Genomic DNA, 277,145 nt, shown 5'->3' with positions numbered 1-277,145 from the left:
GTTCTTCATGCCCTGAGGAAGGACCCGCCAATGGTAGCGCTTGGCTGGGGACTCACGGTTGATGGATGGAACCGTGAACGCAAAGCGCGGGGCATCGTCCGGGTGAAGGGGAATTTGAAAGAAAGAGTCTTTTATATCTATGACGGCCAGATTCCAATTTTGGGGGAGCATTGCTGGGGAGGGCATCCCTGGCTGGAGAGACCCCATTTCGACAATTAAGTCATTAATTTGTCTGAGGTCGGTCAGGAGCCGCCACTTATCCTTATTAGGATTCTTGATGATGAACACTGGGGAGTTCCAAGGTGACATGGTCTCCACCAGGTTGCCTTTTAGCAGCTGCTCCTGAATGAGCTCGTTGAGCGCCTTGAATTTTTGCTTGTTAAGTGGCCACTGTAAGACCTGTACTGGTTTATCTGACAGCCAATTCAGTTTCCAGGTCTGGCGCTCTTCAGTGGCCACCGCCCGAAAAACCTGGGGAGTCTTTGGTAGGTCAATTCTGGCTCCCCACTGGGCTAGAAGGTCTCTCCCCCAGAGAGGCTCGGTGTAATCCAAAACGAACGGGCGTATAGAAGCCAATTGCCCGTTGGGCCCCTTAATTTGCACAATGCTCTTAGATTGATTTGCCAATTGAAGACCCCCAACACCCGAGACTGTGCCTGCAGCGCTTTGCAAGCCCCAATGCGACGGCCACTCCCAAGAGGGAATGATCGTCACATCTGCCCCCGTGTCCAAAAGACCCCTTACGATCTTTCTGTCCCCGCCAATGAAAGTTGGCAAGTCAGGCGGGGTTTCTCCCTCCCTACTAACTGCGCCCAGGCCACCGTCGGAGGCGATGATTTCTCCGCGGGTTCCTTCCAATGGTCTTCATGTGGAACTGGGATGGCCTGAGTGATAACCTGTCCCTTAGGGAGGAAGAGTGGGGGTCGGACACGGTACAGCCCTACCGCGAAACGGTCCCGGTCGGTAGTTACCAAACCCGGGACGATGTAGATGTCTTGCGGCGTGTGCTTAGTGTCCCTGACGACAGTCCACCTGCAACGTCCTAGTTTCCTCCAGCGACCCGGGTGTTGCAGGTCGACAGACACCAGCTGAATGTCACTACTAAGGAGATGGAGATCCCTAGTTAGCTGCAGCCTATAGGGGGAAACAGAGGACACGGTGTTAAGTGCAGGAGTAGGCAAAGTACCACAGGTTGGAGTTGTCAAGTCCGATAAATGTGTCAAATCTGGCAAGGTGAACAGCGGCTCTCCTTTTTCTCCTCCCTCCCCGCTTGATGTTATCTGGCCTGCCACATTTTTATCATAGCGCAGGGAGGGGCTGCGCTCAGGGCCTAGTTTTTTAGGCCCTGGTTCTCTTCCTTTTCCCGCTTCCTCCGGTACTCGAAATAGTCAAGTCTCATTGGGCATTGGGGCATCCAATGCCCTATCTTGCCACACAAGTGGCAGGGGTGGGTGGCTGCTGATCTTCTGCCGGACCCTGGTGTTGAAGGTCCAGCGACGGGGGCAGCTTCAGCTTCGCAGAACTCCGGCTCTGAACACTCGGAAAAGGCCACAGAAGATCTTTTTGGGCGCGATGACAAAGGAACTCTACTGATGACTGCTTCTATCATTGCCTCTACCGTGGGCCGGGGACTTCGAGGGAGAGTCCTGACGGCTCTTCTGCACTCAGAAGTGGCGTTGTAATACACCATCTTTCTGAGCATACCTTCTCTCTCCCTGTCCCCGGACACCTGTGCTTCCACGAAGAGGTAGAGGCGCTTGATAAACGCCACGTAGGGTTCCTGCGCCCCCTGCCAAATCTCCTCGTCCTCCCATTGGGAGGTGACGACGGCAAGCTTGAAAAAGGCTCGCTCTGCAGCCCTGCCGGTCTCCACTAGTTGCTGCGGGAAGAGAGCCTTTGCCTGCGCTGCCCCGTTTGCCCACTGCCCTTCGCCCACCAGATGGTCTTCTGAAATCACCAGACCATCCGCATCATGAGACGTTGAAGGGCTCCCCCAAAGAACTGGGAGAACCTCCAAGATCTCCCTCCTCCATTCGGCCACCCAGACCCTAAACTCCATGGGTCCTGTGAGACTAGAGAAGAGAGCCCTCAGGTCTGCGGGCACCAGATCTCCCTGTGGAAGGGCGTTACGGAGGAGCCCCCGGAAGTACTCGGACTCCTGGGTATACTCCTTCTGCGCCTTGCACAGTTCCTTGATCCGGGCCTGTGCAAAAGGCATCCATTGGGCCTGGGAACTCCCCTCTCCGCTCAGGTGGTAAGTAACCGGAGCGGCTTCCAACATAGGCGCCTGTCCTGGCTTCCGGTCATCCACCCCCCCCCCCCCCCCCCCCCGGAACATAAAGCGTGGGAAACGGAAGTGGGAGCGTGGGAACCGGAATAGGAGGAGGTTGAGGCGGGGTCTGGCAAAGAGGCGGGATGAGGGCGTGGGTGCGGCACACCACCCCTCTCCGCCTCCTAGGTGGAGTTGGGAGGCGGAGCGAAATATGAGGGAGGAGCAGGGGAGGAGTTGATGGGGGGCAGAACCATAGGAGGAGTAAGGGGAGGAGCCAAGGGAGAAGCCGAGGGCAGAGAAGTAGGAGGGACGGAGGGAGGAAACAAGGGAGGGACCGCCGAAAAAGGGGTTGAGTCAGGGGGAAGGAAGGGGTTGGCGCTGGGTAGAAAAGGGTTGGGGGAAGAAGAAGGAGCCCTGGCGGGAACAACCACGCGGTCGCCGCCATCTTGAGCTCCATGGGAGCCATTTTGCGAACCTTCAGCAAACCGCACAAACCTTCTGGAAACAAACTGGGGACTTAGGGACTGGAACAGAGGGTGAGGGAAGAGAAGGAGCCTGGCCAGGGTTCTGCGAAGGGGGAGGCCGAGCAGGTCGAGGGGAAGCAGGGGCAGGATGGACCCCCTGCTTCTTGTCGGCCTTCAAAATTCCCCTCGAGGGCTCCTGCCTACGGGAAGAGGGTAAGGGTTGAGGGGTAGGGGCAACCGAACTGGAAGAACGTGGGGACAAACACGAACTGGAAGGACTTTTCTCCAGCTCCCCAGACATACGGAGTGTGGCATACACTCTGCCCACCCAATATGCCACGGTGGCCAGCTTAGTTTCCCCGGAGTCAACGGCCTCATCTAATTTAGCCACAACGGCTGCCCAAAACCGTGGCTGCTTCGCAAGTTCCGGGGAAACTTCGGGGAACTTCGAAAAGACCCATTTAACCAAAACTTTCAACTCCTGCTTGGGGGCCTGATAGCCACCCCCAAGCAGCAAACCTTTAACAACATAGTAAAATCCCTTCTGGGATTTTCCCAAGCCCGCACCCTTGGCACCTTCTAGGGCAGGAACTGCTGCCTATAGAACGGGGAAAATCCGCTGATGGAAAAACCACCCACCCAGAGACTAAGAGAACTTAAACACTGAGCCGCCCACCGCCAGCCCCTGCTCCTCCCACTGTCCCCAAGTCTGGGGGTTCAGATAGAAGGAAAAAGGGATGTTGGGTGGTGAGTCCGGGCCCCAAGTCTGGGGAAGCCGGCACTCACGGGGAAGTGAAAACAAAAAATGCGAGGGAGCGAGGACTGTTGCCAAGTTGGGTGTACAGCCATCAAGGGAAAAGGGTAGGGAGTAGGTCCCCAGAGCAGGGCATGTACTCCTAGGGAAGATTTAAAAAGGCAGGGGGGAAGCCCGGAGAGTCCCCAGTCCGGGGCCCGGACTTACCAATCTGACGGCGTCGGAAATGAAAACTGGGTGGTGGTGCTCGTCTCCGGAGTCCTCCTCTTCGGGTGCTGGGAGCTGTGACTCCGATCCCAGGGGAGCGCTGCCCCTACAACGGGGCCTGCTACCACCAGGGGTAGTCTGGCGTCCAAAGGATAGTTATAATCCAACTCCGAGGGGTCCGGTCGGGGGTCAATTGTCCACTTCGTGGGCCCCATGTTGGGTGCCAAGCTGCGCGAGGGCATATGTGGCCCAAAGTCCGGCTAGCTAGAGGGGAAACAGCCGATGCCCCTGCTACATCTGAGGCCAGCCCCCCTTGGCGTCGTGGCCTCGGGCTGGGCTGGATCGTGGACTGGATTATACACGCTGGACGAGACGAGGAAAGGGAGTGACCACTTGCTGGGGGTTGAAGTTGGTTTATTGAAGGATGGCAGGTTCCAACGAAGGGAAGGCACCGACCAGCAAATGGCCAGGAACAAGGGGAGAGGCAAGGGTTTAAAGGTAAGGGGTGGAGAAGGGAGGGAAGCCCAGCTAGCCAATGGGAAAACAAATAGGGAGGTGCATAACACAACTGACATATCCAATAAACCATATCCATCCAACCATATCCAATAAACACAAAGTTAAGGAGGAGCCCCGGGACCCCAGCCAACCACAACCCCCAGAGAGAAGAAGGTTCTCGAAAGCTGAGAGGAGTGGGGGGTGATTGACTGGGCCCAGGGAGGAGGAGAAAGTTACTTATATGGTAGAATAGGGGAGGGGAAGTTACATAACTTGAGCGATTGACAACTAAAGGGGGCAGGGGTAACCACAGTAACATAACTGTAAGGAGAGCTGTGGCGGGAAAACGGGAGGGAAGAACCATTTTACAAGGTACAAAGGGGGAACAATACATAAAATGGGAGAACATAAGAGAAACTTAAAAACGCACCACAACAAAGAGGGAAAAAAAGCAGCATGCAGCTTCATAACCTGAAGCTGTAATTGCTTAATTAAGACCAACATGCAAAAGGAGCACTGTTGTTATCATATTTCACGAGTTCCCATACCTTCTCAGGGTTTTCCTAAGGGCCTCTCTTCACAGCACAGATGCCTTCTCCTGCAGGTTGTTCCATCTTCCTCAGGGCTCCATCAAGGCTCTCCCTGACTGGCCAGCCCAGCCCCTTCTTATCCAGTTATCTTCATTGGTCACAGCTGCAGCCCACTGAAGGACATCACAGCTGCAGTCCATCAAGAACAACTGGGAGTGACCAGGGCAAGGCCACCCATACAATACATATATTTTACTATGACTCAAAGGCAACCTATAGAGCACAACTTGTAAAGCATGAGACAACACTTATAAAAGTGTGAGCACTTGACCATTTTGTGACCACTTTGGGTCCCTCTTGGGTGTAGCCCTGGCCGGGCTCTTGTGCATCCCAAGGTGAATCCATGGAGGCCTTGTAATAAATCCCTGCTTTATTCTTTGAGAGCCACCAGCTGCTCATCTCTGTGGGTGGCAGCATTTTGGGGCTGCCTGGGCAGGCTGCTGCCAGGGTTCCTACCTTCCCACTGCCGGGGTGGTGCTGCAGCTCCCTGGAAGAAGTTTGGGGTTTCAGGTCAGGGCGTGCTGTCTGACAGGAGCTGACACTTCCATCTCTGGAAGTTGGCCAGGCTGGATGAGGCTTTGAGCAGCCTGGCATAGTGGAAGGTGTTCCTGCCCTTGCAGGGAGGTGGAACACGATGAGCTTGGAGGTGCCTTCCCAGGCAAACCATTCTGGGATTCCATGAAAAGTGCTGTGCTGGGGCTGATGTCCAGGCAGGGAGGTGTGGGGGCAGGACAGGAGGGCCTGGCTGCAGGCCTGTGTCCCTCAGCAGCCTCCCTGCATCCCCCTCACCAGGACTGGATGCAGGTTTGGGCAAGGAGGCAATGAAAAGCAGAACTGATTCTGGTTCTCTGTGGCTCGTGTCTGTCACACTGGCAGTGACAGGGACCTGGCAGAATCCTTTTTTCTCCCTAAGAATGGATGAATTCAGCTTTTTATTGGCAATGAAGCAGCTGAGGTGCCTGTTGTAGCCTGGCTGTGCCCCGCAGTGGCAGGGCCTTGGTGTGGCCAGGCTGGCAGTGCCCGTGCCCTGCTCTGTGTCACTGGCCCCACACAGCAGCCCCTGCCCCTCGTGCTGCTCCTCGCCCGCCACACACGGCTCTAACAGCCTCGGCCACTGGACCCTGCTGGGATTGAACAACATCCCGGTGACCTGAGCAGCCCAAATGTCACCAATGCCTCTGCAGAGACAGCTCCCGTGCCAGTGGGACAACACGGCCAGCGTGGCCCTGAGCGCAGGTGGCAGTTGTTATGAACAAAAATCTGCCACTTTTTTGCTGATAGAAAAAAAGGCTACAAAAAGTAATCAGACCAGGGTTGCTGCTGGGGTGCTGTTTGTTTGTCATAATAATTTCAGGTAGAATTGAGAAGTTAGAGTGATGTGTGGACTTGAGGAGCGGAATGCTGGGTCTGCAGAGATGCTGAAAACCTTCGTTGTTCCTCACGCTGTGATGGGGAGCCCCCGGGCTGGGTCTCGGAGGGGGCAAGATTGGGACCAATTCAACATCTAAAGGTCACGCCCAAAAGACTCCCACAAGGATCGGACCCCCGGCTCTGTTCTCAGTGGACAAAGCTAGCATATCCTCCTCCTGCAAGCCACTCCTAGGAGAGTCGACAGAGACTGCAGACTCATCGAGCTTCCTATGCTGAGCTGATCTCTTTTAATAAAGGCGCTAAAAGGAGAAAAAGTCTCCCGCCCTGTTTATTTCAGCTGGGGACTCGTCCAGGATTGCCACGCTGGAAGGGGACACCAGGACTGGCCATCTTGGATCTTCGGGACAGCTGGGTATCAGGACCAGAGAGATCGGCTCAGGACGGCGACGCTGAGGAGCACCGGAGCACCGGACTGGTGAGAAATCCGGTGGCGGGAGCGGGAGACGTGCACATGTGTGTGAGTGAGACGAGGGCCGGCAGCCTGACCTTTGAAGCAAGAGGGACCCCTCAGTACCACGTTTCTGGACTCCTGCGAAGGGGCCGGCCGGGAACCATGCAAGTGCTTGGAATTAGCATGAGTGAGTCGTCTCCTAAGTGAGGACCCCCCCCTCTAGGCATGCAGAGGGAATAGTTGTATGAGCAGCACACACCCCCCAAAAGTCCTGAAAGAGTCAGCCAGACTGTAAGTCCTGAGAAGGATTCGGGCAAGCTCACAAGCCCTGCAGGCATTTTAAGTCCTGACAAAGGGGTCAGGCACAAATCCCAGCAAAGGAGGCTGTGGTTTGTTTTTAAGTCATGATACAGTAAGGCCTGACAATTGTCAGGTTAGGCAAACGTAAAATCAGGCAATTCTTTTTCCTGACAGAGGGAGTCAGGCACAAACCAGCTTCTTACGCTGAGGTTTCGTGTGTTCAAGTCCTGATAGATATGAGACCTGACGTTAGCAAAAGTTAAGCAATCAAGAGATCAGGCAGTTATTTCAGTATAAAGTCCTGAGTGTCAGGGAAATATTTGAAGTTCAGTGGAGGAGGCTGAAGCTTCTAAAACAAAATTTTTCTTGAGATTACCTGACAGTCGAGGCACCTACGGGATGTTTTTCTAAGACCTAGAAAATGAGAGGGAGTAACAGTAAAGAGACCAGCAAGAGACTGAGGAATATACATCCCAATAGTCCCTTAGGAGAACTGTTAGTAAAATGGGATTCTATAGAGGCCAGGAGGGATTAGATAAAGTGAAAATGATCCACTACTGTATGGAAGTGTGGCCAGAATTAGAGGTGCAAGGAGGATGGCCTTGGTGTGGGACAAAGGATAAGTGGATGTGCCAACAATTAAATAATTATCTGACAGCTCGAGGGGATACTGATCCTGAGCAATTATTGTATGTAGCTTGCTGGGTAAAGAGCACTGTTGGGGATGAAGGGGTGCGAATTTGTAATCTACAGAGGAAGAAAGAGGGGAATGAAGGAGGGGATGATAGAACTAGTAAAAGATGGGACGCCCTGGATTATTTGCCTCCTTCTGCCCCTCCACCTTATAATCCTCTTCTTCAAGCACCTCAAATGCTTCTTCCCCCGGCTGCCATCTCATTACCACCTGCTCAAACTCCTTCTACCTCTTCAGCTTCCCCTATGATAAACCCAGTATCTCCCCCAGTAACCACTCCCTCACCACCCCCTTCAGCTCCTCCAGTTCCTTCTGCACCACCACGAGTGCCTACTCCACCTGCTGCATTCTCCACCCCTTCTCCAGCTCCACTTAATATTCACTCAGGCTCTTCTCCCCCTCCTATTGCTGTCCCTTTACCTCCTCCTAGTTGGGACACAAATGCCTCCTTGACCAGTAAACAGCTATCATCAAATACACCTGCTGATGGGCAGAAAGTTCAGGGTAACCCAGATACCCCTCAAAGTAGTTTGGCATCTGAAGATGGGCTGTAGTGTAGCACCAGATCCAAGACCTCCAAGGCAGAGAGACTGTTTCCCCTCAGAGAGGTTCCTATGGGAGGAGTAGCAGGAGGTGTTGGCTTTGTGAATGCTCCCCTAACTGCTTCTGAGGTGAGAGGATTCAAGAAAGAGTTGGGGCATTTAGTTGAGGACCCAGTGGGCATAGCCAACCAAGTGGATCAATTCTTAAGTCCAAATGTCTACACTTGGGGGGAGATTAATTCCATCCTGAGTATATTATTTTCCACAGAAGAGGTCCGCATGATTAGAGCGGCTAGCATAAGAATTTGGGAGAAAGATAACAGTCCAGGACCCCAGGTTCCCTCAGGTGAACAGAAATTGCCACTAACAGATCCCAGCTGGAACCCTAACCAGGAGGAGGGGAGGAAGGCCATGAAGGAATATAGATCACTGATAATTCAGGGGATCAAAGAGTCAGTTCCCAAAGGAACTAACACCCAAATGGCATTTGAGGGTGCACAAGAGAAGGATGAAGCTCCTGCTGCCTGGCTTAACCACCTAAAGCGGAACTTCCAGTTGTACTCTAGAATAGACCCAGACACCCTAGAAGGTCCAATGCTACTAAAAGTCCAATTTGTTACCAAATCTTGGCCAGACATAAGGAGAAAACTGAAAAGATTGAAGATTGGCAAGAGAAGGACATAAATGAGTTATTAAGAGAGGCATTGAAGGTGTATTTAAGGAGGGAGGAAGAAAAAGCAAAGGCCAAGGCTGAGATCATGGTTGCTGTAGCTAGAGAAAGTGCAGGGGGGGCAGGACCACCACCAGGAGGAGGCAAGGATAGGTCAGTACTGTCAGGTGCAAGAGGGATGGAGACACCTCAAGGTCCTTTGAGAGAACGACATTGCTCTTTCTGTGGAGAGCCAGGACACATCAGGAGGTTTTGTAGAAAGCTCAGTCTCGATGCGGCAATAGCCAGGGAACAAGATCATTTAGGGAACATCCTTAGAGGTGACAATTAGAGGGTCAGGGGCTTTACAATATAGGGGACCCGATGCAACATCTAGAAGAGCCGTTGGTAAACTTTGAGGTGGGACCCCTAAATGAAGAATTAGAATTTTTGTGTAGATACAGGAGCAGATAAGTCCTGTCTCAACAAGGTACTAAAAAGTATAGTATAGTGAAAAAACATCTGAAGTTAGAACAAAACAAATAGGTAGAAAGGATATCAAATAGCACCAAAACTGGCCAGTAATGTTTAACTTGTAATAAGTGATGTGGAAGTAAAAGGTACCTTATTGTTGTCTTGTTGTGTATGTGAGAGTGAGTCACAAGCAAAGTCAGCCTCAACTTCCCGGGCACGTGGGAAGGGGGCAGTGGAAGTGTGTGTATGTGTGACCTGCAAACCAGGCTTGTGTCCCCTGGGCAGTTGGGGGCTGTGGCCAAAGTGTGTGTGTGACCTACAAACCAGACTAGTGCTCCCCAGATGTGGGAGGGAGCCGTAGCTGCGAGAGCGTGAGTGACACGCAGACAGCCTCACAGGTGAATGTGCACCAGAGGCAACCAGAGTCAGGGTCCTTCCAAGAGGCCCAGAGATACTGAGACCTGTGGGCCAACCCCAAGGTGAGGGGAGCCACAGTGATTATCTAGCAATAATGATCCGGTTTGTGTCTTGAGTGTGAAGGAATGTGTGAAAGTGAATGAGAAATAAAAGAGAGTGAACGTAGACGAATTAGAATAGAGATAATGTAGATTGTGCATTACAAGTTTTACCACATCTCCTTAGAGGGAAGTGTATTGTGTAGAAGAATATTGTGAGTAAAAAAAAATTTAAGTGTAACAGGTTGAAAGAAAAGTAGTATTTAAGCTGTTAATGAAAGTAGGAAACAGAGGCAAGAGATAAATAGATAAGATCTTGAAAACAGAACAGAAAACCGGTAAGTTAAATACACAGAAAAATAGGAGAATAAAAGCACTTAGGGAGTTAAGTTAGCTAACGGATATACAACTCCTTGCAAAATAGAGAGTATGCAGAATTTGATGAGAAACATGCAAGCTATGAAAAAAGAGAAATTAACCAACAACATTAACAGAGAAACTGAGTTTTGATAGAATCATAAAATAGCAGACTATTACTGCCTATATTTCAAAGCCCGTTTCAGGTACTCTTCATCACTAATTCGACTGTGCAGACCAAAAGAAAAAGGTTGGACCCACATCACTCTCACCCCCTGGCACTGGACCAGGATTCAACATCAGGTTTTTTTTCCCCGCTGGCAGTCTGGCATTGGACTGGACTCCACCCCTTTCTCCTTCTGGCATTGGGCCGGACTGCACCCCTTCCTCCTTCTGGCACTGGGCCAGACTCCCAGTTTTTCCCTCTGGCATTGGGCCAGAGTCCACACCACTGTCACCTCCAGGCACTGGATAAAGATTCATCTGCTTCCCAAGTTAATTCACCTGAGTATACTGTGATAAAAGGACCAAAGGATTTAAAGTTGACTCTCAGGAGGAAGAGTCAAAAAGACTGAACTGTATGGGAAAAAATTGGTATCAAGAGTTCTAACATTGCTTAAAATGGTTCAAGACTGTTCTGTGTAAACTATGTTGGTAAAACGTTTAAGACTGTAAATAAGTAATTCTGGTTAAATTCCCCAATTTAATTCTAAAGACTCCAGGTTAATCCTCTACAGAGCACTCCCCTAAAAGAAACCAAAATTGGTAGGGAACAGACCAAGAGAGGTTTAACCAGAGAAACGGGTAGAAGGGACTCTAAAGAGCTTGGAAGCTTTTCCTCAGTAAAATTCCCCAAGAGGCAAGGCCGGGTGGGCAGGCTGTGCAAGATGACCCATACCGGACTCTTGGGAAGGGTAGTGCTGATGGCTCTGATTGCTGGTGGTGCTCAGGGGAGCCCAGCTGAGCCGTGCAGTGAGTGCTACCAACCCCTCTGTGAGGAGGAAGTGAGCTCCTGGTCTGGAGTCCACATCAGCTCTAACCCTGATTGTGTTAACCTCTCCCAATTGGTCCTTTATCAGAAAAATAAGAGAATGCATTGGATAGCCCACAATACTGCCACTTTTAGGCAGCCGCTCCTGGGAGAGCGCCCTGCAGGAGAAGCCTGGTTGTGCTCTGAATGTGATGCTGCTGAAACAAGCTCAGCAGATCCAGTAAAAAGAAAAGAAATGGTAAAAACAGTCAGAAAGATGGTTTGTAACAAGTATTTAACAGTAAAGTATTCAGCTACCCAGTGGATCCTAAGAGATCTAAATAAATTAGAGTCTGTTGAGAAAAAAGAAAGAGACAAGTGTACCCACCATGAAGTTTATGAATCTTATAAGTGTTCTGAAAAAAAAGATAAACCCCTTTTGGAAAATGGAAGAACTGTGTAAAGAAAAGGAATGTGCAATAGAAACTGATATCACATTTCGAGAGAGCCCAAACCACCTGGTTTTGATCTCTGGTACTACAGCCTACACTAAATTGTTAAGAGACTGGTCTGGCAGCTGCACTGTTAAAATGATAAAACAATTTTCTTCTTATTACCCAAAGAAACTGGATGAAGTTTAGGAATTCCTATATACAATGATTTAGGAGAAACTAAACAGAACAAGCAAAATACAATAGAAATTGAAAGAATCCAAAGTTGTCAAAGCCAAGTTCAGACCCCAATATCTGTGTTAAACAGAATCATCAGGCACCAGGCAGTGTTAAAGATAAAGAATGCAATTATTAGAAACGTTTCAAATGAAATAAAAAAATTAGCATATGTAAAGAACCAAGAACAAACTCCTACACTTGATTCCAGTTGGTGGGATAACCTACAGATTTTCAAAAAAGATGTATGGGAAAAAGTAAGTTTGCTCACTGTGTGTATACTTGGAGGATTGCTCTTTTCACTATGCTTATTTCCCTGTTTCATTAAAACAGTAGTATCAGCTGTGGAGACCAACCTAAAAATCCCAAGAAATTCTAACCTGAAGAAACCAGGAAAGGTAATAGAGTTAAGTAACTATGATTACCAGAGTGCTCAAGAAATGTATAATCAACACAAAAAATTAAATATGAAGCTCAAGAGTCAAAAATTCTAAGTTGATGCGAGCTTAAATTTAAGCTCGATCAAAGAGAAAGAGAGAGGGTCATTTGCAGAGAAAAGACGAAACCTCACAACTTTATAAAACTTGTAAAGCCCGGTATGTCTTTATTATGTACTCAAGCTTCCCCAAAAGGCATGAGTACCCCTGAAGACCTCAGGTCTCCTTTTATCCCCCTTCCAAATGCATATGCATACAGTTTCACAATAGGTTCATACATATTCATTCCGTGTGACATTTATCACCAGTTCTTCTTTATCAAAGGAATTCCTAGGTCAGGGGCAAATCCACCTTATGGTCTTTTCTGTTTTTCTCTCTCTGTCTCCTCGCTGTCTCGGGCAGGTGAGTTTTTCCTTCAGTTTTGGCCTCACAGACTTTTCACCTCGCCTAGACACTTCACCTAATTCAGAATGGATCTCTACGCTGTCACACTGGGCTGTGGGGGTGGCCCTGGAGTCTGTGCCCAGGAAGAAGCCAATCTGCCATGGCAGCTCTGAAAAGACCTGGGTGCTGCAACTGCACTGCGGCCACTACAGCGCACAATCTATGACCAGCGACTGGCTGGAAGTCAAGAAAAATATCCAGAGAATCAGGGTCTGCCTGCACAATGAAATGGGCCTAGCGACCTTTTACAATGCAAGGGATATGACACAGATCATGCAGTTGGAGGCCAACTTCACCGAGAAAGTCTTCCCGTATTTTTCGGTCTCCTCAGAAGGAACCCACATCCGGGTGTGTCACTGACAGGGTGGGATGGCTGCCGGGCCCCTCTTGCATTGCCCTAAATTGTTGATTGTTCTTTCACACTAGGTTATTAGAAATTTGCACTGTATAGTCTCTATATTGCACTGAATAGTTTATGTTTTATCACCTGGTTTGTTCTTCCCCTCTCCTTCCACATGGATTTCCTTCACCCACCGCTCTCCCCAGTACCCTCCCCTGGTCTCTGCCCTGGTTTACCCCTCCTCACTGTGTCCCATGGGCTGTGCTCCTCGTCCTCTGCACCCCATTCCCCGGGTTAAAAGTCTCCCACCATGAGGCAACAGTCTCTTTCCCACCTTGGAAATAAACGTGCCACGTTGGTCTCTGCATGGAGAAGAGCGCTTCTGGTCTTTTGCTTTCGTCCGTGTGAGATCGAGTGGGCTGGGTTCCATGGCTAGCTGGAATGCACCCAAACAGCCCGTCCAGACACGGATTCTTACAGGGCCTGCCCGTGCCCTTGGCTGGCTGAGCAGGGAGGAGCTGTGGCAATGACACGGCATCACTCTGCAGCCTCCCTGCAGCTCTGCCTGCCCTGCACCCTCTCTGCAATTTTCCGCATCTCCTCCCGCCCAGTCCTTTGGAGCATTCAAGAAGTGCTGTCCTGCCTGGGGCTGTCTGCGTGCTGCTGTCCTGCCTAGGGGCCATGGGGATGGTGTCCTACCTCTCCCTGTGGGCACTGAGGCCACAGAATAATTGGGAGGGAGGAGGGAAGAGGCTCTGATTGTCCATGCCAGCCTTTGGCAGCACTGCAGGGCTGGAGGATGCAGCCACCCTGCACTCTGGAAGCCAGGCTGGAGCCCCAAGCTGATGATGACTCCTTGAATTTTAGGTTCCATATTCTTTGGATTCTCTGCAGCTCTGGTGCATAGCTTTAAACTTCTTGTTAATTGTTAGCAAGTTCTCTTCACAGGGTAGGTAGACAAAACAATCCTTTTGTGGCTTCAGATCAGGGATATAAGCTCTAGGACAAAAAGCATAAATAGCAAATTGAAGAGGGAAAAACAAGCTGCATGCAACTTCATACCCTGAAGCTGTAACTGCTTAATTAACACAAATATTTAAATGGAGCACTGTTATCATATTTCAAGAGTCCCATACCTTCTCAGGGTTTTCCTGAGGGCATCTCTTCACAGCACGGACTCCTCCTCCTGCAGATTGTTCCATCTTCTTCCTCAGGGCTCCATCAAGGCTCTCCCTGACTGGCCAGCCCAGCCCCTTTTTATCCCAGTTATCTTCATTATTCACAGCTGCAGCCCACTGAAGGACATCACAGCTGCAGCCCATCAAGAACAACTGGGAGTGACCGGGGCAAGGCCACCCATACAATACATATATTTTACTGTGACTCAAAGGCCACCTATAGAGCACAACTTGTAAAGCATGAGACCACACTTATAAAAGTGTGAGCACTCGTCCGTTTTGTGACCACTTTGGGTCCCTCTTAGGTGCAGCCCTGGCCAGGCTCTTGTGCATCCCAAGGTGAATCCATGGAGGCCTTGTAATAAATCCCTGCTTTATTCTTTGAGAGCCACCAGCTGCTCATCTCTGTGGGTGGCAGCATTTGGGGGCTGCCTGGGCAGGCTGCTGCCAGGGTTCCTGCCTTCCCACTGCCGGGGTGGTGCTGCAGCTCCCTGGAAGAAGTTTGGGGTTTCAGGTCAGGGCGTGCTGTCTGACAGGAGCTGACACTTCCATCTCTGGAAGTTGGCCAGGCTGGATGAGGCTTTGAGCAGCCTGGGACAGTGGAAGGTGCTCCTGCCCTTGCAGGGAGGTGGAACAAGATGAGCTTGGAGGTGCCTTCCCAGGCAAACCATTCTGGGATTCCATGAAAAGTGCTGTGCTGGGGCTGATGTCCTGGCAGGGAGGTGTGGGGGCAGGACAGGAGGGCCTGGCTGCAGGCCTGTGTCCCTCAGCAGCCTCCCTGCATCCCCCTCACCAGGACTGGATGCAGGTATGGGCAAGGAGGCAATGAAAAGCAGAACTGATTCTGTTTCTCCGTGGCTCGTGTCTGTCGCAGTGACAGGGACCTGGCAGAGTCCTTTTTTCTTCCTAAGAATGGATGAATTCAGCTTTTTATTGGCAATGAAGCAGCTGAGGTGCCAGTTGTAGCCTGGCTGTGCCCCGCAGTGGCAGGGCCTTGGTGTGGCCAGGCTGGCAGTGCCCGTGCCCTGCTCTGTGTCACTGGCCCCACACAGCAGCCCCTGCCCCTCGTGCTGCTCCTCACCTGCCACACACGGCTCTAACAGCCTCGGCCACTGGACCCTGCTGGGATTGAACAACATCCCGGTGACCTGAGCAGCCCAAATGTCACCAATGCCTCTGCAGAGACAGCTCCCGTGCCAGTGGGACAGCACGGCCAGCGTGGCCCTGAGCGCAGGTGGCAGTGACTCTGAAATCTGTCACGGTGGTGACAATTGACAGCGCTGTCCCCTGCTGGGACACGGACTGGACGGCTCCTGTCCCTGCAGCTTGGGCCACGGGTGACAGTCCCCCAGCCTTGCCTGGCCTGGGCTGCTGGCAGAACTGGACACAGATGCAGCCAGAAAGCAGCTCCAGGAACAGGGGACGAGCAGGAGCCACCGCTGTCCCCAGCTGGGGCTGAGATGGGCAGTGTAGGCCCGGGCAGCAGCCCAGGGGCTCCAGATGAGTGGGGACATCAGGCTGTCACCCCGGGCTGCTGCAGGGACGCTGGGCAGGGGCTGGCAGCGCCACCTTGGCCTGTCACAGCCGCTGGCCCAGGGCCTGGGAGCCACCGGGGCAGGGAAGCTGGCGGTGGGGTGGCAGGGACACTCAGCAGGGCACGGCCATGGCAGGGCAGTAAGCGCCTGCAGAGGGATTTGTTCCACTGCCTTATCGTGTCAGGGACTGGATGGTGCCTCCCAAACTCTCCTTGGGTCCCGGCTGGCAGCACAGCAGGGTGCAGGAGGAGCAGAAGCGACGGCTGAATCCGGGGCCTTGGTTTTGGGCACCCAGCAGCTGCTGGCACTGAGCCCAGGGCAGCAGCACAGAAGGGCCAATGTGGGCCCAGCAGGCTGAGAAGCACCAGGCAGCTCGAGGGGCTCTGCTTCCCTCAGCGCTGCTGCTGCTGTGCGGGTGCTTTGGAGCAGGCTGAGAGTGCAGGAGGCACCGGGAGAGGCGCCGGAGCCGTGCGCTGCGGGGATGGAGGCCGGAGCCCTCGTGGCAGCAGCAGCCGGGCCTTGGGGGCATTTCGGGCGAGCGGGCCGGGCCGGCAGCGCAGGGACTCGGAGCAGGATCAGCCTGGGCTCCCTCAGGGCGCAGCTACCGCCCCGGCACAATCCCTTCAGAGCGCCCTGAGGCAGCCCGGCTGGCCGGGAGCGGCTCCGCCCAGAGCCGGGCCTCGGGAAGGATCGCAGGGTTTCATGGTTTAGGGCAACTCTGGGAGAAAAACCTTTCAAGGGTTTTCCTCTGGAAAGCAAATTCAAGCGTCCCCTCCCTCATCTGGTTCAGAAAAACATTTCCGTGGAGAATAGTTCATAAAAATCATTTTTTTGGGGCAAAGTATTCATCAGCACGGAAAATGAGCCATATTCAACATAAAAACCTCTTCCTGGTCCAAAAGAGATGACAAACTCAGAAAGTCCCCTTTGTGAGCTGTAGCTTGGCTCACTTAATCTCTTATCAGTCCCAGGCCTTGTCTGATGGTCCACATGTGGGAGCTGCCGGTGCTCTTCTGGCTGTTCAGTGCAGAACAGGTTTAAACAGCTCCAATGAAAAAAAAACCCCACAGCCCCGAGATCTCCTCTGCCTCAGCTACTAAAAGTTACTAAGAGCAAAGAAGAGCTCTGACCTGCTTCCTGTCCCTGCTGCAGACAACGCCGAACCGCAGCAGGAATGCAGAGGAAGACAGAGCGCAGTTTTCTGAAAACAAACTCTGTGCTTCTTCTTATGACCCCCTCATTGCTCAGAACCAATCTAAATGTGCAAAATTTATTTCTGAGTGACACAGACGAAAAGGGATACGAGCATCATCAAGTCACCCCAGGACACAGTGCAGGGCCTGGAGATGAGATTTCCCTACGGCAGCGTGGGAATCTACGAAATTAGAGGGATAATCAGAGGGTTTTAGGGAAAGTTGCAAAAGGCAGGCTTTAGCTACAGCAGCCCATCTCGTTCGCGTCTGTAAATAGCCCCCCTGGCCAGCGTCAGGCAGCTCTGAGCCGCCGCCACGGCTGAGCCAGGCTGGACGCGTTCCAGCTTATTGATGACTGTTATAAGTGATCAATCGTGAGCCAAATTATCAAAATGTCCGAAAAGATTTATTAATCTTTCTGCGCGACCCAATTACGGACTTCGAAACCACCTCAGCCAAAGAGGCAGCGTCGAGCCCGGGATCGGCCCAGGGTGAACCTGGATCCGACCTCTATCGCATCGGAATCCCCCCCTCCTTCACCTTCACGAGAACCGCTTCTTGCGGTGAGGTTTTATACACTTCATTGTGCCCGAGGTGAAGGAGTCCCAATTTCTTTTGTTGCTCTTCACATTCATCGCTGTTTCTTTCAGTGTGCAGAGCTGGACAAAGACCGTCTCCAGGTGGATAGTCAGCGTGGATGGGCTCCGGGGAAGCCCTGTATTCAGACCTATAATTCTGGGGCGCTGGCTACCTTGACTGATGCAATCAGCAGGGCGATGATGGCTCTTGGGCGGTTTCTTAGATCGCTCTCAGATACCGGTGATCATCGTCCTGGAAGCGTCTATTCTTATGCTAAAGCGTCGATCGTTATTTTAGCCGTCTGTCCGGGAATTCTTTGGAATCTGAATAGGCATCTGCTCTCGGGCCGTGTGTGGTCAGAGACGCGTTTCGGATTTTACAATCTTAACACGTACATTCTTTAAAAGAATGAATTATTTCTACGATATATTACAATGACTATAGGAACTGAAACTTGAAGCCGGGCGCTGGCAGCACTACTCCTGGAGCAAGCCGCGTCTGCCGTGCAGTGCCGGCCGTGTCCTGAGGAGAAGGCCCGGGCCCAGCCCCGCCTCGGCACCTTCCCGTTTATTCCACTCCATCGCGGCCATGGCTGAGGAGGTCCTGGCTCTGCGAGAGAAGCTGTTGGCCGGGGCCACCTGCCCGTTGTGCCTGGATGTGTTCGAGCAGCCCGTGCTCACGGCGTGCGGGCACAGCTTCTGCGGGCAGTGCCTGGCGGCCGTGCTGGGGGACCCCCCGCGCCCCGCCGCCTGCCCGCAGTGCCGCGCCCCGCTGGAGCCGGGCTCGCAGCGCCCCAACCGCTCCGTGGGCGACCTGGCGGAGGTGGTCCGGTCCCTGGAGGAGGTGGCGGCGCGGCCGCGGTGCCCCCAGCACGGCAAGGCCCTGGCGCTGTTCTGCGAGCCCTGCGCCGCCCTGCTCTGCGCGCCCTGCCGGGACGGGCCCGAGCACCGCGGGCACCGTGTCCGCCCCGCCGAAGAGGCCGCCCGGGAGCTGCAGGTACGGGGCGGCGCCGCGAGAGGGGCCGGGGGCTTGGGCAGGGGCTGGGGGCCTCGGCTGCCCGGGCTGGGGCGGCCGAGGGGCACAGCTCAGGCTCCCCTCCGGCCACAGGCGGGGATCCCCTGCAGCAGGGGCTGGGCTCCCTCGGGGACAGCCTGGGCTCCCCTGTGGGCACAGCTCCGTGTCCTGTCCGGGCACACGTCTGGGCTCCCTTCGGGGACAGCCTGGGCTCTGCTCTGGCCATGAGCTCCTCTGCCTGTGGCTCTGGGTGCCCTCCGTGCGCGGCTGGGGCTGCTCCGAGCAGGGTCTGGCCTTCCCTCAGGGCGCGGCGCTGCTTCCCCTCCACACACAGCTTCGGCCGTGTCCCCGGCCAGCCACGGAGCTGCGGCCTCAGCCGGCGGCTGCCCGGGCTCCGTGTCTGGCTGCCAGCTTGGGCTGCTGTAGCCACCCTGCTGGGGCTGCTGCTTCTGCCATGGCCTGGCCCCAGCCCACGCAGGAGCCCAAGTCCCTCTCCCTGCTCACCCCTCGGGCTCCCCACATGGTCCCTTGTGCCCCACATGTCCCCAGCCAGGCTTTCTCCCCACAGTGTGGGCTGGGGTCTGGGCTCACTGCAACGCAGGAGATGCCTCAGAGCAGGAGGAGTTTGTTAATACTCAAGCAAATTTTTGGGGTGTGCCTGAGTCCCTGCTACTGGCACTGCAAACCTCTTCCCGGAAATCACACTTGCAACTTTGAAAATTGTTTTTTCTAATTAAAAAGAATCTAAAAAACCAGAAACTGTAGGTTTTCCCCTGGAGTGTACTGTAACTTCAATGAAGTTATTCCAGAAATGTTTAGGGCCATAAGAGGTGTGGATGGGGATCTCCCCAGCCTGACTAAAGTGAGTTTGTTGAGGTGGGTGCTGTGTCTGAGCTCCAAACTAACTCCCAGGTAATCAGGGGTCACCGCCAGGGACTCCCCAGATTGGGATTGTCCCCACAGGTGTTGTTTGGTGACATCACCTCCCTCCTGTGAATGCCGCTCCAAAATTAACAGAAATGTCATTTGTTTAATCCCTGCCCCAGGAGACACTCCAGAGAAACCTGCTTTCTTTGCAAGAACAGAAGGAACACTTGAAGAGCAGAGGAGACCAGAAAAGTGAAGACCTGCAGGTGTGTGTTCCTCTCCATGTCCCCCACTGCTCACCCATGTGGCTCCCAGGAATGTCCCACCTTTCCCTCTCCCCATATATCCTTATCTCCTAATCCATGCCAACGTTCTTTTCTCTGTCCATCTCATGTGGCCTCCTTGGGCCCATCAACATCCAGACTTGCCCCCCCTGTCTCCGTTCTTCCTGCTGTTCCTGTTGCAAACCTCTGGTCCCGTTGTGTGTGATCCTTGTCCCCTCTCTGCAGCAGCCGTGTCCCTGCGGGGGCAGCCGGAGCCTAGCTGGGCTCAGGGCCTCCGTGCGGTGCCTTGCAGGTGACAGTGAGGTCGGAGCTGCAGCGAGTGGCTGAGAGCTTTGAGGAGCTGCAGCAGTGCCTGGAGGAGCAGAAGGAGACCCTGCTGGCCCAGCACAACAAGATGTTGAAGGAGCTGGACAAAAAGAGCAAGAAATACACGCGCAGGGTTTTGGAGAGGCAGTCGCTGCTGGACACGGTGATTGCACAGATCCAGAAGAAGCGGGGGCAGCCGGCGGTCAAGTTCCTCAAGGTGAGGCAGCATCAGCCCCTGGGCACTGTGAGCCCTGCTGGGGCTGGGGACACCCAGCTGGCACCCTGTGCATGCTGGTGCAGGCTGGGGCCATGGTGGGACATTGTGCTGTGACACTGTGACACCTTGCTGTGACACCGTGCTGTAACACCATGCTGTGACACTGTGACACTGTGCTGCTACACCATGCTGTGACACTGTGCTGTGACACCGTGCTGTGACACTGTGACACCGTGCTGTGCCACCGCGCTGTGCCCGCTGTGGGTCAGGGCCCTGAGGGAAGGCAGGGTTGGGATGAGGTGTGGGCTCAGCCCCAGCCCCCTTAAGCTGCTTCACACAGCTGGGCAGCCACTGCAGCTGCCTGGCCCTCGGCAGTGCCACAGCTCTCCTGTGTTTTCTCTCTTGCAGGATGTTGGCACAATCCTGAGCAGGTATGAAACAGGCTCGCTGTCCCTCTCCTCCTGCTCAGCTCCTTTGGGCAGAGCTTTGGCAGTGCTGCACGAGCTGCCAAGGAGGTGGTTTGCCCCGCTGGGGACTTGGCATTCCATGGGATGTTACCAGGGACCAGAGGCCACTGAAGCCCTCCTAAAGATGGGGTTCCTGTGCTGATAGCAGGGACACAGCTGCCCTGGGCTCTGGGGCTGCAGGGATTTCCCTGTTTCCCTGCTGGCCCTGGCTGGTGGCTGGGCTCTGAGCTCCTCTCCCTGTTCCCCTCAGCTGTGAGGCAGCCATGGCCCCGATCCCAGTCTCCACAGAGCTGCAGAAGAGCATTCAGAGCCTCACTGACAAGAGCCAGCAGGTCATGGCCATGATGGATAAATTCAGAGGTAAAGCCCTGCTGGCTCTGTGCTGTGCTTCCCCTGGGCTTGGCTGGCAGTGGGAAATCCTCACTGTCTGCTGCCTCTGCCTGGGGCTCAGGAGCAAAACGGCTGCTCCAGACGGGAACCCTGCCCAGGATGGGCTTTGCTGGAGCCTGGGGCTCCACACCTGGCTTGCTGCTCTGCTGGGGAGCAGGACAGGTGCCACAGGACAGACACTCATGCATCTTCCTTTCCTTCTTCCAGTGAACATGTGTCACGAGATAGACTGGCAAAGGGGTAAGTTTGTGGAGCTGCTGAGCACAACTGAGGGGGAAAAGCCTTCCAGGATGAGTGTCCTCATGTCCTTGGGGCAGAGATAGGCTCACAGCACATGTAAACACAGCACCTATCTAGAGCTGAGTGCTGTAGTTTTGACTAGGATTGCTGTAAATCTCCAGGTCTGTCCCTGTGCCAGGCAGCACCAGGGATGCTGTCCTGTGACACCAGGCCAGGGCCAGGACAGCAGGAGGCCGTGTCAGGCTGTGCCCAGTTAAGCAGAGGGGCTGTACATGATTTTAGCTGGCATTTAGGTGTGATCAGAAGTGCTTCTGCAGGTGCTCAGGGCCCCCGTGATGCAGCATTGCTGGGCTGAGGTGTGGCTGGCACCATTTGTGCTGAGGCCGCTCTCCACACTCTCCGTTGTTGGGATGATGCACTTGAGCACAGCAGAGTCGTGCCTCAGTTTCCCCCCTGCAGTCCCCGGAGGAGTGGGTTGGGCAGAGGGTCTGGGCTGGTGACACCGCACAGTGACAGCTGTGTGGCCTTGTGGCACGGCCACGGGATGGCAGCAGAACATCCCTGGTGGATGGGCAGCTGGGGCTCTGCAGCTTTGAGGCTGCCTGCTGGCTCGGCAGAGCAGGCTCCGAGCTGGGGGAGCCCTTGGCACAGGAGCAGGGACTGGCCTGGCCCCTCGTGCCTTGCAGCGCTGCCTGCTCACAGCCACGGCATGCCCTGCTCCCCACGGGCTGCACTCTGCAGCAGCTCTGGGAGCAGCTTGAGCAAAGCCCATCGTGTCTGTCCCCTGCCTGTGGGGACACTGCCTGCCTCAGTCCTGCCTCAGGGAGCATCTTTTCACCCTCGGGTGCCTGCGTGGGCACAGGGAGGCTCCCGTGTCCCATGCCAGCCGAGGGGGCTGCAGGAGTGCCCCTGGTGCTCCCAGGACAGGAGCCAGCCCCGTGGTGCAGGCTGGAGGAGAGGTGCTGGTTCTGTTCTCAGCAGGCACAGACTGATGTTTCTGTCCCCCTCTAGAGCAGGTGACGCTGGACCCAGACACGGCGCATCCTCACCTGCTGCTCTCGGACGACAACAAAGAGGTCTGGTTCAGAAAGGAAAAACCAAAGCTCCCTGACAACCCCAAGAGGTTCACAGGACACAGCGTCCTTGGCTCCCAGGGGTTCACATCTGGGAGGCATTACTGGGAGGTGGAGGTTGGAGAAGAGGGCAGCTGGGCCGTGGGGGTGGCCCTGGAGTCTGTGCCCAGGAAGGAGCCAATCTACCATGGCAGCTCTGAAAAGGCCTGGGTGCTGCAACTGGACTGCGGCTACTACTGGGCACAATCTGTGTCCTCTGAGTGTCTGGCACTCAAGGAAAAGCTCCGGAGGATCGGGGTCTGCCTGCACTATGAAATGGGCCTAGTGACCTTCTACAATGCAAAGGAAATGATGCAGATCTTCCAGTTTAGGGCCATCTTCACTGAGAAAGTCTTCCCATATTTTTCGGTCTCCTCAGAAGTAACCCACATCCGGGTGTGTCACTGACAGGGTGGGATGGCTGCCGGGCCCCTCTTGCATTGCCCTAAATTGTTGATTGTTCTTTCACACTAGGTTATTAGAAATTTGCACTGTATAGTCTCTATATTGCACTGAATAGTTTATGTTTTATCACCTGGTTTGTTCTTACCCTCTCCTTCCACATGATTTCCTTCACCCACCCCTCTCCCCAGTACCCTCCCCTGGTCTCTGCCCTGGTTTACCCCTCCTCACTGGTGGCCCATGGGCTGTGCTCCTCATCCACTGCCCCCAAATTTCCCGGGTTAAAAGTCTCCCACCATGAGGCAACAGTCTCTTTCCCACCTTGGAAATAAACGTGCCACGTTGGTCTCTGCATGGAGAAGAGCGCTTCTGGTCTTTTGCTTTCGTCCGTGTGAGATCGAGTGGGCTGGGCTCCATGGCTAGCTGGAATGCACCCAAACAGCCCGTCCAGACACGGATTCTTACAGGGCCTGCCCGTGCCCTTGGCTGGCTGAGCAGGGAGGAGCTGTGGCAATGACACGGCATCACTCTGCAGCCTCCCTGCAGCTCTGCCTGCCCTGGACCCTCTCTGCAATTTTCCGCATCTCCTCCCGCCCAGTCCTTTGGAGCATTCAAGAAGTGCTGTCCTGCCTGGGGCTGTCTGCGTGCTGCTGTCCTGCCTAGGGGCCATGGGGATGGTGTCCTACCTCTCCCTGTGGGCACTGAGGCCACAGAATAACTGGGAGGGAGGAGGGAAGAGGCTCTGATTGTCCATGCCAGCCTTTGGCAGCACTGCAGGGCTGGAGGATGCAGCCACCCTGCACTCTGGAAGCCAGGCTGGAGCCCCAAGCTGATGATGACTCCTTGAATTTTAGGTTCCATATTCTTTGGATTCTCTGCAGCTCTGGTGCATAGCTTTAAACTTCTTGTTAATTGTTAGCAAGTTCTCTTCACAGGCTAGGTAGACAAAACAATCCTTTTGTGGCTTCAGATCAGGGATATAAGCTCTAGGACAAAAAGCATAAATAGCAAATTGAAGAGGGAAAAACAAGCTGCATGCAACTTCATACCCTGAAGCTGTAACTGCTTAATTAACACAAATATTTAAATGGAGCACTGTTATCATATTTCAAGAGTCCCATACCTTCTCAGGGTTTTCCTAAGGGCCTCTCTTCACAGCACAGATGCCTTCTCCTGCAGATTGTTCCATCTTCCTCAGGGCTCCACCAAGGCTATCCCTGACTGGCCAGCCCAGCCCCTTTTTATCCCAGTTATCTTCATTATTCACAGCTGCAGCCCACTGAAGGACATCACAGCTGCAGCCCATCAAGAACAACTGGGAGTGACCGGGGCAAGGCCACCCATACAATACATATATTTTACTGTGACTCAAGGGCCACCTATAGAGCACAACTTGTAAAGCATGAGACCACACTTATAAAAGTGTGAGCACTCGTCCATTTTGTGACCACTTTGGGTCCCTCTTAGGTGTAGCCCTGGCCGGGCTCTTGTGCATCCCAAGGTGAATCCATGGAGGCCTTGTAATAAATCCCTGCTTTATTCTTTGAGAGCCACCAGCTGCTCATCTCTGTGGGTGGCAGCATTTGGGGGCTGCCTGGGCAGGCTGCTGCCAGGGTTCCTGCCTTCCCACTGCTGGGGTGGTGCTGCAGCTCCCTGGAAGAAGTTTGGGGTTTCAGGTCAGGGCCTGCTGTCTGACAGGAGCTGACACTTCCATCTCTGGAAGTTGGCCAGGCTGGATGAGGCTTTGAGCAGCCTGGGACAGTGGAAGGTGTTCCTGCCCTTGCAGGGAGGTGGAACAAGATGAGCTTGGAGGTGCCTTCCCAGGCAAACCATTCTGGGATTCCATGAAAAGTGCTGTGCTGGGGCTGATGTCCAGGCAGGGAGGTGTGGGGGCAGGACAGGAGGGCCTGGCTGCAGGCCTGTGTCCCTCAGCAGCCTCCCTGCATCCCCCTCACCAGGACTGGATGCAGGTATGGGCAAGGAGGCAATGAAAAGCAGAACTGATTCTGGTTCTCTGTGGCTCATGTCCGTCACACTGGCAGTGACAGGGACCTGGCAGAATCCTTTTTTCTCCCTGAGACTAGATGAATTCAGCTTTTTATTGGCAATGAAGCAGCTGAGGTGCCTGTTGTAGCCTGGCTGTGCCCTGCAGTGGCAGGGCCTTGGTGTGGCCAGGCTGGCAGTGCCCGTGCCCTGCTCTGTGTCACTGGCCCCACACAGCAGCTCCTGCCCCTCGTGCTGCTCCTCACCTGCCACACACGGCTCTAACAGCCTCGGCCACTGGACCCTGCTGGGATTGAACAACATCCCGGTGACCTGAGCAGCCCAAATGTCACCAATGCCTCTGCAGAGACAGCTCCCGTGCCAGTGGGACAGCACGGCCAGCATGGCCCTGAGTGCAGGTGGCAGTGACTCTGAAATCTGTCACGGTGGTGACAATTGACAGTGCTGTCCCCTGCTGGGACACGGACTGGACAGCTCCTGTCCCTACAGCTTGGGCCATGGGTGACAGTCCCCCAGCCTTGCCTGGCCTCGGCTGCTGGCAGAACTGGACACAGATGCAGCCAGAAAGCAGCTCCAGGAACAGGGGACGAGCAGGAGCCACCGCTGTCCCCAGCTGGGGCTGAGATGGGCAGTGTAGGCCCGGGCAGCAGCCCAGGGGCTCCAGATGAGTGGGGACATCAGGCTGTCACCCCGGGCTGCTGCAGGGACGCTGGGCAGGGGCTGGCAGCGCCACCATGGCCTGTCACAGCCGCTGGCCCAGGGCCTGGGAGCCACCGGGGCAGGGAAGCTGGCGGTGGGGTTGCAGGGACACTCAGCAGGGCACGGCCATGGCAGGGCAGTAAGCGCCTGCAGAGGGATTTGTTCCACTGCCTTATCGTGTCAGGGGCTGGATGGTGCCCCCCAAACTCTCCTTGGGCCCGGCTGGCAGCACAGCAGGGTGCAGGAGGAGCAGAAGCGACGGCTGAATCCGGGGCCTTGGTTTTGGGCACCCAGCAGCCTCCGGCGCTGAGCCCAGGGCAGCAGCACAGAAGGGCCAATGTGGGCCCAGCAGGCTGAGAAGCACCAGGCAGCTCGAGGGGCTCTGCTTCCCTCAGCGCTGCTGCTGCTGCTGCTGCTGCTGCTGTGCGGGTGCTTTGGAGCAGGCTGAGGGTGCAGGAGGCACCGGGTTTAGGACCATTTTGGGAGAAAAACCTTTCAAGGGTTTTCCTCTGGAAAGCAAATTCAAGCGGCCCCTCCCTCAACTGGTTCAGAAAAACATTTCCGTGGAGAAAAGTTGAAAAAAATGGTTTTTTGTGGGGCAAAGAATTCATCAGCACAAAAAATGAGCCATATATAATATAAAAACCTCGTGCTGCTCCAAAAGAGAGGACAAACTCAGGAATCCCCTTTGTGAGCTGTAGCTTGGCTCACTTAATCTCTTATCAGTCCCTCAGGCCCAGGCCTGGTCTGATGGGCCACAGGTGGGAGCTGCCGGTGCTCTTCTGGCTGTTCAGTGCAGAACAGGTTTAAACAGCTCCAATAAAAAGGAAAAGAAAACCTCCACAGTCCAAAGATCTTCTCTGCCTCAGCTAGCTATAAGTAACTAAGAGCAAAGGAGCGCTCTGTCCCGCTTCCTGTCCCTGCTGCAGACAACGCCGGACCGCAGCAGGAATGTGGAGAAGGAGAGAATGCAGTTTTCTAAAAACAAACTCCACGCTTCTTCTTCTGACCCACTCTTCCCTGTCAGAATCAATCCGAAAGCTGCAAAATTTATTTCTGAGCGACACAGATGAAGAGGGATACGAGCATCATAAAGTCACCTCAGGACACAGTGGAAGGCCTGGAGATGGGATTTCTGCCGGGCAGCTCTGAGCCGTGGCCAAGGCCGAGCCAGGCCGGACGCGTTCCAGGATATCGATATTTATAGGAATTTAAACATTAAACCGGGTGCTGGCAGCGCTCCGCCCGGAGCAAGCCGCGCCTGCCGTACCGTGCGGACTGTGCCCCGGGGCAAGGCCCCGGCCCGGCCCCGCCTCGGCAGCTTCCCGTCTATTCCACTCCATCGCGGCCATGGCTGAGGAGGTCCTGGCTCTGCGAGAGCAGCTGTTGGCCGAGGTCACCTGCCCGTTGTGCCTGGATGTGTTCGAGCAGCCCGTGCTCACGGCGTGCGGGCACAGCTTCTGCGGGCAGTGCCTGGCGGCCGTGCTGGGGGACCCCCCGCGCCCCGCCGCCTGCCCGCAGTGCCGCGCCCCGCTGGAGCCGGGCTCGCAGCGCCCCATCCGCTCCCTGGGCAACGTGGCCGGGCTGGCCCGGTCCCTGGAGGAGGTGGCGGCGCGGCCGCGGTGCCCCCAGCACGGCAAGGCCCTGGCGCTGTTCTGCGATCCCTGCGCCGCCCTGCTCTGCGCGCCCTGCCGGGACGGGCCCGAGCACCGCGGGCACCGTGTCCGCCCCGCCGAAGAGGCCGCCCGGGAGCTGCAGGTACGGGGCGGCGCCGCGAGAGGGGCCGGGGGCTTGGGCAGGGGCTGGGGGCCTCGGCTGCCCGGGCTGGGGCGGCCGAGGGGCACAGCTCAGGCTCCCCTCCGGCCACAGGCGGGGATCCCCTGCAGCAGGGGCTGGGCTCCCTCGGGGACAGCCTGGGCTCCCCTGTGGGCACAGCTCCGTGTCCTGTCCGGGCACACGTCTGGGCTCCCTTCAGGGACAGCCTGGGCTCTGCTCTGGCCATGAGCTCCTCTGCCTGTGGCTCTGGGTGCCCTCCGTGCGCGGCTGGGGCTGCTCCGAGCAGGGTCTGGGCTTCCGTCAGGGCGCGGCGCTGCTTCCCCTCCACACACAGCTTCGGCCGTGTCCCCGGCCAGCCACGGAGCTGCGGCCTCAGCCGGCGGCTGCCCGGGCTCCGTGTCTGGCTGCCAGCTTGGGCTGCTGTAGCCACCCTGCTGGGGCTGCTGCTTCTGCCATGGCCTGGCCCCAGCCCACGCAGGAGCCCAGGTCCCTCTCCCTGCTCACCCCTCGGGCTCCCCACATGGTCCCTTGTGCCCCACATGTCCCCAGCCAGGCTTTCTCCCCACAGTGTGGGCTGGGGTCTGGGATCACAGCAACGCAGGAGATGCCTCAGAGCAGGAGGAGTTTGTTAATACTCCAGCAAATTTATGGGGTGTGCCTGAGTCCCTGCTACTGGCACTGCAAATCTCTTCCCAGAAATCACACTTCCAATGTTGAGAGTTGGTCTTTTTTTAATTCAAAAACAATTTAAACCCCCACAAACTGCAGGGTTTCCCCATTAAATTATTCCGGAAATGTTTCCGTCCATAAGAGCTGTAGATGGGGATCTCCGCTGCCTGAGTTTGAAGAGTTGGGTGGTGTCACTTATCTCAAAAACTGAATCCCAGATAGTCAGGGTTTACCCCCAGTAATTGTCTGGATTGAGATTGTCCTCAGAGGCGTTGTTTGGTGACATCATCTCCCTCCTCTGAATGCCACTCCAAAATTAACAGAAATGTCCTTTTTAAATCCCTTCTCCAGAAGAAACTCCGGAGAAACCTGCTTTATTTACAAGGAGAGAAGAAAAAATTGAATCACAGAGGAGACCAGAAAAGTGAAGACCTGCAGGTGTGTGTTCCTCTCCATGTCCCCCACTGCTCACCCATGTGGCTCCCAGGAATGTCCCACCTTTCCCTCTCCCCATATATCCTTATCTCCTAATCCCTGCCAACGTTCTTTTCTCTGCCCATCTCATGTGGCCTCCTTGGGCCCATCAACATCCAGACTTGCCCCCCTGTCTCTGTTCTTCCTGCTGTTCCTGTTGCAAACCTCTGGTCCCGTTGTGTGTGATCCTTGTCCCCTCTCTGCAGCAGCCGTGTCCCTGCGGGGGCAGCCGGAGCCTGGCTGGGCTCAGGGCCTCCGTGCGGTGCCTTGCAGGTGACAGTGAGGTCGGAGCTGCAGCGAGTGGCTGAGAGCTTTGAGGAGCTGCGGCAGTGGCTGGAGGAGCAGAAAGAGACCCTGCTGGCCCAGCTGGAGCAGATGTCCCATGAGCTGGACAGTAAGAGCGAGGAATACAGGCACAGGGTTTTGGAGAGGCAGTCGCTGCTGGACACGGTGATTGCGCAGATCCAGGAGAAGGAGGAGCAGCCGGCGGTCGAGTTCCTCAAGGTGAGGCAGCATCAGCCCCTGGGCACTGTGAGCCCTGCTGGGGCTGGGGACACCCAGCTGGCACCCTGTGCATGCTGGTGCAGGCTGGGGCCATGGTGGGACACTGTGCTGTGACACTGTGACACTGTGCTGTGACACCGTGCTGTGACACGGTGACACTGTGCTGCTACACCATGCTGTGACACTGTGCTGTGACACCGTACTGTGACACTGTGACACTGTGCTGTGACACAGTGACACTGTGCTGTGACACAGTGCTGTGACACCGTGCTGTGACACCGTGCTGTGACACTGTGCTGTGCCCGCTGTGGGTCAGGGCCCTGAGGGAAGGCAGGGCTGGGATGAGGTGTGGGCTCAGCCCCAGCCCCCTTAAGCTGCTTCACACAGCTGGGCAGCCACTGCAGCTGCCTGGCCCTCGGCAGTGCCACAGCTCTCCTGTGTTTTCTCTCTTGCAGGATGTTGGCACAATCCTGAGCAGGTATGAAACAGGCTCGCTGTCCCTCTCCTCCTGCTCAGCTCCTTTGGGCAGAGCTTTGGCAGTGCTGCAGGAGCCGCCAAGGAGGTGGTTTGCCCGCTGGGGATTTGGCATTCCATGGGATGTTACCAGGGACCAGAGGCCACTGCAGCCCTCCTAAAGATGGGGTTCCTGTGCTGATAGCAGGGACACAGCTGCCCTGGGCTCTGGGGCTGCAGGGATTTCCCTGTTTCCCTGCTGGCCCTGGCTGGTGGCTGGGCTCTGAGCTCCTCTCCCTGTTCCCCTCAGCTGTGAGGCAGCCAAGGCCCCGATCCCAGAGCCAGTTTCCCCAGAGCTGCAGAAGAGCATTCAGAGCCTCACTTGGAAGAGGCAGTGGGTAGTGGACATGGTGGATAAATTCAGAGGTAAAGCCCTGCTGGCTCTGTGCTGTGCTTCCCCTGGGCTTGGCTGGCAGTGGGAAATCCTCACTGCCTGCTGCCTCTGCCTGGGGCTCAGGAGCAAAACGGCTGCTCCAGACGGGAACCCTGCCCAGGATGGGCTTTGCTGGAGCCTGGGGCTCCACACCTGGCTTGCTGCCCTGCTGGGGAGCAGGACAGGTGCCACAGGAGAGACACTCATGCATCTTCCTTTCCTTCTTCCAGTGAACCTGCGGAGTGAGATAGACTGGGGCATAAGGGGTAAGTTTGTGGAGCTGCTGAGCACAACTGAGGGGGAAAAGCTTTTCAGGATGAGTGTCCTCGTGTCCTTGGTGCAGAGATGGGCTCACAGCACATGTAAACACAGCACCTGTCTATAGCTGAGTCCCATTGTTTTGACTGGGCCTGCTATACAAATCCAGGTCTGTCCTTGTGCCAGGCAGCACCAGGGATGCTGTCCTGCAATGCCAGGGCCAGGACAGCAGGAGGCCGTGTCAGGCTGTGCCCAGTTAAGCAGAGGGGCTGTACATGATTTTAGCTGGCATTTAGGTGTGATCAGAAGTGCTTCTGCAGGTGCTCAGGGCCCCCGTGATGCAGCATTGCTGGGCTGAGCTGTGGCTGGCACCATTTGTGCTGAGGCCGCTCTCCACACTCTCCGTTGTTGGGATGATGCACTTGAGCACAGCAGAGTCGTGCCTCAGTTTCCCCCCTGCAGTCCCCGGAGGAGTGGGTTGGGCAGAGGGTCTGGGCTGGTGACACCGCACAGTGACAGCTGTGTGGCCTTGTGGCACGGCCACGGGATGGCAGCAGAACATCCCTGGTGGATGGGCAGCTGGGGCTCTGCAGCTTTGGGGCTGCCTGCTGGCTCGGCAGAGCAGGCTCCGAGCTGGGGGAGCCCTTGGCACAGGAGCAGGGACTGGCCTGGCCCCTCGTGCCTTGCAGCGCTGCCTGCTCACAGCCACGGCATGCCCTGCTCCCCACGGGCTGCACTCTGCAGCAGCTCTGGGAGCAGCTTGAGCAAAGCCCATCGTGTCTGTCCCCTGCCTGTGGGGACACTGCCTGCCTCAGTCCTGCCTCAGGGAGCATCTTTTCACCCTCGGGTGCCAGCGTGGGCACAGGGAGGCTCCCGTGTCCCATGCCAGCCGAGGGGGCTGCAGGAGTGCCCCTGGTGCTCCCAGGACAGGAGCCAGCCCCGTGGTGCAGGCTGGAGGAGAGGTGCTGGTTCTGTTCTCAGCAGGCACAGACTGATGTTTCTGTCCCCCTCTAGAGCAGGTGACGCTGGACCCAGAGACAGCGAATCCTCGCCTGATCCTCTCAAAGAACTGCAAAATGCTCCAGTTGAGATATGAAGAAAAAAACATCCCTGACAACCCCAAGAGGTTCAACGTCAGCTGCTGTGTCCTGGGCTCCCAGGGGTTCACGTCTGGGAGGCATTACTGGGACGTGGAGGTTGGAGAAGAGGGCTGGTGGGCCGTGGGGGTGGCCCTGGAGTCCGTGCCAAGGAAGACGTGGATCAACCTGCGCAGCTCTGAGAAGCTCTGGGGGCTGCTAATGACGTTCGATAGCCAGTACAGAACAGTCTGCATGACCCCTGAGGTGCTGGAGCTCAGGGAAAAAGTCCAAAGGATCAGGGTTCACCTAGAATACGAAGCGGGCCTAGTGACCTTCTACAACGCAGAGCACATGACACTGATCCAGCAGTTGGAGGCCACCTTCACTGAGAAAGTCTTCCCGTATTTTTCGGTCTCCTCAGTAGTAACCCACATCCGGGTGTGTCACTGACAGGGTGGGATGGCTGCCGGGCCCCTCTTGCATTGCCCTAAATTGTTGATTGTTCATTCACACTAGGTTATTAGAAATTTGCACTGAATAGTTTATGTTTTATCACCTGGTTTGTTCTTCCCCTCTCCTACCACATGGATTTCCTTCACCCACCCCTCTCCACAGTACTCTCCCCTGGTCTCTGCCCTGGTTTACCCCTCCTCACTGGCGTCCCATGGGCTGTGCTCCTCGTCCTCTGCCCCCCATTCCCCGGGTTAAAAGTCTCCCACCATGAGGCAACAGTCTCTTTCCCACCTTGGAAATAAACGTGCCACGTTGGTCTCTGCATGGAGAAGAGCGCTTCTGGTCTTTTGCTTTCGTCCGTGTGAGATCGAGTGGGCTGGGCTCCATGGCTAGCTGGAATGCACCCAAACAGCCCGTCCAGACACGGATTCTTACAGGGCCTGCCCGTGCCCTTGGCTGGCTGAGCAGGGAGGAGCTGTGGCAATGACACGGCATCACTCTGCAGCCTCCCTGCAGCTCTGCCTGCCCTGGACCCTCTCTGCAATTTTCCGCATCTCCTCCCGCCCAGTCCTTTGGAGCATTCAAGAAGTGCTGTCCTGCCTGGGGCTGTCTGCGTGCTGCTGTCCTGCCTAGGGGCCATGGGGATGGTGTCCTACCTCTCCCTGTGGGCACTGAGGCCACAGAATAATCGGGAGGGAGGAGGGAAGAGGCTCTGATTGTCCATGCCAGCTTTGGCAGCACTGCAGGGCTGGAGGATGCAGCCACCCTGCACTCTGGAAGCCAGGCTGGAGCCCCAAGCTGATAATGACTCCTTGAATTTTAGGTTCCATTTTCTTTGGATTCTCTGCTGCTTTGGTGCATAGCTTTAAACTTCTTATTAATTGTTAGCAAGTTCTCTTCACGGGGTAGGTAGACAAAACAATCCTTTGGTAGCATCACATGAAGGATATAAGGTCTAGGACAAAAAGTACAAATAGCAAATTGAAGAGGGAAAAACAAGCAGCATGCAAGTTCATAACCTGAAGCTGTAACTGCTTAATTAACACAAATATTTAAATGGAGCACTGTTATCATATTTCAAGAGTCCCATACCTTCTCAGGGTTTTCCTAAGGGCCTCTCTTCACAGCACAGATGCCTTCTCCTGCAGATTGTTCGATCTTCTTCCTCAGGGCTCCACCAAGGCTATGCCTGACTGGCCAGCCCAGCCCCTTTTTATCCCAGTTATCTTCATTATTCACAGCTGCAGCCCACTGAAGGACATCACAGCTGCAGCCCATCAAGAACAACTGGGAGTGACCGGGGCAAGGCCACCCATACAATACATATATTTTACTGTGACTCAAGGGCCACCTATAGAGCACAACTTGTAAAGCATGAGACCACACTTATAAAAGTGTGAGCACTCGTCCATTTTGTGACCACTTTGGGTCCCTCTTAGGTGTAGCCCTAGCCAGGCTCTTGTGCATCCCAAGGTGAATCCATGGAGGCCTTGTAATAAATCCCTGCTTTATTCTTTGAGAGCCACCAGCTGCTCATCTCTGTGGGTGGCAGCATTTTGGGGCTGCCTGGGCAGGCTCTTACCAGGGTTCCTGCCTTCCCACTGCTGGGGTGGTGCTGCAGCTCCCTGGAAGAAGTTTGGGGTTTCAGGTCAGGGCGTGCTGTCTGACAGGAGCTGACACTTCCATCTCTGGAAATTGGCCAGGCTGGATGAGGCTTTGAGCAGCCTGGCATAGTGGAAGGTGTTCCTGCCCTTGCAGGGAGGTGGAACACGATGAGCTTGGAGGTGCCTTCCCAGCCAAACCATTCTGGGATTCCATGAAAAGTGCTGTGCTGGGGCTGATGTCCTGGCAGGGAGGTGTGGGGGCAGGACAGGAGGGCCTGGCTGCAGCCCTGTGTCCCTCAGCAGCCTCCCTGCATCCCCCTCACCAGGACTGGATGCAGGTATGGGCAAGGAGGCAATGAAAAGCAGAACTGATTCTGTTTCTCCGTGGCTCGTGTCTGTCGCAGTGACAGGGACCTGGCAGAGTCCTTTTTCTCCCTAAGACTGGATGAATTCAGCTTTTTATTGGCAATGAAGCAGCTGAGGTGCCTGTTGTAGCCTGGCTGTGCCCCGCAGTGGCAGGGCCTTGGTGTGGCCAGGCTGGCAGTGCCCGTGCCCTGCTCTGTGTCACTGGCCCCACACAGCAGCTCCTGCCCCTCGTGCTGCTCCTCGCCCGCCACACACACACGAGGCTCTAACAGCCTCGGCCACTGGACCCTGCTGGGATTGAACAACATCCCGGTGACCTGAGCAGCCCAAATGTCACCAATGCCTCTGCAGAGACAGCTCCCGTGCCAGTGGGACAGCACGGCCAGCGTGGCCCTGAGCGCAGGTGGCAGTGACTCTGAAATCTGTCACGGTGGTGACAATTGACAGTGCTGTCCCCTGCTGGGACATGGACTCCACGGCTCCTGTCCCTGCAGCTTGGGCCACGGGTGAACAGTCCCCCAGCCTTCCCGGGCCTGGGCTGCTGGCAGAACTGGACACAGATGCAGCCAGAAAGCAGCTCCAGGAACAGGGGACGAGCAGGAGCCACCGCCGTCCCCAGCTGGGGCTGAGATGGGCAGTGTAGGCCCGGGCAGCAGTGCAGGGGCTCCAGATGAGTGGGGACATCAGGCTGTCACCCCGGGCTGCTGCAGGGACGCTGGGCAGGGGCTGGCAGCGCCGCCATGGCCTGTCACAGCCGCTGGCCCAGGGCCTGGGAGCCACCGGGGCAGGGAAGCTGGCGGTGGGGTGGCAGGGACACTCAGCAGGGCACGGCCATGGCAGGGCAGTAAGCGCCTGCAGAGGGATTTGTTCCACTGCCTTATCGTGTCAGGGGCTGGATGGTGCCCCCCAAACTCTCCTTGGGCCCGGCTGGCAGCACAGCAGGGTGCAGGAGGAGCAGAAGCGACGGCTGAATCCGGGGCCTTGGTTTTGGGCACCCAGCAGCTGCTGGCACTGAGCCCAGGGCAGCAGCACAGAAGGGCCAATGTGGGCCCAGCAGGCCGAGAAGCACCAGGCAGCTCGAGGGGCTCTGCTTCCCTCAGCGCTGCTGCTGCTGTGCGGGTGCTTTGGAACCGGGCTGAGAGTGCAGGAGGCCCCGGGTTTAGGACCGTTTTGGGAGAAAAACTTTTCAAGGGTTTTCCTCTGGAAAGCAAATTCAAGCGGCCCCTCCCTGAACTGGTTCAGAAAAACATTTCTGTGGAGAAAAGTTAAAAAAAAATGGTTTTTTATGGGGCAAAGAATTCATCAGCAAGAAAATTGAGCCATATTTAATATAAAAACCTCTTGCTGCTCCAAAAGAGATGACAAACTCAGGAATCCTCTTTGTGAGCTGTAGCTTGGCTCACTTAATCAGGCCCAGGTCTGGTCTGATGGGCCACAGGTGGGAGCTGCCGGTGCTCTTCTGGCTGTTCAGTGCAGAACAGGTTTAAACAGCTCCAATTAAAAGGAAAAGAAAACCCCACAGTCCAGAGATCTTCTCTGCCTCAGCTAGCTATAAGTAACTAAGACCAAAGGAGCGCTCTGTCCCGCTGCCTGTCCCTGCTGCAGACAACGCCGAACCGCAGCAGCAATGTGGAGAAGGAGAGAATGCAGTTTCCTAAAAACAAACTCCACGCTTCTTCTTCTGACCCCCTCCTCGCTGTCAGAACCAATCCTAAAGATGCAAAATTTATTTCTGAGCGACACAGACAAATAGGGATTCAAGAATCATGAAGTCACCTCAGGACACAGTGCAAGGCCTGGAGATGGGATTTCTGCAGGGCAGCTCTGAGCTGCCGCCACGGCTGAGCCAGGCTGGACGAGTTACAGCATATTGATATTTATAGGAATATAAACATTAAACCTGGCACGGACAGGGCCCCGCCCGGAGCAAGCCGCGCCTGCCGTACCGTGCGGACTGTGCCCCGGGGCAAGGCCCAGGCCCAGCCCCGCCTCGGCACCTTCCCGTCTATTCCACTCCATCGCGGCCATGGCTGAGGAGGTCCTGGCTCTGCGAGAGCAGCTGTTGGCCGAGGCCACCTGCCCGTTGTGCCTGGATGTGTTCGAGCAGCCCGTGCTCACGGCGTGCGGGCACAGCTTCTGCGGGCAGTGCCTGGCGGCCGTGCTGGGGGACCCCCCGCGCCCCGCCGCCTGCCCGCAGTGCCGCGCCCGGCTTGAGCCGGGCTCGCAGCGCCCCAACCGCTCCCTGGGCAACGTGGCCGGGCTGGCCCGGTCCCTGGAGGAGGTGGCGGCGCGGCCGCGGTGCCCCCAGCACGGCAAGGCCCTGGCGCTGTTCTGCGAGCCCTGCGCCGCCCTGCTCTGCGCGCCCTGCCGGGACGGGCCCGAGCACCGCGGGCACCGTGTCCGCCCCGCCGAAGAGGCCGCCCGGGAGCTGCAGGTACGGGGCGGCGCCGCGAGAGGGGCCGGGGGCTTGGGCAGGGGCTGGGGGCCTCGGCTGCCCGGGCTGGGGCGGCCGAGGGGCACAGCTCAGGCTCCCCTCCGGCCACAGGCGGGGATCCCCTGCAGCAGGGGCTGGGCTCCCTGGGGGACAGCCTGGGCTCCCCTGTGGGCACAGCTCCGTGTCCTGTCCGGGCACACGTCTGGGCTCCCTTCAGGGACAGCCTGGGCTCTGCTCTGGCCATGAGCTCCTCTGCCTGTGGCTCTGGGTGCCCTCCGTGCGCGGCTGGGGCTGCTCCGAGCAGGGTCTGGCCTTCCCTCAGGGCGCGGCGCTGCTTCCCCTCCACACACAGCTTCGGCCGTGTCCCCGGCCAGCCACGGAGCTGCGGCCTCAGGCGGCGGCTGCCCGGGCTCCGTGTCTGGCTGCCAGCTTGGGCTGCTGTAGCCACCCTGCTGGGGCTGCTGCTTCTGCCATGGCCTGGCCCCAGCCCACGCAGGAGCCCAAGTCCCTCTCCCTGCTCACCCCTCGGGCTCCCCACATGGTCCCTTGTGCCCCACATGTCCCCAGCCAGGCTTTCTCCCCACAGTGTGGGCTGGGGTCTGGGCTCACAGCAACGCAGGAGATGCCTCAGAGCAGGAGGAGATTGTTGATACTCAAGCAAATTTATGGTGTGTGCCTGAGTCCCTGCTACTGGCACTGCAAACCTCTTCCCAGAAATCACACTTCCAATGTTGAGAGTTGTTTTTTTTTTTTTTTTAATTCAAAAAACATTTTAAACCCCACAGACTGCAGGTTTTCCCCATTAAATTATTTCAGAAATATTAGCGGCCATAAGGGCTGTTGATGAGGAACTCCCCATCTGAAGATCTGAAGATGAAGACGGGAACTCCCCGTCTGAAGAGTTGGGTGGTTTCACTGATCTGAAAAACTCACTCCCAGACCCTCAAGGGTCACCCACAGTGACTCCCCAGATTGGGAATGTCCCCACTGGCGTTGTTTGGTGACATCATCTCCGTCCTGTGAATGCCACTCCAAAATTAACAGAAATGCCCTTTTTTAATCCCTTCTCCAGAAGAAACTCCAGAGAAACCTGCTTTCTTTACAAGAACAGAAGAAAAAATTGAATCACAGAGGAGACCAGAAAAGTAAAGACCTGCAGGTGTGTGTTCCTCTCCATGTCCCCCACTGCTCACCCATGTGGCTCCCCAGGAATGTCCCACCTTTCCCTCTCCCCATATATCCTTATCTCCTAATCCATGCCAATGTTCTTTTCTCTGCCCATCTCATGTGGCCTCCTTGGGCCCATCAACATCCAGACTTGCCCCCCTGTCTCTGTTCTTCCTGCTGCTCCTGTTGCAAACCTCTGGTCCCGTTGTGTGTGATCCTTGTCCCCTCTCTGCAGCAGCCGTGTCCCTGCGGGGGCAGCCGGAGCCTGGCTGGGCTCAGGGCCTCCGTGCGGTGCCTTGCAGGTGACAGTGAGGTCGGAGCTGCAGCGAGTGGCTGAGAGCTTTGAGGAGCTGCGGCAGTGGCTGGAGGAGCAGAAAGAGACCCTGCTGGCCCAGCTGGTGCAGATGTCCCATGAGCTGGACAGTAAGAGCGAGGAATACAGGCACAGGGTTTTGGAGAGGCAGTCGCTGCTGGACACGGTGATTGCGCAGATCCGGGAGAAGCGGGAGCAGCCGGCGGTCGAGTTCCTCAAGGTGAGGCAGCATCAGCCCCTGGGCACTGTGAGCCCTGCTGGGGCTGGGGACACCCAGCTGGCACCCTGTGCATGCTGGTGCAGGCTGGGGCCATGGTGAGACACTGTGCTGCTACACTGTGCTGTGACACTGTGACACCGTGCTGTGACACTGTGACACTGTGCTCTGACACTGTGCTGTGACACTGTGCTGTGACACTGTGCTGTGACACTGTGCTGTGACACTGTGACACTGTGCTGTGACACTGTGCAGTGACACCATGCTGTGACACTGTGCTGTGCCCGCTGTGGGTCAGGGCCCTGAGGGAAGGCAGGGCTGGGATGAGGTGTGGGCTCAGCCCCAGCCCCCTTAAGCTGCTTCACACAGCTGGGCAGCCACTGCAGCTGCCTGGCCCTCGGCAGTGCCACAGCTCTCCTGTGTTTTCTCTCTTGCAGGATGTTGGCACAATCCTGAGCAGGTATGAAACAGGCTCGCTGTCCCTCTCCTCCTGCTCAGCTCCTTTGGGCAGAGCTTTGGCAGCGCTGCAGGAGCCGCCATGGAGGTGGTTTGCCCGCTGGGGATTTGGCATTCCATGGGATGTTACCAGGGACCAGAGGCCACTGCAGCCCTCCTAAAGATGGGCTTCCTGTGCTGATAGCAGGGACACAGCTGCCCTGGGCTCTGGGGCTGCAGGGATTTCCCTGTTTCCCTGCTGGCCCTGGCTGGTGGCTGGGCTCTGAGCTCCTCTCCCTGTTCCCCTCAGCTGTGAGGCAGCCATGGCCCCGATCCCAGAGCCAGTTTCCCCAGAGCTGCAGAAGAGCATTCAGAGCCTCACTCGGAAGAGCCAGCAGGTTGTGGACATGGTGAATAAATTCAGAGGTAAAGCCCTGCTGGCTCTGTGCTGTGCTTCCCCTGGGCTTGGCTGGCAGTGGGAAATCCTCACTGCCTGCTGCCTCTGCCTGGGGCTCAGGAGCAAAACGGCTGCTCCAGACGGGAACCCTGCCCAGGATGGGCTTTGCTGGAGCCTGGGGCTCCACACCTGGCTTGCTGCCCTGCTGGGGAGCAGGACAGGTGCCACAGGAGAGACACTCATGCATCTTCCTTTCCTTCTTCCAGTGAGCCTTCGGAGTGAGATAGACTGGGGCAGAAGGGGTAAGTTTGTGGAGCTGCTGAGCACAACTGAGTGGGAAAAGCTTTTCAGGATGAGTGTCCTCGTGTCCTTGGGGCAGAGATGGGCTCACAGCACATGTGAACACAGCACCTGTCTATAGCTGAGTGCTGTTGTTTTGACTAGGATTGCTGTAAATCTCCAGGTCTGTCCCTGTGCCAGGCAGCACCAGGGATGCTGTCCTGCAATGCCAGGGCCAGGACAGCAGGAGGCCGTGTCAGGCTGTGCCCAGTTAAGCAGAGGGGCTGTACATGATTTTAGCTGGCATTTAGGTGTGATCAGAAGTGCTTCTGCAGGTGCTCAGGGCCCCCGTGATGCAGCATTGCTGGGCTGAGCTGTGGCTGGCACCATTTGTGCTGAGGCCGCTCTCCACACTCTCCGTTGTTGGGATGATGCACTTGAGCACAGCAGAGTCGTGCCTCAGTTTCCCCCCTGCAGTCCCCGGAGGAGTGGGTTGGGCAGAGGGTCTGGGCTGGTGACACCGCACAGTGACAGCTGTGTGGCCTTGTGGCACGGCCACGGGATGGCAGCAGAACATCCCTGGTGGATGGGCAGCTGGGGCTCTGCAGCTTTGGGGCTGCCTGCTGGCTCGGCAGAGCAGGCTCCGAGCTGGGGGAGCCCTTGGCACAGGAGCAGGGACTGGCCTGGCCCCTCGTGCCTTGCAGCGCTGCCTGCTCACAGCCACGGCATGCCCTGCTCCCCACGGGCTGCACTCTGCAGCAGCTCTGGGAGCAGCTTGAGCAAAGCCCATCGTGTCTGTCCCCTGCCTGTGGGGACACTGCCTGCCTCAGTCCTGCCTCAGGGAGCATCTTTTCACCCTCGGGTGCCAGCGTGGGCACAGGGAGGCTCCCGTGTCCCATGCCAGCCGAGGGGGCTGCAGGAGTGCCCCTGGTGCTCCCAGGACAGGAGCCAGCCCCGTGGTGCAGGCTGGAGGAGAGGTGCTGGTTCTGTTCTCAGCAGGCACAGACTGATGTTTCTGTCCCCCTCTAGAGCAGGTGACGCTGGACCCAGACACGGCGCATCCGCGCCTGATCCTCTCGAGGGACTGCAAAACCGTCAGGTTAGGAGCTGAAGAACAAAACGTCCCTGACACCCCCAAGAGATTCATGCAATGGTGCAGTGTCTTGGGCTCCCTGGGGTTCACGTCTGGGAGGCATTACTGGGAGGTGGAGGTCGGGGAAATTGGCTGCTGGGTCGTGGGGGTGGCCCTGGAGTCCTTGCCGAGGAAGGAGCCAATCTACCTGGACAGATCTGGGAAGGTCTGGGGGCTGGAGGAGGAGTGGATTGGCCAATACAGAGCAGTCTGTAAGACCTCACCCCCGGTGGCACTGAGGGAAAAGCTGCAGAGAATCAGGGTCTGCCTGGACTATGAAATGGGCCGAGTGACCTTCTACAACGCAAAGGACCTGACGCAGATCTTGCAGTTGGAGGTCACCTTCACTGAGAAAGTCTTCCCGTATTTTTTGCTCTATTTAAAACCAACCCAGATCCGGGTGTGTGACTGACAGGGTGGGATGGCTGCCGGGCCCCTGCCCGTGCCCTTGGCTGGCTGAGCAGGGAGGAGCTGTGGCAATGACACGGCATCACTCTGGGTACAGTGATACAAGGACCAGGCCCAAAAGTATAAACAACAGTGAATTGAAGAGAGAAAAACAAGGAGGATGGGACTTCATAACCTAAAGCTGTAATTGGTCAATTAACTCCAATATTCAAATAGAGCAGAACTTATAAAAGCATGAGACCACACTTATGAAAGTGTGAGCGGTCGTCCATTTTGAGATCACTTTGGGTCCATCTTGGCTGTAGCCCTGGTTGGGCTCTTGTGTTGCCCAAGGTGAATCCATGGAGGCCTTGTAATAAATCCCTGCTTTATTCTTTGAGAGTCACCAGCTGCTCATTGCTGTGGGTGGGAGCATTCTGGGGCTACCTGCTGCTGCTGCTGCTGCTGCTGTGCGGGTGCTTTGGAGCCGGGCTGAGGGTGCAGGAGGCACCGGGAGAGGCGCCGGAGCCGTGCGCTGCGGGGATGGAGGCCGGAGCCCTCGTGGCGGCAGCAGCCGGGCCTTGGGGGCATTTCGGGCGAGCGGGCCAGGCCGGCAGCGCAGGGAGGCAGCGCAGGGTCAGCCTGGGCTCCCTCCGGGCGCAGCTGCCGCCCCGGCACAATCCCTTCAGAGCGCCCTGAGGCAGCCCGGCTGGCCGGGAGCGGCTCCGCCCAGAGCCGGGCCTCGGAAGGATCGCGGGGCGCGGCCTGGGGAAGGGGCTCCGCTCCCTGCTCCGACCGCCATCGGGGCCGGGCCGGGGCAAAGCTCCCAGCCCCGTGACAGGTTATTAAATGTTATAGATGGATAATGAGATGATTTGCCCTCGCAAGTGGAAGATAACCATTGTGTGAATATTAAGAAAAGCTTTAGAGATGTATAGTTATCTTATTGCTGTTTGGATGTCCTCTGTTCTCCCCATGGTTCCTTTCCCCCCCTGTATCGTTGCCATCAGACACCCGGGGCTGTCTAGGACAGGTACAAGGAAGGCTGCACGTGTGTGTTCCTTACCTGGGGCAGGTGGGAATGGAAAAGCTTGGTGCTTAGGGGGTGCGGCATGGCAACACCTGACCTCCAACTCAGTTACAAGAAAGTAATTTCCACCTATAAATGGCAAAGAAGAGCAGGCTGACAGACTTTGGGAAGGGCCAGGGCTGGCTGATGAAACCCCTGGGGTATAAAACACTGAGCATCCATCTTGGAGAAGAACTGGCTCATGGTATGTACACAGGCAGTTTTCCGCTCTGCGAATTTTTCCTTAGGTAGTCCTTTGTTGTATTTTTGTTAAGGTTTAATAAAGCTTTTTAAATTGTCAAAGTGAGCAGTTGTGTCTCACAATGGGGGCTCGTACAACTGGGATATAAAGCCTCTTCCCCTGTGGCCCAGGAGATTTCAGAGGAATGGTGCCGCTGCTGATTTTATCAGATCCAACGACTTCTCTTGGGAACATCAGTGATTGCAGGTAAATCTGGGACTACAAAGGACTATGTAATGAAAAAGAAGAAGGATCTAGAGGATTGTGAGTATGTGTATGCCTGAACTGTGAGTGAAGTAGTTTTGGGAGTGTGCTTACAGTAAAAGATCCTCATATTTATTCTGGTCAGAATACGGTTCTGTAATCCCAGGATATGAACGTGAGCTTCACATTAGTAATACACAGATTACATTAATAATAGGATTCACATTAGTAATACACAGATCCGTCCTGGTCTGTTGAAGCTTCAGGATAGTGGATGGTTGGAAACAGGGCGGGAGGCGGGAGAGAAGAAGGGAGGAACTCTGGAACGGGCGGGACGCGTGTGCAAGAAGGGCTGAAATGCCGCGGGCGGGATGCGTGAAAGACAAAAGCAGGGGCCTCCGGCAGGCGGGACGCGTAACATTAAGGGAGTTTTTAAAAGCTCGAGAGCAGCTGGAATTGGCCAAGTAGAGATCCACGGTGTTAAAGTGATAGCGAAAATCACCACTCAGCAGAAAATGGCTCTCGTGGCGGCACGGGCAGTCGAAGCACCTTTCCCGTGCCGCGGGCGGCTGGGGGCAGGAGGAAATCACCATTTAGCGGAAAATGACGCTCGGAGGCGGCGGGGGCCGTGGGTAGCGGAGGGGCGGCCAGCGGCGGCTTTCGCCGAATGCGCGGAGCTCCCGGCCGGGGACCGCGCGTACCGCACGGGCGGCAGCGAGCCGGGAACCCCTGGCGCGGTGCCTGTCGGCAGCTCCGAGCCAACGGAGCGGGGCTGCGGCCCCCGGACGCACAGGAGCCCAGGGCTGCCGCTAGCAAAGGCTGCCCGCATGGACCAGGGCGCTTCGGAGGCGCGGGAGCACCGGCGCCGAGAGCCTTTGAGCTTTGGGCGGCGGAGCCCAGAGCCGCGGCTCTGTCAGGGCGGGCTGCCGGCCACGGGACAGCCGCTTTCGTAAACCGAGGCATTCACAGGTGCGGAGCCGCCGGCGGAGCGGGCAGGCTCGGCTGTGCCATCTTGCCAATGCCAGCGGTGCCCAGCCTGGCGGCAGTGCCGCGGGACGTGTCCAGCGCAGAGCCACAGCCCAGCACGGCGGGGCTGAGCAAACGCGGGGCGGGAGCGGAGCGGGGCAAGGACCGGCGGCCAGCCCGGGCCGAGCGCGTCTGCCCCGCGGCGGTGCGCTGCGGCTGGCTCCAGGTCGGCTAAGAAACAAACACAAAACCAAAACCAAACCAAAACCCTCCGGCGGGCAGGTCCGGGGCCCGTGCGAGCGGCGGCAAGTGTTAGAGCCGCGGGCAGCCGGTCTGGTTGGATGGCGGAGCCGAGGGAGAGGCGGGACATGTGCAACCCCCTCTGCCCAGCAGCGCTCCTGGCAGCCTCAGACCATCGGAAGGGAGCCGCCACGGCCCGTGGAGACTCGGCACTGCTGGGGAGGGGCAGCTGTGCCCGGCAGGGCTGGCCGGGACACGGAGCTGCAGAACCCGCCGCGATCACATCGGCACGGAGCCGCGAAAACGCGAGAGCACCAGGGCAGCGGCTCAGCAGCTGCTTCCGCTGCTCTTCCGAGAATATGAGGTGCTTCCGAGAATATGACGTGCTTCGAAAGAAGAAGGCAAAGCTTCACTTTCTTTTTCTCCCTTTTCTTTCTTTCTCTCTCTTTTTAAGTAATCAAGGAGACAAGTTCTGTCGGGGAAACCAGCAGTCGTCTCAAAGCACCCCTTTTTTAGTTAAAAGATAACAGGTATCCCTTCACAAAACACAACCGTGTAGGTCTGAAAGGGGTAGAGAACACCAAGATCCATTTATTTACTCTTTGAGCAGTGCATTTGTAGAGATTTCTTGTTCACTGTCACATATTTAGATGTTGTACATCGCTGGCCAGTTTTGTGTGCAGATCCAGTTGTGCTGGATGTTGTGAGATGGGTTGGGAAGCATCTGCTGACATTGCACTTTCATGAGTGCGTTTGGGATCCCCTCATTTGCAAACGTGCAGGGCCTTCCAAGGAAAGCACTTTGCGAGTGCCTTGCAGAGACTTTGCACAGGGATGCTGATGGCAGCGGGACATCTCAGCAGTATCAGAGCCGAGCTGTTCTCCCTGTGTGAGGGGGTTGATGCACTGCCTGACTGTGTTGAATTGCTTGGGCAGTTCAAAGACTGGTTTGATGGGAATTTTTGTGTGCTGCCAAGGTGAGAGATGGGGGATGGCAGTCCAATGCAGTCTGTCTTTAACATTTCCTTGAAAACAACACTGTCTGATCCCACCCCAAAGGCACGGAAGGTAAAATCCTCCCTCGAAGTGGCAGGGTGGTAACAAACAGTAGATATCCTACTACTCTCTCCCCAAAAGAGCTCTGGGGAGTGCTTTACACGCATGTGCCAGTGTGTATCTGTGGCTACACGTGTACCAAGGTGTGTGAGTCTGCACAAGCAATACCTGTGTGTGCCAGTGTGCACAGCTCAGAGTGCACACACAGGTACCACGGTGTAGGTGCGTTGTGTGCATTATTACGTGCGTGTGTGTTCAATTTTCCTCTCAAGTATGACTATGTTGGGTACAGCCCTGTGCTTGTGAGTGTGCACAGGCTCTGTAAGTGTGAGCACAGCCCTATGTAAGATATGTGTGTTGGTAACACAGCCCATATTAGCGTGCACACATTTATATGCTTGTGTTAGTGCACACAGTTCTCCGTCCAAGGAAATCTGGTGTTTGTGAGCACGTGTGCATGAGCAGAGACTGTACATCCATCAGTGAGTGTCTCCGTGGCACACGTGCGGCAGCGTGTGCGAGCAGAGCCTGCACAGCTCCGTGGGTGTGTGCAGGTGAGTGCTGCTGACAGGTACCTCTGCATGCCAAGGCTCCACACCAGTAAACAAATCCCTGTGTGTGTGCACCAGTCCTGCACACAGCCCTGCGTGCGGGCACGGGCTGAGCACACCCAGAAACACGGCTCTGGATGCACAGCCCTGTGCCTCCGGCTGCTGTGTGACCTGAGAAAACAGAGCTGTGTGTTTGTGTGTGTCACTGTGTGTGTGTCACTACTGAGCTCTACTGACCAGAGGAGCCCCAGCTCCCTGTCTGCAATATATACAGTTCAGCTTAGTTTGTAACAGAGATACAAACCGACCCATTCCAACTGTTGTTATTTACATCCTCACCTTGTGCCTTAATTTTGCTGTAGACTTGGTAAAACCTATAAATGTGTACTGCACTTTGTGAAAGACAAGTGAAAGCTTCGCAACTATTCTAAGTGCTTTAAATAACTGTTTAAGTAACATTTTTGAACAAAAAATTTAAATTGTAATGGTCATTTAATATAATTGTGCTGTGAAAATTACAGGTATCTGTTAAGGGGAGGGACAATGAGAAACATTAAAATGATTCACTTAAAACTGAAGTATAGTGAGAACCAGAGGGCAAGACCAGGTTGGCCCCTGTACTCACCACCGAGAAGATCAGAGTAACCCTGCTGCAGCAGCAACCCTGAGGGCACGGGAGGTGGGGGTAAAAGCCATACTGGACCTCTGTTCACAAACTCTACCAATCATTTTACTTAGAACCCTCTTCCACTGTCCTCGCTCACATCAGCTGATACTATTAAAAATAAGTTAATTGCTTGAGCCAAATAACTGATAAAATATAAAAGGGGGGATTGCTATTGTTGGATAATGAGATGATTTGCCCTGGCAAGTAAAAGATAACTATTGTGTGAATATTAAGAAAAGCTTTAGTAATGTATTTTTATGTTATTGTAGTTTAGATGTCCTCTGTTCTCCTCATGGTTCCCTTTCCCCCCCTGTATTGTTGCCATCAGACAGCCGGGCTGTCTAGGACAGGTACAAGGAAGGCTGCACGTGTGTGTCCCTTACCTGGGGCAGGTGGGAATGGAAAAGCTTGGTGCTTAGGGGGTGCGGCATGGCAACACCTGACCTCCAACCCAGTTAGAGAGAAGTCTTGACCGATAAATGGCAAAGAAGAGCTGCCTGACAGACTTTGAGAAGGGCCAGGGCTGGTGATGCAATCTCAGGGGTATAAAAGATTGAGCATCCATCTGGAACCGGCCCAGTGGTATGCACTAGGGCAGTTCTGCGCGCCACGGGCTGCAACTTTTTCCTTATGTAGTCCTTTGTTGTATGTTTGCTAAGGTTTCAGAAACCGTTTTGAATTTTCAAAGTGAACAGTGGTTTCTAATATTAATGATTCAACTGATTTAAGCATCCCCAGCATCCACGGGCGCTGGCAGCACAGTGCCGGCTGCACCCTGGGAGAAGGCTGGGATGAAGGCTCAGACTTGCACTCACACTCACACTCGCACTGACACTCACACTCTCCCTCATGCTCACGCTCACACCCACCCCATCCCTCCCTTTCCGCGGCCGCTGCTGCGGCCCCGCTCCCGTGGCCTGCAGACACGGGCACACGCAGCGCACACAGCGGCCCTGTGCTTCTGTCCCCCCGGGGTTTTCCTGCTCCTTCCTCCCCTGCTTGCACACACGCACATGGACACGGACACGCGTGTGAGAAATGTCAGATGCAGGCACAGGAATCTGCGCAGGGAGAGAAGGGGACATTCCCAGGCGCACACATACACACACACACGCACACACACACAGACACACTCTTACACACTCCCACCACGAAGCCCATTCGCGCCACACCCCTGCCTCGCCCCAGAGCGGTCCCGACCGCGGGCCGCTTCCTCCTCGGCAGCTTCCCGTTTATTCCACTCCATCGCGGCCATGGCTGAGGAGGTCCTGGCTCTGCGAGAGCAGCTGTTGGCCGAGGCCACCTGCCCGTTGTGCCTGGATGTGTTCGAGCAGCCCGTGCTCACGGCGTGCGGGCACAGCTTCTGCGGGCAGTGCCTGGCGGCCGTGCTGGGGGACCCCCCGCGCCCCGCCGCCTGCCCGCAGTGCCGCGCCCCGCTGGAGCCGGGCTCGCAGCGCCCCATCCGCTCCCTGGGCAACGTGGCCGGGCTGGCCCGGTCCCTGGAGGAGGTGGCGGCGCGGCCGCGGTGCCCCCAGCACGGCAAGGTCCTGGCGCTGTTCTGCGAGCCCTGCGCCGCCCTGCTCTGCGCGCCCTGCCGGGACGGGCCCGAGCACCGCGGGCACCGTGTCCGCCCCGCCGAAGAGGCCGCCCGGGAGCTGCAGGTACGGGGCGGCGCCGCGAGAGGGGCCGGGGGCTTGGGCAGGGGCTGGGGGCCTCGGCTGCCCGGGCTGGGGCGGCCGAGGGGCACAGCTCAGGCTCCCCTCCGGCCACAGGCGGGGATCCCCTGCAGCAGGGGCTGGGCTCCCTCGGGGACAGCCTGGGCTCCCCTGTGGGCACAGCTCCGTGTCCTGTCCGGGCACACGTCTGGGCTCCCTTCAGGGACAGCCTGGGCTCTGCTCTGGCCATGAGCTCCTCTGCCTGTGGCTCTGGGTGCCCTCCGTGCGCGGCTGGGGCTGCTCCGAGCAGGGTCTGGGCTTCCCTCAGGGCGCGGCGCTGCTTCCCCTCCACACACAGCTTCGGCCGTGTCCCCGGCCAGCCACGGAGCTGCGGCCTCAGGCGGCGGCTGCCCGGGCTCCGTGTCTGGCTGCCAGCTTGGGCTGCTGTAGCCACCCTGCTGGGGCTGCTGCTTCTGCCATGGCCTGGCCCCAGCCCACGCAGGAGCCCAGGTCCCTCTCCCTGCTCACCCCTCCGGCTCCCCACATGGTCCCTTGTGCCCCACATGTCCCCAGCCAGGCTTTCTCCCCACAGTGTGGGCTGGGGTCTGGGATCACAGCAACGCAGGAGATGCCTCAGAGCAGGTGGAGTTTGTTTACTCCAGCAAATTTATGGGGTGTGCCTGAGTCCCTGCTACTGGCACTGCAAACCTCTTCCCGGAAATCACACTTCCAATGTTAAAAGTTGGTTTTTCTAATTAAAAAAACCCAAAAAAATAAAAAGCCACTAAGGCCAGGGTTTCCACATGAAGTTATTCCAGAAATGTTTCTGGCCATATGACCTGTGGATGGGGTCTCCCCAGGCTGACTAAAGTAACTGTGGAGAGTTGGGTGCTGCCTTTGAGCTGAAAACTCACTCCCAGACCCTCAGAGGTTATCCCCAGGGACTCCCCAGATGGGGATTGTCCCCACAGGTGTTGTTTGGTGACATCATCTCCCTTCTGTTAATGCCACTCCAAAATTAACACAAATGCCTTTTTTTAATCCCTGTCCCAGGAGACACTCCAGAGAAACCTGCTTTCTTTGCAAGAACAGAAGGAAAAGTTGAAGAGCAGAGGAGACCGGAAAAGTGAACACCCGCAGGTGTGTGTTCCTCTCCATGTCCCCCACTGCTCACCCATGTGGCTCCCCAGGAATGTCCCACCTTTCCTTCTCCCCATATATCCTTATCTCCTAATCCCTGCCAACGTTCTTTTCTCTGTCCATCTCATGTGGCCTCCTTGGGCCCATCAACATCCAGACTTGCCCCCCCGTCTCCGTTCTTCCTGCTGCTCCTGTTGCAAACCTCTGGTCCCGTTGTGTGTGATCCTTGTCCCCTCTCTGCAGCAGCCGTGTCCCTGCGGGGGCAGCCGGAGCCTGGCTGGGCTCAGGGCCTCCGTGCGGTGCCTTGCAGGTGACAGTGATATTGGAGTTGCGGAGTGCAATTCAGACATACGAGGAGCTGCAGCAGTGCCTGGAGGAGCAGAAGAAATTCGTGCAGGTCCAGCTGGAGCAGCTGTCCCATGAGCTGTTCAGTAAGAGTGAGGAATACAGGCACAGGGTTTTGGAGAGGCAGTCGCTGCGGGACAGGGTGATTGCGCAGATCCAGGAGAAGCGGGAGCAACCGGCGGTCGAGTTCCTCATGGTGAGGCAGCATCAGCCCCTGGGCACTGTGAGCCCTGCTGGGGCTGGGGACACCCAGCTGGCACCCTGTGCATGCTGGGGCAGGCTGGGGCCATGGTGGGACACTGTGCTGCTACACTGTGCTGTGACACTGTGACACCGTGCTGTGCCACCGTGCTGTGACACCGTGACACTGTGCTGTGACACCGTGCTGTGACACTGTGCTGTGACACTGTGACACCGTGCTGTGACACCGTACTGTGACACTGTGCTGTGACACTGTGCTGTGCCCGCTGTGGGTCAGGGCCCTGAGGGAAGGCAGGGTTGGGATGAGGTGTGGGCTCAGCCCCAGCCCCCTTAAGCTGCTTCACACAGCTGGGCAGCCACTGCAGCTGCCTGGCCCTCGGCAGTGCCACAGCTCTCCTGTGTTTTCTCTCTTGCAGGATGTTGGCACAATCCTGAGCAGGTATGAAACAGGCTCGCTGTCCCTCTCCTCCTGCTCAGCTCCTTTGGGCACACCTTTAGCAGCGCTGCAGGAGCCTCCAAGGAGGTGGTTTGCCCCACTGGGGATTTGGCATTCCATGGGATGTTACAGGGACCAGAGGCCACTGCAGCCCTCCTAAAGATGGGGTTCCTGTGCTGATAGCAGGGACACAGCTGCCCTGGGCTCTGGGGCTGCAGGGATTTCCCTGTTTCCCTGCTGGCCCTGGCTGGTGGCTGGGCTCTGAGCTCCTCTCCCTGTTCCCCTCAGCTGTGAGGCAGCCATGGCCCCGATCCCAGTCTCCCCAGAGCTGCAGAAGAGCATTCAGAGCCACTATCAGAAGAGCAAACAACTCATGGCCATGGTGGATCAATTCAGAGGTAAAGCCCTGCTGGCTCTGTGCTGTGCTTCCCCTGGGCTTGGCTGGCAGTGGGAAATCCTCACTGCCTGCTGCCTCTGCCTGGGGCTCAGGAGCAAAACGGCTGCTCCAGACGGGAACCCTGCCCAGGATGGGCTTTGCTGGAGCCTGGGGCTCCACACCTGGCTTGCTGCCCTGCTGGGGAGCAGGACAGGTGCCACAGGAGAGACACTCATGCATCTTACTTTCCTTCTTCCAGTGAACATGTGTCACAAGATAGACTGGCAAAGGGGTAAGTTTGTGGAGCTGCTGAGCACAACTGATTGGGAAAAGCTTTCCAGGATGAGGGTACTCATGTCCTTGGTGCAGAGATGGGCTCACAGCACATGTAAACCCACCATCTGTCTAGAGCTGAGTCCCATTGTTTTGACTGGGCCTGCTGTACAAATCCTGGTCTGTCCCTGTGCCAGGCAGCACCAGGGATGCTGTCCTGTGACACCAGGCCAGGGCCAGGACAGCAGGAGGCCGTGTCAGGCTGTGCCCAGTTAAGCAGAGGGGCTGTACATGATTTTAGCTGGCATTTAGGTGTGATCAGAAGTGCTTCTGCAGGTGCTCAGGGCCCCCGTGATGCAGCATTGCTGGGCTGAGGTGTGGCTGGCACCATTTGTGCTGAGGCCGCTCTCCACACTCTCCGTTGTTGGGATGATGCGCTTGAGCACAGCAGAGTCGTGCCTCAGTTTCCCCCCTGCAGTCCCCGGAGGAGTGGGTTGGGCAGAGGGTCTGGGCGGGTGACACCGCACAGTGACAGCTGTGTGGCCTTGTGGCACGGCCACGGGATGGCAGCAGAACATCCCTGGTGGATGGGCAGCTGGGGCTCTGCAGCTTTGGGGCTGCCTGCTGGCTCGGCAGAGCAGGCTCCGAGCTGGGGGAGCCCTTGGCACAGGAGCAGGGACTGGCCTGGCCCCTCGTGCCTTGCAGCGCTGCCTGCTCACAGCCACGGCATGCCCTGCTCCCCACGGGCTGCACTCTGCAGCAGCTCTGGGAGCAGCTTGAGCAAAGCCCATCGTGTCTGTCCCCTGCCTGTGGGGACACTGCCTGCCTCAGTCCCGCCTCAGGGAGCATCTTTTCACCCTCGGGTGCCAGCGTGGGCACAGGGAGGCTCCCGTGTCCCATGCCAGCCGAGGGGGCTGCAGGAGTGCCCCTGGTGCTCCCAGGACAGGAGCCAGCCCCGTGGTGCAGGCTGGAGGAGAGGTGCTGGTTCTGTTCTCAGCAGGCACAGACTGATGTTTCTGTCCCCCTCTAGAGCAGGTGACGCTGGACCCAGACACGGCGCATCCTCACCTGCTGCTCTTGGACGACGACAAAGAGGTCTGGTTCAGAAATGAAGAACAAAACCTCCCTGACAACCCCAAGAGGTTCACAGGCAGCCTCAGTGTCTTGGGCTCCCAGGGGTTCACATCTGGGAGGCATTACTGGGAGGTGGAGGTTGGAGAAGAAGACTACTGGGCCGTGGGGGTGGCCCTGGAGTCTGTGCCCAGGAGGAAGCCAATCTACCATGGCAGCTCTGAAAAGGCCTGGGTGCTGCAACTGCACTGCGGCTACTACTGGGCACAATCTGTGTCCTCTGAGTGTCTGGCACTCAAGGAAAAGCTCCGGAGGATCAGGGTCTGCCTGCACTATGAAATGGGCCTAGTGACCTTCTACAATGCAAAGGAAATGATGCAGATCTTCGAGTTTAAGGCCACCTTCACTGAGAAAGTCTTCCCGTATTTTTCGGTCTCCTCAGAAGGAACCCACATCCGGGTGTGTCACTGACAGGGTGGGATGGCTGCCGGGCCCCTCTTGCATTGCCCTAAATTGTTGATTGTTCTTTCACACTGGGTGAATGGAGACTTCCACTGTATAGTCTCTATATTGCACTGAATAGTTTATGTTATATCACATGGTTTGTTCTTCCCCTCTCCTACCACATGGATTTCCTTCACCCACCCCTCTCCCCAGTACCCTCCCCTGGTCTCTGCCCTGGTTTACCCCTCCTCACTGTGTCCCATGGGCTGTGCTCCTCGTCCTCTGCACCCCATTCCCCGGGTTAGAAGGCTCCCACCATGAGGCAACAGTCTCTTTCCCACCTCGCACTCAGGGAAAAACTCCAGAGAATCAGGGTTTGCCTGGACTATGAAATGGGCCGAGTGACCTTTTATAACGCAAAGAACATGAGCCTGATCCTGCAATTGGAGGCCACCTTCACTGAGAATGTCTTCCCGTATTTTTGGATCTGCTCAGAAGATACCCAGATCTGGGTGTGTGACTGACAGGGTGGGATGGCTGCCAGGCCCCTGCCCGTGCCCTTGGCTGGCTGAGCAGGGAGGAGCTGTGGCAATGACACGGCATCAGTCTGCAGCCTCCCTGCAGCTCTGCCTGCCCTGGACCCTCTCTGCAATTTTCCGCATCTCCTCCCGCCCAGTCCTTTGGAGCATTCAAGAAGAGCTGTCCTGCCTGGGGCTGTCTGCGTGCTGCTGTCCTGCCTAGGGGCCATGGGGATGGTGTCCTACCTCTCCCTGTGGGCACTGAGGCCACAGAATAATCGGGAGGGAGGAGGGAAGAGGCTCTGATTGTCCATGCCAGCCTTTGGCAGCACTGCAGGGCTGGAGGATGCAGCCACCCTGCACTCTGGAAGCCAGGCTGGAGCCCCAAACTGATAATGATGTCTTCAATTTTATGTTTCATGGTTTTTGGATTCTGTGCTGCTTTGGTGCGTAGCTCTGAGCTTCATGTTAAGTGTTAGGAAGTTCTTTTCACAGGGTAGGTAGACAAAACAATCCTTTTGTAGCTTGAGACCAAGGATAGAAGGTCCCGGCGCAAAAAATAAAAACAACAGAGAATTGAAGAGAGAGAAAGGAGGAGGATGGTACTTCATAACCTAAAACTGTATTTGGAAAATTAACTCAAATATTTTTAATGAAGCAGAACTTATAAAAGCGTGAGACCACTTGCTTTGGGTCCATCTTGGATGTAGCCCCGGCCAGGCTACTGCCCAAAACGTAGCCATTGAGGCCTTTTACCAAATCCCTACCTTATTCTTTAAATCTATCTAGCCTGTGTTCTAGGTCAATCTGCATAAGGCCTCAGTTCTGGCACCCCAATGGGACAGAACCCACAGTCCCTGGCTCAGGAAGCCAATGCCTTATCCATTAGTGGTGGTAACTGCTCAAAAATTTGTAAAAAGGAAAATGTTCAGGGATCGATAGCAGGAGTTAGGGAAGAGCAGCAGGAGCTGGGGTGTGATGGTGGTCTCTGAGATTTGGTATGCTTGGGGAAAGAGCGGACACCCCACATATTTATCCAGGAACTGGCATTGTGTGCCTGGCAGGGCTCAGGCAGAGCAACACGGCTTGTGGGTCTTGTCCTGGAGATCTCCTGGATCCAAAGCGATCAGCTGGACACAGCAGCTTCTGGAATCACCAGAGAGATATGGCAGAGGATTTGCCAGGGGCTGGACAGCAAGATCTGTCAACCCGGTGCTGAGGAGAAGCTGCGTGTCCTAAAGAGTTCATGTGGAGTACAAGTGCGGGACTGTCAGTCTCTCTTCTCCTGCTCCTCTCTCCGTGAACCCCATCCTGGTGTCGCAGGCCGGTGCCCTGCCGTATTTCCCCAGCCGCTCACCAAACCCCCATAAAGTGGCTTTTACAAAGTGGCTTTTGTTCTCATGGAGAGCTTATTTGAAGAGAAATTATATGGGAAGGGCTCTTTGAGGAGAAATGATATGAGAAGGGCTCTTTGTGTCAGCGAGGTGGTGTTATCTGCTGAATTTGTGCCTTTTTTCGTTCATGTTCCCCATTTTCCCCTCGCGCCCAGGCTAAAGGGAGACGGCCGGAAACATGGCGGAAAATACGCGCCTCTGTGAGGCGGGAACTACATTCCCCAGCATGCAACGCAGAGAGCGATAACGCGGCGCGCCTGCTAGGGACACTGGGAAATGTAGTCCTCCCCCCGCACTGGCGCGCATTCCCGCCCCCCCGCTTCCTCGCGTCCCTATTGGTCCAGAGAGACGCCAAGCAACCGCCGTGGGCGGGGCCTGGCCGCGGCGCCGCCGTTCCTACTGGCCGGGGCGCGCGCGGTGGGAGGGGAGGTTTGAAAAAAAACAACCCGCCCCCCGCGGGGCTCCGCGCGCTGATTGGCTGAGCCGCGGTTTGGCGCCAGCTTCGGAGCGGGCGACGGGTACTGGTTGGGGTCAAAACGCTGCGGCGGCCGCGCTGTCGGCAGGGACGGGACGGCTGCGCTGGATTCCCGGTCCCCCTCCGATGGATCCCACCCCGAGCGTTTCCCACCGCCGCCGCCTCCTGCTTCTCTCGCCGGCGTCCCCCGCCTCGCCCGCCGTGGTCAAGGCGCTCTTTCAGGATGAGCTCTCGCCTGTCTCGGACCTCCGCCTCACTATGGAGCAGCTGGGGCGCGGGTGAGTCGGGGCCCGGGCATTCTCCTCTTTCTCGCCGGTGTCCTGATCCCCCCAAAAAGTGAGATTTGGAGGCTTTACCGCCCGCTTCTTCCTCCTGCTCCAAAAGAGCTTCTTTCTCCTTTCCGCCATCCCCCCGAGCCCTCCCGGGCACTTTGTCTCCTGTCCAGAGCGTTTTGTTCCCCCTGCCGGACCCGAAGCGAGGCCTAGGGAGGCTCCCCCATATGTGAAACCCCCAGGGCCGCCTGGAGTCGTTTTCCTGCCGTCCCATCCACCCCCGTAATTCCCTCCCGCGCAGCGAAGCCTTTTGGAATTCCCGCCCGCCCCTCAAAAAAAAAAAAAAAAAAACAACCAAAAAAAAAAACCACCCAAACTCCCCTGGGATGTCTCCATGCCCCTGTGAAGCCCCAAAGCCCCAGTTTACCACCCCCTTCCCCAGGCCCTCCGGAATGTCTCTGCTCCCTCCTCGGCCCTGCCTGCCCTCAGGAGAGCTCTCATTTCCTTCCCTGTCCCCCCCATTCCCCAAGGAAGGCCTCGGGGTGCTCCTCTGCCCTCACCCCCCAAAAACCCCAGCGAGGCCTCGTGGGTCCCTCCTTCTCCTTTCCCCCAGCCCCAGGGGAGGCCTCGGGGCTCTCTCGGTGCCCTTCTCCCCCCCGGCAGTGAAGCACTGGGGGCTCATGCTGCTGCTCTCCCTCCAGCCCAGGCCTGCAGCACCCCTTCTCCCAGCCCTTCCCCCAAAAACGGCGCCTCCCGGAGCTGTTTCTTCTCCCCACGGCCACCCACGAGGCCTCAGTTGTACCCCTCCCTCCATGTGTCCCTTGGTGTCCGCCGTCCCTTTGCTGGTGCTTCCCTCTGTTCTCTCCTCATGCCGCATGGATCCCCGCTCTGGGACACCTTTCCCCTGCCTCCTGAGCCCTTCCCTCTGTCCCACGAACCCCTTTGTGTCCCCCCCGTGTCCCCCTGACTGCCCTGTCCATCCCAGCCCCGTTCCTGCTCTCTGCTCGGTGGCCCAGGTGCCGCAGCCTGTGCTGGCAGCTGCTCCCGTTCCCCAAACTGCAGCCACAGCTGCTCCATTTTGCTGCTCTCTGAACTCCTCTAATCCCATTATTCCCACAGCTCCTCCCTTGTGGGGCTCCTGTTTTGTCCTGGCCCACTCAGATCTCAATGACCCTCCTGGGTTTTATTTGTTGATTTTCTGTCATTCTCATTTCTGCCACCACCTGCTTTATGGTCCTTCCTTCCTTCAGATTCCCGGGATTCCTGCAGACCATGGGCAGTGCCCCCCTTGGAAGTTATTCAGCCCTTTGAATTTGGAGCCCTGGCTACTTTTTTTTTTCTTTTTTTTTTTTTTTTTTTAATTAACCACTTGCTGGAGCCTCACTCAAGTAGCTTTTCCCTTATATATGTGGCGCTCCATATTATTCTATTCTCTCTCAGCACTGAGGTTTAGCAGAAAAAACAAAATTTGGGAGGTAACCATCTAGCAAAATGGGTTTGAATTAGAACTTCGGCAATTTTCTCGATGCAAAACTTGAATTAAAGGGGTGGCTGCCAAAGAGGATTGCAGTTCCAGGAAGGATAACTGGGCTCTGGGAGGAATCCAGGTGATGCCCACCTGTGCTGTACCTAGCTGCAGTGTTGTGTTTCTTGCTTTTAAAGCAAATCCCAAACTTTCCTTTCCAGGCAGCATGAAAACCTGGACCAAGACATGGGAACCAAAACTGGATTGCACAGATCAGCCTCTTCAGAGTCCACAGACTCAGGTGGGGCTGCCTCAATTAACAAACATTGATTAGGAATTGGAAAACAATGCACTTCTATGTGGCACCTGGGGTTTGGAGAGAGAACTGGCCCTTGGAAGGAGGGAGGCAGGTGGAAAATCCCCAGGAAACCTCTGCAGCTCAGGGCTTGGGCTGTGGATATAGATATATATAATTTATTTTAAATTTTTTTTTTTGCTATAATTGTCCTGGAGACTGCGAGCAGTAGGGAGGGAAAACAAGTCCTCCTTTTTTCTCTCTTGAAACCCAAACTGTGCCAGTGAGTGGCTCTGTCCTGTGTTCTCCTGTCACCCAGAGCTGGCTGATGATCTGAAACCCCTCAGTTCTGCTACTTCCTGGGAGGATTTCCTGTTTTTCACTCGAGTCGTTCTGTCTGTGAAAATGAAATAAGCTCTCACCCCATAACTTGTAGATTCCCTCTGGTGCTTCATTGCTCCAGCTGAGGGAAATCACTGTTTCCACCTGGATTTATGCCCCATTTTGAGGACACTTTCAGCCTAAAAAAGAACTTTGTGAAGTGCTAAAGCACAAGTACAGCTCACAGACCATGGAGCAGGACAGAGCAACCAGCCTTGCCAAATCCTCACTTTCTGTGGCTCCTCGGGAGTCCGTGCTGGAGTGACTCTGGATGTGTCTGAAATGCTCTGGGGCTGTAAAGCTGGGCTTGCTTTGTGCTTCTGAAGTGCTTCCTGTTAATCCCAGGACATTCAGATCTTTTGACTGCTTATTTTTGGGAATGAGCCCCAAATTTCTTTGCAGGTATAACTAAAAACATGGCTTTTAAAAAAACCCTAAAGGACTGAATTGTTTATTAAGGTGTGTGTGAGAGAATAAACAGAGTACTGAGTGCCAGCACTGTGTTCCATGTGACAGCCCAGGCAGGGCTTGGGGGCTTTTTTAAATTCTCAAGCACTGGCACTTGATGATCCACGGCCAAACCCATGGTGAGGAGTGGCTGTAACTCTTTTTTATTCTGCACTGAGGTCAGTGCAGGTGGCACTTTGCACATGAATTTCCTGGGTCTTTCTGTGGAAATGTGTAGCAGTGTGTGATAGTTCCTGGGTATGGATCAGTGGGAAATCTGTGATATCCCTGGGTGTGGCTTAGTGGGAAATCTGTGATATCCCTGGGTATGGATCAGTGGGAAATCTGTGATATCCCTGGGTATGGATGAGTGGGAAATCTGTGATATCCCTGGCTATAAATGAGTGGGAAATCTGTGATATCCCTGGGTATGGATCAGTGGGAAATCTGTGATATCCCTGGCTATAAATGAGTGGGAAATCTGTGATATCCCTGGGTCTGGATCAGTGGGAAATCTGTGATATCCCTGGGTATGGATCAGTGGGAAATCTGTGGTATCCCTGGCTATAAATGAGTGGGAAATCTGTGATATCCCTGGCTATAAATGAGTGGGAAATCTGTGATATCCCTGGCTATAAATGAGTGGGAAATCTGTGATATCCCTGGCTATAAATGAGTGGGAAATCTGTGATATCCCTGGCTATAAATGAGTGGGAAATCTGTGATATCCCTGGCTATAAATGAGTGGGAAATCTGTGATATCCCTGGCTATAAATGAGTGGGAAATCTGTGATATCCCTGGCTATAAATGAGTGGGAAATCTGTGATATCCCTGGCTATAAATGAGTGGGAAATCTGTGATATCCCTGGCTATAAATGAGTGGGAAATCTGTGATATCCCTGGCTATAAATGAGTGGGAAATCTGTGGTATCCCTGGCTATAAATGAGTGGGAAATCTGTGGTATCCCTGGCTATAAATGAGTGGGAAATCTGTGGTATCCCTGGCTATAAATGAGTGGGAAATCTGTGGTATCCCTGGCTATAAATGAGTGGGAAATCTGTGATATCCCTGGCTATAAATGAGTGGGAAATCTGTGATATCCCTGGCTATAAATGGGTGGGAAATCTGTGATATCCCTGGCTATAAATGAGTGGGAAATCTGTGATATCCCTGGCTATAAATGAGTGGGAAATCTGTGATATCCCTGGCTATAAATGAGTGGGAAATCTGTGATATCCCTGGCTATAAATGAGTGGGAAATCTGTGATATCCCTGGCTATAAATGAGTGGGAAATCTGTGATATCCCTGGCTATAAATGAGTGGGAAATCTGTGATATCCCTGGCTATAAATGAGTGGGCAATCTGTGATATCCCTGGCTATAAATGAGTGGGAAATGTGTGATATCCCTGGGTATAAATGAGTGGGCAATCTGTGTCTCCTGTGCAGGATTGGCTTTGGATTCTCCTGGCCCTGCGAGCTCCCACGACGCCGTGGAGGACACGTGAGTGCCCCTGTGTGAAACCTGGCGTGGTTAACCCACCAACCCGGGCTGGTGAGGCCTGGGCAGGGCTTTCCTCTGCTGGCACAGTGCCCTGGGGCTCCCCTGCTGCCCCTCTCCCTGTGCTCCCGAGCTGGAATGCTGGGCTCGGCCCTGCCCAGGGCACTGCAGTGCTGCCTCTCAGCTGGCTGTTGTGCCAGCCACATGGCACTGGCACCCACCTGCAGCCTGGGGCTGCACCAAGGGCTGGCTGAATTGCACCTTTTAACATTTGGTTTAAGTCTGTGCCTTTAGAACCACAGAAACATTTAATTTGGGAAAGACCTCGAAGATCTTCAAGTCCAACCTGTGATCTTTTGCTTTTAGGTTTGAGAAAGCAATCAAAGCCAGCAGGCTGAAGTAAGTATAATTCTATTTTAAATTCTTCCTCGGTGTCTCTTTTAGATTATGGAACTGGGGGGTGATTTCTATTCATGTCCCTGCCTTTTAAAGCAAAATGTTGAAATAATTTTGGTTCTTTTTTGTTGTAGCCTTCGAATACCTTTCAGAAGAATCCATTCCCTGCCAGTAAGTGAGAGTGGGATTGATGTTTTATACATGTTAAAGGGTTTAACATGGTTTTGGTTGAATGCATTTAGTTGAATACTTGTTAATTTTCTGGCTTCAACACCAGCTGCTGGGGTGCTTAATGTCAGAACTGCAGTTTGTAAATTCCCAATCTCACTTAATTTAGTGTGAAATTTCTGTGGTGTGGCTCCATCTCTGCTGCACTGAAGCGTTTTGGTCCCTGTACCAAGATGTCAGCAGAGGATTCCTGCACAGGGTGGGCAAAATCTGTATTCAGAGGCTTTCCAGCCTTTGTTAACCCCTTTAGTGCTTGAAATGTGCTTGTGCAAGGACTGCTGCACAGTCCTGAGCTGTCCCTTCTGTGTTGTAGCAAAGCCTGCTGGGCTCCAGCCCTGCTCTGAAGAGAAACCACTCTGACTCTCTGGACACTGATGCTTTCCAGCCTTTGGATCAGGATGAAAATAAGGAAAATGTGAGTGCTGTTTCCTGATGCCTGTGGGAGGGGAGGGACAGCTGGATTAGCACATCCCTGCCCAGGGAATGTGATGGGAAAGGATTCAGGTGCCTGCCAGGCTGTTCTTCAGGCACAGCCACCTTTAGCTCAGCTTTTCTGAAGGGAACTTGCAGCCCTGATCAGAGCTGTTGGCAGGTTAATGAAAATGGGGAAGGCTTTGCCCAGTTCTGCATTGGTGCTGCTGACCCTGGCTCCTTTCTGGCTGTGGCAGAGGAAAATCTGTTCCCCTGCTTGCTCTGGGCAGGAGCTGCCTCCAGGAGGGGTCTGGGGAGGTCACCCCTGGCTGTCCCACTGCTGCCATGGGGAGCCCTGGTTCCTCTGGGGTTCAGTGTCCTGGGCCTGCCCTGGCTGCTGGGAATCCTGTGGGCAATGAGGTGTCAGTGCTTGGTGCCTCCAAGAATGATTTATTTATTCTGCAGAGAACTGGCTGACAGGAATAGAGAAGCCCTGAAGCCTGTAGGTGATGCCAAGAGCATAAATGCTGGATTGTGTTAGGTGAAGCACTGCTGTAACAACTTTAATTTGAAAACATTCACCTTCAGACTATTCTGTTGGCAGCAGGGAGCTTAAATCCAAAATGTCAGGCAGTTTAACAAAATGGAAAAGATAAAAGGATCCAAGCAGCTGAGCACAGTTTGTAATTTTGGTAAAATGATCCTTTTGCTGTTTTTTATTTCAGGAATCATTTGAGTTCAAGAAGCCAACCAAACCAGCTTCTCGTGGCTTCCGTGATGGGAGGGGTGTTCCTGCAGCAAGGCAAAATTCATCTCCAGCCCAGGTACTTGGTTCTTCTCAACTAATTCTCACCTAATTCTCTGCCATCAAAATAACCAAATCAGGGTTCTGAAGTGGTGATGTCAGATAAATAAGTTTTTTGCCTGCCAGATAAGATAATTCTTCTCACCTTTGGCTCATGAGAAATTTGAAACATTGTTCTGGGAAAGATGAGTCAGGACAGAGCTGGGGTTCTGCTCAGTAAGTGAAGGGAGCCTGGACATTGGTTTGGAATGACATGATCAGTAAAGCTGATACTGAATGTTCAGGCAGATGCATTTGGAACAACAAACCAAACTCTGTAAATGCAGCTGGGTTTTGTGTCCAGATGTGACATCCAGGGAGAAAATTTACCTTGTTCATACCCTGTTGTTTAAAAAAAAGCAACTGAAAAACCACTGTACAGAGCCAGAGCTGGGGGGCCAAGCCTTGTCTCAGCTGCCTGGATCCAGCAGCCCTTCCAGAATCCTGCTGATCCCTGCCTGTGCTGCAGCTCAGGGCTGGGGATGATGACCACGGTGTTCCTGGAGTGCAGGGAGCCCTGGTGGCCCCTCCTTGGCTGCAGCATCCTGCAGGGAGCAGAGGGAATGCTGTTAAAACTCCTTCTGTCTCCCCTCAGCTGCCCGTGGGGGAAACAGCCTCTGGGGAACAGGAGAGCTCCAGGGCAGCCTTCCTGCAGCAGCATTCCCTGCCCTCCTCGGAGAGTGAGGATGATGATGGCTTCATGGAGCTGCTGGATGACCAGGACTTGAAGGTGTGTGCAGAGGGGATGGGGTGGAGATCCCCAGATCAGCTCTGCCTGATGTGTCTGGTGTGCTGTGGCTGCAGTCAGGGTGCTCAGACTGAGTTTTTGGCAATCACAGAGGCCCAGACTGCTCTGGGTTGGAAGGGACCTTAAAGCTTATCCAGCTCCAGTCCCCTTCACACGGGCAGGGACATGTCCCACAAGGAGATTAATTAGTTCTCATCATCTTTTCTAACTCACACTGGGGTGCCTTTATCTTATAACTGCTCTTTCCCAGTGCAGCCAGTGGGATTTGCTTGGGCTCTGAACAAGTGAATTATTTTTAGTTTGAGGACTGAGGGAATCAGTTGGCATTTTTCTTTAGAAACTTGCTGAAAAAGTCAGAGGTGGTGATTGCTTTGAGCCACTTAGATACAATACTGTAAACCCAAGGGAGTTTGAAATGCTGAAAGCCCTGGAGGCTCATCTTTGTTAATCAGTCAGTGAATTGATAAACTCACCTTGTCCAACACGTTTCTGCCCAGTTCCATTATTTCCTGAAGAATTGCACTGGGGATGGAGTTAAATCCCTGCAGCTGCTCTGGAGCTGGCTCCAGCTGGGCTGTGCAGCTGGGGCAGGCAGGAGCTGTACCTGCAGTGTGTCTGTGGTGGGGATGAGCAGGATTTCCCTCTCTTGCAGAACGATGAGGAGATGCCCTCAGATGTGTCCAGCCTCTGGACAGCGCCGCTGGTCATGAGGAGAGCAGACAGCAGGGTGAGTGTGCCACAAGGGACAGGGACTGTCACCCCCTGTCCCCTGCATCCCTGAGAGCAGACAGCAGGGTGAGTGTTCCACAAGGGACAGGGACTGTCACCCCCTGTGCCCTGCATCCCTGAGAGCAGAACAAGCCCTGGCATAACCCCCTGCACAATTCCCTTGGGGCTGTTCACCTGGCAGACTCTGGCAGTGTGGAACAATTGGTGTTTATAGGAATAGAATTTCTTCTTGCACTTCATAAATGTGAGAAGATCTTGACTTCCCTTATCAGAATCTTGGCATATGTGGAATCCACTCTGCAGGGACTCACCTGGAATGCTGTAACCTGATGCTTTGATAACAGACTGGGAAAGGAGCTCCAGCAGAAAGCTCTTTAATCTGCTGATAAATTGGCTGCTAATTGATGTGTAGAGCATTTTGCTGGCTCTTTATCTTGCTTATGCTGCCCCAAGCTCCCCCAGTAACAAGTGTTACTGGAAATGCAAAGCCTGGATAATTCAGATTAACAGCCCCCTGTTGCTCTGCAGTGGTGGTGCCTTAAATGAGGCCAAGATTGGAATAATCTGAAAGCCTGAGTTGTGTTTATTTTCTTTTATAAACCTTTGCTGGACAACTCACCTCCTCTCCTCCCTCGCAGGCCAAGCGGTGCCGGCTGTTTGGCTCTTCATCCATGTCAAGCATTGCAGGAAGAACCACCCAGAAGAGGATGGAGAGGTCCCAGGAGGAGAATTCCCCAGGGAAAAGCAAGAAGAGGAAAAGCCTGCCAGGAACTTCTGAGGACTCCACGGTTGGTGGCTCAGCATCCAGTTTGTGACACAGAATTGAGGAGGGGACATGCAGAGCTGGGGTCTGGTTTGTGAAGGTTGGTGGGAGCTTTTCCAGGTGGATTTTGGGGCAGCAATTCCACCGTGCTGAGCCTGAGCTCTGCCCCGAGCAGGGAAGCTGAGGGGGCAGTTCAGGGCTTGGCAGTGCACTCCAAGCTGTCAGCTGTGGGAAGCAGGGAACGGGATGTGTGTGTCCTCAAGCATCTCTGACCTGTGTCCTGCAGAGCCTGAAGCTGGTGAGGACCCAGCCCTCCACAGCAGAGATTGAGAGCATTTTGGACAGTGACCAGAGGGACCTTATTGGAGACTTCTCCAAGGTAATTCCAGAGATTCCATGGCCAAGTGTTTGAATGGAGTGTTTTAAGGGCCTCTCTTGGTGGGGATGTCTCAAACCAGCCCAGAAAAACACTTCCCTTTAGAGAGGCTCTTCTGTTCCCTCATAAACCTGCCTTGCTTCTTTGGACTTGGTCTTGGAGGTCTTTTCCAACCTTAACAATTCCTTGGTATTCAAACAAGCAGGAGAGGCTGTTGGTGAGAAGGGGGTGGCCCAGGCTGGACACAAACTGATCCATTTGTGGTTAAAGCCCTATGAAATCCTCTAGTGTAGGAGCCAAAACCGAAATTCTGTGCCTGATTTTAGCATTCTTAGGAGCTTAAACTCCTGCAGAGGTTCTGGCCAGCAGAGTGTCTGTCAGAGAGTGAACTGCTGGATGCTGTTCTGTCACCCATGTGACTCACAGCTGGAATTTTCTCAATCCTGTCTCTTCCAGAGTTATTTATTTGACACTGTCGATGGGAAACATCAAGATTTAAAATACATCGACTCCGAAATGGTGAGTGCTCCAAGGGAGCCAGAAAACCTCTTTAGTGGGGGCTGGGGAACAACACAAAAATAACTTGAAACAACTGAATTCTGGTTTTTTGTGGTCTTTTTTCTCAGATTGTGTCTGTGCTGACTGGGAAGTTTGAGAGCTTCATCAAGCAGTGTGTGATAATTGACTGTAGATACCCCTATGAGTATGAAGGGGGGCACATTAAGGTATGTTGGCCCCATAAGAGCAGGGCAGGTGAAGCTGCAGCCTGGGGTCACTGGGATCCCTGTGGGGCTGATTTTTATCCAAGGCCCTGTGGATATGTTATTCCTGAGGGGCCCCTCTGGGATCCTGTCATGCTCCCCCACTGCCTGGGTTTGGACCCTGAGCCCACAAAGGGGCTGTTCCCTCACAAGAGGGGACATTCTGCTCTCTGTAAGCAGAGGAGGGGCCTGTGGCCCTCAGGGTGACAGAGGTTCCTGAGGAGGATGTGACACTCAGTGTCCAGCATCCTCATATCTCAGGAGGCTAAAATTGGAGTGCTAAACTTCATTTCAATGACAGACTTCAAAGGAAAAATGGCTGTGTAAAACAGAGCCAGGAACAGGTCACCCAGACTCCTTGTGGTGTTTGAGCTCCTCTCAGGGCCTGGAGGGGCTCCAGCAGAGCTGCAGAGGGACTGGGGACAAGGCACGGAGGGACAGGACACAGGGAATGGCTCCCACTGCCAGAGGGCAGGGATGGATGGGAGATTGGGAAGGAATTCCTGGCTGAGGAATCACACAGAGCCAGTTCCAGACTGTCCATGGTGTCCTGGTGGGGTTTGGAGCTGTGCTGGGAGAAGGTTCCAGATTGTCCATGGTGCCCTGGTGGGGTTTGGAGCTGTGCTGGGAGAAGGTTCCAGAGCTGCTCCAGCAAGCCCCGATGAGGCATTGGCCCCCAAGGGAGTGTTCCCCTGCACTCAGTGCTTGCACTGTGCCCTGCAGGGTGCCATAAACCTGCACATGGAGGAGGAGGTGCAGAATTTCCTGCTGAAGAAGCCCATCCAGCCGTCGGAGGACAAGCGCGTCATCGTGGTGTTCCACTGCGAGTTCTCCTCGGAGCGGGGCCCGCGCATGTGAGCTCCTCTCCCTGGGCAGGGCTCCCACTGCACTGGGAGCACTGGGAGGGGCTGGGCTGGCTCCACTTGCTGGGCACGGCGTGGTTGGCACCTCTGGCAGGGGCTGGCACAGCCTGAGGGGTGAGGAGCTGTGCTGGGTCTGGGCTGGAGCACTGCAGTGTTCAGAGGGGAAAGGAAAAGCCTCTGAGCTGTGGGGCTGCTCAGGCTCTCCCTGATGGGCAGCTCCTCCTTCGAGGGTTTGGGATGCAGCTTTGGGAGTTCCTGGGTCAATGTGGGATTTAACACGGGGTTTTCCCCCTGCAGGTGCCGGTTTGTGAGGGAACAGGACAGGCTGAGCAATGAGTACCCCAACCTGCACTACCCAGAGCTCTATGTGCTCAAGGGGGGCTACAAGGATTTCTTCTCGAGGTGCCAGGTGGGTAATGTGGATTTCTCATCCCTGGCAGTGTCCAAGGCCAGGTGGGAAGGGGCTTGGAGCAGGCTGGGGACAGTGGAAGGTGTCCCTGCCCATGGCACAGTGTGGAACAAAATCTTTTAAGTCCTCCAAACCAAGCCTTTCTATGGTCTCTATCACACACAGATAGATAATATTAATTTCTTCCTACTCAAACTTCTCCTTGGGGCAGAGTGGTTTGGTTGGGGGGCTTTTCTCCTCTCTCTCTTTCATTGGGCTGGTCCCAGAGCAGCTCAGCCTGTTTCATGTCTTGGAGCTGTCTTCCTGCCATAGCTGAAGGGCTTTTCCACTTGTCTCAAGTAAAATAGAAGTGGTTTCTGCTCCTTTAGAACAAACTGTCACTCAGAGAAAGGATTTCAGCCTGCTCAGAGCAGGGGAGAAGACAAGACTTGACAGTAATTGCTGGATAATAAATGGAAACCTGAGATCTTGTACAGTCCTAAATCAGCAAAATTGAAAACCTGAGTTTGGAGTTTGCAGCCTCTAATTGAGACAAGGAAACTAAAACCCACCCCCCAGCTCTTCCCAGCACTTCGGGGCTGGGATTTCTCCTGTCCTTGGCTCCTGCAGCATTTCCGTGGTCCCAGCACTCCTGGGCTCTGTCCTGGTGCTGTGACACAAACAGGCCTCAGCTCCTCATCCCTGGGAGGTGGGAGATGCCTGGCCTGTCCATGGGGCTGTTGGCTCCTTCCCTGAGGGATGTTGGCTCTCCCAGCCCTGCAGCTGATGGCAGCCAGTGCTGCCTGGGTTTTGTCTCCCCCTGAGATCTGCTGGGCTGAGGGACCCCCGGGGTTTGGGGTGTCCCCGTGGCCTTGTTGGGGCTGTCCTGAGGAGAGGGCACCGAGGCCTCAAGGTGGCAGCACGGGACAGCCAAGGGCAGCTCGGTGGGAGCCGGGAGCTGGCCCGAGGCACACGGATCGTGGAATGCTGGGGCTGGAGGGGACCCGCAGTGATCACTGTTCCCTAAATGCACGACCTTGCCGTGATCAGCCACCCTGCTCTGACCATCTGAGCAGGAACATCCTCCCAGTCTGTGCCTTGCAAGGTGAACTCTCAACCAGCTCAGCCCGTGTGTTCTGTGCCAGGAAATTTGGGATGAGAGCCCTGTACACAAAGCCCTTGTTTTGGTGGCTGTAACCTGAATCTCCCTGGGCTCTGTGTGTCTGCCATGCAGCTCCTGCCTGGAAGGGGGGTCTGTCCCTGTTTGCTCCTGGTGCTGGGATCAGGGATCAGCACCCTGGTGCCACTGAGGTGACCCCAGCTCCTGTTTCCCCAGAGCTTCTGCGAGCCCCAGAGCTACCGCCCGATGCACCACAAGGACTTCAAGGAGGACCTGAAGAGGTTCCGCACCAAGAGCCGGACCTGGGCCGGGGAGAAGAGCAAGAGGGAGATGTACAGTCGGCTCAAGAAGCTCTGAGGGCTGCAGGGACCTGCAAGGACTGCCCAGCCTGGGGGCTGCAGTGGGACAGCCACGTGTTCCTGTGCTCCCACCCCCTGGGCTGTCTCCTCCCTGGGATCACCTGGACCTCGGCCCCGCGAGCCGGATTCCGGCTGGGAGCTGCCTTGGGATTCTTTTGGTTACGTTGCTTCGTGAAAATGTTGTGGCTTCTTGTGTTGTGTGACACCCCCAGATCGCCCAGGAAGGGTGGGGACAGCTTCGTGGGGCTGGGCTCGGTGTCAGCACTGCCAGGGAATTGTAGTGCCTGTTAATTTTTTAAATGCTTAATTTTATTTAAATACAGTCAAATGAAGCCAATACCGCTGCGGTTGGATCATCTGGATTGTACTTAAACCTTGTTTCTGCTCCAGGGCGACCTGCTGGGGGGGAGTGGGGGGTTATTGTTTTTCTCAATGCAAGTTTTGGTTCTGTGTAGCATTGTGGGAAGGAAAATGGGAACTATCCCACGATGGCTCAGGATTCCCACCCGGGCCAGCGCTGCAGGAAGCCCTGGGAGCCCATCTGAGGGAAACTGCTTATTGTTCATAAACATCACGTTCACCTCGTTCGCTCCAGGCTGTTTCATTTCATGGGCTGTCTGTGGTGCTTCTGGAGGAGTTGGTGTTTTGGTGGAGGGAGAAGTTTTGGGAGCTGAAGGGGTCCAGCAGTTGGGTGATCCCAGGCCTCTGTTGGGTGATCCCAGGATTCTCAGTGGTGTCGCTGCTGCCTCTGAGCCTGTGAGTTGTTGTTCTTATCCTGAAACGCTGCCAGAGCAGATCCTGGCTGTGAGGGATCCCAGAAGCTGCTCTGACTCTGACACCTCTTCCCTGGGGGTGGCTGTGGGCACCTCTCCATCTGCCAGGAAAGGCAGGAGGTGGGATTTATCCATGGGGGAAGCAGAATTTCCTCAGCTGTGTTGGACCCCCCCCCCAGCTGAGGAAGTTCTGCAGTCCCAAACTGCTTTGCTGCTGATTTTGGGGTCACTTCAGCCCCAACTCCTAAATCCATCTTCCTCTCAACAACTTCCAGGTGAAAACTGCTGCTCCTGGGGAGCTCCACATGCCTGGGAACTTCCTGGTTCACTCTGTTGTATCCCTGTCAAAAAATACTGAAATGGGGGTGCCTTATGTGGAATTTTAACTTGCTATTTTTTGAAACCTATTTCTTAAAACCTGCTGTTAATCCTTTTGCTCCCAAGAGGATTAAACTTGGAATTTTCTTGTTTAAAAAAAATGGCATTTGCTGTTTTCCCTCAGAGCTGACTCTCTTGAATGGGGAGATGATGAAATGTTAAATGAGAGGTGATGGTTACAATTTTCTCCCATTGCCTTGGGAAGGACTGAACTCGGAAGGGGATTTGGGGTGCTGGAGAGTCAGGAAAGGTCTGAGTGCCCCAGACTGCCCTGTGGCCCAGCCCAGGGGTGAAGCCCCAGCTCAGCACCACAAGGGCTGGGCAGGATCTCTCAGTCCCACTCTGCCATCCAGCTGTTTCTCCATGGGAATGTTTAACTCCTCCTCCTGGCCAGAAAGAGCAGATGGACACTGGCCTGGCTCAGGCTGCTCCTCTCCAAGGTCACTCAGCTGCAGCACACCCATGGCAGCACTCCTGGTTCACAGCTGCGCTTCCCTCGCTCTGCTCCCTTGCCACCCTCCTGGTGCTCAGGCTCTGGGCTGGGTGGTGTGGCTGAGTCCCAGCAGTGCAGGGCCTGGGAATGGCTGAAACCCCAGAGGGGTGCAGGGGAGCCCCCCCTGTCCCTGCCCACCTTGTTGTGTGAGAGGGATCTAAACAGGATCCAAACTCAAAACTAGGCACAGGGAATGAAGTCCTAAACCCCCAAATTACTGCCTGCACCTCTCCTTGCACAGGACAGGGATGAGCTGCTTGCTCACAGTGGCAGAACCCCAGGCTGGTGCTGGGTGCTTTCTGTGTCTTTGCTTGTTGCTTCCAGGATCAACTCCCAGAGCAGCTCCTGGATCCCTGGCAGTGCCCAAGGCCAGGTGGGAGCACCTGGGACAGTGGGAGGTGTCCCTGCCATGCAGGCGGGCACTGGGTGGGCTTTGAGGTGCCTTGAACCCAAACCACATGGGGTTCCACCATCGGGGCTGCAGCCCCCTGAGTGCCAGAGCCGTGTGCTCCCCTCACTCCATCCCTGCTGGGGCCAGTCACAGCTGAGCAGGAGGCCAACAATGGGGTCAGATGGAAAAGCTTCCCTGGAAATCCAGCACGGTGCCTCCAAAGCCTCGGGAGGCTCGGGCAGAGAACGGGGTGGGCTTTCCTTCCCCCTTCCCTCCATCTGTCACCCTGAAAACTGATGCTGAAAGCAGCTTAAACCTTCATCAGCCTCAGCCCCCAGCTCCTGAACGCTGCAGAGCTCGGTGCTTCCTCCCATACCCCGTTACCTTTGTGGCCTAAAGGACTTTCATGCTCTGTCTTTGGGGCTAATAAAGGCCAGCTGCAAAGGGCCAGCAGCCCCTGCATTTCCTCAGGAATTGGCAGTGGGTGTTGGACATCCCCCCAGTGCTGCCTCAGGGGTGTTCAGGCTCCCTTAAGAACAGCCAAAATGTGATTTTGGCCATAACCAGGCAATTTTCTGTTTTAAATCCTCGTGCATCTTCTCAAACAAACCTTCTGTCTTTGCCTTTTTGCCTCCTGTTTTATTTGTGCAGCAGCTCTTCCCAGGCCTCTGAGAGCCTGCTCCCACATCCCTGCTCCTTTCCCACATCCCTATTCCTGCCCTGCACATGCCCAGCCCCTGTGAATCCCAAACTTGGAATTTTCTGTAGTTTTTGTCCAGTGAAGCTGCCCCAGCTGAGGCTCTGCTGGGCCGGGAGGGATTGTCCCAGCTGGAGGCAGGAGCACGGGGTGAGACCCAGGAAAGGGCAAAGCAGGATCTCTGCAGGGCCTGAGGGCTGCTGCTTTGGGCTGAGGTTGCAATCAGGTAAAATTCACTAAAACTCCCCAACAGGCCAAGCTCCTGCAGGTTTGCAAGTGGCACTGCCAGAAGTGTCAGGCAGTGGCTGGGAGAGCCCCCTCTCTCTGAGGGGTCTGGCAGGGAGAAGACAAAGCAGGAATTGCCTGGGATGAAATCTTGGCTGTACCTCGGTGAGTGGATTGTTTCCTGAGGGGGATTCACGTGGCTTTGCTGGGTAGAACCTGCTTTAAGAAAATCCTTGGCTTCTTGTCCTGGCAGTGGCCTTTAGTGCCAAGCTGGCACCTGCAGAGCTGCTGCGTGGGCAGCAGTGCCCCCAAATTCCGGAAATGTTGGTGCCAGGCTGGGGCCGGGCTGCCAGCTGGGTTTCTGTGGGACTGGGGCTGGGTGCTGGCTGCTCCCACAGGGACATTCCCAGGCTCCATCACACCCCAGTGCCCACAGCCCCTCCTGCACGGGTGCTCCTGCTGTGCCACGGCCTGGTCCTCACCTGGGCTCCCTCTGGGCACAGCTGCACAGGGACAGGCCCAGGGGACAGTGCCAGGGATCCTGGGCAGCAGCAAGGAGCGGGGTTTGCCAGGCAGGGTGCAAGGTCCCTGTTGGAGGTCACCCATGTAGGCAGAGCTGAAGGGGAGCTGATCTCCTGCTGGCCAGCCAAGCTCCAGTGAGGTGCCAGCTCTGGGGCTGGCAGTGGCCCTGGGTGGCCCTGTCCCTGTGCCTGTCCCTGTGCTGGGCCCTGGGTCCTGCCATGCTCCCAGGGCAGCCTTGGGGGCTGCTCAAAGGCAGTGGCACAGGGGGATCTGGGGTGGCACAGAGCACGAAGCAATGACAGCTTCCCCCCAGTTCTCCTTCCTGAGGGGAGCAGGCTCTGCTCAGCCTCTGGATCCACCGGTGCCATCAGATCTGTCACTGCCACCAACCCCAGGCAGCAGGGGCAGCGGGCAGGGGTGGCACTGACAGGGTTTCCTGACCCCAAATCCCTCCCCTGGAGCGGCAGAGTGTAGGTGGCAGTGGGGGCAGGCAGCCCTTCAGGTCCCCCTGTGTCCCATCCAGCCTTGTCCCCTCAGTGTCACCTCCTGCACACGGGGCCACTCTCTGGGGTGTCTGAAGGCCCTCGGGCACCTCTGGAGAAGGGATGGATGTCACTGAGATGGCACCAGAGGGGTCTGTCTGGGCTCTGGCTGCTCTGGGGGGCACAGCCCCGTCGGGAGCCCTGCCCAGGGCTGTGTGTGCTGCTCTCCCTCCCCGGCTGCTGCTGCTGGCTGAACTCCCCACGCTCCCCGGGGCTCGAGCAAGGAGCTGTAAAAAGGGACAACAACATCAAAAGCAGGAAGTGGAAGGAAGCCAAGAGGAACATGGCCGAGAGCCCTTTCCTTCTTTCTCTTTTGCTCTGTGAGGGAAATCCCCCAGCCTGTGGGACATCTCTGTGCCAGACATGGCCACGGCTGTGCCACCACAGAGACATGGCCACCACAGGGACATCTCTGTGCCAGACATGGCCACGGCTGTTCCACCATGGGGACATGGCCACCACAGAGACATGGCCACCTCAGGGACATCCCTTTGCCAGACATGGCCACGGCTGTGCCACCACAGAGACATGGCCACCACAGGGACATGGCCACCTCAGGGACATCCCTGTGCCAGACATGGTCATGGCTGTGCCACCACAGAGACATGGCCACCACAGGGACATCTCTGTGCCAGACATGGCCACGGCTGTGCCACCACAGAGACATGGCCACCACAGGGACATGGCCACCTCAGGGACATCCCTGTGCCAGACATGGTCACGGCTGTGCCACCACAGAGACATGGCCACCACAGGGACATGGCCACCTCAGGGACATCCCTGTGCCAGACATGGCCACGGCTCTGCCACCACGGGGACATGGCCATGGTTGTGCCACCACAGGAATGACACTGACAGCAGCTCAGGGCCAGGGAGGGCAGGGAATTGGGGAGGGGGGCCCATGGTGGCTGGAGGCAGGGTGGAACTCTGCTGGAGCTCCCTCTCCACTCAGGATGGTCCCCTTGGGGTGGCTCCTGCCACCACCTTTGGTGGCACGGGAAGGTGGGACCCTGCTGGGGGCTCTGTGGCTGGGTCCTGGCAGTGTCCCCTGAAGGAATTGAGCAGGGTGGGGAAGGAGATGGTGGCTGCTCTGTGGGGGGGGATCAGTGGGTGCAAACACCCCACGGTAACCCCTGCCACCCCCTGCCAGGTGCCACGGGAGGGCACAACCCAGCTCTGTGCTGCTGGTCTCTGTCACCTCCTCACTGGCATTCCTGCCCCAGGCTGCTCAGGAAACCCCACAAGGGAATCCCGAGCTGGCACCCAGGGTCACCTGGCAGCTGCCCCAGGGTGTGACCCATGTGACATCAGGGCTCTGTGACACCCAGCACGGATCACTGGGGGCTCCCCAAGGAGCCTTTCTGGGCACAGACTGCCCGTGCCAGGAGGTGGCTGTGCCCAGGGAGAGGGCACAGGAGGTGCCAGGCTTTGGGCTGTGCCCTGGGAGCAGCCACAGTCCTGCCTGTGGTGGCACTGCCAATGCCATAATTAGCAGGTGCCAGCGCTGATGGGGTTTGTCCCTGCTTCAGCCCTGCTTCAGCCCTGCTTCCTCCTCCCACCATCCTCCTCCTCCTCCCGGAGCTGGACGGTCCCAGAGGCACAGCTGGGCCCAGGCAGAGCTGTGCTTTGAGGGCAGAGCTGTGCTTTGTGGGGGCTGAGCTGTGCTTTGTGGGGCAGAGCTCTGTTTTGGGAAGCAGGTTCAGGATAAGAGCCCTGCTTTGGGAAGCAGCACGACAAAGGATCCAAACCCACTGAACCAGTTTGGCGAGTGCTGAGGTCCATGGGGGAATGTTGTGCTCATGGGAACTCTCCCAGTATCACCAGGGTCCCAGGAAATGTGGGGTCTGCCCTGGCAGAGTGAGCACAAGGGAAATTGGGGCTGTGTTTGGGGTTCTCCCGTGTGCAGAGCTGGTGTTTTGTGTGTGGAGGGGATGAGTTTGGTCCCGGACATTTTCCTGTTGCAGCAGGAGTGGTGCCACAACTCTGCACTGGTCACATCCCCAGCAGCCCCAGTAATCCTCTCCCTTCCATCCAGCGTGGCTGGAATTCGGTGAGAGGTCTGAGCATCCATCTCTTGGAGCCAGTCCAGATGGGGCCACCAAGGTGATCAGAGGGATGGAGCAGCTCTGCTGCAAGGAAAGAGAATTGGGATCGTTCAGCCTGGAAAAGAGAAGCTTTGGGGTGATTTCACTGAGGCCTTCCAGTGCCTGAAGGAGCCCCAAGAACGATGAGGAGGGACTCTGGGCAAGGCCCTGGAGTGACAGGGTAAGGGGGAACGGCCTTCTCTTCTCCAGGCCCGACAGCCCGGCCCTCCACAGGAGAGCTGCTCTCCCCTCATCTCATCTCCTCCAGCATGTCCCACTGGGGAGCAGCAGGACCTGCTCCTCCCTGGGCCTGGCAGCAGAGCCATCCCTCAGGGTCAGGGCACTGCCAGAGTGATCCCTGGGCAGCAGAGCCATCCCTCATGGCACTCCTGGCACTGTTCCTGGGCAGCAGGGCACCCCTCAGGGCAGAGCCATCCCTCAGGGCACTGCCTGGCACTGCCAGAGTGATCCCTGGGCAGCAGAGCCATCCCTCAGGGCAGGGGCATCCCTCAGGGTCAGGGCACGGCCTGCACTGTCCCGGGCAGCAGGGCTCACCCTCAGGGCAGGGGCATCCCTCAGGGTCAGGGCATTGCCTGGCACTGTCCCGGGCAGTAGAGCTCCCCTCAGGGCACAGCCATCCCTCAGGGCAGGGGCATCCCTCAGGGTCAGGGCACAGCCTGCACTGTCCCGGGCAGTAGAGCTCCCCTCAGAGCAGGGGCATCCCTCAGGGCTGGGCCATCCCTCAGGGTTAGGGCATTGCCTGGCACTGTCCTGGGCAGCAGGGCTCACCCTCAGGGCAGAGCTCACCCTCAGGGTCAGGGCATTGCCTGGCACTGTCCCGGGCAGTAGAGCTCCCCTCAGGGCACAGCCATCCCTCAGGGCGGGGGCATCCCTCAGGTTCAGGGCACGGCCTGCACTGTCCCGAGCAGCAGGGCTCCCCTCAGGGCAGAGCTCACTCTCAGGGCAGAGCTCACCCTCAGGGCCCTGCCTGGCACTGTCCCGGGCAGCAGAGGAGCTCCCCGTGCCCCGGTACGTGCACACCCCAGCCCCACACTGCAGCTGTGCACAGAGGCCTTTGCATGCCCTGAGGGTGTTTGTTTGTTCCCGTTCCCAGCTGCTCCCAGCTGCCCGGGGCTGCCTGCGGTGCTGCTGGGATGTGGAGCTGTTCCCAGTGTGGATTTTGTCGGGAGCTGTGACCAGGAGCTCTCTGCAGCAGCGGCTTTGGGTGCCAGGGCTGCCTGTGTTCCCCGTGCCCAGCACAGCCCTCACAGTGTCCCAGGGCCTGTTCCCGGGGCGTTTCACCCCAAATTCACCCCAGGCAGGATGGGAGCCACCATTCGTGTCCCCAGCGGGCTGGGGCCGAGCAGGGCCCGCTCTGAGCTGCGGCAGCCGCTGGACAGGAGAAGAAGCAAGGAGAGGGATATTCCCTGGAGCAGCAGCAGCTGCTGTCCGTGTGTCGGGCCCGGGAGCCGTGTCCTGCCCGCACAGCTGCTGTCCGTGTGTCCGGGCCCGGGAGCCGTGTCCTGCCCGCAGAGCTGGCAGCGGCCACGGAGCCGTCGGGAGCCGCGGACAAAGGCGCCATTGTTGCTGCCGGGGCTCGGGAGGAGCGAGGCTGCCCCGGGGTCTCTGGGCGCTGCCAGGCAGCAGCTGGAGCCCCTGGAAAACAATTCCCCGATGCCCCTGAGGGCAGTGGGAACCGCCCGGCAGCTGGGCACGAAGCAGCGGGCAGGCACCGGGACAGCAGCGCTTCAGCTCCGGGCTGGGCCGGGCACCAGGCGCGGTTTGGCTCGGGGGACTGGAGGGAGCATCGAGCAGCGCCTCCGGACAGGAGAGCTCCGGGAATGTCCGCCTGGCTTCTGCTGGATGCCGGCAGAGCCCGTGAGATGGGGAGCAGCCACCCTGGGAGCAGCCACATGTCACCGAGGGCTGTCCCCCTGTGCCCGTCCTGTCTGTGCCAGCCGGGCCAGCCCAAAGCATCCCGTGCTCCCGGCATCCCGGGTGGGCGCTGCGGGATGCTCAGGGATCCTTTGTGTCACCCCTGCGGCCCGTGGGAGGGCTGAGGGACAGGGTGGGCATTCCCAGCCCCTTTCCCCGCAGAACTGCTCCGGTTCCGGTGGGCTGAGACCGCCTGAAGCTCCGGATCCCTCTGGGTCACAGGTGCGGGTTCCTCCGTGCGGCAGCGGGGGAGCACCGCGGGGTTCAGGTGAGCACGGAGCCGTGTCACCTGTCCTGAGTGTCACCGCCCCTGCACACTCACACTCACACTCACCGCTCCTGCCCCCAGAGCATCTCCCGGCAGGGCAGCGCTGCCCCGAGCCTGGCTGAGCACAGCAGGGAATTTGCGGCATCCTGGGCATTTCCTACCCATGGAACAGGAGCAGGAGCCGGGCGCTGTCCCAGGGCTGCTCCTCTGCACGGAGCGGGCGGGAAGCGCTGGCTGCTGCCCGCATTCACACCCTGCTGCTGCCACCGGAGAGCCCCAGGGAAACGCGGAGTGTTTTGTTCCCAGCCCTCGGAGCAGCTTCCTCTCCCAGCCCGCTTTTGGCTGGAAGCAAGGAGGAGCTTCCCTGCCTTGCTGAACGCTGATGGCCAAACTGGGGCTCGGATGCTTTATCTTCCTCCTGGAAGTGATGAGGAGCTCCCTGCCAGGCCCTTTCTCCTCCCTCACCACAGGACAGCCAGAAGAGTCTTTTCCTTCTGTGGGACGATGTTGCTATTGACAGAAGCATGTAGCCACCCACCCACTCATAAATAACTCGGTTATTGCCTAACAGAGCTGGCCTTTGCCATGGTCCCCGTGGATCTGTGCTGTGGTGAGCGCTGCTCCTCTCCCCAGCAGAGCAGCCCAGCCAGAGCTGCCTCTGCAGCTGATCCGGGGCAGCCTGGCTCTCCTGGGGCTGCCTTTCAGTGCAAGACATTTTAATCAGCCCAGGAGGAGAAGCTGTTCTAGCAGAAAAGAACAGAACAGTTCAGCACTTCATGGCCTGGCTGCATGTTCAGGGAGGTTCAGTCTGTAACACTTCGAGGAGTCCAGGAGACACGAAGGCTTCCCATCTTCTCCCCCCAGCATAATGAGTGCCCTGAGGCACTTCCATGCTCCATCACGCTTCCTGTGAGAAGAAATTCAATATTCAAATAGCAGCAGCCAAGATTTGTGCCAGTGGGATTATTTGAGCGCTGGAACGTGATCCTTTGTGAGGTTTGTATGTCAGCGTGGACAAACTGGGCAGAAGGTGCTTTTTGGCAACCCCTGAGTGTTTTTCCCACATGTAAATCATGGAATATCCTGAGTTGGAAGGGCCCACAAGGACCATGGAGCCCAGCTCCTGAATGAGGGGTGCTCGAGGTGGGGACAGGAGGTGCAGGGATGGAAGGCCTGGTCTTTTTAGAAGTGTGTGGTTTGGCAACATCCTGAATCCCTTCCCTTCACCCCCAGTGTCCCTCCAGCCCCACAGCTCCCATGGCACACAGCCAGGAGCAGGACCTGCCACAGCCACCCCCAGGTGACAGAGAGCAGCATCACACACTCATTTCCACACCCATGGCAGGAGATGAGTTTGGAGATCCCTTCCAAGCCACACCACTCTGGGATCCCGTGCTTCCATGACTCCCTGAAGAAACAATAGCAGCAACCCTTCCTGCACATGGTTCCAGAGATGTAGATGCCCAAAATGTCTATTTGATGCTGTCTCTTTGTTTGGCAGCTTTAACTGCTGCAGGATTAATGGCCTGGAAAGATTAGAACCAGACAGAGCTGCTGTGGGGCTCAGCTGAAGCTGCTCCCCCCGGGGCTGTGGTGAGGCTCTGCACAATATCACCGTGCCATCTCGGGGCTTGGGTTCCACTTCCTCTGCTGGCCCGGCAGAAAAGGAAATATTTTATTCTAATGAACATCAGTGCTCCAAAATATGCTGATTGTTTTCAGCTTGGTGCATTTCAGTGATAAATGAACAGCAGCAAACAGCCAAGCCCCCCACCCGTGCCTTTTTTGGGGTTGAGCAGTCGGTTGTGGGTGCTCCAACCCTCCCTAAGAACAGACTTGCTTTTCCTGAGCTGTTCCTGCAGTTTGGGCCTGGTTTTCTCTCTGAATAGAGCCTGTCTGCTGCCAGCTGCCAGAGGACAGATGATCTCCCCTCTCTCCATGCTGGAGTGTCCTGCCTGGGAAGCCCTGAGGGATTACCAGGGATAATTTGGTAATAAATAGCCATATTTGTAATATTTGGTTACAAATCACATCCTAATGCGCTTTAATAACGGGATGCGTTTACCATGTAGACAAAAAATGTTCTCTTTCATCACAAACCCTCTAGGATTTCTTCTCTTTTAATGTAATCCTAGAGAAACCTTGCACACAATCCTTACTCCAAAGGTATTTCAGCACCCTGCCCAATTCTGTAGTTGGTTCTGTTCTCCCAGACCAAAGCCTGACTTGGTGGCAGCTCATGGAGAGTTTGGTGCAGGACCTTGTCAGCAGAACCATCAGCAAAGGAAGAAATGGTTTCTTTTTCCTGCAAGGCACCATCCCTGCAGTGAAAGGAGATTGGGAAGCTGCAGGGGCTCCTGTGGTCCCAGTTCCTGGGATTTCCCCAGCACCAGCCCTTCCTGTCAGCTCCAGTGCTCCACGGAGGACCTGGGGGTGTTATGCTGGAATTCGAGTTTCTGAACAAGTAAGGAAAGTTTCTTTCAGTGTTTCTTGGTTTTATCAGTCTCCATTTCATGGTGAAGGTTTAAAGCTGGTGAGGAAGAGCAAGGCCTTGCTCCTCTGGCCCAGCCAGAATATAAAAAAGGAGTCACCTCTGCTAAAACACCTGAGTGCATTTGTGGAGGCAGTGAGTCTGGGCTGTAATTAACACAGGGCATAATTACACTCATGGCTTTGTGCAGTGAAGAGGGCAGTCAGGGGCACTGCTGCCCTTCTGCCACCTTTCCCTTGAGCCCACGGCCTTGGTCACATCCCAGAGCTCCTGGAAGCGCCCGCCCAGCAGTTCTGCAGTCAGGCCCCTTTCCCCCTGCCTCTGTTCCTTTTTATTTCCTCTCCTGTCTCTGTGCAGCTCCCCTGGAGCAGTCAGGGCTGGGCTGTGGCTGCTGGAGCAGGGCAGGAGCCCGGGGTTACTGCAGGGATTGGCTGGGGGGACATGAGACACAGGGACACAGAGAGGGAATGGTCACAGCTCTGCCCTGGGGGACACAGAGGGACACAGAGAGGGAATGGCCACAGCTCTGCCCTGGGGGACACAGAGAGGGAATGGCCACAGCTCTACCCTGGGGACACAGAGAGGGAATGGCCACAGCTCTGCCCTGGGGGACACAGAGGGACACAGAGAGGGAATGGCCACAGCTCTGCCCTGGGGGACACAGAGAGGGAATGGCCACAGCTCTACCCTGGGGACACAGAGAGGGAATGGCCACAGCTCTGCCCTGGGGGACACAGAGAGGGAATGGCCACAGCTCTGCCCTGGGGACACAGAGAGGGAATGGCCACAGCTCTGCCCTGGGGGACACAGAGGGACACAGAGAGGGAATGGCCACAGCTCTACCCTGGGGGACACAGAGAGGGAATGGCCACAGCTCTGCCCTGGGGACACAGAGAGGGAATGGCCACAGCTCTACCCTGGGGGACACAGAGAGGGAATGGCCACAGCTCTGCCCTGGGGGACACAGAGGGACACAGGGAGGGAAGAGGGAATGGCCACAGCTCTGCCCTGGGGGACAGAGGGAGCAGCAGGGAGGGGATCCTGGTGCTCCTGGGTAATCCTGAGGGAAAGGATTCTGCCCCTCTGCCCCTCAGGTGAGATCCCACTGCAGAGCTGCCCCAGATCCAACAGCACAGGGAGCTGGAGCTGCTGCAGGGCTGGAGCCAGGCTGGAGAGCTGGGAATGCTCATCTGGAGAGGAGAAGCTCCAGGGAGAGCTCAGAGCCCCTGGCAGGGCCTGAAGGGGCTCCAGGAAAGCTGGAGAGGGACTGGGGACAAGGATGGAGGGACAGGACACAGGGAATGGCTTCAGCTGAAGGAAGGTACATTTAGATTGTTTATTAAGAGAAAATTCCTTGCTGGGAGGGTGGGCAGGCCCTGGCACAGGGTGCCCAGAGCAGCTGTGGGTGCCCCTGGATCCCTGGCAGTGCCCAAGGCCGGGCTGGACAGGGCTTGGAGAACCCTGGGATCATGGAAGGTGTCCCTGCCATGGCAGGGGTGGCACTGGGTGATCCTTTAGGTCCCATCCAGCCCAGCCATTGTGGGGAGGGGAGGCTGGGAGCAGCAGTGCTGTGAGGCTGCAGAGCTCAGCTGCTGGAGCCCTGGTGGGACACAGCAAGGCTCATTGCAGCTGCTTTCCCATCCTGCTTTTGCAAGAGCCCTGTCCCCGTGTGAGAACCCGAGCAGTTCCCCCATGGAACGAGCTCTGCTGCAAACCTGCACTCATTCATTAATGCTCAGGCTGCTCTCAGTCCATCCCCTCTTTAATGACTCCCTCTCACCAGTGCTTATTTGGGATGACTGTGGGAAGGTTTTGAAACTAGATACAGGCTTGGCAAAACACTCATTATGGCTCTGGCTCATCTTCTCAACCCAGAAATTGCATCTTCCCCCAGTGCCCCAAATCTGCTTCCATTTGCTGAAGCAGCAATTTGACGTTGAAGTCATTGGTTCTTTTCAGTGGTTTCACATTTGACTTCTCAGGTTTCCTGAGGAATTTTTGCAGACTTAACGTTTAATTGTGCTCTGGTAGGGTGACAGCTCGAGTTTAGCAAAAATCCTGCTAATGTTCAGATCTGGAATAATTTAATTCCCAAGCAGATGCTTTCCCAGAGGAATGGATTTATTTAGATACTAATTTTAGGGAAATGCTTGGGCTGGTTACAACCAGCACCACTCTGTCAGCATGTAAAGCTCTGTGCAGCGCGTTCCTGACACTTGTGACAAACTGATTATCCCTAATTCTCCCTTCCAAAGACTCCATGGCCAAGGAGAGGAGACAGCAGCCATGGGAGCCTGTTCTCAGAGGGAGGAGAATTAATTCAGTGCCTTTGAAAACTGCTCTGAGGCCAGCTCTGACAGAAGCCATCCATTAACAAGGAAAGGGAGCGATGTCCACATGGGACACGACTTCAAGCAGATTCCCTTTCCAAAACTGCCTCTGCAGTGAGAGATTAAAAGGCTCTCTGCTCCATGAAACCAAGCCCTGTGAAGGTTTCCAAGTGCTCTCCTAGCAGGATCTGGATGCTGTTCTGACCTCATCTGGGTTCAGATGGGGTTTATGGAAGCCACAAGCACAGCCTGCAGGGTTTTCAGCTGAAACTCTGTTTTCTGCAGGATTTTAGTTAAAATCTTTTATCAGTGATTTAGTAACAGGCCTGGAAAGTACTACACACAGCAAAGGCTGAACTCCAGCAGCTCTTCCATGGACTGTGGGTGCACCTCTTGGCAGGAATGGCAGCCTGGAGGTCACCCTCAGGGATGTGCTGGGACACCTTAAATGCCCTGTCCCATCTGTCTGGGCACTAAATGACCCCACAGCATTCCAAACTCCCTGTTGCCTCTACAGCTTCTCCTGTTAGCTCAGTTCAGGTACAATCCACCCCACATGGGAATGTTCCCCTGGAGAGGAGAAGCTCCAGGGAGAGCTCAGAGCCCCTCCAGGGCCTGAAGGGCTCCAGGAGAGCTGGAGAGGGACTGGGGACAAGGATGGAGGGACAGGACACAGGGAATGGCTTTAAACTGAGGGAGGGTACATTTAGATTGATTATTAAGAGGAAATTCCTGGCTGGGAGGGGGCTGAGGCTCTCCCACGTGCCCTCAGTGAGTCTGTGGCTCACAGACAGGGCAAGCCCAGAGCCTGGGCCAGCTGAGCACCTGAGGATTTGCTCCTGAGCAGAGACTGCACTGGGTGCCTCATTACGATGTGTAACGACCTTTGGGGACTGGCTTTAATTAGGGAAAGGATCCTTGAGTCATTCAGGCTCCCCAGCCACCGTGTCCCCCTTTCCCGTGGCATCCTGATGTCCTGAGGGCTCCTTTGTCTGTCACCTTCATCTCTCCCTGACACGAGTTAATTACCACAGAGCTCTCTGATCTTCACGACTCTCCTGTCATCTTCCCCTTCCTTCTCCAGGAGCCTTTCCCAAGCTTGCTCTGCCTGTACCATGCCCTGTTCAATGCCTGATGCTGGCACTGAACACCTCTATTTATAGATGTCTTCAGCACTTATTTCTTTATCACCTACTTGGTGTGGCATTTCATGCCCTTCACTTTCCCAGCTGCCACAAACCTTCTTCACATCGGAGAATTTGGGAGTAGCTTGGACAAGGGGGGCTTTGATTCCTTCAGAGTTTGTTTTCTTCCCCTTAAAAGCAGTTTTTAATGCAGACACCACTCCACAGCTGAGTGCTGCTATTAGGGATTCATTCAGTTTACCAAAAACTTGAAAATAGCTGAATTGGGCTGTTTGGTTGCCTGGATCCTTGGCTGGTGGATGCTTCCAATTATAATCAATTCACAGAGGTGGGGGCCTAAATTTTCCTTAATTCCTGCCTGTCTGCTGCCCTGCTGTTTTCTGTGATAAATCCTCTTGGCTGCAAAAATTAAAATGCCAAGATAATACTTAAGATCAGTTGCCAAGAGCCTCCTCTGCTGGGCCCTCAGACCTGCCTGCTCTCCCCAAAGGCTGTTTTATCTCTCAAAATGCTGGAAAGAGGCTGTCTCTCGGTCTTTTTGCTTCTGCCATTGCTCAGACTTTCTAGTTTTCTGCCTTTTTTGAATTTCATAGCCTGCCAAGATTTTTTTCCCCTTGGATTATCGTTATTTTCCATGCTTTGTATAACAAGTTGTATTCCTATTCCAAGCAACTGCAGCACATTCACCCCCTCCCCCTTAAAGTCGCTCATTTTTGGGAGATGAATAAGAATTTAAATGGGATTTCTCCCCCACAGTACTGAGAGCTGCTGTCATTTCCCCCAGTTCTCATGTCTTAAAAGCAAGAGCAGAAGGAGATGTGGAGAAATCATGGCAGTTTGTGGCCTTTGAGTACAAGCTTTGGATATTATTGGCCTTTTTTTCCTCCCTGCAATGATGGAATTTCACAATCAGGTCTCCAGGTCTGCTGTGGAGTCTCAAGGGAAGAAATCTCCTTCTAGAGCCTGTGTTTATGTTGTCTCTTCCAGAAAGCTGGGCTTTACCAACGTGGTGATTAAATTAGATGACAGATTGAGTTTCATCCTTCGGCATTTCCAGGCAACTTTTAATTCCCCCGTCAGCCACCCTCTGGCTCAGCTGTAACTGGAGCAGCTCTGCTGCAGCCTGTGCTGCACTTCCACCGTGCTCCTTGGGACCCTTTCTGCAGTCACACCCTCACCCCAGCTGTCCCTCCCTTGTCCTCACCCCAGCTTTGGATGGGAGACAGCTCCTCAGAGTTGTCCTCTCTGCCCCAGCCTCAGGGCTGAGCTGATTCACTCTGCTCTGCTCTGCTCTGCTCTGGCGGCAGGGGCTTGGGAGCAGGGGCAGGAGACTTTTCCGAGCCTGGAAAACCTTCCTGGTGAGGGGATTGGTGTGGAGGGTCCACGTTCCAGGGCTGTGGAGCTGTGTGGGATTCCTTACCTGGCACTGGGGCTGCCAGCCCAGCCCAGCACGAGCAGCTGGGCCCAAGGGGCTGCCAGGGACAGGAACCAGCTCTGGCTCCTGCAGGGGTCCAGAGGAGGCCACGGAGCTGCCCCGAGGGCTGGGCCCCTCTGCCCGTGGCAGGGCTGGACTGGGATCATCCTCAAGGTCCCTTCCCAGCCAAACCAGGAATTCTCCACTCAGGCAGAGCTCTGCCCTTGCTGCTGAGGTGACACTGCCTTTAATCCACACAGGCTTCTAGCCTGAAAAGGTGTTTTTCATGCAATTTCCCTGTGCAGCCCATATTTAAAGCTGCAGCATCTGCATGAAAGCCACACGCCCTTTATTTGCATGCCTGGAGTGCTGAGTGTGCAGGACAGGGCCAGCAGTGGCTGCACAGCTCAGAGGAGCATCACTCGTGTCCTTCCCATCACACACGTCCTTCACAGGCTGCATGCAAATGGCCTGGCTGCCCAAACTGAAAATAAACAACAGAAAATGCCCTGGGAATTCTTCAGGCAGCCCAAGTGTCCCCAGCCATCCCCAAGGCCAGGGGAGCTCCATGGGGGTCAGGTTTCTGAAGGGGCATTTCCAAATTCAGGCCTGGGCACTACTGTACAGTGTCCTGACCTCTGCCAGGCTGGAGCAGGAGGAACACGGTGCCAGAGACTGAAGGGAAGGGAGATGAAGGGAGATGGAAGTGTTGGAACACGGATGAGTGATCAGGAAATGCATGGAGACAGCCCAGCCTTTCCAAAGGCAATTCCCACAGCACACTGCAGGATTCAGCAGAGCTCACCAAGAGCAGGAGGGACACCTGTGGAACAGAGGAGAGCATGTGGTGAGACACTGAGGGATCAGCCACCTCAGGAGAGGTGAGAAATGATGTGATGGAGCCAGAGCAAGTTCTGAATGGCCAAGGGAGGATGCAGCAGAAAGCCTCCATTGTTTTTTCTGTTGTGACATGGAAACAGAGGAACTAGAAGGCAGGACTCTGTAAGTTATAGCCATGAGGAGGTGCTGTCCTTGGGTTAGGAAGGTTCAGAAAGAAGTGGACTCCCAGCATTGCCCAGAGTCATCCTGAGGAGTGGTGTGAAAAGTGTGGGCTCTGAAAAGTCCTGTCCCAGAGCTCCCAGCAGCCCAGGAGGAGACTCAACATGAGGACGTCACTCCTGTTTGGCCTGGCCTTGCCTGTGCCTGGCACAGCACCCCTGGCACAGCACCCCTGGCACAGCTGTCCTCACACACAGCCCCACACCAGATGTGCCCTTTGGTTGCCTTTCACACTTCCCTCTTTTTGTCCCTGCAGTGCCAGCTGGTCTCACAGCAGAGACCTGGAAATCCTCTGGGACACCTCACCTGATGTGAGCACCCTCAGGCCTCTCCTCCCAGCCTGCAGGTGAGTGGTCAGAAGTTTCCCCTCTGCTGCTCTCTGCACCTGATCTTGTACCTGCTCACCCAGGGAAGGAACAGTCAATAAAACCAGCCAGGCCCTGGTCCCTGACACCCTGTCCTTGTCAGTGGAGGGAATGACTTGCACAAAACTCCTTGCAGACCCTCAGGCCTGGTGGAGAGGGCTCTTGGAGATGGCTTTCCCCCAGAACAGTCGTCTTCTGTCTCATCAGGCAGCTTTTGTCAGTCCTGGTTACATGCTCTGTCTAGTTTGGGCTGGGAGCTCCTCAGGGCCAAAAGACCTCTCACCCTCTCCTGTCCCCCAAGTGTCCTGTGCACCAGAAGCAGGACAAAAATAGCAAACCCCCATCCAAGTGATCAGGAGTCATTTGGGAGCTGCATTTTCACACAGCAGGGAAGAAAACATCCATGGCTGCACCAGGGAGAGCTGCACCGAGTGGGGAATGTCACAATCCCCTCTGTCCCCCACTTGGGAGTTTGAGGAGAATAATTTGATTGAAAGGCAAATCCTTTAATCTGCAGATATAAATCAGCAGAGTGGCAGAATTGCTTAGGATGGAACATATCATATAGGGCATGTCCTGTATGTCTTTTCCCTTTAAACAACCACGGGCCCTCCAGCTGTTAACCTATTTATAAAAGGTAACTTAAGGCTACGCGCAAACTCCTGAGGACATTTCATTCTGTCATTACAGCACAGATTTTTCTGCCTCAGAATAACTGGGCTCGGTTTATGAAGGCCCGGGCTAGAGAAGAGATCAGCTCTGGTACTAACAGGCCTCTCCAGAGGAGCAGGATGAAGCCCTGCAGAAGGCCAGGCTGCCCTGTGCTCCCCAGGACTCTGCTTGGAGAAAGAACGATGCAAATATCAGCTCCTGCATCCTGACAAGCCTCTGCAGGCTCTGCTCTTCCCACATGTGAAATCCCAAGCTCCTGTGCCCGAGCTGTGGGTGGGAAGTGTCCCAGGTCACCCACAGCAGGACCTGTGGTGCAGGACAGCAGCAGGAGCTGTGTTTTCTGGGACCACAGAGCTCTTGGCAGTGGAAGTCTCTGCCCCAGCTTCAGTGCAGCCCCCAGCCACCTTCCTCCTCCTCTTCCTCCTCCTCTGTGGCCCCACACCGGGTTACAGCTGACGGAGAGATCCCAGATCAGGAGATCACGGGGTGTGCCAGCTGCAAGGCAAATCCCATGACCAGTCAGAGAGCCTTGACAGGTCTCTGGGATGGCAGGGATCCCTGGCCAAAATTCCATGCCTTCCATTGAGCTGGAGTCAGCTTTGATGAGCAGAACAGCCCTGTCTGGCTAGCAAATATCTGCCAGGGACCCACAATGCTTTTGTTGTCTCCAGAGCAGCGTCCTGCCTCATTGAGTCGTTACCTTCTCCTTGCATCCCTGATCCACGATAGGGCAGTGATGAAACATTTGTTTTGTAAGAGTATTCAAATTCTCCAAGCTCTTTACAGACATTCAAAAGTGAATGAGATGAAATTTCCTGAAGAGGAGAGTCTGTGGGTGCTGCTCCAAGTGTGGTGGCAATTCCACTCAAACCCTTTCCAGATCTGATTCATGAGTTTTTCTCCTTGATAGAGTTCAGGTTCATTACTTACTGACTGCACTGCTGGGCACTCCTTTTTGGATGTGACCCCTGCACGGGCTCTGCTGCCTGTCCGGGATGAGTGAGGGATGTGAGGAGTGACAGCTCAGCCCTGGCAGCGCCGCTTCCCCGGAGCACGGATGGACACCAGGGCATGGACAGATCTTAGAGCATGGACAGACCCCAGACAGACCCTGGAGCTCAGACAGACCCCAGAGATCAGACAGAGCCCGGAGCTCGGGCAGACCCTGGAGCTTGGACAGAGCTCAGAGATCAGACAGAGCCCGGAGCCTGGACAGACCCCAGAGCCTGGACAGACCCTGGAGCATGGACAGACGCCAGAGCCTGGGCAGACCCCAGAGCCTGGACAGACTCCAGACCCTGGACAGACCCCAGAGCCTGGACAGACCCTGGAGCATGGACAGACCCCAGAGCCTGGACAGACCCCAGAGCTGGGACAGACCCTGGAGCTCAGACAGACCCCAGAGCCCGGACAGACCCTGGAGCCTGGACAGACCCCAGAGCCTGGACAGACCCCAGAGCTCAGACAGACCCCAGAGCCTGGACAGACCCCAGAGCTGGGACAGACCCTGGAGCTCAGACAGACCCCAGAGCCCGGACAGACCCTGGAGCCTGGACAGACCCCAGAGCCTGGACAGACCCCAGAGCTCAGACAGACCCCAGAGCCTGGACAGACCCCAAAGCTGGGACAGACTCCAGAGCCTGGACAGACCCTGGAGCCTGGACAGACCCCAGAGCTGGGACAGACTCCAGAGCTCAGACAGACCCCAGAGCTCAGACAGACCCCAGAGCCCAGACAGACCCCAGAGCCTGGACAGATCCCAGAGCTTGGACAGACCCCAGAGTGTGGACAGAGCCCAGAGCTGGGACAGACTCTAGAGCCTGGACAGACCCCAGACCCGGGCAGACCCTGCAGCGCTGCCCCTGTAGGCACCCACATCCCTGCTCTGAGCAGGGAATGATGAACTCTTGCCACACAGCCAGGAAAGCTGCCCTGTTCATTATTGCTTGTCTCCAACACTTGTGCTGCAGTGCCCTGGGATCGCCTGTGTCACCCAGCGTCCTTCATTTGCACCGGCTCCCATCAAAGCAGTGACAAACGAGCGTTCCCCAGACTGAGCTTTCCCTTTCCAGCTCTCCCAGTGCCCAAGGGGACTCACCCAGCACGGGCCAGGCCCATGCTGAGAGCAGCCCCGGTGCTGGCTGCCCTACCTGCCCTGCTGGGCTAATGGGGCTGGCCAGGAGTGACTCCTTAGGGAGATGAGCTGGGCCCTTTCCCTTTTCCACAGCCACTTTCCCCGTCTGGCCTGATGAAAGGGCAGAGCCATTGCCTAAACACCTTCTGTCCTGCCACCAACCCCACCAAACCAAATCCCCCCCTCTGCTGGGACAAGGACAGACACACCTGTGGCATCTCACAGATCTTGTCTGCCTTACAAGATCTGTCCTCCTGCTGAGGACATTGGCTCCTGCTGCCCTCCCTTCCAGGCCACATGGAGATGGGGAGGACTCGGAGTCTGGAAAAGCAAGTGGAAAGAAAACAGGTTATTTTCTTCAGAGGGACAAACAAAGATAAAGGAGATGCTTTGAATTTTTGCACAGGTGAAGTATGTGGGGAGGCAACAAACAGAGTGTGGCCTGAGGTTGCTCCCAGGAAGCAGAGAATAGACATCAGATTTTAAACTAAACCAAGGAAATGTCATATTAAACAGTGCCCTGGGAAGCTGTGCTAGGAATCCTTCCTTCCTTCCTTCCTTCCTTCCTTCCTTCCTTCCTTCCTTCCTTCCTTCCTTCCTTCCTTCCTTCCTTCCTTCCTTCCTTCCTTCCTTCCTTCCTTCCTTCCTTCCTTCCTTCCTTCCTTCCTTCCTTCCTTCCTTCCTTCCTTCCTTCCTTCCTTCCTTCCTTCCTTCCTTCCTTCCTTCCTTCCTTCCTTCCTTCCTTCCTTCCTTCCTTCCTTCCTTCCTCCCTCCCTTCCTCCCTCCCTCCCTCCCTCCCTCCCTCCCTTCCTTCATCCCTCCCTCCTTTTCTGTGATTTCCTGGGTTTCATGGAAGGAAATCCCAAGGACCCAGGTCACACAGCCAGGTTTGGGGAGGTCAGAAGCCCCTGTGCAATTCCATAGGGATGCCTGGATTACAGTGGACAGTTGCCTGCTGCAATCTGTACTTCACAATGGACACACCTGTGGCTTTACAGGGCTCTACCTGCTCTGATTTCAGGTGTGCCTGGCTGGGATTTGGGTGAGGAGTCAGAGCTGTGGTGTGACAGGGAGAAGCCTGGGCACACTGTGTCCTTAATCCACCAAAGGTTTGCTCCTGTGTGATCACTGTGCAGTGAAGGCCTGGCTTTGGGCTCTCAGGTTTTTCTTTTGGGGAATAAATTCCAGGCTCAGAATTTAGAAGGAATGACCCAGAAGCTCTTTTTGAAGCCCAAAGCAGTCAGCCCAGTGGTCGGACACGCACTGATGTAACTCAGTAATTTTTGTTGTATTATTGTGTTATAACCCCTGCTTTTTGTTGTGTTACTGAGTCTGTTCCACAGACACAGGGAGCACTGTCCTGCTCTAGGGCCAGGGTGCACTCTGTCTCGGAGACAGCCAGCAGGAAGGCTCCAGAGGGGAAGGGACGTGGATTTCCTAAGGAGAGAGAGAGAGGGGGATCTTTAAGTGTCTGATGATCACGGTAGGCTGGGACAGCCCTGAAATTCAAACTGCTGCCCGACGCTCCCAAAGAGAGCCATCAGGATGCTATTTTATCTCGGAGCTTAAAAATAGCACATGGTACAAGCAGTTGTTGTGAATCTGCCTTTCATCAGGACACGGGATTTCCCCTTACCGGCTCCGGCCCTGGAAAGGTACCCAGGCTCGGGAGGGTGGGAGAGGGGTGGGCAGAGGCTGCAGCTGAACCCTGCCTGGATGGGGTGTGCCCCCTCCCACACCTCATGCCAAGGGTGTTTCCTCCCTCCAGTGACCAGACATGAGCCACACCTATTTTTGTTTTAATTTAGTCACCGTGCTTTGATTTGCTTATCTGGCAGGCCAGCGTGTCCCATATTTTCATGATTTAGTAGCTCTGCAGCTCCCTCTGGGCAGATGGGTGACACAGAGCCCTCGGGGACATGCAGGAGCCTGGCTGTCAACAGGCAGGGGACAGTGTCCCTCCCTTCTCCCTGGGTTCACTCCCAAAGCACGCTGTAATGGTTTCTCCCTGAAGAGCGAGGCTGGATGTTCCTCCCACGTTCTTGCTGTCCCTGCACCAACCCAGTGTCACCTCACACTCGTCTCAGGGAGTTACAGCCAAATGGTTCCACTGAGGGCAAACAATGGAGCTGACAGTGGCGGTGGATGAGGGAACAGTGATGGATGAGTTTACTGTGGTGGTGGATGAGGGAACAGTGACCTGTGTCACCCACCTGGACTTGCACAAAGTGTTTGACTCTGTCCCACACCACGTCCTTGTCCCCAAACTGAGGGACAGGAATTGCCTGGATGGAGCACTCGGGGGATGAGGAAGGGACTGCATGGTCACACTCAGCTGTGGTCACTGGCTCGGTGTACGAGTGCAGAGCAGTGACAAGAGGGACACTCAGGAGTTGGGAGCTCCAGGGCCTGGAGGGGCTCCAGGAGAGCTGCAGAGGGACTGGGGGCAAGGCATGGAGGGACAGGACACAGGCAGTGGCTTTAAACTGAAGGAGGGTAGATGTGAGGGTGGGCAGGCCCTGGCACAGGGTGCCCAGAGCAGCTGTGGCTGCCCCTGGATCCCTGGCAGTGTCCCAGGCCAGGCTGGACAGGGCTTGGAGCAGCCTGAGACAGTGGAAGTATCCATGCCAGGGGTGGCACTGGATGATCCTTAAGGTCGGTTCTCTGTGACTCTGCAGCTGTGCCTGCTGTAAAAACACATCCCTTCATCCCTCACTGTCCTGCTAGCTACACTTCATCCCTTTATCCTGTTTTCCTGCCCTCCTGCATGTGCAGCGGGCTGCCTTTCTGGGCCAGAAGGGCCACGGAGGATTAGGAGCAGCAGCACGAGTGGTCCCTGCTGTTCGGCCACCTGGAGGGGCGGCTGGGCGCTCCATCTGTCCCTGGGCCCGGCTCTGTCAGCAGCCTCCTTCAGCTCCCCCACGGCCACACGGGCGTGCACACGCTCCCAGGGCTTCCTCTCCCGCTTTAAATATCGCCCTTTCCTGCCCACATCACCCTTCCCAAAGCTGGGATCTCCTTCATGCCCTCAGCCTTGTCCCTTCAGCCACGACCCCTCAGCCCCACTCAGCTGTGTCCCCTCAGCCGTGTCACCTTAGCTGCTGTCTCCCCTCACCCTCACTCAGCCATGCCCCCTCAGCTCCTGTCTCCCCTCAGCCCCATTCCCTCAGCTCCTCCGTCCCCTCAGCTCCTCCGTCCCCTCAGCTCCTCTCTTCCCTCAGTTCCTCTCTTCCCTCAGTTCCTCTCTTCCCTCAGTTCCTCTCTTCCCTCAGTTCCTCTCTTCCCTCAGCCCTATCCCCTCAGCCCCATCCCCTCAGCCCCATCCCCTCAGCCCCATCCCCTCAGCTCCCTTCTCTCAGCTCCTCCGTCCCCGTCCCGTCATCCCCGTCCTCCCGCGCCGCCCTTTGGCCCCACCCCCGCCCCGCCTCCCACCACTGGTCCCGCCCCCACCCCCGCCCCGCGCCGCACCCAACCGCTCTGCCCGTTCACCGCAACGCCGCCTCCGCCCCGCGCGGCCGCGCGCCGCCCGCGCTGGCGCTGATTGGTCGGCGCCGGGCGCGGCGCGGCGCTGATTGGCCGGGAGGCGCGAGCCCCGCCCCCTCAGCCAGCAGGGTAGTGCGCTCGGCGCGCGGCCAGCGCGGCTCCGCTCCCCGCTCCTCCTCCCGCCGGGCCCGCAGGGGACAGCGACACTCGCCAGGCGCCTCCGTCCCGGCGCTGCCCCGCGCTCCCGCCGCTCGGTAAGGCCGCGGGGAGGGGGCTGTGGCCGGGGACGGGGCGCGGGGACACCACGCTGCGGGCGCGGCGCCCTCCGATGCGGCGAAGGGGCGGCCCGGGCCGAGCGGGGGCTCCGGCCTCGCCGCTGTCCGGGGGGCTGGGGCCGGGCGGGCCGGGCCGGGCTGGGCTGGGAGGCGGCCGGGGCTGCGGGGCTTGGGAGCCGCGCGGGGAGCGGCCGCAGCATCCCCGAGCATCTCCCGGGGGAGCCGGCGGAGGGAGCGGGCGCTGCCGGGGCGCGGCTTTGTTGCTCGGGGGCAGCGGCGGCGCTGGCTGCGGGGCTCGGGGGGGCCCCGGGCGTTGCCCGGCCTTGCTCCCGCAGGGTCCCTTCGGGCCCGGCTGCCCCGGGCGCACGGAGCCGCGCGTTTCGCTCACGGGCGGCGCAGCGGTTCCGCACTTCTCCTCGGGACGGCTGGAAAGTTTCCGTGCCGCCTTCGCGCCCCGTGCCGCCCCGGCGGCCGCCGCGGGTCCCTCGGTGCCGGCTTTATAAGGAGGGCGGCGGGCTCGCAGCGGCCGCGGGCTGGGGACGGTGATGAGCATGGGCAGAGCGCGGCTCGGAGCGCTGGGTGTGGCGGCCGGGATGCGCCAGGCTCCAGCCAGGCCTCTGCTCAGTCATCGCCCCGCAGCCCGGCCGCACAGCGAGCGGGGCCGCTTTCGGGATGAGCAAACTTCTCCTGCCGGGCTCGGCCGGGCTCGGCGAACGGGAATTGAACAAATGCTCGCCGCGGCGCCATGCGGGGCTGCTGTTAATAAGTTTAAGCTCACGGCGGTGAAGTTTTGGGTTCTGCAGATGCTGTTCTGCTGCCAAAAGCTGCTTCTAAGTGGATCCTGGTAGTATGAGTGTTGTAGGCTCTGCCTCTCTTCGAGGGGTGTGTTAAAAGCCTGCTCTGTGAACATACCGAACCTGAATTTAGAGGTTTAGTTCTCTTTTCTTTAGGTGGTTCTTGATCTCTCCGTCTCGGTGGTTCCCTTGCTTATTTCCTCCCCCTGATTCCTGTATGGATTTAGCAGATTAACCCATTAATTTTAGAGCTTTTAAAGAAGTTTTTAGTTATTTTTCAAGCTGGAATCATGTATTCAGTGAATCATGTTCTTCCCAGTTTATAATTCCAGCTGGATGGCTTCTTGAATAATAGAATAGGCACCCAAGTCCTGCTCAGAGTTTCAGTGTGGAGTAGCAAGCCTTGCTGGGGCCTCCTCCTGCTCTGTGTGATGCTGTGGCTTCATTTTGTAAACTGCAGGGACAGGACCTCTCTGGAGTTTTACAACTCTAAGGCTTCTTTTCTCCTTGCCAGGGCCTGATGTCCCATCTGGTGTGTTTTGCTGGTATTGTATCTATAGGGTGCTGTTGCAGCTTGATGAACGCCTCCTTTATTTGAGAAAGAGAGATTGTAACTCAGAATTATTCAGGTTGACAATACAGTTATGACAAAGGTGACATTGGCTGGACAGACCTGTCTGTCAAATTCACTTTAGGGGCTTTTGTTTGTTTTTCTTTGTGAGAAGCAATGACATTTCTGATTATCCTTCCAGATGCATTTTGCAGGATTCATGGGCTCTTTTCAAGTTTTAAATTTTTTTATTCTTTTGTGCCTTCTTGCATCAGAAGAGATGGGCTTTTTCAGTTTGAAAAAGAGCTTAAGTTACTTGCTGTTGCAACAGCAGCAATATCCTGTGTCTTTTGTTTTGTTTGGTAATAATTACATGTTAGTGACAAATAATAAGCTTGAAGCAGAATAGCTGATCTGTTTGTGACTGTGATTGTTGACTCTGAAGCTGAAGGCCGTGGATATTATTAAATCTGTTTTTATGTGTCTCTGCAGAAATGACATCAGGGAAAGATCAGCTAGTACAAAGAAGTGTCAGTGGTTTGAAGATGCCAGCCTGGGGAGTTCAGCTAGAGCCCAGTGTTGCCATGGGTACAGTTTGTGGGTCACCCTGGGCTCCCCCCAGCCCTCAGCTGATATTAGGAGAGGATTATGTCACTCCTGCCCTTAAAGAACAAACGGAGAGGCTGCTGAGGACACTTATGGCAGCAGACCCTGGCTTTATCAGCCTGTTCCTCCAAGGCAGGGCCGTGCCAGGCGCTGTCCTGTGCTGGCCAGGGGTGCCAGGCAGGCTCCCAGGAGTGGGGACACCGTGGCACACCAGGGCTCCTCTCTGCCAGCTGCAGCACATCTGGAGGTGTGCTCCAACGAGCTGCCTGATGTGGCTGTGGGTGCTGTGGGAAGTGAGGAGAGCAGCCCTGTGTGGGGGTGAACAATCCCACCAGAGGCTCCCAGCTGCTGCTGGAACCAGCCTGTGTGATGTGTTATTCTGGTGAGTGTCACTTAGAGGTGGCAGTGCTAATTGTGGACTCTTTGGGTTCAGTGCACTCCTCTGTTCCCTCCCAGGGCAGTTCAAGGCAAGGTTTGAAGCAGCAGAGCATTGCCCAGCCTGCTCTGTGATGGTATCAGACACCCCCACGCCCCCAGCAGCCTGAGCAGCAGTGACAACAGAAGCAAATTGGGTTTTGGAGGGGCAGAAGGTGAGGCTGAGTGGAGGCAGGGGCAGGGCTGGATTTCCAGCCTTAAGCTCGTTATGTGCAGTCTGAGGAGAGCTCACTTGGACCAGATGAATTACGTATTCCTGCTGGTGAAAGGGCTGACACAGCTGTAATTTCAGCCAATGGAGCTGTAATTATATTTGAGGTTCCAACCCTCGTAGTATTTCAGTGGTTGTCTGTTTTCCCTAGAAATAAATGAATCTGAGCCACTCAGCTCTGAGCTGTGGCAGAGTTCAGGTCTGGTTCACACCCATTGCAGGTTCTTGCCCTTGTGTTCCTCAGGCTTAAACTCTCCTGCTGTTTGCTGAGCCAGTGCTGTCTCCATTGCTCAGTTCTTGGGCTGCATTTGTCTTTCTGCACCATGTCTTGATGTGCAAGCTTCCAAATTCTGACCTACACCAAAGTTATGACTCAGGGAAACCACTGGTCAGACAGGGTTCAGGTCTGTCAGGGTGAATTCAAGCTGCTTGCAATTCAAATGAAAGTGATGGTTACTTGAAAGCGAAATAATGTGTGACTATACCTCGGTTTGGTCCAGAAAAAACCCAAATAATTTATTTTGTTAGGCCAGACATAGATTGGAAGATAAAATTCCAGCCTCCTCCGCTGAGAATGAAGAGTTCAAGGCGTGTTACTCATCGTGTTGTTGCGAGTCAGATTGCAGACAACAAAATTATAATTTGTGTGGGTACCTGTGGAGTTTCAAAGGCAAATTGAAGAAGCTGATAGTGCTCTGAAAGGCAGAGTTATTTCCTGGAACTCTTGAGTTTGTGCTTCCTGTCTCAAATGAAACAGATGAAACTCTTGCTTAGTCAAATGTCTGTGTCCACAGCTTCCTCGTGCTCTAACAGCGAGTGAACTGATTATTTCTGTGCTTTCTTTCTTTCCTCCTTGAAGGCAAATGGAATTATAGCCAGCTGTAGATGAGAGCAGCCAGGGGTCTGTGATTACAGCCCGTGGGAGGGGGCAGAGAGCTCCAGCCTTGAGCCGGGGCCACCAGAGCGACATCATCCCCACAGGGTTCATCTCCAGGAGAAGGGTGCGTGTCCTCTGGAGCAGCTTCCTGGGAGATGCTGGAGAAGCTGGGCTGGCAGAGCAGGTAGGACCCCTGCCTCCCGTGGGGATTTGTCCTCCCACAGCTCAGAGAGCGATTCCATGGCTCAGTGTTGCGCACGGGGGAAGGAATTTCTCGTGGGAAGAAAAGGTCAGTGAAATCAGTTGCTGTAGATGTTATGCAGATTTTAACTTGGTAGTGAGAAGAATGAAATACTTGTGGCTCACACTGGTGCCCTGTGTTGCTCTGGGTTCTTAATATTACGTTAGAAATTATTAAATATGGAATTTATTTAAAATTATTGTGAAATCTGAGCCTGAAGGATTATGAGCAGACATTGGTGTGATGCTCTAGCACTCTTAAAAATTACATCAGGATAGTGCTGAGGATTTGCCCCAAACAAGATCAGCCTCGGACTCCTCTGAGTAAATGACTCATTTTTGTATGTTGCCATAAGAGCCTGTATTTTGGAATGCTGGAGAGTAAAACTTTTTGCAGTTGCTGCTGTAGAAAACCTGTGAGACACTGAGTTAATGGGAAGTGTAGGTTACTCCCAGGATAAAAATGGCTGTGCATGTAAATGATGGTGTATTCCACCTCCAGAATGCACATTGTTCCCTGGAACTGTCTGCTGGGTTATTTGTTCTGTGCTCCCCTGGAGACAGGGAGGGAAGGGGCTGATTTCTTCCCTCTCTCTCAGAAAAGGCTGCTCCTTGCTGCCTTGTTTTATTTTACTCCCTGCCTCTTAGAACTTTCCTCGGGTCGAGTGGCAACTGCTGAATGGGTGGTTCCTCCGGGGAGTAGCGAGATAGCAGCGCTGAGATAAAGCTCACAGTGTCCCTGTGATTTGAACAAAACTGGCAGACAAAAACAAGAGTTGTAGTTGCGTTATCGAGGGAGGTTTGTGTAACACAACAGGCCCTGGATTAGCTTTCCTCCGCCAAGGTTGGATTTCCAGCCTCCTGGAGCTGGAGCTGCCCTGGTGAAGGGAGTTTAACAGAGACAAGCACCGTGCTGGATGGAGTCTGTCCCCTGGCCAGAAGGAGCACGTTGGCAGGCTGGAATGGTGGCTGTGTGGGTGGGAGGAGGGTGCAGCCCCAGGTGTAGCTGAGCAGGTGACAGGTGACGTGCCAGCCCAGGTGTAGCTGTGGATTAAGGCGGGATGAGCAGCCCTGGCTGCGTGCTGGCTATCAGGCCACTCCGAGGAGCTTCTGGGACAAGTATGCAGTTAATCACATCCATTAGCATGATTGAAATCCTGATTAGCCCGTGTCACTCACTCCCATTTTCCTCCTACATTTTGCCCCATTTTATCTGGGGTGTTTGCAGCTGTGAGCAGCAGCAGGCTGGGAGATGTGAAAGGATTCCGGGGTTCTGGGCTTGTGTTGGAACAAAGTTCCTCAGGAAGCTGCCCAGCTGCTGGCTGAAGAGAACATGTGAAAAATCAGCCCTTCCCAGCTGGAGGAGCCCCAGCAGGGCTGTGGGGAATGCAGCTGAGCATGGAATGGAGTAGGCTAGTTGTGCTCACATTCCATGTCTGGTGTGTCCTGACACTTGGATTTTGGCATCTCCATCCCCGTGTGCTGAGGAGCTGCAGGTGCTGGCTGGCACCTTGGGGCAGCGCTCCTCTGGAATGGGCTGGAGAGCAAGTCCAGGGATGGGATGATAGGGAAAAACAAGGCTGAAATTGAGGGTAGGGAAACTGCTCATCAGCCGGTTGGATTTTGACTAGAAGTGGAAAAAAAGACAAAAAAATGAGGTAATTGTGTGAATTCCTGTGTGCAAAATCTCTCTTTTTTAAAAACTTCACTGGTTGGGCAGATACTGTACATTCTCAAACTGGACCTTTTTGGAAAAGCCAACGTCTCTGAGCATTAGGTCATACACTTCCACCACATTCCCGCCTGGGAGTGAGTCATTGTCTTTTGTAAAATTGTATTAGAGCTACATCATCCCCAAAAGCTGTTTTTCAGCTGAATTTAGGGTGTTGACACTCGCTCTAAACAAAGTAAAGCTATGGGAGCATTTATCAGAGCAATTTCCAAGTGTGTTTACATCCTCTGGAGTTGTGACTCCCCAAGTGCAGGGGCTCAATTCATCCTTGGGAGTGGAAACCCTCAGCTCTCACTCTGAGGGCTGGGGCAAATCTCTCCATGGAGCTTGAATGATGTTTGTGAAGTGCTTAAAATCCTCTGGAGGGGGCAGAGAAACTTCCAGGTGCTTTTACAAAACTGCTCTTACTTCTCCCTCCTCCCACGAGTTTCTTGCAGGGGCTGTGGTGTGTTGGCTCTTGGCTGGAGACACTCTGGCAGTTTGTCCTTCCAGGAGCTGATACTGAGGGTTTGTTTCCATATTATGACTTGGTTTTCTCTAACAGAGCTTGTTTGAGGTTCCAGCCCTCCTCCACTTCATGCTTTCAGTCAGGTTGTTGTGGCAGAAGTTCAGTGCAGTGAAATGGGACAGTGAGAAGTGGGTCGGTGCTCAGGTGGGATTTCTGCAACTCTTTTTAGAAGCTGCATCAATTCTGTTCAAGGGGAAGCAGAAACAGCTGCTTGGAGGAGGGGATGCCAAGCACTCAGCACTCTGGCTGTGGTGGGGAGAGGCTGTCAGTGGGATGAGCAAGAGCTCGGGGTGAAAAATCCTTGGCCAGGTTTCATTGGGAAGGCTGAGGCTGGCAGGCACACCTGGATGCCAGGATGGCTGGAGCTGGAAGGGGATCACCCAGGGCAGCCCCTGCCAGGGCAGGGTCCCCGGGCTGTGCCCAGGGGGGTTTGGGATGCTCCAGAGAGGAGACTCCAGCCCCCCCGGGGCAGCTGTCCCAGGCTCTGCCCCTCCATGGACAGAGGCTGCTCCTGCTGCTGGGGTTTGGTTTGTGCCACTGCTCCTGGTGCTGTCACTGAGCAGGGCCTGGCACCATCCTCATCTCCAGGGAAAGGTGGGTGTCCTTTGTGGGAAAGCTGGGCTGAGCAGGGCAGGCAGGACCCCTGCAGCCCAGGGGGAATTTCTCCTGCAGCCTCTCCTCATCTGGGAAGGGATCCAGACCCCAAATTCAGCGTTGCTGTGTTTGCTGTTAACTCCACTCCAGCTCATCAGAAAGGGAGCTGAGTGCAGACCCCAGGGAGGCCAGGGCAGGAATGGAGCACTTGGGACTGCTCTGAGCAGGATGCAAATGCAGCTCTGAAAGTTGTGCTTCACTGACACTTCCCTGCAATCCCCTCTGGAAGGCACTGGGTGTTTTTAAGCACCTGGCTCTCAGGAGCCCAGATCTGCCTGGGTTCCAGGCTCACTCAGAGCAGGAGGAGGGCTGTGGTGAGAGGAGCTCCCGGGCTCAGGCTGGGGTCCCTGGGAGGTGCCCCTGGCAGTGCCATCTGCTGATGGAGTGACATCTGCTTGGCAGCTCACCTGCTCCCTTCCCTGTGGGCAAGCACAGCTTGGTGCACACTTAAAGGGAAAATCAGCAATGATGTGAAGGCAGCAATGATGTTGGTGTGAAGTGCTGTTGGAAATACTGAGGAAAACCCAATTGTAAACAGCAGCTTAAAGAAAATGGTTTTAAATGTCATTGTGGGTGCTGTTTATAGCAGTTCCAAGAGCTTTACTCCTGCCTGTACCCTCACTGCTCTCTGCTCCGGGTTCCCTTTGTGGTGCACTGAAATGCTGTAAACACCAAGCACAGCCCTGAATTTGGAATGTTAATTTTCCCTATTATCCCAGAATGGTGTGGGTTGGAAGATCATGTCATTCTACCCCTGCCATGGGCAGGGCGCCTTCACTATCCCAGGCTGCTCCAAGCCCTGTCCATCCTTGCCTTGGACACTTCCAGGGCTGGGGGTTTTGGTGCTGTTGCTGAGGTGTGTTCCTCTTTGTGGGCTTTTTTCTGTTTAACCTCTCAGTTTCAGCCATTTCTCTGCTGCAGCTTTATTAAGTGCAGTGCCCTGTTCAAAATGCTCCTTTGCTTATCAGCTCTGGTTTTAAGGACTCTCAGAAGTTTTTCTGCTGTCCGTGGATACTTCAACTGCTGGTAATTAGGGGAAACTTCCAAACTGGGAGAGCAAAGACAAAGAAACTCCCCAAGCAGCTCCAGCAGAGGCTCTGAATGAGGCTCTGCAGACAGGGGAGGCAGAGAATGAGACAAAGAACTGAGTCACCCTCTCTTCCTTCCTTTGGGCTCTTGTGGTGGGAGGGAATCGTTTCTGTTTTAAGTCATAAATCTGAGCAATTAGCAGCAGGGTTCTGGATGTTAATGGGTGCATCATTCAAACTCCTTACTTAGCAGGAGCTGTGGGTTTAAGTGGGATAAATAAGCAGCAGGAAATGGAATAGAGTGTGTGATGGGCTGGTGCTGGATTCCCACTGGGCTGTTGTGGCTGCCCAGCCTGAGCAGTGTGGATTTGATACTCTGGGTGCAGCCCCCAGCACAGGCAGGAGCTGAGGAGGAGGCACCAGGGGGACCCCAGGGATGGAGCAGCTCTGCTGGGAGAGCTGGGAATGCTCCCCTGGAGAGGAGAGGCTTTGGGGGGACCTCAGTGTGACCTTCCAGGGCCTGGAGGGGCTCCAGGAGAGCTGGGGAGGGACTGGGGACAGGGATGGAGGGACAGGACACAGGGAATGGCTCCCAGTGCCAGAGGGCAGGGATGGGTGGGAGATTGGGAATTGGGAATTCCTGGCTGGGATGGAATTCCCAGAGCAGCTGTGGCTGCCCTGGATCCCTGGCAGTGCCCAAGGCTGGGCTGGAGCACCCTGGGACAGTGGGGGTGTCCTTGCCATGGCAGGGGTGGCACTGGGTGGGCTCTGAGGTGTCCCTGCCATGGCAGGGGTGGCACTGGGTGGTCTTTGGGGTCCCTTCCAGCCCAATCCATCCCAGGGCTCTGATTCTGGGAGAGTTTGCTCTGGGTGCTGTGAGTGTCTGCAGGATGTGACCCCAGAGTGGAGGTTGGTTCCAGGATGGTGCAGGATGATGGGCACACCCTCAGGGTGTCCCTGGGGCTGAGTCCTGCATTCAGTCCCTGTGGGATGCCATGCTGTGGGGCTGGCACACAGTGCCCATGCCAGGGGTCCCTTTGGGGTGCCATGCTGTGGGGCTGGCACACAGTGTCCCTGTCAGGGGGTCCCTTTGGGGTGCCATGCTGTGGGGCTGGCACACAGTGCCCATCCATGCCAGGGGTCCCTTTGCGGTGCCATGCTGTGGGGCTGGCACACAGTATCCATCCATGTCAGGGGTCCCTTTGGGATGCCATGCTATGGGGCTGGCACACAGTGCCCATCCATGTCAGGGGTCCCTTTGGGATGCCATGCTATGGGGCTGGCACACAGTGCCCATCCATGTCAGGGGTCCCTTTGGGATGCCATGCTGTGGGGCTGGCACAGTGTCCATGCCAGGGGTCCCTTTGGGATGCCATGCTGTGGGGCTGGCACACAGTGCCCATCCATGTCAGGTGCCCCTGTGACACCACCCCAATGGGGACTGCAGGGTGCTCTGTGTGGCTGGAGCTGGATTGGATATCACAAATTTGCATTTATACGTGAAACTACAGTGTCTGTAATCTGCAGGGTTAATTTTTCCAGGATGTCTTCATGCTTAAAGCACACATATTAATTTTCCTTGGGCTGTATTTTAACCTATTTAAGCATTTACGACATGAGAATTAAAGGATATTTCCATCTCGTGTTCTGAGGGCTGGATTTTCTTTAACTGAGGTTTTTTTTTAGATAAAATGTACTTTTTTTTTGCATTGGGATTTGGACAGAGCATGTAGGGCAATAGGATCAAGTGTCACATTGGGATTACATATTTGTCCTGGAGTGACCCTCTTAGGAGCTTGCATGGGTGTAATTGGTGAATGACTGGATTTATAGGGATGTATATCTGCATTAGCCCTGGTTTGATGGGACTCGAGCTGATTTGCTTTTGCTCCAAACTATTTTCAGCTTGGGGAATTCACTTTTAAGGAAGGATGCTATAATTTGCCTGTATTTTCCCTTAAAAGCAGTGGTGGTTTTGCCAGGATTTAATAGCTCTAAATATGAATGTAGAGCAGTGTTGCACAGCATTGTCTGGTGGTTAAAACCTAAATTTATCCCAAAAGCTGCACATTTGAGACCTCTGGGTGTTAATGGTGTGGAAAAACCCTTTATCATTACAGCTTCCCAAGATTCATTCATTGCACCAGGCACTGTCTTGTTCTTACAACTGTAACAACCCTTTCACTCGTGCTCTTCTGCATGATTTTGGTGTGTGTGTCCCTCAGCTGGCAGCTTCCGTGGGATTTCCCTCTCCTGGAAGGAATCCCCATGAATTTGAAGGCGTTGGGGAGCATCAAGGAAGCTCCTTGCACCTCCAAGCTGAGTTTTCTGCAGTGAAGGTGTTGAAATGAGCAGTAATTGCTGTTCCTGCTGACAGACTCTGCCCCTGGGCACATCCCTGCGTGCTGATCTCTGGGCAGAGCCTGGCACCCTGTCCTGCCTCAGCCTGGGCTGCAGAGGGGCTGTCTGAGCCCCCTGCCCTGCTCGGTGCCCCTGCAGCCCTGGGACCCTCAGAGAGGCTGGGGTTCACCAGCCCCAAAAGCTCCACAGCCTCTATTTGCATTTCCCTTCATTCCCCTGAGCTGCTTGTGCCACAGGTTTCCTCTGCTCTCTCTCCAAAGCTCCCAGCGGCTGCTTTCCCTCCCCAGTCTCTCTCTCTCTGTTTTCCCTCCCCATCTCTCTCTCTCTGTTTTCCCTCCCCATCTCTCTCTCTTTTCCCTCCCCATCATCTCTCTCTCTTTTCCCTCCCCATCATCTCTCTCTCTTTTCCCTCCCCATCATCTCTCTCTCTTTTCCCTCCCCAATCTCTCTTTCTTTTCCCTCCCCATCTCCCTTTCTTTTCCCTCCCCATCTCTCTTTCTTTTCCCTCCCCATCTCTCTCTCTTTTCCCTCCCCATCTCTCTCTCTTTTCCCTCCCCATCTCTCTCTCTCCTTTTCCCTCCCCATCTCTCTCTCTCCTTTTCCCTCCCCAATCTCTCTCTCTTTTCCCTCCCCAATCTCTCTCTCTTTTCCCTCCCCAATCTCTCTCTCTTTTCCCTCCCCACCTCTCCTTTCCTCCCCATCTCTTTCTCCTTTCTCCCCAGATCCTGTTTTAGGCCATCTGAATGTATTCAGTGTAGGGTTGGTTTCTTTTTTTTTTTTTTTTTTTTTTTTTTTTGCTACAAGGACCTTTTAAAAAGAAAAGGTGATTGGAGCACAGAGTTTAGCGAGTGCTCCCAGAGATCCTGACTCTGGCTGGCATCAGCTGATGGTGTCTTGTTTAAACATACCACAGACTCGATGTTTTTTCCCCTTGGGGTTTGACTTCCTGTGATAAAAGGAGATTCCCTTTTAAAGCAGAGCTCTGTGGTTATATAATGAGAGAAGGAAATACTCCAAAAGTGACACTGGGAGAATAGAAAAGTTATTTTGGTGGCTGACTGTTGGGCAGGGGAATAGGAAATTCGCTCAGGAGGGCACGGGTAACTCGAGTGCTCTTGGGAAAGTGAGAGGAACACATTTAAGGAATGAAATGAGGGAGTGACCAGGGCACAGCAGTGCAAGGAAGGTTGTGCTGAGGACAGAGCTGCTCAGTGCTCATCTAGGGTTCCTCTTGGAGGGTTTAACCCTTTCCAAACTGCTTTTCCTCTCCTCTATAAACTGCTGCCAAGCAGAGGTCTCCAAGTGTGACCCTCCAAGAGCTGTGCTGCCTTTGGCTGAAGCCACGAGTACAAGTTAATTTTGAATTTGTGCATGTGGCTTTGTCTCCAGGGAACTGACTAATTCCTCTGCTTGCCCCTCTGCTTCCCTGCCAGAAGTGCCAAGCCCTGCAGGAACCAGGGTGAAAATTGCCTTTTCCTGCTGTTGTTGGGGTAAAAATGGGAGTTCCAGAGCAGTTTGCTGTCCCTCAGCAGGGTTTTTGGGATGGGGTAAAAATGGGAGTTTGCTGTTCCTCAGCAGGGTTTTTGGGGTAAAGATGGGTGTTCCCAGAGCAGTTTGCTGTCCTGTGCAGGATTTTTGGGATGGGTAAAGATAAGATGGCAGTTCCCAGAGCAGGCTGCTGTCCCTCAGCAGGGTTTTTGGGATGGGGTAAAAATGGGAGTTTGCTGTTCCTCAGCAGGGTTTTTGGGGTAAAGATGGGGGTTCCTATCCTTCAGCAGCGTTTTTGGGATGGGGTAAAGATAAGATGGCAGTTCCCAGAGCAGGCTGCTGTCCCTGAGCAGGGTTTTTGGGGTGAAGATGGCAGTTCTCAGAGCAGTTCACCATCCCTGAGCAGGGTTTTTGGGATAAAGATGGCAGTTCTCAGAGCAGTTTACCATCCCTGAGCAGGGTTTTTGGGATAAAGATGGCAGTTCTCAGAGCAGTTCACCATCCCTGAGCAGGGTTTTTGGGAGGCAGGGGCACACCTGGGGAAGCCAGCTGGGTTCTGGCAGGCGGTCCCTGAGCTCCCTGAGCTTTCCTTGCTCCTGCCCCAGGAGTTCAGACTCCCCCTGCCCACACTGCTCCTGCAGCTCTGAGCTCCCTGGGCATTTAAAATGGAATATTGGTTTCCCTGGGCTGGGCTATGCCCACAGAAACATGGAAAATGCCCACCATTCATCAAAATTAAGCTGGTTTTCTTGCTAGTCTGGGGTATGTTTGTTTTTTCTAGTATGTAATTTGTCTGTAGAATAATTTTTCAGCAGCCAGATATGCTGACTGTGCCTGTTAGGTTTCCCCAGTGAAATCCCCTGGCAAGCTTCACTTCTTCCAGGATCATTTGGAGGTGCTGATGTAATCAAACCCTCGAATTTGACCTCAACAAGAAATTATGTAGTGCAAAGTTTGCTCTTAAAATCCGTGTGGAATTGTTATTTTTGTGTCTTTTTCGTGTAGCTGTTTGTGCTATTCAGTAACTTTGCTTTTGCTCATTTTTTAATTAAGAGATGACAGTTTATGCCTGAGGAGGGGGGAAGCAGGTTACAGATCCTTAACACCTCATCAAAATTTCAGTGGGAGTTATTTTTTCAGCTCTATTTGAATAATTAAACATTGTGCTGAAGTAATTTTGCAAATGTGTGGGGGGAGCACAAGGAGTAATGAAAATAGTTAATCTAAATGGAAATGCATCAGAGCATCCTGGTTGTACAAGTGTAACACCCTGCTTTATTCTAAATAGATGTATGACTTAAAAGGAACTTCCCAACTTGTAAGCTGAGGTGTGCAGCATAAACAGAGGTTGGGAAATGATCCTCTGAAAGGCAGCAGTGAAGCAGGGGGGCTCTGCTGATGGAGATCTTGTTTAACACAGATCACCTTGAGCACTGTAATTTTCCATACTGAATTTTTAACCCTTGCTTCAAAGCAAGGTTTCCAAATTGCCTTGGGAGGACCTGCTTTTTGTCCTTAAATTAGTTTAGTTTTCAAATGATAGATTGCAGAATCTCATTATTTATCAAACAGAGGCTTTGGATTAAGCTCAGATGTTCCTTTATTAGAGAATTGCAGCTACAAAGGGAGGCTGGGTATCCACCAGCTGCACTCTCTGACTGATAACAGGCTTTTCAAAGTAGTTTTCTTTCAGCAATCCTGTTAATGCTTTAAATTCAAGCCTAAACTTTTTTTTGTGGGATTAAGGGTAGGAAGAAAAAAAAGCTGGATCAGAGGAATAAATGCAAATAATTCAGCATGAACAGCAGAGCAGGAGAGGAGGTGAGTCAATTACTGTGCTGTGTGTTTGTCAGTCAGCAGGACAGCACTGCACTCCCCACTTTATGGCATATTAAATCAGAGTGTAAAAACTGTGACAGCAGATCAGGCAGACGGTTCCTGTGTGTGCAGAGCAGGTTTGGTGTCTGTTTTTCCTTTGTTTGGCTGCTGGGCACTGGGGGCTGTGTCCCCATGGCTTTGCTTGTGCTGCAGCCCCTGAGGGTCCTGGGGGCTCTGTGGGGTTCAGGTGACACAGTCCAAACCCTGAGGATCATCCTGGAGCCCCTCTGAGCTCTGCCTGGAGCTGCTCCTGTCCGGGGGAGCCTTCCCAGCTCTCCAGCCCGGCTCCAGCTCCCTGTGCTGGTCGGGGGCAGCTCTGCTCTGGGCCCTCACTGAGGGACAGAGGGGCACAATCCCCATTTCCTGCAGCCCTGGCACGGGGGTGCCTGGCCAGGCAATGCTCAGCTGCTCATCCATCCCTCAGTCCATCTCTCTGTTCATTCCCAGCCTGGATTTGTGGGTTTGTGCTTGGGGTTGTCCCAGCCCAGGTGCAGGACCATGCCCTTGGCCTCGCTGAGCCTCCTGAGGTTGGCACAGCCCCACCTGTGCCCTCCCTGCAGCTGGGACAGCAGCCAGAGCTCGGTGTCACCAGCACAGTGCCCAGGGTGCCCCAGCCCAGGTGTCTGATTTGGTTTTCTCAGGGTCTCTCCATCTCCTCTGCAGCAGAAAATGCCTCTCCCTCCTCCAAGCCAAGTGCACAGGTTGGCCCTGGTGGTGCCAAGGGAATAACCCAGCTCTAAATCTCAATCCTGGCAAATGAAAAATTATCTGTGGCTGCCGCTGTCACCTTTGTCCTCTCAGCACAAGGTTTCACACCTGCAGCTCGCACTGAGCCCTCCTCTCCCTGCTTATCTCCTGTGGGAGTTTTCTGGTAATCTCTCAAAGGACAGGAGCTGGGATTTCCAGATGGAATATTGTGCTTTTGTACGTTATATTGTACTTTTCAGAAGCATAATACCAAAAAAAGGGGGTTGTGTATGAGGAGAATTTTCAGCTGCTAAACAGGGATCTAGGCTGTGTTTTATGGAATTGACTGAAATCATGGGTTTTTAGTGTGGAAGTTACACATGGATTGTTCTCTCTCAGCAAGTTGCTACTGAATTCTGTTATTCTACTGATTTATTTTTAAAAAAAGAAAAATGGAGTGTTTTCAGATGCTCAGTGGGCTGACCAGATTCAGGGCAGGCTTTTGCTCTCCCATGTCCTTTGTGTAAATTCTGGGTTAATTAAGTGACTCATTCATTGAGTCTGGCTGAGGCTGCACATGATGGGGTGAAGGAAAAAACAAACCCAGCACAGAGTGAGACTCTGAGGCATCTGAGCTTCCTTCTGGACAGTGAATGGGGAGTAGGCAGCCCGTGCCTCAGTGCAGATCTCAGGGCATTTCACAGAACATTATCAGAGGTTCTCTGATTCCTGAACACTGCAGGGCTTCTGGTTTGTGTCCTCCTAATTCCTGAGTCCTGGCTGTTCAGAAATGTCCCAGTGCTGTGATTTCAGTTCTGGGCTGATCAATCTGAATTCTGCAGCTGGCACAGGGCAGGGTTAGGTGGGAGATTGGGAATTCCTGGCTGGGATGGAATTCCCAGAGCAGCTGTGGCTGCCCCTGGATCCCTGGCAGTGTCCCAGGCCAGGCTGGATCACCCTGGGACACTGGGAGATGTCCCTGCCCATGGAATGGGGTGGATTGGGATGATCCCTAAGGTCCCTTCCAACCCAAAACAGTCTGGAATTATTTTTGGTTTATTCCAGAAAGTTTCTTGCATGAAACACAGAAGCAGTTCCTGAAACAGAAGTCAAAACCTGGAATGCCTGGTTAGGAAGGGGGTGGACAGACCTGAAAGTGTTTCTTCCTTCAAACACCAAAGAGAAAAAAACAACCCAAAAAGTCCCTCCAGAATTCATCCCCTCATGATTCTAACAATTTGGCTAAAAAATCGAAAAATGCCTTATAAATATTCTAAATCTAAAGAGGTAGAAGTGTAAGAGAAGGAGAAGGGGGGGGAAGTACTGAACATTTTCTGAATAATAAAGTGGATCTTTCTGTCAGACATCTTTACTAATTAATCCAAAACCCGAGCAAACTGAAGGGCAGCAGCTTGTAACAAAAAGCTTTTTGATGGAGTTTGCTGCTGGGAATGAGCTCATCCCGGTGCCCAGCTGGGCACTGGGCAGGGCTGGGGCTGTTGGCTGCTCCCAGCGTGGGCTGGGGTCCTGCAGGGAGTGTGGGGCCATCCCCAGGGGTCTCAGCCTCCAGGTGAGCTCAGCACCACTGTGGATTGTGGATCTGCTGTATTTGTTTTCCTGGCAGTTGCGTTGATTTGAGGTGAATGGAGAGAGCTGGAGAGGGACTCTTCACAAAGAGTGCCAGGGCAGGGGAATGGCTTGGAACTGAAGGAGGGTGGATTTGAATTGTTTATTAGGGAGAAATTCTGGCTGTGAGCGTGGTGAGCCCTGGCACAGGTGCCCAGAGCAGCCCCTGCATCCCTGGCAGTGCCCAAGGCCAGGCTGGAGCAGCCTGGGACAGTGGGAGGTGTCCCTGCCATGGCAGGGGTGGCACTGGGTGCTCCCTAATGTCCCTCCAACCCAAACCTCTCTAATGAGGAAAGGTTACAGAAGAGTGAAGAAATGTGGGCCCAATCTTCACAGAGAAACATGACTTAGGTCTTGAGGTGGAGCCAGGCAGGATTGAAATTAAAAATTATATATCAGTGGCTCTTGGCTTCATAATTTTAAGTGACTCCTTTTGAAACATAGTATGGTGATTCAGTGTGCCTTCCGTGCTTTCTACCTGCTTCTGTTTTTAAAATTACAAAATTGTTGCTTTGAAATGAGCAGTTGGTTGTTAAAACTACTTGTAGTAAGGGCAAACCCTGAATATTCAGCTTGTGCAATGCTTGTGGGGGCTGACACCGGGATCCTGCTGAGTGGGAATTGAGTGATGTGCCAGAAACACAGAGTTAGCTTCATTCTAAGTGTGCTTTAAACACCAGGAGTTGTATTATCCTTTGTTCTTTGAGTTTCTCACCCTGATAAGCTGCTCGGCTGTCCTTGGGGGCGCTGGGAGCCTGGTGCTGGTTCCAGGTTCCATTGCAAATCCGTGTGTGGGGGAGGCCGGACGCTTCGGAGGCTGCTGCAGCTCCAGGACAAATGTTTTACTCCTGCCAACTAAAGAAATGCTGAGAGCAGTGAAAATAAGGGAATTGCATGTGAGACAATGTGCTAGACTTGTCTCCCTAGTCACTGGGATTCCTCTTTGAAGCTGTGGGAGAAGGAGTTGGAGCTGCAGCAGCTCCTGGACATGAGGAAGCACAGCAGGAACGGGGGATCCATTGGTGGGGCTGACTCAAATCCCAGCCCCTGCAGGAGCAGGGCTCTGGCACAGCTCTGCTCTGCTCAGGAGCTGCCAGATGTGGTGCACAGCCAGTGTCACTGCATTCCCAGCCCCTGGGAGCATTCCCAGCTCCTGGGTGTGTTCCTGGAGCCTGGCGTGCAGGGAAGGAGCTGTGCTGGATCCTGGGGTGGTTTGGGCTGGAAGGGAGATTGGGGATCACCCAGTGCCATGGCAGGGACACCCCCACTGTCCCAGGGTGATCCAAACCCCAGTGTCCAGCCTGGCCTTGGGCACTGCCACAGCTGCTCTGGGAATTCCATCCCAGCCAGGAATTCCCAATTCCCAATCTCCCACCCATCCCTGCCCGCTGGCACTGGGAGCCATTCCCTGTGTCCTGTCCCTCCATCCTTGTCCCCAGTCCCTCTCCAGCTCTCCTGGAGCCCCTCCAGGCCCTGCCAGGGGCTCTGAGCTCCCCCTGGAGCTTCTCCTCTCCAGATGAACATTCCCAGCTCTCCAGCCTGGCTCCAGCTCCCTGTGCTGCTGGCTCTGGAGCAGCTCTGCCGTGGGGTCTCACACCCCTGCACACCCCATTTCCTCAGCACTCCTGTGCCTCTGGGTGAGTGACCAGCAGCAGCAATGGGTTTGTGTCCCAGCCAGGAACCAGTGAAAGTGTGGTTATGTGTATATGAACAGCTGGGTTTTTTTTTTTTTTTTTTTTTTTTTTTTTTTTTTTTTTTCATTTTTTTGTGAATGAGTCTGAGCTGAACAGTTTTAAGTCCAGATTAAAAGCTGGATGGTATAATTATTTTTTAATTGGTCTTTGCAGTAAGAACCTGTGCATAAAACCACAGAACTTTCTGAATTCCAGTTGCTGTGAGTAATAGAAATGTGGTGGATTAAATATAGTGCTGGAAATTCATTTTACAGGTACCTCTGGAGCATTTTCATTCAGTCAAAATTCAGCATTTATTAATGCAGCTTTTGATTTCTGAAGGGGTTATTTGAGGATTTGGAGCAGTGAGTGCACTGATTTATTTGGTTGGGGTGTGAAGTAACACACTTTGTACTGGTTCCAATCTTGATGAGGAAACTGCTGCTGGTCCTGCTGCATTTTCAGAGCAGGAGTTGCTTTCCTTGATAAGCCCAGAGCAGGGATCAGAGCAAACACTTGCAGCAGCTCCCTGGGCTCAGGCTGGCATTGCTCTGATAGCACAGCCAGGCTGGGAGCTGCTCCTCTGCTCTCCCAGGATGAGAGGGGCTGTGGGGATGGAGCTTTGAGGGTGCAGAATCTCTCCCTTGGTTTTATTTTCCCTGAAGTTCTTCCCCAGCTCGTTGTTTACTGTGACTGAACTTCCAAAAACGCAGCAGAGTGAAAGTGCTCAGCTCTCAGGGGGGAACTTCTCTCTCTGCAGCTGCTTGGGAGGAGTTTGTGGTGAGCAGGGGACAGGAGGAGAGGGAATGGGCTCAGGGTGGGCACAGCAGGAATTCCCATATGGAAAGGATGCTCAGGGATTGGGAGGCTGTGGGTGCCCATCCCTGGAGGTGCCCCAGGGATTCCTGGCTGTGGCACTCGGAGCTCTGGGCTGGGGACAGGATGGGCATTGGGCACAGGGCTCACTCAGTGACCTTGGAGCTCCTTCCCAATGGTAATTCTGGGGTGTTCCTGCCCTCCCCACATCGGGCTGGCCCCACCATCACTGTAACCAGAGATCATTCACAAACCCATCGCTGGGAGCTGTTGAGCAGCACCCTGCAGGTTCAGGGCAGGCTGCAGGGACAGGGGGTGGCAGTGCCAGCCCTGGAGCCCTGCAGGGAGTGTTTGGGGTCTGGGTGTGCCCAGCGCCCCATTCCCATTCCCCTGTCTCGGGTCCTGCAGCCATTTGCTCCTGGGATCTGGTTTCCCACAGCTGTCTGCACCTTGTTGGAACCTGTCAGCAGCTGCTGGTGGGTGCTCAGATCCAGCCCAGTTTTTCACGCTGAATTGAACAAATCTGTTTTTTCAGACAGTTGCATAACGGGAAGTGGCTGCTCATCTTCTGTTCCACTTTTTTTTTTTTTTTTTTTTTTTTTTTTTTTTTTTTTTTTTTTGTTGGCTTTAGAAACCTTAATTACTCTACTACAGTTGTAAATAAACATATGAAGGATTTATCAGGTAATTTCAGGGCCGGCCACTGTTGCCTTGAATTTACTAAGAGGTGCCACTGCTTAAAAATCCCTAAAATCCATAGTTTTGATGCAGAATAAATGAATGTGTTACAGTTCAGTCCAAGAATTTATCCACAGGATGGCTTTGAGTCTTATTCTGACTGGTTGCTTTTCCAATGCACCTCTAACAAAGGGAAACTTACCCCTTATAAATGGCCTTTTTTTTTGCTGGTGGGTTTGTTTTTCAATCTGAGTCTGAAAAGCTTGGGTAAGGTGTCTTTGTGCCTTGGAAATGTGATCTGTGAGGTGAGAGGCAAAGAACTAAACATTAATGACCTTAACCCTATCTGGGTGCCCTGTCCTGACCTTTATCTCCCAGCTCCCCTTTCCCCAGGTACAGGTATCACTTTCTGCTTGCACCTCCCAGGACGAATCTGCTCTGATTTTAGCTGGAAATCTGAAATAACAGCAGAGTGTTGGTTTTCTCTGGTTCTCCTGTACCCTGGTAGTGCCCAAATTCTTGTTTCTGGGATGGAGAGACGTTGGTTGTTCTGGAGATCACTCAGGGCTGACCTAACAAAGCTCTGCCTAAGCTGAGGTGTAGGTTCTGTCAGGTGTTGGGCACTGTCCTCACACAGGGGAGGTCAAGTGATGTTTTGAGGCTTCTCCTGAATTTGCCAGGAGAATTTGGGATGTTCCATTAGTGCTTTCTGCCCAGCTGGATCCCAGTGGGGTCCTGACAAAGCCACTGTGTAATCAGGAATTCAATATTTTAGTAGCTTTGGTATCTCAGCACACAGATATTGCTTAATTCTTGCTAATCTGGGCTTTTCCATGGAGAATTTTCAGGTAGCTGCAAACTTCTGGAATCTGGTCATATTGTGAGTGGGTTTGGTTTGAATTGATTCTGACGCTTCATGCTGTCTCTGCAAAGATTTTGAGTGTCATTAAGTTCTGTAGCAGAGGATGCCCTCTAGTCTAGAAGCCAAAAAAACATGGATAGGGACTTCAGCTGAGATAGGACAAGGGGGAGTGGTTCAAACTGACAGAGAGTAGCTTTAGATGGGATATTGGGGAGGAATTCCTGGCTGTGAGGGTGGGCAGGCCCTGGCACAGGTGCCCAGAGCAGCTGTGGCTGCCCCTGCATCCCTGGCAGTGCCCAAGGCTGGACAGGGCTGGGAGCACCTGGGACAGGGGGAGGTGTCCCTGGAATTGTGATCCTGTGGTTTACCTGGAATCTGAATCTGTCCCTGCAATTCTGATTCTGTGGTTTACCTGGAATCTGAATCTGTCCCTGCATTTCTGATTCTGTGGTTTACCTGAATCTGTCCCTGCAATTCTGTTTCTGTGGTTTACCTGGAATCTGAATCTGTGAATCTGTTCCTGCAATTCTGATCCTGTGGTTTACCTGAATCTGTCCCTGCAATTCTGTTTCTGTGGTTTACCTGGAATCTGAATCTGTCCCTGCAATTCTGATTCTGTGGTTTACCTGGAATCTGAATCTGTCCCTGCAATTCTGATTCTGTGGTTTACCTGGAATCTGAATCTGTCCCTGCAATTCTGATCCTGTGATTTGCCTATGTTGACACTAGACAAAGTGTATCCTCTCTGTGCTGCTGAGCAGCCATACCTCCTGGAAAAGCTTTTTACCTGGAAGGAGAGGAAATAAAGCCCAGCCTGACAGGACCCTGTGCCAGGGCTGTGTTGCAGTGCCCATTCCTTGCCCTGCAGTGCAGGCCCTGCTTGTCCCCCGCTGCAGAGGCACAGCACGGAGCTGTAGCTCTCCAGTGGGCAGCCCAGGCTCTGCAGTAGGCAGCTTTGGGATATTCAGGTGGGTCCCTGCAGCCCTGGGCAGTTTGTCTGTCCTGCCCTGGCCCCAGCACTCGCTGCTCCTGGGGCAGGAGCTCGGGGAGGTGCTTGTGTGTCAGGAAACAAGGGAGATTTGGTGCTTTGCTGTAATCAGAGCTGTGGTCACTGATGTTTCAGATGAGCAAGGAGCAGCTGGTTCAGTAGCAGGAGATGCCAGAAAATAAGCAGGGAACTCAGAGATTTCTAGCCCTGGAGCAGCAGCAGTCCTGTGTCTGCATGGGGTGTAAATGCCTTTTTTACCTTCTCCTTCTGATCCACATTCATGGTTTTCTCTTGAGAATTCACAGAGAAATCAACTGATGATTGAGGCTTTGAACCTGCTCTATTGTGCAGTGTTGGGTTTTTAATGTATTCCTCCAACACTGCTTGTGTTGCTGTCTGGCATCATTTAAAAATCAAAAGTTTGGAATCCTTTTGCCTAAAAAGAGTGATGAAGCATCTGCTGTATCATCATTGTCCCAAAATTGATATAATAGCAAAATCCTAGAATTTAGAATGATTTGTGTTGGAAAGGACCTTGTGTCTGATCCCATCCACCCCTGCCATGGCAGGGACACCTCCCAGGCTGCTCCCAGCCCTGTCCAGCCTGGCCTTGGGCACTGCCAGGGATGCAGGGGCAGCCACAGCTGCTCTGGGATGTGCCAGGGCCTGCCCACCCTGCCAGGCAGCAATTCCATCCCAAGATCCCATCCAGTCCTGTTCTCTCAGCTCATAAAAAGCCGTCAGCAATCAGAGGAGAGGCTCAGATTGCTGTGGGGAGGATTCATCTTACAGTGCCCATCACCTTGGGTGGGACATGAGGAATGCCTGGCTCACTCCCTGTGTGTTCCTGCACATCTGAAATATTCCCCTCAAGTACTCAGCGTATTCTTATTAAACCTGTCACACTGATCTGCTTGTTAACCTGTCACACTGCTCTGCTGAGATGCTGCTCTTTATTTAGGGCACATCTGGGCATGAGACTTGGACTTATAGGAATGTATATAGATGACCTTCATGGAAATATTTATATATTTATTAACCAAATAATGTGGAGACTTGGATTTATAGAAATATATATAGATGGCCTTCCTGGAAATATTTATATATTTATTAACCAAATAATGTGGAGACTTGGATTTATAGAAATATATATCGATGACCTTCCTGGAAACATTTATATATTTATTAACCAAATTACTTGTATTTTCAGAGCTTTTATCCCAGTGTCCTGGTCATGCTGCCAGCCTGTATTCTGTTAAACTTTGAGTATTTTTCTCTTTTTTTTTTCCCTCTGAAGCATCCATGCAAAATCTATGGCCATAATAAGTTTCCAACCTGACAAGTCAGGAGTTAAATCCAAAGTCCCTGTTGGACTCCCAGGGCAGGACTGGGGCAGTTGTGAGTTGGGGTGAAGCAGCACAGGTCAGTGGTTCCACCGTGCTGGAGTCCCTGTAAAATGCTCCATTCACAAGCACCAAGCAAAGCTGAGCTCCAGGAGCACCCACTGGTCTCTGCATGGATCCTTTCCCATAAAATCCCATAAAATCCCATAAACCAGGTGGGCTTTGAGGTCTCACTGAGTTCCATCAGCTGAGCTGAGAGCTTGCAGCTCGGTGCCACCCACACTCCCCATGGATAATCCCTCACCCCCAGGGCAGGACACAGGGCAAGGCTGTGACCTGGTGGAGGTGAGAGATATTAATGGGCAGCTGGGCACTGCAGTTATGAAACCTGGCAGGCATCAGCCTTGAAAGCATCAGGAGATCTCAGGCTCATGAATTTTCATGCTTTCTTACACTGATAAGTGTCAGGGACAGTTGGGAATTCTCCAGGAGCTGTTTGGCTTTGAAGCTGTGGCAGGGCCCAAGGGGGTGGGAAATCCAAACTTGGCTCCTGTTTGCCCACAGCAGGGCCTGAGCTGACCCTGCAGACAGCATCCCTTCATCTGGTGCAGTTGGGGAAATCATGGTTGGTGCCTGCTGTTTCCTTCTTGGTTTTCCTTTCCCAAAGCTGAGCAAAGCCAGTGTTTTGTAGTTCCACTGGGATTAGGGGGTTCTCCATTCTGAGGTGCATGGCTTTGATTCAGAATCATGGAGTGGTTTGGGTTGGAAAGGAAGGGACCTTAAAGCCCATCCCATCCCACCTGTGCCATGGCAGGGGCACCTCCCACTGTCCCAGGCTGCTCCAAGCCTGGATTTGGGCACTGCCAGGGATCCAGGGGCTGCTCTGGGCACTCTGCCAGGGCCTGCCCACCCTCCAGCCGGGAATTCCTTCCCAATATCTGATATCAATCTCCCCTCTCAGTTTAAACCCATCACTCCTTGTTCTGTCACTGTTTTCTCTCTCTGCCTTTTGTCTAAGCCCATTTAGGGGTGCCGGCAGGACACAGCTGCACGCTCTGTTTTTTGGCTGTCCATAACACCATTCCACTGGCCCTCGGGTGTGGGATCTCAGCACCTCAGGACTGATGTGCAGAGTCACCGAGACCACCCTTGGGGGGCTCGGGAGTCCTGGAATGTTGCCAGAAGTGTCTGGTGGCTGGACTTTGATCCTGCACGGGAGACGACACCTGAATGAGGATGGGAGGATTTCACTGGGTGAATGGTGAAGGGATAAGTTCATTAGAGTGAAACACAGGGTTTAGGATTTCTGTACAGGGGGGTCTGGAGAAGTAAGATGGAGGAATTGGGGCGTGTCCTGTCCTTCTTCTTCTTCTTGGCCTCCATCTTCTGTGGTGGTGTTGGCACTTTGGGATTGGTTCTTGCTAAAAGTGCACTGGTCAATAAGGGTGAAAGGTATTGGGGAAAATAGGTAAATATTGTATACGTAATTTTGAGTATAAAGATAGGTGACCGCCCGGGGGCTCTCAGTGTGCTCATGGCTGGCTTGCTGTGCAGACCTCTGTTGGGCTGAGAGAAAATCTTGTAGATAAAAAACTAATAAACACTGAAGGCTGAGAAAAAAAACCTGAAGACTCTTTTCATCTTTTGGAGCGCGGGCTGTCCAAGGCCATCCCGAGCCTTTCCAGGCCATAAAAACGGCTGAGAAAGAGACACTTGGGTCTGCACAGCAAGGGTTTGTCATGGGTGAGAGTGGAATAAACCTCAGGGGCTGTTCTGGAATCATCCCCAGCCTTGCCAGGGGGAGCAGCCCTGTCCTGCTGCTGCTCTGGCTGTGGTGTGTGCAGTAACAGGGGATCCTTGTGCTGGACCTGCTGAACTGCCTCTTACACCTTGGCTGAGAGACTTTGTGAGAGACTCTGTAAAAACCAGTGAAAATGTTAATTTTTAAAGAGTCACTGAGAGAGAATCCCTTAGAAATGCCCTGTTTGTTGCAGGTGTGGGCTGGGGAGGCTTTTGTGCTGCTTTGCTCTTGTGTAGTGCCAGGTGAGCTGTGCTGCTGGAGCTCCCAGGAAGCTGGGGAGATGTGAGAATAAAAAGGGCTCAGTGAGAGCTGCTCACAGCCTGGTGTCTCTGGCTACCCTTGTGCTGCTGGGTTGTGGGATGTTTGGTGATTTCTGGCAGTGCTGGGGTGTTTTATTTCAATAGATTTGCCCTTGCAACCTTTGTCCCTGGGCAGAAATCCTGTCCCACACACTGCTGGGTGCTGTTCCAGAGCTGCCATGGACCAGGAGCATTCTCAGATCTGTTTGCATGTAGCAGCCCTGGTGTGGATGGAGAGCAGGATTTGATCTGTGAGAATGTTCCTGGTCACTCCAACTCAGCTGTGGCATTGAGGAGCTCCTTCCCATTCCTTCTGCTGTAGGAAGGCTTAGAGCCTCTCATTAGTGGGCAAATGACATTTGGATAATGAAAGCTGCTTCTTCTCCTTGTTGCCATCAAAGAGCTCATTAATGGTGCCCAGCCAGGGCAGGGTGGGCACTGGAGGAGCTCCAGCCTTGAAGGATGATTTCATAGTTCAGGAGTTGACTCCGTTCTTGCTGCTCCTTGTATAATGCATAATGTGTGTGCAGCTGAGTCTTTATGAATCTCAGATCACTAGAAATGCTGTTTCTGGCCTGGAGGATCCCAGAAGATGCAGGTTGGATATTGCTGGCAGAGGGTGGGAGTGGGGATGTGCTTTGACAAATAAAGCAGATGACAGGAGTCACAGTGGATCTGTATTGATCAGACACAACAGTAGGGAGAATTCCTGAATTGTTAAACCCTCTATTTTTAGATGTAGTCCGTCTGGGCTGAAGGCTTTCTGTTCCCTGAATTGTTCCAAAAATAAATATTTCAGAAGAGGATTAAACTTGAATGTGAGAGTCAGTGTTTTTTATGCATCAATGTTCATGGAAGGAGCTGGTCAGAAATCACTATTCTCCTTAAATTTGCATGCTCTGAATCCAAATTAAAGCTGCTTTCACCAAAACTACTCATCCACACGGGAGGCTGGAGGTGCTGGTGAGAATGCAACTGTGAGAGCTAATTTTAGCTAATTCAGTCCTGTGAGCAGCAGAGTCCTTCAGCTGTGAAAAGAGACACTTCGCTCTTGCTTAAATAAATCACTTTCTTTTTTTATTGAGCCTCTGCTGAGCACAGACAGGCCTTGCTGATTCTCACAAGGGCAATTTCTGCCTTGGCTTTTGGTGCTGGCTTTCTTTTTGGTGTGAATCTGGATGTTAAGGGTTTTTGTTTTGACACTTCAGAAAGATCTTTGAATCTTTCTGCGCATCGCTTGTGTCAGAGTCCTTCATCTCAGCCGTGTCTGGGTGTTTGCAGCCTCCTGTCACACAGAGTTCATGTGTAACACAGTCTCTCCCACGTTCCTGTCTCAGGCGCTCACACACCAGAGGGCTCTGGCTTCTGGAATGTTCTTTCCCAGGTGAGTGCAGCCCTTGGTGCCCTGCCCAGCGCTGCAGAGCCCTTTGGGAAGGTCCTTGGCTGGTCCTTGGCACTGGCACTGTGGCAGCCCATGAGTCACTCCTCAGCTTCCCAGAGTCACTGCACGTTGTTTCTTCTTTCCCAATTGCTCCTGACATCCCCAACTCCGCGGTGCTATAAAAACAGCCCAGCTTGTGCAGCTGCTTATTTCCTGTCTGACTGCATGAGCCTCACTGGGCTCCAACTTTGTCAGCCCCAATCGCTGCCCCAGACTCTCACTGGAAAGTCTGTCCCCTCTAATAAGGATGAAATGTGGATTTTGCCACAGAGTGTGTGCTTGCTTGGCAGGGGAAGGGTTTCATCCTGCCCTGGTGTACCTGGGACCGGGAGGATCATCCCCTTCTCCAGGCTGCAGGACTTGCGTGACTGCCGCGGAGCTCGGACTTGCTGCTCATGAATATTTCCCTGGAAAATGCTCCACTCTTCAAGTGCACTGCAAATACATCCTGTGTTCTGAAGACTCTTTAAATTATTAGTCTAACTCAGCTTCTCTTGGGAGGAGCTCCACTCAAAAGCCTGCAGTTAAGTGTAAAAGCAATTCTCTTTCAAATCCCAGAATCATTTGGGTTGGAAAAGATCTCCAAGGCCGTGGAGTCCAGGCTGTGCCCAATCCCCTCCTTGTCCCCAGCCCAGAGCTCTGAGTGCCACCTCCAGGAGTTCCTTGGACATCTCCAGGGATGGGCACTCCAAACCTCCCTGGGCAGTCTCTCCCAATCCCTGAGCTCCCTTTCCATGGGGAAATTCCTGCTGTGCCCACCCTGAGCTGCCCTGGCCCAGCCTGAGGCTGTTCCCTGGCTGTGCCCTCCTGTCAGGAGCTGTGCAGAGCCACAAGGGCCCCCCTGATCCCCCTTTTCTCCAGGTTGAGCCCCTGCCCGGCTCCCTTATCCATTTCTCCTAGGATTTACTGTCACCTTTATGCAGATGTCTCATGCCATTGTGGGAACAGAGTTTGATGCTGAACAAAAATTCGTTGAGCATCTGGAAGTGGTGCCCATGAAGGAAAAAAACCCGTTGTATATTTGTAGATAAACTCTTGGTTTAGGATCTTGGTGAGTTCAGGAACAGGCACGGAGACAGCATAGGGGGTTGTGGCCATAAAGGCAATTTTCCTTCTCAGGGAAGGTCTTTAAGGAAGGTAATCTTAAATGAGGTCTTTAGGGTTCCTTCCACCCCAAACCATGCTGTGGTTCTGTAACTCCTTGTCAGGTTGTTGTGGTTATTGCTGGGAAGAGCCAGGGATGGAAATCTGAGCTGCCCAACCTGGATTTCATGGGCAGGGTGTATATTTAGCTCGGGGCTCAGCAGCCTTTGCCTTTGGAGCCGGCACCCGACACCCTGGGACTGCTCTGCATGAGGAATGTTGGAGCTGGGATGGGCAACGCCCCTCTTGGCCCCTCTGTGAGTGATCTCCATGGCCTGTGTGTGTGTGCTGGAGACAGGAGCTATTTAAAGGGAGCTGTTTATCCAGAGCTTGGGGCAGCAGGCCTGAAGGGTGAGAGAACAGGAAGCTCCAAGGCTGAGGGGCTTTCTCCTGCAAGGCACAGCAACACTCCTGAGTTTGGGCTGGGAAAACACAAAGTGATTTAAGGGAGCTGATAAGGGCTGCTGGGGTGGGGAATGGCACATTCTGTGTTTGTTATATCCTCAGTGGCTCTGGAGTGCATTCCACCTGGCTGGGTCAGTGATGATCCAGGGCACTGCCCTGCTCCTGTCTGTGCCATCCTGAGCAGGGACAGGGACAGTCCTGGGCTCTGGAACTGGACCCAGTCCTGTGGTGATCCTGTTGGGAGCTGCTGCCCCTCATCCTTGTTGGGTGGCTGACCAGGATGGGCTCAGGGCTTTTCCCCAGGAGCAGCCAGAGCTGGGAGTTATCCTGAAAAGGGCTGGTAGACTGCTAGGGATGAGTAGGTGCTACTAAAAGCAGTAAGAACCATCAAAATCACAAAACCCTGAAGGGAATTGTTAATGTTTGCCCAGAAATGTGGATATGATTTTGGAACTCCCTGGAATAAGCAGTGTGTTAGGGATGGGGTGTGCTTGGTGAGCTCCTGGGTGGGAACTGGTGTACTCAGTGTGTTAATGGGGTGCAGTTTTTCTGGGAGGGGAATCTCTGAAGTTGGAATGCTCTGTACCAAGAGGATGGGGAGCTGAGGAGCTGAGGAACAAGAACTACTGGTGCAGGATGTGGAACTGGATCTCGGAGGGAGCAGTCTGCAGGCCAGGCAGTGCCTGTTCCTGATAGTGCAGGCAGGCACTGGGGAGTGCATTCCTGGGATCCCTGCTCTGCCTTGGGGCTGCTTTTCCATGGCAGCTCTGGGGAAACTGCTGGAAGGGAGGAAGGAAGTTGGGAGCTCGGGGTCACAATGCAGGGACAGCTGTCTGCTCCTTAAAACAGTTCTCAGAGGTGTTTCTGCAAACTGGAGAGGAGTCCTGTTAACCATGGGCGCAGGAACTGGAATTTACTGGATATATGGGTTTTCTCCAAACTGGAGAGCAGTCCTGGTTAACCATGGCCACAGGAGCTGAGATGTGCTGGATATATGGGTTTTTCAAACAGGAGAGCAGTCCTGGTTAACCATGGCCACAGGAGCTGGGATGTGCTGGATATATGGGTTTTCTCCAAACTGCAGAGAGTCCTGTTAACCATGGGCACAGGAGCTGGGATTTGCTGGATATATAGGTTTTCTCCTGTTCAGCAAGGCTTCTGGAGCAGCCAGAGTCTTCCTCAGTTTATCATGTGAGGGGATGGGGTAGAGTCTCTCAGATTATTTTAAGACCAAAAACATAAGAAATCTTTGCAGCCACACCTTCAATTCCAGCAAATCTGTTGAGTTTTAGATATTTAACACTTCTGCTTGTCAGTGAGAGCACCCCCTAACTTAAAGAGCATCAATTTTACAATGGGAGCAGTTAAAACCCCCACAGTACAGGAATTCTGCCCTTCAGGGGTTATTTAGACAGCAGCCAGAGGTGCAGCTTTACCAAAGGAAAGGTTGGTTTGCCCAGCCAAGAAGCTGTGGTGGATTTTATCTCACAGTTACCAGGCTGACCCAGCACTGCCCCATCTCAACCAAAAAAGGAGCTCCTGCTTCTCATTTTCCTCAGTTCTGCCCGAAAATAGAGGTCTCTGGGTTGTTTTTCTTAACAAATAAGGTAAAGTTTTGGTGGTTTCAGTGCAAAGAGATTGGAATCTCGTGTGTGAGAGTGGAGCTCAGCTGTGGGCTGGAGGCCAGGGGAGCAGCCAGGGGGGCTCTGATGCCTTGGAGGGGCTGGGGGTGCTCTCCAGGGGAAGGAGCTGGACAGAAGGACGTCCTGATGTCCCAGTGTGTCGCAGGGTGGCTCACCTGCCAGTGAGGATGTGGAGGAAGGAGTGTGGTGTGGTTTGCGTGTGTGAGCTGAGCACCTGGTGCAGCTGAATCCTGCATTAGGGACTTCTCCTTTCCTTAATTAATGTGGCAACTCCCATTCCCAGCCCTTCTGGAGGGAGCAGGACTCTCTGGAAGGCTTTTCTCACTCCTGAGTGCTCCACTGAAGCTAAAATGACACTTTTCACTGGGCTGTTTCCTCATTTAGCTAAAAGCTCTGGCATTTCACTTCCCTGGAACACGAAATGCCCATCTGTGGGGAGAGGAACATGGGTTGGTGTTTCTGTCTGACTGCTGAAATGATATTTTCCTGGGAGATTGGCTTGATGACTTGCAGTGCTGGAGAACAAGTTGGACATTTATTTCTCCATCGGGATTGAAATGCTTGAACTCTATGGCTCAGTTGATGTTCTCTTCTGCAAGGGGGCTAGAAGGAGTAATTACTGGGATAGAAATTTTTTTAACAGCTGTGTTTGCTTCACAATTAAGAAACATTATCAACAGAATGTAAAATATTGGGTAGAAAATTTTGGAAGAGGACAGGCAGGTGAGGAGATGGTTGCTGGTAAATCTGGTGGGATTTGCACTGGAATCACAGCAAAAGGAGGAAAGGAGCTGGAGCAGAGCAGGGTGAGCTCGTGGCTGGGCAGGTGTGCTAGGGACTGCCAGGGGCCCTGGGAGCTCTTAAGCCATTCATTGAGCACCTGAAATGCTGCTTAGGGCAGGGATGTCCTGATCAGCCTGTGTTAATTCAGCTTTAATGCTGTGTTTGGAGAAACCTATTAAGGTGTGCAACGAGGGAAGAGTGGCTCACAGTTTTCATGGAATATCCTGAGCAGGTGTGGATGGGAAATGGCAATCACACGGTGGTTGGAGTGTGGGGGCACCTCTGGATGTCACCCAGGGCAGGGTCCCTGGGCTGTGCCCAGGGGGGTTTGGGATGCTCCAGAGAGGAGACTCCAGCCCCCCTGGGCAGCTGTCCCAGGCTCTGCCCCTCCATGGACAGAGGCTGCTCCTGCTGCTGGGGTTTGGTTTGTGCCACTGCTCCTGGTGCTGCCACTGAGCAGGGTCTGGCACCTTCTCCTGGCACAGTTTGGGAGATTTGTGTGCATTGATGGGATCCCCTGTGAGCCTGCCCTTGTGCAGGCTGAGCAGGCCCAGCTCCTGCAGCCCCTGCTCATCAGAGATGCCCCAGAGCCCTGACCATCCCTGTGGCCCTGCTGGACCCTCTCCTGCAGCTCCTTGGGCTGAGGAGCCCAGAGCTGGACAGGACACCCCAGCTGTGCCTGGCCAGGGCTGAGAGGAGGGGCAGCATCCCCTCCCTCACTCCTGACCAGCAGCAGGAGATCTGACTCCTGCTGAGGAGGGAGCACCAGGAAAAGCTGCTGGATCACTGGAGGGGCTGCAGCAAATCCTCCCAGTTAATTCTGAGGGGCAGCACTCGTGTCCCAGCATCCCTGACTGACTCCTGCCATGCCAGGGCTCTGTGCTCACAGCTCCCTCTGCTTTGTCCTGCAGATCAGCAGCTCCTGAGGACTGAAGAACCTGCCCAGGGAACCCCTGCTCTGAGGTAGGAACTGAATTTCTGCTGTCCCAACAGAGATGTTTGTGTCAGGATCAGGGTTTGGTGCAGCTGTGTGTGCACACAGAGCAGCTGTGCTGGAACTGCAGCCCCAGCCAGAGATGGGAGATGGGGGCTGGTGTGGAGCAGGCATGGCTGGAATGCACTCACCTTCCATTCTGTTCTGATAAACCTTTAATTACTGCTCCTTCTACATCCCGCCAGTTAAAACCCTGCCAGACAGAGTCAGAGAAAGGTTTGGGTTGGGTTAACCCCACCCAGTGCCACCCCTGCCATGGCAGGGACACCTCCCACTGCCCCAGGGTGCTCCAGCCTGGCCTTGGGCACTGCCAGGGATCCAGGGGCAGCCACAGCTGCTCTGGGAATTCCCAGCCAGGAATTCCCAATTCCCAGTCTCCCATCCATCCCTGCCCTCTGGCACTGGGAGCCATTCCCTGTGTCCTGTCCCTCCATCCTTGTCCCCAGTCCCTCTCCAGCTCTCCTGGAGCCCCTCAGGCCCTGCCAGGGGCTCTGAGCTCTCCCTGGAGCTTTCCCTTCTTCTCTCCAGGGGAACATTCCCAGCTCTCCCAGCCTGGCTCCAGCCCTTCAGGTATTTATTGAAGTTTCAGACATTGCTGGTTTCTGTTTGGGATAGCAGGGCTGCTGTGGAATTCCAAGCTTATCCTTTCTGGCCACTTTCTTTCCTTGCCTTTTGTGCTTCAAAGGGCTCACATCTTGTTTAACTTGGTCATTCAAATCTTCTTTTTATCAGAGTAAGAGGACTACAAAAGATTAAAATGGGTAAACTAGGTTAAGAAAAACAACAAGTCTGATTTGATTTGTTGGGAATTGGGAGCAGCAGATCACGCAGGTTTTTATCCTGGCTGTCCTTTGGGGGAGGCACAGCACAGCTCCAGCTCTGGAATCTGCCTTCAGCTCTGCACTGGGGATGTCTGAGGTGCAGGTGCTCACCTGATGTGCTGTGGGGGTGGAATTACAATTTATTCCTGATTTTTCTGTGGACTGAGAGACCCAGGTGTCTCCTGCAGAGCAGTTTGGGATTGTTCTCAAATGCTGGTTATGTCTTGAAGTCCTGAGAGGAATATCTGCTGTTTTCTTCCCTGTTTGAGCCATCCATCTGCCTTTTCCTGAGCTGCCAGTGGCACAGCTGGTTCCACCCAGTGACCCTTGGCTCTCAGCAGTGCAGAGGGGTCACACAGACAGAGCTTTAACACCCTGATTTACCATCACCATCTCTATCCACTGCAGGTCACAGGAGCCTCACAAGTCCCCTAAAACTCACTTATCGCATAAAATTATTCCTCAGATGCCTTTTTTTTTTTTTTTTTTTTTTTTTTTTTCTGTGTCCTTAAATGTCACATGCAGAGATAATGCCATAGGTGCAGAGTTCTTTATTTTCAGTGGGGCTGATGCTCCTGTCCATGGTGTGAAGAGGCTCTTGTGTGCCAGTTCCTGAGGGGGCTGGAGGGTGCTCCCAGTTAGTTCCTGAGGGGATGGAAGGCTGGAAGGTGCTCCCAGTGCTGCAGGGGCTGTGCCCAGGCTCCCTGGGCATTCCTGCTGTCACTCCCAGGGCTGTGGCCACCAGCCAAAGCATCTTAAGCTGTTGTCTCAAAGCCACTTGAAGGGAAGCCAGGGAAGGTGGCTTATCTGCCCTGGGTGGGCAGGAGGGGGGCCATGCCCACAGCCTGTCCCCACGTGCTTGTCCCCGTGGCCTGGGTGGCCCTGCAGGGGTCACAGGGTGTCACCTGCTCCTCAGGAGGAGCCACACAGGGAAGGTGACCGAGCAATGGGAGAGCTTGGTGTTCTCCTCCTCCCTGCCCCTGCCAGTCTTGAGTGGCTTTTATTTTTCCTCTTTTCTGCCTCTCTTGGCCTGGCCCAGTGTGGAGGGAAGGTCTGCCAGGCTCCTGGGATGTCTGGAATGGGTTTGGATTTCATGGAATATCTGCAGTGGGAAGGGACCCTTAGGGATCATCAATTCCAACTGCCTGAAACAATGGGAGTGCTCTGCAGGCAACCCTGGAGCTCTGACAGGTCCTGTTGTGCCTCCCAGCTCGTCCAGGAGGTGACTTTGCCATCAGGATCCTCCTCCCTGCATTTCTCCATTTCTGGGGGAGCTGTGGTGCACCCCAGGCATCCCTGGCCCCACTGCCCTTGTTCAGGGGTCCAGGACCTGCAGGTGTTTCCCCAGGCTGCACTGAGCAGCTCAGGGGCTTCCTGGAGTGAATTATCTGGGAATGTTTAACCCAGGCATTGGGTGTGAGGATGAGGAGCAGCAGCTTCCTCCCCCACATCCTGGGGCAGCTGGGGGAGAGGCACGAGGGAGGAGCTGCCTGGATTGACCTGCCTGAGAATATCTTGGGTTCTTCACAAACCTTTATCTCAGACTGTCCCTCAGGAGTCCCCCAGTTCCTCCTGCTCACTGCACTGGGAGCTCTTCCAGCCAAGCCCAAGGGAATGTTTGGGAATGGTGGTGGTGGCACCAGGATCTTCAGTTGGTCCTTGTGTTGGTTCCACGTGTACATATGGGGAGAAAACACTTCTGAAAACGTTACCTGCTGGTTAAATTTGTATTTTGTTGTGTAATGGCTCTAACTGGGAAGAAGCCCCCACAAACCCCCATCCTTAGGGTCAGTGTTACGGGGTGTGAGCCCCTGGCACGGGTGCCCAGAGCAGCTGTGGCTGCCCCTGGATCCCTGGCAGTGCCCAGGCCAGGCTGGACAGGGCTGGGAGCACCTGGGACAGTGGGAGGTGTCCCTGCCATGCCAGGGGGGGCACTGGGTGGGCTTTGAGGTCCCTTCCAGCCCAACTCATTCAGGGATTTGAGGATTCTGAGTCACTTTACCACTCAAGGTTTTACTTTCCTAAAGTGATGTTGGAAGCACCCTGAACTAAAATAAATTTTTTTTCAGTTCTACACTGAATAGTTATTTATTTATTCCCCTCTTTTCCCTTTTTAAATGGAGTTGCTATGTCCAAGGGCACCTCAGTGTGGCACTGGACACTGCAGCCACACCTGGGATAAGAAAATGAATCATTCTCTAAGGAAACCACCACAGCATACCTGATAAGCTGCAGGGACACCTGGAATGTCTTTATTGCTCTTTCTTTCATGAAATCTCATCTTTTGTTTTCTAAGCAAAGCCTTGTTTTGCAGGCACCCTTGAATGTGTTTGTTATCGGGAGCACGGAAATGTAAATACAATGGTGCTTGGGCTGCAGCAGCTCCTCCCTTCCTCCCCCTGCCTTCCTGCATGCACTTGGGGAGGGGGGAGCTGTTCTTGTGCATTAATTCATTCAGAAAGGACTGTTCTTGCCCCTGCTGCCACCTCATCAGATTTCAGAGACAGACAATTCTCTCCTTGAGAGCAAGAACTCACACAAGGCCTCGTGCTGTGGCTGCTCTTGGCATTCCCCCAAGCTCCTGCCTACCAGCACATCCCATTTTTAACTAGATAAGCCACACAGGCACTGTTCTGCTTGAACTGAGACTGCATTCTTCTCCTTGCAACATTTGAGCTCATTTCCTAGAAGAAGAACTAAAAAAACTGGGGCCTTCACCAGCCTGAGTCTCAGGGCCTTAAGTTTGCAGCTGCTTTGAAGAGCTTTGCCCAAGTGAGGCTGTGCTGGATGTGCTTGGTCACTGGGAGCTAATGTTGGTTGATCTCTCAGTCAGCAGGAATTTTGTCATTAAAACCAGGCCAGGACAGCAGAAAGGCTCCAATGTAGAATTTGTTCTTTGCCCTCAGCCGGGAGGAATTGGGCTCAGCTGTTGGATGTGAGCAGCACTTGGCCTCACTCTGTGCCTGTCATCTGCTTTTTTTACTGACTCTGTCATGGACTTTGTGTGGCAGGAACAGCTTTCTGGGTACTCTTTCCCCTCAGTCACCAGGCCTTTCCTGCCCAAGGTGCCACAGTAAATTGTGCTGTGTCTGTGGCACCTGGGCTGGCCCTGCTCCCTGCCCAGGAGCTCAGGGCTGCTGCTCTGGCCCTGGGCCAGCTGTGGGGCTGAAGCAGCTCAAGAAAAATCCCCGGGATCCTCTCTAAGAATAAACATCACATGAGAGCAGGAGTGTCCCCCTGCCTGGGCAGAATTAAGTGTCCTGCTGGGAGGCAATAACAGCAGCAGCTTAAGGGCTGGGCTGGCATCCCCTTGTTATCATCTTATTGCAGGGGTTCCATGCTGCTGTCTCCTTATCACAAAGGTTCCATACCTTCTTGGTGTTTCTGGTGGGCAGTTCTCAGAGCACTGACTTCCTTTTTCACAAAGCAGGCAACTGACTCCAGCTCCTTTCTCAAGGCCACCCCACTCCTTTATAGCACTCTTTTTTCTTGTTGCTTACAGCTGTGGCCTGGTAAAGTCAGGCCTGTTCCTAATCTTTGATAATTGGCCCAGCTGCAGCTCCTTAGGGGTAAGATTACTTTCTACACTATCTTAATTTTCTTATATTCTATCCCCCTGCACCCCCGGCCTGCAGGGATGAGCTGCAGGGCCCCAGGCAGGAGGGGCTGCCCTGCACCTGCAGCTCTCCTTGCTTCCAGAGCCTGCTGGGTCCATCAGTCAGCAACCTCTGGGTCCCTTTTGAGGGAGGTGGGGATGCACCTGCTGAGCTGTGGGCTGGCAGAGCTCCCTCTGGATGAAATGCTGCTGGATGTGCCACTGAACACTTCCCTGGAGCTGTGGCTTTGGCCCTGCCCTGGGCAGGAGCTGCAGGGCTGCTGGAGTGTAGGAGCAAAGGGGGATAGGAAAGTGGGGATGGACAGAGACGAGAGATCTCTGCAGCCAGGTCTGGGATTTGGGGTTATTGCACAGGGCCTGGGTGCAGGGCCCTGCTGGGATTTGGGGTTTATTGCACAGGGCCTGGGTGCAGGGCCCTGCTGGGATTTGGGGTTTATTGCACAGGACCTGGGTGCAGGGCCCTGCTGGGATTTGGGTTCATTGCACAGGGCCTGGGTGCAGGGCCCTGCTGGGATTTGGGGTTTATTGCACAGGGCCTGGGTGCAGGGCCCTGCTGGGATTTGGGGTTCATTGCAAAGGGCCTGGGTGCAGGGCCCTGCTGGGAGCTGCAGCCACAGCTCAGAGCAGGCCTGAGAGAAGAGAGGGGGAGAGAGGATGAGAGGGTAAGAGAGGAAAAGGGTAAGAGAGCGATGTTCCTGTTACAGTACAATAAATCTTCTGTGCTAAATATTCTGATTCTCACTAACCAATCTAGTCCAAGATACAAATCCTACAGCATTTCCATACAGCCTATAAGAATCATGACATTCCCATCCTGTGTTACATTTCAAACCCTACAAACTCCTCTTCGGGCCCCTTCTGCCAAGCTGTAGGGTCTGCTCTGCCCCTTGGGCCTGTCTGCAAGCAGAGGGTGTTGTTCCATCAAAAGGGGATTAAAAACTTGGTATCATCTGGACTGGATTTAGTGCTTAGGGAAACTACCACTAAAATGGTTGAGGCATGGACAGTCTTAAAGTTCTTTATAATCACTTTGTTCAATTAACTTTAGAAATGTACTTTATTTTCATTTTTTTACCAATACTCATCCTCTGTTCATCTACATAACTAAAATTTGTGGTAAATCTCCTTTAATCACTTTGTACTACGACACTACAGAAAATAGAGTAGATGAAGAAGGAGAAGCACCTCAGGCCACCACTTTGTCCTCCACCTTAACTCCATACTAAAATATACTAAAACACCCTAAAACCTAATTTTCTCACCTCAGTGATACACTACACTAATCTCTATTATCTGTCTTTCACTATTGTAATTTCTAGTTTATCTAGAAATCCTAGAAGCCTTCCCCACAAGTCAGAGTCAAAGGCAGTGTTTTGCTGGGGGTCAGGGTCCCCCAGAGCAATCAGAGGAATGAATATCCCCCTTACCCTAAGTTCCCACAGGCTCCTACCTTGGTTTAAAAGGATTTCAGAGTTTTGTATTTCTCACCTGTGTGTGGGCACAAATATCCCTACTTAGGAATAAGTCCTATTAATGTGGAATGTGGTTAATCCCCATTGCATCAGTTGTGGAGCTGCCCAGGATGAACACAATCCATGCATGGAATTGCCAAAGGTGGTGCAAAAAGCCCTTTCTGAGCATGTTCTAGTGGCACAGCAATGTGTGGAGGCTGGCTGGGATATCCCAAACAGGATACCCTGTACACAGCAGGGTAAGAACAGGGATATCCAAGGGCTGGGCTGAACAGAGGCAGGAACAGGGATATCCCAGAGCAGGTGGGAACAGGCTCCACAGCTTGGAGCCTTCCGGGTCTATTCTGCTCCCACCCAAAATGTGTTTAGGGATTTTAATTCTCCATGAATTTCTGAGCACCTGAGTGACCTCCACAGAAAAGGAGGGAGTTTGGTTCCTGGCCTGAAAATCCCCCTGGATGGAGTGGGGACATGCTTGTGTGTGGAGTGTGGGCACATCCCCATGGAGCAGGAGCAGGGCCCCAGCATGGTCACAGAGCCAGGCACTAACAGAGCATTTGCTTTGCCTGTCAGAGCCTCCCCACAGCTTTGTTGTGGTTCCCAAAGGGCAGCCCCTGCCCTCTGCAGCAGCCCATTGTGTCCCTGTCCCGTTCCCAGTGTGTCTCTGTCCCATTCCCAGGTTCTCTTGGGCAGATTTTGTCTGTTTTCTGGGAGTTTGCAAAGCCACACTCCTCAGAGCCCCTGCAGTCCCTCACTTGCTGTAGCCAAAGTCTTTCAGAATTTGCAGATAGCTAAAACTCATTCCTTTGTATAGAGATACTTAGGTTTATTCTTCCAAAGCTTTTTAACCTTCCAGTAGTGTTTAAAGCTTTGAAATCTTGTTTTCTCCTGAGAAATCCCCTTGAAAAAGCATTGCCGGGTTTGCTGTTCCACTCCTCTGGAACACCAAGCTGGTGCTGAGTTGCCGTGAATGAAAGTAATTCCACAGTCAACTTTGTCATGTGGAAGCTTCCAGTCCTGTGTCCTGATGGGCAGGTTCTGGTGCTCTGTAATTAAACTGTCAGGAGAAGGGCTTATTTTAATTAAAGTGAAGCAGCTGCTCTGGTACAGTCACTGGCACAACTGGAGCTGTTCTGTGCAGGGAAAGGAGCTGAGCCTGTGAGGAGTGGCTGGAAGCAGAGGTGGTGTCCAGCCTGTGCCTGATCCCCAGAATTAATTCAGGATTTGTCCTCTCTGACCTTGCTTCCCCTCCTACACTCTCAGATGTGTCTATACACATATTTATATATTATTATATATACAGAAGGCAGAACTGGGAGTTGATGAAGGCACTGAGGGCCTGCACAGTGGTACTCAAACTGTAATTAGGTCAGTCTAAACCTCTGAATTTCTTTCTCACAGCATGACTTGACCTCATTCTCATCTCTGGGTTTGTCCTTCCAGTGTTGGTGCTGTACAGTTTTCATCCCATCTTAGAAATGAACACCCAAATTCTCACGTGGGAACAAAATCCATTATTCCGGTAGAAATGTCTGTAAGACAAACGTGGAATTGGATGAACTCAGAGGGGCTGAGTGAAGTTTTGTGGTGGAACTTGTCCCGTTGGTGGTGCCCAGGCTGTGGCAGTGAGGTGGAGCTGCAGGAAGGGGAAGGAGGAGTGAAGATGGGAGCTGTGGGTGATGCCCTCTGTGCCAGGGTGGGATCTCTGTGGCACAGCCAGGCTGTCCCGGTGCCGTGGGCTTGCCCTGGGGGCGAGGTGGGATCCAGCTCCTCCTGCCCGGAGCTATTAAAGGAAAGCAGCTGACAGAGCAGCTGCTGGGGCTGGGCCCGGCCCAGCATCCTGCAGAGAAAGTGCTTTGCAAACAGCCCTTTCCTCCCCTGCCCCCACTGCTGCCCCGTGCCAGGAGAGCCAGGAGCCTCTTCCCCCATGATTGATGAAACTCTCCTTTTTTGGTGCTGCCTCTCTGGGCCAGCAGCACAAGAAATCCCCTCTGCTGCGAGGCCCTGAGGCCTGCAGGGCTCTGGGGGCTGCATTTTACAGCTCCTCACTTGGCAGCTAAAACTTCCAGGTCTGGGCTGAAGGTGGGCAGACTCTGGTTTTTTTTTTTTTTCCCTTAGATAAATATTTGATTTTTGGAGTCCTTTTTAGGGCTCTGGCTTCAGTGCTGCCAGGCCTGTGCAGAGATCCACGCTTGAAAGTCCCTCACAGTTATTATCTATGAACTCATCTTCCATGTGGCTTTTTTGAAGGCCAGCCAAGAGCATTAATCCCCACCTTCTAGAGTCCCTAATCCCTGCTGGGGCTTAGGGGAAAGTTATTCCTGTCCTCCCAGTGAAGCTGCTCTGGCAGAGCACCTCTCTCTGTAACTTAAGGCAAGTTTATTAATGTGACTTTTTATCAGCTTGGAAGGGGGACAGCTCAGGATGGAGCAATCCAGCTTGGACACTCTTACCCCATCCTGCTGAGTGCTGGATGGCCCTGACATTGCCCAAAGGGAGGGAATTTCAGGAGGGTGCTGTGCTCTTATCTCAGCCATAATTACCCATAGGAAAGGGCTCTTTGCAGGCACCAGTGCCACAGATCTTTTGTGGGAATGGGTGCAGCTTGAGGGGACTCTGGGTGCTGGGGTGGTTCTTTGTATTGTATCTCTCTTCTCTGCTCAGCCTGACATTCCTAACGCCTCCCAGCTCTGCTTTTCATCCACTTGTGGCTATGCTGGCCTCCAGCCCTCTCCTGTGTGAGCCTCCCCTTTCCACCATCCCTCCTTCTCCAGGGCTGCTCCACGAGGGATTCCTTCATGTTCTCCTGCCAGGGATTCAGACAGGAGGGCAGCTGGAGCAGTTTTACTTTCACTGATGTCAGTGTGGTGGCTTTGGGCAGCCTTGGTGGTCAGTGTGGGGTCACTGGAGGGTTTGGGGGTGGCTCAGGGCCCTGTCTGGGGCTGAGGAGCTGAGATGCCTCTCTGGTGCTGCCTCTCTGTGCTGCCTTCCTTCCACAGGGAAGTTGCAAAACCCCCCTCAGGCTTTTGGGCAAGTGCAGAGCAATTGCAGGAGTTGCAATTCCCAGGAATGTGGCAGGGCTGCTCTCCTGGGTGTCTGGAGTTCTCTGTCTGGGTTCTTGGGCAGAGTGTGGCTCCCCAGAGCCTGAGAGCAGCAGGAGTGCCCTGATAACACAGCCTGGTTCTGCAGTCTCCTCACCTGGGCACAGGGGAGGCTGGAACAGGGCCAGGAGGGAACTGATGGAAATCCTGCAGGTGAGAGCCTGAAAGGAGAGTTTGCAGAGCTCTCAGTGCAGCTGAATGAGATCCAGCAGGGCATCTGTGCCATGGAAATGCTGAGCTCCAGAGGCTTGGCTGGGAGGGAGCTGCAGGCCCTGGCACAGGTGCCCAGAGCAGCTGTGGCTGCCCCTGATCCCTGGCAGTGCCCAAGGCCAGGCTGGACACTGGGGCTGGGAGCACCTGGGACAGTGGGAGGTGTCCCTGCCATGGCAGGGGTGGCACTGGATGATCTCCAAGATCCCTCCAAGCCAAACCATCCTCTGACAGCATCCCATGACACAGGTACCTGCACACACCTCTGTGTGTGTGTGTACATTCAGCCATGCTCAAACAGGAATTCTCCCCAGTTCTCTTGCATTTGGATATTCCTTCTGCCTTGATCTTTGGCAGAGATCTGACTCCAGCTAATTACTTCTATTTTGCATAAGTGCAGAATGTGGAGTTTATTTTTATGAACTGCTTTTACTGGCTTGAAACTAATGTTAATCAGGGGCATGTAATATTCATGTTGCCCACCACTGGAATTCCTCGAAGTCCTGGTATTTGTTTCTCTGTTCCCTTTCCTCTGCTGACACCAGCCCTGGCCACAGTGATCCCTTTGTGTGCAGACTGGAACCTTCCATCACACCTGGCAGTGATGGCATCAGTCCTGTCCAGGCAGCTATGCTGTGAGAGAGGGAAACTGGTATAGATGAAACAGAGACAATACCAAGCAGCACACTCCATTTCCAGAAGGCTTCAAACCCTTTTTATTACAGCATGCATGCTTTTATACAGTCTTACAAAACTTACAAAAGGGAGTTTACACTTCACTCATTGGTCAGGAGAGACAAAGTGCTCAGTGGAACAGGCAGCTGCAGGTTTCTCTTATTTATCCTTCTTTCCTTCTTGGTTTCTATGTCAACCACCTTGGTAGGAAATTCTTTCAGGGGTAAACAGGGATCCTCTCTGGCTCACAGAAATCCTGTAAAACCCCTTCCTCAGGAAATGTTCAGTGGAATGTGATGGGTGTGCAGGGACTCCTCTCTGGAATCCTGGCTCTGTGGGGCTGTGCTGAGCTCTTTGGAGGGAATTCTTTGTGGGATGCACTGGCAGCAGGATGGGAAGGGGCAGAGGCAGAGGCTCTGGCTGCTGGCAGGTTTTGGCTGTGCCAGGATCACCAGTGAGGTGTGGGGTGGAATCACAGCAAGGTCAAGGCTGGAGTGCTCCATGTGCCTCAGGGAGCTCACTCTGTGAAATGCAGGGCTTTGAGGAATTCCAGTAGTTGGTAACATGAATATTACATGTCCCTGATTAACATTATTTCCAAGTCAGTAAAAGGAGTTCTGGCTGGGGCACAGGCTGTGTTTGAGCAGTGCAGAGCCTGGAGCTCCTCTGAAGAGCTCACTGCAGAGCTGAGAGGCTCCTGGAGCATCCATTGCTCCATGGATGAGGCTGGGTTCCTTGGAAGCAGCCCTGTCACCTTGGGCTTGTTCCAGCTCTGAATGTGCATTGTCCCGTGGGGTTTGCTGGTGCCATGGTTCCTGCAGCACTCTTGCAGCTCCAGTGCAGTTTTTATGGGTGCTGGGAGCTTTTCCTCGCTGCAGTTCTGGAGTGTGTGATGTTCCTGGGATGCTCTCTGCAGTTTCACAGAATCCTTCACAGTCACAGATCCCAACCTTTGACTGACACCCCCATATCCACCAAAGCACAGCTGAACTCAAGGAGCCTTGAGTCATCCTGGCTGCTGTTGCCTCCCCTGGGTGCCCTTCTGGTCCTGCACTTTGCTTAAAGTCCCTGCACTCTAAAGAAAAAAATCTTCCTTTTTTTTGGTTGGATCAAATAGAGATAATTCCAGTATGAATGAATATCCACATTTAAAAAGAGCAGGTGGGAGCTGCTGTAGTAAATCTGGGAAATGCTGGTCTGGCAGCCTTCGGGCCACCCTCAGCAATGGCTTTGGAGCTGACAGTGAGCAGGAGCTCCACATATAGAGAGAGGAGCTTGTTTTACAACTTGCCTCTGGCTGGAGTGGGATTTGTGCCTGTTTCTCCTTGGAGACTTCAGCACCCCATGAAATTGAAGCTCTCCAAGCCACGAGTGGCTGCGAGGCAGGGAGAAAATAGAAATTTCCTCAAATCTCCAGAAACGGAGAGAATCTTTTTAACATTCCCAACGAGGCAGGGATGCTGGAGTTGTCTGCTGCCAGGCTCTGCTAATTCATGTGGCATCTGAATAATTGATGGTGGGGAAGGCACAGCTCAGTGGCCTTATCAGTGCTTTCCTCAGGGAAATGGAGCTGATGAGAATGTTTCTGATCACGGAGCAGAAATCATCATCAAGGACTGGGATGCAGCAAATTGAGTTTATTTGCAGCACCAGTAACAGCAAAATCAATGCTTGAAACAGAGAAATGGCTCCAAATCCCTAAGGAATGACACCCTGCAGTTGATGGACACCTTGAGGAGCCTCAGGCCTGGTGGGAGGCCCAGGTGGGAGAGGCTGTTGTGACCTGAGAGCTGGAAGGAGGAGATGCCAGACGTGCAGGGGGAAGTGGCTGGAGCAGGCAGTGACAGGGGGAAGCAATCAGGGCTGGAGTTCTGCCTCGGCTTTGGGATCCTGCTGGGACTTCATTAAACCCATCTGAAGTGAGAACTGAAAACTTCCTGTTTATTGTCTGCTCTGTGGCCATCGAGGGGCTGTGGAAGTGCCTGAGATCTGTGTGAAGCCTTCAGAGCTGTTTCGTGGTCACATCCCGGAGTCCCAGACTGGTTTGGGCTGGAAAGAACCTCAAAGCCCATCCAGTGCCACCCCTGCCATGGCAGGGACACCTTCCATTGTCCCAGAGTGATCCAAGCCCTGTCCAGCCTGTGTTGTCCTTGTGTTCCCTTGTGGAGGCAATAGCAAGAACTCTTTTCTCTTTACTTGTGCATTTCTGGTTTTTCTATAGCAATCTGGAGGCTCTGGGGCTGACTGAATTTATTCTGAGAAATTAAAGTGAGCCAGAAGGCTCAGGGAGTTTGTGCTGAGAAGGGAAACAACCCTACAAGTGCTTTGTCTGTTTAAGGAGTTCAGGCTAAAAATCATCAAATGCCCCAAACCTGCTCTCTTTGTCCCCAAACCTGCTCTCTTTGTCCCCAGACCTGCTCCCTTTGTCCCCAAATCTGCTCTCTTTGTCCCCAAACCTGCTCCCTTTGTCCCCAAACCTGTCTCCTCTGCTCCTGCCCTGTCTCTTGCCTCTCACACAGGAGGGCAGCAGTCATTTAAGCCTATAAATAATAGCTGGAAAATCCCTTGCTGTATTTCTGGGTTGTCTGAAGGAGGAGGTGGCTCTGTGACTCTCCCTGAAATCCCCATTTGCTGGCAGTCCAAACGTGCACAGAAATCAGGAATATTTGATGTGCTGCCTCCCTGTGTGCCCTCCCAGGAGCTCTGGGAAGCTGCCAGCTCACTCTGCTCTCAGCAGCACCTCCAAGCTGAAGTTTGGTTTGATTTTGCTGTGCAAATATCTGGAATCTCCTAATTAATCCTGCTTTGATGATGCCATCGGGTGCTTGGGCTGGTCCAGCAGGTCTGGAGATCCCAAAGAACCGGAGACCTTCCCTCTGCCAGGGGTGGTACCTGCACATCCTCCTTGGGGAATCATAATCATGCCTGAATATGGTTCTGGTCACCCTTTCTGAGCTGGTTTTTCCAGCACTGGAGCTGAGTGTGATTTTAAGTGTTGGGAAGATTTCATTAAGGATCTCTCAGCCTCCATCTCTCTGCCTCTGAGAAGCTTCTGGTGATCTGAGGGATTTCCTGTGACTCCAGAAACAGCCACAAAGCAGAGCTCTTGCTGTGTTTCACTTTAAACCAATAAATAAGTGAATCCCATTGGTTTAGGCTGTGCCAAAATATCAGAAATGCCCAGATTGGGTCACAGAATTTTGTGCCCAGCCAGGGAATGTGAGGAACGTCGGCGGCCCAGGCGGTCGCTGTGTCCTCTCCCCTGGGAGATGGATGCAGAAATCTTTCCATGGATTCCAGGGCTCTGAAGGAGGATGACTCTGCAGATCTCTGCTCTCCTGTTTCCTCAGCAGCCACGGCTCAGTGCTCCCAACACTCACAGCTAAGAAAAGCCGCCTGACTTACCCAGGAGAAATGGGAATGATGAGCTGTCCCTGCTCCTCCCAGCCAGGCAGCTCATTTGGGATGGAGTTTGGAGCTAATTTTACAGGAGCAAGTGGATCTGATGGGATAATGGATGTGTGGACATCAGGGTCTCCTGTTTAAAGGAGCAAAAGTGAGGAAGTGTTCCTTCCCTGCTCCTCCTGGATGGAGCAGGTTTCTCTTCCCTCTCTGGCCAGGGGCTGGGTCCAGCCTGTTTGGAGCAGGATGGAGCCGTGGAGGGACCTGGCAGGGCTCTGGGGCTGGAATGCTGTGTCACTGTCACTGCAGGGCTGTCTGTGAGGCCTCAGGTTTAGCTTTTATATTTTCAGATCCTGTGCTGCTTTAGTGTGTGGGTCTGAGCTTCACATCAGGGCACGGTGAGCTCTGTGCACAGAGCAGGGAGACAAAACAATTCCTGCTCCAGCTGGGCACCAAGGACAAATGACCCAAATCTCAGCCCCAGAGCACAAACACCGTGGGCTGGAGAGAGAAAAACAAGCAGGGTGGGACTGCCTGGGCTAAAGCTGCAATGGGACAATGAACTGCAAGGTGCAAATGGAGCAGAGCTGATCCCAGGGACAGACCCCGGGAGCGCTCGTGCATTTTGGGGCCATTTTGGTTCATCTTGGGTGCAGCCCTGGCTGGGCTCTGGTGCTGCCCAAGGTGCATCCATGGAGGAGATCCTGTTAATAAATCCCTGCTTTATTCTTTAGCTCTGTCTAGCCTCTGCTCTAGGGCAGCCTCACAAGGCATCACCAGGTCCCTGGGTGAGCTCCTGTGGGAAAAGCAACCCCAGCATTGCCCGTGCCAGCAGTGCCAGGGAGGGCAGGCAGTGTCCCACACTGGGTGCCATTGTGTTGGGACACTTGACAGGCTGTCAGGTTTGGGTTTTGGGGCAGCATCCCTGTGCCAGCTCTCCTCTTTCTCTGTCTTCAGACAAGAACACAGAATCTGGGTCAGACTGATCATAACTTGAAATTCCAAGCCTGTGCGTGCCTGGAGGCAGGAACACAACAGAGCAGGCAGGGAAGCTGCAAAATGGAGGCACAAAGTTGAGGAAGGCAATTCTGCTCTCCCCTGGATGGGAAGCTCAGGCTGTGGCTCATGCAGGCTTTGGTTTTTTCACCCTTTTCCAGAGGGTGGTGAGTGAGGTGGTGGCCCTGGGAAGGTGTTCCAGGGAGTCACTTGAAGTAGAACCTGGGTGAGGAAGTTGCTGAAGAGAAATTCTCGACAACCTGAGAAGTTGTTGATGCTCCTGATGCCTAAAAGTGTCCAGGGCCAGGCTGGACAGGGTTGGCAGCACCCTGGGACAGTGGAAGGTGTCCCTGCCCATGGCAGATGTGGCACTGAATGGACTTTAATGTCCTTCCCAACCCAAACCAGTCTGGGACACTTCCAGGGATGGGGCAGCTGGGACTAAAATCCAGTGAAGGGTTGGAACTCTTTGGAACAAGGATGGAGGGTAAGGGGTTAAAATAACCCTGCTGAATGGTTCAGATTAGCTGAGGAGAGCTGGATTTTATTTACCCCAACAAGCAGGTTACTCACTGAGTAAGTACACAGAGATTCTGAGCTGGAGAAGAGCAGATGGAGCAAACCCTGAGTGTAACAGATCAGCTGTGCCTGGAACAGGAGAGATCTAAACAACCCTCCTGTGTAAAAATAATGTGTGAGCTCAGGGAACAGGGTGGATTTGCTTTGGGGTGCTTTGAAGGTTTCCTGGAATGTGTGGCTGCAGGAAACCCCTTCTCCTTGCCCTGTCACTGTGGCAGGGCTGTTCCTGCTCCTTCCCCACCTTTCCCTGGAGCAAACTCCTCCCTTTGCTGTTGTCAGGGAGGGCTGGGCTGTCCTTGGAGGCTGTCGTGGTACAAACCTGCAGTCAGGTTGGTGTCACCCATGCTGATTTAACAGCCACGAGGACCTGGGCAGCTGAGCCATGATTCAGAATCCCTGAGGCTGGAAAAGCCCTCCCAGCCCCCTGAGTCCCAGCTGTGCCCCATCCCCACCCTGTCCCCAGCCCAGAGCACTCAGTGCCACCTCCAGGTGTTCCTGGGACCCCTCAGGGATGGGCACTCCAAACCTCCCTGGGCAGCTCAGTGCCTGACCCCCTTTCCATGAGGAAATTCAGTGCATTCTTAAACCTCTGCCTTCGGAAATCTCTGCCACTCCTCAGTTTTATCCCTTCACCCCCAGGTTAATGCCAGAATTCCCCTTCCCCGTGCTCTGTTAGTGTGTGATTCCCAGAGCTGGGGAGGCAGGGGGTGAGATGCAGGATCCTTTTGTGCTCCCCAGGCAGCTCTGATATGGATGGAAATGGGGTGGGAGCATCTGTCTCTCTGAGCTGCTCAACACATGGATGTGCTCCAGGATTTGCTCTGTACCCTTGGGCACAATCCCTGCAATATCCTCATTTTCCTCATGCCTTAGACAGGGAATTGGGAATTTGGCTGTAAGAGCAGAGAGGGAAAAGGAGGAATTCCCAGGGTTGTGGCTGTCCTTGGAGCCCACCTGGGCTGAGGAGGGATCCCTGCAGTCTGTGCCAGTGCTCCTGCCTGTCTGGGACACCAGTGCTGTATTTGAAATGGCTTTTCTTAGGTACACTGGTTTATTTTTATGCATCCTTCCTGCACTCCCTGTTTAGCTAAATATGGCCAAGGAAATGCCCTGCTGATAAGGCTGCATAGCCTCATTATTGTTCTTCCCCAGAAAGTAGATCACTCCAGTGTCCCAGTTCCTGTGCACACCTGAACTAGCAGCACAAATCCCATTTATTTTATGGCAGCTCTTCCATGGAGGGCAGCCACTCCACATCCAGGGAACAGGCACAGGACAGGGGGAAACAGCTTCCAGCTGGGCCAGGGGAGTTCAGGGTGGATATTGGGGAAATTCCTTCCCCAGAAAGTCTGTCCAGCCCTGGCCCAGCTGCCCAGGGCAGTGCTGGAGTCCCCATTGCTGGAGGGATTTAAAATCCTTGTGGATGTGGCACTTGGGGACATGGTCAGTGGTGGCCTTGGCAGTGGTGGGGGATGGCTGGGCTGGATGGACTCAGGGGACTTTTCCAGCCACTCTGTGCTCATGATGCAGCTTGCTGGGAAATGTAAATATTGTTTTAACTTCTGATGCTAAATGACATTTTCAGAAGATGATGATTAAATGTTCATCACTGCACATCAAGGCTCAGTGACCTAAAGCCATCAGTTCACTTGTGAGTTGAAAACAAAGGAGGATGTGCCTGCAAAATTGTCTCTGTCTGAGCCCCATTTGTTCCTTGAAGGAGGCTGCTCAGTGCAGGAATGAAACTTCTGGAAGTGCCTTCCCTGGCTGGTGCTCCCTGCAGGTGATGCAGCCAGTTGTGTGCACATCTGGGTGATGGTTTGTCTTAAAATAGCCAGAAACTCTGAAAGAAACCTTTTTATAAGCCTTTTCCATTTAAATATAATTTTTTTTTTTTACTGACCATAATTCATTCAAGTGTGACCCTGCACGGGGGTGAAGAGCTCCAAACTTTTCACCTCTGGATTTCCAAGCTGTGACTCAGGGCCTTTATCTAAGCCACCAAGAACTGCAGTTGCTCCTGAAGTGTGCTCTGCCTGCAAGCCTGACCTTTCATTGTTCAGAGAATGCAAAAGAAGAGCTTGCACTGAATTATTTTCCATAATAGACTTGCCTGGAAGGACAGAAACACCACTGTCAGTGGGACCCCATTGTTCCCCAGGAATGTGAGGCTGGAGCCCGTAGGTATGTGCTGGCCCTGCAGTGCTGACACAGAATTTCCTGGAGTTCAAGGAGTAGGAGCCTTTGTGTTTTGGGAACAAGAGGAGCTGTGTTCTGCCACCCCATGGAGGGCAGCAGGCCTGGGCTGCTGCTCAGTGGCCACTGGGGTCACCCTCCTGACCCAGCTCAACAAGTGTCCCTTGTGTCCCTTGTGTCCCTGTGGCTGCAGCTCTGTGGCAGCAGCTCCTGGTGCTCCTAAGGACAGGCTGGAGCTGGGCTGGGGGAGCTGGGAATGCTCACCTGGACAGGGGAGATCCAGGGGCAGGAATGCTCACCTGGACAGGGGAAATGCAGGGACAGGAATGCTCACCTGGGTAAGGGAGATCCAGGGGCAGGAATGCTCACCTGGACAGGGGAGATCCAGGGGCAGGAATGCTCACCTGGACAGGGGAGATCCAGGGGCAGGAATGCTCACCTGGACAGGGGAGATCCAGGGGCAGGAATGCTCACCTGGACAGGGGAAATGCAGGGACAGGAATGCTCACCTGGACAGGGGACATCCAGGGGCAGGAATGCTCACCTGGACAGGGGAAATGCAGGGGCAGGAATGCTCACCTGGGTAAGGGAGATCCAGGGGCAGGAATGCTCACCTGGGCAAGGGAGATCCAGGGGCAGGAATGCTCACCTGGGCAAGGGAAATGCAGGGGCAGGAATGCTCACCTGGGCAGGGGAATGCAGGGGCAGGAATGCTCACCTGGGCAGGGGAATGCAGGGGCAGGAATGCTCACCTGGACAGGGGAGATCCAGGGGCAGGAATGCTCACCTGGACAAGGGAGATCCAGGGGCAGGAATGCTCACCTGGACAGGGGAGATCCAGGGGCAGGAATGCTCACCTGGACAGGGGAAATGCAGGGGCAGGAATGCTCACCTGGACAGAGGAAATGCAGGGGCAGGAATACTCACCTGGACAGAGGAAATGCAGGGGCAGGAATGCTCACCTGGACAGGGGAATGCAGGGGCAGGAATGCTCACCTGGGCAGGGGAATGCAGGGGCAGGAATGCTCACCTGGACAGGGGAAATGCAGGGACAGGAATGCTCACCTGGACAAGGGGACATCCAGGGGCAGGAATGCTCACCTGGACAAGGGGACATCCAGGGGCAGGAATGCTCACCTGGACAAGGGGACATCCAGGGGCAGCTCAGAGCCCCTCCAGGATCTCCAGGAGAGCTGGAGAGGGACTGGGGACAAAGCCTTTCTGTGCATTGCAGCCTTTCTGTTCCAAGGATGGCCTCAAAAAGCTGCAAAGTGAAAAAGTGAAGAATTGGTGATGGGCGTGTGTTGTGCCAACCTGAAGGCTGCAGATGAGTCAGTTCAGGTGCATTTTTTCATCTTGGTGCCAGGAATAAATTGAACACAGGGATGCAAATCAGAGAGGGATAACTGGTGATTATTTCCCCTCTGTTTCCAGCTCATAGCTGTGGATATAATGCCTACGTGTGCATTTTGCTGTATTTTTTTCATGTCAACATTATGAAAACGTCACTTTCCCTCCCAAATCCCAGGGCTGGAGGGGGTTTGCTGGGATTAGCAAGGTTTGCTGAGGACAGGGATGTGCTGCAGGACCCTCTGTGAGGGATCAGGAGCAGCACTGAAGTATATACATCAGAGATTATGTAAAATCCTAATCTCCATAGGGGAGCTGGGTGGAGTCAAGCCCAGCACTAAATTCCCTTGCGTCATTTGTGCTGCTCAGGGGTGTCATTAACTCCAGATATGGGGTGACATTAACTCCAGATATGGGGTGTCATTAACTCCGTATCTTGGGTGGCATTAACTCCAGAACTGGGGTGGCATTAACTCCAGATCTGGGGTTGTTGTGGTGTGCTGTCCATTTTTTTCCTATATGGGGTGACATTAACTCTGGATCTGGGGTGACATTAACTCCAGATTTGGGGTGGCATTAACTCCAGAACTGGGGTGGCATTAGCTCCAGATTTGGGGTGACATTAGCTCCAGAACTGGGGTGGCATTAACTCTGGAACTGGGGTGGCATTAACTCCAGAACTGGGGTGACATTAGCTCCAGATCTGGGGTGACATTAACTCCAGAACTAGGGTTGCATTAATTCCAGATCTGGGGCAGGCCAATGTCACACCATGGCCACCCTGGCCAGGTGCTGGGTGGTGCTTTTTACCTTTTTATTCAAGGTTCTGATAAAAGACCCCATGAAATGTCACATCCATGAGCTAAACCTGCTTTAGATGATCCCAGTTTATTTCTGATCCATTGGTGGGGGGGTTTAGGAACATCTGGGAATTCCTGAGCACTGCACAAAGGTTTGGTGCACAGGCACAGGGGACATGGGGGGTTTAGGAACATCTGGGGGTTACTGAGCACTGCACAAATGTTTGGTGCACAGGGGACATGGGGGGTTTAGGAACATCGGTGAGTCACTGAGCCCTGCACAAAGGGCTGGTGCACAGGCACAGGGGCTGTGCAGTGCTCAGGCATGTCTGATGGAGCTCTCTCTCTCTCCTTCTCTCCCTGGCTGTTGCAGTGCTCAGGCATGGCTGACCTGGACCACTCCCTGAGCCTGGCCGACGCTCTGACGGAGCCGCCCCCGGACGTGGAGGAGGAGGTGAAGAGAGATTTCATCGCCACGCTGGAGGCTGAGAAGTTTGATGATGTGGTGGGGGAGACTGTGGACAAGACAGACTACGTGCCCCTGCTGGATGACGAGGAGCAGGCCAGGCCTGGCTCCCAGGAGCCCAAAAGCAAAGGCCACGTGGACGGCATTGCCGTGGAACGTAAGTGCCCCAATCGTCCCCAAAGCTACAGCTGGGACATCTGTGCTCACTGTGACACTGCTGGGACAGGAGCTGCTCTGCTGCTGGCCTCAGTCTGACAGGCTTATGGCAAAAGGCAGGCCTGAGGTCAAGCCCTGTTTGCTGCTTTTTGCCCTGTGAAACAGCCTCTCCCTGCTGGCCACCCCATTGAGGGAGAGGCTCTGCTTTACACTCATGTTTGGGGTTGGTGCTTTTGGGGCTCTCAGAGGAAGCACTGACCAAATTCCACAAACAGTGTCCCAAAACAGCAGAGCTGTGCAAGGTGCCCCCACTCTGGGGCATGGCAGAGCCAAGCAGGAAAGGTGGATGATGAACTGGAAGATGGGAATGTTCATCATCTCCCAGATGTTTGCCAGCTGAATCCCATGGTTCTGGCCCAAGGTTCATTTACTTGGATTTCTTTGGCTGTGCTGGTTGTGTGCATGGCACCAAAATGTGCTGCTGCCTCTGCTGCTGCTGCTGCTGAGCACTTTCCAGCCCAGCTGGTATTTGGAGTCATGGAATCATTAAGGTTGGAAAAGATCTTGGAGATCATCAAACCCAGCACTGCCAAGGCCACCCCTGACCATGTCCCCAAGTGCCACACCCACAGGGATTTCAATCCCTGCAGCAATGGGGACTCCACCATGCCCTGGGCAGCTGGACCAGGGCTGGACAGACTTTCCAGGAGGAATATTCCCAATATCCCACCTGAACCTGCCCTTGAGGCCATTCCCTCTCCTCCTGTCCCTGTTCCCTGGGCACAGCCTGACCCTTCCCTGGCTGTGCCCTCCTGGCAGGAGCTGTGCAGAGCCACAAGGGCCCCTGAGCCTCCTTTGCTCCAGGTGAGCCCCTTCCAGCTCCTCAGGGATTCTGCAGCCCCTTCCCAGCTCCTCAGGGATTCTGCAGCCCCTGCCCAGCTCCTCAGGGATTCTGCAGCCCCTGCCCAGCTCCTCAGGGATTCTGCAGCCCCTTCCCATCTCCCTCAGGGATTCTGCAGCCCCTTCCAGCTCCCTCAGGGATTCTGCAGCCCCTGCCCAGCTCCCTCAGGGATTCTGCAGCCCCTGCCCAGCTCCCTCAGGGATTCTGCAGCCCCTTCCAGCTCCCTCAGGGATTCTGCAGCCCCTGCCCAGCTCCCTCAGGGATTCTGCAGCCCCTTCCCAGCTCCCTCAGGGATTCTGCAGCCCCTGCCTGGCTCCCTCAGGGATTCTCCAGCCCCTGCCCAACTCCTCAGGGATTCTGCAGCCCCTGCCCAGCTCCTCAGGGATTCTGCAGCCCCTTCCCAGCTCCCTCAGGGATTCTGCAGCCCCTGCCCAGCTCCCTCAGGGATTCTGCAGCCCCTGCCCAGCTCCTCAGGGATTCTGCAGCCCCTGCCCGGCTCCTCAGGGATTCTGCAGCCCCTTCCAGCTCCTCAGGGATTCTGCAGCCCCTTCCAGCTCCTCAGGGATTCTGCAGCCCCTGCCCGGCTCCCTCAGGGATTCTGCAGCCCCTGCCCAGCTCCGTTCCCTGCCCTGGTCACATTCCAGCCCCTCAGGGTCTGTCCTGGACCTGGGGGCCCCAGAACTACCCCAGGAGTTTGAGGTGGAACATCACCAATTCATTTGTGTTGAGAGCTTTAGCAAAAACTCCGCAGGAAAAAAAGATTTTTAAACAGATGCTTCCCTGTGTGAAAGGGAAAAGAGTGAGATTTGGGATCATGCAATGGGTTTCTTTCCCAGTGAACCATTTAAATTATTGCTCCCTTTCCTTGTGTGCTGTTCCCTCCCTGCCCAAGTGGGAATTGTCACTGGGACCAGCAGTGCCTTGATGATTTTATTTGTTTTGTGGTCTTGATCTGTGCTCAAGAAGAGGAAAACCTTTGGTAACCTGATGATGTCCTTCAGAAGAAGTTTTCTCTTTATTTGCTTTAATGCTGCTGCTCATCAGTGCTGAGGAAGGTGGGATGTGATTCCTCAGAATGAACAGAACCTCCAGGACCACAGCATGGGGAGTTCTGCTCTGTTCAAGGCATTTATTTGCTTTGATTAGAAGTGCACTGGGTGCCTTCTAATACAGAAAATGTAACCTTGAATTTTCCATGCTGACACAGTTATTAAATGGCACCAAAGGAGCAGGAGGGATGGGCAAGGGGATTATTATAAAACTTGGAATTTGGGCAGTTCCGATGTGTATTATTTATTTTATTTTTATTATAGCATTGCAGAAGCAGAGAAAAATGAAGATTTGTTAACACCTTGTATGTGATTTGAGAGTATTTTAAAGCAATCCTTTGTTGTAGAAGCTGCAGATCCTGAACCATCTCAGCACAGGATTTCTCAGTGCTAAAATCATGACACAATATTGGTGTAAGATACAAGGCCCTTAAGTGTGTCCTGCCAGCTGTGGGTCCCTGGACATTGCTATTGATACCTTGGGGTTTAACTTTCTGTTTTTTAGGGCATCACTGTCCCAACTCATTATTCCACATAACTCCAGGACTTTGGGCTGGGGGTAACGAGGCCTTTTGGCTTTGCTCAGTAATTAAAACTCTGTGAGAGCTCAGGCACAAATACTGGGGGGGCAGAAGCAGAATTTCAGGAGGAATTCCTTCATGGAAAGGGTTATTCCATACTGGCAGGGGCTGCCCAGGGAGGTTGGCAGTGCCCATCCCTGGAGGTGTCCCAGGAACCCTGGAGGTGGCACTGAGTGCTCAGGGCTGGGACCAGGTGGGCACTGGGCACAGCTGGGACTCAGGGGCTGGGAGGGCTTTGCCAGCCTCAGGGATTCAGGGATTCTGGGCTCTCCTGGCTTTTCCAGCCCCTCTCTCCCCTCTCTGCAGCCTCCATGGCAAGGGGGGGATGCAGTTTGTTACCCTTGCTTTGGAGATTGGTTTTTCCCTTTTTTGGGAGAGCTGGAGAGCAGTCAGGAGCATGATCTAAACCTTTGGCAAGACGCAGACGAGACCCTGGTGAGGAGATGGAGGAGTTGTTGAGTGGAGCTGTTCAGCTTTCCCACCCTGGTCCAGCACGGGAGGACTGAAGCCTAAAGCAGGGTCAGTAACCACAGGCCAGGCTCAGGATTTGGTCCTGGAATGTCTTCATTTCTCTGATCTGTTTTTCCCTGAAGTGCTGAGGGTACCTGGTGCAGCCCTGGCTGCTGAGAATTTCAGATTTTCTGTGTTGAAAGGCACGGACCCTCAGGAGAAAACTGCATTGACCTGGGGCTGTGGAGAAGCTCCCAAAATGGAATTACAGAACTGGGATTGTGGGTGTGGAGTTTGGATAGAAGTGTGTGATATCCAGGGAAAAACAGATACCTGTTTCTTCCATGAAGTTTATTTAAGATTTGTAACAGTTTAAAAAGGCAGTAAAGCCTTTTCATAATAAGTTTCATTTACTGAGGCTCCAGAATAAATAAATGAGCTCTGGGTGAGGTTTACAGGGTCCTGAGGGGGTGTTGGTGTCGCAGTTCCATGTTTGAGTGTCACCCCAAGTTTTTGGGGCATAGCAGAGAGAGTTGCATGTCCCTGGCTCCAGACAGCCTGGCTTTCCTGAGGGAGAGGAGCAGCCTGCAGAGCTCAGGCTCTGCAGCCTCCCCTCGTTCATTTATTTATGTTAAAAGGCACAAATGTGTTCTGACATCACGGTCTGTGCTCCTCAGATTGTCTTTGCCCAGTCAGAAGAGGTTTAATCCTCCATCCTGTCAGGCTTTAGCTGCTCCAGCTCTGCTCCAGGGTTTTCTTTCACTTTTTTCCCTAAACCCAGGAGCCAGATTGGGAGAGTTTAATGTTGAGCTGGGCCCCAGCCTGGGCTGGGTGAGTACAGAGAGGGGAGAAGAGCAGGGACCTGTGATGAGCACTAAAAATCTGTCCTAGAACAAAGCTTTAATAATGTTAACTCCTAAAGTACCAGGGAGAAATGGGTTTGCTCTTCCTCACACCTGGCTGGACGTGGTAATTTGGCAAATTCTGGGATAATCCCTTTTGACCTTGTGGGCCTTACATAGCAGCAAGGGCTGTGTGCTGCCTGCTTTCCTTGGCAATTCCAAGGCTCTCAGGGTCCTCTGGAGCTCCCAGGAAATCCTGGAGGCTGCAGCAGCACTTTCATTCAGGTGCTGATGTGGTGGGATGATGGGATTTCAGATGGGAGCACATTCCAAGGAAAGGAAAACACTGGGAGGGTTCATGATTTGCAGCAGAGCTCCTGGGCAGTGTTTCAGCTGAGATGAGGAGCAGGATTGTCTGTGCAGTGATGGTTCCTGGTGGGGAATTGTGTTCCTGGTCAGGAATCGTGTTCCTGGTGAGGAATTGTGTTTCTGGTGTGGAATTGTGTCCCTGGTGAGGAATTGTGTTCCTGATGAGGAATTGTGTCCCTGGTGAGGAATTGTGTCCCTGGTGTGGAATTGTGTCCCTGATGAGGAATTGTGTCCCTGGTGAGGAATTGTGTTCCTGATGAGGAATTGTGTTCCTGATGGGGAATTGTGTTCCTGATGGGGAATTGTGTTCCTGGTCAGGAATTGTATTCCTGGTCAGGAATTGTGTTCCTGGTGTGGAATTGTGTTTCTCGTGTGGAATTGTGTTTCTGGTGTGGAATTGTGTTCCTGGTGGGGAATTGTGTTCCTGGTCAGGAATTGTGTTTCTGATGAGGAATTGTGTCCCTGGTGAGGAATTGTGTCCCTGATGAGGAATTGTGTTCCTGGTGGGGAATTGTGTTCCTGGTGTGGAATTGTGTCCCTGGTCAGGAATTGTGTTCCTGATGAGGAATTGTGTTCCTGGTGGGGAATTGTGTTCCTGATGAGGAATTGTGTTTCTGGTGTGGAATTGTGTTCCTGGTGTGGAATTGTGTTTCTGATGAGGAATTGTGTTCCTGGTCAGGAATTGTGTTTCTGGTGGGGAATTGTGTCCCTGGTGGGGAATTGTGTTCCTGATGAGGAATTGTGTTTCTGGTGTGGAATTGTGTTCCTGGTGGGGAATTGTGTCCCTGGTCAGGAATTGTGTCCCTGGTCAGGAACTGTGCCCATACCAAAGGGCAGCTCTGTGCTCTGTGCTGGGACGTGCCCTCCTGCTCAGTCCCTGTGTTCTGCATCCTTGCACTGCTCACAGACCCCTTGGTGAGCTTTAACCTTGAGTACAGGATTTTTTGGAGGGGATTGTCCTGGTCTGGGCTGGGGTTGATTTTCTCCCTGGCTGGGGCAGTGCTGTGTTTGGAGGTGGCTGTGGGAGTGGTGCTGATGACACCTGGGTGGTTTGGGTGTTCCTGAGGAGTTTTTGCTTTGCCAGGCTCAGGCAGGGAGGTGCCAGGAGGGTGGGGGCATGGCCAGGGGAGCTGATCCCACCTGGCCAAGGGATGTCCCACAGCACTGGGATATCACGTCCTGCCCAGTGGGAACTGTGAGAGGTGGCCAGGAGCTGCCAGGCACTGCTGGGCATTGCTCAGGGCTGCTGACCCAGGGCATTGGGCACCCCTGGTCCCTCTTGGCTTTTATCCTCAGAATCAGGAATTGCTGAGGTTGGAAAAGCCCTCAGAGACCACGGAGTCCAACCATGCCCAGCACTGCCAGGGCCACCCTGACCTGTCCCCAAGTGCCACATCCACAGGGATTTAAATCCCTGCAGGGATGGGGACTCCCCCCTGCCCTGGGCAGCTGTGCCACATCTGGAGAGCCCCTTCCAGGAAATAATGGTTCCCAATTTCCACCCTGAGCCTGGGGCCGTTCCCTCTGCTCCTGTCCCTGTTCCCTGGGATGAGATCCCAAATTCCCCCAGCTGTCCCCTCCTGGCAGGAGCTGTGCAGAGCCACAAGGTCCCCCCTGATCCCCCTTTTCTCCAGGCTCAGCAATCCCTCTCTCTTTTCACTATTATAACTCTATTATTTTATTCCATGTATTAACGTGTCCTTGAGCCCGGCGTTCATTGCCCTGCACTCCCCTCCCCGGGGGCTGGGGGGGCTCCCTGGGCCCCATTGCCGTGGCATTGAGCCCTGCAGCACCCAAACCCTGCCTGCCAGGAGGGATGGGCTCGGTTTGAGCGCACCAGTCCCAGCGGTGGCGCTGGGACAGCGGTGTCACCACGAGGTGGCTCTGCTGGCCCTGCTGCCCTCTGTCCCGCGGCTGCAGAGCCCAAACCCGGGCACACCTCGGCTCCTCCGGCTGTTCCCTCCCTTCCCACACCAGGAGTGAGGGCTTTCCTTGCAGCAGGACTTGCTTTAGCCAGAGGGATTCAGGCACTTGGTCAGGTATGAAAGGGGAGATGGAGAGTGTTCCCCACAGCCCAGAGTTCCACAGGGATCAAAGGGAGATCAGCACACGATGATATTTGCATTTTTGGCTCAGATGAGACATTAAACCTTTTCCCTCTCACAGTCTGTCCAGCCCCATTCCTGCCCCACAGTTACATCAGAGAACCCCAGTTACATCACAAACCCAGACTGGTTTGGGCTGGAAAGGACCTGAAATCCCACCCAGTGCCACCCCTGCCATGGCAGGGACACCTTCCCTGATCCCAAGGTGATCCAGCCTGGCCTGGGCACTGCCAGGGACCCAGGGGCAGCCACAGCTGCTCTGCTGTGCTGGGTTTACATCACAAAAGTGATGCCTACCACATCTGGGCACATCTGTGCCAACCCTCCCCACCCTCACAGGAGCAATTCCCAGTTCCCAGTCTCCATCCATCCCTGCCCTCTGGCACTGGGAGCCATTCCCTGTGTCCTGTCCCTCCATCCTTGTCCCCAGTCCCTCTCCAGCTCTCCTGGAGCCCCTCCAGGCCCTGCCAGGGGCTCTGAGCTCTCCCTGGAGCTTCTCCTCTCCAGATGAACATTCCCAGCTCTCCAGCCTGGCTCCAGCTCCCTGTGCTGGTGGCTCAGGGCTGGGGCAGCTCTGCAGGTGATTTTGAGGCAGAACATTCAAAGGAATGGATGGAAGGAGATGACACTCCTTGTTCAGAGTCACCAGCTGGGTCACTGTCTGTCCCTCAGTGTTTCCACTCACATTTTCCTCTCAGTGTCAGCATTTTACAGCTGTGATAAAACCTGCACAGGCACTCGAGCCCCCCAGAGCCCCCCAGAGCCCCCTGTGCCCTCAGGGGAGCCTGGGGCAGGCTGCAGGTGCTGCAGGGACGTGCTGGCCATGGTGCTGTCCCCTGGGATTAGGGGCTGCTGCTGGCACTGCCCATTTGCTCCAGATTATCTCTTTAGCCAGCGCTGCCTGAAATTTGTTTATATAAAAACAATCCTTTGATCCACGAGCCAGATGCAAATACTATCTTGTGATTCTGATGAGGATTAGGTAGTTACAACATCTTGACATGGTTTTGGGTTTATGCAATTTAGGATATGAGGGGAGGAGCCCTGGCCCTGGGCAGGTTGCTGGGTGCTTTCACACTGGGGCTTCAGCAAACCAAACTCAGATTGATTTCTCCAAAGGCACTGACCTTCAAAGACTGAAAAATAACAGCCACTCCTGCTGGCTGCATTGGTGGGATTTGACCTGGTTTTACTGGAAGCTTGTCTTCCCAAAAAGCTAAAACTGTACAGGGAACCATTTTACCTGCTCTGTGTCCTTCCCAAGGAGAGCTGTGGCACTTCTGATCCTTCTGCTCCTCTGGGAACCCACTTTGGAGGGGTTAATGCATTAATAATCGTGGTGGCATCAGAGTCACTGAGGCTGGAAAAGCCTCCCAGCCCATGGAGTGCCAGCTGTGTCCCATGGTCACATTGTCCCCAGCCCTGGGCACTCAGTGCCACCTCCAGGTGTTCCTGGGACACCCCCAGGGATGGGCACTCAAACCTGAGCACCCTTTCCATGGGGAAATTCAATTCCTCCAGACTCTGGAGCATCCCAGCAGCTCAGTTGCCTGTGCAGGGTGCAAGGAGCAGCTCTGAGGAAGGAAAGCAGGATGTGATCATGGAGGGAAATTGGGGCTGGACTGGGATGGTCCCTGGGGGTTCCTTCCCTCTCAGGAGGTTCCATGATTCTGCAGGGCTCATGAAATGTGTGGCTCCTGCAGGAATTCCATGGAATTCCTCAGGGATCCACTGCAGCATCCTCCCGTGCTTTGGGCAGCTGTGACTCTGTGTTTCAACCACACTGACCCTGATTTCAGGGGATCCAGGCACTGCCAGGACCTCCCCAGTTCCTGTTTCAGCCGCAGGGCACAGCAGCCCTTGCTCAGCTGGGCTGTGGAACTGATCAGGAGCAGCTCCAGGGATGGATCCCCGTGCTGTCCCCAGCCCCTCCAGAAGCATGCAGCTGTGTGGTTTGCTATGAACTGCCAAGGTCAGGGGGATTTTTGCAGAGCACCAGGATGAGCATGGATGGAGCTGGAAATGCTTTTCCTTTGCTTTGCTGAGGGCTGGATTCAGCCCTGCTGTGTCTGAGGGGCCCTGGTATAAAACTGGGGCTCAGGAGGGGCCAGCAGCAGCTCCAGGTGACTGAGCGTGTGTCTCTTTATTATTTGTACAATGAGCATTTCCTCACTGTCAGCGGAGCTGAGGGCCCAGGGAGGAGCTGGTGCTGCTTGTTCTGCTTCCCTAAAACTGCTCAGGGTCATAAAGTCACAGAATCCTGACTGGTCTGGGGTGGAGGAACCTTAAACCCACCCAGTGCCACCCCTGCCATGGCAGGGACCCCTCCCACTGTCCCAGGGTCACCTCCCACTGTCCCAGGGACACCTCCCACTGCCCAGGTGCTCCCAGCCCCATCCAGGCTGGCCTTGGGCACTGCCAGGGATCCAGGGGCAGCCACAGCTGCTCTGGGCACCCTGTGCCAGGGCCTGCCCACCCTCACTGTATAAAACTTCTTCTTTTATATAATCTAAATGGACTTTCCTGCAGCTTCCAACTGCTCCCCTTGTCCACTGCTGCCAGGTTTCCCAAGTTCAGGCTGTAAATCCTGGTGCTGGTTCAAATTGTGGCCATCAATCAGTGTCAGAACAAGATGGATTCAGTCTCACAGTGATGAGGATTTTCTGTGCTGGGTTTTGGAACTGGTGATCTTCCACCCTGACCTAAACCTCCCCTGATCCCTGCTTTAGCAGTATTTGGTGTTTCAGCAGGAATTTCCCCATGGAAAGGGGGCTCAGGCCTCCCTCCTTGCCCAGGGAGGTTTGCAGTGCCCATCCCTGGAGGTGCCCCAGGAATTCCTGGGGGCGGCACTCAGAGCTGGGGACAGGGAGGGGATCAGGCTGGATTTGGTGATCCCAGAGGGCTTTTCCAGCCTCAGGGATCCTGGGATTCTGTGGGGGTGCTCAGGGCTGGAATTGATAATTTCTTGTGTTGGTTTTGGGATCCCCACCAGATGACAAGGGGGGATCCATCAAAGCTTGGGCTCCATCTTGGAGCTCTTTTCCACCCTCAGTGATTCTGCAGTGTCTCAGAGCTGTTGTCAAGGTCTGACTGGGATGAATCCCTGCAGTTTAACCCCTGTGTTGATCCCTTGCAGATTCCTCAGCCTCGGGGCCCACGGTGGTGGAGAACGGCGACCACGGGCTGCAGGACCATCACACAGGTACCAACCCTCTGTCTGCACTCCTCTCTCCTCCCAGGGCTGGCCTTGCCTTCAGAGAGCTGCCAAGGAACGGGCAGCCAAACAGAGCTTCAGTTTCTTTGGGGTTTAAGGGGTTTCTTGGGTAAAACCTGGATCTGGAGATGTTCTCTGTGCAGGGGCAGTGCTGGGGGGGCAGCTGATAGAAATGGCTGTGGAGAGTCCATAACACCACAGCTGACCTGTCCCCTGTCCTGTGACTTCCCTGTGACCCTCTGTGGTGTTTTCCCACATCCCCACCCTTTGCAGCAGTTTTTACTCCCTGCCCTGACCCAGCTGTGTCCTCCCCCCATGGCTGTGTCCCCACACCTGCTCCAGCAGTGGCACAGGTGACACTGAGCCTTTGGGACATCTTCCATGGCATCAGGGCAGTTCTGACTGCCAGAAGCTTGTGATGGAACTGGATGAGTATTTCAGACTTGTGCAGAACCTGGAAAAGAATTTTTCAAAGCCTTTCCAGTCAGGCTGAGGTGCTGAGCTTGGTCCTGTTTCAGTCCCAGTCAGCTGTGGGCTCTGCTTCCCTTCCCCCTGAGCCTCTGTGCCTGGGAACTGGTGAATTAAAACACCTCTTTGCTATAATTCCCTTTAGGATTTTAGAGTTTGGTTCAGTGTGAGTGAGTTTCATGTCCTTAGTCAGGATGGGAATAAAAAAAATTGATCTTTGTGCTTCATTTGCCATTGGAAATCTGGTCAAAAGGAAGTTGTACATCTTCTGTAATTCAGTATAAACTGAAATTTAGAACATTTCTGAACCTTCCTAAGGATATTTCCTCCCTCTTCATTAATACTTCTAAGTAAAGGAGATAGAAATGCAATCAGATTTATGGTCTGAATAATTAAAGGCATCAGGATTTTTGTATTGAGCTTCTGGCTTGTGTTTAAGAAATCCTTTGTTATTTGCCTCACTCTTGCTTTGTGGAGGTTTAACTCTTCACACTAACTGTTAACAACTTTGATCAAAGATACTTTTATGTGTCTGGAGCTTTTTAATTTATTAATATGTTCCCTCTTTGTGGGGTAGAGTTGATTTTTTTCCTTTTCTTGTTCAAGTGTGTCTAAAAGTGACATCAAAGAGGCAGAGCAGGGTGTCAGGATGGGGAGCTGTGGCCATCAAGTTAATTAGGTTTGCCAGAGGAACAGGAGATGTGCCTGACACAATTCCTTCATGGCCTCTTTCCCTGCCCCCTTCCCTGTGGAATGCTTTCCATGTTCTCGTTCTGCATGGGAGAGAAGGGAGAAATGCTGAATTTCCACAGGGTGTGCAGGGTTCAGAGCTGCTGCTCTTGGCATGGCGCACTGCAGAGGTGCTGCTGCCCCAGGCTGGATCCCTGGCTCTGAACCACTGGGTTTGTTCTCAGCAGGACCCACTCCCTGTGTCTGAAAGCTGAAATGATTCCTAGGGATGAGAGCAGAGAAATGGAGCAGCCAGGAGGGGACGGAGGCAGGTGATGCTCAGGCAAAGCAGCTGCTGCAAAAACCAGTGCTGAAAGCTGCAGGTTAAAAACCAGTGTTCAAAACTACAGGTTCAAAACCAGTGTTCAATGCTACAGGTTAAAAACCAGTGCTCAAAACTGCAGGGTTCAAAACCAGTGTTCAAAACTACAGGGTTAAAAACCAGTGTTCAAAACTACAGGTTCAAAACCAGTGTTCAATGCTACAGGTTAAAAACCGGTGTTCAAAGCTACAGAGTTAAAAATCAGTGTTCAAAACTACAGGGTTCAAAACCAGTGTTCAGTGCTACAGGTTAAAAACCAGTGTTCAGTGCTACAGGGTTAAAACCCAGTGTTCAAAACTACAGGTTCAAAACCAGTGCTCAAACTACAGAGTTGAAAACCAGTGCTCAAAACTACAGGTTCAAAACTAGTTTTCAAAAGTACAGGTTCAAAACCAGTGTTCAATGCTACAGGTTAAAAACCAGCGTTAAAAGCTGCAGGGTTAAAAACCAGTGCTCACACTACAGGTTCAAAAGCTACAGGTTCCAAACCAGTGTTCAGAGCTCTGGTTTTGGGTTTAAGCTGATGCTGGAGCACTCCAAGGAGCAGGGTGGTGCAGCTGTTGGCACATCCCAACGTGGCTCTCTCTGGGCTGCAGCTCAGCAGGCACTGCTGGATGTCCCTTCACTCATCACATCAAACAAGGTGATGACTGACCTCGTGTTATTGCAGCAGCATCCCGTGCAGCCCTTGGGCTGTGTCTGCAGAGCTGGCATCAGCCAGGCTGAGCTGCTGGCACCCTTGGCACTGCCACACAGCCTCAGTGCAGCCCTGGCAGGGACCCAAACCCTGCAGCTCGGGGCCAGAGCCTCACTGAGGGTTGGATCCTTTTCTCCTGGCAGGGCAGAGCTCAGAGGCTGCTCAGGCTGTGCTTAGGCCAGGCTTTAGGCAGGCAGAGCCTGGCAGCTCTGGGCAGGGCTGAGCCTGACGTGGCCGTGGCTGCCTGGCCCTGGGGTTTGGGTTTGGGCTCTGCAGAGCTGCACTCTGGGCACATCCCCTGCAGCCCTGCTCTTCCTTAAAAGGAGAAATGGAGAGGCTGGAGCAGCACTGCCAGGGATGCAGGGCTGGGAGCAGGAGCTCAGCGGGGCTCTGGGGTCCTGCTGGGGGAGCAGCTCTCTGCCCACCCACCTCCACAGGCCAGGGTCAGGGAGGGCTTAGCCAAACCAACAGCACGTTCAGAGCCAAAAATTCAGGGGTAAATTGCAATTTGCAACTCTTGATTGCACGATATTTGCCTAGAGTTCAAAGGAAATATGCATTTAAAACTAAAACCCAAACAAATTTCTGGAAAGAACTCCATCAGGGATGGTTACATGGCTGATGTGGATGTGCCTCCTGCCCAAGATGCTGTCCATGCCCGTGCTGGCAGCTGAGAGGCTCCCTGGGGAAGTGTCCCTGCTGGATCTGGTGCTTCCCCTGGCTGGGCTGTGCCTCCAGCCAGCCTGATGGCACTTCTGTCCCCAGCAGTGTCACAGAAACACTGTGAGCAGTGCCAGCTGTGCTCCTGGGCTGCTGCTGGCCTGGGCCTGGGTGGTGACAGGGAACAGCCCTGCAGGTGACAGGGACAGCCCTGCAGGTGACAGGGGGACAGCCCTGCAGGTGACAGGGACAGCCCTACAGGTGACAGGTGACAGGTGACAGCCCTACAGGTGACAGGGACAGCCCTACAGGTGACAGGTGACAGCCCTGCAGGTGACAGGGACAGCCCTGCAGGTGACAGGGACAGCCCTGCAGGTGACAGGGACTGCAGGTGACAGGGTGACAGCCCTGCAGGTGACAGCCCCAGCCCCAGCCCCCGTGGCAGAGCTGTGTGTCCCCTGGCAGGTGTCCTGCTGCCCTGTGAGGTGCTGGGTGTGGTGCAGAGCTGCTCCGTGCTGATGTTTACTAATCACTTGCGCTTTCTCGCCCCTTTCCCCATCCCCTTTCCCTCTCCTACTTCTTCTCCTCTCTTCTATTTTCTCCTCCTAGAAGCCTAGACTGTCTCCTAGCACTGGGGCTGCCACTGACACGAGGCCAGTGTCCTTTTCTACCTGCCATTACACTCCTAAACTCTGCAGCATTTTACAGAGCTCTTGCTTTACCTCCTTGGACTTGGCTGTAGAAGAAGCAAAGGGTGGCTCCGTCCTGCTCCTCCTCCCTGTGCTCTGCAGTGCTTGTTGAAACCTTCCTCTGTCTGTGTAAGCACAAAGGTGCACCCTGCTTTGGAACTGCGCTGTGCCTCTGGTTTGAAATCACCACCACAGCTCCAGTTTTTGGTTTGATCACCTTTAAATTTAATTTCTCTCCGTTTTCATGGTGCTGGATAAGAGAAGGTTTGAGATTTCCAGTTGTGCTTCCATAGTGGATGGGTCCACCATGACTGCAGCTCCCTTCCCTTGTCCCCACACTCCCCACAGCCTTTTAGAGTACCTGCCTTGCTCCTTGCTGCTTTGGAACCCTCTCACATGAGGTTCTGGTCTGTAATAATGTTGTTTTCTTGGGTGGGTTCACATAATTTCAGTGCTTTGTAGAACTGAGAAGCAGATCAGGGAAAACCAGGTGTCCTGAGGTGCAGGTGGATCATGAGGGGTGCATTTTGGGGTCCCAGCCCTCGCCATAGCTGGGAGTATGAAGGAAAGCAGCCAACCCCAAATTCCTGCCTCAGGGAGTGGCTTTGGTGTCACACTCCTTCCCAAAACCCCCAGAAATAAGGAAGGAAATTGCCTTTTTTAACTTCACACCACTGGCTTCCTGTGGGCAATGAATCCTTGGATGAAATTTACCTGCCATGAGAAATAATCTGTCCCTGCTAAACTCAGGGAAACAAAAGCACTGAGTTGTGATACTGTGCTGAAATATTCCTGACAATTTCCAGCAGCACCAGCAGGAACAGGCCTGGTTTAACCTAAACCAGAGCTCCAGGAGCCTGTCCAGTGGCATTCCCACTGCCCCACGGAGCTGCAAAGCTTTCCAAAGACAAAGTGCTCATTTTTCCATCAGTAGATGAAACAAAGCATGAAAGGAGGAGACAATTAGAGAGGGAAATCAGAGTTTGACCTGAGGCAGGCCCAGCCTGGCTTTGGGAGGTGAGGGGCTGTTCTGGGTGAGGAGAATCCTGTGCTGTAGCTCAGGTGCTTTGCCTGCCACACCTGATGGAAGGATTTAGCTGAACCCAAATGCAGCTGGGGCTGAACTGCCCAAAACGAGAGCTGAGAGCTTCACTGGGCTAAAATGGCATTTCCCTGTTGTGAGGGGAGTGCCTGGCACCCCCTGGCACCCCCTGGTACCCCCATCCTGCTGCAGCAGGGTTTGGGTGCAATGGGCAGTGCCAGGGCCGTGCCAGGGCCCGCAGAGCAGCTCTGGGCAGCTCCCCCAGGCCAGGCAGCCTGGCTCTGCTGTTTGTCCCCAGTGGGACTCACATGGCCCGGCTGGGTGGCAGTGCCAGCGCTGAGTCACAGCCTGGCCCTGCGCTGAGGCAGGAGCTGGCATGTGCTGCCCGCTTGGGTGCCAGGTCACCCCTGTGTGCCCCCCCGAGGAGCTGCCAGCCCTGTGGTGCCAGTGACCCCGGGGTTTGTCCTCCTGGTGCTCATTGCTGTTCCTGGGGACACTGCAGGTCCTGCAGCCCCGCTCTGGGCTCTCCCTCCCACCCATGGATTTCACAGCATCAGATCAGCTCCAACCTGTGAGTGCTTCCTGGTGTGCTTTCCTTTGGCTTTTTGGTGTCTGTGGCCATAAAAGGAGATTCTTGCCTTCTTGGCTTTCTTTTCAAAGACCTTTTCATAGCTTTTTTTTTTTTTTTTTTAATGTGATTTTGAAGCAAGGCAGCATCACTTTAACTTGGCTCCTCAATTGTTCTTTCTCACCTTTTGCCTTAAGTGGGCTTAACTCTTGTGCCCTAGAAGTAGACAATAAATAATATAAGACTGGTGTCTGAGGGGTGCATTTGGGGGTCCCAGCCCTGCCATAACTGGGAGCATGAAGGAAAGCAGCCAGCCCCAAATTCCTGCCTTAGGGAGTGGCTTTGGTGTCACACTCCTTCCAAAAGATGTAGAAGTAAGGAAGGAAATTTCAGATGGAAATATGGAAATATGAAATATGAAATATGAAATATGAAATATGAAATATGGAAGGTTTCAGGTACCTGAATATGACACTTTTCCCACTCCCACAGATGTTTTACCTTATTGAAAGGCAGCAATGCTTTAAAGCCTTGACTTGTAGCCAGGGTGAGGTGGGCAGAGGAGTTTGGGAGCAGCTGCCCATCCTGGCACCCCCGTGGGTGGGATGGGGCTGGGCAGGGCAGGGGCAGCTCCTCCAGCCAGGGTTTGGCTGTGCCTGCTGCAAACATGGATCACCCATCCCATGCCACCCCACGTTTGTGCCCTGTTCATTGGTAGTGCCATGGGGTCACTGTGGGCAGGGGGGCTGCACAGGGGGGCTGTGCTGAGGGGCTGGGTGATGTTCCTGCAGCATTACCCCCAATGGGTGTGCTGGGGTGGGATCCCAGGGGATGTAGGGAGTGGGGGTCTGTGCAGAGGGGGGAATGGGGGCTCTGTGCAGTTTCTGTCCCTGCTGGAAACACCCCAGTGTCCCAGTGGGGGCTGCCTGGGGGTGTCCTGTGCAGCCCCAGGAGTGTTCTCTGCTCACAGCTGGGGCTGTGCTGTGCTCTAACCCCTGTGCTTGCTCACCCTTGTGTTGTCACTGCTGCTGAGTCGCTCGTTGCAATGCTCTGTATGATGTGAAGCTGTAACTGCTGTGCAATAAATGTCCCTAATAAACATCTCTGACTAACCCCTCCCGAGTGGTTCTGTGCTGGGAGTGTCTGGGGTCCTGCTGCCAGCCCAGGAATGAGTCCTGCAGGGAATGTGCTGGGGCTGTGCTCTGGTGGCACTGCTGGAACGGGACATGGCTGCAGCTGGCAGGGGTTGGGAACCTGTCCCTCAAGGCCAGGCATGTTGTGCAGAGTGTCCCACACCACGTCCTTGTCCCCAGAGTGAGGGACAGGGATTGCCTGGGTGCAGCACTCGGGGGATGAGGAAGGGGCTGGGTAGTCACACTCAGCTGTGGTCACTGGCTCGGTGTCAGTGCAGAGCAGTGACAGGAGGGACACTCAGGGGTGGCACCAGCACTGTCCAACCTCCCTGGCACTGGGGCTTGGGCACCGTGGGCACTCCAAACTCTGGGTGATGGTGACACTGAGCTCTGGGTGATGGTGACACTGAACTCTGGGTGATGGTTACACCGAGTTCTGGGTGATGGTGACACCAAGCTCTTGATGATGGTGACACTGAGCTCTGGGTGCTGGTGACAGCTCTGGGTGCTGGTGACACTGAACTCTGGGTGCTGGTGACACCGAGCTCTGGGTGCTGGTGGCACTGAGCTCTGGGTGCTGGTGACACCAAGCTCTGGGTGCTGGTGACACCAAGCTCTTGATGAGGGTGACACTGAGCTCTGGGTGCTGTCCCAGCTGCAGGGAGGGGATGGATGGGGCACCCACAGGGACCTGGCTGATGCCTCAGGAAGCTCCTGGACAGAGCTAAAGGAATAAAGCAGGGATTGATTAAAAGGCCTTCAAAGGATGCACCTTGGGCAGTACAAGAGCCTGCCTGAGCCTACACCCAAGATGGACTCTGAGTCACGGGTTGTCATATTTTTATAAATTTTGGTCCGTTTACATATTGGGGTTAATTGTCCAATTCCAGCTCCAGGTTATGCAGCCCCATCCTCCCAGTTTGCTCTCCTCAATGCACTGTTGTTTGCACTTTTTGGGCCTGAAGCTGGAATGGTATCCTTGGTTCTTGGGTTGGAAAGGGATTGTTTTGTCCAATTAAACTGTGAGGAGAACTTACTAACACTTTATATGAAGTGCAGAGTATAATAATAATAATAATAATAATAATAATAATAATAATAATAATAATAATGATGATGATGATGATGATGATGATGATGATGATGATGATGATGATGCATATACTAATATAGACAGAATCTGGAAAATATGGAAGCTGGAACTTAAGGCATGAAGAGATGGGGCTGTGCCAGTCTCAGGCCAAGGGCAAAGTTCTGCGCCTGGGCTGGGACAATCCCAAGCACAAATCCAGCCTGGGAATGAAGGGATGGAGAACACTGAGGACAGAGATTTGTGGGAGAAAAGCATTAAAAAAAAACCCCAGCCCAAACAACCCAACAAAAGCATCCCAAAACCTGTTTGTTCTGTGTAGCATTTTGTAAATAGGACAGCTACTGGTGTGTTCTAATCAGAACTGTTCTGCTGGCTTTCCTCCTTTACCTGCCTGTGCATTTCCCTCTTGGTGCAAGTTTTTGCTTACAGAGGCTTTTACCCTTCCTGGCTTCAGGCAGAGCTCTGCAGGCTCCTCACAGGGGGCTGCATCCCCGTGCTCACAGCTGGGGAGTTCACCTTTCCCTGGCTGCAGGCTAAAAACAGCAGCCAAGTGAATAATTCAGCAGCTTTGCTGAGTTCCTGTGGCTCAGAGCTCTGTGAGAGCCTCGCTGAGCTTTGGGGGCTTGTTCTGGGGGGAAGAAGGGGATGTGGCAGCTGGGGGACAGAGCCCCTCCAGGCCATGTGGAGCCTCCCCAGCTCTGCAGGGGCACTGGGGGATGAGGGTTTTTCCTGCAGGTCCTGCTGCTCTTTCAGATGAGGAATTTGTGGCTTCCTGCGGCTCAGGAGCTGAGCAGCTGCACAATCTCAGCTCCTGAGCTGCTGCTGAGGCTTTCGGAGAGCACAAAGACATTTCCCAGGTGCTGGGGTGCTGATAAACACTGGGAGTAACACGCAGAGCAGCTGTGGCTGCCCCTGGATCCCTGGCAGTGCCCCAGGCCAGGCTGGACAGGGCTTGGAGCACCTGGGACCATGGGAGGTGTCCCTGCCATGGCACTGGTGGGCTCAGGATCCTTTCCAACCCAAACCATCCTGGAATTGTGGCACCTGTGGTGTCAGGGTGTGGAGAAGCAGCCCTGGGATGAGGGTGCAGAAGCTGGGGTTTCTCAGGAAGCCAGCACTGCTGTCCCAGTGTCACTGTGTCCCCACAGGGCTGTGAGTGCTGGAGCTGCTGCAGCCTGGAATGCCCTGGGGGCTCCTCTGGGGGCTCCAAGGAAAAGCAGGGACCTTTTCTGCCTACAAAACGCTGATTTCATGCTGGCTCCCTCTCAGATGGTGCTTCCCCACCAATCTGCTGCTTGGATTTTCTTTTTTTTTTGTTTCAGCCTTGGCTTCTGAGGTGGGATGTCCCTGGCTTGGCTCATTGAATGGGAAATTAAAAGGATTATAATGAAGTCATACATATGTCGAGAAGTCTATTAAAAGCTTAACAGGGAGGCTTAGAGAGGTTTAAAAACTGGGAATACAAACCCTTTCTGTTTTGCAGCGTGCTCAGGAGTTGTTCTAGCAAGGATCTGACAGCTGGGTGAATTAATGGGGTCCTCCAAGGCTTGAATTGCCTCAGCAAGTAGCTGGGAGTTAAAATATTCAAGCCATGAACTTTGGAGCTTGTAGCTTGGGTTTAATGTGCTGTTAGTGCACTAAAGGCCCTTGTCTGGGGAGGGGCTGCAGAGCTGGGCAGGCTGGGACCTCCTGGAAAATGTGAACCCTTTTCTCTGCCCAGCCTTTGAGCTCGTCAGCCTTCACTCTAAATTGACCTGTCATTTCTCTGAATGTGTTCCTGTGGAACTGGAATGTTTCTGGGCACATCATGAGGCAGCTTTTTAAACTCTTGGTGTTTTCAGGAGGGTTTGAGGCAGGTAGGAGAGACAGAGACGAGGAGGGCTGGCTGACCCTCACTGCTCCTCTTCCAGAGCCCTGCTCTTACCCTGCACTTACATTACCCAATTTGCCTTTAATTTGTCTCTCTGGACTTCACTGCAGCTTAAAAGATGCTTTTTTCCCCTCCTTCTTGAGTGCTTAAAACAACATCATGTTTATTCCCTTGCTTATTCCAGTAGCTCGTGGGGAGTCTTTGCAGGGATCCTTCAGATTAAATAGGGAATTTCAATGAGAGGCTTGTCAAAGGAAAATAAACAGCAGCACTGTAAAAGGCACAGAAATTAAGCTTAGTCTAAACACTTTATCATCACCTTTTTGCTAGGTGGGGTTTGTGGTTTGGCTTCACAATGGGAGTTAATCTCTGCCTTTGATCACTTGGGTAAATATTGAAATATTTGTCTTGGAGCTGTCAGGATGAGCCTGGATCAGCTCCTGGGCTGACAGCACAAAGAGCAGGGATGAGCTCTGCAGGGCTTCAGCCATCTCCATCCCATCTGCATCTGCAGGGCTTCAGCCATCTCCATCCCATCTGCATCTACAAGGCTTCACCATCTCCATCTGCATCTGCAGGGCTTCAGCCACCTCCACCTCCATCTGCAGGGCTTCAGCCATCCCCATCCCATCTGCAGGGCTTCATCCATCCCCATCCCCATGGCTTCATCCATCCCCATCCCCATGGCTCCATCCATCCCCATCCCCATGGCTTCGTCCATCCCCATGGCTTCATCCATCCCTCCCAGCAGGGCTGGAGGAGGTCTGGGAGCTGCTGGGTCCCATTCCCAGCAGGAGCTCCATCAGAAGCTCTGCAGCAGCACCTGCAGCAAGGTGTGGCTGGGCCTGCAGTCTGCTCCCCTCCCTCCCAGCAGGCTCTCCCTTTCCAGCCTCTCTCCCCACCTTTCACTCCTGCTGCAGCGCTGGGGTTCTGCTGGTAAGAAGGGATTTGGTGGGGTTTATCCTGCTTACAAAACCCGGGGAGAGTCGTGTGCTGGGGTGGCTTTGCGAGGTCGTGTGACCCGGGCTAAATCCAACCTGGGATAGGAAACTTCCCTAATCCTGCCTCTGCTCGTGGCTCCCTCGCAGGCCTGAGCTCTTTAATCTTCTTCCACTTCAGTCCCATCACTGCAAATAGGGTAAGGCTGATTATATTGTGCATTTTATCTTTTCTAGCTGCACCCCAGCTGTTGTCATCGAGCGTTCTCGTTTCGGGGTGGGTTGGCACCGGGGTAATCTTGGATTAATGGGGCCTTTTTTTTTTTTGGGAAAAGGAAATTTTATAGTTAAGGAACATGTTGGTTACTGTGAAGCTACTCAGGAGCTCTTTGGTGGTTGGGCTGAGAGGAGACCTACACCTTGGAGCAAATCTACACCTTGGAGCAAGGGCAGCAAAGGGCAGCAATGCTGAGCAAGGCTGTGGTGCCTCCTCATTAAACCCCACAGAGCTGCTGTCCCTGGAGAGAGCTTTGGACAACTTCAGCTCTCTCAGTCCTGCATGAGCAAGTTCCTGAAATACAAATTACATGGATCCTCAGCAGCAATCTCCCCTCTCTGCTGCTGTTTTGGTGCAATTTCTGCAGCTGGTTTCCAGCTCTGACCCATGAAATACTGAGCACACCTTGTGTGCACTTGGTGTGTCTGAAACACTCTGGCTTTTGGCAAGTGTGGCATAAAACCTTCCTGAATTCCTGCTGAGTGTCAGAGCAGGAAAGCTTTGCTGCTTTCTGGAGTTACAAAACTGAAATAATGTGTGAGAGATGCTCAGGATCCTCATCCTCTCCCAGCCCAGGGAGCTGTGTCTGCTCCTTTGGAACATTTTCCTCTCCTGTGGGATAAAGCTGCAAGGCAGGCTCAGTGTACCCTTGGGAATGGTGGCAGATGCTGGGTTGGATGCTTTTTCTAAGTGTGTGCTCCTGATTTTCCATTTGGGGGTAAAAGCTGAGCTCAGCAAGGCAGAGCTGCTCCCTCACCTGCAGCTGCTGCTGCCCGAGGTGGGGCTGGCATTTCTGTGTGGTGCAGGACGAGGCTGTTCCCATAAAGCTGTCCCTTCCTTTGGCAGCAGGGGAGGCAGGAGGAGCCCCTTCCTGGGGGTGCCCAGGCAGGGTCCCTGCTTCCCTTGGCATTAATCAGTGGCTGCTAAATAGTGCAGGGTTAGCAGCTCCCCTGGGAACAGGGAGCAACTTCTGGCTGTGGCTGCTTCTGGGGACAATTGATGCTGGAGGCACCTCTGGAATTAGAAGTGACTTGGCAAGGCACAGAAGTGACAGGAGACTGCAGGACACGAGCAAAACACAGTTCACCACCCCCAAAAAAATATCTGGGAGGGATGTTTGATTCTGTTCTGTCACATAACTTAGGATGCTGTTTAACCTTCTTCTTTGCAGTGAGAGCACACTGCATCTGACTGAATCATGGAGTTGTTGAGGTTGGAAAAGAGCTCCAAGGTCATGGAGCCCCTGCTGTGCCCAAATTGTCCCCAGCCCAGAGCTCTGAGTGCCATGTACAGGTGGCACCTGCAGGGATGGGCACTCCAAACATCCCTGGGCAGCCCCTGCCGAGGCCTGAGCCCCCTTTCCATGGGGAAATTCCTGCTGTGCCCACCCTGAGCTGCCCTGAGCCCCCTTTCCATGGCGAAATTCCTGCTGTGCCCACCCTGAGCCCCCTTTCCATGGGGAAATTCCTGCTGTGCCCACCCTGAGCCTGCCCTGAGCCCCCTTTCCATGGGGAAATTCCTGCTGTGCCCACCCTGAGCCTGCCCTGAGCTCCCTTTCCATGGGGAAATTCCTGCTGTGCCCACCCTGAGCTGCCCTGGCCCAGCCTGAGGCCATTTCCCCTCGTCCTGTCCCTGTCCCCAGCCTGACCCCCTTGGCTGTCCCCTCCTGCACAGGTTTGATCTGTCCCTTCTCAAAGAGAATTTCCTGTGGCTCTCTGTGACAAACTGAGCCTGTGCAGGGCCAGGATGAGCCTTGTGGGTCCCTTCCAGCTCAGGATATTCTGTGATTCTGTGAAGTTGGGTTTTCCATGCCCCCAGTTTGATCTGGCTTCCTGAAAACCCAGCCTGGCCAAGCTCAGTGTTTTTAAACTCCTGGGGTTCAGCAGTGACTTGGGTTTCAGAGGGTTGGGAGTTCCCTCAGAGATGTCTGAAGGACTGGAAAACAATTCTGCATTTATTGGGGCCCAGCTTTTTGTGCTTCCAAATCTCCCATCCCAGTGCCAGGCTGGGGAGTGGAATCTGCAAGAGAAATCATAAAATCAGAATATTCTGGACTGGGAGGGAGAGCCAGGGATCATCCAGCTCCAGGGAGGTTCTGGTCACTGGGCAGCAGTGTCTGATCTGATCTCCAGCACACACAGGTGACAGCAACTGGGCTGCTCAGCTGAGTCTGAGATGTGCAGGTTGGATGTTTTATCTGAGAAAAGATACTTTTATCTTCATTTCATCAGAGGTTTTGGGTTTCTATGATTAAAAATGAAAACATTAAGCAAGGGTTGTTTTGGATCCTCGATCCTCACACTCTAATAACTGGTTATGTTCCTCCAGGAAGAGAATTCCCCTTTTGACATTGCCTTGCCACTTGTCACTTAGCCAACTCTTTATTTACCTTTGTGTCATTTCCTTGTGTCTCCACTTTCCCTAACATTTCCCCTGGCTACAGATAAAAATACTTTTGCTTTCAGCTTTGTCAAGCCTTCCATGCTCTGCCTGGAAAAGCTGTGATGTTCCATCTCCTACATTAACACTCTCCTGCTTCCCAGTGATGCAAACAGTTCTTTCTAAATGTCACTCATGGGCAGTTTTGCAAGATTTTAGGGGCTCTGTGTCTCAATTTTACAACCAAAATTAATGATTTTGCTTTAAAAAAAAATCTCCAATTTTGTGTGCGTCACTGGAAGTTTCAGGTAGTTTTTGGCAGCTCTGAATTCTACCAAAGACAATCTCAGATTCAGTAGGAATGGGAATCTGATAATCATGGAGAGATCCAAATTAGAGTTGCCCCATTTTGTAGCTGAGAGTTGAGGAAGATGAGATTTACCTGGCTGGACTTTCGGTTAAAAATACATAAATATATGTATAAATGAGCAGATGAGAGGTTTCAGGTGGCAGTTGTGTTTCCTCTGGTGATTTTGGAATTGCTGCTCACACGGGTCACGTCAGATTTTTACCTTCTGAATCTTGTGCTACTTTTCTGTATCAGGGTTGACTGCAGTCCTGCTAAAATCAGGTCTCAGCATTAAACCTCTGTGAATTGAAGACAACCAGAAGTTCAGCAGGGCCTGAAGGGGCTCCAGGAGAGCTGGAAGGGACTGGGGACCAGGGATGGAGGGACAGGAGCCAGGGAATGGCTCCCAGTGCCAGGTGGGATATTGGGAAGGAATTCCTGGCTGTGAGGATGGTGAGGGGCTGGGATGGGATGCCCAGAGCAGCTGTGGCTGCCCCTGGATCCCTGAAGTGCCCAAGGCCAGGCTGGACAGGGCTGGGGCACCCTGGGACAGTGGGAATTCCCTGCCCAGGTGGTACAGGATGATCCTGAAGGTCCCTCCACACCCAAACCATTCAGGGGTTTGTTCTCATCTGTTTGATGCTGAATTCCAGTCTGAAGCCATACCCCCAGAGGGACCTGGAGGGCAGGAACTGAGGGCTTTGTCCCTTGTTGGTGTCTCTGGAGTCACCCCCAGCTGCCCTGTGCCAGCCCCGTCCTGCAGCCTGTCCCTGTGCCAGCGGTGGCACCGTCTCATCCCCCTGGGCACGGGGCTGGCTTTGAAGGTGACACTGTGTGTGCTGTGCTGTGCTGTCCCCAAGCCCAGGGGACACGTCTGGGCTGGCTGGGCCCTGCAGGGTGAGCAGGGCTGGGAGCAGCTCCCAGAAGCCTGGAAATGTCCTCTGGTGTCAGCGTCAAACGCGGCGCCGCCCGCGCTGTCAGCTCCATCTAGGTGAGACAGTTCAGGCCCAGAGCACGGATCTGGGCAAGAATTCACTTTGCTTTTCCTTCCATCCCGTGCCCGTGGTGGCCAGGTGGGAGATCCCATGGAACAGCCCTGCTTTGAGGTGAGCTGCTCCCTCACGTGCCAGGTTGAGTCTCTCAGGGCTCGTCCACAGGAATGAAAACATTTTATTTCCTAGGTTTTCAGAGGAAAATCAAATTGACAGGGCTTGTTTGAAAACATCAGAAACTCCTTAGTGAGGAATTAAAGAATTCCTAGAAAACTGGCTGCCTCTCTGCAGGGCTGTAAATTAGAATGATTTCAAAAGAGCACAGACAGCGTGTCATCTTCCTCATTCTCAAGCAGAAGCTGCCTGAATAAACAGTAATAGAATTGTAGATTCTTCTGGTATTATGTAAATGGCTTCATGCTTTGATGTCCCTCGTGTCATTAGTTTGACACTAGCTGGAATTAATGGCCATAAAACTCTATTACAAACGTGGCAGAGAGATTTCTCCTGACTGCCTGTGATTCCTCCTGTGAGCTCGCTGCCTGTGCCACGGGATTGGGGAAGCTGAAAGTAGGTCAGGGTGATGTGTGTGTGAGCAGGGATGCTGGAATCACAGCCACAAACAAACAGAACTCACTGCTGAAGGGAAATCTGCTATTTTAAGCCCTTATTTCCATTATCACCATCTCATTCTGCACAACAAGCATGTGGGGGGGTGTTGGGGCCGTGCACCCACAGATGGGATCCAGGAAGGAGGAGAGAAAATACAAATGAGTGTATGGAGATATATGTGTGTGTGTATGTGTGTGTTTCAAGGGTGACAGTAAATACTGTCACTTCTGAATGGCTCCTCTCCATCTCATGTGAGGCAGAGTGAAAGTGCCAAAATATGTAGGTCAAGAGAAATGAAGTATTTTGCATCCAAGCAGCAATCAAGTGGTGGAATTCCAGGCTGGATACACTGGTAGGGTGTGGTGGAACGTGGGGCAGGATTATGGGGATGATTTCCAGGGTTCCCACACTCCTTACAAATTTATAATTCATTCCTGATCCTCAGAGGGGCTCCCTCACTGACAGCTCTTGGGGACAAGTGTGGGCTCCCAGCCTGAGCTGAGGAGTTGGGATGTTCTGAGCCTGGAGAAGGGTTAATCATGGAGCTTCCCTAGGGACAGCTGCCTGAGGAAAGCTGGGAAACAAGGAATGTGATAGGATTGGCTGTTTTCAGAACGTGAGCAGGAGGGAGAAAAGGGCAATAAATTCAAACTCACCTTGGCAGTCAGGGATGGCAGGAGTTAAACCTGTTGGGAAGGTGAAGTGCTAAAAAACTAATGGAGGGAAGTGATTTGTATGGGGAGGAAAGGCACTCACAGACCATCTCCAAGGAGGCTGTGGCAAATGCTTTTAAGAGTCTGGAAAAAAAGGAGGAAATTAATAAAAATGGAAGAGAGGACTTAAAGCTGGGGAGATTTAAGGACTGCCCAGATTGTGGTGCACAGTGATTTACAAGCACTGAAGTGCACGAGTCAAAGGAAGAGGATTTCCAGTTTATTAGAGATAAGAGAAGGGTTGAAGAAAGCTGTTAAATGGAGATGGAGGGGAAAGTGATGCACAGGAGGCTGCAGGGTTCAGCCCTCAGCCTGCTTTAGTTCTGGTTGTTATCATTTGATAAGGATTAGAGCACAGGCTCCATCCAGGCCGGGGAGCAGCACCCAGGGCAGCTCAGGGGTGGGGATGGGTGTTCCAGCTGATGGACAGGGCAGGCACCACCCAGATGTGTGAAGGATTATTAATTGGTAACCTAGTTCATTAACAGATATCAGGACAAGTGCTGACACAGCCAGAAAGGGCCAGCTGGAGGGATAAAAGTGTGAGGGGGCAGCAGATGAGGTGCAGCCTGGTGCAGTGAGGATGTTTTCTTCATGTGTTTTATCTGCTGTAAGTTTTGAGAAGAGTCAGAGTTTTGTGCCCTCCTCAGCTTGAGGAGCAGCTCCTGCAAAGTGCTGTTAGTGGGTCAAGTGAGCTGCTGTGTGGACCTTGTTCTTCCTCGTGGTTTGTAAATATTGACTCTCCAAGGAGCACTCTTGGAGCTCGTGATCCCCAGCAGAGTCTGTAAGTGCTGCTCTTTCTTCTTTCTGTTTTCTTCCCTGGCCCTGGCTGCATTTAAAAGAAGAATGCAGGTCCTGGCTGGTGCCAGGGGAGGATCTGGAGTTTGCAGCAGCAGCCCAGGGAGCAGGGGCCGTGCCCTGCTGGGTGATGGCTGTGGGAGTGGGCACTGCCCCAGCTGCTCCTGCCGGCTGTGCCAGGCAGGGCAATCGCTGTGGGACGTGGGGAACGTGTGCTGCCTGCTGAGCCCTGGGAGGGCAGCTCAGGTGCCCAGTTCCATGGAGAGAGCAGGGCTGGGCTGCTCTCAGTGCTGGGGCACAGCAGCAGGAGAGGTCCTGGCCTGCCTCGGGATCAGGAGTGCTTTGTGCTCAGCTGAAGAGAAACCTGCTCTGATCTATGGTAAATGTGCTTGGGTCTCACAAGGATAAAGCTTAGGGGAGGTTTAGGTACCAGATCATCATCAGTAGGAAGGAAGGATATTTTCTTTTTGGAATTTTGCTGACTATTTATTCCTCAGGTTTTTTTTTTTTTTTTTTTAATTTCACTCTGTGGCTCTTGGGTTTCTTGGGAGCAGGAGACACTTTGCAAGTGCCAGTCCTGTGTGCAGACTGGCAGCAGATGGTGGTTTGGCTGCTCTTCTGTGTTTGTGGTGTCCTGAACCCTCTGCAGGTGTTGGCATTGGCCCAGGCTGCAGCTCAGGATTCCCTGAACTGGGTCTGGTCCCAGCCCAAAATCTCAGCTGGGCTGGAGGGTATCCCTGGGCCTCCTGTGAGCAAGAGCAGAACCAGAGTCATGGGATGGTGTGGGAAGGGACCTCACAGGGTTCCATTCCTGCCATGGCAGGGACAGCTCCCACTGTCCCAGGCTGCTCCAAGCCCTTCCAGCCTGGCCTTGAGCAGTGCCAGGGGCTGGAATCCACAGCTGCTCTGGGCACCCTGTGCCTGTCCCCTGCTCCTGAGCCCCAGGGAGTCACCACACACCTGGGAGGGACCAGAGCACATTGTCCAGCTCACAGCTGCTCCTGCTCACCCTCAAATCCTCGGGTTCCCTGGCTGGGCCTGCTGAGTCTCTGGTGATGTTTGCTCATCCCTCGCCCTTCTCCAGAGCCTCAGAGGAGATCTGTGTCTCTGTCCTAGAGGCTGCTTCAGTTTTCCTGGGGGAAAGGAACTTCAGACCTGCCTGCCTTGAAAGCCCTGCAGGGTGACAGTTCCTGTGTGAAAGGTCTGAGCAATCCCAGCAGTGACCTTTGAGCAGGAGTCCTTGTGCTGCTCCCTCTGTGCTGTGTCCTTGTGCAGGGCTGCTGCTCTCAGTCCTGCCCCTCTTCTGAGCCTGGCTTACCCTGGAGCCTGGGCAGGCTCCTCAGGCTGAGATCTGCCCCATTGAGGAGTGAGGCTGGAGCTGGAGCCTGGGCAGGCTCAGGGAGCTCCTCAGGCTGAGATCTGCCCCAGTGAGGAGTGAGGCTGGAGCTGGAGCCCAGGCAGGCTCAGGGAGCTCCTCAGGGCTGAGATCTGCCCCAGCTCTGCCCCACCAAGGAGTGAGGCTGGAACTGGAGCCTGGGCAGGCTCCTCAGGGCTGAGATCTGCTCCAGCCTGTGCCCCAGTGAGGAGTGAGGCTGGAACTGGAGCCCAGGCAGGCTCAGGGAGCTCCTCAGGGCTGAGATCTGCCCCAGCTCTGCCCCAGTGAGAAGTGAATCTAGAACTGGAGCCCAGGCAGGCTCCTCAGGGCTGAGATCTGCTCCAGCTCTGCCCCATTGAGGAGTGAGGCTGGAACTGGAGCCCAGGCAGGCTCAGGGAGCTCCTCAGGCTGAGATCTGCCCCAGCTCTGCCCCACCAAGGAGTGAGGCTGGAACTGGAGCGCTCCCTGAGTCAGGCTGGAGCAGTGTAAATTTGGAAACAGCCCTTTCAGGGGAAATTGCCGTTCCCTGCTCAGAGGGAGGGCTGACAGCACTGCGGGTCACAGCTCTGCAAACTGCACTGTCACTGCTCCATGGTGCCAGCACAGGGACACTGCCCTGCCTGGCTGGCACCAGGGAGGGGCTGCCATCCCCCAAACCTCCCTGGGGCTCCTGCCAGGCTGCTCTGGGACCCAGGAGCTGCTGTAGGGCATGGAAGCAGCGCAGCTCGGTGGGAGAGCTGATGGAGGCTCAGGTGACCCTTATTTTACACCGAGGTTTTGTCACATCACTCCCAGCCCTGTGTGCTCGTGACTCTGGATCTCCTGCTCAGGAGCTGTGGCCAGGCTGGCACAGGAGGAGGAGGAGGCTCCAGCTGGTGCCACAGCTCAGCCTGGAGAAAAGGGGGCTCAGGGGGGACCTTGTGGTCCTCCAGAACTCCCTGACAGGAGGGGACAGCTGGGGGGGTCGGGCTGTGCTCCAGGGAACAGGGACAGGAGCAGAAGGAACGGCCTCAGGCTGGGCCAGGGCAGGGTCTGGGTGGACAGCAGCAGGAATTTCTCCATGGAAAGGGGGCTCAGGGCAGCTCAGGGTGCATACAACAGGAATTTCCACATGGAAAGGGGTCTCAGGATTTGGCAGGAGCTGCCCAGGGAGGTTTGCAGTGCCCATCCCTGCAGGTGTCTCCTGGATGTGGCACTCAGAGCTCTGGGTGGCAAGGTGGGCATTGGGCACAGGGTAGACTGAATGATCGTGGAGCGCTTTCCCAGCCTGGATGATTGCAGGGTTCTGGGATCTCTGGGGGCTCTCCCTGTGCCAGCACAGTGGGGTCTGGACAGATTCCTGTGCCCACTCCTCACTATGATCCCTTTGCCTCAGAATTGAGTTTATTTCAGCTTCACACGTTTCAGGCAGGGCAGCCTGGGCAGGGTGCCCCAGACCTTCCTCATCAGCTCTGGGGCAGGATGCAAGGCCAGGGAATGGGGCAGGGGCTCAGCTGCCTCTGCCCTGGCACTGCTGCCCTGGCATTGCTGCCCTGGGCTTTCCACAGGAGATGAGATGGTCTCTGCATCACCTGCACCTCACCCTGGGTCTGCTGAACAGCTCTGGGGGGTTTTGCCTGGCTGTGGATGGAAATATTCCCTGCCAAGGATGTGCAGAAGGCTCCTGGCTTTAGGAAGGAACCCCAAGTGAAACTGAAGTGTCTCAGTTGTGCCACTTGGCTGAGAAAAACCAAACAAAAAGTCCAAGCTGGGGCACTTGCACTGTCCCAGGTGCTCCAAGCCCCAATGTCCAACCTGGCCTGGGACACTTCAGGGACCCAGGGACAGCCACAGCTGCTCTGGGAATTTTGTACCAACCTCTCCTCACCCTCCCAGCCAGGAATTCCTTCCCAATCTCCCATCCAGCCCTGCTCTATGGCACTGGGAGCCATTCCCTGTGTCCTGTCCCTCCATGCCTTGTCCCCAGTCCCTCTCCAGCTCCCAACACCTGGAGTATTTCCAGTGTGGTGTCAATAAGTCTTTAGTGAGCCTTTTGTTTAAAAACAGAGCTTTGGGTGCCTTTGTTGTTAACAGATGAGTCTTTGTTATTAACAGAGGTTATTACCAGATGAATCTGTTATTAACAATGTTATTACCAGATGAATCTGTTATTAACAGTGTTATTACCAGATGAGTCTGGGCAGGCTGGCTCCAGGGGAGGTGGGAGCTGGGCTGTCCCATGGTGCAGGGCACTGAGGAGTAAATGTGAGCAGTGCTGAGGATTCCCCACTCCCTGATGTTCCCAGTGGGGAGCAGGAGCAGCAGGACAATCAGGCAGCAGTTAGAGCAGAGCTGGGAGCTCTCTGCACCTCCCTGCTTCCACCCCCCAGTCCATGACAAAGCAATTGCTGCCAAAATTCCCTCTGGGAAGGAGAAGTAAGGAAGGGAAAAAAGCTGGACAAGAAACTGTAGCAACTGCATTTTTTTTTTTCCTTGTAGATTTTTTTTTTTACAAGGCAGAACATGAACCTTGTGTTGAACTTTCAAGTTACTGACTTTGCATCTCTGAAGTTTGGAGATAGTGGTTCTGACAGTTGTAGGCACGGGGCCCTTTTAGCATTCAGGGTTATGTAACCTCATGGAATTTCAGAGGGAAGGCAGCAAAACCCTTCTGGAACTGTCAGCACCCTCTGAAATGCCCTGCAGTTCCTTGAGGGCCTTGCATAGACTCCTGATCATCTTCTTCCCATCCAGCTCAGTGGTGGAATTTAATTTACTTCTCATTGCAGGGACTTGAGAGTGCCAGGGCAAGGGGGAGTGGGTTCCCAGTGCCAGAGGGCAGGGATGGATGGGATACTGGGGAGGAATTCCTGCCTGAGAGGCTGGCATGGGATTCCAAGAGCAGCTGGGGCTGCCCCTGCATCCCTGGCAGTGTCCCAGGCCAGGCTGGACATTGAGGCTTGGAGCAGCCTGGGACAGTGGGAATGGAATGAGATGATCTCTAAGTCCCTTCCAGCCCAAGCCATTCTGATATTCTATGAAATTAAAGTATTTTGTGTCGTCCCAGCTAGATTTGGGCTCAGCACTGGCTCCTGGGATTAAACTTTCCTCTCCTGCGAGGACAGAATGTGTTTTCCCCAAAAAGCTGGGTGTGAGCAGCCTGTGGGGGCTCAGCAGGCTGGAGGAAGCTCTGCCAAGCCCAGCAGCTTTGCCCAGAGCAGGGAAAGCAGACTGTGCCCTGTGCCCAGCTGGACTGGAGCTGCCCAGGACTGGACACTGCTCAGCCTCTCTGGCCAACCTGCCCCGTGTCCAGTCCCCTCAGAATTCAGTTTTCAGTGGAATTGCTGCCCTTCACTTTGACAGGAGCAAAGGGAGGCAGTAACCAGCTCTGACAGCTCTGCTCTGGGTGAGCTGTGCTCCATCAGGGCTGCCAGCTCAGTGATTTAGACATTCATTAAATGCAAAAACTTATTGGAATCTTGAGCTCTTATTCCCTTGGATAAAAATGCACGGCTCCCTTTGGGTGGCTGGGTGACATCTTTTCCCATGTAGCTCCTGTCTGCGCTTATCCCTTAGATTTGGGATTAGTGAAGCTTGTCTGCAAAACTCACGGGGATTTTCAGACCCTTCACTCTGAACTGAGCTAGACAATATTTTATTTTACAAAATGATGAGACTGATCATAAAGCATTGAGGGGGTATCCCTGCAGGATACTCCATGTTTACTCCAAAGCCAGCAGGCACAAAGCCTGAGCTTCTAGGGGGAGGTATCCTGTGACCTTTCAGGGGAAACTTTTGCCTCTTTTACCCTAAATAATGTCTGGAAATTATGTCGTGGGCAAGGGAAGGAGACCCTGGAATGTCTTGGCTGTCTGTTGGGGTTTTATCTGATGTTCCAGGTGGATCCCATCCTGTACAGCACCACTGGGCAGCAGATTGAAGGGGTGTGTGCCTGAAAATCAGACAAGACGTGCAGGCAAGGTTCTCATAAATCCCTCAGGTGGGAATCAGAAGCTGCTCCTGGTAATAAATGTGCTGAGCATGGACAGTTCCTGGCACCAAGTGCTCCCAAAACAGCCTAAACCTCGTGTGGAACCCCTACAGCATCCAGTGTGGGGAAGGAAAGCCTTCAGGGACACTTTGGACTCTAAAAGGGCTCCAGGAGAGCTGGAGAGGGACTGGGGACAAGGGAAGGAGGGACAGGACACAGGGAATGGCTCCCAGTGCCCGAGGGCAGGGATGGGTGGGAGATTGGGAATTGGGAATTCCTGGCTGGGATGGAATTCCCAGAGCAGCTGTGGCTGCCCCTGCATCCCTGGCAGTGCCCAAGGCCAGGCTGGACACTGGGACACCCTGGGACAGTGGGAGGTGTCCCTGCCATGGCAGGGGTGGCACTGGAGGGGCTCTGAGGTCCCTTCCAGCCCAAACCATTCCATGACTGATTCTGAATCTCCTTTTTGAGGCTGCAGATCCCATGCCCTGCAGAGGGGGATGTGAATTGATTTATCAATGTGAATTGATAAAACTGCTGCTCTTTGGGGACTCCAGCAAGGCCAACTGTGCCTCCCCATGCCAGGGTGATCTGGGCAAATTCCCTTTGGGATCCTCTGCAGGAATGGAGCTCCCAGGCCTCCCTCTCCCTGTGTTCCCTGCTGGCTGCTGGCAGGGCCCTCTCCTGGCTGCTCACTCAGTAATTTTGAAGCTCCTTAACCCCGAGCTGGAGGTCTGGCCAGTGACCTGCCAAGATTAGCATCTCCTGCAGGGAAAAGGCTTTAGAGGGTAATCCTGTGCTCAGAGAGCCCTGGCTGGACATTCCCTGGGGTGTCCTGTGTGCCAGCAGCTCCAGGAACGTGTCCTGCCCCAGCTCCCAGCTCCCAGCCTGGGCACAGGGGTGGGTGGCCACGGGGGCACTTCTGGCTGGATTAGCTGTGAATTGGGTGCTGTGACCGAGCTGACCTGTGCAGAGAGATGATCAAACAAACAATTCCACGCTGTCAGCAGCCCTGCTAAATGTTCCACCCTCATCCTGCCCTGGGAGCAGTGCACAGAAGGTGCTTCTTGCATGGGATCCTTGTTTTTCCTCTCAGAAGCAAGTTTGCTTTGTAAGTATGTTGTTAATGGTCTTTTTTCCTTTAAGCAAGACTTTGTAAGCTCTAATCCTACATTGGTTTATATTATCAGGGCTCGTAACCGGATTTTCAGCTATCAGCCAGCTTTAATACTTGCTAAAATTGCTTTACAGGTCTGTGGGATCTGTCAGATTTGCATTTTGTGTGGAGTGCATTATCTGCTGCCATGCACATCCACGGGCACTGGCAGCACTGGGCCTTGGAGGAGTTTGGCTTCTCCTTTGTGTTGTTTTGTGATGTTTGTTGGTAGGTCAGAGGCAGAAGGTGTGTTTGGGGAGCTTAGGTTTGGAACTGAAAAATCCTCTTTTCCCAGTCCTTGGGAAATCTGAGATCACATTTTGTGTTCCAGGTTTGATAAAGGTAAACTGAATATTGGGATGGGGTGGGGATGACAGATAAGCTGGAAGTGTCCACGTTATGGCACATAACTTGGGAAACATTGTGGGAATAGCAGAGGGGGTTTGCTGGTGGTGGCTGTGCTGCAGAAATCTTTGCTGTGCTGGCCTGGCAGGGGCAGCTGGGTCCTGGCTGGCCCAGGGAAGGGGTGGCTGCTCCAGCCTTGTCCCTGTGGCTGGCCCTGCCCTGCTCTCCCTGCTCCAGAGCTGCCTGCATCCCTCCTTGCACCGGTATTCCTGTTGGGAAGCGCTGCCTGGTTTGGGTTTTTCATTTGCATCTGTTGTGAAAATATTGTGTGAAGAATATTCCAGTCTTGGGTTTGGATTTGGAAGGATTTGGCAGAGGCAGCTCCCAACTGCTCCTGATGCAGCTTGCAGCCGGCTCTAGGGCTTTGCTGCAGCTCATGGCTTGCAAACACTGACGGAGTTTTCCTCAACTTGGTTCCATCTGATGGCAAATGGAAATATTTCCCTTCCCAATTCCTTTTGTCTCCTGCTGCTCCCTCCTTCTCCAGCCCCAGGTGTGGTTCCCCTCTGTATTGAAAGGCATGAGCACAACCTGGTACTAAACCCCCCCAAAGTGGAGGGGTTTATTCAGGTTTACCTTTCTGACCCTAATTTTATGTTCTTCCCTGTCAAATCTTGCATCATGGCAATACGCCAATGTATTTTCAGTGCTAACAAATCGATTTGTTGCAGATATTCAGAGTTCAAGCAGTGGGTGCTCTCCATCAGCCTCAGTGTGGGTCCAGCCCAGCACTCTGTTAATGTCATAATATCATCATATCATCTTTGAGGAAGTTTTGGAATGTTTTAACTGCTCCCAGGCTCTTCCTCACACTGTCAAGGACTTTTAGTGTCTTCTATTTTTTTTTTTTGCTTTAAATAGTTTTATAGACACACAAATGACAGGCTCCTGTCTAGAGGAATTTACAGTGGAATCTAATTAAATCCCTTGCTGTTCTGTACCACAAATAATGGTAAATAATAATAATGTCTCTTGACACATTGCAGTGGCACTTTGTCTCCAAAGCACTTTGCAAAGCTAAATAAAATAATAGCAAAATTACATTATATTATCAAATAAAATATTAATAAAATATTTTTCTCCTGAAACAATCAGGCTTTTAGCTGCTGCAGGCTCGGACAGCGTTGCCCAGGCTGGGTTTGGTTTTCCATGGGACACACGGTGGGTGGTTGTCCCCTGTGTCCCCCTGTCCTTTGTCAGCGGAGGCAGAGGTGGTGTCACCCTGCCTGGGAGCTGCTGAGTGCCCTGCTGAAGTCAGCCATGGCAAATGGAGCCACTGAGCAGAATGAGAGCTCTGAGCTCTGGCAGCAAAGCAGCGTGCCCGTGCCAGGCTTTGCTGCTGGGGGCTGCACAGGGGGGCAGCAGCTCCAGAGATGCCCAGGGATGGAGGGATCAGGGCAGGGCTGCAGGGGATGGATGGGATGGATGAATCAGGGTTCTCCTGGAGACAAGAGGTGGGAGTGTTGTGATCCCTGAAATTCCCCTTTCATTCCCAGCCTGCCTTTCCCAGCGTGTGTAAGTGTAAAAATCCATTTTATTTGTCTTTTCTTGGACCGGCATCTCTCTAGGATCTGTTCTGCCCCTGGCAGCTCCTGCTGGGGACACCTAGGTGGGAATGTTGGGACAGGGGCAGGCAGAGCTCGTGTCCTCCTCCTGCCCAGGGTGGCACTGGGGACATGGTGCCAGCACCTTGGTGTCCTTCCCTCCATGTGACCCTCGGAGGGACCTGAACCCCAGGAAGCTCCTGCCTGGCCCAGGATCGGCTGGGAACGGGGACACACCGGGGATGTCACACACGGGGAGTGTCACACACAGTGTCACACACACACAGAGTGTCACACACAGTGTCACACACACAGTGAGTGTCACATGGCCCTGGCACACAGGGCCACACCCTGGGGACACGGCAGCACTCAGAGCTCCAGAGCCTGACTGGAAGTAATATTTACATTAATTGTATTAGTTACACATATGCATTTATATTTTTATATATGTATATATGTGTGTGTATATATAAATAAAAATATGTATAGAATAATATACAATACATAATTTAACATATATTTATAAAAATAGAAATATTATGTAGTATACATTATATAAGACAATGTAATATATAATATAAGCCACATGAAAATATATGAACTATACATGATAAAATATATATTATAATATGTAGAATGATGTGCATGGAAACATATAAAATATATTACGAAGTACCTATAATGTGTATATAATATATTATATATAAAATGTATATGCTATATATTTATATATTATATTTATTTATAACATACATAACATAAATTATCTAATAGATTATATTATTGTAGAAATGTATTATAATTTTAATGATTGCTTGAATTATTATTAATTTATTATTTAAATAATTATTAACTATATATATTATTAATTTTATTATTAATTAGACGTAATATTTAATATTTACCTCTAATCAGAGGCTTGGACATGTTTCAAACTCCAAGGAATCTCTTCCTGCTTTTCTAAACCCAGACTGTCTGAGCAAATTATTGAAGCCACCTGATGATTTGTACTGGTGACCTTTCCTTGTTTTATGATGTAAAACAAACCCCAAGTCCTACAAAAGCCATTTTTCATCTTATTCTCTTTCAATAACGTTATTATTATTGCTATCATCATCATCATCATCATCATCATCATCATCATCATCATCATCATCGTCATTATTAGAGCTGAGTGTCTGCCCACCTTGCTGTGAGCTCTCAGCCTGCCTGACCCCCTCAGGTTGTTGTTTTATAGACCAGGGTTGTGATTTTTAATGAATTCTTCCCTTCTGGTCCTTCTGTGCCTTAACATTAGGTTGTTTTTAGTAACTACAGTTTTACACTGAATTAAGGGTTATATCTAGGGATGTTTTGTGATGAATTTCATCTCCTGAGCTCCAGGCTTGCAGGTATTGTCAGCCTAAGTGAAGGTAAAAATATTAAAAGCATGAAGAGGTGTATTGGCAGAGAGCAGAGGATGTTGTTTGGGGGATGAGAGAAGGAGTCCCTGTAAATATTTCTGTTTCTTTCCAGAAGAAACTGGAACCAGTTAAAAAACTCTAATGTTGTCCTCAGAAGAGTTGACAAATTCAGGCCTCCTTAAAACAGAAATATAGCTAAAAGTCATTAGTTTGGATATTAATTTTGAACCTTTCCACTGAGTTTGTCCTGTTTAATGCCTCAGGACTTATGGTTTTGTTCTTTTTGTACAACTGGGGGCTTTGGACCAGGACAGCACTTCCCTGTGAGTCTGTTCTTGATCTTACATGTGCCTCAGGACACAGACATGCCCATTATTCTGGGTCTTGTATTTGAAGAGCTGGATCAAACCAGTCAAAAATAAATATTATGGGCACTGGTTTGTCTGCCAGTCCCTGTTACCTGGGGATGTCACACCCAAATGTCACATAGTGCAGTGATCCATTTTAAATATTTCAATGTTTGGCTTTTGACTGGGTCATTTCCTTCTCCCATGTCAGTATTCCCAGGAGAAATCATGGATGAGAAGATGTCCTACAAAGAGTTCCTGGATCGCAACGACACCTGGTCAGCAGAGGAGAGGGACCTGTGCTTCAAACCCATGGACATGGCTGGTAGGATGGCTCAGGAGCTGGAGCACCCTGATTTCAGCAGCTGGGGGACCTCATGGGCTGCAGGCTCCATCCCTGATGGGCTCCTGCTCCCTTCATGGCATCCCTGAGGGGCTCCTGCTCCCCTCATGGCCTGAGAGGGCTCCTGCTCCCCTCATGGACTGCAGGCTCCATCCCTGAGGGGCTCCTGTTCCCCTCATAGCATCCCTGAGGGTACTCCTGCTCCCCGCAATCATGGCCTGCAGGCTCCATCTCTGAGGGGCTCCTGCTCCCCTCATGGACTCCTGGCTCCATCCCTGAGGGGCTCCTGCTCCCCTCAATCATGTACTGTACTCCTGCTCCCTCAGTCATGGCCTGCAAGCTCCATCTCTGAGGGGCCCCTGCTCCCCTCATTGTCTGCAGGCTCCATTCCTGAGAGGCTCCTGCTCCCCTCATGGCATCCCTGAGGGGCTCATGCTCTCCTCATGGACGGCAGGTTCCATCCCTGAGGGGCTCGTGCTCCCCTCATGGACTCCAGGCTCCATCCCTGAGGGGCTCCTGCTCCCCTCATGGCATCCCTGAGGGGCTCATGCTCTCCTCATGGACGGCAGGTTCCATCCCTGAGGGGCTCCTGCTCCCCTCATGGCCTTTGGCAGCCCCTGGACTCGCTGTGAGTTGGTTTTTGGTTTTGGGCCCAGCCCTGCTCAGGGGATCCCTCCTGGGGATGGTGGTGAGGGCGTGGGGTGACCACTTCATGGTCACAACCAGCATGGTGGGTGGATGTGGCTGTGCTGCAGGGCAGGGAGTTTCCAGGGGGATCAGGACAGGCTGGATCTACAGCTGAGGGCCAGGTCCTGCCCTCAGGGCACTGTCACCCCATGGAACCTATGGCTGGGCACCGGGGCTGGTGACAGCAGCTGGACATGAGCCCAGGGCAGGGATTGTCCCCTGTGCTGGCCCTGCTGAGGGGCCCCCTGGAACCCTGGGGGCAGCTCTGGGCCCTCCAGCAGGAGAGACCTGGAGGGGCTGGAGAGAGTCCAGGGAATGGAGCTGGGAAGGGGCTGCAGAATCCCTGAGGGAGCTGGGCAGGGAATGGAGAGTTCCTGAGGGAGCTGGGCAGGGGCTGGAGAATCCCTGAGGGAGCTGGGCAGGGGCTGCAGAATCCCTGAGGGAGCTGGGCAGGGGCTGCAGAATCCCTGAGGGAGCCGGGCAGGGGCTGCAGAATCCCTGAGGAGCTGGGCAGGGGCTGGAGAATCCCTGAGGGAGCTGGGCAGGGGCTGCAGAATCCCTGAGGAGCTGGGCAGGGGCTGCAGAATCCCTGAGGGAGCTGGCAAGGGACTCAGCCTGGAGCAAAGGAGGCTCAGGGGGCCCTTGTGGCTCTGCACAGCTCCTGCCAGGAGGGCACAGCCGGGGAGGTTTGGGATCTTATCCCAGGGCACAGGGACAGGAGCAGAGGGAACGGCCCCAGGCTGGGCCAGGGCAGGCTCAGGGTGGATATTGGGGAAATTCCTGCACTAAAGAGAGGTTCAGTGTTGGCAGGGGCTGCCCAGGGCAGTGCTGAGTCCCCATCCCTGGCAGTGTTCAAAGCCAAGCAGACACATTGTGATGTATTTTCTGGGTATTTGGTCAAAAGTTGGAGTTGATTGTCTTGGAACTCTTTTCCAACCCTAATAATTCTGGGGTCCTATGCCCAGAGCAGGTTTTGGGGGACTCCCACAGCTGAGCTGCTGTGAGCACTGTGGGTTTCAGTGCAGATGTGTCCCTCTGAGCTGCAGTGTCCCCAGGCAGTGCCTGTCCCTGTGTCACACCCTGCCCTGCAGCTGTCCCACACCTCTGCAGCTGCTGACACTGCTGAACATGAGCTGCACCTAGACCTGCACACTGATACACTTTCACCCAACAGCTCCCCCTCAATATTCTCCTTTTTCCCCTCATTTTTTGAAATGAAATTGCTTGCTGGCTCTAGGAGCACATGAGAAATGTGGGTCCTGCCCAGATTATCCCAGGCAATCAACCTGGGAAGATACAGGATGGAACTTCTTATTTTTAATATATTTTTGAGTACTGTAGGCCTGCTTAGGGCATGATTTTCTTACTGACTGTGAAGAACTGATGATGTATTTTTACAAGGATAAGAAATGATTAATGGAAGAACTGGAAGAGTCATAGGTTTCTTGGGTTTTCCCTCCTGTTGCTGTGTGGGTGCAGGAATGGGACATTGGTGTTGTTCTGCTGAAGAGCCAAATGTTACATTTGTTAATTAGGAACAATTTACATACCTGGCCTATCACCCAGTGTTCTTTTGGCCTGAATAATAGGAATATTTTCATTTATTTGTTGCATGAAACCACATTTCTTTAGGTTTTATGTCCTTGGAGTGTCTTGCACACCTCTGCAGGGATCACATAAAGTTCAAGATCAAAGTGTCCCCTGTGTTGCTCTTTCAATTGGATATAAATGAGATTCTGCTTACAGCTCCCATAATGGAGCAGAGATCAGACTCAGAGAAATCATTTGATTTATTCAATATTGGTGTGCCCACTCTTTGGAAAATGGGAGGACAATTTCCCTCCCAAGGAGAGGATTCTCTGGCTGGTGGTGTAAAGGATCCCCTGACCAGTATCCCTGTAATTCCTTGTTCCTTGGGAAGAAAGAGGGGAAATTTCAGCTCTCCCACTCCTCCCCTTTTCCCTCTGGAGCAGAGGTGGGTTGGCCCAGAGATCTGAGCTGCCCATTTTTTCCACATCATTCAACTGCTGGGCAAAGAGGGAACATCAGCAGAATCTCCTTTAGTTTTAAATCTGTTTCAGTGATGCTCTTTTTTTCCCCTTGTTTTTTGGGGTTGGCTCTTTAAGTGGAAAGAAAGCTGTTGTTCAGACCTGGCAGTATTGTTGTAAACAGCTCAAAATCAAAATATTCTGCACGTTGCTCCGAGGCAAGATGTTGTCTTGACATCTCAAATAATCTGACAGGTTTATAAAGGAATTCACTCAGCTCACCTGATCTTGACATCCCAGCCCACTGTGAGCATGGGAACAGCTCAGGCTGGGCTCTCAGCCCTGCAGGGAGCACTTCTGGCATGAGAATGAGCCACAGCCCTGAACCAAATCCCCCTGAGCTGGCTTTAACTGGAGGAAATCCGAGTGTCTGGAAATAGGGTGCTCACCTGGGGAGGAGCAGCTCCAGGGAGAGCTCAGAGCCCCTGGCAGGGCCTGAAGGGCTCCAGGAGAGCTGGAGAGGGACTGGGGACCAGGGTGGAGGGACAGGACACAGGGAATGGCTCCCACTGCCAGAGGGCAGGGTGACAGGGACTTAAAGCCCATCCAGTGCCCCCCCTGCCATGGCAGGGACACCTCCCGCTGTCCCAGGCTGCTCCAAGCCCTGTCCAGCCTGGCCTGGGCACTGCCAGGGGTGGGACAGTCTGCCTGGGACACTGGAGGATGTTTCAGTTTCCCAGTAACTTGGTTAAAATACCATTCCATCACCCCAATTCATGCTGGGGTGCAGCTCCTGGCTGGGAGAGCTCAGGCATCCCACACCTTTCCCTGCTCTGGGCTGAGCTGAGCCGAGCCCAGCCCTTGTTCCTGACTCAGATTCATGGGCTGTGTCCATCAGGGCAGATGGTTCCTCCTGCAGGGGAGGGCACACTTTCTCCAGGAACAGTCATGATCCACTTTCCCCAAAAATCAGCCTGAGCAAGTGGATGTTACTGTAGGGTGTAAGTTCTAATTGGGAAGGGGTTTGCTCCAAAAGCAGCCTTTCCTTGGAAGTGCAGCGTTGGGACCTGCTGCATCTCCATCCTCTTGTTCCAGTGGTGCTGCTGAGTGGTGTCCCTGTCCCTGAGTGGTGTCTCTGTCACCCCTGAGTGGTGTCCCTGTCACCCTGAGGGTGTCCCTGTCCCTGAGTGGTGTCCCTGTCCCCTGAGTGGTGACCCTGCCTGTTGTGTCTCTGCCAGACCCCTTCAGCATGCACAGAGGGGAGAACCTGCCCGAGCTGTCCTTCCCCACGGACATGAAGAGCGCGCCGCTGTTCCCGGGCCACGCTGACGATGCCAGGGACATCCTTGGTGAGCTCCCCTGCACAGCCCTCCCCAGATGCCAGCTGGGCACTTGGCTCTCCTGTCTTTCTTGTGCTGGAAATTCAGGTTGATGTTGGAACTCCACGGTGTTGGTTGAAGGTTCAACCTGAATTTTCACGTACTGAAAATTCAGGTTGATGTTGGAGCCCAGGGGTGTTGGTTGAAGGCTCATTTTCATGTACTGAAACTTCAGGTTGATGTTGGAACCCGTTTCTACCTTTCTTAGTAGGAAGGTAGAACTAAAATACATTCTAAGAGTTAATTGGGCAAACTAGTTTTAAAAGGCCTTGAAAACCTGTGTGTCGTGTGACTTTTGGTGCCTTCTCTTTGTGCACTAAGTCTGAGATGTAGGCAGCATGCAGAGCTTTGGATAAGAGAAAAATAAACAACAACCTGAAGACCAAAAATACCAAAATCCCACCCATCTCTCAATCCTGGCCCAGAACTTTTTATGGTTCTCCCCATCAGGGAATCCACGAGGGAGGTTTCCACAGCTGTAAATTCACAAGCCTTTTTTTTTCCCTGCTCTTGTTTTAATGGCTAAAACCCAGATACTCAGGAGCTGTTGCTGCAAAATGCTCTTCAGGATTTCAGCTCTTGGATTATTATATCAATATTGGATTATTAAGGGATTACCAGCTGGAATTCATGGGAGCAGTAGCAGAAAGCCAAAGGAAATAATTTGCCTGTGTTTACTCTCTTAAACCTTGTCAGAAGGTTCTGTTAAATACAGAATTTATGGTTTGTGATGCAGAACTAACATTTGATGCAGATTGATCTGAACTGCTGCTGAGCAGAACAGTCCAAGTGGTAGGACTTGAAATTTAGGAGAGGTGCCATTAAGGCTGGTGATTACAAAAGTTTTGTTATTTTCTTAGCTCCACATGGATCCATGATGGGACCTGAACAGCCTTTCCTGGGGTCCCTGTATTCCCCTGCAGAGGCTCTGGACCCGTCAGCCTTCATGGGCCTCGAGTCAGGCACAGAATTCCTGCCAGGAAAAGCAGGTGAGAAGCAAATGTTTCCTCTGACTGGCTGGGTTTGGAGGGTTTGCAGCTGGGAAATCCCACTTTACGAGTCCTGGAGAATCTTGGTGGGGGTTGACGCATAAAATGAGTCAAGATTGGAAAGTTTCCTCTTGGCATGGACAGCTGTTGGTTCAGGGGAGTGTTCTGGTGTGAGGCCCTGGCACAGCCAGAGCAGCTGTGGCTGCCCCTGGATCCCTGGCAGTGCCCAGGGCCAGGTTGGAGGAGGCTTGGAGCACCCTGGGATAGTGGAAGGTGTCCCTGCCCGTGAAATGAGCTTTAAGGTCCCGTCCAGCCCAAACCATGCTGGGATCCTACATTAGGAGGTCACAGGATGGATGAGCTTGGAGCTTTTCCAAGCCCCCTGCTTAGGCAGGGCTACCCAGAGCCACTTGCCCAGGAGAACTGAGGAAAGAAACTCCTCTTCTGGCTCCTGGGGTCAGTGCTGGGTGTCACTCTGTCTGATGGGAGCTCTCACTCCCAGTAATCCTGGGAGAACAGAGGTTCTGGTGCTCCTTATAGAGGGAATTGAAATTCCCTGGGGATGAGCCCCAAAGCCAGCAGAGTCAATCCTTCCCCTGGGAAATCAAAGTCCTGTGGGGTCAGGGCAGGACTCAGTGTGTTTGCTTCCCACAGCCTCTGAAGAATACTGGATGGGAGCTCAGCAGGACATGAAGGGACCAGATACCTCTTACTTTGTTGAGCCACCAGGTAAAAACCAGTTGTGAGCTGATCTGCAGGAGGTGTTGGCAGAGAGCTCCTGAGCAGCAGAACCAGCTCCTCTCCTTGTCTGCCTCCTCAAGGGACACCAGGCTGGGACAGAGCCACGTGGGGGCTGGCCAAGGACAGCACTGCTTCTGCTGCTCACATCAGTTTACAATGGAAATGAGTCTTTGGGGAGTGGGAATGGCTTTAAACTGAAAGGGAGTGGGGTTAGATGGGATATTGGGAAGGAATTGTTCCTGTGAGGGTGGGCAGGCCCTGGCACAGGTGCCCAGAGCAGCTGGGGCTGCCACTGGATCCCTGGCAGTGCCCAAGGCCAGGCTGGACAGGGCTTGGAGCAGCCTGGGACAGTGGAAGGTGTCCCTGCCATGGCAGGGGTGGCGTTGGGTGATCTTTAAGGTCCCTTCCCACTCAAACCTTCCTGGGATTTTACAATTACCTTTAAATTCTGGTCACAGTTAAATCTTTGAAGCTCCACTGGAGCATTATCCCACTGGGATTTGTGTGCAGTACAAAACTTGAGCCATAATGGGATCTTTATTTCTGTGAAGAAGCTGAGAACAGTTTCCCCTGGTGATGGGTAGGAAGTGTTTCTGGAGCTGGGGGTAGCACTGGGAGGGTTTGTAGCACAACCCTCCCCAACTTTGCCACTTCTCCTGGGATTCAAGAGTTTTCCTGGGTGCTGCACCAATTACTTTCCTGAGGGTGGGCAATCAGAGCAGATTCTCTCTGAGCTGAGGGGGATTCCCTCCCCGGGGTGGCTGAGGCAGCACCTGGGGGTGCCCCCCATGCCAGCAGTCCATGATCCAAGGCCTCTCCAGGAGCTGATCCCAGCTCTTGTGTTGGCAGTGCCCCCTGCAGCCGCAGAAGCCATAAGGACGAGCCTGCCCGAGAGCCCCACGGCAGCAGCAGCCCCGGGGAGCCTCCCTGCTGCAGCCCCAGCCCTGCCAGCAGAGGCTGCAGCCCCCGAGGGACCCGAGGCTGCAGCTCCAGGTGAGCCCTGCACCCTGGAGGGGGCAGAACATGGGATTGCCTCTCCTGGGGGAAACACAGCGAGGTGGGAACGGATCTGTGTGCCTGCAGCTGAGGGAGGAGCAGCAAACCTGCTGCTTGTGTCCCAGTCCTGGAGCTGGTTCCATGGCTCCTTGCTGTCTCCACGTTTGAGCTCCAGGAAAATCCCGAGGCTGTGGTTACAGCACAGAGGGAGGGAATGGTTCAGGGGGAAAAGCCCCTGAGGTCACTGGGTCCAACCCTTCCCCAGCACTGACCCACGGCCCCGACTGCCACATCTATCCACAAGGACCTTGAACCTGTCCTTTTAAAAGATTCTCTTTAAAAAACAAACATTTTTAATGTATTTATACACAGACTCACAGTGCCAGTTGTTGTCCAGCTTCCTAATACTTCATCCCACTCATTTCCCTAATTCTCCAGAATCATCCATACTGCTTTTAATATCTATCTATTTACAGTCTTATTCACATGTTAAATCACAACCTTTATGTTTTCTTTGGAGAAGATCATGATATCACTTAAAAAACCCACAACAAAGTCAAACCCCAGTGAGGGCTGGTGCATGATGGATCCTCTTTCTTTGGTTCACTAAAATACTTTTTTTATCGAAATGGATCCTTTAGTACCATTTTACAAGGGGCTATTTTGATTTTTCTATTTCTTTCTGACTTCAGTTTAAGCATCTAAATTAGATTTCATACATTTTCCACTGGATGGGGAGGATATTTTTAGATGTGACTCAAAAAATCAGTAGAAATGTTGTTTTTTGGTCGTCAGCAATAGATGGGGGATGTTCAGGGCACTGAGCTGCAGGACACAGAGGGTGGGCAGAGCTTGGGGCTGTTGAGATGAGGAGCTGCAGCACAGAGATCCACTGCTTCTGCCTCTGATCATTTGGAAAAGCTTGCCTCTGGACAGCTGAGACATTAAACAAAAACTGACTGAAAAACCTCCTTCAGGGGGATTTTAGGCAAATAGGAGCTTTAATGCAGAGCTTTGATTGTGCTGTGAAGTGACAAATGTTGGTTTGGAGCTACCAGCTCAGTGTTAGGAGATACTGTGTGAAAAATGAACGAGGCCAATTTGAGGGAATAGAGGGAATTTGGGATTCGTGGGAGGATTTTGTGTCAGGAGTGCCAGAGCTCCTGCTGGAGCACCAGCCCAACCCCACCAGCAGCACAAACCATGTTTACAATGAAGTGTGTGGCTTTGGAGGGTGACAGGACTTTTCCTGCTTTTGGAAAACCTGCTGGGCTCACACAGGTGATCCCACATTTTCTGTGTCCTGCAGCAGAGGGAAAACCGGCTTTCCTGGGGAAGCTGTGGCTGCTGGAAGTGTCCCAGGCCAGGATGGAGCAACCTGGCATGGCATGGTGGGAGGTGTCCCTGCCAGGAGAAGGGAGCGGGATGGAGCTGGGACATCTCGAAGGTGCCTTGCAGCTCCAGCCATGCTGGGCTCTGCTGGAATGTGCTCCTGGCAGAGCATCCAGCAGCCCTGGCCCCCTGCCAGCTGTTTGGCATCAGGCAGCTTTGGCAGAGGAGCAGTCCCTGCTGCTGGAGCAGATGGGAGCCCCTCTGCAGCCAGGGGTGCACACGGGGCACGGGGGCTGCAGCAGGGGATAAGGATGGAGCACCTGGGTGAGCTGCTGGTGGGGAGGAGGTGGTGCTGAAAGGCAGGAGGGGATACAGGGAGGGAGCCCTGGCTCTTCCCCAGGCACAAAGCAGCAGCTCAGGAGTTTCCATGGGTTCTCCCTGACCTGTGGTGCCTCTGTCCCTGCCAGGTGCAGCCTCTGTTCCCACCACCGACGCCGTGTCCCATCCTGCAGAGAAAGCTGGGGCTGGCCCTGCTGGAGACGCCAAACCTCCCCAGAGTCCTGCAGCAGCAGCAGGCAGCCCTCTCCAGGCCACAGATGGGGCCTTTGCTCCTGCACCTGAAGCCAGCCCTGCCAGAGGTGTCAATGACGTGTCCACCCCGGGGACAGAGCTCGGCTTCGCCCCGGCAGCTGGATCCCACCATGGGGTGGATTTGGGGTTTGCTCCAGCAGCAGGTGTGGAGTCCCACCAAGCCACGGATTTGGGATTTGCCCCAGCAGCAGGTATGGAGTCCCACCAGGCCATGGATTTTGGATTTGCCCCAGCAGCAGATGTGGAGTCCCATCAGAACATGGATTTGGGGTTTGCTCCAGCAGCAGGTGTGGAATCTCACCAGAACATGGAATTGGGATTTGCTCCAGCAGCAGGTGTGGAATCTCACCAGAACATGGAATTGGGATTTTCCCCAGCAGCAGGTGTGGAATCTCACCAGAAAATGGATTTGGGATTTGCTCCAGCAGCAGATGTGGAGTCCCACCAGACCATGGATTTGGGGTTTGCCCCGGCAGCAGACACAGAACCTCACCATACCTTGGATTTGGGATTTGCTGCAGCAGCAGATAACAAAGCTCAGCACGTTGTGGTCTCTGAGTTTGCCCCAGCAGCAGAAGTCAACCATCACCATGGCCTGGATTCTGGGTTTGCTCCTGCATCTCCAGCCAAGTCTGTCCCTGCTGTGGATGGTGGGAACGTGGCAGCTCAGCCCAGCATTGCTGTGTCTGGGGAGCTGCTGACATCTGAGGCTGCCCCTCAGCAGGACAAGGCTCCTGCAGGTGAGTGTGCCCAAACCCCAGAGTCACAGTCACAGACAGTTCAGGCTGGAAAACACCTGAGGCCAGGGAGCCCAGCGTTGGTTGGCTTTGGGTGAAGCACCTTGAGGAGAGCTCAGCTCTGCTCTCAGCAGACACAGAAAATGCATCACGGTGATTCTCCACTTATGAAACATGAAACCAGAGGTTTTTAGTGATTTTTAAATTGTCACTGGGTTTTTAACGATTTTTAAATTATCATTGAGTTCTTAGCAGTGCTGAGTGGTCTGAGGACAGCCATGGAGAGGTGCTGGCTCATCCCTGCTGGTGCTTGCTGTGTGTCACCACTGCCCTCAGCTCTCCCTGGAATCTCCCAAGTCCTGTAGGACACAGAGCTGACAAACAGAGGTTCTTGAAAACAATTTCTGAAGAGCCTAAAAGGCTTAGTTGATAATTCTGGGACCTTTCCTTGGGATGACTGTAGGTGTTGAATGCTGGGAAGGGTGTGTTTAGTTCTCCATGTGCAGGTTTGCTGTGCTGTGTGGGTTTCTCCAGGGACACCATCCCTCTGGAGAGAAAACTGCTCTCCAAAATTGTGCTTATTGAATATTTATATTACTAAAATGCAGCAAATAGTCCTGGGCAGAGGCAGCATTTGTGGATTGGTTGTGGATGGAGTTGGAGTGAGATATTTTTTCTTACCTTCTAATACTCCTTAGTTTAATGATGAAGATAAATTTCAAGAGAGAAGTTTTAACAAAAACATCCACTGGGATGTAGAGACTGAGAGGCCCAGGTGGGTGAATGAAAGAGGAAATGCAAGACAATGCAGGAAGGTAGAAAGATCCTAAAAACCAGGTTTTGAAAGTGAGGAAACCCTTCAGTTCCTTACAGAGGATAAAAAATTAGGCGAGGGAGTGAATTTTATCTAATTTAATCTGATCTATATTTAAACCCAGGAATTTTTACTCTTCACATTCGATTTACAGAAGCAGCAGCAAAGGTGGAGGCGGAATGCAAAGCCCCAGAAGTTTGTGTGGATCACTCAGAGGAGATGAAGGACAGGAAACCTCCCCCGAGCCCCGGGGAGGAGGAAATTCCCGGCAAAAGCAAGCAGCCCCCGGAGGCAGCAGGTGGGAAATGCAGCACAGGGCACAGCTCTGGCCCAGGCTCCAGGGTGCAGCCCCAGCAGGTTTCAGTGCCTGCTGACACAGGGCTCAGTCACAGCACTTGTCCTTTCCTTCCCCTGCACGGCTCTTGTACCAGTGCCTGTCATCGTTTCCCTTTCTGTGCAAAATTTAAATAAAATTAATTACAGGGAGAACTGCTCTCCCTTGTAATTATGCCTTACAAATGAAAACTGGCTGTAATTATGCAGAGTGAGGAATGTTGTGGTGGCTGTGTGGATGTATTGGAAGGTATAGATGAATACAAGATGATCAGCATTAGCCAGGGACTCCAGGCTGATAATGGAGTTCATTCTGGATTTGAATTCCCAGTGGGAAGCTGGGATAGTCTGAACTGGGCTGATTGCAAAGAGGAAAAAACCCAAACAAACCCTCACCCTGTGCTTAAAGCCCTGAAACAGCCCCTGCTTCTGTTTTACCCCCACCTTGGCATATGCTAAATATAAAAGTGCTGCTGAAATGGGATTGTGAGGGGATGAACCAACCATGTCTCATAAACCTCATTCCTGTTAAACACAAAATTAACCCCTTTGCAAGGGCTGGGGTGTAGCTGCAGGCTGCCTGTACTCCTGAGACCTGAAGCTTTCTGTTCCTGTCTTTCATGTTCCAGCTGAAGCAAAAGGAGCACTAGACAATAAAGACCTTCCAGAAAAATCTGCTCCTGCTGAGAATGGTGAGACACAGAAGGAGGAGGCTGAGCACAACCACGTCCAACACGCAGAACCTCAGGAAGGGAAAGCCCTGCAGGAGCCCACAGGTAGGACAGAAATGATAACATAGAAAATAATTCCATTTCCTCGTGGAAACCTCCTCTGGGAACTCTTCACTTCTGCTCCTGGCTGTGGGGCCACCTGGGCAGCAGGAATGTCTTTGTGTGGCTCTCAGGGCTCCTGGTGCTGGGCTCACCCTTCCCCTCAGATCCCTGCCCTCTCCAAGGCTCTTGCCCTCCCACTCAGGCTAAAAGCCCAAATCCCTGTGCTCTGAGTGCTTTATCACTGGGACTGGCTCACAGCTGTGCTGGGGCAGTGCAGAGCTCCCATCTCTGCCATCAGCACTGGCTTTTATTTTGCTGTTGAAAAGGACTGGTAGTTCTCACGAGGATATTCCAGGGAGGATCTCCTTCCCAAGTGAGCTGTGCAATTGCCAAAGGAAGATGTGATTTTCTCCTGCTCCACTGACCCAGCCTGCAGAGGAGCTGGTGCTGCTCACACTTGTGTGGAGGAGGATTTGTGGGCCAGGGCTGAGTGACAAACAGCTGCTGCTCTCCTCACCCTGAGGGATCCCCAGGGACACAGAGGTGACCCTGGCACGGAGGCTCTGCCTCCCCCTGCTTCCTCCCTGGCTGCTGGGGAAACTTGGCTCTCTTGCCCCCATCTCTCTTCCCATCTTCCCACTAAACTTCTGTTTTCCCACTCTGGAAGGATGCCAGCTAGAGATATAAAAAGGCTCTCTCTGATCTTGTCTCGCTGAGACAAAATGGATCCTTAATGCATTTTTAAAAAGCAATGGCATGTCCTTGCAAGAATTGGTGCTTTTTGGTGGGGTAAGAGCCTGTGTCAGACTTGTGTTTAAATAGCACTGGTGGATGGATTTGGGGTAGATCACACAGGTGTTGGGGTAAATACCTACCCCAGCCCTCCTGAGGTGGCTCTGGTGTGGTTCCAGTGGGAAATCCTGCCTGTAGGGCCTGTCTGAGAGGGCTGCAGCCACACAGAGAATATATTTATAATTTCTTTTATCAAGCAAATAGTGGCCTTGATGTTTGAGCAGGCTTCCTGTATTCCAGGTCTTCCCACTGCACAAGTCAGGCAAGCTCCCAAATCCAGGGACCGTGGGTTTGGCAGAGCAAAACCTGCCCCAGTGCCTCTCACAGATGTGCCAGAGGAGCATCCTGTAGGTGTCCCACAGCAGAAGAGTCCTGAGCCCAGAGCAGACCCCTGTTCCACAGTGGAGCTTGGCTGTGGTGCTGGAGCATCCCCTCGCTCTAGGGCTCCTCACAGAAAGGCCACCAGTGTCCCCACGGAGCCTGTGGAGACCTGCAGAGATCCCCCCCAGGAAAACTGGGATTTGGAAGGTGCCATGGTGAAGAAAAAGAAAAAGAAACCAAAACAAAGGAGGAACCAGCTGCCAAGAGGGACGGAGTTCTGGGAGGAGAATGGAACCTGCAGAGGTGCCAGGAGTGCTCCCTGTGGGATGGAGTGGCAGAACCCAGCCATGTGTCCTGGAACAGCCCCTGGAGGCAGAGCTCTGGATGTGCCACAGGATGCTAAAACAACACCTGGGAGTCCTATCCTGGAGGAGAAAAACAGCTCCCCTGTGCCAGCCCCAGGACAGCAGGGCCCCAAAGCCAGCGAGCTGGACGGCAGCCCCAGGGAGGAGATGGAGCCACAGGGAGGCAGAGCTGCCAGCTGGGGGCTGGCATCCAAGGGACAGGGCACAGGGATGGGTCACACTGAGCTGCAGGAGTCTGCTGCAGCCAAGGGACCCAGCAAGGCCACAGAGAGAGACCTCCCCAGGAAAAATGAGAGGAGAGAGGACAAGGAGCCAAAGGGTGCCGAGCTGAAGGTCAATCTGAGCACAGCAGGAGCTCCCTTACTGACCAAGCCTTTGGAACTGTCCCATAAAAACAAGGAGCCCAAATCCCCATCTCCAGGGCAGGAAGCACCCAGTGACTCTGTCCAGCCTTCCCTGGAAACAGCAGCCAAGAAAAAGTGGGAAAAAAGCAAAGGGCTTGAAAGGGATCCCCTCCAACAGCCTCACCTGGAGGCTGCAGCCCTGGACAAGCTCCCTGCAGAGCCAAAGGCAGCTGCAGAAAGGGGAAGAGGGTCAGAGGGAGCACTGAGGAGCCCCACAGACGCTCCTGGAGCTCCTGTTCCCGTTCCACCAGAACCTGGGGAAGTTCCAGCTGGGCAGGGCAGGGCCCAGGGTGTCCCCAAACCTCCCAGCCCTGGCGAGGCAGGGGGCAGGGGGGTGGCAGCAGATCCAAAGCAGGGCAAAGGGGTCCCTGGTTGTGAGCAGCAGGCTGGGACAGAGCCCAGCCTGGCACACAGCACAGACAGGCCAAAGAAAAAGCGCAGTGAGGGGAGAGGCAGAAGGATGAAAAGCTGCTCAGAGCAGGGCATGCTCTCAGAGGATGGAGGCAAATCCACCGAGGGAGCGAGGACAGATGAGGCTGGGAAGGAAACAGTTTATCCTGAGAATGGCCAGGCTGTTCCTGCCAGAGGACACCCCTCAGGCAGCGCTGCACAGGCCTGCCCTGCAGACAAGCCCAAAAAAAGAGGCAGCGACGGAAGGAGCAAAAAGGGGGAAAGGAGCTTTTCCCAGCAGCCTTTCCTTGAGAATAAGATGGACTTGGGGGGTTTTCCTGAGGGAGCTGATAAGGTGAAGGAGGGCAGTGGTAAGGGCAGAGAGCAGGGCTGTGTCCCTGCTGGGGGCTTGCAGGAAAATGCAGCTAAAATGCAAAGGCCGATTGAGCTGGGACCGGAGAAACTGAAAGAAAATGTTGGGCAAGGTGAAACAGCTGATTTGGGAGCTTTAGACCAAGCTTTGCTGCTGGAGAAGAGCAGAGAGGGAGCCAAAAACCCTGCTCTGGCTGCCACCACCAGCCCCACAGAGCAGGTGGGCTGGGCTGGGAAAGGCAGAGAGGCCGGAGCTGCCGGGCTCAGCTCGGATGTGCCAGTGCTGGCAGAGAAGGCCAGGAAGAGGAGCAGTGATGGGAGAAGGAAACGGGCTGAGAAAAGCCCCTCGGGGCAGGCAGCTGCCCTGGGGGCTGGGGGGGAAGGCAGGCAGGAGCAGGTGGCTGCGGGCAGGAAGGAAATGAGCCTGGCTGAGGAGAAGGGGGCTGGTCTGCACAGAGGGAGGCTGGAGGAGGAGCTGGGGAAGCCCAGAATGCAGGGTGGCACTGGGAGCTTCTGTGAGCAGCCAAATCTTTCAGGCCATAAAGCAGAGACTTCAGAGCCAGAAATAGGGAAAGGAAACTTGGAAACTAAGGGAACTTGGCCTGTGAATAAAGGGAAGGAAGCAGATAAATCCCCAGGGCACAGGGCAGGGATGTACAGTCCCACCAGGGAACTGGGCACGGACGAGCCCAAGGGTAAAAGCAGAGATGGGAAAGGCAAAAAGGCTGAGCACAGTCCTGAGCTGCAGCCAGGTGTCTTCCCTGCAGTGGGACACGTTCAGCAAACTCAGTCTGAGGAGGCCAAAGAGAATTCCAGGAGTCCAGAGGTGCTGCTGGGTCACCTGCCTGACCCTGCCAAGGCACAGGCCCCTGCTTTGCCTCTGGAGCCAGGGAAGTCACACACAGGTGGGGAGGAGAAGCACAGAAGGGGGGAGCCTGACCCACAGCAGCCCTTTCTGCTGGAGCATAAAGCAGGAGCAGGGATGCTCCCTCCTGCTGGCCTGGAGATCGGGGACAAACCTGAGGCAGGAGGTGCCAGTCCTCGCAGCAGGAATAAAAATCCTATTCCAGAGCATCCAGCAGTGTCAGATCCCAGCCTGGCCCCAGTCCCTGAGAGATCTAAAAAGAGGGGCTATGATGGAAGCAGTAAAAAGGCTAAAAATGCCTCCAGGCAGCCTGTTCCTCTGGAGGCAGAACCAGACAGGAGTGAGGCACAGCCTGCAGTGGGAGCTGGGCTGGAGTGTGGGGTGGGAGACACAGATCTTGTAGATGAAAACAGAAACGTCAAAAACTTTCCCACTGGGCCTCAGAGAGTTGGGAATAATAAAGGAAGGGACTTCAAATCCGTGTCTCAGAGCCCAGCACGTGGCCCTGGGGATGGGGGTGATGCTCCCTGTGGCCTCCCAGAGCAGGGAGAGGGGGCTGCAGGGACTGGGGGCCTTCCTCCTCCTCCTCCTCTGGAAGCAGAGAAAAGCAGCAAAGAGCCTGGAGCTGGTGCTAAGAAGGAGATGCAGAGCCAGAGATCTAATGAGCAGCCCAAAGAACCTGGAAAAGAGATTTCCCAGCAAGGTGGGAAGAGCAGAGAGGCTGGGTCCCAGGGTGGCCAGCCCGAGGGCAAAAGTCACCTTTGTCCCTTGGCAAAGGTGGGTGACAAAGAAATAAAACCCACTGATACAAAGGTGGGTGATAAAGAAATAAAACCCATTGACACAAAGGTGGGTGATAAAGAAATAAAACCCACTGACAAAAAGGTGGGTGATAAAGAAATAAAACCCACTGATACCAAGGTGGGTGATAAAGAAATAAAACCCACTGACAAAAAGGTGGGTGATAAAGAAATAAAACCCACTGATAAAAAGGTGGATGGTAAAAATGTAAGCCCCACTGACACAAAGCACAGCACTGCCAAGGCTCCCTCAGAGCTTCCTCGTGGGGCAGCAGATCCAAAACACAGAGCAGCCTCTGGAGCTGCTGAGGGGACAGGAGGACCAGAGGCTGCCCTGTCCTGTGCAGAGAAGGGAGCAGGGATGTCCCCAGCCCCTGCAGGGACACCTGGCAGCCCAGGGATGTCCCCAGCCCCTGCAGGGACACCTGTGGGTGTGCCAGGAGCTGGCAAGGACAGGAAGGCCGGAGGGGCTGAGCAGGGCAGGGACAGGAGGAATGAGCACAGCTCACCCCAGCACCAGGGCACTGAGCCTGAGGCCGCTGGGCCAGCTGCCCAAACCACCCAAAAACAGCCCAAAGAGAACAAAAAAGGTCCCTGTCAGCCTGCAGAGGAGGGCCCTGCTCTCCTGAAGGATGCTCCTCATGCTGGGGAGGTTCTCCTGAAGGACGCTCCCGTGTCAAAGCCTGAGGGGGATAAACCTCAAGAGAAAACCAAGGAAAAGGATTCTCCAGCCAAAACCAAAGAAAAGGAGTCTCAGGACACAAGTAAAGAAAGAGAAACTCAAGATACAACTAAGGAAAAGGAATCTCAGGACACAGCTAAACAAAAGGAATCTCAGGACAGAACTAAAGAAAAGGAATCTCAGGACACAACTGAAGTAAAGGAATCTCAAGAAGTAACTAAAGAAAAGGAATCTCAAGAAGTAACTAAACAAAAGGAATCTCAGGACACAACTAAAGAAAAGGAATCTCAAGAAGTAACTAAAGAAAAAGAAACTCAAGACACAGCCAAAGAAAAAGAATCTCAGGACACAACCCAAGAGAAGGAATCTCAAGAAGTAACTAAAGAGAAGGAATCTGGAGCCCCAGCTAAAGAGCCAGAAGAAGAAGGAGAGCAGAAAGTGGTGAAAGAGGCAAAGAAGGAGAGAGTGAAGGCAGCAGAGCAGCTCAAGGGCTACATGAGACCCACCAAGGCGCGGGGGGTGCCAGCCCTGGTGCCAGCCCTGGCGGGCAGAGCCGTGCCCCGGCGCATGGACAGAGGTGTGTGTGTGCCCAGGGCTGCCTGCCTGCCCTGGCACGAGCCCCAGCGGGCATCCAGCGTGGCATGAGGGGTGCTGGCTGCTCTCAGGGTGCTGGGGCTGCTTGCCTGGCTCACAGTGCTCATGCCCACGGGCACAGCTGGCACACGCTGGGAGTGCCAGGCTCTGCCTTGGGGCAGCCGTGGGGCTGAGTTACAGCTGGTGTGTGTGCAGGGTTTGGTGTGGCAGTGTCCCTGACCTGCTCAGGGATGGAGGATGCCAGGGCAGGGCATGTTCTGGGTCCCTGCTGTTGGCAGGGTCTGGCTCTATCCCACCTCACACCAACTGCATCCCCTTCTCCTCCTGCAGTTGGTTTGGCTTGAGCCTCCTCATCCACAAAATGTGTTTCCTTCTAAGCCAAAACCTTTTCCAAAGCAGCTCTAACAAAACAATGGTGGGACTGATGTAAATTTTGGGACTTTTTCCCTCTTAGGAGACTTTGGATGGGCTGGTCAGCATCCAGGGCTGGGCACCCTGGCTGTTCTCCAGGGAACAAGCTCCCTGTGCTCATAGGAAATGAGCTGGAATCGATCCCACAGAACTGAATCCAGTTCTTAGAAATTTTGAAATACGGCTAGAGATGAGATTACCAATATTCTTGTACTTGTGCTCATTCTGAAGCTTCCTCAGAAGGAGTTGGCATCTCTGTGAACCCCACTCTGCTGAGACAGGCCAGGGAGTTTATCCCTGCCCTCAGGTGCTCTCCATTTGTGCCTTGTCATCAGGCATGGAAGTTTGCTGCTGTTCTGCAGAGTTCCTTGCTGCCAGTTTGCATGATGCAGCCACTAACTCACCAGACCCCGAGCTCCAGAGTGCCTTAACATGCTGCTCAGGTTTTTGAGAGGTTTTGTAATTTTAATGAGTGTTGCGTAACCTGAAGTAGTTCTATTTTAGTGGAAGTGGTGTTCTCTGCATGAACTTGTGCCTGCAGAAGTGAGTGATGCTCTTTGGTGCATGATGCAACAAAACAAAGGGAAAGCTGAAGGCAGCACCTTTTACAAAACCAACATTTCTTCCAAGCCTTTCCATTGTCTGCCAGGAGTTTCTGAAGGAAAAGCTCCTCCTGAGTATCTTGCACAGGTAACAGTGGAGGAGTCCTGGCTCAGAGTAGCACTGTGAGTAAGTTGGCACAAAGTTTGCACCTGGAATTTGTCCTGATGTCAGTTTACTCAGGGCTTTGATAACCTTCCATTGCTTTCCTCCTTTCAGCACTTTGTAGAGTCAGCACTTGGTTTGTTGGGGTTTTAGGAGGAGCTCAGAGTGCCCAGCACTGAATTCCCCAGGCTCCCCAGGGCATGGGCACATTCCCAACCCTGCCAGAGCTCCAGGAGTGTTTGTCCAGCACCCTCAGGGATGCTCAGGGTGGGATTTTGGGGTGTCTGTGCAGAGCAGGAGTTGATCAGCGATCCCTGTGGGTCCCTCCCAGCTCAGGAGCTTCCATGGTTCCAGGCTGAGCTTGTTTGGGCGCTCCTGAGCTGTGTTCCCACAGCAGCTGAGGGTGCTTTGCCATCCCAGAGCCCCAGGATCACTGAGGTTGGAGTGCTGTGCCCAATGCCAGCCCTGTCCCCAGCCCAGAGCACTCGGTGCCCCCTCCAGGAGTTCAGAGATGGGCACTCCTGCCCACAGAGCAGATCCATGGCCGAGGCTTTTGTCTCCATTTCCATCCGTGCTGGCCCCTCCTGGAGCAGCTGTTCAGAGCTGCACACACCCCAGGGCCTGGCTGGGTCCCTCAGCTGGCACAAGGGGTGTGGGGGTGCCTGCAGAGGGAATCCACACCCCAGTGGCACCGAGCTGAGCCCAGCACTCAGCGAGGGGAGGGTGCTGGCATCCCTGGCCAGTGCCTGTGCTTGTTCGTGGCTCAGATCAGGGAATTGTTCAGCCTGGGGAAGCTCAGCCTTTAACCCCAGCGCTGCCAGGGCACCACTGACCCACATTCCCCTGTGCCACATCCACACCTTTGTAACCATTCCAGGGCTGGTGGTGGCAGCATCCCCTGGCAGGGCTGCAGGGACCCAGGAGAGCTCTGTGGCAGTCCAGGTGTCACAGGGGCTGTGTCCCCTCCAGGTGCCTGTTTGTGCTCCTGTTCTGTAACAGTGGCATGCTCAGGGGATTTGTGCCTTTAGCTGTGGCCACACCATGGCCAGCTCCTCACCTGGGACTGTCAGGCAGGCCTGGGAGGCTCCTGCTGCACACCTGAGATCCCCGCAGGATCCTGGAATGCTCTGGGTTGGGAGGGACCTTAAAGCTTTAGTGCCACCCCTGCCATGGCAGGGACACCTCCCACAGTCCCAGGGTGTCCCAGTGTCCAGCCTGGCCTTGGGCACTGCCAGGGATCCAGGGGCAGCCACAGCTGCTCTGGGAATCCCATCCCAGCCAGGAATTCCCAATTCCCAATCTCCCACCCATCCCTGCCCTCTGGCACTGGGAGCCATTCCCTGTGTCCTGTCCCTCCATCCTTGTCCCCAGCCCCTCTCCATCTTTCTTGTTTCTTTCCCCTGGTGGGCAGGCAGTGATTTGCTCCCATTTTAAGGTATTTTGGAGGACCCCCTGCTGAAGTTCAGTGATGAAATCTCTTTAGCCAGGCTCCCGTGTCCTACACTGTGTGTTCCAGGATAACAGGATGCTTCCCTGAAAACATCAGCTCCTGTCTGTGCTGCTAAAATCAGTGCCAGGGCTGTGGTGCAGCTCCCTCGGGAGTCATGGCAACTGTGATGCTGCAGATCCCTCTCTCTGATGGGAGTTGGATCCATCTCCTGTAAATCAGGCCTTGCACACTTGTGTAATTTTATTTTTTTTCTATTTTTGACTGTGCAGCTTAAGGAACATTGGCTATAAGGCTGATTGTGCAATTCTTAAATTTAATCCCTTATCCCTCTTTTGGGTTTATTTCAGCTTCTCATTGTTATTGTTGCCATTGGAAAAACTACCCCAGAGCCTCATGGAAAATTATTTTATACTTTTTAATGTCAGGAGGCAGCTGATAACAGAAACACCACAGGCATTATCAGCCTTTACAATGTGACTGAACCTTTGTGTGGTGCCTCTTGTGTGAATTAAAACTCAAATTGGGAATTAGAGGTGACAGTCAGGATCCTAAATTCTGTATTTCCAAGGAGGTGCTGGGGAAGGTTAAGGGGGAATGATGGAAAGTTTTCACTGGGCCAGGGTTGGGCTGTTGGATTCTGATTCTGATTCTGTTTCTGATCTGCTGCTCACGTCCCCCTTCCCTCTGCTCCTCAAGCTCTGTGTCAAAGGGAGAATTGCAGAAGATTTTTTTTTCAATCTGTCCTTGAATAATAGTCGATTTTAGAAAAAGAAATTAATTTGTTTCAGCGTTTGGGGGCTGTATCCTCTTATGGATTTTGATTTGCATAAGCTGTTCAGCCCAGGGCCAGCTCTGCAGCCGAGTGCTCGTTGCACAACCACCCTGTGGTGCTGACAGTCTGCTCCTGCATTCCTGCCCCAGTGGGGGCTGCTGGAGTGCTCATCTCATGCCTGGATCCCTCTTTCCCCCGTCCATCCCCATCCCTGGGGCTGCCTCCTGTCCCCAGCCCGTGCCAGGCTGTCTTGTGCCCATTGCCACAGCCACCCTGTGGCATGCAGGGCAGATTGCTCAACAGTTTGTGTGCAAATCAAATCCATTTAAAAGCAAGAAATGCCCATCCCTGTCTAATGACAGGATTTGCTTTGCTTTTGCAGCCACAGTGAAGCTCTTGCTGGAAGTATTTTCTTTCCCTGCCTGGTTTCCATTATTTTGAGTGGGCCTAGCGTTTGCACAGTAACCTTTCAGTCATGCCATGTTTGGAGTTCTCCTGTGGGACCCCAAAGTGTAATTGGGTTTGTCTGACAGGAATTCATCAGCTGATTAACACTGAGTTAATCAGGGCAGGGGCTGAGGATGTGCAAGTGCAGCCAGGCATCCTGAGATCATCAGCAGTTGTGTGCTGGTAATAACAGAGGTGCTCTGATAATGCTTTGGAAGTGCTCAGAATCACCATATTGCAGGCTGTGCATTAATTAAAGGCCTGTTAATTATCCCAGGGGGTGTGGGAGGGAGCTGAGCCCCACACGGTGTCACCAGCCAGGTCTGGCAGTGTCACAGGGCTTTGGGAGGGGACCTTGGCCCTGGGCTGCTCTCCTACCCTGGGAGTTTGGTTCAGCTTGAACAGAAGGCTTTGGGGAGGTGTTGCTTCTGTCCCTGGCTAAAAACTGAGCTGAGCTGAGCTGAGCTGAGCTGAGCTGAGCTGAGCTTACAGGATGCTTTTCCAGAGGTGCAGCTCTGCAGTGCTGGGTGCTCAGGGGCCTCTGATCCCACAGGATCACAGAATCCCTGAATGGTTGGGTTGGAAGGAACCTCAGACCTCACCCAGTGCCACCCCTGCCATGGCAGGGACACCTCCCAGGCTGCTCCCAGCCCCATCCAGCCTGGCCTGGGCACTGCCAGGGATGCAGGGGCAGCCCCAGCTGCTCTGGGCACCTCCCCACCTCCCAGGCAGGAATTCCTTCCCAATATCCCACCTAAATCCCCCTCCCTGTGCTGCCCCAGCCCTCAGCTCTGTGTTCTGTCGAGGTTCCCCAGAGCAGCTGACCCCAGTGCAGATGCCCCTGGTTTTCCCCAGCTGCTTTCCCCCCTGCTGCCCCAGTTCTGGTTCCTCTGCAGCTGATGCAGCCGTGCCCAGCTCTCCCCTGGAGCTGGTCCTGGGCCAGCCTTCCTGAGGCTGATCTCCTTCCTTTATTTTGTATTCCTGCTCATCCTTGACACTTGGATTTCCAGGAAAAGCTGGGAGTGAAACAAATCCACTTCTGGCTGCAGAGTCTGCCAGGCTGAGGCTGCTGACCACATTTCCTTATGGTGCTGTGTAACTTTCTGGGAAGTCTGAATTCCAAACCTCTTTCCCTGGCTGATGTCGCCAGTCTGTGGCTTGTGCATCATTTGGTGAACTTTGTGTTGCCTCTGCTCTATGAAATATCCCCACAATAAGCAAATATTGAGTTGGAAACACTCTGAGTGTGTTTGATTGCTGGTTTTGGCTGATCTCTGGTTTTTGATGTAAATTCTAAAGCGGGATTTGATCTGTAAATGACCCATCCTATAAAACATGAGGCTGTGTTTAAGGTTTGTACAACTCCACACCTTTGCAATGTTAACCTTATAGTACAAGGTTCTGGTGGTCAGAATCCTAAATATTCCAGTTTAATTAATCCTTCAGCCTGGTTCCTTGCAGCCTGTGGGAAGAAGTGAGGCGGGAGTTGGGCAGGGCTGGTTCCACAGCCCGTGTGTGTGTCAGCACAGGGGGCAGGGTGTGTAAATCCTATGTTCCTGGGCACACAGAGCGTGTCCTCGTGGCTCTGCCTGCTCTGATTGCTGTTCTTGCTAATAACTCTTAATTAGAGACCACACCAACCACGCTGGCACCGAGGAGCTCATCATCCTGGAAAGTGATGTTGCCTTAGAAACCAGCGCAAGAGGCTGCACAGAAACGATTGTGTTAGATTAAAGCAAAAAAAAAACCCCAGAGCATTAGCAGGGATAAGTAATAGCTTCGGGAGTGAAGCAAAAATAGAAGCACTAGGCTGATTCATCTGCTGAGGCTGGGAGGCTGCAGATTGGGTACCAGGGCTGACGTGGGATGTAGTGATCTCCGCCTGCTCCGGGGACTGGCACAGCCCAGCTCCACCTGGAGCAGCCCAGCGAGGGCTCAGCATCCCTTGGGATGGCTGCCCTTGGCAAGGGATCACTGGAAGCAGCCCAGTAGGTCTGAGTGCCTGCAGGGGTGGCTGGGGCTGGCACTGGGACTGGGCTGGGCGTGCTCAGCATCCTGGGCTGATCCTGTCAGCTCTAGCAAGCAGGGACGGGGTTTAATGGGGCTAAAAGGATGTGAGCAGGCAAACCAGAGCCTTCCTCCTTGTGAGCAGGCAAACCAGAGCCTTCCTCCTCAAGAGCAGGCAAACCAGAGCCTTCCTCCTTGTGAGCAGGCAAACCAGACCCTTCCTCCTTGTGAGCAGGCAAACCAGAGCCTTCCTCCTTGTGAACAGGCAAACCAGAGCCTTCCTCCCTGTGAACAGGCAAACCAGAGCCTTCCTCCTTGTGAGCAGGCAAACCAGAGCCTTCCTCCCTGTGAGCAGGCAAACCAGAGCCTTCCTCCTTCTGAGCAGGCAAACCAGAGCCTTCCTCCTCAAGAGCAGGCAAACCAGAGCCTTCCTCCTGTGAGCAGGCAAACCAGAGCCTTCCTCCTTGTGAGCAGGCAAACCAGAGCCTTCCTCCCTGTGAGTAGGCAAACCAGAGCCTTCCTCCTTGTGAGCAGGCAAACCAGAGCCTTCCTCCTTGTGAGCAGGCAAACCAGAGCCTTCCTCCTTGTGAACAGGCAAACCAGAGCCTTCCTCCTTGTGAACAGGCGAAATAGAGCCTTCCTCCTTGTGAGCAGGCAAACCAGACCCTTCCTCCTTGTGAGCAGGCAAACCAGAGCCTTCCTCCCTGTGAGTAGGCAAACCAGAGCCTTCCTCCTTGTGAGCAGGCAAACCAGAGCCTTCCTCCTTGTGAGCAGGCAAACCAGAGCCTTCCTTCTCAAGAGCAGGCTCTCTCCCCTCTGGGAGGGATGGGACCCTCAGGCAGTGGGGAAGCTCCACGTGCAGAGCTGGACCAAGGCCTGATTTGCAGGATCCTGTAATGGTGTCACTGCTCCTGCCTGGCATGAAGGGTGCTGGAGAGCCCAGAGGAGAGGGAAACCGCAGATTTGGTACTTGAAGAGCAGGAGATGTTCCTCCATGTTGAGCTGAGGGTAAAAGCAGTGGTGGAGCTCCTTTGAGGGTATCTGATTTTCCCTTCCAACCCAGCTCTGCTCCAGTGAGACCCTTCCTTACTTCAGTCTCCTCTCAAAAGCTGCCCAACATCCTTCCACCCTTTCTGGCTCATCTTCACTGACCACTTTGCCTTCTAATTCTTCAGAGAATTTAAGGTTTCTGGGAATCTAAAGGAACAAGAGGGAGCAAAGCTCTGCTGGGAGAGCTGCTGGTCACAGCGAGTGGCCATTCCTGGCCTTGCACAACCATCATGGCACAGCTTCAGAGGCAGAATATTCATAAATAGAAATTAAAAGAAAGGGACTGGGTAGAAGATAAAGGCCACTGGAGCTGGGCAGGGCTCTGGGAGCAGCATGCCCTGGGCAGGAGGAGGCTGTTGGGAAGCTCTCAGTGTATGAACTCTGCATTACCTCCATTAATGTCCTGAGAGATTAAATACTGGCTGACTTTGGAGATTTTTCATAGCTAAGCATTCTCCTGCTTCTGAGCATCCCAGGTATTGACTGTGGTTCATTTCCTGCATTAGAAAATATTATTTAATAAGGCAGCAGCAGTGGAGGCTGCTAGTGGCTGTGCACTGACATGGAGTCAGGCTTTTCTTCGCTGTGATGCAAATCCCTTCCATGATCCCAGGCTCTGAAGTACCAGCCCCAAAATCAAAGGGGTTTTCTCCTCTGTTAGAAATGGTTGACATTTGTTTTTCTTAAAAAAAAAAAATCAAATAAAAAGCTCCTAGGTGGTTTCAGAGAGCTTTACAGGGCTGCCCTCACTCCTAGGGAAGTGCTTTAAGGGATCTCTGGTGGATTGAGATTTCCTGTAAAAAAAAATCTTGGTTTGGATTGGGTGAGCAATGAAGGAATAACAGTAATTACATGGGACTAGAGGAACTCAGGGCCTGCCAGATTGGGGAGCACAGTCAGTACTTTCAGAGTGAGCAAGTGCTTGCAAACATTAGTCCTACATCAGGGAGGAGGGAGAGCACGAGCCGTGAGCTGAGAGCCCGTTTCCCACAGCAAAACACCTCAGAATATTTTAAAGCAGAGAAAAATTGTTGAGGCTCTTTGAGAAGTGAAGGTTGTGGGTGGAACTATTCTGGTTAATTAGAGGCTGTCAGGAAAGATTCATATAACTTACAGTTCCTTAGTCATTGTTTTTAAATATAGCAGTGCCTTAAATCCCAGGCTTAAATACAAGCAGATAAATGTGTGGATTGTAGCATTTCTCACAGCAGGTTCAATTCAGGGGGCGTAGTGGAACTTGCAGGCTCTGGGTATAAAAATACATTTCTTTCAGTTCAATTCGAGCAGGGGAGGCCTTTTCCATGAGCTCTGAGGACATTTTCTCCAGAGTGCGGTGACATCCGGGATGGTTCATGTGCTGTGACCCTGGCTCAGAGAGCAAAATCTGCCTCAGTCAAGGATTAAGCTGCACCAGACACTTAAGAATAAAAGCTGAATCTGCAGTTTGGTGCTAATGCATCCTCTGCAGCCCGGTTTAACCAGGGGAGTGGTGTCCAAATCATGACTCCCAGCTGAAGGAGCCCTATGGGGATGCTGGAACAGGGGTGCCTGAGGAGGGCACATCAGAGGTGTTGGGACTGGACTGGGATGGACCAACACAAAGTGTGCAGTGCTGGTGTGGGTGAAGGGTGACAGAAAAAATCCACCTGCAGCCAGGACAACAAGCAATGAAGTTGGTATTTTTGTCAGCTGGGGCACGTGTCTGGCTTGTCTGGCAAATTCTGTGCACCCAGAGGCTGTTTCAAAACACAGATATGTGGAATCTTTACGTCAGCTAAAAATATTGTAAGATATGTTCGTGTTCATAAAAATATGATGAAAATGAATCTTGCTGTATTTGAGACTCCAGGACCTTTCCAAACACATCCCATCACATCCTTTTCAGCTTTGTCCTCTTGCTTACGGGAGTGATCCGGTTTGTGAATTGTGAAATGCTCATTACAGCAGGACTTGTGATCACTGTTGACTCCAGAAGAATATATTAAAATTCACAGAAAACAAAGCCCTTGTGCTGAAAGGGCTCATTCTGCGCTGTGCTGCTGGGGCTGGGCTGGGGGGGCCGTGCCTTGGTTTGCTTTGGGGGGGAATTGCTGACCTTGGGTCCTGCGTGTTCTTGGAATGGCTCGTCAGCAGGAACTGATACCGATCAAGGCATCGATCGCAGCACAGCTTGGCAGAGCAAAGGGAGAGGCTGAAATCCCCCCAAACGTGTCGGGACCCCCCAAAGGCTGCTGACAGCAGAACCCTTCCCCTGAGCCGATAAACCCCGGCAGCCTCAGCCCGCGGCCGGGCGCTCGCCTTCCCCAAGTGAATTCCGGAGGATTCTCCACAAAAGGATGCAACCTGCCGGTTTCTTTTGAACTAGTGGCTGCCTGCAGTAAGTGAAGGCGACGGCGCAGGGGGTGGGGAGGACGGGGTTTGTCACGAATACCGGGGGCACGCCGTGTCGTCACGGCAGCGAGCCCGGCGCGCCGAGCGCTGCAGCGGAGCCGCGGAGCCGCCGCGATGTCCCTCTCCAACCAGCAGCCCGAGTACAGCCCGCTGGGCAAGGGCAAGAGCCCCGAGAGCTTCCCGGCCGCCTTCCACCGCATGGAGTCCCCGAAAGACTTCGGCAAAACCGAATTCGAGTGGCAGAGGACGGAGGGGAAGCTTAACGAGATTGGCTTGAACGTGAACTCGGGGGGACCGATTAAGGATGGGCTCGTTAAGAACGCCGGTTTCACGGATGAGGACAAGCTCTGCTTCTTCGAGGGAAAGCTAGACAAAGAGCTAAAAATAGCTCAGAAAGACAAAAGAGAATTTGAGGTGCCCGGCAAGAAATACCAGGCGGCTGCAGGTCACCTTGAGAGCTGGTCCCTGATTTCGGAAACCTTTCCTTCTGCTGAAGGCAACTTCGGGAACCCTAAAGCCACCGATTTCCGCGTGGGACAGGCGGCAGCCGAAAAAGCCGCTCCCGGGCTGGGTAAAAATGAAGCCATCACCGACCAGGAGAAAGCCGTGGGTAAGGCTGGGATGGAGACCAAGTGCCAGCCGGAGCCGAAGCTGCCCCATCTCTCCGTGCCGGAGAGCGATGCCGGCAAATACATGAAGGAGCAGGAAATCAGCGTCTGGAACCCCAATTTCCAGCCCATCCTGCCGAACGACTCGGGGTCTAAAGAAGCGGCCGTGAAAAAAGATGGAGCCCCCGGCTATTGTGTCCTGGGGGTGCTTAACGAGAGCTCCGGGCAGAGCGGGCTCCGTTCCCCCGCTCCGGCTGCCAAAGCCGCCCCTCCGACCACCACCGTGGAGCTGGCCCAGGACGAGTCCAAAAGCAGCGACCTGAGCGAGAGCCCCGAGCTGGAGGAGGAGATGGAGGAGCAGCTGGGCTCTGAGGGCAGTTTGCTGGCCAGGGCTGCCCACCAGAGGAAGGCGATGAGGCGTGCGATGTCAGAGTGCTCTCACTTGTCGGTGCCCCTAACCCTTAACCTGGCCGATAAATACCCTGAGCCGGTGCTTAGAGAAGACGTCGCCACTGGGCTGCTCTCTCCTAATAGCAGCCTGACCCAGAGCCGCAGCCCCACGGCCGCCAAGCCGAGCTCCCCGATGAAGCGCTCGCTGACGGTGGCGGAGGAGCAGGCGGCGCTGGGCGGCCCCGCGGCCCCGCCGAGCCCCGGCCCCGGCGCGCAGCCCCCGGCCCCGGCGCGGGAGGAGCCGGCCGCCAAGAAGCGAGAGGAGTGGAACGGCAGCAACTCGCTCAAGAAAGAGCTGGGCAGCCCGAGCGCCTTCCACAGCAAGCTGGAGCAGATCCCCGAGCTCGGCGGCCAGGACAAAGAGCGGCAGGAGGCGGCGGCCAAGAGGGACAAGAGGGACGGCGGCGATGGAGCGCCGGGGCTCGATGCTCCCAAAGGCAAAGGCGCCGAGCCGGAGCCCGGCAAAGCGGCTCCTCTGGAGAGGAAAGAAATCGAGGTCAGCAATGTGCAGAGCTCTCCGTCTCCCAAGCAAGGAGATCTACCACGTGATGGTATGTCAGTAATTTTTACCTCTCCGGGCAGGGAGCGGACGGGAGCTGGGAGTGCTCAGTGACTTCAGAGCGCACCTGGGAGCCCGGCACCGCCGCGCTCCGCAGGCAGAACAAAGGATGGCTCTGTACGGATAGAAACGGAGGGGAAAAGGGGAAAATTAATTGCCTGGCTGGCTGCTCAGCGTCTGTTGCAGCAGCAGCTGTTAATGGGTTGTCAGGATCCTAAACTTGAGCGATGGATTTTCAGATCCGTGGCATCCACAGGGGTCCCCGCCAGTGTCCCCCGGGTCCCCTCCTGCCACACCTCCCCCGAGCAGAGGTACCCCAGATCACGAGCTGCATTGTGAGAGCAGGGTGATAGCAAAGTTAAACCCTTTCAGCCCCTGCCAAAAAAATCTGCGGGTTGTGCTTTTCCCGTAAGCTTCTGGCACTCAGTTTGAGGGGAGCACAAGAGCGATGGGTGCGATGATTTATGGAGTTAAGCTCTTCCCGGTGCTGAAATTCAAAGTGGAATTTCCCTGTCACTTTCTGGAAGCTCTTTCCCAAACCCCCCGTTTGAATGGAGCCGTTCCCATTCCAAGGGTCAATAGCAGCTTGTTGTGTTCTATGGGGTTTGTTGTTTCAATGGTGCTGTGGTGTATGAGGTCACTCTTCCCGGATTTTAAATCTGTGAGAAGAGTAGTTAATCTTTGTTCTCCCGCCTGGAACAACATCTCTGTGTCCCCCCTGGCAGCCCCAGCCAGCAATAAACCTGCTTTTTTCCCAGATTTTGGATGCGACCGCGGTGTTTGTGCTTTGTCTGCCGCCCGCATTAACGAGAGGAGAGAAAATGTGTCAGGGGATAAAGACAAAAGATTTGCAAGAGAATTTTTGCATCCTCTTGTAGCCAGCTGGGAGGGCTGATGTGAAATGGAAAGTGTCGCGTTGTCGAGGGAGGGGAGGGTACAGCTCAGGTGTGCAGGGAGTGAGCTCCTCAGGTGGAGCCCCAAAACTCTTGGGGTGAGCTGAGCTCTCTGCGCGGGGCAGGGCAGCCCCGAGGGGCTGTGCTCTCACAGCCCTGGGTTTGCTCTCCTCTGGGTTTGTGGTGTGTGAGTGACACCCCATGGTCACTCTGGCAGCTCTCACTGCTGGGCTCTGCGTGGCCCCCCAGCCATTGGCCACTCAGCACTGCTGGGCCTAATGGGAGCTCTGCTTTCTCCACTTATCTCCCTAGATGCTTCAGTTCCCAACCTCATGTTTGGGGAGCATTTGGGCAGTACAAACTCCCCTCTGTGTTCTGCCAGCATGTCTCACCTTTTCACTGAACCACAGGATCCCAGGATGGGCTGGGGCTGGGCTGGAGGGACCTCAGAGCCCATCCATGCCACCCCTGCCATGGACAGGGACACCTTCCCCTACCCCAGGCTGCTCCAAGCCCTGTCCAGCCTGGCCTGGGACACTGCCAGGGATGGGGTGTTGAGGATGGGGAGATCCTTCCCTTTCCATCCTCTCAGTGTTCCCTGGTTCTTCACAGTTGGCTCCAGGGACAGATTTTAATGAGCTTGGGTAGCCCTGGCTCCTTGGCACCTGAGCAGAGCTGTCAGCTCCTGGCAGGCAGGTGGGAGCCCCTCGCTGCCCTGTGGTGATCCTGGCTTGAGCCAGGGTGGGACAGGACACCTGGGGAGGTTCCCTTGGACTCAGGTCAGACCCTCGTGTTCCGTGGTCACCTGGGCTTGATTTTGTACCCAAACATGAGAGAGCCATCAGTTGTCTTGGGAACTGAAACATGGCAGGAGTAAAGTGGTGTTGACAGCAAATGTGGAGCAGAAAAAACCCCAAAAATGATTAATTTGTGCACACCTTTCATGTCAGAGTTCTCGGGGTGAAGGAGCTTGCCATCACCTTTCATGTCACAGATCTTTGGGAGTTTGCTGATATCTTTCACGTCCCAGGTTTTTTGGGGTTTGATGACAACATTCATGTCACAGTTTTAGGGGTTTGCTGACACTTTCCATGTCCCATTTTTTGGGGGTGATGGTGTTTGCTGACACTTTCCATGTCCCACTTTTTTGGGGGTAATGGGATTTGCCAACACCTGCCCTGACACCAAGGTTTAGTTTACAAGACAAATCAGCAAGAAGGTTCATGTTTTGGGCAACTGGGACCCCCAGTTTGGTTTGGGTGGTGAATTCTGTCCAGCTCAAGGGACAGCTGTTTGAAAGCACAGCTCTGTGGGATCTTTAAATCAGACAAAACATTTAAAACCTCATCTGAAGTGGATTGACATGTTTTCCCCAGAGGGGCTGAGCATCAGTGATGGAAAGGTCACTGAGATGGGAGTGCTCCCAGTGTTCTGGCTGGGTTGTGCTTTGCAGATGGTTTATTCAGATTGCCAAGGGTTTTTTAGCATTTGGTTTAAAATTTTGCTCTTGCAATCTTTATTATGAAAGCTTGTTTGTTGTCCTCACAATCACAGGTCTGGGTGAGCTGATACAGAGATAACTGAGCTGGCAGAGCTCTCACAGGCATCAGTATCGTAGAATTTGAAAAGTTGTTTTCTGCTCTTCGTAATTTTTACTCTTTTAATCTCTGGGTTTTTCCTCTCCTGGGAGTAAACAAAGCAGTAAATGCAATGAAATGTTTTCTATATGTGCAGTTTAGAGGATTTTCAGAACCAGACAGAAGTTCCTCAGATGTTCCTGAAAAGCTTTCCAGCTTTCTGTGCTGGGGATTTTTCCCTCTCCCCTGTTAATCAGCAGAGAGGTGGTTATAGTAAAAATAACTCCCCCAGCAGGCAGTGCAGGCTGGAAGGTGGAGCTGGTGCTAAATCCCTCCTGTGCCTTTCATTCAGGCTCAGTTCCTGTCCTGAGATCCTCATCAGCCTCATCCCAGCCCTCCCCTTGCAGCTCTCATCCACCCACCAGGCACAGTGCTCAGAGCCTCCATTTGATCTGACACAGAGGCTTTTTCCTGCTTTTTGTTAACCCCTCTCTTTGTCTGCCTGCTCTGTCTGTTCACCCTGACCTCAGTGCTCACACCTGGGGTAACAAATTCTGTCACTTGCACCTTTTGTCAGCCTAAAAATACTTTAAAGAACTGTGCAGCCTGATCCCAATCATTTGTATGGTATCTCCACTTACAGCAGACTTCCTTGGTTCTGCCCCTCCAGGGCTGTGGGACTTTTTGCTAAATATCTGCTCCTCTTGTGTTCTTTTAATAGAAAGAATTAGTAGAATTGTACATAAAACTTACTTTTCTTCCTTGCAGACAGGTGGGTGTTGGTGTGATCACAGAATCCCAGGATAGTTTGATTGGAAGGGACCTTAAAGCCCCTCTGGTGATGGCACATGTAGTTTAATTTTATTTTAATTTCATTTTAAAAGCTGCCCCAAAGATGCTCCCAGTCCAAGCCCTGGCGTGCCCAGGATGGGTATTTATTTTCAGCCAGGAGATCCTGGCTGCAGATTAGTCCTGCTCAGAGCTGAGCCCCAGCACCTGCCCAGCTCCCTCAGGAATCAAATCTCCCTGGCCAGGTTGTTCCCAGCCCTGGGGACAGGTGTGACACCTGAGTGTTGTGTGATTTATTGGCATTTCTTTGCACCCAGTGTCACCTCCAGCAGGGATGTCCTTCAGCACTGCCCTGGCCTCTCCCTGAAATGTTTCCTGCTCTGGAACACCAGGAATTGCAGTTTGGGTCTGTCACACCCAACACCAGCTCATTTTGCATCAGGAAACCATCCTGGGTTCCAGCTCAGGTTTTTTGTACTCCATGAAGTCCAGCCTAGCTCCCAGTCTCCTGAAGGATGTTTTTTCAGCAGAACACTGAGTTTTAGAGGAGTACAGAATCCAGGAGTCCCAGCATGAGGGTGTGAGAGCCCTGGCCTCAGGTTTGCACTGATTGAAGTGAGTGCTGGGATTGGGAATGTAAAAAAAACCTGTAAAAAGCCAACACTGCATTGGTGGTGTGGGGGCACAGGAAATGTGTTTGTCATAGGAGAAAAAAGACATGAGTGACTGCAGCTGCTCTGGGCCTGGGTGGGACTGGGGGACACTGGGGAGCCTCCCTGGAATTCATTGCATCATTAGTGACACCTTTGTGCTTGGCTGTTCCAAGGCAGGATTGTCTTTATTTCACATTTTGAACAGTGTGGGACAGTTTTATGCCTTCAGACACTGAAACACTGAGAGGGGCTTTGGGCAAAGGCCTGGAGGGACAGGACCCAGGGAATGGCTCCCAGTGCCAGAGGGCAGGGATGGATGGGAGATTGGGAATGGGCAATTCCTGGCTGGGATGGAATTCCCAGAGCAGCTGTGGCTGCCCTGGATCCCTGGCAGTGCCCAAGGCCAGGCTGGACATTGGGACACCCTGGGGCAGTGGGAGGTGTCCCTGCCATGGCAGGGGTGGCACTGAAGCTTTAAGGTCCCTCCCAACCCAGACCAGTCTGGGAATCTCTGAATTCCCTGTAAATCCCCTGTAAATCCCCTTGTCCCCTGGCCCAAGCACTGCCCCAGCTCAGGTGGCACCTGGAGATTCTCTGGGGTTTCACCAACATTCAGAGCAGCTTTAGGGCCAGCCTGAAATGGAATTTGGGCTCTGTCTCGTGCCTGCTCCTCCCTGGGTGTCCTGCCCAAGGCAGCTGCAGGTCAGGGGGGTTTGCTGTCACTGTGGTGGGAGCTGTTACTCAGAGCAGCCTCACCATTCCAGTCAGGCCCTGTTGGATAAAAGTGGGAGGCACTTCAGGTTGTTCTCATTTAGGATTTCTCTTGCTGGGGTACAAATAGAGTCTTAACAATCCTTAGGTTTACAAATGCAGGCAAAGAGGACATCTGATTTATTCTCAATTCTTGATAACCAGGGAAAATGTACACATTGACTGAGTTGCACTTGTTGCCAAATAAAATGCTGAGCCCTCTGCATTTGGGTCAAGCAGGAGATGTTGATTCTGCCTTTTCTGGGGAGGAGGAAGCAGCTCAGGGTTGCATTTCTGTTCAAACCAAGATTTGTTGTACTTGTAGATACTTTTCTGAAGAGCCTTAGACAAAAAAAGCTTTATTTGAGGGTGGGTTTTGGGATGCAGCTGCTCCTTTGGGGTGCTGAGGGATGAGGAAGGAGCTGAGGGATGAGGAAGGAGCAGAGGGATGAGGAAGGAACTGAGGATGAGGAAGGAGCTGAGGATGAGGAAGGAGCTGAGGGATGAGGAAGGAGCTGAGGATGAGGAAGGAGATGAGGGATGAGGAAGGAGCTGAGGAATGAGGAAGGAGCTGAGGATGAGGAAGGAGCTGAGGGATAAGGAAGGAGCTGAGGATGAGGAAGGCACTGAGGGATGAGGAAGGAGCTGAGGATGAGGAAGGAGCTGAGGATGAGGAAGGAGCTGGTCCCTCTCTATGGTTCCCCATGAGCAGGTTTTGTTCAGGGCTTGTTTACGTTCAAGAGGGAGAGTAAAGACAAGGATGGTCATTGCCTTATTGCTTAATCTATTTCTCTTAATGGATTTTCAGCTGATGACTCTAATCCCGATGAGAATTATGGAGCTGTTTCATTGAATGATGTTTTAGTTGGGCTTAGCCTGCTAAATATCCCTGGCTGGGGATCTGGGGATGATGCCTGGCCTGGTTCACGTTGGGCTGCAGCTGCAGGCAGGGCAGGTGACACAGGGACTGCCACACGGAGCCACAGGGACAGATCTGGGGATACAGCCTCAAACACCCATGGAAATCTCCTTTATTGGAGGGAGGAAGGAATCACAGAGAAATGGGGAGTGTCCTGAGGCAGGAGGGACCCACAGGCATCATTGATCCAACACCTGGCCCTGCCCAGACACCCCAAAATCCCACCCTGGGCATCCCTGGGAGTGCTGCCCAAACTCTCCTGGGGCTCTGGCAGGGCTGGGAATGCTCCCGTGCCCTGGGGAGCCTGGCCAGGCCCAGCAGCCTCTGGATGGGACACGAGGAGCAGCAAACCCCAAAAAGCAGGATGGGGTTCCACATCCAGCCTTTGCCAGGAACACCTCTGGCCTGGTGAGAGGAGCCCAAGACAGCTCCTACCAGGGCCTGCCTTTTGGCATGAGGATGGATTTTTGGGAGTTCTTGCTCTTTCCTAAGCTGCTGGTTGGTGTTGAGCTGCTCACAGGCGTTGCTCCTGAGCTCTGTGATTTATAAATCAGTGCAGTAACACAGTTTAACTTCAAAAAGATCCTCCTGGGTGCATTTCTGTAAGTGCTGTTGCCTCATTTTACTTCTTCAGGAAATACAAACAGCAGAGCTTTTCAGGCTTTGTGCCTGTTTGGGTTTTTCACATGGAGTTGCAGCTTTTGTGAGAGCTGTTACTCAAAGCTGAAGGTTTGTGTTTGCTCCCTCCTGGCTCAGCTCAGCATCACCTCACACCAGCTGGGACTCCACACTGGATTTGTAGGATGGAGGTGCCATAAGGATAATTCTGCGTGGCTTTCCTCCAGCACAGGGACTTGGAGGAATCCAGAAAGAGAAAACAAAAGAAAAAAACTCTGTTAATTCATAAATCCTACTGTTTGAAAGAGGGAAAGGTCAGGTGAAGATAAATGGAAAAAAATCCTGGTTGTGAGGGTGGAGAGGTGCCCAGAGCAGCTGTGGCTGCCCCTGGATCCCTGGCAGTGCCCAAGGCCAGGCTGGACAGGGCTGGGAGCACCTGGGACAGTGGGAGGTGTCCCTGCCATGGCAGGGGGTTGATGATCTTTAGGGTCTCTCCATCCCAAACCATCCTGGGATTCCATAATTCCATGTGCTTGCCTTTGAGTCCAATGTCTCAGTGCACACCTGGTCCTCCAGGGGCTCTCTGGAATGAGAGCTGTGATAAATAAATAAACAAAAAAACAAACAAATAAATAAATAATCCTGGGGGAGCTGGCCCAGGCAGTGGCCAAATGAGACTCCTGAGCCTGGAACAGGGAATGTGGGGAGGCAGGGAGGAGGTTGTGGTTGTGTCTGCAAAGTCATCAGTGGCAGGGGAGTTGTGAACAAGAAGAGACAGTTCTGCTTTTCCAGGATAGGAATGTGGGTCAGCAAACGAAAATAACAGCAGCAGCTGAAAGCAAACCGTGCTGGGTGACTGCTGAGAGATTTCAGCAAAGCTGTAAAACAGCTCCTGCCAGCAATTTGGGAACTGTGAGATTTTAGCTTTCTATTTTTTTTACCAGGAGGGTGATCAGACAGAGGAGCAGCAGCTCCCAGCTGTGGAATCTCCATTGCTGGAGGTGCTCAGAGGAAGATTGAACACCCTGAGCATCAGGAGGAGCTGGGCTGGGGGATTGGGGTAAAGGACCTTAAAGCTCATCCAGTGCCACCCCTGCCATGGCAGGGACACCTCCCCCTGTCCCAGGGACACCTCCTCCTGTCCCGGGCTGCTCCAAGCTCCAGCCTGGCCCTGGCACTGCCAGGGATCCAGGGGCAGCCACAGCTGCTCTGGCCACCCTGTGCAAGAGCTTCATCATTATAGGAATGATCTATTGATAGGAATCATGATAAGAGAAATGATAGGAATCATTTATTGATAGGAATCATGGTAAGAGAAATGATAGGAATCATTTATTGATAGGAATCATGATAAGAGAAATGATAGGAATCATTTATTGATAGAAATCGTGATAGGAAAAATGATAGGAATGATTGATAGGAATCGTGATAGGAAAAATGCTAGGAATGATTTATTGATAGGAATCATGATATGCAAATGATAGGAATGATTTATTGATAGGAATCGTGATAGGAAAAATGCTAGGAATGATTTATTGATAGGAATCATGATAGGAGAAATGCTAGGAATCATTTCTTGATAGGAATAATGATAGGAGAAATGATAGGAATAATTTCTTGATAGGAATCATGATATGCAAATGATAGGAATGATTTATTGTTAGGAATCATGACAGGAAAAATGCTAGGAATAATTTATTGATAGGAATCGTAATAGGAAAAATGCTAGGAATGGTTTATTGATAGGAATAATGATAGGAGAAATGATAGGAATAATTTCTTGATAGGAATCGTGATAGGAGAAATGATAGGAATCATTTCTTGATAGGAATAATGACAGGAATCATTTATTGATAGGAATCATGACTGAAAAAATGCTAGGAATAATTTATTGTTAGGAATCATGTTAGGAAAAGTGATAGGAATCATTTATTGCAGTGTTGCTCTAGGAACCTGTTGGGACATGCCAAGAATTGTGATTTTCCCCATTAGGAGCAGGAGTGGTGAGGACAGGGACGGGGATGGAGGCACTGGCAGCACAGTGCCAGCCGTGTGGAGAGGAGCTGCTGCTGTCTGTGCCTGGGGGGATCCGTGGGGTGGCAGATGGCAATGTCCTTCCCTGGCTCCTTGAAGCCCCTGGCCCTGGTGCTGCTGACTCAGCTCAGGGCACGGCAGCTCCAACCAAATGCCTTTCAAACACCTTCCAGGCCTTCTCCTCTGCCTGGGGGAGCAGGCAAACTGAAAAGTCTCCTAAATAATTCTTGCACCCTAATGAACAAATTTGATTAAGGTTTGGCAGCTTTGCCTAATATTCCCTGTAACTAGGAAATGGTGCCAGTTCTCTGCTCTGAGAACAGCCTCGTAATTAAACCATGAATGAGAGAAATGTCCTGATGAGCACAGGACAAATGAATATTAAACCCCAAAGCTCTCCTTCTGTAATCCCTGGGGGATGGGGCAGGGTTGTGTGTCCTGGGATGTCAGAGTCTCAGAGAGATGGAGCCTGAGTTGTGACCCCTCAAGTAGAGAAGGTCTCTACCCAATTCCCCTGAATAATAATAATAATAATAATAATAATAATAATAATAATAATAATAATAATAATAATGATGATGATGATGATGATGATGATGATGATGATGATGATGATGATGATGATGATGGTGATGATGATGGTGATGATGATGATGAATGGTTTAGGTTGGAGGGACCTCAAAGCCCATCCAGTGCCACCCCTGCCATGGCAGGGACACCTCCCACTGTCCCAGGCTGCTCCATCCTGGCCTTGGGCACTTCAGGGATGCAGGGGCAGCCACAGCTGCTCTGGGAATTCTATTCTAGGGCCTGTCCATCCTCCCAGGGAGCAATTCCTTCCCAATATCCCATTTGACCTTACCCTGTGGCAGTGGGAAGCCATTCCCTGTGTCCTGTCCTGGTTTTTATTCACCTTCTGTTAAGCAACATGAAATAACATGAAATTCATGCTGTCACTGGTTCAGAAATGTGGGAGCTGCTGGAGTTCAGGTCCTGACCCTCTGGGTGTTGCAGGATTTGAGGAGCACTCCCTGATGCTGGGAATTCTTGTCATGGGTGCTGCAACCCCTCATCAGGCAGAGGTTTAGTGTTGGTGCTGAATTAGCTGAAATAATTAATGACAGCAGCTTTTACCACTGGAAGTCACCTTGATGTGGGGGATATTTGAGACTGGTAGGACTCCAAACGAAGCAGTTCTGGGAGCAGAGAGAAGGGAATGGGCAGGAGTTGTGTTTCAGCAGAGGGAACTGCTGAAACTGCTGCTGCTGGCATTGCTGTGCACGGACCTGACAGGTGAAACCAGGAGAGAAAGGATTATTGAAATGCAGGGGAGGAATCAGAGAGCAGCCAATACAGATCAGCTGCAATAAAAACAGGTTTTCCAGGTGAACAGACACAATTCCCAAGGATTTTGCATTAAAGCAGGTGTTCAGCCTCTACATTTTGCTGATTTTCCTTCACAACCCTCTTATGTGCCCAGGATGCTCAGCCCAGTGCTGCAAAACTGGAAGGCCAGATGGGCAGGAAGGGGTTAAACCAATTCAGGGGGAAAAAAGGCTTATCCTGAGCTTACCCTGGAGTCAGAACACAAAAACAACAACCCATACTCTGGTGGGAGGGAGGCACGGGGTGATTTTATTTTCCTGCCTTGTACCAGGACTGAGGCATCCTCTGAGACGCTCCTGTCAAGTCTGACAGGCAGGAAAGCAGGGAACAGAAACTGCAATTTCCAAAAGATGTGGAGAACAGGCTGTTTACTGCTGGAATCCTTAGCCTGGCCTTGTCACAATCTGTTCAGGGTTATAAAAAGCAGCGTCCAACACGGATAAGGCTGGATTTGAATCCCCAGATGACAGGGGAGATGCTGCAGGAATTCATGCTGGGCTCTTGGCACAGGATCCTGGCAGGATCCAGCCCAGGGCAGGGTGCATGTGCAGCTGCACCCTGGGGAAGGAGGGCTCTTGGAAGGGATTTGTAGGGAAGCTGATGCTTGCTGCTGTGGGATTTCAGGGATTTGGGGAGAAAACGTGGGGAAACTGCTCCTCAGTGAAGGATTTGTTGGGTTGGAGGGCAGTGCTGGGGCTGGTTTGGGTTCTGGCTTTGCAGAGGACACAAGGAGGGGGTGCTGCTCTCCTGCCCCTCAGGGAACAGCCTGGTGTGTTCCCTGTCCCCAGGCAGTGTGACCATGGCCAAAAGGAACAATGACAGGGAAACTGGTACTTCTTGGAATTGGCTGTGAGCTCTGTGCTGTAACGCAGCTCCTGTGAGGGGTCAGTGTCTGCCAGAATGGGATCTCCATGGTCCTGCTCTTGTGGGAATCCTGGAGTGGTTTGGATGGAAAGAGGCATTGAGGACCATCCCATCCCATCCCATCCCATCCCATCCCATCCCATCCCATCCCATCCCATCCCATCCCATCCCATCCCATCCCATCCCATCCCACCCCACCCCACCCCACCCCTGCCATGGCAGGGACACCTCCCACTGTCCCAGGCTGCTCCCAGCCCTGTCCAGCCTGGCCTTGGGCACTGCCAGGGATCCAGGGCAGCCACAGCTGCTCTGGGCACCTCACAGGGAAGAATTCCCTCTTAATAAACAATCTAAATGTACCTTCCTTCAGCTAAAGCCATTCCCTGTGTCCTGTCCCTCCATCCCTTGTCCCCAGTCCCTCTCCAGCTCTCCTGGAGCCCCTCCAGGCCCTGCCAGGGGCTCTGAGCTCTCCCTGGAGCTTCTCCTCTCCAGATGAACATTCCCAGCTCTCCAGCCTGGCTCCAGCCCTGCAGCAGCTCCGGGGCCTCTCTGGATCTGTCCAGCAGCTCCAGCTCCTTGTGCTGTTGGGTCAGGGCTGGCACCTGTGATGTGTGTGACCTTTCCTGGTGCTCCCTTTGGCTGCTCCCTGAGGGCTCCAGGTGTGGATGTGGGCAGAGGAAAGGTGGAGCAGGAGCAGCTGTAACAATGGGGATAGCTGGGAACAGAGCCCCACTCCAGGATAAGTGTAAAACCTGGACTTCACCTTGAACGTTCCAACAATTTCTTGTAACAACTTAAAGATGAGATTTGCTATTTAAAGTAAACCACAGGTTTCCTTCATCTGCTGGCTGGCTTTACCCACTGGGATCATGTGAGAAATTGGAATCTAACAGCACCTGGATGAACCTGTCCTTTTACAGGGAAAATCTTTCTTCCTGCAGGTATTCTGGGGTTCAGGAAATTTTCCACTAACACCAACCTGTGCTGTGTCAGTTCTGTCTCCTGCTGCTGCTATGTTGAATAACAGCAAACTAAAAAACATATCTTTAAAAAAAAAAAAGCTTAAACTCACAGATGTGCCTTCCTTCCCCCAGGCAAGGCAGAGGAGCCCAAAGCAGCCGAGGCCGTGAGTGGGAACGACATCTCAGCTCCTCCCAACAAGGAGCTGCCCCCCAGCCCCGAGAAGAAGACCAAGGTAGGAGCTGTTCCCTGCTCCCATCTCTGCTCCCAGGGCTTTCATTTCCCAGCTTTTCTGCTTGCTCAGCTGTGCCAGCCACACTTCTGTTTTCTGAGCTGCCCCTGCAGCAAACCCGTCCAGTTTGGAGCTGCCCGTGGCAAACTCTGATCCAAGTGTGCAAACTCCATTTCAGTGAGTTCCTGCCTGCTGCAGTGACCGTAGCAGTAGTAAACACGGAGTAAAGGTGTAGTAACCCCTGTGCTCAGCCATACTCTGTCAGTTGTTCCCAGCCCATTTCAGAGCCCTGCTCAGCCCCTCTGGCTTTGGAGCTGTGCTCAGGAGCTCCCAGCACACAGCAGGGTCCCCCCAGTGTCCCCAGCAGGGCTGGGGGGCAGGGGCTCTGTCCCCTGGAGGCCCTGCCCGTGTGACCACGGCAGCTGATCCCAGGGGATTTGGAGCTGCAATCCCTGCGTGCCCATAATTGGAAAGCCAGAGCCTGTGGATTGCACGTAGCCCTGGATGCCAGGAGCACCCAATTACTAATCCAGCTTTACCAGCCATTCCTTCTGTTGCTTTCCATGCTGCTGAAATAAATCTGTTGGTTTGGAATTGAATGGCAGAACGCCTCCAGCTCCAGAGGCTGCTGCATTTTGGTCTTTGTTGCACTCAGAAAACAGATTATTATTATTATTATTATTATTATTATTATTATTATTATTATTATTATTTTCCTTTAAAATATCACTTTTCTGTTGTTGCAGCTCAGTGTTTTGGTTTACAATGCGCTATTTTTTGTTGTATTTCTTTGGTTTTATCCTGGATTTTGCTTTTTGGCCCAACCCTAAAGCCTGCTGCATCCTCCTCCTCTGCCAAGGCGGCGGCAGCCAAGGCCAAGCCCCCGGGCAGCACCAGCCCCAAGCGGCCCAGCTCGGCCACCCCGGGCACAAACAAAAAGCCCACGAGCCCGAGTGCAGCTCCTGCTCCAGGCAGCACCTCCAAACGCCCCGGCACCAGCAGCACCCGTCCCTCCACCCTCACTCCAAAAGAGACTAAACCAAAGGTAAGAACTGCCTGCCTCTGGGAGCACCAGGGCTCGCTGCAGGGCAGGCTGCCAGCCCTCAGCCACGGGGCAGGGCTGAATTGCTGGGCTAGGTGACATCAGGAGGGGCACTCGGTGTCCCTGGCGCTGAACTGTGTCACCACAGAGGAGAATTAAACCTGAGTGTAGTGCTGAGATTGTCCTGATGAGCTGCCATGAGTCAGGGATCCCAGGCTGGGTTGGGTTGGGAGGGACCTTAAAGCCCATCCTATCCCATCCCATCCCATCCCATCCCATCCCATCCCATCCCATCCCATCCCATCCCATCCCATTCCATCCCATCCCATCCCATCCCATCCCATCCCATCCCATTCCATCCCATCCCCATTCCCATCCCATCCCATCCCATCCCATCCCATCCCATCCCATCCCATCCCATTATCCCATTATCCCATTATCCCATCCCATCCCATCCCTGCCATGACAGGGACACCTCCCACTGTCCCAGAGTGACCCAAGCCCTGTCCAACCTGGCCTTGGACATTCCAGGGATCCAGGGAACACCCACAACTGCTCTGGGGATTCCATCCCAGTTCCTCCCCACCCTCCCAGCCAGGAATTCCTTCTGTGTACCACTCCTAAATCCAGACAAGAACATGGGAAGCCTGACTAGGGACATATGATATGAGTATTGAAGAAAAACAAAGCCATGTGAATACTCCTTATTTCCCACCAGTAGTGATGTTATGATGTGTGGTCACTGCAGAACTGCACGGAGAGGATTGATAACACTTAGAAAACTCTGGAGATCTGTAAATCCCCAAAAAAGAGGATTCATGGACAATGTTGTATCTTCCAGATAAGCAGGGAATCCCTGTGTGTCAGAAGTGAGAGGTGTCCCTTGAATGATCCCTATGTTAACTTGTGATCTGAGAGAGTAGGGGAACTCAGGTTTAAAAGGGAACATCAAATCCATTTCAGAAGCTTTCATTGATGGCTGAACACCACCACACACTGCATTTGAGTGTTTTTTAGAACTAAGTAAAAATAACAGAAGGCAAATGAAAGCCCAGGTGTAAAACTGTACTTTTCTCTGAGCTGGTGACTTTGGTTTGATTCAAGTTTTTGTATCTTTTTGATAAAATAATATTAATTCAGTGTTTTCATACCTCAGAGATCAGGCAGTTGACAAACAAGTGCCTGACCAGGGACAGCAGGAAAGAGTTTTCCCAGTGAGGGATGAGCTGTGGACGCCTGATTCTCATGTCCCCACTGTTAAAACAAATTCCAGCTTAGGGGGCATTGGTGCTCCTGGAGGATGGGAATCTCTCGCAGGAGCATTGCTGGTGTTCTGCTGGTTCCATTTGATCCAGAAATCAGAACCTGCTCCCCAGCAGGAGAGGCCCCCACACACCAGAGCTGAGCAGCCCTGGCTGGGAGCTGCTCCTCCGCAGCGTCCGTGCTCCGTGGCCTGCCCTCCACACCACCACTCGCTTCTGCACGTCTCAATTATATTTTAATTGCATTATAACCTTTCAGCAGTGCCAGGCTTCATTAAGTGCTGGGGCATTTCAGGGATTCCTGTTCCTTCCAGCCCTCCTGGCTCGGGCTCTGCCGGGGCCGCTCTGACGCCGCTCGCTCCCTTGCAGGTCGCGGATGCGAAGCCCGCGGAGAAGAAAACCTCCCTCTCCAAGCCTCCATCCTCCACCACCCCCAAAACTCCTTCCAGGAGCTCCTCTGCTGCTCCCCGGACCACGGCGCCGTCCCCGGTGACGGCAGCGGCCGCTGCCAAAACCACGGCGCCCACTCCTCCCAAGAGGCCGACGTGTGAGTGCTGCCCCTTCCCTGGGAAACCCATCCTGCAGCACCTGCAGCCTCCTGCCTGGGCACACCAGGGGCTCTGCACAGCTCCTGGCACAGGGCACAGCTGGGGGACAGGCACAGGAGCAGAGGGAACAGCCTCAGGCTGGGCAGGGCAGGCCCAGGTGGATACTGAGAATGTTCCTCCTGGAAAAGGTTCTCCAGCCCTGGCACAGCTGGTGGAGGCTCAGGTGGATACTGGGAATGTTCCTCCTGGAAAAGGCTCTCCAGCCCTGGCACAGCTGGTGGAGGCTCAGGTGGATACTGGGAATGTTCCTCCTGGAAAAGGCTCTCCAGCCCTGGCCCAGCTGTGGAGTCCCCATCTCTGGAAGTGTTCAGAAGCCACTCCATCATTGCCTGGATTCTGACAGTGGCTCAAGTGTTCTTCTCTCCAGGGCTTCCTCTTCCAAATTGCCTTCAGGGCCAGCCTCCATCAGCTGTGTTTAATTCAGGGTTAATGCAATTACTGGACACACTTGATTTAAGAGTGGGCATTCCATTCCTTCTATATTTTGCCATAGGAACAGAATAAACACTAAATAAAAGTTCAGAAAGGCAAATCTTCAGAAGAGGACTTGAAACACCTGAACTGGTGTGGGAAATCCAAAAGGGTTGAGCAGAAGTGGAAGATTTTTAGTAGAGCAGGAGGAATTTGGAGCTGAAATCACATCAGCTTCATCCAAAAACTGTGTCCCACTCGTGCTGCTGCTAAAGAGGGAACTTCGCATGAGTTCCACAGGAAACCTGAGCAGTGTTTTAGCTAAGCTAACACTGTTCTCACTCCTCCTCTTAATGGAACTTGAGAGATTTAACATTAGATAAGATTATAGTCCAAGTCTTCTCAAGTCTTTTCAAATGACTGGCCTCAGTGGCAAAATTTGTCAATAAAAGTGTAAAATGGCACAGTTTGGTTTGAATCCCAAAGCATGGGTTCCTATCCCAGCTTTCCCAAAAAAATGGTCATGTTTTAGCTGTGCTGGGATGGATTTGGCCTGATGGACATCCCAGACTTATGTTCTGGGGGAAAATCTAATTAATCAAGTGTAGAGAAGGTGTTGCACGTTCCAAGAGCCACATATCCTGTCTGATAAGCTCATTTTGTGAGTAAAACTCATTTTGTGTGGTCTTGGAGGCAAATGGGAGCCCGGGAATGCAGGATCTGTTCTAATGAGTTGGGCTCATTCCTGCTGCCCCACAAACAAAGCAGTGTTTGCTGCTGAAAGGAGATGGAGGCAGCGATGCAGAGCTGCAGGGAGCTGTTCCAAGAGGCAGGAGGTGCAGGGCAAGGGGCTGTGGCACCAGGAACGTGGTGGGACCCTGCCAGGCCACAGGCAGGGCCCTGGGGTGAGGGAGGCTGAGGTCAGCTGGAGGGACTCCATGGGGAGGCTGAGAAATCTGGATCTGGAAATGCACAGGGACGGCAGGAATGGGAAAAGCGGGGGTCCTGTGCTGGGTGAGGTGGAAGCAGGGGTGGGACAGAGGGTGGAAGGTGACCTAGACCCTCAAGGCAACCACGAGCCCAATGCTGAGAGTTGAGTTTGGTTTGGTGTAGTTGGGTTGGGTTTGGTTTGGTGTAGTTGGGTTGGGTTGAGTTGGGTTTGGTTGGGTTGGGTTGATTTGGTTGAGTTTGGTTTAATTGGGTTTGGTTCAGTTGGATTTGGTTTCATTGGGTTTGGTTTAGTGTGGTTTTATTTGATTGGTTGTTGGTTGGTCGGTTGGTTGGTTGGGTTGGGTTTTGGTTGCTTGGGTTGGGTTTGGTGTGGTTTGGTTGGGTTGGGTTTGGTTTGGTTTGAGTGAGATGTGGGTGGGAACACCTGGAGCTCTTGGGCTCACAGCTCTGGGGTCACAGCTGCCATCAATTTCAGTCATTGTCTCACAAAATCTGTGTGCCTAGGCCAGGTTTGGCATTACATAGTTCCACTTTCTCAGGTATTTTCAGGTCGGTCATTTTCTCTGCTAAAGGAGAGCCAAGGGTTATGTGGGGCTTGATGTTTTGATTTTTAATTTTATTTCTTCATTAGTTTTTGCCCCCCTCCCTGTGGAAATGACTTTAATGTTTGTAAAAGACCACACTCAGCCCTTCAGATCAGGCACAGATCAAAGTCTGTCACACAGACCCTTGTCCCAGGGGCTCTCTCTGGGTTTTCAGCACCTCTTGTTCACACAGATAGAAGTGTTCAGCATTGGCTCCCCACTGACACCAGCAGACAGAACATCTCTGTATATTAATGTAACATAATATTCCTCTGCCTTTTACACAAACCTAAGGCTGTTCTGTCTGTGCAGTTTCCCCAATTAAAGTTGTGGTCTCGAGGAATGAAATTAGGTTGGTTTGCCAGCCCCTTGTTTGAAGTGTTTGCTATTAATTATGTATCCATCCTTTAGGCCTTATTAAATTATCCAAATGGGTTTCACCTCATTAGCTGGAATCTTATCTGGGGTGTTTAATTGAATGCTTTTAGCAAAGTCAGGGTGGAATGATCCAGACTAACTTGGCCTGTAGTTACCTGCCTCTTCCCCTTGGTCTTTTTGGTATTGATATTCCATAAAGGACCCTGACAGCTGCTGGAGTGTATCTAAAAAATCTGAGACTTAATGGAAATTAGATATTAAAAAATGAGGGTTTTCCTAATTTCTAACTTGGGTCTTTTCCATTTATTATTTCTTTTCAATGTTGCCTTCCTTTGGCTGTTTAAATGAAGCAGAATTTACCCAAACATGCTCATCACTGATAGTAAAACCCCTCCAATTTCATTATCAAAGACTTCCTTAAAATAAAGTCCCATTTCTATTGTTTAGTCCATAGTTTTTGCCTTGATCAATTTGGTGTTTGGCTTTCTCCTGCTTGGGGAAGTGTGATTGCATCCCTGGTTTAGAGTGTCCTCTGTGCAGTGTAATCAGGTCATGATCGTTGGGCTTTGCCCAAAGGCAGCTCAGTTTGGGGATTGATTTTTGGGTTTATACAATTAAAATAGCAGCCAAAATATGTGCAATAACTCCTGTGCAAGAAAATTGGCACGGGGTAGGACTGGTCTGGCAATGAGAGCAAGGTTGGGCAAGGACAAATGTGGGGCTGCTTTTGTTCCTTTTTAAAGAAAGGAAATGTTTTGGGGTAGGGTTTTTTGCTTGGTTGGTTTTTTGTTTAAGAAATGAAGATGGGGCAGGATTAAAATACTCCCAGTGAGTGCTGTCAGATTCAGGAAGGTAATGTGAGGAGAAAGAAAATGCAGCCCATCCCCAGGTGTGTGGTGTGACCGAGTGAGGATCCTTTGACAAGGATTGGTGCTCTGTCTGCCAAACACGAGGGTTTCTGGTGGCAGCAGGAGCTGCCCAGGCTGCAGGTGCTCTCATCCACAGAACAGTGAATCCTGGGCTGGTTCCAGGCTGGAATGTGCTGGGGTCTCCCCTGACTGCTGTGTTTGTGTTGGCAGCCATCAAGACGGACGCGAAGCCGGCAGATGCCAAGAAACCTCCTGCCAAGTCTCCCTCAGGTAACCTCACCTCCCTCCTCACCTGGGCTCTGGGAAATGCAGCTGGGAAAACTCTGCAAGGCCATGGAGCCCCTGTCCCCAGCACTGACCATGTCCCCAGTGCCACATCCACGTGGGTGCCACATCCCTCCAGCGATGGGGAACCACCGCTGCCCTGGGCAGCTGTGCCAGGGCTGGAGAGCCCTTTCCAGGAAGGAATATTCCCAATATCCACCTGAACCTCCCCTGGCACAGCCTGAGGCTGTTTCCTCAGTCTGAATCTAATCCCCTTTGTCTGGGGCTGGGGTCATTATGGGGTCCCTGTACATCTCTGGGAATGGGGGTGTCCCAGACTGGGCTGGATGGGACATGGAGCACCTGGGACAGTGAAGGTGTCCCTGCCACGGCAGGGCTGGGATGAGCTGATCTTTGGGGTCCCAGCCCGTACTGGGCTATGTGACTGAGGCCGTTCTGTGTGACTGAGGCAGTTCTGTGTGACTGAGGCAGTTCTGTGTGTCTGAGGCAGTTCTGTGTGACTAAGGCAGTTCTGTGTGTCCAAGGCAGTTCTGTGTGACTGAGGCCATTCTGTGTGACTGAGGCAGTTCTGACTGAGGCAGTTCTGTGTGTCTGAGGCCGTTCTGTGTGTCTGAGGCAGTTCTGTGTGACTGAGGCAGTTCTGACTGAGGCAGTTCTGTGTGACTGAGGCCGTTCTGTGTGTCTGAGGCAGTTCTGTGTGTCTGAGGCAGTTCTGTGTCTGAGGCAGTTCTGTGTGTCTGAGGCAGTTCTGTGTGACTGAGGCAGTTCTGTGTGTCCAAGGCAGTTCTGTGTGTCTCAGGCAGTTCTGTGTGTCTCAGGCAGTTCTGTGTGACCGAGGCAGTTCTGTGTGTCTCAGGCAGTTCTGTGTGACTGAGGCAGTTCTGACTGAGGCCGTTCTGTGTGACTGAGGCAGTTCTGTGTGTCTGAGGCAGTTCTGTGTGACTGAGGCAGTTCCGTGTGACTGAGGCAGTTCTGTGTGTCTGAGGCAGTTCTGTGTGACTGAGGCAGTTCTGACTGAGGCAGTTCTGTGTGACAGAGGCAGTTCTGTGTGACTGAGGCAGTTCTGTGTGTCTGAGGCAGTTCTGTGTGACTGAGGCAGTTCTGACTGAGGCAGTTCTGTGTGACAGAGGCAGTTCTGTGTGGCTGAGGCAGTTCTGTGTGACTGAGGCAGTTCTGACTGAGGCAGTTCTGTGTGTCTGAGGCAGTTCTGTGTGTCTCAGGCAGTTCTGTGTGTCCGATGCAGTTCTGTACCTGACCCTGCTCTCCCCTTCCCTCCCCGCGATCCCACAGGCGATTCCAGCCGCCCCAAGAGTGCCCCGGGCAGCACCACCAAGAGCAGCGCCACCACTCCTTCCACCGCGGCCTCCAGCGTGGCCGGCACGGCCCCGAGCCGGCCCAAGCCCAAAGCCGCCGCCCCCAAAGCCGCCACGGCCTCCACGGTGTCCGCGGACGCCAAGAGAGCCGCGGGCAAGGCCGCAGCGGGCAGCAAAGGCAGCGCCGGGCCCGCGGCCCGAGCCCTGCGCCCCGCCAGCGCCGCCGGGCCCGACCTGCGCCACGTCCGCTCCAAGGTGGGCTCCACCGACAACATCAAACACCAGCCCGGCGGGGGAAAGGTGAGCCCTGCCCTCCCTGCCCGCCCTGCCTGCTCCGGGCTCTGTGCCGGCTCTGCGGGATGGTGGCTGTGTCCTCACTGCTCTCTCGGCTCCTCGCTGGGTCCTGCTTGGGCAGAGCGCGGGAGCCACCCCAGAGCCAGCCCTGCTCCACAGCAGAACCCAGAGCTCCACTGCTGCTGCTCTCCTGCCCCAAGCCTGGCACAGAAACACCCTCAGTCCTGTCCATAATCCTGCCCTTTGCCCTTGGGTGGAGGAACTGCCTGCTGAATGGTACAGAAGGTGGAGTAGTGCACTAGGATGAGGGAAACCTGGATTGCACAGCGCTTTTCCCATGCCCAGCTCCTCAGGCCCAAAGCTGACATGGAATGAGTCTTTTGGGACCCCCCCATGGTGGGCATGAGGAGAGGGCAGTGCTGGAAAACCATGACCAGAGAAAAAACTTGGGGCTCTCACTGCCTCCTAAAGCCCTTAGGGGGCACTTCCACCATCAGCATGTACCATGGAAAGGACAAAGGTGGGATCCACCTGCAGCCCCTGCTGAACAAATGGCCATGCAGAACCACAGAGCCCTGCTTAGCTGTTGTGTAAGGCCAGCCTTGGCCTGGCCACGTGTGTCAGCAGCAGCCAGAGGGCTCTGCCTCCCCCCCAGTGGGACACAGATCTTTCCATTCTCTTTGCTGCAGCTCTGTGGTGCTGAATAACCCGGCCCAGAACTTTAATCTGCTGCCAAGGGAGCACGTTCCATGCTGGGAAAGCTTTAATCTGCTCTCAGGCACATTAAAGTCAAGGGCAATCCTGGCTGGGTGCTGTGTCCCAGACAGCATCAATGCAGCATGGATTTATCCTCAGAGGCAGCAGCTCCTGGCTGGGCAGCAGCACAGCACAGCCCTCGTTCTGTCAGCTCAGGGGACTTGCATTTGCGTTTAATTGCACTGCCCTTCATTTTCTAAATATTTTCATAGAGTTATTAAATCCTAACAATTGCCTTGTTAAGCAAATTGTCCTTTTTGTAGTCCTGTCCACACTGAGCTGTTTTTGAGAATTATTGTAGTGTTGGGGTTTTTTTGTTCACTGGTCTGTAGGTTAGTGAAATACAAGATTTATGCTGAGCCCCCCCCCAAAATGCAGGTCCTGCTGCACTTCCCTGCATCTAAACTAGCAAAAACAATAGATATCCTCAGGTAGATGCTGAGTTTTTATGAAACCTGTAAATTTTCCTTTGATTTTCTGCTCAGCTGGACTCTCAGGCAGGGTGCACCTGCCTTTTGGTAGATAAAAACTAAAGGAGCTGCTGAGCTCCAAGGCTGAGTGCAGTGAGGCTGGGTGGGAATCTGAGCTGGGAACTCAGGGTGTGTGTCCAGCAGAGCCCCAGACCAGCCCTGGGTGTCCTCACCTCCAGACCTGCACCACGTCCTCCACAAGCAGGAGCTGCTCCCGCTCTGCTCTGGGGCTCCCCAGGGATTTGGTTGGATTTTTTTTGGCAGGATCATTGTCCTGGGGTTGCCTGGATCCTGAGGAAGGGCACCAGGAGCTTTTTGAGAAGGGAATCCTTGCTCTGTGCCCTGGGCTGGGCACTGCTGTGCCCTTGGTGTCAGCGCTCCCGGCATGGGATGATCCTTGGCCTGGCAGTCAGAGCAGGCAGGGAGTGCTCCTGGGTCTCTGTGCAGCAGGTCTCTCGTGTTCCCGTGCTCCTGCCCGAGTTCTGCCTTTGCTGGTGAAATCATCCCTTTGTCTCCATCCAGGGGAAGGTAGAGAAAAGGCCAGAGTCAGCCGGCGCCGCGCCCAGCTCTGAGCCCAGCGCGGGCTCTAAGGTGGCTCCTAAAGTGGCAGCAAAAGAGGGGGTCCCCAAACAGCCCAATGGGAAAGTGAGTTGCTTTCACACTTTTCTCTGGGGGAGATGAAAGAAAACGTTTCCATTTTGAGTGACTGTCCCTCCTCTCCAGCTGTCCTGCTCTCTCCTGTCAGTGGCACTGTCCTTGCACAGACACCTCCCCCTCTCTCCCCTGCACCCTGAGATGTTCCCAGGGAAGCTCCTCCAGGGAGGGACCCTCTACACTGCTGCTGGAGAGGTTTGCAGAGCAGAGTCCTCCTGTTTCACTGCCAGGTTAATACAGGCTTAACTTGGAGTCAGAAGGCTTCCCTTAAACCAGTTCTCCACACACAGAACCAGTTTGTAACGAGGCAGAGGGGTTGAGTTCACAGCTGCTCCTTTTAGGAGTGCACAATGTGTAGGAATTCACGTCTTCCCTGCAATATTCCTAGCCCAGTTGTACCAAAACTCTGTAACTCCAAGTCTTAGGCCATCACCACTGGATGGGTTACTCCAAAGTCCAGGTGGATGGCATGAGGTGGGAGTTTAATTAATTCCAGCATTACCAGGCACAGATTAATTCCAGCATTACCAGGCAGGAATGGTCAGGAGTGAGCAGGGTTTGTACCTGTAGGGAGTCAGTGAAGCAGCCCACACTCCATGGCACAGGTGTGTTCCCAGAGCTGCTGTTGCTGTTCCCAGCCTTTCAGGCCTGGCTGAGGAGCTCTGGGAGCCTGCCCAGCTGACAGTGGTGGGTGATCCCTGCTGTGCTCCAAGCTTGTCACCTTGTGGGAGCCAGGATCCAGCTGGGCCTGCTTGTGCTGTGGTGAATAACTCAGCTCCAGACTAAACCTGTGTTGTAACTAACCTCTGTAAACACTGGTGTCTAACCCAGCTACTGCTGAGAGCAGAGCTCACCCAAACCTCTCCTCTTGCCTTAAAAATCACACACTCGCTGAGGCTGGAGAAGCCCTGTGAGATCATGGAGTCCAGCCATGCCCAGCACTGCCAAACCACCTCCAACCACGTTCTCACACCCTTCATCTGAGTCAGTGTGAAGGAGAAGCAATTTCATTAACCTGAGACTCATCTGAGGCATTCAGCTGAAGGTGTGACCACCTTCAGTAGCAGAATGTTCCTCAGAGCCAGCTGTACTGCCCAGGGCTGTGGAGGGACATTGTCCAGGGCTGGAGCCAGCCCACCTGTGGGCATGGAGCAGCTCACAGTGTGCTGGGAGTGCTGGCTCCCAGGGCTGCCTCTCCCCGCTCTGGCCAGATGTCCCTGGAATCCTCCCAGGAGCCTCCTGGGCCATGGACAGTCCCATCCCACCCCTCTGGGCTGGCTCTCCCTGCCCCAGGAGGGTTTCCACGCCTTGGGCAGTCCCATCCCACCCCTCTGGGCTGTCTCCCTGCTCCAGGGGGTTTCCAGGCCCTGGGCAGCCCCAGCCCACCCCACCCCAGGGCTCTGCAGGGTCCCTGGGCACTCCCAGCCTGGCACTAACACTGTCTGTGCAGCCTCCTGTCCTTCACTGTCTCTCACTCTCTCCTTGGTGCCTTCCCCAGCTCTGGGCCCAGCTCCTCAGGGTCCCTGGTGCCCAGGAGCCCGGGTGCCCTGCAGAATGCCATCTCTAACCAGTCCTCTTCCCTTGTGTTGTCTCCGTTCTGTGACGTTCCAGGTCCAGATAGTCTCCAAAAAAGCGAACTACAGCCATGTTCAGTCCAAGTGTGGTTCCAAGGACAATATTAAGCATGTCCCTGGAGGTGGGAATGTAAGTATGGGTCTGGGCAAGCTGTGTGTCTGCTAACTGCTTCTCTGTGCTGTGCTGGGGGTGCCAGCCCCAGGAGTGCTGTGCTGCAGGCAGGAGCCGTGGCAGAGCTCCTGGGCACAGCCTGGAGGATTCCTGCCCTGCTCTGGGGCTGCCAGGCTGAGCTGTGGGGTTTGTTCCAGTGTTCAGCTGCACCTGGGCTAGTCCTGCTCTGTGGGCTGGTCCTGCTCCCTGGGCTGGTCCTGCTCTGTGGAATGGTCCTGTACCCTGGGCTGGTCCTGTTCCCTGGGCTGGTCCTGCTCTGTGGAATGGTCCTGCTCCCTGGGCTGGTCCTGCTCCCTGGGCTGGTCCTGCTCTATGGGCTGGTCCTGCTCCCTGGGCTGGTCCTGCTCTGTGGAATGGTCCTGCTCCCTGGGCTGGTCCTGCTCCCTGGGCTGGTCCTGCTCTATGGGCTGGTCCTGCTCCCTGGGCTGGTCCTGCTCTGTGGAATGGTCCTGCTCCCTGGGCTGGTCCTGCTCTGTGGAATGGTCCTGTTCCCTGGGCTGGTCCTGCTCTGTTGAATGGTCCTGTTCCCTGGGCTGGTCCTGCTCTGTTGAATGGTCCTGTACCCTGGGCTGGTCCTGTTCCCTGGGCTGGTCCTGCTCTGTGGAATGGTCCTGCTCCCTGGGCTGGTTCTGTTCCCTGGGCTGGTCCTGCTCCCTGGGCTGGTCCTGCTCCCTGGGCTGGTCCTGCTCCCTGGGCCGGTCCTGCTCTGTGGAATGGTCCTGCTCCCTGGGCTGGTCCTGCTCTGTGGAATGGTCCTGTTCCCTGGGCTGGTCCTGCTCTATGGGCTGGTCCTGTTCCCTGGGCTGGTCCTGTTCCCTGGGCTGGTCCTGTTCCCTGGGCTGGTCCTGCTCTGTGGAATGGTCCTGTTCCCTGGGCTGGTCCTGCTCCCTGGGCTGGTCCTGCTCTGTGGAATGGTCCTGTTCCCTGGGCTGGTCCTGTTCCCTGGGCTGGTCCTGCTCCCTGGGCCGGTCCTGCTCCCTGGGCTGGCTGTGACCCACACAGGGGTGGGGATGTGCCTGAGCCTGGGTCTGAGCTCACCCCTGACCTGCCTGGAGCAGATCCATCATGGCCTGGCAGTGCCTGTAACTCTCCCCTGGCTCCCAGGGCCAGCTGGAGCCACACTCATCCACTCCTTGTTTCATAAAAGGTTCTTTGGAGCAGGCAAAGACTCTGGGACTTAACCTTTGAGCTGAGATTAATTTCTAAATTTAAAGGCTGCCGGTATCTCTGGCAGCAGGGCTGAGCTTTTTAAAATAGAAAGTTAATCTGGTGGTGTCTGCAGCTTGGTTTGGGGTGTGGGGTGCTCCAGGTGTCTGCCAGGTGAGCCAGGTTCCCTGTCCAGCCCCTGGCAGGCTGGGCGAGCACGAGCAGGGGGCTCAGTCCCTGGGGCGGATCTGTGCTGCTCTGACAAACCTGGGCTGCTTTGGCACAGGGCTGGTTCAGCAGTGCAAACTTTGGATGGTTTCAAAGGCACTGAAGGACCTGAGCCTAACAAAGTTTGTTCTGAGATGTTTAAATATCCTGGGTTCCCAAGCAGGGATGTCCATCTACCACATCTGCTGAGGTGCCCAGTGACACAAACCCTGCTCAGGACCTGCCTGTGGAGCCAGCTGGGGCCCCTCCTCCTGGGAAATCCATGTCCAGCTGCCTGAACCTCTCCATGACTGATTTTTCCACAGATCTTTGCAAGTGGCAGCCAAATGTGGGTTCCTGACACCCGCTTCCCTCCAGGCTGGCTGCCAGGGTGGCCAGAGATGCTGAAGTCACACCTGTGCCACTGAACCCAGGCTGCCTTCCCACATCCCTGCTCTGGGGATTTGGGATTTGTGGCTCTCTGCTGTTTCCATGATTTACACTGTGTTTCTGGGAGTGTTTCCCATGGAAATGCTCCCACAGGATGCCTGGGAATGCTGGCCTGGAGCCCTGGTGTCCATGGGGAGCCCTCAGGGGTTTGGGGCCCTGATTCTGTTCCTGCTGCCTGTTCCCCTGGTGCTGTCCCCAGCCTGTCCCAGAAGGGCCCTTGGCCCCCCTGTGCCAGCTCTGGAGCAGCTGCTGGCATTTCCCTGGCCATGCTCTCCAAGGAGCTGTGTTTCATAAACCACCTCAGTGCTGCTACTTCACCTTTTGCTGAGCCTTTCAGGAGCCTCACAGGTGCCTTCCCTGCTCTTCCAGGCTGCAGAAATGGGGCTGGCATGTGGGGATCCTGCCTTGCCTGATGAACTGTGTCACTGAAGTGTCCTTCTGCTCCTGAGTCACCATCCTGTCCTTCCCTCTGCACTGCCAGCCATGCCCAGATCTGGGCACAGCTCTGTCCCTGCTTTCCTCTCCTCTCCTCCTCTCCCACACCCTCCTTTCACCACTGCACTTTTGCTCCTTGCTCAGCTCCCCAAGCAGCTCTTTATTCTGCATTTTCTGAACCAAAAGCTCATTCCCAGGCTCCAAATGCTCCCAGAGCAGCTCCAGGAGAGCATTCCCAGCCCTCCAGCACAGGTGGTGTGGATGTTTTTATTTTTATTTATTCATTTTTGTATCTTCCCCCTCCCTTTGGAGCACTGTGATGTTAGTGACCTCTTCCAAGATGCTTCCTTGCTCAGGTAGTTGTGGTGATCACTTGTGATAGAATTCCCAGTGTTGGATTCCCAGCTGGGTCTGTCTGGAAGGTCTGTTCTGGTCTGGGCCTTCAGGCAGAGCTTTCAGGATCCTGTGGACAAGTGCTGTGGTTTAGAAACAATTCCTGGTGGAGCTTCAGGAGGTGATGGCCAGGGATGGTTTGTGTTGGGAAGGACTCAGAGATGATTGAGTGCCACCCCTGCCATGGCAGGGACACCTTCCCTGTCCCAGGGTGCTGCCAGCCCTGTCCAGCCTGGCAGGGACACTCCAGGGGTGGACACTGTGCTGTCCCACCCCACCCCAGTGGCCCCAGGCTGCCCACCCTGCCCTCTGCCCATGGAGATCATTCCTGTCCATGCCCACATTCCCCAGGAGCTGTGCCCAAGAGCAGCAGCTGCAGTTGCTGCTCTCCAGAAACACAAACACAGTTCAGTTCCTGGGGAAAACATTGGATGTTTTTTTTTTAGTATTTCCCTCTCTCAGAACCACTGAGGTTGGAAAAGATCCCCAAGACCATGGAGTCCAACCTCTGAGCAAGTTATCTGTTCCAAGACAGCAGAACAGAGTGGATTTCACAAAGTGCAGGCAGTGTCTGTGGGTGAAGGAGGTTTGGGAAGGGAGTTTGGAGTGTCCCTGTGCTCCCCTGGCCTTTGGCTTGTCCTGCTTGGCTGCTCTGGGATGTGGTCAGGGACACAAAATCAGACAAGAGCTGACACCAAACTTCCCCACCTGAGCCAAAGCCCCAAAGTTCATTTCTGGCAGCAGAGTCTGTGCTTGGCTCTCTGAGTGCAATCCCAAGGTGCAAACCCAGCTCCTGCTGAAGTGCTACCCACAGACCCTTCCCTGAGGGTGGGACAGTTTGTGTCTCAGGTCAGGAACCACAGCTGGTAACAAACAGCAGATTTCCAGGGGCATTCTGTGAAATAAATTTCAGCTCAGCTCAGTTCTGAGCAAGCAAGGACTGATGATTAAAGCTGTAGTAGCTTTACTCCTGAGAAAAGCAGATCAGGGTGTGTGAGTGACCTTTGGAGGGTGTCCCTGAGCTGGGGATGTGGGACCTGGCAGGAGCTGGGCTGGGCTGTCCTGCTCCCCCTGCAGCATCCTGGGGCTCCTCCCTGGGCACAGAGCAGCAGGATCCCTGATTCCCTTGGAGGAGTTCTGGCAGATCCTCCTGAGAGCTCCAGTAAACTCCCAGAGCAGCTGGCGGTCAGGGAATTCTGCTCATATTGGAAAGGAAATCCTTGGCTTTGCTCTGTGACCTGACCTGGAGCAGGAGTTCTGAGCCTGCAGCTCCCAGCTGGTGGCTGCTCTCAGCCCTGGCCTTGTCCTGGAGAGGGGTGGATTGCTGGAGCAGGGCATTCCACCTGGGCACCAGATCCTCTGAGAATCCCAGGCTGCTTGGAGTGGAGTGGAGGGACCTTAAATCCCACCCAGTGCCACCCCTGCCATGGCAGGGACACCTCCCACTGTCCCAGGCTGCTCCAAGCTCTGTCCAGCCTGGCCTGGGCACTGCCAGGGATCCAGGGCAGCCACAGCTGCTCTGGGAATCCCATCCCAGCCAGGAATTCCCAATTCCCAATCTCCCACCCATCCCTGCCCTCTGGCACTGGGAGCCATTCCCTGTGTCCTGTCCCTCCATCCTTGTCCCCAGTCCCTCTCCAGCTCTCCTGGAGCCCCTTCAGGCCCTGCCAGGGGCTCTGAGCTCTGCCTGGAGCTGCTCCTCCCCAGGCTGTGTGTGATGGTGCAGAACAGAGCAGAGCTGGTGGCACAGCCCTGGCCTGTGGTGGCCCCAGGCCATGCCCATGTCCCAGGCTGGGCAGGAGCCCTGTGGGGACCCTGGCAGCAGATTTAGCTTTTATTGTCCTGTCCCTGTGTCCCATGGCTGTGCCCGAGCCCAGCCCTGTGATGGTTCTGTCCCTCTGTCCTGCTGTCTGTCCCAGCTCTGTCTCACTTTGGCTCTGGGTGACCCCAGGGCTGCAGTGGCACAGGAATTGCAGGCAGGATTCTGGCAATCTGCAGGAGGAGGGGTGAGAGCAGGGACACAGGCTCACAGAGCACAGCCTCTGGCCTGCAGGGCTTTCTCTGTGCTCAGCTGCTGCTTTTTGTCTCCCCAGGTGCAGATCCAGAACAAGAAAGTCGACCTCTCCAAAGTGTCCTCCAAGTGTGGATCTAAAGCAAATATCAAGCATAAGCCAGGTAGGAATTTTGCCATTTCCTCATTTGCCTGTAAGTTTTGTCCCTTAAACACAGCCCTGGATTGGGACTGCAATAGTTTTAGGGGCTTGTTGCTTTCAGGGCATGTCCCCAGTGCTTGTGGAAATTTCTAGAAATGCTTCTTCCACAGTTCCTGGTAGTTTGATGAGCAGAGAGGGGGATTAGGAGATGTGGGATGTCCTCTTGCCTGTGAAGATAATGTACAGCTTTGGCTCATTTCTGCCTTTCCTGCTCATTTGAGAAGGATCACAGGGATGCTTCCACAGTCATTCCAGGAAGCTCCATCCATGCTCACAGAGGCTTTGGGGCACTCAGAGCATCCCAGGATGGTCATGGGACATGGCAGGATAAAGGAAATTCCCTGCAGTCCTTCAGAGCACATAGCAGGCTCCTTTTAGCCTTGAGCCCACAGCAGCTCCTGCCTCACATGGAACCCTTCTGGGCCCTGGGTGGATTTTCTAGGATGGGTGTGGGAATTACCTGCTCCCTGCTGAGAACACAGCCTGAATTCCTGGGAGTCTCAATTGTGTCCCCAGGCTGGGCACAGCCCACGGTGCTGGGGCTGGAGGCCCCTGGCTTGGCCTGAGGGATGGTCAGCTCAGTGCCCTTGGGCTGATGGTCAGTTGTGTCCTGGAGCTGATGGTCAGTTCAGTGTCCTTGGGCTGATGGTCAGTTGTGTCTTTGGGCTGATGGTCAGTTCAGTGTCCTGGAGCTGATGGTCAGTTGCATCCTGGAGCTGATGGTCAGTTCAGTGTCCTGGAGCTGATGGTCAGTTCAGTGTCCTTGGGCTGATGGTCAGCTCAGTGCCCTTGGGCTGATGGTCAGCTCAGTGTCCTGGAGCTGATGGTCAGCTCAGTGTCCTGGAGCTGATGGTCAGCTCAGTGTCCAAGCTGATGGTCAGTTGTGTCGTTGGGCTGATGGTCAGCTCAGTGTCCTGGAGCTGATGGTCAGTTGTGCCCTTGGGCTGATGGTCAGCTCAGTGTCCTTGGGCTGATGGTCAGTTGTGCCCTTGGGCTGATGGTCAGCTCAGTGTCCTTGGGCTGATGGTCAGTTCAGTGCCCTTGGGCTGATGGTCAGTTGTGCCCTTGGGCTGATGGTCAGCTCAGTGTCCTTGGGCTGATGGTCAGCTCAGTGTCCTGGAGCTGATGGTCAGCTCAGTGTCCAAGCTGATGGTCAGTTGTGTCGTTGGGCTGATGGTCAGCTCAGTGTCCTTGGGCTGATGGTCAGTTGTGCCCTTGGGCTGATGGTCAGCTCAGTGTCCTTGGGCTGATGGTCAGTTGTGCCCTTGGGCTGATGGTCAGCTCAGTGTCCTTGGGCTGATGGTCAGTTCAGTGCCCTTGGGCTGATGGTCAGTTGTGCCCTTGGGCTGATGGTCAGTTGTGTCCTGGAGCTGATGGTCAGTTCAGTTTCCTTGGCTGCCCCTGGTCCCTGGGCACATTCTCCAGCCGGGAGCGCTGCTGCTGGCACGAGGGCCAGGGTTCAGTGCCCAGGCAGGGAAGGAGCCCCTCAGGCTGGGAGGGAGCCCCTCAAGATGGGAAGGAGCCCCTCAGGGTGGGAGGGAGCCCCTCAGGCTGGTTGGGAGCCCCTCAGGCTGGGTGGGAGCCCCTCAGGCTGGGTGGGAGCCCCTCAGGATGGGAAGGAGCCCCTCAGGCTGGGAGGGAGCCCCTCAGGCTGGGTGGGAGCCCCTCAGGCTGGGAAGGAGCCCCTCAGGCTGGGAAGGAGCCCCTCAGGCTGGGTGGGAGCCCCTCAGGAGGGAAGGAGCCCCTCAGGCTGGGAGGGAGCCCCTCAGGCTGGGTGGGAGCCCCTCAGGCTGGGTGGGAGCCCCTCAGGATGGGAAGGAGCCCCTCAGGCTGCTCTTTGTCCCCCAGGGAGTGCCCTGCAGGCTGCCCAGGCTGCCAGGTCAGAGCAGGGCACTCCCTGGCAGGAGCCCTGGCTCCAGGGGCTCCCGGCCCTGGGAACGTGGTGCCACGGGCACGACCTCTGCCAGCTCAGTGCTGGGCAGTGACAATCCAGTAACGAGCTGAGGGTGACAATCAGTGCCTTGTCCAGGCCTGATGGGAGCACTGCCACCCTGCCAGGGCTTCAGCTGTGGCACCAAGGCACTTGCTTTGCACCATGGTTGGCCGTGCCAGGCTTCCAGGGCAGAGCTGAGGCTTTAATGATGTCGCTGGGAGGCAGAGCTGTGCTCAGCAAGACTTGAGCTGGGCTTTGGAGAAGCTGCTGGATGGGCACTGCAGCCAGGGAAAGGTGGCCCTGTTCTTGCAGGAGGGGTGGAATCATCCTCAGGATCCAGGATTCCAATCTGTGGGATTGTGCACTGATTTTGTCAGTAAAGGAGGCAGCACTGTGGTCAGAGGGATGGAGCATTCCCCTGGGAGGAAAGGCTGAGAGAGCTGGGAGTGCTCAGCCTGAGAAGGGAACGTTTTGGGGTGACCTCACTGTGGCCTTCCAGGACCTGAAGGGAGCCAAGAAGGATGGGGAGAGATGATTTCCAAAGGCCTGGAGTGCCAGGACAAGGAGAAATGGCTCCCACTGCCAGAGGGCAGGGCTGGATGGGATACTGGGAATTAGGAATTGTTCCCTGGCAGGGTGGGCAGGCCCTGGCACAGGTGCCCAGAGCAGCTGTGGCTGCCCCTGGATCCCTGGCAGTGCCCAGGGCCAGGCTGGACACTGGGGCTGGGAGCAGCCTGGCACAGTGGGAGGTGTCCCTGCCATGGCAGGGGTGGCACTGGAGGATCCTTAAGGTCCCTTCCAACCCAGCCCATTCTGGATTCTGTGGTTGATGGGAATCTATCTTTATCTGATTTATCTATTCTATCTTAATCTGTCTGTATCTATATCTATATATATCTATCTATAGGAATCTATCTATATCTAATTCTGCAATCTATTCCATTCTGGAAAAACCTTGCTAAATTCTCAGCTGTGTTTGTGACCTCCACATTCCCTGCAGTGTTCCTGCAGGTGGGGTGTGCCAGGGGAGCTGCCCAGGCAGGCAGGGCTGCCCAGGGATTCCAGGGCTGGAGCAGCAGGGGAGGAGGGCAGGGACACAGAGGAGCAGGAGGTGCCCTGGCACTGCTGAGAGCACAGGTGGCTGAGCTGGAGGGGCCTGGGCAGGGACAGGGATGGGACACAGCCTTGGAATGGCAGCAGTGAGGGACGGTGGGGGTGACATTTCACACCTCTGCTGGAGGAGGCAGCCTCAGGAGCAGATCCAGGGAGTTCTCTCTATCCTGTCTGTCTGGATGTGCAGCATTCCCCAGGGCCCTGTTTGCTGGCACGGCTGGAAATCACCAGCTTTGGTCTTCCAGAAGTTTTCCTGAGGCAGGGACTGTGGAACTTGTCCTGTCCCTCCTCCGAGGGGTCCCAGGGGCTCCTGGGTGGGACCTTCCCCAAACTCAGCCCTGCTCCCTGTCCCTGCAGGCGGAGGAGACGTCAAAATCGAGAACCAGAAGCTGAACTTCAAGGAGAAGGCCCAGGCCAAGGTGGGATCTCTGGACAACGTGGGACACTCACCGGCCGGAGGGGCCGTCAAGGTGAGGGCGGGGACCTGGCACAGCCCGGGAATGGCTCTGAGCCAGTTCTTGTCCTTCTGCTGCTGCTGACAGCTCCTCCTCCACAGCCTGGTGCAGCCTCCTCGCTCCTGGGGCCTGTGCTGTGCACCCCTGGGTGAGGATGGAGCCCAGGACAAGGATGGCTGGAAAGGAGAGAGCTGGACCCGGCTCGGGGTGCCTGACCCTGCTGGGCATTCCCAAGGGCTGGCACTGCCCATCTCCATCCTTCCTCTTGGAACCTGAGAGCAGGGATCTCTGCTGGCTGGGGGCCCAGCAGAGGGGCTGGCAGGGGCAATGCCCAGCAGAGGGGCTGGCAGGGGCAATGCCCAGCAGAGGGGCTGGCAGGGCCATGCCCAGCAGAGGGGCTGGCAGGGGCCGTGCCCAGCAGAGGGGCTGGCAGGGGCAATGCCCAGCAGAGGGGCTGGCAGGGGCAATGCCCAGCAGAGGGGCTGGCAGGGGCCGTGCCCAGCAGAGGGGCTGGCAGGGGCAATGCCCAGCAGAGGGGCTGGCAGGGGCCGTGCCCAGCAGAGGGGCTGGCAGGGCAATGCCCAGCAGAGGGGCTGGCAGGGGCCGTGCCCAGCAGAGGGGCTGGCAGGGGCAATGCCCAGCAGAGGGGCTGGCAGGGGCAATGCCCAGCAGAGGGGCTGCCAGGGCCATGCCCAGCAGAGGGGCTGGCAGGGGCAATGCCCAGCAGAGGGGCTGGCAGGGGCAATGCCCAGCAGAGGGGCTGGCAGGGCCATGCCCAGCAGAGGGGCTGGCAGGGGCAATGCCCAGCAGAGGGGCTGGCAGGGCCATGCCCAGCAGAGGGGCTGGCAGGGGCAATGCCCAGCAGAGGGGCTGGCAGGGGCCGTGCCCAGCAGAGGGGCTGGCAGGGCCATGCCCAGCAGAGGGGCTGGCAGGGGCAATGCCCAGCAGAGGGGCTGGCAGGGGCCGTGCCCAGCAGAGGGGCTGGCAGGGCAATGCCCAGCAGAGGGGCTGGCAGGGCCATGCCCAGCAGAGGGGCTGGCAGGGGCAATGCCCAGCAGAGGGGCTGGCAGGGCCATGCCCAGCAGAGGGGCTGGCAGGGGCAATGCCCAGCAGAGGGGCTGCCAGGGGCAATGCCCAGCAGAGGGGCTGCCAGGGGCAATGCCCAGCAGAGGGGCTGGCTGGGGGCCCAGCAGAGGGGCTGGCTGGGGGCCCAGCAGAGGGGCTGGCAGGGCCATGCCCAGCAGAGGGGCTGTCAGGGGCCGTGCCCAGCAGAGGGGCTGGCAGGGGCAATGCCCAGCAGAGGGGCTGGCTGGGGGCCCAGCAGAGGGGCTGGCTGGGGGCCCAGCAGAGGGGCTGGCAGGGCCATGCCCAGCAGAGGGGCTGGCAGTTTCACCCCCAGTGAAAGCACCTGAGATCCACATGCTCTGTGCTGGAGAGAGCACCTGGCAGTCTTGGGAGCATTTACAGAGCCATGGAATGCCCTGAGCTGGAAGGGATGTGTCCAGCCCATCCTTCAGCCCTGTTTTGTTTGTGTGGGGATGAGAACAGAGCACAGCTCTTGGGCTGATTCATCCCTTCTCCCACAGGAGCACAAACTGTCCCCAGCCTCGGCTCTGCATGTTCCAGGTCTGGCTGCAGCAATGGGACATCTGTGCCCAGGGAGGGGACATTCCCTCCCTGAGGGATGTGTGGGCCTGGCACAACCCCAGGGAGCAGGAATTGTGCTCAGGGAGTCGCTGGAAGGGACTTGTGACACCCCTGCCATGGGAGGGTCACCTCCCACTGCCCCAGGCTGCTGCAAGCCCCAGTGTCAGCCTGGCCTTGGGCACTGCCAGGGATCCAGCTGGACCTGGGCACCTGTGCCAGGGCCTGCCCACCCTGCCAGGGAACAATTCCTGCCCAATACCCCATCCATCCCTGCTCTCCTTCAGCCTAAGGCCATCCCCCATGTCCTGTCACCCCAGGCCCTCGGGAAAAGTCCCTCTCCAAACAGGTCTGAGAGGATGCTGTTTTGCTGTTTCTAAATAAGTTCTGGAAGCAGAGAAAACCCCTCGGGGGCAGCCTCAGAGTGCCAGCAGGGCAGGCAGACCCAGGACAAACCCCTCCAGGCACTGGCATCCCCTGGGTGCCCCAGCCCTGGCTTGTGTGAGGCTCTGTGTGTGCAGGAAGGGCTCAGAGCTGGGCCGAGCTGCTGTGTTGAATTCTGGGGGCACTGAAAGCAGCAGTGCCAGTGCTGGGGCAGCAGGATTCCCAGGGGGATGGAGCTCAGGCATTCCTGGCAAAGCAAGGGCAGAGGGCATGGCCACTGCTTGGGTTCTCCCGGCTCCAGCCCTGTCTGGAAACTCCATCCTGGCAAATCGTGGCTCAGGGAAGGCTGGAAGGAGCTGGAGAAGCTGCTGTGCCTTGGCAGGGATCTGGAACTTTCTGTAACAGAATTCCAGTGAATTGGAGCTCCCGGTGTGTGCTGGGGAGTTGAGTGGTGCTTCCACCCAAGTTCCAGATTCTCACCTGCTCAGATTCAGTCTGACTGTGACTGTGGGCTGTTTCCCCTCCCTGGGTGTCGGTGCTGGCAGTGCTGGCAGTGCTGCTGCTGTCCCAGGGCCTTGCCAAGGGTTTCTGTCACCCCTGGGATGCCCAGGGCAGCAGAGTCCCCTCCAAGGGCAGGAGGGCTCAGCTCTGCTCCAGGCCCAGGGACAGCTGCTGAGCCCAGTGGGATGAGCAGCTCTGCTGTGGGACCAGAGCAGGAGGGGATTCTGGATTCTCCCTGAGCTCTCAGCCCTGGCCCATGGCTCCGTGTGGAGGGGAAAGGGGCTCTTTGTGTGAGCCTGGCCCTGCTGGTTTGGGACCCACCAGGAGCTGGGAACACGGAATGCTGGAGTGGTTTGGGCTGGAAGGGACCCTGAGGATCATCCAGTGCCACCCCTGCCATGGCAGGGACACCTCCCCCTGTCCCAGGGTGCCCCAAGCCCTGTCCAGCCTGGCCTGGGGCACTGCCAGGGATCCAGGGAAAGCCACAGCTGCTGTGGGTGTCCCCAGGTCATGATCCAGTGTCACAGCAGTGGCCCCACAGCCAGCCCTCGGCCCCAGAACACGGGGGTTTGTCCCTGGCATTCCCTGTGCCAGCTGTGAGTGTGGCAGCTCAGCTCCGGGACCCGAGGGCACCCGGAGGAGCTCCAGGGCCCGGGGTCCGTCAGATTTGCTTTCCCGGGAGCCGAGATTGCCGCTGCCATCCCCTCCCGTCCCTGCACCCTTCCCTCGCCGTGGTGCTGACCCGTGGCCGCGTTGTCATTGCAGGAGGGCGGCGCGGAGCCGGCGCAGCTCCCGGCGGCCAACGGAACGGGGCCGGAGCCGGGCGCGCTGCCCGCGGCCCCCGCGCTGCGGGAGAACGGCGTGGGGCCGGCCCTGGCCGCGCTCGGCACCGCCGACCAAAGGGAAATGCAGAGCCTCGACACTCACATCCAAGAAACAAGTAAGTGCCGGGGCCCCGCCCGGGGCCGGGGGGAGGGAGCCCGGCAGCCCCGGGCGCGGCGGCGTCGCTGCCACCGCAGCCCCCGACCGCTGCCAGCGACGTCTGCGGGGTTGTCGTGCCTTGCTTTTAATTCGGAAAATTGCCTTTTATCTTCCAGGCATCTAATGATGACATTATGGTATCGTCTTCCATTCCCCTCCTGTCCCTTGTCTCCTCCTCTCCCCGTGTCCCCTTGTCCCCTGCCCTTGTGTCGCTGCAGATTGAGTCTCACAAGCTGACGTTCCGTGCGAAGGCCAAGGCTAGAACAGACCACGGAGCGGAAATCGTCGTCTCCAAACCCCCCACCCTTTCCAGCAGCACCTGCCCCCGGCGTAGCACCTCCGCCAGCGACAGCCTGGGCTCCGTCGCCTCCCGTCACCGCCGCCGGCCGCGCCCTCCCAGCAAGGCTTGTGACCCCCGGCCCCGCTCCGCGCCCCGGGGACCCCAGCTTGGCCCTCTTAACCCGGCTCTGCCTTTGGGTGGGAAGGGGCCGATGCTCCCCGGGCCCGCCCGGGCTGGGGTCCCTCGGCGGCCGGGCAGGGCTCCCCTCCCTCCTTCTCTCCCTGTCCTGCCCTCCCGCTGGCCCGGGACTCCCGGGGGTTGCTGCGCCTCGGGGCGGCCCGAGCGGCCCCGGCCGTGCCAGGGCAGGGCAGAGCAGAGCCCTGGCTGCGGGGCCAGGCCGAGTTAACAGGGATAAGCTGTGATCTTTCTTTCTGTCTCTTTTTTTAACCCCTTCCCTCCTCGCCGCTTCAGTTTCTGCCGCCTGTGGGATGCTGATAAATCCCCTCCACACTCGTTAGGCTGTTTTAACTGTTGACTTGAACCTTTTATTCTTTGTGACGAAGTGTTGATGATTTATCGTGTTCGAACCCCTGCTAAGTTTCCTTTTCTCTTTCCTTCTTTTCCGACCCGTAGGAGAGTAGGGACATTTAACCGCTGCTGCCGTGCTGGCTTCTTACTGACATATCCAGCCGTTGTAACTTCTTTGTTGTTGTTTGGGGTTTTTTCTTTTTAATATTTTAAAATGATGGAGCGAGTTCATGGGATTAAGCCATGTCCGGAAAGAAAGGCACAGGAATGTGTAAAGGGCGAACTTGCTGTGAGAGCTCAGGTGGAGCCTGTGTTGACCTCGAGATGTGTAATTGATGCTCGAGATGTGTTAATTGAGGCTCGCGAGCCCTCCGCGGGTGCCTTCTGCCGAGGTGGTTCATGGTTTATTTATCAGCGGCACGGCCGAGCCCTGGGATTTGTCCCGTTGTCCCGGGCCGAGGCCGGAGGGAGCAGGAGGCGGCGGAGGCGGGAGGGCGCGGGCCGGGGGTTGCGAGGCTGCAGCAGGTCAGGTCCGTGGGGGTGTGGGCAGTGCGGGGTGTGCGGGGTGTGCGGTTTTGGGGACCCGAGCGAGCCGGGATGAGCAGCGCCGTGCGGGCAGCAGGAGCAGGGAGCTCATCCCGGGGGCAGCAGGGCAGGGTCGGTGCCAGGCAGGTGCAGCTCTGACTAGGAAGGAGATCTAACCACTCTTGGAGCTCCTCGTTTCAAATGACACTAAAGAAACGAAATGTAAATAAATTAAAACAAAAGAAAAAAAGTGTTCTTGGGTGGTCGAACTAATTTAAAGAAACAAAAAAAAAAGGCAAGCAGAATAACAAAACACTGGGATCAAAGAGAACTGAACCAGGTGTGTGCTAAGGGGGGCTGCTCCAGGAGGGGACAGAGGGAAGCCTGCAGCTTCTCGTGCTTGTGGGAGTATTTCTTTGGGAAGCCAACAACGACACGATAACCCGGAATCTGTATTTACACACAAAGATTCTTATTGCACTTGTATTTTTTATATTAAAGTTTGCATGGTTTCTAATAAAATGGCATTAAAATGTACTAGTTTGCATCAAAGTCGTCTGGTAGTTTCATAAGTGCTTTTTCATCTGAATACAAATTTAAACGATGCAGATTTGCACCTGAAAGGGGCGGTTATATATACCCAGAGACCTCCCAGTGCTTCCCTTCGTCTTCCTCCTCGTTCTCCTCCTCCTTTTCCTCCTCCTCCTCCTCCCCACCTCCCACTCCCCTCCGCATCCCCGTGACCCCGGCGGGGCAGGCGGCCGTGCCGTCGCTCCGTGCCCTCCCTGTGTGTCCCTGTGTCCCCGGCGTTCCCGGAGGAGGAGCTGGAGGCGGCCCCGCTCCCCGGAGCCCTGCTCGATCCCCGTGTGCCGGTATATATCACTGCCCTCCCGTGACGCTTCCTTCTTTCTTTACTGCTAAATTCTACACACCAGCTTCAGCTTGGCAGCCTTGCCTTTGCTTTGGTCGATTTTTTTTTTTCCAACACTTGAATTGAGGGAGAATTAGGAGAGGAGAGGAGCAGGGTGAGCCCCTCGGCAGGACGGTGAGCCTGGAGGCTCTGTTGCCAGCCTGTGAGCAGCCGGGGCGGCCTCGGCAGGGCCGGAGCCGAGCTACAGGCTCACCGGCCGGGAGGGGCGCTGGGAGCAGCGTTTGTGAGCTGGCGGCAGCCGGAGATGTGCGGGGGCAACCAAAGAGGAGGTGCAGGCTGAGATGTCTTGTTCCTCTTGCTGCTCTTCCTGGGGCACCCCAGGGATGGTGGCCTGGGATGCCCCGGGATGAGATTCCCTGGGATACCCCAGGATGACATTCCCGGGGTCCCTCAGGATGGTATTCCCAGGGTGCCCAGGTGAGGCCCCGGGCAAAGGGAAGCAGCCGGTCCCGGTTCAGGGACTGCAGGAGGAAAGCAAATGGCAACATTGCACTTTATCTTCTGAGATTGCAAAAAGCAAACAGCCCTGCCCCGCTGCAAAGGGACAGTGAGTCACCTCCCTGCACTGCTTTTCTCCGATTCCCGATGATTCCCCGAGCGCCGGGCGGCCCTGGCCGGGCGCGGTGGCTGCGTGCGGTGCCCAGGCTGTCCCTGCCCAAACCCCGGCCCAGCTCACCCCCGGCCCGTGCTTCTGTGCCACTTCTCTAACACTTGTTGTGCCTGTGTTTAGCTGATGAACTAAATCCAGATACACTAGTTTGCCGTGGTGTTTCTAGGACAGCTTCAGTTTTAATACGGATTTCTTTTTTAACTTTGAGGAAGCGGCTGTACATATTGCTAGGCTGGGAAGGAGCCGTGTGTGGTGGGAATGACTTTAGTTTCCTGTCTGGAGAGGTGGGATGAGCTGGGTAGTGCTGAGACCTTAACGCTGCTGGGGAAGGGGCTGCGGGCGCCGGTGGCTCCATCGAGGGCTGGAGGCAGCGAATCCGGGGGGACACAGGAGCTGAGCTCTGAATGAGATGCAAGTTGAATGTACACGTTCCTGTCCCGAGCTGGCGCCGGGGTCCTGGCTTTGGCCGCACTGGGGGCATTGTGGGCTGGGCAGGGGCTGAGCGGGGCCAGGTCGGTGGCTGGCTCCGGGCAGGATGCTCGGCAAAGGCCTTTGCAGAGCTCAGGGCGAGGAGCGGCGCTCTGGAGGGGCTGAGCTGCCGCAGGGCTGGGGGAAGCGGCGGGGCCGGGTGCGAGCTCCACCCCGGCGGGGCCGCGCTTCCTCCGGGCAGCCGGAGCCTTCCTCGGCCGGCAGCCGCCGGAGCCCGGCGCCTCTCGGCATATCAGTGGCATCCACAGTTCTTTGGGCTTTTCGTACTGTTAAACAGCAACATTCGAGTAACCGAGTTGGTGGGCTCGAGGCCGCGGCCGCCCTAGCATGGCTCCCGCTCGGCTCCCGGCCGCAAACTGAATGTAGTTTTCTACGCTGCCCCTCGCGCTGTCCCCGCGTAGTGTGGTGTGTGAGAGGGGCCCCGGGCCTCACGTGTTCGTGTCTAGGCAGAATTCCTACTTTTCTTGGAGCTTGGTGTCGGTGGCGTCCTTGGGGTGACGGGGCTCCCCTGAGGGCAGGGCCGAGTCCCCGCGGGGCCGCGGTCTCGCTGAGGCCGAGCGGCCGCGCTGGGGCTCAGCAGCCTCAAGGCTTGGAGAAATGTCCCCGAGGCCGAGCGGCCTCCAGGCCGAGGGGAAATGTCCCCCAAGGCCGAGTGACCTCCAGGCTGAGGGGAAATGTCCCCCAAGGGGCTGAGCGGCCTCCAGGCTGAGGGGAAATGTCCCCAAGGCCTCGTGGCCCGCGGAGCCGGCGGGTGGGGCAGAGGAGGCTCCGGGCGGCAGCAGCAGCAGCAGCAGCATGGAAAGGGCTCTGGGGGGCTCCGGCTCTCCCTCCTCCCTCCCCGCCTGAGCCCCAGCCTGGCAGCGCTCACCTTCCGCCCTCCTCGCACGGGTCCCGCCGGCCGAGATCACACACGAGGCCGCAGCGCCCCTCGCCGTCCCCGCCCGGCCGCCCGCAGCCCCCGCTCTCCCTCACGCAGAGCACCAAGGAGCGAGCGCAGTGACCGCGGGCTGGGGCGTGCGGCCGGGCACGAGGGCTCGGGGCAGCGCCCCGGAGGGCGATCCCGGCCCTCGGCTCCCTCGGGAAGCCACTCAACCTCTCTGCCTCAGTTTCCCCATCTGCAAAGGTGGGGGGGATTCAATTTTACCTCACCGGGCTGTTGTGAGGCGCGAGCAGCGCGTGACGTGTTCTCTAAATGTGACGTGTTATTATTATTTTGTGTCATAGGATTATTGGATTATTCTGCAGGGCGTGCCCGAGGAGGGGGGACTCCGCGGTCCCTGCACCGTGGTGGGGAGGCGGGGGCTGTGAGGGGAGATCAGTGCTCGGTGTGAGGCAGCAGCTCAGGGGGGAGCCCAGCGGTTGCTTCTGCCTTTGTGTCTCTCCACCCCGGGGGCTGTACGAGCGTCGTCTCCTTAGCAACATTTCCTGACTTGATGTTGTGATTCTTACTATTGTAAAGGGTTGAAATAAAGCTTCTAGATGTTCCTCCTCAGGCTGCTGTGGATCTGTGGGGCTGGAGGGCTGGGCGGGGGACGCCGGCACAGCCCGGGGCTCCTGATGTGGGGATGTCAAAGGAAGGGGCCGAAGGAACTTGGGTGTTTGATTTCAGCCACAGGAGAATTCCCATCCCTGGCTTTGCTCCGCAAGCCTGGGCTCAGAGGGGACGGGGCTTTGGGCGACGTGGGCCCTGTGGGAGCCTCAGTGCCCATGGCACAGCTAGCACAGCCAGAGGTACCAGGAGGTGCCCCCGGCCACTCACACAGATAAAGGTTTCCCATCCTGGCTTGGACGTGACCTGAGACCCTAAACAGGATTGTGACCCAAATTCCAGGTCCCCGTGCCTGGAGCAGCTGCTCCTGTGCCCTCCTTGAGCACTGCTGTGGAAACAGCCCCAGCCCCATTGACCCTCAGCTGCCCCAGACACGGGAGCACTGGGACAGCCTGGGCTGGCCTCCTCACACTCGGGAGCACTGGGCCAGCCTGGCTTGGCCTCCTCACGCGTGGACAGCTCTAGGACGGCCTGGCTTGGCCTCCTCACGCGTGGACAGCTCTAGGACGGCCTGGCTTGGCCTCCTCACGCGTTAACAGCTCTAGGACAGCCTGGCTTGGCCTCCTCACGTGTGGGCACTCTGGGACACGCTCGGCTGGTTTCTCCAGGCACCAGCAGCACCAGGACGTGTCCCCCCAGCCGCCCTCCCTCAGTGCCAGCCCCCTATCCCCTCAGTGTGGCTGGGGTTGGCATGGGGGCACAGCATGGCCCTGCAGCCCCTCACTGCCCCAGGGAAGCTCTGCACCTCTCCCAGCAGAGAGGCAGCTGTTGCTGCTCTTCCCTACCCAGGGAAAAGCACAAAATTCCAACCTTTGCAGGGGAAAAAAAAAGGAAAAAAAAGAATGAAGAGGACAGAGGCAGTTCCTACTCTATCCCTTTTTATTGTCTTTATCTATGTTGTAAAAAGATCCAGTATCACATAACAGCCACGGAAGTATCCCAATATCACACTAGTTCGGAACCATTTAGACAATAGCTTAGTCTTTTTTTTTTTTTGTATTTTTTTTCTTTTTTTTTTAAACCTGCTGGAAGGGAAAACCATACTGCCCATTATACAGGCCAAAAGAAACAAACACTGGTCAAATAATAGTGACAACCTCAAGCAAGTGAAATGAAGATGAGCAGTTTGGAGTGACCCCAGGCTGCAGGACTCCAAGGGCCCCCCTCGGCCGGGGGCAGCGGGGCCTGGGAAGGGCCGCCCGGGCCTTGTGCTGGCACAGCCACGGTGCCCTAAAGCCCATGAGCAGGAACGTAAATGGTAGAACTGGGAGAACCAAAGGGTGGCCCCGGGGCAGGAGCCCCTGTGCCATGGAAACGGCCTCGCTCCCATTCCCGGCTGCAGGTACAAAGAGCGTAAGAAATGGGAATAAAAAGAAAGGAGCCCGGGCCCGGGGGCACAGCCCTGGGCCCGAGGGCTCCCATTACAAACCCCGACCCTCACAACAGCCCTGTGAGGTAGGTCACTGTCTTCTTCGGACAGAGAATCCAAGGCAAAGCTGGGATTAAACTCCAGATTCCTCAGTGAGTGCTGTGCCTGTCGCAATCCTCCTTCCACAGAAATATGGTCCCTGTTCATAGAAAACAAAGGGTTTTGTGCCTCTGCTCCTGGCTTCCCGCAGGAGCGGCGCTCACAGGCAGCCTGGCAGCTACAATCACGTCCTGTGTTGCACAAGGGACAGGGATCCGGCCTCCTCCACGTGGGGAGAACAGGAATTTAAAAAAAATCATAGGAACAACGCAAGAGGACGAGAAGTACAGGCAGGTTGGGAAGGACGAGTCACATCTCACACTCAGACGCCACGACTGTGCCGGGGCTGGCAGGGCCCCTCGGATCCCGCGTGGAATTCCTCTCCATCCGGCGCTTTCGGGGCTTCCTCCATGCGGAGAGCGGAGAGACAACAACGAGCGATCCCCTCCCTGCCGGAGCTGCTGCATCCACCATCCTGGCACAGCCGGGACATCCGCGCTCCTCTTGGGCCCGGAGCAGCTCTGGCCCCGTGGGGAGGGGGCAGAGGAGGGCCCGCAGCAGCCGTGGCCTTGCTCCCGGTCAGGGACGGGCAGAGGAGGCGGGTGGGCGTCCACGAGCCGGGGTCCGTCGGCACTCCCAGTCCATTCCCGGCGGGACTGCGCTGCTCTTCCCACACGGTGACCATGCACGGAGCCGACAGCAGGAGATTCAGACAACATTAATCTTCTAGGATGGAGAGAGATGACTTCACAAGGGATAAATAGAACTTTATTTAAATAAACATTTGTGAACATCTTTATACAAATTACAAGTCCCCACACGAGGCTGCAGCTCTGCCTACGAGCCGAAGCTGCCGGGAGGGCCCTTGAGCAGATCCACCAGGATGTCGAGCAGTTGGCTGTGCTGGTGGTGCAGGTCCCCGGGGATCGCGGCCATCTCGTAGCACAGGCACGTCTCCACCATCTTGGAGAGGGACACGCGGAAGTCGCGCAGCAGGCGGATGGTGTAGGAGTCCCCCTCCAGCACCAGCAGGTCGCTGTCCGTCAGGGACACCGTCGCTCGCCAGCCGTCATCTTGGGGGGAGGAGAGCGTGTGAGGGGAACACGGGGCTGCTGGGGCTCCTCTGCTGCCCCCGAGGCAGCTCCTCCCCACACTCCTTTGAGCCGGTCTGGGCTGACAGCTCCACAAAAGCCAGGCAGCTCTGAGCACACACTGGGATCCTCCTGCTTTCCCACAGGAGGTGACTGATGGCATAGCCCTACTGTGCTCGTGGGCTAGAGACCGACTACAGCACTGCCAAAACCCCACAGGCTGAACAGACACATCCCCAGGGACAAGTGGGATCCTGCCAGCTCAGCTCCTTCCCCCAGGATGATCAGGCACAGCCCTAAGGCTCAGCCTGCCAAGGCTGGCTTTGTCTCCCTGCAGAGCAGCAGCTGGGAACAGCTCACAAACCATCGCCTCTATGGCCCTGCCACCAATGCGTGACCAGCCCGAAAGCCTTGGGAAGCAGGAACTGGGCCCAGGGAGCAGCTGGAGCAGGCTGGGCACTCACCCGAGCACTCACCTCGCACGTGGATGTCAGTGTCAGTCATGAGCAGCACGGCCAGCGGGTGCACCTGCGACGAGTCGCGCACGAAGACGCCGCCGTTGGACTTGACGGCCATGAAGTAGGTGAGCCAGCGGCTGTAGAGCTTGGATGCCTCCCTGCAGGAGCAGCTCTGTCAGCCTGGCCAGGCCCTGGCACAGCCACTGCCCCGCGGGACCCCTCCCCATCACCCACCTGTTGATGGTGGACTTGTGCAGCAGCACGGTGCCGGCCTTGGTCCGGTACGCGTAACTGTTGGGCTTGAACTTCCCCTGGCGTGTCACCTTGCCTTGTCTCACCTGCCACGGGAGGGGACTGTCACACACCTGCGCCAGCCCTGAGAGCCACAGCCCCCCTCTGACAGGGGGAGGGGGATGATGTCCCTGCACTCCCAGCATCTCCAGGGGCTAGTGGAATGTTCTTGGGGTGACCACACCTGGCAGTCACCCAGTGCCACCACAGACAACACAAGGAGGAAGATGCCACCTCAGGCAGCAAACAGGAGAAAAATGCCACTTCAATGGCTCCCAAACCCAGTGATGAGAACCTAAACATGGACCTAACGCAAGCTGGGGTGGCCACTCCTTGTGAATGGGGATCAGGGACAGCACTGGAGCACAGGCCGGAGCCCAGAGCAGGATGCCCGGCTTGGACACTCACTCCCAAGAGAGCAGAAGCTTCTATGGCACCTCAGCACTTCAGTGCCACCTGCTGTGACAGCCTTCCCCAGAGAGCAATGGCAGTGCAGTACCTGGATGAGGTTGGGGTAGAGCCCAGCCATGAGGACACCCTTGACCAGTTCCTCCTCCTCACTGTACTGGTTACACACGGACGAGGGCATGGTACAGTCAGACGGGGATGACACCAGGAAGGCTTCATAGAGGTTCTCAGAGAACTGCTTGACGAGGCCTGGAGGGAGGAGACAGCCCCAGCGATGAGATTCACCCTCTCCTTTCCCCCATGGAATGAGTCACCTGAGCAGGGCAGCACCAGCCCGGGCTGGGACAGGAGCCCTGTCCTGGGCCAAAGCCAGCCCCTGCCTGGTCCCACAGTCACCAGGCCAGAACAGCCCATTAGTGCCCCGTGTCCCTCCCTGCACAGCACCCGCCCGGGCCAGGGAGGGGCAGGGTGGCTCAGAACTCACCGTTGATGAAGCGCAGGCTGGGCCCGTACAGGTAGTAGTCCTGCAGGTAGTTGTCCCTGGCGCGGCTGTCCCTGCGCCGCAGCACCTCCTCCCAGCCCGCCACCGCCCGCACGAAGGCCAGGTGGTCGCTGCCGCTCTCCCGGCTCAGCACGGCCTTGGCCTGGGACAGGGACACGGCTGAGCCACGGGCAGCCCCCGCGCCAGCCGCGCCCCCGTGCCGGGGGGCTGTGCTCCTCACCTTGTCCACCTCGGCGCGGTTCTGCAGGCTGCTGCTGAAGGGGTCCCGCGTCAGGCACGACACGATGACCAGCAGCGGGTGCAGGCAGCGGTAGATGGAGGCCAGCACGATGGCCTTGGCCAGCCGAGGGTCCGTGGAGATCTGCGCCAGGCGCTTGCCCAGGGTGGTCAGCGCTTCCCGCTGGTCCAGCACTCCTGCGGGAGAGACACCCACGTGGCACATCCATCAGCTCAGCCAAAACTGGGGATGGGAAACGCCAGGGCTGGGAAGACTTGGGGTGACCTCCAGAAGAGGCACAGGGGCCTGCAGTAAGCACCCAGAACCCCCGAGGTCTCACTGAGCTTAGGATACAGAAACAGCCACAGGACAATCCACGAGGCCCAGCTCTGAACTCCAGATCACACTTCCCTTCCTTCTCTCCCCCAGCCCTGAACTCGAGATCACCACTTCCTTTCCTTCTGTCACCCACCTCTGAACTCCACATCACCACTTCCTTCTGTAGCCTCCGCTTTATTTTTTAAATCTTGGAAAGTTATCCCCAATTTCTAAGCAAAGCAGTGTGGGAAATAAAACAGCACAGGGTATGTGGTTTGGGAAAGTCACTGTCAACTGCTATCCCCATCCAGGACAATCCTGCCCAGTCTGCCCCACAGCAGCCAAGTCTTATTCCCATGCCAAGACAGCAAACATTTTTCCACGACACAGAATTAACTCACCAATCTCCTGCAGCAAGATCACAGCTTCATCCACAGCTTTGATGTCAGGGCTGTCCAGAGCCTTGGAGAGAAATTCAACTGCCTGCAACACAGCAGGGGAAGGGAAGAGGGGAAAAGTGAGCCAGTTTCCCATACAGCTGTGAGAGCCCTCAGGAACCCAGACTGCAGCACAATTCCCTCTTTGTCTGCCTCCAGGGATATGAGTCAGCCCTCTCCATTCCTTCAAGCTTCCAGACATATTCTGTGATCTCAGGGAGATTTCCTGCTCTGAACTTCCCTGGACAGCACCATGTTCAGCAAAGCACAAACTCAAGCCATCAGCACTCTGGGCTCTGCCCACTCCTGCCCCTGGGGCTCCACAAACCCTCTCAGTGCCCGCAGGCAGGGCCTGCTCACCGTTTTCTCTGGCATGTGGATCTTGGCCTGCACCACCAGGTTCTCCAGGGGCGTGCGCAGGATCTCGGGCACCTGGTACGTGGGCATCTTGTCCAGGCGGCTGCGCGGGAACAGGTGGTAGGCAAAGCCCGACTGGCAGCGCCCGGCGCGCCCGCGCCGCTGCACCACGTTGGACTTGGACACCCACACGGTCTCCAGGCAGGACACCTGTGGGGACAGCAGAGGGTGAGCTCTCCCACAGCTCACCTGCTCACAGCACGGAACCCCAGCCTGCTCTGGGCTGGAAGGGACCTTAAAGCCCATCCTGTTGTGCCCTGCCATGGCAGGGACACCTCCCACTGTCCCAGGCTGCTCCCAGCCCTGTCCAGCCTGGCCCTGGGCACTGCCAGGGATCCAGGGGCAGCCACAGCTGCTCTGGAAAATCCATCCCAGCCCCTCCCCACCCTCACAGCCAAGGATTCCTTCCCAGTATCCCATCTAACCCTGCCCTCTGGCAGTGGAAGCCATTCCCTCTTGTCCTGTCACTCCAGGCCCATACCCAAAGTCCCTCCCTTTTCCATCTTTCCACCCAGCCAAGAGAACTCAGACTCTCACAACTGATGAATGGTCCCAAAGGGCCAGGGAAGCCTTTCCCACTCTCCTGCCTCATGCAGTGCTGATCTCTGTCCATGGATGGGACTCAGATGCCACCTGCTGGACACTTGTCCCTGTCCCATCCCGGGGCTCCCATCCCACCCCAGCCCTGCCTCGGGGTCGGGTCTGCATTCTGAACTGGGATAAAACTGGGCAAATACCAAAGGGCTGGGTTTAAACCAGAACTGCTCCAAGGTGTGAACAGCCCTGGGAGATGATGTTCTAGAACAGGGGCAGAGGGATGGTGCCACAATTCCTTTTCCCAACAGCAACAGCAGCACAGTTGCCTTCACTTTGTTGCAAAGGTATACAAACAAGAGCCTTTCCCAGGCTCAGGGCCCAGCACTGCCAGGAACAGGCCAGGGGGCAGCAGATCCCCCTCAGAAAGGTGAGGAACAGGGACTGGGCCAGGAGAACTGCAAACAAGAGCAGGGTCTAACAGGTCAGGGCTGCCCTGAGAGGGCCAGCAAGAGGTTTTTGATGAAATCATAGAAAAAAGCTGAAAGCAAAACAGAGAACCTACGGTGCTCTATAGTAAAAGAGTTGAGAAGGAGGTAGGATTTGCCATAAATTTGTTGGAAAAAACTCAGAATTTGATGGGGAGCCTGGCCCAGAGTTTGAACACAGCAAATGCTGACGAGGAGTCATTCTCCATAAACAACACAACACCTGTGCCCCAGGGGCCGAATGGGAAGCAGCTCCATCGTGCCATTACTGGCACTCAGATCCTGCTCTGAGCACAGCCCTATGCTGCAGAGTGTGTGTCCCAGGGGTCAGAGGCAGCACGGCAGCAGTACCTTGGTCTTGAGGTCGTAGCGCTCCTCCTTGTGCGTGCCGCTGTCCACCACGTGCACGATGTCGTTGATGGTGATGGAGGTCTCCGCGATGTTGGTGGCCAGGACGATCTTCCTGACACCCGGTGGAGGCCTCTGGAAGATGTTCTGCTGGTCCATCATGGGGATGTTGGAGTGCACTGGGAAACCAAACCACAGTCACACCCGCCCAGCTGAGCCTCTCCTTGTACCGTCACCTCTCTCAGAAATGGGGACACCAGCTGCCAGCGGGCACAGCCAGCAGCTTCCTGCCAGCCAGACCCCAGGAAAAACTTCCCACAAGTCATTTGGGAAGGCCTCACTTCAGTAGCTTCAACCTGTGCTTGGCAGCAGCAGGAGCTCTGCTCACGTCCTGTCCCAGAGCCTGGTGGCACCCCAGGAATATCCCTGGCAGAAATCCCACTCCCTCCCACAGTCCAGTTCTGCAGCTGCCCCTCCTCAAAGTCCCTTGGGGCAGGGATTCTCACTGCCCATGGGCCCACTCTGTCACAAGGGGTTCTCATGGAGGGCCCATGGCTGTCCTGTATCCTTGCCACAGCTCAGCACCACACAGGAATTCCTGGCAGAGCACAGCAGGGCAGAGGACAGCAGGCACCTTCCGCCAAACTACACCTGCGCTCATTAACAGCCCAGCTGCTCCAAGCTCTGCTCCTGCCGGGCCTGGTTTGACACTGAATAGGCAGAGCTGCCCAAAAAAACCCAAAAAATACCAAAACCCTTAAAAGCTTTGCAGAGCAAAGCTAGCTTTTGTTGTAAATATCCTCCTGGGGCAAGGAATGTTAAATTCACTGATCAAAGCTCAGCTCCAGAGTCCACCTGCATCCCACAGAACAGGTCCTGAGATCTTTCCTGGGCAGGCTCAGCATGCAGCTACAGCAGTGCAGAACTGAGCTGCTTTCCCCTTGCCTAATTCCAAATTGCTGGAGGCAAATGGGAAGCCACTCTCTTTGATCATACACAGGAGTTACTCAGCCTCTGCTAGGAGGAGTTACTCACACTTACCACACACCATCACACAGCTGGGACATCAAAGCTCACCGGCTCTGCAGCAGAGCAAAGCTGCAGGGGCACAGGAAGCCAAGTGCCCCAGACTGTCCTGAACCCTGGGAAGAAGGGGCTGGCCCTGCCCTCTCACCTGGCAAGACGAGGTAGCGGCTGTTCTGCGAGCCCAGCATCTCCAGCAGCCGCTGCTGCACCCCTTTGATCTCCTGCCAGCCAGGGAGGAAGCACAGGATCCCACCTGCAACACACAGCAGCTAAGAACTCACAGCCTCTAAATCCAAGTGCTCTTCCCCAGCTGGAGACACACATTCCTGGGGCAGAAAGCTACCAGGCTACCTCGAGTCTGACAGTGAATACCCACGAGCTTTGAAACACTTAAATCTCTTCAAGTCACCTGAGAGTCCTGCCTTGTTCCCAAACACATCATGTCCAGGCAAGCCTATTTGACAGGGATGGGGCTCCAACAGAAAAGGTAATTATGCAGCACAAGGTTCCCAGTGCTAGAGCACAGCTTGCAACAGCTGCCCAGGACACTGAGGAGTCCAACCCTGTGCAGCTACATTTCTCTTTACAAAGAAAAGCAAAGCACAACTTCTTAAGGACATTTTCTACGAAGCACAGTGAGGAACTTCAGAGAAAGAGAAAACAATTCTTATCTCATTTACTGCACCTGTGTTGTGCCAAAGTAGAATGCAATATAGAGATTGTTTACCCAAAGTGATAGTGTTTTGTTTCCTTGGCCTATCAGGGCCAAGTGCGTGTCCAGACTGTTGGTCAAGAGATAGTCACAAAATTCTAGCCAGTAGAGTTAAATACTTACACAGATTCACTGTAATATAGTATAATATAATATAATAAAGTAATTAATTAATATAACAGAGTAATTAATTAACCTTCTGATATCAATAAAGTCCTCCTCGTCATTACTCCATTTGTCGGGGTTGCCCTGATTTCCTATAATCCTGTCTTAGCTAAAGACTCACATTGTGGTGTCTCTGCAAAGGCTCTGGAGGGGCTCCCTTTCCTTCCCCCCCAGCAGAGGAAGAGCTCAGGGCGAGGCAGGACCCACCTGGCTCTCCGTGGGCATCGATCTGCAGCACGAGGTCGGTGATCAGGTCAAGGTCCAGGACACACTCATCATCAGATTGCTGGGAAGGACAGGACAGGGGCTCAGGGGGCGTCAGCACAGCACAGGGGCACTCACAGCACCCTCTGCAGGCAGCAAGGCCTCGTTTGGACAGCCTGCCCAGGACCCGGAGCCAGGAGCCTGCTCTGGGCTCCATCTGCAGCCTGCTCTGGTCACAAGGGTTGCCAGTTTCCCGGCTGTGCAGAGAGAATGCACAGTCCCTTCCCAATGTCCAGATCTGTGCACCTCTGCTGAACAGCACTCACAAGTAACAGAACTGCCACGAGATTTTTGTGGACAGAACTGCCACATGCACCTGGGAGTTCAAATGCATCAGGCTCTGAGCAGGAGCTTCTGCAGCTCTCAGGAATTTGGAACAGACTATTAAAGCTCAGATAAAATCCCTGCCACAACAGAAACAGGAAGAATGCCCTGGAGGCAATGGGATACCCCAAGCAAGTTTGCTGATGATCCAGGACTGGGAGAGGTGGCTGATACTCCAGACACTTGCTCAGCCACAGGGAGGGATCTCTCCAGGCTGGAAAAATGAGCTGACAAACTCCAGACCAGCTGGTTGGACCAGAAAACGTCTGGAGATGCTGGCCAACCTGTGACTGTGTGACTCCATGACCCATCACTGGTGTAGGATTACCCAGAGCACTGCACACGTCTGGAGGGCATTTTCCAGAGGGCCAGAGCAGCTGCAAAAAGCAGCAATCAGGGATTCAGTCATGCAGGACGGTGAGCACTGAGGTAACAGTGCTGGAAGCCACAACCATCCCAGTCCTGGGCCAGGCTTGCCTAGGGTGTGCAAACACTCAACTCTGTGTCTATGTACACACAGCAATGAGCTCTCAGCCTACTCAAACATCAAACTTCCCATTAAAGGGAGACAAAAGCAACTTGACCCCAATGCAAAGTCATCTTTATGCATAATTTAATCAAAATACTCTGAGGTTCTACTAAGCTGACTTCACCTCAGGAGGACTGGCATGGAGTTAAAGCTAAGCAAATGTCCAACAGCCACAGGGAAGCAGGAGCAGTCCCAGGCCCGGACTGTGCCCCCGCTGACAGGCCAGAAGCCGGTGTCCCATCCACGGGGACAGCCCCCCCTCGCTGCACACCCACCTTGATCTCGTAGTGCCGGTGCCGGTGCCGGCCCAGCTTGGCCAGGATCTCCTCCAGGTAGTACTCCTTCACCGGGTACATGAAGCCCGGCACCTTGACCACGGGGCAGTCCCCAAAGTAGTGCGAGAAGCGCTGGTTGTCGCCCGTGGCGCTCATGAGCACCAGGCGCAGGTCGGGGTTCAGCTTCTGGATGCCTTTGAGCAGGATGAGCAGGAAATCCGTGTTCACGTCCCGCTCGTGCACCTCGTCCACCACCACGTGGCTGACGCCCTCCAGGCTGGGGTTGCCCTGCAGCTTCCTGAGCAGGATGCCCACGGTGCAGAAGAGCAGGGCCCCTCCCCGGGCAGGGGGCTTGCTCTCCAGCCGCACCTGGTAGCCCACGTTCTTCCTCATGTTGGGCCCCAGCTCCTGCGCCACGCGCTGCGCCACCGAGATGGCGCTGATGCGGCGCGGCTGCGTGATGACCACGTTGCAGCGCGCGCCGCGGCCCTCCAGGATGTAGTGCTCCAGCAGCAGCTGCGGGATCCGCGTGGTCTTCCCGCAGCCCGTGTCCCCCGCGATCACCACCACGGGGTTCTGCTCGATGGCTGACAGGATGGTGTCCTTGTGGGGGTCTACTGGCAGCGGGTGGCTCTCCTGCCAGGAGGCTCCTCTCCTTTTCCAGAGGGCCAGCAGGTTCTGGCTAAGGCGCACTTCCTCTGCTTCCAGCATGGGGATGTAGGTCTTCCCCGTGATGGCGTCGCTGATGGCACCGGACTCCTTGGTCAGGTTCATCATGTCGTCGGCAATGCGGGGCCTGGACTCCCTGATGTCCACGGGGTACTGCGGGAGGAAGCAGGCAAGGACAGCAAGGTTAGTGCAGGTCCTCGGAAGGACAGAAAGGAACAAATGCCTGGGACAGACTCAGCCAGTCTGGCTAGGCCAAGGCTCTGCCAAGGTCTCCGCAGATCTTAGGTAACTCAGTGTTGTTCTGAACTGAGGTTATTTAAAGTGAGAACTAATTTGGGCTGCTCCTTGCTGCATTCCCTATTTTAGGAGGGGTATTAGTGCTGCTGCCTGAACTGACAGGCACAGACCAGTAACTTCAGCAATGCAATGCGACAGCCCTTCAAAGACAACTTTTGGAAACTATCAAGTTACACCACCACCCAGACACATAACTTATGCAAAACACAAGCTTTTGGCTAAGCCAGAAATATTCTGTCTTGGCAAAAGAAAAAGCTGAAGTCCACATCCCACAGGAAGAACTACAAGGAGCAAGAGGTCAGGAATTGCCTAGAACACAAATCAAAGCATTGGCCCAGATGTTCATGGGATGAAAGTTGCTGAACTTTTAATCAATCACATCTTTTGGATTCAACCTTAAGAATCCCAGTCTTCCAAAAGGGAAGGCCACTGCTCAGGAAGAGTTCCTTCCCCAAAGGGCAGCAGAGAGTGATCAGGTTTTGGGGCAACAATCAAACCATGAATTCCAACATTCTGACAGGAAGCTGTCAGACACATCCAATTCCCAAAGTGAGAAGGAATCAGGCCCAGGGGATCCTCAGGGGCTGAGCCTTACGTGGTTCAGGTAGTTCTCGATCTTGCGCAGGGTGGCCTCAGGGACTTTGATGTGGCAGGGCTTCCTCTGGTTCTCCCCCAGCTCCCTCAGGGAAGTCATGTTGTACATGGCATGGCTCAGGGGGTTGTTGTTCTTGTCCACCAGGCCAAGGCTCTGCAGGGAACAGGCAAACAACACCATCAGGTCTGAGGCTGCTCACACCACGGGCTGGGATACAGAGCACTTGGATCCCATGTTTGGACAGGACAACTCCCTACCATGCCAAACCCACCAATTCCTGCTTTTCTTGCCACGGCAAGAAACCAGACATGACCCCAGCTCTAGAGGACCAGACACACCAGAACCAACCACCTGTCCTGATACTACACCTGCAAGGTCTCAAACAGACCCATCAGAGGAACAGCAGCCATGACTGCCAAGCCCTCTTGTTGAGTCCCTTGCTGTGATTCTGGCAGGCTGTGAATCCCAAGGTTTGGAAACAGATGTTTATTAATCATTAGCCCCTTACACAAGCCAAAGCTCAGGACATTTCCAGCATCTCCTGGCAGGCTCAAAGCCAGTGAGTGAGGCAGAAGGAGCCCATGTCCAGAGGCACATCCCAGGGGATCAGCAGCCAGGGGCACTCACCTTCAGCTTCTGGCAGGCCAGAGCTGCTGCCTTGTTCTCGGCCTCCACCTTGCGCCGGCCCTTGGCAGCGAAGGTCATGGGGCAGGGCCAGCGCAGCGTCAGCTTGCAGATCTTGGTCTTGGTGCCCACCGTGCGGAACTGCATGTACTCCTGCAGGAACAGCAGGGGCTCTGTGGGGCAGCAGGGACCAGCCAGCCCTGCCCAGGCCCTGCACAGACACCCCAACAACGCCCCCCGTGCCTGGGAGCAGTGTCCAAACGCTCCTGGAGCTCTGGCAGCCCTGGGGCTGTGCCCGTTCCCTGGGGAGCCTGGGCAGTGCCCAGTGCCCTCTGGGGAAGACCCTTCCCTGATCTGCAACCTAAACCTGCCCTGGCCCAGCTCCAGCTGTTCCCTGGATCCTGTCCCTGTCAGAGGGAGCAGAGACTGAAGCTGTCCTTCACAAGGAGCTGCAGCCTCTGCTGAGCTCTGCCCTCAGTCTGCTCTGCTCCAGCTGGACCAACCCAGTGACCTCAGCCATCCTCATGTGGCCCCTCTGACCTTTCACCGTGGGTTTTTTTTCTGGACTTGTTGGATTTTTTTTTAATGGAGCACTGAACTCCACCTCCCAGCTCACAAGGCACTGTCTAAACCAAAGTGAGAGCAGACAACTGTGGGAAACATCCTGAGAGCCTCAGGGTGGAGCTCAGCTCCTTTCTGCTGAGCATACCAGCTCTGGGAAGTGGGTGACACATCCTGGGAAGGAGGATCACCGGATACGGGCAAGAATGGAGCTGTGGAAAGATTCTATCAGCACAGAAGTTACACATCGCTCCCAGCAACACAAACTTGTGCTTGTTGCAGGTGTATGGGGAAGGGAAACCTTAGAAAGCAGCTCCTCCACTGCCCTGGCCTCAGGAGCAACATTCCTCATGGTTCTGTTAATACATTCCCTCAGCTCTCACCACAAAGTGTTTCCTTTGCTGTTCACACTGATTTCTCTAGGCCTAGTTTTATCTTTCTCCTCTCCCCAGCTCTGTTGCCCAAAGAAAGCACCCAAAGTGATTCCAGCTGGAGCCCCTGAGCTTCCTCCCTGGCAGGGGTCAGACAGCACCTTACCTTGACTGTGGAGGAAGAGGTTGCAATCTGAATCACTTGGGCCAGGAGGTTTTTGGGAAGTGGGAACTGCGTCAGGGCACGGATGGCAGTGTTGTCGTCTGTCATTTCAATGGAACCCCCTCCTCGGCTGCATGGGACAAGAGCAGAGCTGGATGTGCAAACGCCCACTTGTGCTCAGACCTGGCTCACTCCACGAGTGCTACTGAGCTCTGAAACTATTCTGTTAAAGCCCAGGTAATTCTGGTCATGGGCAGAGTCCTGCTGTCCCTTGGTACTAAAATCTGTCAGTCACAACCACCCAGACCAGCAAAGCCACCTACTACAGAGAGATCAAACCTTTACACCAAGGCTACAAACCAGATGGCATCAACAGATTGAAACAGATTTAATTAATAAATAATTCTGAATTTAAAATCACATCACAGAAATAACCACCATCACCCATATCTCTTACAGATCTTGCTGCTGCTGCCTATTAAAAATCCAAGATCTGTGCTCATAAAGTCAAGCAGGCAGCTATGGGGATGGAAGGGAGCAGATTTAACACTGCCCTCAAAACCAGGGTGGCCAAAACCTGGTGTAAGTGCACATGCACCACTTCTGGGAATGGAAATGTCTTGAGGCACAGAAGAATCAGGCAGGTAACAAGACTGGCAGCAGTGTCTCCAGAGGGCAGAGCTGCAGGGAACAAGTCTGTGCGTTCCCTGGATGGCAGCCAGGTACCAGACCATGCTGCCCCACTATTCCTTTGGCCCATCTCCAGCCCTGCCCAGCCACAGGATAACCCTCCCTTCCCCTGCCCTGGCTAAGCACTCCCAGGCAGACCCACCTGGCGTCCCTGCCGGGGGTGCGGGCGTCCTGGTGCGCCATGGGCAGGTAGTCCGAGACATCGATGGCCTCCTCCTCCAGCTCCCCCTCCTCCAGCTCCCCCTCCTCCAGCTCCCCTTCCTCCAGCTCCTCCCTCCTCATGGCTTTGGGCATCCTGCCCTGCTCCATGGGCTGGATGGCGTCGTCGGGCTCCATGCGGCGCCAGCAGGTGGACAGGTCGGCCAGGGAGGGCCCGGACTTGGAGCGCCACTTGCCCTCGGAGCACCAGCGCTCGTCGGGACAGCCCAGCTGCTCGGCCAGCAGCCGGTACTTGGCGGCGTCAAAGAGCTCGTTCCGAGGGCCCAGCAAGCCCCAGCCCTGCAGGGAGACAGGGCAGCTCTGGGAACCCACCCAAGGCTGCTGGGGATGGGGCAGGAGCGGCCCCATCCTTCCCCCAGCACAGACAGAGCGAGGAAAGGCACCTGCGGGAGATCTGAACTTACCCCACCACTGCTCTGTCCCAAGGGGAATCTGCTCCCTGCCCTCTCTCCCTCCCTCCCTTCCCAGGGTATGGCTCTCTGCCCCACACAGCTCCTTAGAATGTAAAACCCCAGTAAACCCTGGCCCACCAAACTCTTGGCTGTATTTAGCACTCAAGTTTTGAAAGCACCCTGGGAGCAGGAAATGCATCTTTCTGGGAAGGCTAGTCTGAACTGGCATAATCTGGGATAATACAGGCTGAGAATTCAGGGAATGGTTCATCCCCTTCCATTTCCCAGGAACAGGTCTTTGTGCAGGCAGCAGGAAAATGTCCCTAACCTGTCAGGTTCTGGAGCAAACCTGCAGTAATGAAAAACTTTCCTACCATCACCATTCAGGACTGAACCTTGCAGGAAGCTCCAGACATATCCAGAGTGCAGCACACACCATTTCAAAATTACCAGACTGCTGCAATAAGTTCTAGCTTTAATTTTAATAATTAAAAGTTACAGTTTTAGGCCATTTAATGGCCTTAATGGCCCTGTATTAGAAAAAGCTGCATTATTTTGTGCTGTGGGAGTGCCTAAGACATCAAATTTCACCTGGCTCGCTGTTCTAGTCAAAGCCTCTCTATTCACTCTCTGCACTAATTAGACACTATTAATTTTCTTGAACTGATGACTTTTTAAGGCAGCATTTGTAGCTCTTTCTATAGCTGTGATCACACAAGGCCTCTCATCACGAGGGTCTTCAGCCAGGTTCCAGTTTAGCTGGCAAAGAAAGCTTTGCATATTCAATCTGTGGTTTTAGGTGGTTGGGTTTTGGTTTAAGTTTTAAAATGCACTTCAGCCATTTCCAAAATCCAGGGAAAATGTATCAGTAGGGTATCTTCCTTCCTTTGAAAACTTCCAGGGTCTGAAAGAAGGCAGGGAACTGGACTACAGAGGATAAAACCAGGATATATTCCCAGTGAATGCTGACTGAGTGAGGTGAAACGAAGTCAGTGAGTGAGACAAGTTTTGCTGATCACAGAATTAGAGGATCAGCTTAAGCAGCTGAAGAAGCTGAGTTTTCACACTGTCCTCCTGAATTTCTGAAGGCTGGCTATTTCCTTAAAGAGCATTGTGATCTACAAGCAAATCAAAAGCTGTCTCACTGCCAGAGCATCCACAGCATCCTCTCCTGAGCACAGAGATATCCCTGTTCCCACTGAATAGATTAACAGGAAACTCCAAAATCAGTCTGACTTGCTCAAGGTAACACAGAACCACCAGGGGCAGAGCTGGAGATAAAACTGCATCTTTTTCTCAGCTATAAAACACCTTCAAGAGTGACCTTTATAGTTTCACTGTGTCTGTTTGATACTGGCTGCACACACCCATTTCCAGCCATAAATAAGTGCCAAACAAAGCATAACTGTAGAGTAATAGTAAATTACTACATGTAATTGCCCCACTGGCTTTGATGAAGAGGAAACGGGAGGTTCTGAAGGTTCTACAACTGCAAACACACCCAGCTGTGCTGGCAGAAGTGGGAGTTAGTGACCACCTGAGGGAAACTGCTCGCTGTAGATGTTAAGGAGCTGATTAAGGTCCAGGACAAAAGGAACAAGGACCAGGACTACCTGCAGCAAGTGGGATTTGAAGCTCAAATGGATTCAGACCCAGGTCTTTACCCTCTACCCCTGACTACCAGAGGGGCCCACTAAGGGAGTGCCCAGGCAAGGAGAAAGCTCCCACCAGCAGGCCAGGCTGGCTGCACAGGGCAGGGCGAGCCTGGCCAGCAGGGCAGGGGCAGCAGGGCTCACCTTGAAGAGCTGGCACGCCGCAGCCGCCGCCTGCCGCTCCGCGTCGATCTTCTTGGTCCCATAGCCCTCCACTTCCACATTCTTGGGCCACTTTATATGGAGAGTGACTTTCTGAAAGGCAAGGAGAGCCACAGGGTGAGCTGGGCAAGCTCTCCCCTCCAGCAGAGCACACCCACTCCACCCATCTCTGCACTCCAGGCAAAAAGAAGAACACTGAACAAAGCACTGCCTTGGTCCCTTCAGGGGAACCAACCATCTCTGCACCTCAGGCAAAGAGAAATACAGAAGAACACTGAACAAAGCACTGCCTTGGTCCCTTCAGGGGAACCAAAACCATCTCTGCACCTCAGGCAAAGAGAAATACAGAAGAACACTGAACAAAGCACTGCCTTGGTCACTTCAGGGGAACCAGGCATCTCTGCACCTCAGGCAAAGAGAAATACAGAAGAACACTGAACAAAGCACTGCCTTGGTCACTTCAGGGGAAGCTCCACTGCAGGAGCTCTGCAGGAAAAGGCTGAACAGGGCACAGGGGTGCCACAGCCCCACAGGAGCTGCGGGGCTGAGGTCTAGCACGAGGCCAGGAGCACATTAGAGAACAATTCCATCCCAGGGCTGTCCCTCTGCTCACTGCAGCAGCCAGAGCATGCCCTGGAGCAGATCCCCTCTCCAACCCCTTCCCAGCTGCTTCCTCCCTGCGATGGAAGCAGCACAGGAGTGCCGCAGCCCCCAGGCACCCCAGCACTCACAGGAGCACCCAGCTCCAGCCCAACCCTGGCAGAACCACAGCTCCTGCAAGGGAGCACAAAAAACCTGCAGAGGCAGAGGATGCTGAGAGCTGAACTTTGCCCTCCTCAAAGCACTGCTCCAAATCAAGAGCTCGCTCAGCTCCCAGCCCTGCAGATGCCACGAGGCTCCAAGAGGGAAATGCCCAGGGAATTCTCTCCTGCTTGTGCAGCACAGATGAAAGGCAGCAGTGGATCCCCCAAGGCTGGAGCACAGGCTCCTCACTCCCCAGCACCTGGCTGGCTGCCCTCCTGCCCCTGAACCTGGCTCACAGAGGGTTTTGCCTCGGGCACAGCCTGGAAAGCACAGACCTGCTGGGAAAAAAGGTGTCTCAGGAAGGCCAAGTGCTCACAAATCCCTGTTCACATCCAACAAGAACTCTCCAGGCTCTCACCTGTCCTCTGTCTACATTTGCTGGGTTGCTTTTTCTTTGTGAGCCAACCTTCATTTTTTCCCAGGGCTCCTTTATCTCCTTTATCATTTTCCTGGTTCAGTTTTTTGTTTTAATCTGAAGTTACTCTCCACATTAATCTATTTAAGTGCTGGCAAGAGTGGGAACCAATTACACAAACTAAAATGATGAGGCACTGCCTGGGGTACTCCGAATTTTAGGGAGGAGGCACTGGCTATGGTATTCCAAAATTTAGGTTGGGAAACTGCACTACTGCTTGAGAAAGAGCAAGAAAAACAAATAGAAATAATGAAGAACTCTGAAGTAACATTACTAATGTATCCCCTAAAATCCAGGGATGCTTAGAAAGGATGTGGCAATAAAAACTGTCTGGGAAATTTTAAGACAGAATGTTATTGGAAAATGTTAAGCCATCAGAAGTGAGTCTTTTCCTGGAATGCAGTTTACAGCTAAACTTCAGCTGGAAAGGGCTTTCAGCTCTGGAATGAGCTGCTGTGACAGGAGGAGGCACAGCCTTGACCATGGAGCACCATTAGGTAAGAATTCCTGCTCAGTTTATAGCCCAGACCCAGATTTGGGCCTCAGGAATTCCACTGACAGTGACAGCTGAAACTACCTGGAAAACTTGGAATTTGCTTGGAACACCTCTGCTTCATTTACCAAACAAAGAGGCTGCATTTCATTCTGCTCTTAAATACTATTAGAAGCCTCCCTCCATTGCAAAGAAACTCCTCTGCTCACAAATGGACTTGAGGCTTTGGAATTTGTTCTATTGGAATTTACAATCAAATCTAGGGGTCCTAAGGGCTAAAATACAGCTTTAAAATCTTAATTTTCTAAGGTAGTAGGACACCTTTAAGAACAGACTGTGTGTCCTTCTGCTGAGAAAGGCCAGATACAGCAAGTCACTTAAAATAAAAATATCCACACAAAAAGAGGAACAGCACCTGCACTTATACACCTTTAAAGCACATGAAGATCAGGAAAAATAGGAAGAATTGAGAATATTTCTTGTTTGAAAGATTATCACTCAACTTCTAAGTGGAATTAAAACTCTGCTATGATTTTCTCTGGGAAGTTACTTCCAGGATTAGCAGTTCTGTGGCTCCCTTCCCACCCTCTGTGTCCCACCCTCCCAGCAGCAAGGATTACCTTTTTCCTTGGCCCGTTAGTGTGGATGTACACCAGCTTGTCCCTGGCATGGGAAATGCCCAGGGCTCGGCCAATCACGCTGTTGAGCAAGTTTTTAGGCTGTGGAAATTCCTTTAGCAAATCTCTGGAATCTGGAACAAAAAAGGAAGAGGAATTAAATGTCTCCCAATTGCTGTGCAGTCCCATCCAGAGGTGAGTTCCAGCACTGGCTCAGAGGGGAGGATGGTGGGCAGGCAGAGGGCCCAGGGTTCACCTGCAGCATCTCCAGGCACCACTGAGCTCCCAAATCCCTGAAGTTGGGAGAGACCTCCAGGATCATCAAACCCACCCTGTGCCCAATGCCCTCCTTGTTCCAGCCCAGAGCACTGAGTGCCTCCTCCAGGTGTTCCTGGGACACCTCCAGGGATGGGCACTCAAACCTCCCTGGGCAGTTTCAGTGCCTGACCCCCTTTCCATGGGGAAATTCCTGCTGTGCCCACCCTGAGCTGCCCTGGCCCAGCCTGGGGCCGTTCCCTCTGCTCCTGTCCCTGCGCCCTGGGATAAGATCCCAAATCCCCCCGGCTGTGCCCTCCTGGCAGGAGCTGTGCAGAGCCACAAGGGCCCCTGAGCCTCCTTTGCTCCAGGTGAGCCCCTTCCAGCTCCTCAGGGATTCTGCAGCCCCTGCCCAGCTCCTCAGGGATTCTGCAGCCCCTGCCCAGCTCCTCAGGGATTCTGCAGCCCCTGCCCAGCTCCCTCAGGGATTCTGCAGCCCCTTCCCGGCTCCCTCAGGGATTCTGCAGCCCCTGCCCAGCCCCTCAGGGATTCTGCAGCCCCTTCCCAGCTCCCTCAGGGATTCTCCAGCCCCTGCCCAGCCCCTCAGGGATTCTGCAGCCCCTTCCCGGCTCCCTCAGGGATTCTGCAGCCCCTTCCCAGCTCCCTCAGGGATTCTGCAGCCCCTTCCAGCTCCCTCAGGGATTCTCCATTCCCTGCCCAGCTCCTCAGGGATTCTGCAGCCCCTTGCCAGCCCCTCAGGGATTCTGCAGCCCCTGCCCGGCTCCCTCAGGGATTCTGCAGCCCCTGCCCGGCTCCCTCAGGGATTCTGCAGCCCCTTCCCAGCCCCTCAGGGATTCTGCAGCCCCTTCCCAACTCCTCAGGGATTCTGCAGCCCCTGCCCAGCTCCATTCCCTGGACTCTCTCCAGCCCCTTCCCAGCTCCATTCCCTGGACATGCTCCAGCCCCTTCAGGGCTCTCCTGCTGGAGGGGCCCAGAGCTGCCCCCAGGACTCCCTGGGGTCCCTCAGCAGGGCCAGCACAGGGGACAATCCCTGCCCTTGTGTCCAGCCACTGTCACCAGCATGGAGCAGGTTCTGTTTCCCCACCAGCTCTGTTTGTCACTCCTCAATATCAAAACCCAACTGAGCAGTAATGACTTTGCACAATTTGGGTGTTTGCAGTGCCCCCCCAGCCATGGGTTAAATCCAGGGTCTCACAAGGTACACATCAGATCCAACCAGCAGAGGAACATGCAAAAATGCCTGAGGACTTCTTCTGAAATGACTGAGACTGGATTAGAGCCTGGGAATGAGGTTTAGCACTGAATTGCCCAGAGAACCTCCTGGAAAGAAGTTTGCCAACAGTGCTGGGAGACACGGCAGCCCCAGGAGCAGCAGGACAGAGGGCAGGTGGGACTGGCCCTGCCCCCACAGGGAAATGCTGCTCAGGGTACAGCAGGGAGGGGTGTTCATGGTCAGAGCAAATCACTCATTAAAAAAAATACAAAAATATATAATAATAATCCCACTGGCCCAGACAGAGCCATAGCACACCCACCTCCTGTCCCAGCCTCCCCCCTGACCAATCCAGCAGCTTTGGCAGTGAGGGAGCTGCTCCAGCTGCTCTCACCTGCACCATTGCCATGGCCAGCACTGGGTCCAGCGAGATCAGCCCAATGTGATAACAATTCCAGATGTTCCTACAGCTCACAAGCAGGGAGGTCTCACAGCTCCAGCCAGATGTGCAGGGAGCCAATCTGCAGCCCTAATCCCACAGAAGGCCAAGGCAGGGAAAGGAAACCCACACGTTTGTGCTGGGCTCACAGTGAATCAGCCAGCACAGTCCTGCAGGTACAAAGGCAGCACAAGGGAACACAGGGATGGGATCTCCTCTCTGCAGGAGCAAGCACAGCTCATCCCACAGCCAGCCTCATTCCACACACCCTCCCTGGGCAGCCAGGGCTTGGGTAACCTCCCTGCACAGGGCCCTGCGGTGAGCATTCCCTTCCAGGGAGCTTCTAAATCCTCTGCAGGGATCCAGGGCAAGTTTCAGCAATGAATCAGAAGCCAGCTCAGAGATCACTGATACCATCAGAAACCAGAATTTCCAACTGAGCCACCAAGTGCAAGGAGAAACGAGGAGCCAAGAGTCACTCACTTGAGCAGCACCAAGATGTGCCACCATGGCCTGCTGGGAACTGATTCTGGAGTTACTGCCATGAACAAACACAGAACTGCAGATAATCCCACAATGGTGCCGGAAAGACCCTTGAAGATCTTTCATTCATTTCTTGAACAGCTGGGCAGGGGCACCTTCCACTGTCCCAGGCTGCTCCAAGCCCATCCAGCCTGGCCTGGGACACGTCCTGAGATGTTCAAGGCAAGGAGAGCTCAGAGAGGCTCTGTCCCACGGGCAGGGCAGGAGGTGCTCTCTGGGGAGCTGCCCACTGTGGGGCTGTCCCAGGAGGGCCCAGCTGGGAAAGGCTCTGTCCCACGGGCAGGGCAGGAGATGCTCTCTGGGGAGCTGCTCACAGTGGTGCTGTCCCAGGAGGGCCCAGCTGGCAGGGAACAACTGGGAAAGGCTCTGTCCCACGGGCAGGGCAGGAGATGCTCACCATGATGCTGTCCCAGGAGGGCCCAGCTGGGAAAGGCTCTGTCCCACGGGCAGGGCAGGAGGTGCTCTCTGGGGAGCTGCTCACAGTGGTGCTGTCCCAGCAGGGCCCAGCTGGCAGGAACAACTGGGAAACCACAGGAGCTTCAGAGAGAGCAGAGCTCTGCTGTGCCACGGCAGGCCTGACACTGCCTTGGACACTGGCTAAGGAGAACAAAAAGCCATTGCTGATGCCATCACCCTCTCCAGCAACACCCAGCAGCCTGGCCCACAGCTCAGCACACAGCGTGCACTGGTGACACTCAGTTTTGAAACTGCTTCTTGGAAACCACGGAAGAACCACCTGGATCTTGAGAAATGCTTGCAGTAGCCTGGGATAACTCCAGGGGAAATGCAGGAATTACTCTGATTTATGAACACGATTTGTCCATGAATTACCTTCTATATATTGGCCAAGGGAGAAGGAAATTGGTCTCAGCCTTACGAAAAGCTATGAGCCAATTTGCTGTAATTATACAGCAAATGTGCTATTTCTATCTACTGAAGCAAGTTCCTCTACGTTCAGACTTTGGCCTGCTCAGGAAAACTGGAAAAGTGTCCAAGATTTTGGCACTCTGCAGTTCTATTCCATTCCACGTTGGTGGGACTAACAGAGGGAGGAGCAGTAACACAACTCCCAAATGCACCATTCAATTCACTAATTAAAAATAAAAGCAAAAAGCAGATCTCCAGCACAAGCCTGGTGATTTGGCTTCCAGTTGTTTCCCCTTTCACAACAATAACCTGGGAAATTCTGTGATAAGAGGTGCAAGAAGCACATTTTTATAATGCCCCCCAAGTGCAATTACCTCTGACAGAGGCAGTTTCTCACACTCTGAGGTGACTCCTCGGTGAAGATTAAATATTGAATCTGCTCTGGAGGGGGAAATGGGATCTCTGACTAACACAGCCCAGTTGTGGTGACAGCTCAGGCCTGGAACTCCCAGCAAGGTGCAGTTCTCTCCCCAGCTGACAATGCCACATCCAGCAGCACATCCTGACTGCGCCAAGGCTGCTGGATCACCTTCAGCCCGTTCCTGCCCCAGTTCCAGAGCTCCCACCCTGCAGGAAGCCATCCCTCCCTTGGAGCTTTGACTGAAACAGCCCAGCTGCAGAGCTGGGGCTGCACAATGTTCCCTTCCCTTGCCTTCCCTGCCAAATGGGATTTGCAGCAAGGAGAGTCTCGGGTCTGCCACAGCTGAGGGTGGGTGTCTGGGTGGGAACTGTGTCAGGGGGAGCACCAGGAGCACAACCCAGTACTCCCCAAACAGCCACACATGACACCCAAACCACAGCCCTGACAGCAGGAAGGAATATTAAAAGCCTGTCTTGGAGAGCAGACAAGTCAGGGTGGGGCTATCAAAGAAGCCAATTAACTAATTAAAGTTCCTCAAAGCCAGTGAGTGCTTTAGCTTAATTTGATTGTGAAAGTCCAGGCTAGACTGAAAGCCACAAAGAGCAGACCCCAAAACCAACAAACCACCCAGCTGGAGTGGCCCAGCCTCCTCCAAGCCCCACAAATCTGAGAAGTGGAAACAACACTCAGGTACCAGAGCACAAACCAAACAGCCCAAAGTCCTCTTCAGGGAGGACACAGGAGACCCATCAGTTTCTCTCTTCCCTCCAATTCTACTCCCTGGAAAAGCCACAAATGAGCACCAAGGACAAACTGTCAAACACAAGAGTCCTCAAGATAGGATAAATTCAAGTAATAAATCCAAACGTGTTTCCAAGACATCAAAAATCCCCCAGGAAGAAAAAAAGCCCTGTGGCTCCACAATATCCATTTCACAAGGAATTAGCCCAGACATGTCCCACTGCAGAGATGGAGGGAGACCAGAAAGTTCCACCTGGCAGCTCAGCTTGGAGTACACCAAAGCTTTTGGGGAATTTGGGGGGTTTTACACCATGCCCAGCCATCCTGAGCAGGGCCCCTTTCAACACACACAGAATAAACCCCACGGGCAGCTCCTGGCTGGAGGAGAGCTCAGGAACACTGAGCAGGCTCCTCCAAAAGCAAAGAGGAGGAGGAGGAGCAGTGGCCCAGCTCCCCCTCGGAGCCACGGGGGCTGCTCAGGACCCTGCTCCAGGAAGGGATCCATCCAGAGCTCCAGCCCAAATTCTGCCGAGTTCTACAGGCCAAATTTAATCAGTGACACAGGAGGGCTCCTGGAGCAAAGCCAAGGGCAGGGGCAGCCTGCCTCGTCAGCCTCAGAACAAGGGGGAAGTGATGAGCTCCCCAAACCCAATGTGTGAGCCAAAAACCCGAAGCCTCAGATAAAAACACGGATCTAACAGTGACTTTCTGAAGCTGGCCTGGGCCTGAGTGGATTTCCATATTTGCATCCAAGGCCAATAACAAAGCAGCCAAATGATGACAGCTAATGAGACATCAGGCCACAAGCTGAGGGCTCAGAACCCACCTCAGAAAGAGGTTTTTCAAATGACATTTATGATCTCCCCGTGTTCAAGGAGCAGCCGGACAGGTAAAGCAGGTTCACAAAGCCCTGAGGGCTTTTATTTGTTCATCCAAAACAAATCTATTATTGGAAACGATTCCAGCATCACCACGCTCCCATCTCAAGATCAAGAGCCTTCCACGGTCAATCCTCCCTACAAACTGGGAGGATGAGTGAACTGAAGACCAAAAATAAAAGTACTCAGGGACTGCCTGAAAACACATTAGGAAAAAAGTGATGAGAGATGAAGTACAAAACAGGAAAGAAAAAAAATCCTGGTTTATTCCTTTTCTCAGGCAACACCTGAAGCAGCTCATTAAACAATAATTTGGGGTGGTTCAGCACTTGCTTTAGCAGGGAGTTAATTTGCTCTGTTGAACAGCTTGAATGTAACAACTGAAAGACCATCCCACTCTGAACTCCAAGATAAAACTCAGCAGCTTCTGAAAGACAAATGGAACCAAGGCCCAAAGAATCCAGAAATTACTGAGAAAATAATAACTTTAATAATGGTGGAGCATGGGGGGAAAAAACACCCAACACAGAAGCATGAGGGCAGAGAAAAGAAAACGAAAAAATTCAAATATAGTAACACTCCAAATTTCCAAAATGCAGCCCTCGAAAGAAAACTGAAACCAAACCAGCAGTTTTTGTAAGGAAAAATGGTTCAAGTCACAACCTCTGGCACAAAACCCCTCGCATCCCTCCAAGCGTTCTCCACGCTCCATAACCCAACAAAAAGCGATTCAAAACACGGCACCGAACGCGAGTTTTGAACATTCTTCTACAGCAGCGACAGCTCCGAGGGCATTCACCCTTCCTTCCTTCCCACCGGGGCCGCTCAGCCCTGACATCCAACCGGGACCATCTTCCAGGCTGCGGCCAGAGCCGTGAGCCCCGGCGGGCTCCGGGGCCGCTGTAGGGCCGGGACCGGGCCCGGTGCTGCTGCCCGAGGTTCCCGCTCGGAGCTCCCGTCCGAGGGCTCCCGCTGCCCGGGGCTCCCGTCCGGAGCCGCTGCCCGGGTGGATCCGCGGAACCCCGCTGCCCGTGGCTCCCGCTGCCCGTGGCTCCCGCTGCCCGTGGCTCCCGCTGCCCGGGGCTCCCGCTGCCCGGGGCTCCCGCTGCCCGGGCGGACCCGCGGGATGCCGCGCACGGAGAGCGGGGAACGGCCCTAACGGCCCGCCCGGCCGGGCCGCTCCGCTGCCGCAGCTCCACGGGGATTTTCCTCTCGCGTCAGCCACCGGAGGCGGCCGGAGTCTGGCCCAGGCCCGGCTCGGCGACCTTGAGGGGAATCACCGGGGAAACCCAACCGCGGCCAACAAAGGCCGGCGGGGGCGGCCCCGCAGCGGCTCCGCGGTGCCCCCGGCGCCCCCCGGTACCTGCGCAGCTCGGCGGCTCCTCTCCGTGGCCGCGCATCCCGCTCCCGGCGGAGCCGCGGGAAGAAGGGAGGGAGGGATGGAGGGAGGGAGGGATGTGGCGGCTCCCCCGCCCCGCCGCGGGCCCGGGCTCGCCCCTCCCTTCCGCTGCGCGAGCGCCGCGCGGGGCCCCGAGCTCGGCCGGGCCCGCCGCTCACCATGCGCCGCCTCGGGCTCCTCCTCGTCCTCCTCGTCCCGGCGGGGCTCGGCGGGCCCGCGGGGGGCCGAGCAGAGCCCGCGGGGAGCCGCGCAGGGCCCGCGGGGGCCGCGGCACAGGCGCAGCGGCCCCGCCGCCTGCAGCAGCAGCCCCAGCGCCGCCATCTTGGGCCGCCCCTCGCCCGCGGGCAGCGCAGGGGCCGCGGCGGCAGCGCCCCCTGGCGGGCGGGAGGACCGGGAGCGCCCGGGAGAGCCCGGCCCGGCGGGAACGGAGCGGGGAGAGGCACCGGAGAGGGGGAGACGGACCGGGGAAAGCACAGGGAGCTGCTGTCCATCCGGCAAAGGACAGGGAGCTGCTGTCCTGGATGGACCGGGGAAAGGACAGGGAGCTGCTGTCCTGGCCGTGGCCGGAGCCCGCGGCATTCCCAGGGCTCCAGAGCCGTGTGGCACCGTGAATTCTGGCCGGGAGCACCGGGAATTGCGGCCGTGGGAGTGATGCCTTGGAAAGGCTGACTTAGAACAGAGGCTAGACGGTGATAAAGAATAAAGTAGGTAATCCTGGTAGAATCTATAAAAGCACCGGGAATTGCGGCCTGGAACACCGGGAACTGCGGCCGGGTACACCAGAGCACACAGAGCCACGTCCCACCCTCACGGTCAAGTGCATGCAGCTGCTCCTGCAGCTTGTTATTTGCTAATTTTGGAAATAAACACCGAAAAAAATTGAAATCTTTATAAGCTTTAAGTCTTTTAGAGAACTTAAAACGTCAAATCTGTATAAAATCTTAAATCTACATAATCCAAAATGAAAATCTTTGACAAAGATCTTAGAATCTTCACTAAATAAGTCAGCGCTTCCCCACTTCTCCAACTCCTCCTTTACTCAGTTCTACATTAATTATTTCATATAATAATTCAGGTATAAAATTCTTAAGGCTGCAGAGCTGGTTGAAATTCCCACCCTACAGGATGATTTATTTAAATCTGATTTTTCTTTTTTTTTCCTAAGCAATTAATCTGTATCAGCCCTGGCTGTACTGGGATTACCATTAAATTTTGCATTTCTTTAAACGAGGGTCTCATTTTTATGTCAAAGACTTTATTTCTGAGTATTTTGTGTGTAAAGTGAAAATTACCATGAATGGCTGGTTAAGCATCATGATGCAAAAGGTGTTTATGTTTTGGTTTGGTTTTGTTCTTTTCTGATTTTTAAAAAAATCTTCAATAAGGCAAAAGATACTGACTAATACAATGGCACAGTTCAGTTTTACAAAGCCTGGGCTCCATGAGAAGAGGTTCAAGACAAATAAAGTTATCAAATAAAATCCTTTAGGAAAAAGGGAAAAAGAAAAAAACAAAACAAACTAAGAAAAAGAAAAAAGAAAACCAATGATAGGAAGAGTTGAACACTCAAAAAAAGTCTTATTATACCAAGTTTGCCTTCTCCTGTATTCACTTTTTAAAACCTCTAAAATTAGCTGCTGATTTGTCTTTGTAGGTTCTTTTACTTAAAACAACAACAAAAAACTCACTAAACAAACAAAAAAAAAACCCCAAATGTAAACACAAACCCAGATCTTGAATCAGCACCAGACGACAAAAAAAAACCCAGGTTTTTTTGAAAGACATGAAGTTATTCTGGCACTTGGATTACAAATTTTAAGGGATTGGTCCACTAAAATGGGAAAAATAATTCAAAACTGATTGTCAAAAATCATCCAAAAATAACCCAGACCACTAAAAAGCAAAACAACTCATTCAATTTAAGGGAATTAATCCTGGGTTAATCTTGTGACAGCACATTGCACAAACTATAATTTTTACTGTTTTACTGCGATTTTTACTATTTGTTCAGGAATAAACTGAGCTGGTTTGGAAATCAAATCTTCAAGGAGGACTGGAAGGAAAGGGAGGCTGGAAAACCTTGGGAACACATAGGCAGGGGGCGGGAAAAGGTGGGAAATCTTGGGAAAACATGGGCAGGGGGCTGGAAAAGCTGGAGAAACCTCAGAAACACAGAAAGGGGCTGGAAAAGCTGGGAAAATCTCAGAAACACACAGGCAGGGGGCTGGAAAAGTTGGGGGAAGAGTCTGACAGGCAGTCCCAGTGTGCAGGGACAGTCAGGGCTGGGGAGGGCTGGTGCTTTGTCACCAAAAATGATATAAAAAAATTATCTTGTGGGCACAGAAGCGGCAGTGCAGAGTCAATTTATTACAGAATTGCAGAAGCCACGGATCCCAGGTATGTTTGTTTTGCAGAGGGCAGCGTGAGGCAGCACAGGCAGCACCTCCAGAGCCATCCCCAGCTCCGGCAGCCAGGGCTTCAGGAGCCAAGTTTCATTGAGGAATTCATTTACCCCCAGGGCTGGAGCATCCCAGAGTCCCACAGGCAGCCTGGCCATGACAAACCACCAGCCCTGAGCAGGGCAGTTCCATCTCTCCACCCTCAATGGCAGGATCTGGGGGAGCAGAGGGGCTTTGCTCCCAGCTGAGGTGACTTTGTACACAATTCCTGCCCCACACTGGGAAGGATTCTGGGATTTTTAGTTTAAATTCAGCTAAATCCCAGTGCTGGTGGCTGAGAGCAGGGCAGTGACAGGAGTGGTGGGGTCACTGCTGGGTTCCCCGAGTGCCAGGATGAATTCCCTGGGATGGAGAGAGGGTCCCTCTGCCTCAACCAGAGCTGGAATATTTTAGTCCATTCTATCCACTAAGAACAAGAGCTCCGGAAAGATCCACAAGCTAAAACAGGAAACAGGGACTGGAGGGATTTCTGAGGACAAAATATGATAGAAAGCAAGGCTGGCAAAGCAATGGCGGGGAAAAGAGCCATGGTGACAGTGACAGGATCACAGGATCAAATCCCAAGGACAAAGAGCCCATGGAGCTGGTGCTGAGGGATACAGGAATATTTAGGATGACAAAATTAAAAGGCAAAGAAACTGTACTTGAAGGTAAACAGCTTCAAATGTCTCTGGGTAACACTGCAGGGCTCCTCCCTGCCCAGTCCCAGTCCTTCCCTGAAATCCTGTCCTGTCCCAGCTTCCTGTCACATTCCCACTGTGCTGCACCACCAGGACACAGCTGAGCTCCCTCCTCACACCAAGAACTCCTGCTCCTCTGAAATCCTGTCCTGTCCCACCTTCCTGCCCTGTCCCCTCCATGCTGCAGGGACCAGGACACAGCTGAGCTCCTTCCTCACACCAAGAACTCCTCCTGCCCTGAAATCCTCTCCTGTCCCAGCCTCCTGCCCTGTCCCAGCTTCCTGTCACATTCCCACTGTGCTGCACCACCAGGACACAGCTGAGCTCCTTCCTCACACCAAGAACTCCTGTTCCTCTGAAATCCTGCCCTGTCCCACCTTGCTGCCCTGTCCCCTCGGTGCTGCAGGGACCAGGACACAGCTGAGCTCCCCCTCACACCAAGAACTCCTCCTGCTCTGAAATCCTGCCCTGTCCCAGCTTCCAGTCACATTCCCTCCGTGTTGACCCCCCAGGACACAGCTGAGCTCCCCCTCACACCAAGAACTCCTCCTGCCCTGAAATTCTGCCACATCCCCTTTGTGCTGCAGGGACCAGGACACAGCTGAGCTCCCTCCTCACACCAAGAGCTCCTCCTGCTCCTCAGCGCCCTGCCCCATCTCCCCTGGAGCACAGGAACCCCCGGGCCGTGGCGGCTCCTACCTTTGAGGGAATTCAGCGAGAACATCTCCATCCCGGCGGGAAGGGAGGGCGCTCCTGGGACAGCAGCGGGGAGACAAAGAAACTCGGGTTAGAATGGCTGTTTCCTTTCAAATGCTTCTGCTTTGGTCTGGGGTGAAAATGAGGGGGTTTAAAAGCCTTTTAGGCCAGGATGAAGTAGATTATGGCCATTATTCTCTTTAAAGGGAAAAGAAAAAAAAACAGGAGAAGAAAGAGAACTGTACTTCTGATAATGTTCTTTACTAAATCTGTGTTAAATTTCCTATTTATAACTTTCATTCAAATAAGAAAACCAACTTTGTTTTGGGGTGTTTTATCTGTCATGCCAAGCATTAAATACACCGTAGGGATTCTTGGAAACAGTAACAAGAATTTTCTATAAATTCAGATCAGATGGGTGAGGACTGAAGGTCAGAATTTACACACAAAGTTGGTTTGGAGCTGCACTTCCACGATCCTGGTGGATCCCTTCCAAGCCAGGATATTCTGGGATCCTGTGGACATGAACTGTCCCTGTCAATGACTTCCTGGGCATGCAATTCATAGCCTGCAATTATCATTCCAATTATTCACTTTTGCTTTCAATAAGACAAAATTACGTCAATAGCAAAAAAAAAACCAACCAACCAACCAAACAAACAAAAAAGGCTTCAAATAAAATAAACCCACCCCATTTTCTGGCCACAGCTCTGGATGTGACACCTTGTCCGTGGTTCCTTCCCCATGGACACACGGACACCAACCTGCCCTGGCTGCCAGGCCCACACCCGGACTTTTCCAAGGATGAAATCAATAAAAACAGAGCAAACTGACTTGGCAAAATTGAAACCCCACGTGTGCTGTGGTGAATCCTGGAGGGCAATGTCCCTGGTGTGATAAATCACTGCAGGGAACAAAGTCAGGGAGCTCTCCTGTGGTCCTGGGGGGCAGATGCCCAAGGCTGGAGCTTGGCACAGGGCAGCCTGTGCCCCCTTCCATGGGCACCATCCCAGCCTGGCTCAAACTGCCCCAAGCCAAGGGAATTTGGGATGAGTTGGTGAGCCCAGCATTGCTCCAGGAGGAAAGAGCCAGTCCCTGAACACTCCTGAAGCCCTGCAATGCCTGGATCCTGCAATGCCCCAGGCCAGGCTGGACACTGGGACAGTGGGAGGTGTCCCTGCCATGGCAGGGGTGGCACTGGATGGTCCTTACACTCCCTTCCAACCCAAATGGGTAAACACAATATAAAGTTGATGGGAATGGTCTTTTCTGCTGAAGAACAAAGAAATAAAAAATTAGAACCCTCTGGGGATGAGGTTCCAAGATGAACACTGAGATCCCCCTGGATAAGTGAGATTCCAGCCCGGCTGTTGGTGTGATCCTGTCTGCAGAGCTCAGCTGGGCTGGGAGCCTCACTGGAACCAGTCAGAGCCAGACTGGGGGCACAGGGCATGGCAGGGAGAAGAATAAAGGGTCTGCTGAACCTGGCACCAGGATCCCGACCTGGGAATCACTTTTAGCACGTCCAGCAGCCTGGGGGACATCCCAGGGTTTGCTCCTGCACATCCTGGTCCCAAATAAGAAGAAGTGTCCAGCTGTGTCAGCTGCTGCAGCCCCCAGGGAAGCAGAGAGATGCAGGACCACCACGGACAGGGGCACCGGAACATTCCAAATGTGTTTTGTCTGATGACAGGAGAGATGTGGGAGCTGTGAGGACACTGGATTCGGTATGAAATGGCCCAGGATGACACAGGACAGGCAGTGGCACAGCTGGGATGAGCATCCACGGCAGCCTGGAGCCTCACACCCAGCAAACTCCAGAGACCCGGGTGGCACAAGAAGCACTAAAAGTTTGTTAGGAACAGACTCAGGCAAAGAGTGGAACCAGGCACTGGCAGCACAGAAACTGTCAGATCAAATCCCCAAGGATGGGAAGGAACTGGGCCTTTGTGGGGGCTCCTCCATCCGCTGGAAAACGCGAGGGAAAACCCCATTCCCGGGAGAGACACAGGGAAATCCCAGCCGCTGTGATTACTGGCTGCTGGGGTGCTCCAGCGGTGTGGGAAGGGGCAGAGCCCCGGCTGCTTTGTGAGGAGAACAAAGGACACAGAGAGAAATCCTGCTGCCTGCACGGCCCAGGATCCCTGCCCGGCTCGGGCACAGCCAGCACGCCCCTGCAGCACAGATTTGGTTTTATTTTGGGTATTTGTGCCAAGGGCAGCGGATGGGGGCAGGAACCCCCGGCTGGGGCAGCCCGCGGGCTCTCAGCGGTGCAGAGGGCAGGGAGGGAAGGGCTGCAGGTGGCACCGGGCTCCGGACAGCCCCGGGCCACACGGGCACCGGCAGCCACAGCTCCCACGGCCGCGGGGCAGAGCGGGCCCGGCGGCGGCAGCGGGGCGAGCCACGGGCGGGCACGGAGGGGCAGAGGCGGCGGGAGAGCGGCTCGGTGCGGGCGGAGCGGAGCCTGCCCGGGCAGCGATGGAGCTCCGGGGATGCCGCGCTCCCGGGGCCGCTTCCCGGGCTCTCCCCGCCGCCCGCTCGGCCAGGGCCCGCGGGGAGCGGTGCCCCGAGCCGCCCCGAGCACCCCGAGGCCTCCCGAGCATCCCCGGCCCCGGCGGTGCCGCCGAGCATCCCCGGTGCCGCCGAGCATCCCCGCCCGCGCCGCCCCGCCCGCACAGGCCGCGGCCCCGCACGGCCCTCCCCGCCTCGCCCCGCGCTGCTCGCCGCCATCCCCCGCTCCTGCCCCTCCTCCCGCCGCCGTCCCGCCCCCGCGGCCCCCCCGGTTCGCCCCAGGGGTCGCGGTCCGACCCCCGCCCGCCCGGCACCGACCTCCGCACCGCGACTGCCGCCGCCGGGCCGCCCCTCGGGACTACAGCTCCCGGCAGCCCCCGCGCGCGCTTCCGGCGCGGCGCGCGCTTCACTTCCGGCCCTTCCCCGGAAGTGAGGCTGCCCCCGCCTTCCCTCCGGCCAGCGGCGCCACAGAGCGAAGCCTGGCGTGGGCGCTGGGCGGGGCCTGTCCCCATGGCAACGACAGAGCCAAAGCGGGGCGCGGCCTGTGGGGGCGCTGTAGCCTCGGCCCCGCCGTGGGACCGTTCGGGTTCCGGCCCTGATCCTTATCCGAGCCCTGATCCCGATCCTGCTCCCGGTGTCGATCCTGGGACCCGGCTAGGCCCGACCCCGATCCCGACCGGGGAGCTGCCCAGAGCAGCTATGGCTACCCCTGGATCCCTGGGAGTGTCCCAGGCCAGGCTGGACGTTGTTGCTGGGAGCACCCCGGGGCAGTGGGAGGTGTCCCTGCCGTGGCAAGGGG

General features: G+C 54.3%; 5 protein-coding genes across 19 annotated transcripts; 4 read left to right on the top strand and 1 right to left on the bottom strand.

Annotated features, from left to right (window-relative positions):
* Window positions 1–17,993: 17,993 nt before the first annotated feature.
* Window positions 17,994–23,082, top strand: LOC134422916 (E3 ubiquitin-protein ligase TRIM7-like). Its single transcript, XM_063165431.1, has 7 exons — window positions 17,994–18,418; window positions 19,483–19,569; window positions 19,880–20,110; window positions 20,519–20,541; window positions 20,828–20,937; window positions 21,175–21,207; window positions 22,219–23,082. The coding sequence occupies exons 1-7, from the start codon at window positions 18,011–18,013 to the stop codon at window positions 22,725–22,727; spliced, it is 1,401 nt and encodes a 466-aa protein (XP_063021501.1). The 5' UTR covers window positions 17,994–18,010; the 3' UTR covers window positions 22,728–23,082.
* A 3,692-nt stretch (window positions 23,083–26,774) lies between these two features.
* LOC134428961 (uncharacterized) lies at window positions 26,775–53,097 on the top strand. The gene is made up of 23 exons (XM_063176051.1): window positions 26,775–27,182; window positions 28,221–28,307; window positions 28,617–28,847; window positions 29,303–29,325; window positions 29,611–29,726; window positions 29,964–29,999; window positions 31,006–31,519; window positions 35,471–35,927; window positions 37,000–37,407; window positions 37,454–37,627; window positions 38,062–38,084; window positions 38,370–38,485; window positions 39,765–40,267; window positions 42,194–42,680; window positions 42,794–42,960; window positions 44,303–44,351; window positions 46,473–46,909; window positions 47,957–48,043; window positions 48,354–48,584; window positions 49,006–49,028; window positions 49,314–49,423; window positions 49,661–49,693; window positions 50,705–53,097. Exons 1-23 carry the CDS (start codon window positions 26,775–26,777, stop codon window positions 51,214–51,216), a joined length of 5,232 nt encoding a protein of 1,743 aa, XP_063032121.1. The 3' UTR covers window positions 51,217–53,097.
* Window positions 53,098–53,637: 540 nt separating this feature from the next.
* On the top strand, window positions 53,638–66,511 carry CDC25A (cell division cycle 25A). The gene is made up of 16 exons (XM_063165173.1): window positions 53,638–53,854; window positions 55,535–55,614; window positions 57,887–57,941; window positions 58,305–58,337; window positions 58,469–58,505; window positions 58,876–58,977; window positions 59,699–59,797; window positions 60,413–60,547; window positions 61,218–61,292; window positions 61,933–62,082; window positions 62,344–62,436; window positions 62,890–62,952; window positions 63,060–63,158; window positions 63,918–64,048; window positions 64,355–64,466; window positions 65,782–66,511. The coding sequence occupies exons 1-16, from the start codon at window positions 53,703–53,705 to the stop codon at window positions 65,920–65,922; spliced, it is 1,557 nt and encodes a 518-aa protein (XP_063021243.1). The 5' UTR covers window positions 53,638–53,702; the 3' UTR covers window positions 65,923–66,511.
* A 22,967-nt stretch (window positions 66,512–89,478) lies between these two features.
* MAP4 (microtubule associated protein 4) lies at window positions 89,479–244,170 on the top strand. Of its 13 annotated transcripts, XM_063161170.1 has the most exons (25): window positions 89,480–89,579; window positions 120,062–120,113; window positions 139,736–139,985; window positions 149,418–149,483; window positions 176,236–176,349; window positions 180,281–180,391; window positions 181,282–181,410; window positions 182,065–182,139; window positions 183,001–183,144; window positions 184,947–185,810; window positions 186,776–186,919; window positions 187,584–187,730; window positions 188,760–192,422; window positions 192,462–193,295; window positions 215,740–215,840; window positions 216,670–216,882; window positions 218,511–218,688; window positions 222,153–222,212; window positions 223,518–223,840; window positions 225,583–225,705; window positions 227,326–227,418; window positions 232,185–232,266; window positions 235,708–235,820; window positions 239,100–239,274; window positions 239,432–244,170. In XM_063161170.1, exons 3-25 carry the CDS (start codon window positions 139,745–139,747, stop codon window positions 239,437–239,439), a joined length of 8,001 nt encoding a protein of 2,666 aa, XP_063017240.1. In that variant the 5' UTR covers window positions 89,480–89,579; window positions 120,062–120,113; window positions 139,736–139,744; the 3' UTR covers window positions 239,440–244,170. The 13 variants fall into 13 exon arrangements, with proteins under 13 accessions (XP_063017158.1, XP_063016986.1, XP_063017326.1 ...); XM_063161088.1 differs by having other exon boundaries at window positions 89,479–89,579; window positions 188,760–193,295; window positions 216,697–216,882; XM_063160916.1 differs by having other exon boundaries at window positions 89,479–89,579; window positions 188,760–193,295.
* Window positions 244,171–245,088: 918 nt separating this feature from the next.
* On the bottom strand, window positions 245,089–276,730 carry DHX30 (DExH-box helicase 30). 3 transcript variants are annotated; one of them, XM_063162829.1, is made up of 20 exons: window positions 276,665–276,730; window positions 273,839–273,892; window positions 263,227–263,357; window positions 260,877–260,987; window positions 258,612–258,967; window positions 257,783–257,909; window positions 256,688–256,837; window positions 256,061–256,213; window positions 254,500–255,321; window positions 253,315–253,393; window positions 252,379–252,483; window positions 251,208–251,383; window positions 249,778–249,984; window positions 249,382–249,463; window positions 248,666–248,859; window positions 248,428–248,587; window positions 248,035–248,192; window positions 247,479–247,582; window positions 247,263–247,402; window positions 245,089–246,768 (listed from the first exon to the last, which is right to left on the bottom strand). In XM_063162829.1, the coding sequence occupies exons 2-20, from the start codon at window positions 273,867–273,869 to the stop codon at window positions 246,533–246,535; spliced, it is 3,522 nt and encodes a 1,173-aa protein (XP_063018899.1). In that variant the 5' UTR covers window positions 273,870–273,892; window positions 276,665–276,730; the 3' UTR covers window positions 245,089–246,532. The 3 variants fall into 3 exon arrangements, with proteins under 3 accessions (XP_063018899.1, XP_063018746.1, XP_063018844.1); XM_063162676.1 differs by lacking the exons at window positions 273,839–273,892; window positions 276,665–276,730 and adding an exon at window positions 270,159–270,321; XM_063162774.1 differs by lacking the exons at window positions 273,839–273,892; window positions 276,665–276,730 and adding an exon at window positions 269,965–270,075.
* Window positions 276,731–277,145: the final 415 nt, after the last annotated feature.

Source organism: Melospiza melodia, chromosome 1 (assembly GCF_035770615.1).
Source record: "Melospiza melodia melodia isolate bMelMel2 chromosome 1, bMelMel2.pri, whole genome shotgun sequence".
In the NCBI taxonomy this organism is placed as follows: Eukaryota; Metazoa; Chordata; class Aves; order Passeriformes; family Passerellidae; genus Melospiza; species Melospiza melodia.
The sequence above is the reverse complement of the archived record's forward strand: the minus strand, read 5'-3'. Positions and strand labels throughout refer to the sequence as shown.

Bases quoted from the DNA above. Each gene is read 5' to 3' on its own strand.
- LOC134422916 (XM_063165431.1), top strand. From the start codon at position 18,011: ATGGCTGAGGAGGTCCTGGCTCTGCGAGAGAAGCTGTTGGCCGGGGCC. The intron at 20,542-20,827 runs GTATGAAACAGG...TGTTCCCCTCAG, and splicing joins GTTGGCACAATCCTGAGCAG to CTGTGAGGCAGCCATGGCCC. The intron at 21,208-22,218 runs GTAAGTTTGTGG...GTCCCCCTCTAG, and splicing joins CGAGATAGACTGGCAAAGGG to AGCAGGTGACGCTGGACCCA.
- LOC134428961 (XM_063176051.1), top strand. From the start codon at position 26,775: ATGGCTGAGGAGGTCCTGGCTCTGCGAGAGCAGCTGTTGGCCGAGGTC. The intron at 28,308-28,616 runs GTGTGTGTTCCT...GGTGCCTTGCAG, and splicing joins AGAAAAGTGAAGACCTGCAG to GTGACAGTGAGGTCGGAGCT. The intron at 37,408-37,453 runs GTCGGAGCTGCA...GAGCTGCGGCAG, and splicing joins GCCTTGCAGGTGACAGTGAG to TGGCTGGAGGAGCAGAAAGA.
- CDC25A (XM_063165173.1), top strand. From the start codon at position 53,703: ATGGATCCCACCCCGAGCGTTTCCCACCGCCGCCGCCTCCTGCTTCTC. The intron at 63,159-63,917 runs GTATGTTGGCCC...TGTGCCCTGCAG, and splicing joins ATGAAGGGGGGCACATTAAG to GGTGCCATAAACCTGCACAT. The intron at 64,467-65,781 runs GTGGGTAATGTG...CTGTTTCCCCAG, and splicing joins ATTTCTTCTCGAGGTGCCAG to AGCTTCTGCGAGCCCCAGAG.
- MAP4 (XM_063160916.1), top strand. From the start codon at position 139,745: ATGGCTGACCTGGACCACTCCCTGAGCCTGGCCGACGCTCTGACGGAG. The intron at 215,841-216,669 runs GTAGGAGCTGTT...CCAACCCTAAAG, and splicing joins GCCCCGAGAAGAAGACCAAG to CCTGCTGCATCCTCCTCCTC. The intron at 218,689-222,152 runs GTGAGTGCTGCC...TTGTGTTGGCAG, and splicing joins TCCTCCCAAGAGGCCGACGT to CCATCAAGACGGACGCGAAG.
- DHX30 (XM_063162676.1), bottom strand. From the start codon at position 270,321: ATGGCGGCGCTGGGGCTGCTGCTGCAGGCGGCGGGGCCGCTGCGCCTG. The intron at 253,394-254,499 runs GTGGGTGTGCAG...TGTCCTTCCCAG, and splicing joins ACCGGCACTACGAGATCAAG to CAATCTGATGATGAGTGTGT. The intron at 252,484-253,314 runs GTGGGTCCTGCC...TGTGTGTTGCAG, and splicing joins CGATGCCCACGGAGAGCCAG to GTGGGATCCTGTGCTTCCTC.